Source organism: Plectropomus leopardus, chromosome 15, assembly GCF_026936395.1.
Source record: "Plectropomus leopardus strain MGB_pleo_1.0 chromosome 15, ASM2693639v1, whole genome shotgun sequence".
NCBI lineage: Eukaryota > Metazoa > Chordata > Actinopteri > Perciformes > Serranidae > Plectropomus > Plectropomus leopardus.
Window position 1 is genome coordinate 8,947,357 of NC_142190.1, and position 288,358 is coordinate 9,235,714.

Here is a 288,358-nt window from a genome sequence, read left to right on the forward strand (position 1 = left end):
GAACTTTCTGTTGTTTTCAAAACACTTTTAATTATAGAGGTAATTTGTAATGTTATTATTTCAAGTTCTCTGAATCTTTAAGTGAGGACGGCAGTGATGTTTAGTAAAGTCGGTCAAGGCTCTTGGTTTGTGACGTGGCAGCGTGATGGAGGTGGATGGTGAATTTATACAGTGTTTAATTTATTGATCTGAGTCAGCTTGACGTTTGTGATTCCATATTAATGGGCCAACTCTCTCAGAAGGCATTTAATTTGGTGTTATCAGAATCACTAACAGGAACACAGCTGTGCTGTCTCATCAGCCATGCCGAGGGAAAAGAAGGAAAGCGAGCTGGGACCTTAACAAATCAGCTGCAAATGACAAGACTGATTTGATTTTTCATTTTGGCATGGGAGAGGAGCATATTTTCAGGCGGAAAATGGGAAAGGGTACATTAATTCATTAGCATGAAATATAACTTTAGGTGGAATCTGGAGTTGTTATCAACGCTCCGGGGAGAGGCATGCTGTGCGGCGCTTGCAGCTCAAATGATACATCCCATCCAAGGTTGTGCAAATTGAGTAAAAGCACACCCGGACTGACACACAGGATGGATGGCTGTCGTAGCTGGCAGTTTGCCGAAAAAGTCACACCCCGCAGTCCTCTAGTCTACCGCTTTTAAATATAGAAGACCATATGTCCAGAGCAAATGCAGAAAGAGACGACCAGTGCTAGTATCAGTAATGGGACAAACAGGTCTGAGATATGGCTCTGACAGTTTATTATCTGATGCCTGCTTTTATTGCGTTTTATTACATCTATTGTAATGTGCATTTGTTGTGTCAGTGATTATGATGGCTTTTATAATGTCTGTCGACCAGGACAGTGTGTGAGGTTTTACTTCATCTAAATGCTCACATAAACATGCTCGTTGTGCTCATCTTCTGTCCGACTTTAAGACGTACAAGAATGATTGTGAGAACCTCCAGCGCACAAACACTGGCATTTTAAATGAAGAAGAGACATCTTGCATCCAACAGTTTGACCTCTGAGACTCAGAAGGTATTTGCATATTGAATGTTATTGTGGGAGCAGGAGTAGATGTAATTTTAGATAGATTTTTAAGGTACTTGAACAATTTTGTAGAAAAAATACATCAGCTACTATGATTCCAAGTAGGGCTGGTAAGATATCAGTTTTTTTCTGCAAGATTGTCATGACCAAAAGATTTCATATTATTGCAATATTTAAAATTTTAAAAATGATAGAATAATGCTTTCGATCAAATAGTCTTTAATTTTGTCAGTATTTCTGATTATGATTCCAAATTTGATAATTACATTCAAAATAAAAGTGTAGATAGGTGGAGAGGGAGTCTGTAACCATAACTGTACAAAATCATACAAGAGCAATTAAACATAATGGATAGTGAAGTGGTGGCCAGATATTGCAGGGGTATTGAGACAAAGTTCTCTATCGTAGAAAAGTTTTGCTTCAGCAGAAGGGACCATGTAGTCGAAAAAATAGAAAAATATAGCAAAAAAGGAGCAAGAATTTGAGGAGCTACTGGATGCTGCATCTGCATGCGCTGCTGTCGTCGTAGCAACGATGATATCAGCATATTCCGTCTAAAAATGAATTGTTGATTTTCAATCTTTCGATGCTTGCTGTGCTCACTCATCTTTGCCAAGAGGCAAATCCAGTCACAGCAGCTGTGCACAGGTCAGGTGTATGCAGGGTCGTTTCTGAACAGTCACGGCTTAGCCGGAGCTCTTTTGGGGGGTCCTGGGGCTCTTTGTTTTTTATTTTTTATAAAAAAGCTCTATTTTTATGTACTCTGGTACCTTATTAACAATCAAAGTTCATAAAAAGATTCTCAATATGAATCAATTTATTTTCATTGTGAATTATAAAATAGTCTGAGGGCCACCTGACAACCTATGGGGGGCCAGATTTGGCCCTAGGCTCTAAGTTGAGTATCGCTGCTCTGATGAGTGAAGTGAGAGTGAATCAAAACAGTTGGAGCATACAACCATAAAACTAAGATGCAAAATGCTAAAAAGCCCTGTACAGCTGTGGGTCTGTCGCTATCAATTCTTCATTTAAGCATATTTATCATGTTTTACTCCACTGTTGTATTTTGAATTTGTTGCCAGGACAACCATTTTGTTTACGTTATTTTCAAAGCTGGTGCCCTCAGTGGACTTTTTATCAATTAGTTCTCTGCGGGATATTCAATGATATCTACAATCATGGACCAAAATTGTGACGTGTCAAAAATGGGTAAGCTGAATTTGAACACAGTTTAATCTCTCAGTTGGGATGAATAAGAATTATACTGCTGGTCAGGATGTACTTTTCTTTATGTCGCACATTTTCTCACAAATAAAGGTCCAGTGTGTCAGATTTAGGGATATATATATTTGCAGAAATTGAATATATTACAATAAAATAAGCGTGTTGTATTTAGTGTATAATCACCTGAAAATAAGAATAGTTGTGTTTTCCTTGACTTAGAATGAACTGTTTTAAAAAAAACATGAAACTGCTTTATTCAGTGTTTTTACTGGTTTAAAGCACCGCGTCAGTTAGTTTCGGAGAGGAGGACACCTTTATGGATTTGGGTCCATGTAAAAACATCCTGAACAATGAGAACTAAGGGGACTCATACTGGGACAGTTTCAACTGCATTGTAAGAAGCCACTAAATCTCCTTAAATCCTACACACTACTTTAAAAAAAAATAATGGCAAGTCTTGAGTAATTGTTCTTTAATTTTGGGGCCTTTTATGCATAGATGTATTGGATTTATCTTCTTTATTTTGTGAAAATGCATTTCCTTTTGTATTTTATTATTTGAGTTATTTGTTATTTTATTTCTTGTTTTAAGTGCACAGAAATAATATTAAATGAGCAATATCTTACTACTTTTGTGTGTGTGTTCTCATTTTTCAGTCGTTTCATCCAAAAAAAAATATGTGCTTTGTACTATGCCAGCGAACTGGACTACTCTTCCTGTGCATCATGGTCCGTGGTCGACTGGACAACGTGAAACCATTGCAGTTTACACAAAGGACAGGAGAGACAGAAGCCTCGTCTATGAAGGCTTCATTTGTCCATCTGCTCCTGAAACGGTGCCTATGTCGTTCTTGCAGCAACCACCAAGGCAGAAAGGCTTTGCAAAGAAGTATGCAAAACTGCTAGAGAAGATCAAAGTCAAAGAGGAAGAGGCTGAAGCTCAGAGAAAGATCATCCCAGAAGATGAAGATTCTGCGGCGAGCAGCAAACTGGAGCAAGGTGTTGTTGAAAAAGAGTCAAGTGCAGTGCCAGGCCGTGTCGATACAGCTGATGAGTTAAAGACAGAGGCCTCCAGTGACAGTAAAAACAAACCTGAGAAAATATATCTATCCGGGCGGAGGATGGAGTCTAACAACAATTATCCTCTTCCAGAAGAACTCATCGAGAGAAGAGAGAGTATATTCCTATTTGAAGGCGGGATAGAGGAGTTTTCATGTTGTTTCGAACCTTGGGACGACACAACGGACATAGAGTTCTTAAAGAGTTTGTATGCTGAGCCTTATCCTGCTGAACAGTCCGGTTCACTCAGACCTGACTTCACATACCACACGCTTGACTCGGGTTAATGTGAAGGCGGCGAATGTTTACATATTTTGTGAATAAATACTTTGAGCAGTTATTAAATTTTGCTTCTGGACAAGATCTCCACATGGAGCATCCCGAGAGCTCTTTTTACCTGCTGTCAAGAAAGTCATGAAAACACAGATACTCAAATATTTTCCTTGTAAACTTGAATGACAGAAAATTACCTTGTTTTCAAAAAACAGCTGACAAAACTGTAATCAACAGACACAATATTGACATGCTTTTTTTCTCCTTTTTTATGTAATATTTTTTACTTTTTACTTATTTCCTGCTAATTTTTTGGACCATGTCACAAGTTGCTCATTGTCTCTACCCATGTGTCAAACCAAACCAATTTGCCCAGGTTTTAAGGGTTCATGTCAAATATCTGTAATTGTGCTTTTTTGCAATAATTTTATTACACTTCAGGTAATGAGAGCTGGGACTTTTAAATGCAGGGTGTTTCTTTGGCAGCATCAGTTAATATGTAAAGAAGGGCACTACACGGATTTAGCAAGGCAATAAAATTGCAAAAATATCGTGTCTTGGATCATGACGCAACAGCCAAACACAAAAATGTGGTGAGAAATTATTGAAAATGTAATAATATTATTTCTGATGAATAATAAATGCTTTTAAGAGATTTATTTGAGATTCATGCTTCGTCAGAAGTGCTTTCAGGCAGCATTTTTAGCAAGACAAAAGACTGCAAGGCTGAGGACTAAGTGGTTGGTTTGGTAAATGCACACTGGGTTAGCTTCCCCAGCTACAATAAAGTGCAGAGCACAGCTGCTTTCTTAAGCTTAAGCATCTGCTTCCAGTAGAAAAGCTTATCCAAAGCCAGGGGGGACGGTCCCATATGAGGCTGGAGAATTGTTTGTGTTGATGGCATGGCTTAAGATAGAAGGTCACTTCATCAGTGGCAAAAAAACATACTGTCTTTGAGATTTCTGCCTCAACTCCAGTGCAATTTATCATGTTTACTGCATTGGAAAATTCATATTCAAAACAATTCAACAGCAATATGTCCTTCCACAAATAGTGTTTCGCTACATTGTTCTCAAAACACACTGTGGACAATTTCATTGAAATAGTTTTGAATGAAACATCACACAAACTTAATCTGGCATCATCGAAATCTTTGATGCTGCTGCTTTAGTACCACAACTCAAACACAGGGAAAGCTTGTTTTTCTTTCCTGCACACTGCACTTTCTTTGGGTGCCTCTTAATGGATATCGATTTCCTCCATACAGGTTTGATTGATTTTGGTTGTCCTTACTGAATCAGGAGGCAACAGATTAAAGTCCTGACCCTGTCGCACACCACCAACACGCACAACTGGTTCACTTGTGATGCCAAACCACGACTGTAATCAGCCTAAAGGTCAGATAGTGAGCCCCAAAGACTATTGCTGCCTGTGTGGGAGAAGATTTCACTGCTGTAGTTTTCTCTCTAATCTCTTAATAGTTTGTTACAACTCATCATTTTCTTGTACGTTCTCTGTGTACCCTGGAGACGTTTCAATTTTGTCGCTATCCCAGACAATACGTGATCATTGCTGCTGTGATTTTATATTGCTCTTTCCACAAACCTCTTGTCAGTGTTTTCGGTTCTTTATTAACCCTTTGAAACTTGATTTCATACAAAAACATGGGGAAAAAGTAACGAGCAACTTAACAAGACATCGGGCGTGTATTTGGTATGTAATTTTCTATGGAATTGATTGAATTGTTGATTGTCAGTTGTTTTACCGCTCTGAGTGGTTCAGATGGTTAACCACACCTGCCACCATAGAGCTGGTCAGCCTATTGGTGTGCATTATATATGAATATGAGTGTGGTTTCATCTTTTCAAACATTTTAACCTAATGAAGATCCAAGAAGGATCGAAACATTGTTTTTGATAAACTTGTGTGGCATGGAGTAAGTGTGGAGGCGTTACCTTTGTCCCTCATATATGCAGTTTTTTGATAGCCTTGCACCTGTGTGATGTGTGTATAACTATAACTACCCTCTTTCAGCCTCTAAAGTTAAGTGTGTCCATGGTTAATAGGCTGAAACAACCTTCTTTTACACCTACGAGGTGGTACAATGAGCATTTAATTCTTTTAAAAGTGTTTCTGATGAATATTTACTTTTATTTGAATTTTAAATCAGATGAACTGAGATTCTTTTGCCTCTCTGACTCTTATCTGCTGTTGTTTTCTGCCACTTTGTTTCTTCTTCAGGCTGAATCAGATAGTAGATAGGATTTGTCTTTTACCGCTCCAAGGTCAAGGATAATAACTTAGTAAGTGCATAACTGGATTACAGGCATTCGTGTTTGCTTGGTCATTCACTCCCCTACACACACACACACACACACACACACACACACACACACACACACACACACACACACACACAGGTAAAGTGAGAGATAAACAAACACAAACTTTGCCATTGCCAGCTTTTATCTTTTGCACAAAATCCTGATCTTTAATTTTCTGAGCAACCAGACTTTATTCCTACAAGCAATCGCTGAATCAAGCTGCCTGCAGTTTGTATGATTTATTCCTCTCTAATTGCCTAACTCCAGTATTAATAAGTTTTCTCGGCCGTGCCATAATAATCCCTGCAAAAACATTATCAAGGAATTACATGTGGTGCAAACAAACCTTTTTTTTTTTAATAAATGACTTTATAATCCATCAGAGGAATACAAATGTCATTTCACAAGACAGACAGAAGACAAGGCAAGAATTGGCCTCTGACTTTTTACTTATTTCCCCGCCTGTCAAGTCTCAGACACTAAATCCATCTCTCTGCATCCAGAGCGCTTATGCAAAGTCTTAGCAGTAGATTGGTATGAATGGCTGCACTCTGTTCAGATGCCCTGCAGAGTTTGGCTGATGAAGTGCTTAGACATTGCAGTCGCAGTGCAGAATTACCACTCGTGTGTTCATGTGGTGCATGTTAAAGGTGCCATGTGTCAACTGCGGAATTTAAATTTGGCAAAAAGAAGGTGTTAAGAGGATGATTAAAAGGAGAGAAAAGCAGAACAAGAGCAAGAGTCTGCTGCCTTAGGCTACTAGAACCTTTGTGAGGCTGTAGTTAGGCACCGTAGACTGTATATGAAGATGGACGTTGCGTCTCCACTTTCTCCCACCGTACAGAAATGAAGCTGTCGTTTGGAGTTTGAGTCTGCACAGTCAAGTCCCATCCCCTGTACATTTTAGTTTAATATTCTTGGGAGAGTTGATAAACTATGCATTTTTTTGATTAGTTAGAATATGAGGAATATTAAAACTTATGTTTCCATTTTTCTTAAATGCTTTGTTGTGGATTTTAAAAAATGCATAATGTTCAAAACACCTTTTTTCCCCCCAAAATGTCAAGTTCTAAGATGTGCAGTTGTTTACTTTGAGTGGCTAAAAATGTATTTTATTTATTCAGATATTCACATAACCAAAGGGAAATCAATTGGAAATGATATAAATTACACATAATTTATGTTAAAACATCATTTTACCATAAAATTGAATCATCTAAAACATATGTCGAGACATCTCGAAATTTAGCCATTCCATTTAACCCGTAACCTTTTTCAGTGACTGTCTGTGAACTCAAAATGTTATCCTCAGTTTCAAGTTCCCATGCATTCACCCACTCAACCAAATTTTAGCGGTGCCATTAATCATGAGCACACACATTGGTACACACAGCTGACACAACTTGAACACACATTAGGATGATTCGAACTACCTAAAATGACAGGATGCGTCTTTGAGAAACATCTTTCGTTTGGTCCATGTCCCATCAATCTAACATGGAGGAGGCGGGCTTTATGACCACATAGGCAGTACGTTTGACAGCTGACTGACGGCCGACAGAAGCTGCAATGATGGATGACAGCACATTAAACTGATTGATGACCATTTGAAAGGGAATAGTAGGAATATTCATTGTTTAAGTGAATAAAATAATCATGGATTACTAACAACAAAAAATGAAAATAAAAAAACAAACAAAACAAACAGTGGCAGAGAAGAGCGCATATGTAGGATTACTTTAATGAGTATAAAATGTTAAAATCCACAATATATGCAGTCATAACTCAGAAGTTAGACATTGCAAAGTGATAATAGCAGGGTTTGCAGGGTTGACCTCAGTTTCATGCGAGTTGCAAGATGTGTTGCACGGGCAGTTGCAGGACCTACTAAAAGAAAAAAATAAATAGTATGTCATTCGAAATGCATCCTTAACTTCTAAAACAGTTTAAACTGACTGGGCAGATGGCCAATTGTAATATGATGGCACTTGGGGTGACCCATGGGATATTAAGGGAGGCTCGTGCCACCCATTGACTGTATATAAAGATGGATAACATGACAGTTCCCCCAAAGTGTAGCTTTTCAATCTTGATCGCCCCCTGGTGTCTGACTGCAGTATAGGTCATAAAGCCTTTGCCTCCATGTTAGTGATTGCAACATGGGCCAAACTAAAAACTCAAAGTACACGCCAAATAAATTTTTCCCAATGATGATTTTTGTCACTGAGGTTAGTTCTCATCACCCTGATGTTTGTTCAAGTAATTGTTTTTATGGTAAGTTTGGTTTTATTGAGTTAAACTATACAAAAGGGGATTTCCCACCATTATTGACAGCTGTGACAGCCAATCCGTGCGCTCGAGTTCAGTGAGGCTGCTCAGGATTGGTTGGGAGGGTGTTTTGGTGGGAACTCCTCCACCACAGAGATCGCTACTGCGTAGACTCTGGCTCCAAATGACATCACCAGTGCAAGATGGCAGTGGTCATATCCAGGATATTTTAGCTTCGCTTAAGCATAGCGGAGATCAGTGGGGACGCATCGTCCATCTTTACATACAGTCTGTGGTGCCACCTGAGGCTAATACCTAGACGCCCCTGCCCCAAGGCCATATCACCACCATCTGTCAACATTATCCCTCCATCCGTGGTCCCCCACCTGGATCCCCATCCTTCCATCTCCTCCTTTTGTCTGTTTCCTCTTGATTATTCACCACCAGTGTTGACATGTTGGACAAACTGTGTGTGTGAGTGTTGTCATGTTATATCGCAAAAAGGCTTCAGAAAAACCCCAAACTGTTTATGCTGAAAAGGGCTACCCTCATCAAAACAGCAGCTGTCTGACTGACTGTGCTCAGCTTTTTCCACTAGCTGCACATGTTTGGTCAGGACAGGACCCCCTGCTGACATCCGAGCCCCCTCTGTGCGAGGCTTGTCATCCTCGACAGCTCCGCTCACAGAAATGTCGCTGGAGGATATTATCATGCCGTCTCTGTGCCCCCTCCATCCGTGTTTTTTTTATCAGTGTGATGACGAGTCATTCACTGTTGAAATGTGTTTAGTGATGTTATTTTTTATAGCCTCACTTGGCAATTCCCGCCTCTGGTGAGCCACATACTCGCTCTCTGTGGAGAGCCTTGAGGCCGTGAAGCATTATGGATGTTGTGACGCATGCACACGCTTTCTCATAATCACCATTGTGCAACTGTTTTGCACCATTACAATGTGAGACTATCATCATGGCTTTATCTCCCATATGACCACTTACTGAGTGTTATTGCGTGTCATGGGTATTCTGACGCACGTGTAACCTACTTTGCCGATCTGATTGGAAGTGTTACATGCATGATAAATCATCGTCTCTGCTCTTTTCCTCAACAGCAGGACGCTCTCAGCTTGAAAAGTTGTTTGTTTTTATCCGATTATGATAGACGTTCCACTGGGGTTGCTGTTTAATATCTATACATTAAAGGGAAAATTCTTCCCATAATTAAATATATGTACTCTCCTTTTACTTGTAGTGCTGTTTATCAGTCTAGGTCTAGAGATCTATGCCCTCTCATATATACAATGGAACTAGATTGCACTCGGCTGGAGGTGCTCAAACAGCCAAAAAAATACATTTTAAAAACTTCAAGATAATCTGCAGACCTTGTTATGAGCATTTACGCATTTTTTACATACTCCACATACTTTTTATGTATTGGAGTATGTAAAAGTCAGTAAAATTGTATTTTACTCCACTTTTACTCCAGTATCTATGTGTTTCTATGTCCAAAGCATACAGTGCAGTAAATATCAGATACTTTTACTTACTGTAAGTAATATTCTAATATGTGATTTTAATTTTAACTTGATCTCAACGCAATCCTACCAAAGTCTTTTCTGGTAAGACTTGTGTATTTTTACCAGCCCATTCTCATTCTGAAGTTGTCACATACCACTGCTTTGACAGTGCTTTCGGTGTACAATCTGGACCCCAAAAGGCACCTTTAACGTGCATATGTGATACACCCCTGGACGGCATCAGCTGAGAACGCTGCCGTTCATGCTTTCATGTGCTTTTGTTGCCTAAACATAACCACGTGCAGCACAATCCAACCATGTGCATTTGTTGACATGCTGGTAGCGCCATCACAGAACATGAGGAGCAGATGTAGAAGGTTACCTAAAATGTAATATATGAAGGTAAAAGTCCACAGCAAAGTGGCAACATGTGACATAAGGGCTGCTTCGTTGGCAACTGGATTTAGTTTCAGTTGGACTTTCGTTGGCAAGTCCAGCTGCCAACAAAACAACTCTTATGTAAAGCATGACCTGGATGACTGAGGACCTCCATCAGCACGCAGCACAATTTGGGATAAGAACATGTTGACTTTTACTCAAGTATGGCTTTCCAGCACTTCATCCACCACTGCACTTTAGATTTTCATTGCTACCTACAGCTTCTCTGAGATTGTTGTGCATATGATAAATAAAGAATTTGAACTTGAGATAAAACCTAAAGACATATAACCCACCTTACAGAACCTCTAAACTTTGCGATTAAAATATTATTCTGTTGTCTTGTTTATATAGGTTTTCCTTTTCATTGTATTGTATTTGATGGCTTTAACTGATGACTGAGGAGTGCAACTGAGGTCAGTATAATAACTGATATCAGGTACTGGGGTAACACACACACTGAGTTGCATGGAGCTTGAAATGTCAGTGTCCGTGTCATTGACTCTTGCGAGTGATTTAACATAGATAAAAAAGCAAGAAGGCAATTTGTGAGTGGTCTTAACTGTATGCGAATTTAATGGACTCCTGCCTCTGGTTGGTAGCACTCTATATTATAAATATAAAGGTGATGGCTAGAGCCTTTTCCTTCCTGTCAAATATATACCAATGCTCTTAATGTTGATTCTGATGTCAGCTAATACTTGCTTACTATGTAAAAGAAGCTGTGCAGCAGCCTGAAGTCTATGTTTGACCTTTATGCACCTTACTGACTGAACTTATACCTCCTTACTTTGTTGTATATGTGCATGAATGCTTAAGAGACCAAAAAAAGAAGAAAATCTTCTGAAAATGTTCTGGGATTATGTTCTTCTGTATGAATTATCATGTCCCAAAATTAGTGTACAAAAACATTCATGCTTTTGGTATTCCAGCAAACATTTGAAATTTCTGACAGCTATACATGGCTGTATTATGTCTGCGATTCTCATAGTGAGTGGATATTTAATACAGTGGAAAAGCCTCTTTCCTCTTGGGAGATGTCGCTCTCTCCGGTACCTTTTTTGTATTAAGCTGTAGAAATTGTTGTAGCAGCTTTGTCTGTGTTCTCAGTCAGACTGAATTTGCACTTATTAGTCTGAAAAAAAGGTCAGGTGTAAAGTGAATAATTGGATGAACTGGCATCGGTACATGAGTGAAGATAGAAGGTTGATAAAGCATTTGGTTGTCAAACTAGCTCCTGGAAAGGTGTGAGAGCAAGAAAGATGGTAAATAAAAGTCAGCAATTGAATATATCTGTCCATATTACCCATCTGTTCAATTTCTAATTTATTAAACCTAAACCGTCTCACTATAGAGCTGCATTTTTATTTGTATGGCAGGACTAATGAAGGGTTGGCAGTGCAAAGGAAATCAGCTGAAATGTGTCATTTTTCTGAAAAGGGAATTATTCTAATGCGTATTATGGGTGAGTCACCACTCCAAGGCCACATTTGCAACTCGCTCCTTGTTATCTCTCCACTGTTAATTAAGATAGGTGAACTGAAGAGCCTGGGAACTGGATTTCTCTCTGAATTAAACATACAAATGTGAATTGGGCTGTAGTAAAGCTTTCCCTTTGACATTTTATCGTTCTGTAAAAATGCTTTATATTGCAGGGGAACTGGGGCCACATCCACACTAATACCTTTTTGCTTTAAAACAGCGTTTTAAAACAAAACTGATCACTGTACACACAAGCATTTCAGAATTAATCTCTGTTTATACTGACATGCCTGACAATGTATATCACATGATATCTAACACTGGGCATGTGCATACGTACATGTAAATGGGGAGCAGATTGTCTACTCTGCAGCTGGTTGCCTAATTAATAATAATATGTTTGCTGGTGTGCTTGTGTGGGGGCAAGTATCTGTCTCTCTGCATCTCATCTCAGACACTATTGGACCAATCACCCTAATATTATGTGCATATTTATGAATGTCAGGGCCAAAGCAAGATGGCTTTTCATATTTTTCTCATGCTCAGAAAATAATGCAAAAAACCCCCCCCAAAAAACTCGACAGGTTTAATGTGCATAGATCTCCAGTGGAAACTTAAGAGAATTATTACAGTATTTTCATACTGAAATATGCTGACATTTCAAATTTCTTCATTGCAGTATAAACATTTCAATACTGACTACAAGTGTCAGGCTGTCTAGGGGCAGGGGTGAGAAAGAATAAGAAGTGCACCAGCTGCATCGCTTTTTTTCGACTGGCAGGGTATCCTGGAGGCAATTTATCACCTTAACTCCATTGGAGGGGCAGCCTAGAAGGCACATCATCATGTTTCCTCCCCTCAAAGAACACCTTAGGGTGCATCCCCACTATACGCGACATAACGTGACCAGGAATCTGCTCCCATTCATTTTGTATCGGGAAGCGACCGATTTCCTGTATAAAGCATGCTGGGATACCTGCGACGTGAACCGAGCTGGCGGCACGACCAGAGGGCGTGACAAATTCAAAAATTCAAATGTATCTCACATCAAAACAACCACTCAAGCTGCAGCTCCAGTGACTTTCTGAACAGCTCTGCATAAATTCAGGAAATAACTTAAGTGAAACTTTCTGTGGTAGAGAAGGGGGTGGGGGATTGTGCATGGATACAAGCAGACACGAATTGAGGCAAATTGGTCACCTATAGTGGGGATGCACTGTTAGAGAGCCCTTCTTCAAGTTTCTCCATTGGAAGGTCACCTTAGAGGGCACTTCATCACATTTCTTCCACTGTAAGGGACCCTAGAGACACCTTTCTAGTTTTCTTCATTAGAAGGCAGTTATTCTTCTTTTCACTGAAAGAGCACTTTAAAAGAGACTTTGTTTTGTTTTCTCCGTTGGAGTGGCACCCTTGAAGGTGCTTCTTCCTGTTTTCTCCACTGGAAGGGCACACTAGAGGGCATTTCGTCCCTTTTTCTCCATCAGAAGAGCACCCCAGAGGGCACCCTAGAGGACGCCCTAGAGCGTTTTTTGCCACTGGATGGGCACCACAAAGGGTACCTTATCTCATTTTACCCTCTGTAAGGGACCCTGGAGAGAAATTTCTAATTTTCTCCATTAGAAGGCACATTGCGATTTTTACACTGGAGGGGCGCCTGAGAACGCACTTTGTCATGTTTTCTCCATTGTAGGGGCACTATTAAAGGTTCTTCTTCCTGTTTTCTCCACTGGATGGGCACCTTAGAGGGAACTTCATCATTTTTTGTTCACTAAAAGGGAATCCTGGAGGGGATTCCATCCCATTTTCTTTATTGGAAGGGCACCCTAGAGGGCACTTTATTACATTTTCTCCGCTGCAAGGGACCCTGGAGAGAACTTTCTTATTTCCTCCATTACAGGGCACTTCTTTGCAATTTTTTCACTGGAAGAACACCCTAGAGGGCATTTCCTCCTGTTTTCTCCATTGGAAGGGCATCCTACAGGGAACTTTATCATGTTTTCTTCATTGGTAGTGCACTCTAGAGTGCACTTCTTTCTGTATTCTCCACTGAGTAAACCCTAGAGGGCACTTTATCATGTTTTCTCCACTGTATGGGGACCCAGGGCACTTTATCATATTTTATGGCTGCGTTTGTGATGGGCCCGGATTTCTGTGCAACACCACTGCTTCTAGAGATGCCAATCCTGCACTCCTCACCTTTGCAGGCAGTGAAGAGGCAAAATAAAGACTCTGAAGGATGTAATAAACCTTGGATAGCACCTGAAATGTCTGTGTGAGCAGCCTGCAGTCTGTCTTTACACCTGGAGGACTGCAAAAACAAAGGGAGACACTTTTGTGGTTAAGGGCCCTTATGACCACCCTTGTCCTTTGTTGGCATCAATGTTTGGAGGCTCATATCAGCAGTCTTGGTGATGTTCATAAGTCTGACATTTGGCAGCGCTTGATATGATCGCAAACAAGCTAATAAACATTGACAGATGGCAAGTGTGTTTGAGCAAGGGGCCACACAGCTGGAAAGACTGTCCAGTTTCTGCAAACATGTATGTTAGACGCAGTGCTACAAATCCATGCTCCTATTTGTTTTTTAATTGGAGCCATATGTTGCATTTTAATGAAAATATTTTAAATCAATAAATGATTACCACATGTGATCTGGATACATGAGTATAAACACTGAAAACAACGATAATCACCATGATTATGTTTGCCAATACTGCTGATCGTATCTGCAGCAAACATGAGGAAGGTGACATTCATGCAGCACAAACACAGCTGAAGCTTTCAGTGGTACACAGTGGACTGAGTGGGCTGTAGAGTGGCAGAAGCCATGAAAAATACAAAGAATTATTAGCCATAGTACAATCCATCAATGCTGACATATCGTAAGGCCCAGAGTTAAGGCAGACATGTAACTTACTGGAAAAATCCAAGGCAACAGTGTTTAAAATCACCTGATGTGGCTGTGAAGGCATGAGGCTGACAGACTAGCTGATGAGTGACAGAAAAGATGACATCAGCTGCCACTCTGCTGTCTGTTGATGGCGTGCAGCAACAACTTGGACACGAATGAATGAGAGCTCTGTCCTTGCACCAACGACAGAACACTTTACCCAATCACAGAGTCCCACTGTGTCGCGTCTGGAAGCATGTTCCTGCTTAAAGGGGAGGAGAGCAAAGAGCGCCTGCAGTATTTAGACTATACAAAGAAGCCAAATACGGAGTCATACATAATGTATGCATGCTGCATGTACAAGCATGAATATGAAGTAGTTTGCTATAATATTTTCATTCAAATGCCTGTTTTGGAGATGCAGAAAGAGGTGCAGTAAATTTATGTATGCAGTCCATGAGTCAAAGCAAACACTTTTTTCAGAGGTTGAAAAGGTGCCTTAAATTATGATGCTAAATGCAGAAACCCCACGTTACAGTCTTCAGAGCACAGGTCAGGAAAAGGACATCTGTCAGTCTGCCAACCTGCATCAAATGTCAAGGCCGAGGCTTTCAGTGCCTTAGAAACAGTAACTGTTGTTAGAGTACAGGGCTATTCATGTCATACCTCAAACATATATTATAGTTTTAATTATACTGTACAAAATTATGTACTTAAATAAGCCTATATAACTGACAACAATCAAAAGCACCATTCAAGTTTTTTGTGGTGGCTTTACATTTTGTTGGTGAGAAATGAGACAGTCGGTGTATTATTGTCAGGGGAATGTGTGCAAATGTCTCTGCTGCAGTGTGTTTTTTAAACTTCCACTGGGGGGCACCAAAATTTCCTAATTTTACTGTGGCTTTAATTATACTGCCAAAACAAACAGACCTGCAGACAAGATGCAGGCAAATAATATGTGGGTGATTCTTAAACTTTCTTTATTTTTGTGTCTCTGTCAGAAATAGAGTAAACAAAACTTACCTAAACATATAATACCAATTTAATGGAATATATCACATGCTGCTGCTAATATGTATGAATATTATATGTATTTTTTTTTTTTTTTACAAAGGAACGATCTGTTCCTTTGGGCTTTACTGTCATTACCAACACACTTTACAAGATGTAAATTTTGGGAGATTTTTTTTAATAGAATTTGTATACTTTGGGACCACATCAAAAATAGCACATGGCTGGAGGACAGTCTTTGAAATGCCCTACAATCAGAGAAATGCCCTAAAATCCGCCCCCCCTCCCCAAAAAAAAATACTACAATCCTGGAACTGTCCCAAAATTGTAAAAACATCCTACAATCCTAGACGTGTGCTAAAATCCTGGAGATGTCTTAAAAACCTTCTGAAACCCTCGAAACATGCCGTGTCAGTTTAACTCAATCAGTACCTCTGTGATATAAGCCATTTTAATTTTAAAAGATGATTACTCTAATTCAGTCCAGGAGAGACCGTTTTTATACTGTACTACTATATACTACTATACTAAAAAAAAATATTGTATTTCTATATTATATTTTCCAGAGTTTTTAAAATTTCTAAATGGGCCAAATTGACCCACAACGTAGCAGGAGGGTTAACTTTTGCAAGGGAGCTGCACTGGACTAGCTAAAATGATATCAAATTAAATAGATAACAGTTTCCAGGACAGGCGAACAGCACAGGAGTCAATGATAGAGTGGATATTAAACTAACTGCTCTACCATTACGTGGTGTCTTCACTTTTGATGAGTCATTTACAAAAGTGGTGCTAAAATGACTTTGGGTCCACCTGTTCTGGTGTCAGCATCTGCCAGATAAGTTGTTCAGTCTGGGTCAGCTTGTGCTTCATTATCACTAATGTTTTCTTCTTTTTGGCCTTTAATGTGCTGCCATCTCTTTTTGACTTTCTTAAGAGTTGGCATTGTGATTTCTGATATGTTTCTGTTTTAAATTAACAACATTATATTCATTTGGAGACTTATGTATTTCCTGCTTGGATCAGCAGCTTTCCAATGAGACCAGTTGAAGAAAGAAGAATAAATATATGCACCATTTTCAGTTTAAAACATTTTTTAAGTAGTTTGTCCATGCGATACACTTGTATTTGTGGGAGAAGAAAAGGTAAAAAGAAATGATTAGCTGTGTAGATATCCATACTCCATGCATACTTACATCCTGAGACAGCCTTTTCGTTTTTGCTTTCTCCGTGAACAAACAGAAGGAATGTACAGCCTGCTAACACCTGCTGAGTGCTCTTTTGCCTTCTGCCAGAGAGAAGAATAGCTCTGACGAGGCGACCGGCTCCAACGAATTCAAATCAAACCTCTTGAGCCCGGCTCGACAGGCTTGTCCAGGTGACAAAGGACCAAATGGCAGGCTTTATATGAAAAAAAAAAAAGCCAAAGCTGTCTGCGTTGTCATCTTTTGTCATTTATTTATTTCTTTTTCAAAGATTTATTCAGTCTAAGGTCAAAGATGTTTAGATTAAGGCCGGCTTGAAGTGAAATATGTGACAAGATGCAGACATACTTGTAGGTTCCTCTCTAAAGCTGCTAAGTGAAATAGTGAATTTCTAACATTTTTGTGTTGGTGCAGAGGAATTATTGTCAACATGCTTCCACCTTAAACTATTTAAAAAGTCTGTCAAACAATAAGGACTTATACAGTTTAAGGATGGTGTTGATGCTGTCTTTCTTTGTCCTCTGAGCACGTCACTCAACACCCTGCCTCTCTAGACCGACTTTTTTTTGCAGCTTGTGTCCAGTTTAAGACTCTAGTGTCATCGTCCATAGGGCAGTAAAAGAAACCTTCCTCCAAGCAAGAGTTAAATGCAGCTATAATCCGGGAACAGATTTGGTGCCAATCTCTTAGAACCAGGACATTTCAGTAATTCAGCGCTTTTTAAGTTTGAAAAAACTCACTGGACAGTAGGACATCTTCTCATCAACTTATATTTGTACGTGCTGAAGAATAACACCAGAGAGGTGCAAGGTAATAATTAAACGTGATTTTCTTTGATCCAGAATTGTCTCTCAAACACGTTCTCATCCCAAGTCGTCACATATTGTCGCTTTTTCAGTGGACTTCTGTGTCTACATATTACACTGTACGTATCTTTCTGCTTCAGCTGTTGACGTTCCAGGATGCTGCTACTGTGATGTTCCCACCCGCCGTATACAGTACAGACCTTCATACACCTTATATTATGTTGTTACTGGCAGTGTTCAACTGACGCTGCCCAAGGACGTCTCATACAGACGCGATATGTTCTGTCCAACCTTGTAGTCAGTTGACGCCAATTATCTGCATGTTATGCTGCCGTGAAAGGTGACTTTTGGGATAAGGATTTTCAGTTAAAATCAATGCAAAAGTGGCGGTATTCAAGAACTATCGGAATGAGAACGAACTGGGACTGCATAGTAAAATTTTATCTCCGAAATGGCGACTTGGTGACATCATAAACAATATGACTGACAAAGATTGATTGCACTTAGGACGGAGATGTACTTGCTGTATACGTCCAGCTGCATTATGAGCATTTTTGTATATTTTCTTGCCTACACATAACACGTGTTACTGGAAGACACCTCGAGAGGGCTCTCGAGAGAGCTCAGTCTCTAGACAACTACTGGATGTGTGGGATGTAAACAACAGATTGGTGACACTTGAGGAGATTACTATCATGTTAATGCTGAGATCAAAGCAGAAAAAGCGACGGTGGCAAGTGTCGGTGGCCTCTGAATCGAGCCCATCGGGACAATGGGGAGTACGTGTCTCTTGTGCTGCCCATTGGAAAGATTGATGGTGAAAAGCACCACCAGCACTTTCACATGGCTTCTACGGTTCTACACCGCACCTGCTGTTTATATACAGTTTATATACACACTGCATCTTGTGTCTGCGTCACGCTATTTTTTGAGGACGAGCACAGCCGAGGTGCCAAACTGACGCAGGGGACGCGTAGCAGCAATCATGCATACATGTACGTGTAGTTAACAGCAAGCACATCTCCAGCCTCAGTCAAATTAAACTTTAATGGATTCACTTCTTCCACCTCGCCCAAGTGTTTTTGTGATATTTCAAATTTCCTTTTCTAAATTTTGGTATTCCACTCAGATTCTTTATGCTCAAATTAAAGATGCACATAAAAGGAGGTGGATGGAAACACACCTAATGTTAAAAAAAACAATCTTACACGACAGGAGGAGATACTTTGCAGCAGATTTAGTTACTTATGTAATGAAGTTTCATTTTCACTTTCTCAATCAATAATGTGATTTTCATTGAAAAAAAAGTAGTGTGATTTTATGTGCGATGCACCCAGAAGTTGTTTTCTTCCGCAACCACAGTTTAGAGTAATGAGGTCCTCTGTGATGTGCAAAACCCAGAAAATGCTTTCAGTAACAGAAAGTGAAGAGAAAAAATGTGGAAACTGCCACTGAGCTGCTGATCAAGGACAGAAACTGTCAAATAAGGGAGAAATTTAAAAATTAACACAATTTTAAAACATTTTTTGATCCAATATGCATACATGTTTTATCAAACAGAATAAATTTGAAAATCAGACTTTATTTTAAAAACAACAGGAACTGAAAATCAGCATCTGTCCAATCAGCCTTTGTCAGTGTGACATTGTTTGTCGCCTGGCTTCTTTGAAAACCGTCTCAACATGCAGCTCAGACCAATTTCCCAGCAGCCACTTCAGCTTTTCCTCTCATGTTCCTCTTCCTCACATCATACGGTGGTCAGGCTTTCTTGACAAGCGCATCCTGACACGCACTGCATCATGAGCAGCTCTGCAACTGCAACGCGCCATGAATAATGATTGTGGCGTCTATCGATGATGCTAACTTTGTGTGAGCACCAGAACCGCTGACAATTGTCTGATCTTCTTCTGCGGCTCTGACTCGTGTGTGTGTGTGTGTGTGTGTGTGTGTGTGTATTCCTATGGGAATGCAGCAGCTGACGATGAAAGCTACCGGCTGTGAAAGCACAATGACTCTAAAAGGCCAAACACAGTTGTTCCATTATCCGCATAAACAGCCTTCAGAGTCATTACAAATGTGCAGATTCAAATTAAAAGCAGCATTTGCAGGAATATGTGCAGCAGATCCTGATCTTGACTTGGTTTTATCGTTAGCTTCTTGCAGCATCCCTCTCACCTCTGTCTCTCAAAGTTATTACAGCAGTGTGCTCCTCTCCCTCTGCTCTGCACAGATAACAAGCAGCTACACTCATCTGCTGACTCCTCTTCACCCAAAGCAACGCTTATCGTTCTTAAACACACTGCTCCTGTGAAACTAATTATTGCACTGGCTTTCTGCCGCTTTGTCGCTGGACCAGTAACGTAAAGAGTGCAAGGATTTTCAACCCATGCCAGTCTTCTCTTGTCCTTTTGACTTTCGCTCTGAGTCCCAAATCAGATGTTTCAGTGTTAAAATCACACTGTCAGAGTCAATCTGAATCACGTCTTTTGACTTCTTCTTCTTCTTATAGTGAAGTGTTTAGTGTTTAACTCCTCTTGACCAGAAACACCACTGACTTGAAGCCAAACTTTGTTTTACTTTGTAAACAACACATTCTCCCACACATTACAAGTGAGACATTTACACATTTAACTGTACTTGACCATATGCATGAAAAGTTGGTGTTTCTTTTTGAAGAATAACATTTATTCAGTAATTAGTGTGGATGCTTAAGCAGCCATACTATTGTTCTTCTTGTCTTTATTCTTATTATTTCAATTCCGTACGTTTTTCGTCCTATAACTAGTTATGCATGCTTCGTGCTAAAAAATGTTTCAAATTCTCTACCAGTTTTTCAAATTCTCTTTAACCCACTCCACTTTGAAAGCCTACTGCTTCCGCATACTTTGAGCTACAGACTCTATTTAAACTTTTAACGGGTCACAAGGCCTTCAACTCTTCTGGTATGATTCAGCTCTTTTGTATCTTTTACATTTTTCAAGTTTCGGTGATATAAGTTTTATGTTCTTTTCAGACGATTTCTTAACGGTCACAGTGATTTGCTCCATAATATTCCCAAAATAAGGAATGTGTTGCATTAAATTGTACACAACTGTAATGCAGTGTATTGTATTGTATAGCACTGAAAGAATGGACTACATTAATATAATATAGAACTTGCATATTTGTCATATGCATATTTAATATGTAATTTCAATTTTATTGACATAAACAAAAACATGTTGCTATGGCAACATGTTTTTATTTGATTTTAAAAAAAATCACTGCTCACTGTGACATCACTGCTCAATCCGTGACATCACTGCTCAATCCGTGACATCACAGCTCAAACTAAACATCACACTAGAATGGAATGGAATCAGAGCTTTATGACATCATAAAGCTCAGAATGGAGTCATCATGTCGGGAGTCTATATATAAGGGTGATTCAGCTCACATTTTTAGTTCGAGTACAGTTCACAGAAGAGATCGACAGCGAGATCAGTTTCAGAGAACACACTTGACAAGAAAACACAGACGTCACAGAAGTCAATACATTCACTTCGCAGAAGACGAGATGGAAAGTCCAATTAATTTTTACCTCAGTGTATTGGAGGAGCAGGCGAGGTGTGGACTCAGTGACAACGAGGCCACACTCACCCAGAGCTCAACTGAGGGGAGGGTCCTCCTGGACGTCCAGGAGGACATCCTCGCAAATTTTTTGGATCTGGTCCAAGACAAGAGGGAGAGTGTCGACTGGAGCCAAGAGAAACAAAAGCTCCTGAAGGAGATTTGTGGCCTAAGAGACCAGCAGCGTTTGGCTCCAGCTCAAACCCACCAACAGGAGACACTCACCGCCATCAGCAACCTCCACAGTCAACTGGAGCTGATGAAGAAGGAAAAAGAAACACTTGACAGGGAATTGGAAACCAAGAGGTCACAGCTCAAGACCAACGCAAGGTTGCTTGCAGCTGCTCATACCAACCCTGAGTTGGAGAACCATCTGAGATGTGGGACTGTTGAAGCTCAAAAATACCTTGAGCACCAGGCCCACATCATCAAGCTCCTCCAGCACAGATTGGCGCAGGCTGAGGAAGAAAAATGCGCCCTTCTGAGACAGTCGGAGGCAGCGAAGTTGGACACTGAACACATACTGCAGTTTTGTGCAACAGCCAACACCAATGTGGAGCTTGAGCTGGAGAGCCGCCTGGAGGCAGAGCGATCTCAAGCTCAGAAAAATCATGAGCAGCAGTCCTCCCTTCTCAAGCTCCTTCAAGATCGCTTGGAGCGGGTGGAGGGCGAAAAAGAGGCCTCTCAGGCGCAGTTGGACCAACTTGCAACTGCTCTGAAGGAGGCTCAGGAGGAGCTCAAGAGCAAACAGCTCCAATGGCAGGAGGAGAAGTCCACCCTCACTGCCCAGCTCCACAGACAGCATGCAACACATTCGGCTGAGCTAAAGTTGCAAGAAATCAACAAAAACAACTGTCTCGCCGCTCAAATGATAAAGTTTGATCTCAAGCTGCAGAAGGAACACCAAGGATGGGATAAGGAGAAGACCGCCCTGCAGCAGGAAAACGACAACCTCACTGCTGCTCTACAGAATGCAGAAGACCAGTTGCAAAAACACCGCAACATGTGGCAGGAGGAGCGGTCCACCCTCACTTCCCAGATTGACGAGCTGCAGGAGAGCCATCTAGCCCAGCTGAAGCTGCAAGAGGACAGAAGCAGGAACTTTGACTCTGTCCTCAAGAAAAAGTTCGAGGACCAGCTGCAGAATGACTACCAGCAATGGCTTAAAGAGAGGATCTCCTTGCAGCAGGAGGCTGATGAAGCTAGAGCTTCTTATGAAGCTCAGCTAAAAGACAAGCAGCAGGAAAACAACGCCCTCACTACCGCTCTGAAGAATGCACAAGAACAGCTGCAAAGTAACAGCAACTTGTGGCAGGAGGAGCGGTGTGCCCTGACATCCCAGCTGGACAGATTGAAGGAAACTCATCTCGTCCAGCTGCAGACAATGGACAATGACCGCAAGAAACTGGCTGATACTCTAAAGGCAAAATCTGAAGATCAGCGGCAGAGCGACCATCACCTTTGGGAGCAGAAGAAGACCTTCCTGCTGCATGACATGGAGCGAGAAAGCGCCACCCACGAGGCTCAGCTAAGACGTAAAGAACAGGACAACAGCACCCTGAAGGCTGCTCTGACAAAAGCAGAGTTGGAGTTGCAGAGGCACAGCAACATGTGGCAGGAGGAGAAAGCATCGCTCCTCCAGGTCACCAAAAGCCTCAAAGTGACTCTGCTAGAAAAGAAGATGGCAGAGGCCTCCCTTACCTACCAGCTGGAGGAGCTACAGAGCCAGATTGACAAAAAGAAGAAGAGAAAGTGGTACAAGCTCTTCTGATTCTTGGCTCAGGACAACATCTGACAAAGTACCACAAAAACATCATGCATTAATTCTTGTATAGCTGTGTGGATCAATCTCAGTTGTTATACTTAACCCCCAGAAAGTGATTTTTTGGGAGTTAAGAATTGAGATTACACTCACAATTGGTCCCCACAGCTGTATGATAACTAATGCATGTGCATTAGTTCTTCTTAACTTGTAAGGTCAAGACCCGATTTCACATTCAGAAAGTGCGTTTCTGATGTAAAATTGGTCCTCACAAGTAAATAAGAACTAATGCACACCCAGCCGTCCGTGGAGAGGGGATCTCTCTTTGAATTGCCTCTCTCGAGGTTTCTTCCCATGTCCATCTGCCCATCCTGATGTTCATGGGGAGTTGTTCCTCGTCTTCATAGAGAGCTCGGGCTGGGCATCTGTTGCTGATCTGGGTCTTTTAGGCCCAGCAAAACATCTTCAGCAACAGAAAACCTTTTCATTTCCTTATAATTAAAACACCCCACACCCCCACACCCCTACCCCCTACCCCCAAAAAATAAATCCCCCCAAATCAATTCATGTTTATATGCCTGTTCTTGAATAGTTGCCTTATGTGTAATACTGAATGTTTTTTAACAAATGAGACAAACACTGATAATGCTTTCTCATTTGAACCCTGTAGCCTGTATATAGAGATGTGCCAAGTATGTTTTCTGGTTTAAATGTTGCTACTTTGTCAAGAGTTATATGTTGGTAACTCTAAGAAAGTACTTATCTGTCAAAAGTGGTGAACATTTCACAGAAATATATGTTTATTCAGAGTCTCTCAAACACAACTGCAATTTAAAGTTTTAATGCAAAGAAATGTGTCACAATAATTGAAAACACAATGAAAAGAAAAATATTTATTCGTATAAAATATGATCAAAATGATGACATGACCCCCTAGTGTCAGCTAATGGTGGTTCATGCACTTATTCAAATGGTTAACAAAGGGTTAAATGAGTGGAAAAGAGATATGCCTGGAAAGAAAATATGAAAAGGGGGAGGAAAAAAGAGTCAAAGAAAGAAACAAACATTGTTTAAGATGATAAGCAGAATATTTTATTGTCAAAAAATTTCTAATAAGAATTATGGAAATAACAAATTAGTAAGATACAAACTAAAATTAACATAAAATAAAAAATAGCATCAATATAAAAGCATCATAAAAATATGTGCATTATGCTTTAATTTCACACTAGTATGTGAGAAATTCAAAACTGTAAAAAATGAATACTATAATATTTGAAATATGCTGAGTATGTAAAGTTGGTGGTGGATGGTGTTGCTGTGAAAAACACAGCGGCCACCTGCAGGGCTCCTCCCAGATTAGAAAGCGCCTTAATTTTGAGCTGCAAAACCCCTTGATTAGGCATTGTTAACTACTGCACCACTACCTTAACTGTGGTGACCCTGCTAACGGTGCTAACAGAGCTAACAGTAAAACTATAGTTTGCAATGCTGAACAGGTTTTAATTAGCTGTTCGAAATTAGGCCTTTTAATCACTGGGGAAGACCGAAGGGTGGGTACAGTGTTTCCATAGTAACTTCTTCCACCACCATAGAGTTAATGCAGCTTTACATTTGTGCAAAATAACAATAAAAACACACCAGCTTTTGTCTTATGCAGTGGTACACAAATGGGGGGTTGTAGTCCAAAAGTGTGTCGCAGGTCCATTCTGAATGGTCTGCAAGTGACTCGCGACCATGTCAAGGTTGTGAAAAACAGTTTATTTTGAAGTACAGTGAATTAGCAGCACAGAACTTTTACTTTGAAGTGCATAAGAAACAGTAACTATTTCATTGCCCTGATCTTGATATTATGTGGCCTTTTCCCCCAAAAAATATCAATATGATCAGTGTCAAAATGATACATGGCACCTTTATTGTTTTCATTTATTTTTTATTTTACTTATTTTATATAAAGGCTATATCCTTATGCACAGCAGAAAACCCTCTGATGGTTCCTGCAATAACTGAGCTTGAACACACACACTCACACACACAAAGATACACAAAGACTAACAGCAGAAAATTAATTACTCTGTACTTTAAGACAGACAGAGAACAAACTTTTCAACTCCCCCATAGCCTTTCCAAGTGGTAATATTAATGCTGCAGTTGTTGCAAAACCAACATGATCACTTCATTTTCCAAAACAACCTGAATTTCAACAGTAACTTCAGTTTTTTTTAAACCGCCCATCATTTCTGCTGGGGTACAACTGCAAGCACTAAAGCACTAAAATTGTCCTCTTCCTGTTTTGGATGTGCAATGTTTGACGTACCCGATTTGTGTGTCAATCAAGCTTTCCTTTACCCAAAACATCGTACCGGGTGGCACACAGGATTGCATAGGATTGCAAGAATGGACTACATTAATATAATATAGAACTTGCATATTTGTCATATGCATATTTAATATGTAATTTCAATTTTATTGACATAAACAAAAACATGTTGCTATGGCAACATGTTTTTATTTGATTTTAAAAAAAATCACTGCTCACTGTGACATCACTGCTCAATCCGTGACATCACTGCTCAATCCGTGACATCACTGCTCAATCCGTGACATCACAGCTCAAACTAAACATCACACTAGAATGGAATGGAATCAGAGCTTTATGACATCATAAAGCTCAGAATGGAGTCATCATGTCGGGAGTCTATATATGGGTGATTCAGCTCACATTTTTAGTTCGAGTACAGTTCACAGAAGAGATCGACAGCGAGATCAGTTTCAGAGAACACACTTGACAAGAAAACACAGACGTCACAGAAGTCAATACATTCACTTCGCAGAAGACGAGATGGAAAGTCCAATTAATTTTTACCTCAGTGCATTGGAGGAGCAGGCGAGGTGTGGACTCAGTGACAACGAGGCCACACTCACCCAGAGCTCAACTGAGGGGAGGGTCCTCCTGGACGTCCAGGAGGACATCCTCGCAAATTTTTTGGATCTGGTACAAGACAAGAGGGAGAGTGTCGACTGGAGCCAAGAGAAACAAAAGCTCCTGAAGGAGATTTGTGGCCTAAGAGACCAGCAGCATTTGGCTCCAGCTCAAACCCACCAACAGGAGACACTCACCGCCATCAGCAACCTCCACAGCCAACTGGAGCTGATGAAGACGGAAAAAGAAACACTTGACAGGGAATTGGAAACCAAGAGGTCACAGCTCAAGACCAACGCAAGGTTGCTTGCAGCTGCTCATACCAACCCTGAGTTGGAGAACCATCTGAGATGTGGGACTGTTGAAGCTCAAAAATACCTTGAGCACCAGGCCCACATCATCAAGCTCCTCCAGCACAGATTGGCGCAGGCTGAGGAAGAAAAATGCGCCCTTCTGAGACAGTCGGAGGCAGCGAAGTTGGACACTGAACACATACTGCAGTTTTGTGCAACAGCCAACACCAATGTGGAGCTTGAGCTGGAGAGCCGCCTGGAGGCAGAGCGATCTCAAGCTCAGAAAAATCATGAGCAGCAGTCCTCCCTTCTCAAGCTCCTTCAAAATCGCTTGGAGCGGGTGGAGGGCGAAAAAGAGGCCTCTCAGGCGCAGTTGGACCAACTTGCAACTGCTCTGAAGGAGGCTCAGGAGGAGCTCAAGAGCAAACAGCACCAATGGCAGGAGGAGAAGTCCACCCTCACTGGCCAGCTCCACAGACAGCATGCAACACATTCGGCTGAGCTAAAGCTGCAAGAAATCAACAAAAACAACTGTCTCGCCGCTCAAATGATAAAGTTTGATCTCAAGCTGCAGAAGGAACACCAAGGATGGGATAAGGAGAAGACCGCCCTGCAGCAGGAAAACGACAACCTCACTGCTGCTCTACAGAATGCAGAAGACCAGTTGCAAAAACACCGCAACATGTGGCAGGAGGAGCGGTCCACCCTCACTTCCCAGATTGACGAGCTGCAGGAGAGCCATCTAGCCCAGCTGAAGCTGCAAGAGGACAGAAGCAGGAACTTTGACTCTGTCCTCAAGAAAAAGTTCGAGGACCAGCTGCAGAATGACTACCAGCAATGGCTTAAAGAGAGGATCTCCTTGCAGCAGGAGGCTGATGAAGCTAGAGCTTCTTATGAAGCTCAGCTAAAAGACAAGCAGCAGGAAAACAACGCCCTCACTACCGCTCTGAAGAATGCACAAGAACAGCTGCAAAGTAACAGCAACTTGTGGCAGGAGGAGCGGTGTGCCCTGACATCCCAGCTGGACAGATTGAAGGAAACTCATCTCGTCCAGCTGCAGACAATGGACAATGACCGCAAGAAACTGGCTGATACTCTAAAGGCAAAATCTGAAGATCAGCGGCAGAGCGACCATCACCTTTGGGAGCAGAAGAAGACCTTCCTGCTGCATGACATGGAGCGAGAAAGCGCCACCCACGAGGCTCAGCTAAGACGTAAAGAACAGGACAACAGCACCCTGAAGGCCGCTCTGACAAAAGCAGAGTTGGAGTTGCAGAGGCACAGCAACATGTGGCAGGAGGAGAAAGCATCGCTCCTCCAGGTCACCAAAAGCCTCAAAGTGACTGTGCTAGAAAAGAAGATGGCAGAGGCCTCCCTTACCTACCAGCTGGAGGAGCTACAGAGCCAGATTGACAAAAAGAAGAAGAGAAAGTGGTACAAGCTCTTCTGATTCTTGGCTCAGGACAACATCTGACAAAGTACCACAAAAAACATCATGCATTAATTCTTGTATAGCTGTGTGGATCAATCTCAGTTGTTATACTTAACCCCCAGAAAGTGATTTTTTGGGAGTTAAGAATTGAGATTACACTCACAATTGGTCCCCAAAGCTGTATGATAACTAATGCATGTGCATTAGTTCTTCTTAACTTGTAAGGTCAAGACCGATTTCACATTCAGAAAGTGCATTTCTGATGTAAAATTGGTCCTCACAAGTAAATAAGAACTAATGCACACCAACAAATCCGTGGAGAGGGGATCTCTCTTTGAATTGCCTCTCTCGAGGTTTCTTCCCATGTCCATCTGCCCATCCTGATGTTCATGGGGAGTTGTTCCTCGTCTTCATAGAGAGCTCGGGCTGGGCATCTGTTGCTGATCTGGGTCTTTTAGGCCCAGCAAAACATCTTCAGCAACAGAAAACCTTTTCATTTCTTTATAATTAAAACACCCCACACCCCCACACCCCCACCCCCCACCCCAAAAAAATGAATCCCCCCAAATCATTTCATGTTTATATGCCTGTTCTTGAATAGTTGCCTTATGTGTAATACTGAATGTTTTTTAACAAATGAGACAAACACTGATAATGCTTTCTCATTTGAACCCTGTAGCCTGTATATAGAGATGCGCCAAGTATGTTTTCTGGTTTAAATGTTGCTACTTTGTCAAGAGTTATATGTTGGTAACTCTAAGAAAGTACTTATCTGTCAAAAGTGGTGAACATTTCACAGAAATATATGTTTATTCAGAGTCTCTCAAACACAACTGCAATTTAAAGTTTTAATGCAAAGAAATGTGTCACAATAATTGAAAACACAATGAAAAGAAAAATATTTATTCGTATAAAATATGATCAAAATGATGACATGACCCCCAGTGTCAGCTAATGGTGGTTCATGCACTTATTCAAATGGTTAACAAAAGGTTAAATGAGTGGAAAAGAGATATGCCTGGAAAGAAAATATGAAAAGGGGGAGGAAAAAAGAGTCAAAGAAAGAAGCAAACATTGTTTAAGATGATAAGCGGAATATTTTATTGTCAAAAAATTTCTAATAAGAATTATGGAAATAACAAATTAGTAAGATACAAACTAAAATTAACATAAAATAAAAAATAGCATCAATATAAAAGCATCATAAAAATATGTGCATTATGCTTTAATTTCACACTAGTATGTGAGAAATTCAAAACTGTAAAAAATGAATACTATAATATTTGAAATATGCTGAGTATGTAAAGTTGGTGGTGGATGGTGTTGCTGTGAAAAACACAGCGGCCACCTGCAGGGCTCCTCCCAGATTAGAAAGCGCCTTAATTTTGAGCTGCAAAACCCCTTGATTAGGCATTGTTAACTACTGCACCACTACCTTAACTGTGGTGACCCTGCTAACGGTGCTAACAGAGCTAACAGTAAAACTATAGTTTGCAATGCTGAACAGGTTTTAATTAGCTGTTCGAAATTAGGCCTTTTAATCACTGGGGAAGACCGAAGGGTGGGTACAGTGTTTCCATAGTAACTTCTTCCACCACCATAGAGTTAATGCAGCTTTACATTTGTGCAAAATAACAATAAAAACACATCAGCTTTTGTCTTATGCAGTGGTACACAAATGGGGGGTTGTAGTCCAAAAGTGTGTCGCAGGTCCATTCTGAATGGTCTGCAAGTGACTCGCGACCATGTCAAGGTTGTGAAAAACAGTTTATTTTGAAGTACAGTGAATTAGCAGCACAGAACTTTTACTTTGAAGTGCATAAGAAACAGTAACTATTTCATTGCCCTGATCTTGATATTATGTGGCCTTTTCCCCCAAAAAATATCAATATGATCAGTGTCAATATGATACATGGCACCTTTTTTGTTTTCATTTATTTTTTATTTTACTTATTTTATATAAAGGCTATATCCTTATGCACAGCAGAAAACCCTCTGATGGTTCCTGCAATAACTGAGCTTGAACACACACACTCACACACACAAAGATACACAAAGACTAACAGCAGAAAATTAATTACTCTGTACTTTAAGACAGACAGAGAACAAACTTTTCAACTCCCCCATAGCCTTTCCAAGTGGTAATATTAATGCTGCTGTTGTTGCAAAGCCAACATGATCACTTCATTTTCCACAACAACCTGAATTTCAACAGTAACTTCAGTTTTTTTAAACCACCCATCATTTCTGCTGGGGTACAACTGCAAGCACTAAAGCACTAAAGTTGTCCTCTTCCTGTTTTGGATGTGCAATGTTTGACGTACCCGATTTGTGTGTCAATCAAGCTTTCCTTTACCCAAAACATCGTACCGGGTGGCACACAGGATTGCACCCTTTATATATAATATATAATATAGAACTTGCATATTTGTCATATGCATATTTAATATGTAATTTCAATTTTATTGACATAAACAAAAACATGTTGCTATGGCAACATGTTTTTATTTGATTTAAAAAAAATCACTGCTCACTGTGACATCACTGCTCAATCCGTGACATCACTGCTCAATCCGTGACATCACAGCTCAAACTAAACATCACACTTGAATGGAATGGAATCAGAGCTTTATGACATCATAAAGCTCAGAATGAGTCATCATGTCGGGAGTCTATATATATGGGTGATTCAGCTCACATTTTTAGTTCGAGTACAGTTCACAGAAGAGATCGACAGCGAGATCAGTTTCAGAGAACACACTTGACAAGAAAACACAGACGTCACAGAAGTCAATACATTCACTTCGCAGAAGACGAGATGGAAAGTCCAATTAATTTTTACCTCAGTGCATTGGAGGAGCAGGCGAGGTGTGGACTCAGTGACAACGAGGCCACACTCACCCAGAGCTCAACTGAGGGGAGGGTCCTCCTGGACGTCCAGGAGGACATCCTCGCAAATTTTTTGGATCTGGTCCAAGACAAGAGGGAGAGTGTCGACTGGAGCCAAGAGAAACAAAAGCTCCTGAAGGAGATTTGTGGCCTAAGAGACCAGCAGCGTTTGGCTCCAGCTCAAACCCACCAACAGGAGACACTCACCGCCATCAGCAACCTCCACAGCCAACTGGAGCTGATGAAGAAGGAAAAAGAAACACTTGACAGGGAATTGGAAACCAAGAGGTCACAGCTCAAGACCAACGCAAGGTTGCTTGCAGCTGCTCATACCAACCCTGAGTTGGAGAACCATCTGAGATGTGGGACTGTTGAAGCTCAAAAATACCTTGAGCACCAGGCCCACATCATCAAGCTCCTCCAGCACAGATTGGCGCAGGCTGAGGAAGAAAAATGCGCCCTTCTGAGACAGTCGGAGGCAGCGAAGTTGGACACTGAACACATACTGCAGTTTTGTGCAACAGCCAACACCAATGTGGAGCTTGAGCTGGAGAGCCGCCTGGAGGCAGAGCGATCTCAAGCTCAGAAAAATCATGAGCAGCAGTCCTCCCTTCTCAAGCTCCTTCAAGATCGCTTGGAGCGGGTGGAGGGCGAAAAAGAGGCCTCTCAGGCGCAGTTGGACCAACTTGCAACTGCTCTGAAGGAGGCTCAGGAGGAGCTCAAGAGCAAACAGCTCCAATGGCAGGAGGAGAAGTCCACCCTCACTGCCCAGCTCCACAGACAGCATGCAACACATTCGGCTGAGCTAAAGCTGCAAGAAATCAACAAAAACAACTGTCTCGCCGCTCAAATGATAAAGTTTGATCTCAAGCTGCAGAAGGAACACCAAGGATGGGATAAGGAGAAGACCGCCCTGCAGCAGGAAAACGACAACCTCACTGCTGCTCTACAGAATGCAGAAGACCAGTTGCAAAAACACCGCAACATGTGGCAGGAGGAGCGGTCCACCCTCACTTCCCAGATTGACGAGCTGCAGGAGAGCCATCTAGCCCAGCTGAAGCTGCAAGAGGACAGAAGCAGGAACTTTGACTCTGTCCTCAAGAAAAAGTTCGAGGACCAGCTGCAGAATGACTACCAGCAATGGCTTAAAGAGAGGATCTCCTTGCAGCAGGAGGCTGATGAAGCTAGAGCTTCTTATGAAGCTCAGCTAAAAGACAAGCAGCAGGAAAACAACGCCCTCACTACCGCTCTGAAGAATGCACAAGAACAGCTGCAAAGTAACAGCAACTTGTGGCAGGAGGAGCGGTGTGCCCTGACATCCCAGCTGGACAGATTGAAGGAAACTCATCTCGTCCAGCTGCAGACAATGGACAATGACCGCAAGAAACTGGCTGATAGTCTAAAGGCAAAATCTGAAGATCAGCGGCAGAGCGACCATCACCTTTGGGAGCAGAAGAAGACCTTCCTGCTGCATGACATGGAGCGAGAAAGCGCCACCCACGAGGCTCAGCTAAGACGTAAAGAACAGGACAACAGCACCCTGAAGGCCGCTCTGACAAAAGCAGAGTTGGAGTTGCAGAGGCACAGCAACATGTGGCAGGAGGAGAAAGCATCGCTCCTCCAGGTCACCAAAAGCCTCAAAGTGACTCTGCTAGAAAAGAAGATGGCAGAGGCCTCCCTTACCTACCAGCTGGAGGAGCTACAGAGCCAGATTGACAAAAGAAGAAGAGAAAGTGGTACAAGCTCTTCTGATTCTTGGCTCAGGACAACATCTGACAAAGTACCACAAAAACATCATGCATTAATTCTTGTATAGCTGTGTGGATCAATCTCAGTTGTTATACTTAACCCCCAGAAAGTGATTTTTTGGGAGTTAAGAATTGAGATTACACTCACAATTGGTCCCCACAGCTGTATGATAACTAATGCATGTGCATTAGTTCTTCTTAACTTGTAAGGTCAAGACCCGATTTCACATTCAGAAAGTGCATTTCTGATGTAAAATTGGTCCTCACAAGTAAATAAGAACTAATGCACACCCAGCCGTCCGTGGAGAGGGGATCTCTCTTTGAATTGCCTCTCTCGAGGTTTCTTCCCATGTTCATCTGCCCATCCTGATGTTCATGGGGAGTTGTTCCTCGTCTTCATAGAGAGCTCGGGCTGGGCATCTGTTGCTGATCTGGGTCTTTTAGGCCCAGCAAAACATCTTCAGCAACAGAAAACCTTTTCATTTCCTTATAATTAAAACACCCCCACACCCCCCACACCCCCACCCCCACCCCAAAAAAATAAATCCCCCAAATCATTTCATGTTTATATGCCTGTTCTTGAATAGTTGCCTTATGTGTAATACTGAATGTTTTTTAACAAATGAGACAAACACTGATAATGCTTTCTCATTTGAACCCTGTAGCCTGTATATAGAGATGTGCCAAGTATGTTTTCTGGTTTAAATGTTGCTACTTTGTCAAGAGTTATATGTTGGTAACTCTATGAAAGTACTTATCTGTCAAAAGTGGTGAACATTTCACAGAAATATATGTTTATTCAGAGTCTCTCAAACACAACTGCAATTTAAAGTTTTAATGCAAAGAAATGTGTCACAGTAATTGAAAACACAATGAAAAGAAAAATATTTATTCGTATAAAATATGATCAAAATGATGACATGACCCCCTAGTGTCAGCTAATGGTGGTTCATGCACTTATTCAAATGGTTAACAAAAGGTTAAATGAGTGGAAAAGAGATATGCCTGGAAAGAAAATATGAAAAGGGGGAGGAAAAAAAGAGTCAAAGAAAGAAGCAAACATTGTTTAAGATGATAAGCGGAACATTTTATTGTCAAAAAATTTATAATAAGAATTATGGAAATAACAAATTAGTAAGATACAAACTAAAATTAACATAAAATAAAAAATAGCATCAATATAAAAGCATCATAAAAATATGTGCATTATGCTTTAATTTCACACTAGTATGTGAGAAATTCAAAACTGTAAAAAATGAATACTATAATATTTGAAATATGCTGAGTATGTAAAGTTGGTGGTGGATGGTGTTGCTGTGAAAAACACAGCAGCCACCTGCAGGGCTCCTCCCAGATTAGAAAGCGCCTTAATTTTGAGCTGCAAAACCCCTTGATTAGGCATTGTTAACTACTGCACCACTACTTTAACTGTGGTGACCCTGCTAACGGTGCTAACAGAGCTAACAGTAAAACTATAGTTTGCAATGCTGAACAGGTTTTAATTAGCTGTTCGAAATTAGGCCTTTTAATCACTGGGGAAGACCGAAGGGTGGGTACAGTGTTTCCATAGTAACTTCTTCCACCACCATAGAGTTAATGCAGCTTTACATTTGTGCAAAATAACAATAAAAACACATCAGTTTTGTCTTATGCAGTGGTACACAAATGGGGGGTTGTAGTCCAAAAGTGTGTCGCAGGTCCATTCTGAATGGTCTGCAAGTGACTCGTGAACACACACACGCTTGAACACACACACTCACACACACAAAGATACACAAAGACTAACAGCAGAAAATTAATTACTCTGTACTTTAAGACAGACAGAGAACAAACTTTTCAACTCCCCCATAGCCTTTCCAAGTGGTAATATTAATGCTGCTGTTGTTGCAAAGCCAACATGACCACTTTGTTTTCCACAACAACCTGAATTTCAACAGTAACTTCAGTTTTTTTTAAACCGCCCATCATTTCTGCTGGGGTACAACTGCAAGCACTAAAGCACTAAAGTTGTCCTCTTCCTGTTTTGGATGTGCAATGATGCATCCAATTTGTGTGTCAATCAAGCTTTCCTTTACCCAAAACATCGTACCGGGTGGCACACAGGATTGCATGGTGAAAACAAGGCTTAAGGAACCAATCTGAATGCACATGGCAAAGCCATTACATTGTGCATATGATAACTTTAAGCAAAACGCGTGTCTCTTTGCACTTTAAGTACAATTTCCATGTACTTTATTTGCGTATTTCCATTTTTTTCCTACTGTTTCCATTACATTTTTAAGGCAGATATTGTGTTATTTTCTATTTTGATACTTAAAGAGCTTTTTGTCACTAAATCTAACTAGGTCAAATCAGCTGCTGAACCTGTAAGCTTGCAGGGGTTCAGTCTTGCTCAAAGACACTTCAGCAGGATGAGATGCTCACTGACTCGAGGGTTTGAAGCCTTGTAGCTCAAGGAAAGCTTCTTTCATCCATATCTGCTGCCTCATATTGTGTAACCTGTGAGAATGTCTTTCATTTGCAGTCTTCCTGTTTAAATTTTCATTGAGCAATCTACAATGTGTTCATGTGTGTTTGCTTTGCTGTAATTGTATTTCGTGCATCAAACTCAGCCATAAAAAATCCCTGTGAATGTAAATCTTCCTGCTGATAGACTCGCAATTGGCACTTATTGATGCTTCTATTTCTGTCATTTTTAAATCCATTGTGACAAAAAACTGTTTTTGTGAAGAGTGTGTGTGATTAATTTTGATCCTGCACAGCTGCGCTCATTAATACCTGGTTAAGAGCTAATCGTTGTGAGTTTTTTGGCATTTTGTCATCAGCTGCTATTTGGAGGAGTCAAATTATAGATGAGGCAACATGATTTCAGCTCATTCACTCAACTCTATTTAGTGGTCTCACATAACATTTTTCATTGTGGGATAAGTCAGGTTGGCTATAGTCAAGTCAAATCAAGACAACTTTATTTGTATAGCACATTTCATCCAATGTGGGTTCAGTGTGCTTCACACACGACAGATGTGCACGTAATAAAATAAATTAAGACCTACCAAAACACGTAGGTTTTAAGTTTGCTTTTAAAAGACAATGCAGTAGTTGTAGATCTTATGTCATAAGGGAGTTTGTTCCAGAGAGTAGGCCATAATAATTAAATGCACCCTCACCAGATTTACTACTTATCATGGGTACATTTAGGAGACCAAGGTCTGATGATCTGAGAGCAGTGAGCAGGTCAGAGATGTATTCAGGGGCAAAGTCATTCAGTGATTTGAAAACAATGAGCAATACTTCAGAGTCAATTATGTACTTTTTGGAAAGCCAGTGAAGTGATCTGAAGATGGGAGTAATATGTTCAGTTTTTCTTGTTCCAGGAAGTACTCTGGTTGCAGCATTTTGGATGAGCTGGAGTCGTCCTACAGCTGTTTTTGGTAGTCCAGCAAGAAGGGCATGACAGTAATCTTGAGGAGATGAATGTATGAACCAGTTTTTCAGCATCTGACTGAGACAAGGTGGATCTGATTTTAGAATTTTTAGGTGGTAAAATGCTGTCCTAGTTACACTTGTTGTGTGGTTTGTAAAATTTAGTTCTGAATCCAAGCTAACGCCTAAATTTCTAACCTGCTCACTGGGTTTGAGAGACAGTGAGATCAGTTTGGAGTGGATCTCCAGTCTCTGATTTCTAGCTCCTACCACAAGGATCTCTGTCTTGTCTTTGTTACGCTGTAGAAGGTTTTGGGTCATCCGGTGACTAATGTCACTGATACAGTCAACAAGGTCATTGAAAAAGTTCTCTATTGAATGGCACTGAGGAAAAATGCAAGCATATGCATGCACGTTCAACAAATTCCTTCATGGAAAATGTTTTCTTGGATAATACTGCGCAGGAATTTTTAAAAGGTTTTTAGATGTTTTGTAACCTTTTGTGCTTTCTTTTGTTCAGTCTCTGTCGAAATCTGTTTGCGCTGATATGCTTTCACTTTCAAGCGCTCGATACATAGATAGATTTATGCTCCCTGCTGATCAGAGACGCTGGACTTTGGATGCATGGGTATTTTGTAGAGATAGTTTGGGCTTTGGCTTTCTGTGCCCGAGATGGCTGATTGAAACCTGATGGATAATTTATGTTGTGGAGGTGAGCCTGTAATTTCCAGGGGAGCAGCAGTCTATGTGCTTGGCTGGCCACCATGAATGATTAATACGTAAACATTATTCATAACTTTCCCTCATAAATTTAGCTGGTCATTAATTCTGCCAGCCTCCACATCCAGGTCGAGAGAGGGGAGGGAAGGAGGATGAGTTTGAGGCTGAGCTGTGAGGATGTGTGCGGACTGGAGAAAAAGCTCATGTGATTCCTATTGTCCCTTTTTCAGTTCAGGCCTACAAACTTTTGTCTTTCTGTTGTTTTTGGAACAGCATGTGGTGGTTAAACATGCTGTTAACATTTTCAGGCCAGTGGTTTGAACTAATTAGCTGCTAATTAGCCTACGTCTGTGTTGTCCTCTGAGAGATGTTTCTCTGCGTTTTTTTCCTGAAAGAGGAGCAGATCAGAGGTGAGAGGCTTTTGACAGAAAAAAACAGGAGATTGATTGTCTTGGTTAATTAGCGCAAGAAATACACTCTGTCAAGGTCTGAGAGTTTGACTAAACAGCTTTTCTACACACAGAGAAGAAGTGTCTTTATTGTAATGCACTAGCAAAGACTAGATTCCTTAGATTCATCTGTTATTTGAGAACGTGCAGATGTGGTTTGTTAAGGCCAGGAGAGCGTTACCTCCAGACTTGACTAAAAACACATCAGGCCTGTTGCACAGTAGTTTGCAGAAACTGTGAAATATGGTACATAACTGTGAGTTTAATATCACTATGTAATGGGGTTTCTAAACAGTCTTTGAATTTTTAAATGTTTGATTTAATTTTTCTCTAATCATTCATTAGAGCAACTGATCCAGCCACAAGGTTCATATTTCCTTAGTCATTAGTTGAAGGTCCACTAATTGGCTAAGTTACCACATATTCAGTTTTAATTCAAGGGATTTAAACAGCACGTTGTTTTAGGAGACAAAGAAATGAAACATATCGAAAACTGAAATGGCACTTCAAAATGAAAAGTGTGCACTAGAAAATTCACTGTACTTCAAAATACAGTGTGTTTTTATTTTAACAACCTGGACGAATGCATAAGTGACCCACATTTGGGCCGCGACCCACTCGTTGGGAACCTCTCTTCTTTAATGGGCTAAACAATCTGAACTAGGATCAGTATGTTTCATGAAAACTCGGTGGTAGAGGAAGTGTTTAGTTCCTTTACTTCAGTAAAGGTACTAATATTACACAGTGAAAATATTGTGTTAAAAGAAGTCCTGCATTAAAAGTGTTACTTAAGTACAAGTACAGTATAAGTATAATCAGGAACATGTACTTAAAGTATGAAAAGTAAAAGTACCCAATTAAAAAAATGTTAAACAAAAAACCCACCCAAATTCAAAACTATTAAGAAAGCAAAAAACAACAACCAAACAACAAACAAAAATTACTTAAATGTTTATTAAAATAATGACCAATCACCTAATCAATCAGTCATTTCAGGTGTGCTTGTATAAACTATTTGGTAGTTTATACAAGTAAGTAATTTTAAACATTATATTTTATGCACTCTTATGAAATTAACAATAATTTATAAAGCAACTACTAACTAAAGCTTTTAGATAAATGTAGTGTGGTAAAAGGTTTCCTCTGAAATACAATGAGGTAAAAGTATAAAGCGGCATGAAAAGAAAAGACTCAAGTAAAGTACAAGTACCTGAAATTTTTACTTAAGCAAAGTACTCGAGTAAATGTACTTAGTTATATTCCACCACTGAAAACACTCAAAGCTTATCAGAGCCTGAATTCAGTCAAAACATTTTGGAGGAGAAATTCAGTCTGAACTGGACAAAAAGTCTCAGAATGAAACATTTGATTATTTTTAAACGGTGAAAGCATTTCGTTAACTTTCCCAGCTGGCAAAGTGCCTCATAATATCTCAGCAGAAATGTACAGAGTTCAGCAGCTGCTGATGGAGGTCACACTCGATGACTTGAAACTTTTAGGACAAAAAGCAGAAAAATATTATTTATTTGTGTATAAATACAATTCTGAAGTGAAGCCCTGAAGGAACTGTTGCTCCTTAAAAACCCATAAATAATACAGCTAATCCATTACAACACCCTTACTAGGAAAGATGGGATTTTACCACATATCCTCCACTGAAAGGGAACCCTTGAGAGCATTTTATCACATTTTCTTGCATAGAGGGCACATTATCATATTTTATCCACCAGAGGGGCGTGCTTTTTTTATTGAACATTGGGGACACTGTGGTCGGGTGAGCTGAGTCCACCAGTGAGTGACTGCAAACTTACACTCAAACACTGAAGGACAAATAAAAATCTGATTTTTTTTGTGTCCCGGTCTAAAGAGAGAATTGAGCCCTGGTTACTTGATATAATTCTTTTCATTGTCACAGCCTTAATTTACTTTTGTACACTGTCTATTACAACATTTCACGCAAAAATATTGAAGAAGAATTATGAAAGACAAATTTGACATCCAACTGAAACTGAGGTGCCTTAAACACACTGTTGTGCTATGCATGCTGCCTTCAAACTTAATACATCAGGGTTTAATGCAATTCAATTCAAAGCGGCTTTATGGTTATGGGAAACATATTCAAATTGTTAAAACAAGTGTGAAATAAAAACAAAAATTGTGTGTGCAACAAGTAAGAAGACTTGCTTTGAATACACCTCTGACACACCCATCAAGCTTGTTGCACATTTTCTCTGGGAAACATTTCATTAGATTGTATATACCCCTGATAGGCTTCATGGGAAGTTTTAGGAGGCGGGATCTCATATTTCATTGGCCAGCAGCTGCTTGAGTAAATGAAATAAAATGAAGTTAAATACTGAAGAATGTAAAAGTATCTTTTTCATTTTATTTTTTTTGGCTGAACAATGAATGAAGGCATTGTTTTCAGGCGCCATGCAAAAGATAACGATTTTTTATTTTATTTATTTATTTTTTTACACCTTTCAGGTGTTTTTCCAGTATCCAGGCCTGATAGGCCAGTTCAAACCTGAAAGGCGGGCTCTCGTGCTATGGTGGAAAGGGGCGGGGCTATAAGCACGTCTGGTTTGCAATGCAGCGTAAAACTTGAGTCGCTACTCGCCATTTAAAAAGCAAAAAGAAGAAGAAAAAGACGAAGAAATGCAGCATAGTTTCTTTTCGTCAGGACTTTGGCGAGAAAATGGCTTCCTGTTGTCCTCAACTTGATACTGGATTTAGGTTTTATCCTCCTCACTGTTCTTCAGCTGCTGCTGCAACTTCCGACAACCGGTGAGGCTGACGGTTTGTTATTATGACGAGCTGCTTTTTGGCTGCAGTTTGTTGTATGTTGGCTGTGTGTTTGTGTTGGCGGGTTGCTGTGGCTTATTTTGTGTTGGCATGCTACACTTTTTTTTATTTAATCCTTTTTATGCCTTCTTTGTGTTTGGTAAATTATAGTAGAGGGATAAAAGGAAATGTAAGTCCAGGTTATGTGGGATTTCAAATCTGGGAATGTGAGTTGGAGTCTTTGTGGTGATAAAGATGTGGGAGGACAGTTCAGGTGTCATTTTTAAAGAAATACTTCTGCTAATACCAAATGAATATCAATTACTGACCCTGTTGAGTTAGAAAACACGTTGTCTTCACAGCCAGACTCCTCTGACAAAAACAGTAATTTAACCCGCAGACCACACAAGCTGCTGAACCACTGCTGCCTCCATTAGGTAGTTTGTGTTATTGTGCAAATCTGAATGGCTAGTTTGGATTTACCAACGTTACATGGACATAATTGACATACAAACATTTTTTTAAAATATTACTTTAAACCAAGGCCATGATTCTTCCCTGTGGCTGACTAAACGTAACCATAAAAAAGTATTATATGCAGGAGTTTCAACCAGTTGATCATGTATGAACAGATGCTAAACAGTGAACAATTTACTGATACTCTATTGACCTTGTTGGTCTTAAGTGGCTCTCTTGTTGCTTTTGTTGTTGTTTTTCTTGCAGTGGAGCTCTGTGTTTCTGTTTGATGCCTCTGCCTGGTGATCTGATGTGTGGATTCTGTCTGTGTTTTTGTTTACATGCTGTATGTGTTGTTTTTATTTTATGTCCAGACCAGTTTCTACCTTGGGGATAATTAAAGTGTATCCTATCCTATCCTATCCTATCCTATATTTTTAGTATTAATATTTCAAGACTTTCCAGATACATTAATTAACAAAATTTTCTCATTGTTCTGATAAAACATATACAGTTATCCAGCTGACACTACATTTCTGCAAAAAATGTATTCAATGTTGCAGTGAATGTTTGGCGTAGGTGGTTGTTTTGCTCAGGCTCACTTAGATTCTCTATGAATTTTTAAAATCTTGACTCTTGTGCCACAGAAACTAACCTCGTGAGTCTTGAGGTTGAATTTTGCAAGAACACTTATGTTTACCACAGTAAGCAGGCTGTGATGCCTTACAGGAAGATATGATGATGGTGGCTCTTGTTTATTTGGGGCTAGGGTTAACCAAAATAAGTGCCATTCAGTGGATAAGATACACGCAGAATTAAACACCGACTCCTGTACACTCTCCCAGCTCTGCCAGTTTCTCCTCCTTTTCAACAGTTCTAGAGAGTTTAGAGTTGTTAATGTCTTTATGCATTTCTGAAAACTCCTCCATGTTTACTGGCTACGCTTTTTTTCTGCTTCGGTTTGTCAGGTGCTGAAAGAGCAGCTATTGGTTATTGGTGATGTTCACGTCGGTGAACCTAACTATTTGCGTGAACTAAGACAAAAAACATGATTAATTTTATTGAGGTCAATATGAGACAAAGACTTCAGGGTTAGGGTTAGGGTCTTCCAGGTTCATCTGATAACAATATCATCATTCTAGCTTTAAAACTCAGTCTGGTGCAGCCTCTTAAAGACAGGAATGTCGATTAGGGCATTCAGAGTGACAACAAAATAAAAAACGCGTTATGTATGGATCTTAATCGCACTGCAATTAACGTGTCAATGCAGACAGCTGACTTTTCTTTTTTTTTCAAACAGTGGACAGTTGTTTTTTAGTCTTCTGATTTTTTTCATACTCTTTCCAATCAATGCCGATATCAGCAGCAGACTTTAATTTGGGCAGACACAAATTTAGAAGGTCTCATTTGGAGAATATGGGACTCACGTGAGTGTTGAAGACCTGCTTTGTGATTTAGGCTGTCAGGGCGTTTGGTTAAATTCCTGCTGAGATTGTTCTCAACTACAGCACATGTGAGCTGATCAATTTGTCTCTCAGCCGATGAAAAGCTGATTTTTCAGCCACCTGCATCTTTCAGCCACAAGGTGTTCCCCTGCCACCAAACTTAATTAACCATGATGCATTTCTTCTGATTTATGGTGGAAGCCACCTCAGAGGCGAGGATAAATTTGTGTGTTTAGGCGATGTCAAGGCAAGAAATGTCAAACCACACATCTTGGGGAGGGAAAAACAGATTATTTCGATGTTGTGCACTTATTTTCATTGAAATAAAATTATCACAACACACTTAAACACATGCACACGGTTAGATGCTAACAGGCCTTTTTTCATTGGCTGATCATTAATGCAGGAGCTTGTGTTTCTCCTGGCTGCAAATCAATACAGGTTTAGACACATGCAGCGCTTAAGTTAGATGCTCTATAAATAACCCAGCCCAGGGTTTAGCCCATGACTGGATGGGATGATGGATGGCAAAGGGGACGGCATTTTTTCGATAGTGGAAGTGATATAAAAGCTTCAAAAGACCAACTCTCCAGGGCATCTTGGAAAGGTTGGGCGCTTTGACCAGAAGGTGCATTATTTCACATGCCTTCAGAGGCTCCTCGTCTTCCTTTTTTCATTCGCTCTCCTTTTAAAATGATCACCCGGAAAAGCTTCTCTGCTCGGCTAAGAAACAGCAAAATGAGCCTCTCCTGCCACTCATTTGAAGTTGTCAAAGTTTCCCCTAAACAACATTGATTGACTTTTAACTGACTTTGCACCGGGCTTGTTATCAGCCGGGATGTGCTGACTCCAGCTCACATCCTTCATGTAACAAACTCAGCCCTCTCCCAGCTCCTGCATTAGCACTTTAAAGCACATCTGTTGGCTGCCAGGGCAATTACTGCCACAGATACGATGATTTCACATGAAGATTTTTCCCAATCGTAGCCGGAAAATGAGGCTGGAATTTAAAAATGAAGGAACTAATGATGGCGCTGGAAAGGTGTTTAGGAATGGAGAAAAAGTGCATGTGGTTTGGAGAGAACTCAAGAATTTAAAGGAGGAATATGTCAGTCATTACGAATCTTACGTGCTGCTTTTCTCAACATTGTACTTGTATTCGTGCTGACCCACATTTCCTGTTGGTTTGCCTCCGAGGACTTGGCTTTGTTTTCAGGGTTGCATCTCTCCGTCTGGCCATTTCAAACAAAAAAGGCATTTTCTAAACAAAGCCATATGCTGCGCTGAGTCCTGGCTTTCTCCATCATTTGGAAACACACACACGCAAGCACTCTGACTTTTGCAGCGCTCACTCTAAAGAGCTGCATGTGAAAATTGTAATTTTGACCGAACTTACAGTAATTTTTTCCCTTGTATCAACTATTTCATGAGATATGTGCAATAATCATCTTTTGTGGTGTATCTTGATGCAGTGGGCTTGGCAGGGTTTAAATCATGGTTAATGTTAATCATGTTAGTTGACTCATGTAAATAATGACAGAGTGTGACAAAATAACTCAACGTTGACTTTTAGTTTTACATGGTACATGAACACCAGGCTCTGTTTCCCACAGAATTAGGATTTATTTGGCAGTAGCTGACAACCTCAGCAGCAGTTTATTGAGTTGAGTCATAGTGTGGCGTATAAATCAGGGGGTTTTGTTTGTGGTCTAATTGATCAGAGCTGATCAGATCAGATTGGTAGATTAGAGGAGCAGCGGCTGCAGAGGCAAGTGAAAACAAATGTTCAAATCCAGCGCTGGATCATGGGTAGTGCGGTTTCCATGGAAACAGTAGGATTCATCTAAAGTATGTTGGTAAAACGCTACACTATCATGAAAGTGTTGTTTTTCCAAGAAATAGAGTGTTCTGTTTCTGTATGAATTATTATTAATAGTTACAATAAAAATTATTATATTATCATTTTGTATGAATTGGGTGGCAGTAGCTCAGTCCATTGGGAACTTGAGGCTCACCGGTTCAAGTCCCTGTCTGGACTAAGTGTGTAGTGTAGACTGGAAGCTGGTAGCTGGAAAGGTGCCCTTGAGCAAGGCACCAAACTCCCAACTGCTCAGGGCGCCTGTTGATGGGCGGCCTCACTCTGACATCGCTCCATTAACTGCATGTATAGGTCCTGTTTGTGCCTGTGTGTTTGACAAGAGAGTAAAAAATCAAATTTACCCCGAGGGATTAATAAAGTATTTTAAAAAATAAATAAAAATAATAAATGTTTAAGTTGTGCTTTCACTGCGGCTGGTGCTCTGCTGCTCCGTCTGTGTCTGGAGTACAGTTAATGCTCCAAGATTGTGGTGCTGTAAATAACTGGACGGTGCATATATGTCAACATCGCTCCTAATGACTGCTCCAGGTCTAAATATAGAAAATCAATATAAGGCAGCAAATGCTAATATTGTGGCAGGAAGACACCATAAAATTAATGTGTGGGAAACCGTGTCCTGGGTCAAAGTCTTGCGCTTGTTGGCCCCACTTGCCCAAAGCAGACGATCTTTATACGAAGTGCTTTTTTGTGATTGTCTAGTAATGATGCAGATGAGTTTACAATGCATTTAGCTGAAAGCTCGGTGCGTACAGACACTAAAGGGTGCGTTGTGCATCCATATTTGCTGTCCAAGCAGCAGCCTTTGAGTCTAGGCTGGCTCTGTAGGCTGAAAGTAGAAATATTGAATGCAGACATTGGTTTTGTACCAGGCAAACATATTATCTTTCTGGGCAGATCTTAACATCTGTTGGATCAAAAAATACCTTTAAATATATGAAAGCCTTTAAATTTTATAAGATTTTCACAGGAAACACTATGTGACCGAATCAAGCAGTAAAGTCAAGGGTTGGGTACAAAACTTTAAAAAAACAACCCAATTATGGAACTAACAATGAGTACCATTACATGTTAAATCCATCTGTACCAAATTTGGGTACCTGAGAGTGCAATTTGGTGAGAAGCAAGAGATGAAGGTGCTTTGAAGTGCCCCAACGGAGCTTCACAGAGAGGCCAGAATAACTCCATGTGGGATTAGAAAAGAGCAGAGAAGCAGTCCAGCAGATTTTTCAAAAATTAAATATTTGTAATTACAGAGAAAAAGTACCAAAATTGTATTTTACTGATGATTGTTGTTGTTATGTTTGGCACCAGTGCTGAATTCCAGTTACTGAAAATGATACCAGCAATGGTTTAAATGTGAATTGTACTGAACCCCAACGTCTGGTGTGGTGAGGTCACAATGCAGCCGGCTCTGACTGTGTTGTTTTGTTGCTGTTTTCATTGTTGTGCATTTACTCAGCTGTCCAGTGTGGCTTGCTGCTCTGAGTGACTGATGACACTCAGTTTAAGTGGTTTCTCCACCCTTATCGCTACATAATCAGCAGAATAGCAGCACAGTTTTGGAGTGCACTCAGGTATCAAATGGACGTCCCACACAGTCACGGGTGTTATCTCACCATCTCTGAGCCTTGTTCTGTGGAAGACTTATATGAATCACTCAGATTTATGTTTCAGATCTACAGTGTCGGAAATGTTTTCCCATCAAAAGCACATAGATGCTTTATAAACTGCTTTAAAAAAAAGCTTTGTTTGATTTTTGGAGAAAATCTGCAGGGAAACATCTCCGGAAGAGTATTGAAATTAGCTGAGGACATTCTGTGACCTTGACAGACGAACAAGAATTTAAGCTCAGATCCTAAATTAGAAACTGTTCTCACCTCACAGAGCACATTAATATTAAACTCACTCCGGTCATTAAGAAAGCCATAAGCTGTAAGTCCAAGCTCCACTTTGCATCTAGAGCAATGAAAATTCAGACCAAACAATTACACAGAATTATTGTTAATTGCATATGCTGATGAAGAAATTAGACTTTTTAATTAGCACTGTTCATGCACTACATTTTGGATCCCTCTTTAAATAGATTAAAATTTAAAGGCAGAAAGTTTCTGTTCAGTTATTCCACTGCTTGATTTTGTGCAAACTGATTTTCTCACTTATTAATATTTCCTGAACTTTAGGAAGCTGTTAACTGGCAGAAGATCATGAGATACATTGTATGAATAATTAAATCTCCATTTAATATTAAACCAGAAAATGAAAAGAACGATGTTTATCCACTATGTGATAAGACAATGACATCAGGCTAGTTTTAACCTAGTCGCTAGACAAAATGCTGGCATTGCACATTTCTGCAAATTATGGATACATAAAATTCGACATTATTATTTAGCGGACACATTGAAACTTCCTGTTTAATGCTGTGGTTAAGCTGTGTTTAGGTTAAGGCACAAAAACCACTTGCTTTTTGTTCGGAAAAGATTGTTTTGGCTTAACATAGCTGGTTTTGGAGGCACAATACCTGTTGGAAACGCAGCAATGTCTGTAAAAAACAACTGCCCTTCATGTTGCTATTGCTGCTGGGCAAAGTGTCAGGTCGCTACAAAACACCCACATTTTGGGCCTACATATGGAAACACAGTGACAGGTCACTACAAAACAATAAAGTTTGGCACCTAAAAAGCAGCTGGAAACACAGCAATGGGTAGATACATAATATCTACAGTTGGTGCCTATACCTCCCATTGTCAAAGTCGCTTCATATATTACTTCACTTTAGAAAGTTAATATTATATGTATGTAACAAATCTAACATATTTGTTGTTTATAGAAATGTACAATGCAAACATTTTCCTCTGGCGACTGAGCTGCTAGTTTTAGACTCAGGGTGGGAGGAGTCCAACTGACGCCATGTTGGCTTCTTCATGGGCAGACCATGGTCAAAAAAGTGGTGAGGAACATTGAGTTCAAGCTTAAAATGCAGATATTTTAAATTCATCATGTGGGCAGAAACATAATTTCAGTGGGATGATAATGTTGCGCTGTGTCTGATGGATGTGTGAGTCCACATCCAACTTGTTAGAAAAAACAACTTCACATGGGACTAATACGTCAATGCTTTGTGTCAATGCTTTGGTTATTTTTCTGCAACCAAATGTCAAAAATGTATTAATGCAGTTCTAAGTTGGACTTAAATTTGTTACTTAACATTCTTGGCCATAAGTTTAAACATTTTTCAGTGCTTTCTCTTCTGAAGCTGGTTAACACAGATCTTGATGGGAAAACTAATGTTACATAAGAGCTTAGAGAAAATGCATTTGACAAGCTTTGTTTGATAGCTTGGTTTTCCTGTCAACAGTAAAGTGGAAAAAAAGGACCTCTGTATATGCACGTAACACATCTTGGTGTCATTGAAAACTTGGCAGCGAGGCCAGCTTTGCATCGTAATTTCAAACAAGCCTCCCGAGTCTTCAGAGCACTGGAGAAGACAGCTGCCAATTCAGTCTGCCTCGCCTCTCTGCTGTGATGGATGAGCCTGCCTCCTCTTCTCGTCTTGCTCTTGTAATTGAGGCTTCAGCTGCTGTCACGCCACATGGTCGTGGTCATGAAGGAGAAGGCAAAGAACGCTGCCCTGCACTTAAATGCAGCGCCATTGAAAACAGAAAGTTTGTCTGGATCATTTTTTTGACACGATATCTTGCTTGAGTCATGATATCTTGTTGAAAAATGTGTTTCGCTCAACATGATTGAGGCGCCCCTAGCACGCGGGTGAAGTATGTTTGTAAGTGCACTGCAGTTTTTACAACCAGACCTCTTCACTTGGCTTCCTTCCAGGAAGTAAGTGTCAGAAAAATCGCCCTTGGTATGAGGTTACTTTGGAGTTTTTATAGGTAATCAAATTTGTTTGATTTAGTTTAGTGTTAGAGGGCTTTCCAAACAGAAATATGGAAATGAATACCCACCAAAAAGTCTGATGACTTTGCTGGAAGTGTGGTTTAAGGGATGGCAGTGTCAGTCAGTTGGTTGGACAGCCCAATGCTTCTGTCCAGACTGAAATATCTAAGAAACTATTAAAGGAACAGTTCACCCAAAAACAATATGCAGCCCCTGTAGCATTTTACTATGTTGCGATCGCAACAATTCACGCAAATTCAGCCGATCCCTGTGAATTCGATGCCAGCTTGTAATTTTGTTTAGTCACCTCAACAGTACGACAAATCTAACTGTGTAAAGTAGGTGAAATCTCATTTTATTGTAGAGCTGCATGCAGCGTATTGATTTGTTCAGTCCCTCTGTCTCTCTTTGCTCATCATGAGACTACTGCTGTGGGACTCGAGCTCTGGGCCTGGGACAGAGTCACAGACACACAGTGACAGGGCTATCTACTAGCATCACACGGCTAAAGTTACCCAACAGTTATATCCTAGTTTAAGGACAGAATCAAGTCGTATCAATGTGAGATTATCAACTCATGGAAATCCAAATAGCTTAACTATTTTTGCTTAACTATTGCTTTCCAAACCTTTTATTGAGGCATGCACAACAAATTTCTATACGGGAAATGCTTCGATAATGCTGCACAGACATTTTCAGAACGTTTTCTGGGACCATAGAGACCCAACAGTTATATCCTAGTTTAAGGACAGAATCAAGTCGTATCAATGTGAGATTATCAACTCATGGAAATCCAAATAGCTTAACTATTTTTGCTTAACTATTGCTTTCCAAACCTTTTATTGAGGCATGCACAACAAATTTCTATACGGGAAATGCTTCGATAATGCTGCACAGACATTTTCAGAACGTTTTCTGGGACCATAGAGAGCCTATAGGGAGGTGAATATTATGTACAAATGATATTGTTTTGGGCTGAACTATTCCATTATTTAGATTTCCATTTAATTTTGCAGCTACATTCATTGTTCCCAGGGGATGAATCCGGCCGACTTTCGTGATTTGCTGACTTTACCCCCATTGCCAAGGATTGTATAGACTTTAATGAAATGTGATGCAAATATCCACGTTGCCTAATATGGTTTTTGATGGAATACCTGCAAAAGTAATGACATTCCCATCAGCCTGAATATTGTATATCCACATTAAACCTATAAAAAAGTAATGAGTGAAAATGAGCAATAATTTTGGTCTGTTGGCACCCAAATAGACCAAGAAATGCAAAGATAACCACAAAAAAGATTTACTACCACACTTACCAAGCAACATCTCATCCCTGAAGAATGTTCCATCCTCTCCTTGTGTCATATTTTTGGAGGTGTCATCCTCCCAAATGTCATCAGAGCCAACCTGCCGTTCAGCACTTATGGCCTTTCAATATTTTTAAAAATAGATCTTCAATGTTGATGCCTCCGTTGAGCCAATCAGTGTAATACTTCTGACTACGACACTACAGTGTCAGTATAGACCATCCAAAAAATTAATCAGCATTTTATGAGTGTTGTCGGTCTGATCTTTACTCAAATTTCATCCACTGAGGCAAAAATGTCTGAGAAGCTTTTGCTAAGAGGCCAGATGATTTTCATAAATAGAGCTGAAGGGTGGATAATGTGAAGTCTTCGATGTGCTGTTGGGTTTCAGAGATTGCCAGACGATAACACAACATAAAATTAAACCAGTCAGATGTTCTGCCCTCAATATCTGTCCATCTGCCTGCTAATGCATTCAACATCAGCTTTCATGTTACTGCAGCATACATCGTTAAGCTGAGTGTATGTGGATTCAAACAAAATACGAAGGCTCAAAGAGTTTCTGGCCGGGTCGAACACATTTCGCCCGCTAGCTGAATACTTAATATTTAATATGTAACACAGCCTAGCGATCTGTGAACACAAATTGTTATATATATGCGCAAACACGTGGCGATGCAGATTCAGCCGAGCTGCTCTGTGAGGCAGAGGACGTGTGGCTGGATAAGGGGCCAAGGACCACTTGACAACCATGAGTCTCCATATCTGTCGCTCTGCTCCCCTTCCCTTCAGATTGCTTTGGGGGTTGGGTGGAGATGACTGGAGAGTCTGTGTGGATGAGATGAAGTGTTAATGTTAGAGTGTGTGACAGTAAAGCAATGAGAAACCATTCATGCTTGTTCAAGCTTGTGTCAGCTTCTTTGTATTAGTGGCGAGTATTTCGTTTTCGTAGCCGCAGAATCAGAGCTCTTGTATGTGTTACAGTAGAGCCAGCTATCTGAAGGTAGCTCTTATGGAAAGTTCTTCTCTCTACTACTCTGAGAAATTTCTGTCCTCAAGGATGTCGCAACCATATATGATTCGCTGGTAAATTAGTATTCATAGTTGAAATTTCAGTAAAATGGAAATCATTGTGTCAGACAGGTACATTTAAATAAAACTACAGGTGTCTCCTTTTATATCATCAAAAGAACAACTGGAACTCAAACTACTTAAATTCCCATCCTGTTTACTGAAGTTGATTTCCTGTTAGTGATCTTACTGTAAGGAACGGACTCACTTGGGTGTGACGTAGAGTAGGGTCGACCAAAATTTAGTGTTTTGCTGAATATCTGTATCAGCGTTTTATTCAGATGATCACCGATTAAATTAATTAATTAAGCCAGCTGCCACCTTATGTAGATATTTGTGGTGAAATAAGGAGGCATCACATGTATAATTCCTCATTTTAATTCAATGAATCAGCTGTTTCCCAGTGCTTTAAAAGTGAGCGACAGGAATAGATAGAAAGGTGGCATCTGACAAAAGTTCAGCTCAAACTGGTAAACCTGACAGCCAGGAAAAACACCTCTTTCATTGGCTTAAATTTAAAATGTTGCCATATTGGTGCAGTCAAAATAATGCGTCAATGCCATGACTACAATTCCTCAGTCCTCTGTCTGGTATGTCTTTTACTCTCCACACGACCAGTTTTTTAATATATTTTTTTTCTGTTATGAATTTGTAGTCTCCAGTCCATGCCGAGATTACTTTGACATCACTACGACTTTATCAGGGGGTCAATTTATTGGACTTGATAAGCTCCTCCAGAGCCACAGAACAGCCAGCTACCACACAAAACAACTGGTCCGTGTTTTTAGTGACTGTTACACATGCTTTCTACATTAACTTAAAGTGTGCTTATTAAAAGCAGAAATCTAAGATGAGTGTCTTCCAAGTGTGACTCATGTTTGACACATTTTAAAAGATAAATATTTACCTTATTGCTCAGAGGTCACAGTGAATCAGCGTTTTTCACCACCTTACAAGCAGTGCTCTTTCTGCCCACTCTGGCACACAGACAGTGTCATAATGGAGAGGGCTGTCCAAATTGTCCAGGCTGGCCAAAAAAGAGACCAATGTCCTTGTGCAGGAAATATGAATTCCCAAAGAGTGAATATGTAGCTCCTCATATATTAACTTATGACACCCGAGTTTGCCTCCAAAGACAGATAGTTTTACAGAGAATTTGCATTTTTAATAATTAGAAATATTATCATTAAGATTACCATCATGCACTGATGTGTACTAATTGTTATTTTGGAGGACAGTGATTTATACAATAACCACATGTGCACTTAATTTGCTTCAGCTGTAATTGTATTTTTGCTAAAATGATTGCATAGACTGCTTCAATTAATCACCCCCTGCCCATAATAATACCATTAATATGACTGAAGTCTGTGGCAATTAAAATACAACGCTTCAGGCATCATTTGTCTTTTTTTTTTCTTTTAATATAGCCCAAAATCACAAATTTGCCTGAAAGAGCTTCATGATCTGTACAACGTACTTCACATTCAAACAGAAAACTTTAAGCCTTTGACTCCTGGATCAACATCACTTTTCAATTTTGAAAATTAATATAAATAAAGAAATGTCCAGAAAGCTATAATCATAATTACCATTAAAATATATTGAAAATGATGTAGGAGAATTGTTTTAGGCACTTTACCCCCTCAAAAAACATTTCCTAGTGTGTTTTTGTTTTTTTCTTTCCTTTTTCTTTTCTTTTTAAAAATATGTCCTCGTTGTTGCTTGAGATGAGGATTCAGAGTACAATCATACAGAGGTCGTACTGATCCCTGGTAAGATTGACCACTGAATGATCTGTGTGGGTGAGAGCACATTAATCTGTATGTTGCCCCTGAAAAAAATGTTCAGATTGTTTTGTGAGAATAATATTGCAGGCCTTGAGAGGTGAAGCTATTCCAGCATTTTTACAAGAATAGTTTGTTTAGGTTTAGACACAAAACTACTTGGATAAAGGTAGGGAAATAATGTAATGATGAACCTACAGAGAATTAAACGCTTGCAGCTTTAGGGTACTGGCACATGCACAACATTAACATTAGTAAACATTCGCCTTCCGTTTACTTCCATTCAATGCAAGCACAGGGGCAAATAACACATTGGCATGACGTTGAATTTGGTGAAATTCGGTCGTCAAAGTCTCAGCCTCAGCCAATAGCCAAGAAGCACGTGAGGTAAACACATTGATTGTTGCTGTGTCTAACCAGCTGATATTTGATACTGGCCATGAAATATACAAACTGGTCAATATGAGAGAAGCTACCTGGCTGGCAGTGAGTCCGGGGGCAGACACATGATTTAAGAATATGGAAAATATACCACTGACATCATATTTCACTGTACTGATTAGGAAGTGAGCTAACATTCCCTTGTTACATATGAAGCTAGTTTACTGTGGGTATCACTTACGACGGTACCCAAATTTAACACGAATGTCGCCTCTGCAGGTCATGGTTTACTTGCCTGCATTCGCTTGTGTGTGACCGTGTACTTATAGTGAGTTTTTCAGCTTATTGCTGAGCTGTCTGGCCACAACTACACTCCTCTGCTTCACTCAAGTGGCTTAGTTTCTGTCATCATGTAACCCCGACCTGTTTCAGTTACCTCCAAGTAGCACAAAACATCAGTTATTGTTGGACTAACTCTTAACTTTTGCACCTTGGTCAAAAAGAAGCCAACTTTAATGAAAGAAAAGTATTTCAGTTGGAGAACTGTGTTCATAATAACATTTGTACGTACCTCTAGTTCAATTGTATATGGTTATTTTCATATTTCAGTCATTACACATCCTATGGTGTGATTCCTAAAAGAAAATACCCCCCTTTTCAAGCTTTGTACATGAGCTCAGACTTTTCTTGAGTCAGCATTGAAAAAGCAAGATGATCTGGCATTTTTAAAAAAGAAAATATTCGCCCATGATTGATTCTGGCATTGTTTATCTCTTCATACTGACGCAAATCAAACATGCAGTCTGTGTGAAGAAGGCCAATTAGCCACAGTTCGGCCTGTCTGTCTGGTGTTAAACAGTGGATCTAATTGTGTGTACATACACACAGTCGAATGCACATCATCTCCCCTTTCACAGTACGCACAAAGTCAAATGGCTATAAGGCGGGTGCACATTGGAGGACACCCAAACGGCTCCAGCAATACAGACACAGCTTCACAGAGACAAATGCGATAAATTCAGCCAGATCGACATAGTGGGTTGAGAGCAGGAAGCACGGGCCATATGCCACGCTTCATAGGCTCTATTTAGTAGCTGTTGTCGTGGAGGATCAAAGCATTCGCCATTGCGCTTCCTTCCAGTGAGATTTCAGTGCTGTGCAACTCTCGGCTCAGCTAAGGGATTAGGCCAGCCTTGAATTTAAAGGGGTGGGGGTGAATTTTAGCCTACAGGGGGTGGCATGTTTCTATTTATGGCAAGAGCTGCATAAACTCAAGCTTGGTGTCTTGCAGGCATTCACTGGAGTCTTGGCCCTGTTTTTGAAAGAAATACTGCGGCACAATTATGCATCGGCACAAAACGAATTACATGTAGGTACTTAACATTGCCAGCATGGGTTTCTTCCATTTATTTTGCATTATGAAGAGAAAAACAGGTTATTGTACTAGAATACTGGTGTGAGTTTCACATACTAAGCATTTTTTCCCTCACCAGATTCCCCCAAACTATTTTTAGGTCTATGAGAGCGTTTCTTGGATGCATTGATAGTAAGAAATTTCTTTTTCAGGCATATTCATGCCTAAGTCTTTATAATTAATGGGAACCATGCTGTTTTAGTGTCTTTGACTGTCGGCTTGTGTGAAATGCAGGTGTCACCGAGATCGTCGGGGCCCGGGGCCTGGTGTCACATCCACCAATCACACCAGAGCTAAGCGCAGATCGACCAATTACACACCAGCTGTGCGCGCATAGGGAGGGGAAGGGGGTGGGGGGACGTTAAAAGAGGATGCAGATGACAGAGAGACATAAAGAGATAGAAATCTGAACAGAGTAGTTTTGACAGGAATGGCATGTTGCCCATTTTCTATTAATAGTTGAATAGTTGCAGTTGAATGAATAATCTTTTCAGTTGGCTCCCAATGGTTGCTACTTTCCTCTCTTCTGTTAACAACACTGTAAGAAAAGAAAGGCAAATACTCTCTCTTGTGCTCAAAACTTTATTCATTGCAAAAAGCCACTGAAGCTGTTCTCTTCTGAAACAGACTTTTATCTTTTGTCACACCACTAATATAAATATTAGGGTGATTCTTCAACTACTGTGATTTTGTGTCCCTGTCATGAATTAAAATAACAGTAATAATAATAACACTGATACTACTACTACTACTACTACTACTACTAATAATAATAATAATAATAATAATATTAATTAATATTTTCTATTTTTGTCAGACTTACTTGACACCAAATGGAACTTACAAAAATTAAGGATAGATCAGTTTTTATATTTATTATATAAAACTGGCCTTTTTATGTGTGTTTTTTGTTACATTTCTTTTGTCCCTTTGCTGGATTTTGGACGTTCAACCCGGCTTAATTTTGAACTGAATGTTGATCAAGCTTAGCTTTAAAATACAAATGACACATATATACCAATTTTAATGAAACATATCATATGTTTAAATCATGTGATTTTAAAAAAATATATACGTGACAAAATGTTTTTACAATAGTCATCCAGAAAACGGAAAATGGAAAAGACGATGTCAGGGTTATTTTACAAACATGCTGTTTCAATACATTTATCCAAATGTTAGATTTTCTAAAAGTTTCCAGACCAAAATGCACCATAATTGAAAAAAATGAGGCATCAAAGGTTTTCATGCATTCTTGTATGAAACCTGATCACAATGTATTATTTGAGTCAAGTGAAGCGATTCCTGTAGATAACCAGTGTAGAACCGCTCTCGAATTTATGTAGCCTACTTCACAGTGGGTGACATTTTGCAAAAAACACTCAATAACAAAAGTGTACAAATTTTTAATATTGCTTGTTAAAATAACAGAATTAGCAATAGTCTGGTGCAGCACAAGAACTCTGCTGCCTGTGCTGCCCTTATTAAGCAGTTAAACAATTGATCTAAATTTATGCATCCATGGTGATTTCAAATAATTGACCATATCATACTGAGTCAAAGGGAGGACTTTCTTTAAAACATGATTTATTACCAATTTCATCAAATTATCACTTTAATAGTCAAGCCAGAGGTAATTTATGACACACCACCACCCCCTTAAACCACAAATTGTTGTTTATACATTTCTGCTTTAGTTCAGCTAAAATAAATGAGATGCAGTTTGTTAATTAGTGAACGACAGAGATATTGGAAGGTGCATTTTCAGCCATGCTAGTGGTGTGGATGCAGGGATGTCGGTCGGTTGGTCAGCCACTTTGGTTCAGACTGAAATATCTCAACAATTATTTAATTGTTAGTTAGTTGTAGTGATTTCATTTTTTAGATGGTTTCTGTGTGCTTTGAGCTTATCTGGTGACTCTTTGTGTTGCCACCATGAGCTTCAGGCTTTTGTTTTTTTTTCTCGATGATTATTGGATACATTGACAGAACATTTAGTGTTGTTCCCCGTAAGATGAATGGTAAACATTTAGTGATTTGTATAGCCTTTCTTTTAGCACTATCAACAGATCAGAATTTCAGTTTGTCTAATACTTTGGTTTATGTCTAAATTACTAAAAAACTAATTACACTTTCAGTTGTTGTCTTAGCTGTGCTTGGTGCCTAGTTATTCTTTATAAATGGTAACGTGAACACTGTAAACATTATACTTGTTAAACATGGAACATTTCTTCTTATTTTGTCTTTCGGAAGTTCTTGGTGCAGCGTGCAGGTGAGGTAAGGACTTTATAAAAGTTAGCCACCGCGTGCCAGAACATTAGTAAGAAAAAAAGACAAAAACAAAGTCTGCACACTAGATTGTGCTCCAGTACCTGTTTTTTTTTTTTTGTCATCTGGATGTGCATGCTTTTCTGTATTTTTTCCAGAATGTTAACAGCACACAGAAGAACAAGAAGAAGCTCTAAGAATGTGGACAAGGCTCAGAAAAAACAGGAATATAGCAAGTTTGAGTGGTCAAAGCTTGGTCCCAACGAGAGTTTGGGTGGCTTTTACTTTCATTGTTCTTTTGTGATACTGTTTACGAACAGTGGCAGCAGTGAATAGTGTACCTTTAGGTTCGAACTCTGGACTACAAGTGTTTTGAAGCTGTTTCTTCCACAATATGTTCCTCTCTCTTACGACTAGACTGAATATATTCTCAATGATCCCAGTTTATAATAAGTGGAAGTGAAGAATACACTCTGACAGACGCCTTTCTTTAAAGCGCTGCACAGTCATGCTATTTATATACATGAGTTATACCTTTACTAGAGAGTGCAAATAGCTTGTTTCTCAGAAAGATTATTGTTTTTTTTTTTTGCTGCACCACAGAGAAACATACTAAATCTACCTGTGATAACATGCAATCAATGCCTGGTTGTCATGCAGATAACAGCTGCAGGGAAATCAAACACATTTATCTTCGTTCCTGTATAGATATTGTTGTGCATACGTCAAAGGGAGTGTGTGTGTGTGTGTGTGTGTGTGTGTGTGTGTGTGTGTGTGTGTGTGTGTGTGTGTGTGTGTTAAGTAGCCATTATCAACACAGGAAAAAAGGAAAAATTTATGGTAAACAGAAATATCCTTGGAAACAAACATTCCTTGCATTCCTGTGGCTGTTTTTCCAAGTCTTATTAAAAAATTGATGCAGTTGCCTCTCTTCCACTCAATAAATAAGCGCTTAATAAAATGCTAATTAATATTTAATCGTCTCATTGTGCATTATTAAAACCATAATGAGGCAGTTAGGTATTTCTCATTGATTTTTTTTTTGCCTATTATCAGCCTTGATTTAACCTTGGAGATCTGTCTTTATTTGCTCACTTTATGTAACCTGGCTGAGATGTGGCTCAGAGAGCAGGAGAACATTTAACAAACACATGAACTAAAAGATGAAACTGAAAAGGAGATACAAAAGAACAGCCACAGTGTGGTGGTGCAGTCATTAAAAATAATCTGAAAAGCTTTAATAATGTCCAATTCATTCTGTGCCAGTTTTCAATATTTTCATCTTTAAACTCATACTTATCCCCTCTGTGATGCCACACTAAATAAGCATAATTACACTGACTATAAAGCAATTAATTAGGCTAATTAATTTCAAATCCGACTGTGGTGTAAGGGTTAATCGGCTGGCATAAATAAGACAGCCCACGCAGTCCTGTTTGTCTGCAGATGAGAAGTAGACGTATTTCTGTGGATTTGTCTTCTCTTTCATCGCAGTGTATAAGTCGCCCTTTTTGTCCTTAGCAGGAGCTCTGCATTGTGTTTGCTGCCGCGTCACTTCAACATTAACAAGTTCTACCTGTAGTAGGAAGATTGAAAGGAAATTGTTTTATATAACCAGACAAAGTGTCCTTGATCAAGATGTTTAACCTTCTATAGTTTATTCAGAGCATTTCCATTGCTGTGGGCTACATGATGAGAGCTGGGGTATATGTAATACACAATTCAAACTCACTGTGTATGAAAAAATGTACAAAGGATTTTACAAGAATATAAATTGTTTTAGGAAACAACTAGGAATAAGAAGAAAGAAATAAAAAAAAAAAACAATTTAAAAGATCTGTAACCGCTGTCCTCGTAAGGCTGTCGGGCGGGCTGGAGCCTGTCCCAGCTGTCATTGGGCAAGAGCGGTTACAATGAATAAATGAATGATTTTAAAAGAGAATAAAAAATTTAAGAAAAAGTGGGGAGGTTTAATAGAAATCCACTTTTCTTTAGGGAATCAGACAAAGAACTTGATATTTATGTTAATTTCTGTATTAACAATAGGTCAAATGACTCTTTAACTTACAAGGTGTTGCTCATGGTATTGAACTCAGGGATAGTTATCAGTGACTCTGCAATTCCCGTCTGTTTGGTTTTGTGGTGTTTTTTGGCCAAAAACATTTACCTTTTGGTGCTCTCTCAGTTTTCACTAAACAAACCTTAGGTAAACCCAGTCCAATCCCACAACAAAAGTACTACAATATTTTTACAATATCAAATTGTAGGACGCTGACTCTGTTATTTTCTTGTTTTTTATTGTGTACCTTTCTTTTATTGCCTATTGTCATTTTATTTTATTTTATTTTATTTTAATTTAGTTTTACCAAATTCCTGCTAAATTTTTAGGCCATGTCTTTTTAAGTTGCTCATTGCTTTCTACCTTTTTTTGTGAGGGTTAAAGATCCTATAATCCAAACTCCACCAGTTTAAAGCTCATGCAATGAATTTAGTATCAACATGGTCCATGTGCTCTGAATATTATGTGCGGATGTAATAACGTAATAAATCTATTGTCAACATTTTATATCCCCCCGTGTCCTAAAACAAACGTTGAGTCTAGCAGATGGAAAGGGCCCAAAGTGAAGTCAGACTGAAGTAAAGCACTTGGTCGCTTCATTTTATTTGAATTGAGGGCTGCGGTGGGCAAGAGCCTTTTATCTTAGATGTTAGAGAGAAGTCACACTGATATATGTCTCACCTGAGAGTCAAGGTGGTGAGGACACACTGATCACTTCTGAAGGGCATCTTGAAGCTTCAGCTGTACTATCACTATCGGAGCGAGTGGTTGGGGTGGATAGTAAGTTGGCAAAGGACATGATGAGCGTCCTACCCTTCACTAGCAGTGTAATAATTTAGAAAATAACAGTTAGCTGTGCGCCCTTGAGCCAGAGAACAGGAACTGGAAATGAGAAGATGATGCATAGCCTTTTGGCTCCTTGCCACATTTCAGGTGTTGCATGTTTTGTTCTGTTCATATTTGCATGGCCGCCCTCTAAAAATCGTACACATGCCAGTCAGGACGACCTGCACTGGCAGGTGCAGTGAGCCAGCACCAGCTGCGCATGTTGGTAGAACCGGGTATATTCTCCTCAAATAGGGCGTTGGTGTGATGACAATCGGTTCTGCATATTTCAATTAAACTAAGTGCTCCAGCCACTTTTAAAGGGAAAAGAACTGCTCTGAACAGCCTCGCTCCAGTGCCGGACGAAAAGCTTATTGTCATTGAAAGAGGAAGAATCAATGAATGGTCCAAATGGGTGTGCACTTGACAATTTCTTTTCAAAAGAATTAATGATGTTTCTGTCGCCAGCTGCTGTGGCAAGGAGAGGAAGGGCGTTTGCTGCTTTCATGAACAAGCTTCATCTGGTGTTAATGAGTACGTTTACATGCACAAATAGTCTGTTTTTTGCCCGCATTCCTAAAAAGTCATTGTTTCTACTTAGCTGTTAACATGTCTAAAGAAAACTAATATTCCACTAACACTCCCGTTTACATGCAGCCATGGATACGCTGATTAAAGTGCCTTAACATGTTCTTCATCACATCATAATATGTAGAAGTAGAACAGCTAGAGCTGCTTGTTATTGTGCTTCTTTGCATCAAAATAGGAATTTTTCAGTTTTTCCACCGCAGATGGACGTGTTGGAAACTTTCCTTCCTTCCTTCCTTCACCCTCTTGAAAAGGTTGGTGCTGCAATATTAAAGCATATTCAAAAACTTGTTGATATCAAAAGTTTTTCGTGAAGTTAGAAAGCAAAACCAAACATTAAACAAAAAAAAAAAACAACAGACAAAAACCCATAGGTTAACATTTTACAGAACAAAAGATAGATGACAACAAAGAGCAGACAAAGTAACCAGTTAGTTAACATTAATCAAATAAAAACCAAGAAGTACATAGAACACAATACAAAGTGTAAAGAAAAAATGGAAATATTTCTATATATATATAAACATTCAAACATCCATTATTCAACATCATGAATTAAATGTAATGATAACATCCCTTTGAATCTTTTTTTTAAGATTATGAGCTCTTGATAACGTGTACTTCCATATCTGTACACTGCAATATGTGAGGGAATACTGGCCACAATAATAATGATTAATTAAAATGGGACAGATGACACCACTATACTTTTCAAAAAATAAATAAACAAACATGCTTAAACTTAATAAATAAACAAATACTTTTACAAAAAAATGGGGGTAATGCATTACAAGTTCGTCCAATTGTATTTCCAGGAGGTCAATCCAGGCTTGCCATATTTTAAAAATCCTCTGTGGTGTACCTCTCACGTTATACGTAATCTTTTCTAAGGGCATCCAGTAGTTGAGTTCATTTATCCACAGCAAGTGGCTGCGAGGGTCCTTTGTGATTCATTTGGACGTGGAAGTGCTTTTAGTTTGTGCTCAGCATGACATGACTGAGGTATCTCCGTTGGATTTTTCCACCGAGTTGTTCCATCCTCTTTTGGACTGCTTGTGATGTGTTACCGTCTGAATTTTGAAGCTTGCAAAACGTTGACTACACACACTGGAAAGTGACTCTGATAGATGGGTGTCAAAACTAGCTCTAAGTTCAATCATGTTGACCTGTGTTTTGCTGCTGTTGAGTGGTATGTTCTTCCTGACTGTCTGATGTGATTAGGGCCGTCCTTGACTCCTTGTTTGAGAGTGTTGGCACTGATCTGCATGTGTCAGCTTTGCTGCCCGTGACATAACGAGAGGGATGGTCGGGGAGGGGCAGGTTGTACTGTGTGTATGACCTGCTGTGTGGTGGTCTGCCATCAATCAGTCTTGTGTCACAGTGCTGCGACAAAAACGTGGTAGAGCTTTGTGGCTTGTTTTTCAGCGTTATTGCTGCACAGCTTAACGTTATGTTGTACCACCGCAGGGGTTTAGCTATTAGGATTCACCCCCTGTAAAGTCTCTATGCTAATACAAGTAGAAACTCCCATCTATGGTGCCTATTGCCCCCAGAGCTTTTTGGTTAGGGGTGATTTTTCCAATAATGGCAGCTCCCAATGTTTTTCCTATTGTTTCACATTATCTGCTAAGTTCATTTGTGCATTTTTTAAAATTACTTTTTATTTTCTTTAAAGATCCTCAGCTATGTTGTGAGCTACAGTAGATATTTATCTGTTAAAACTGTAAGACAAAATACAGTATGTAATGTTGGACTATAGTACTATTAAGAAATACAGCATCGGTTGTTTTAGCAAGTTCCTCAAGACTAGGGATGTCCCTGTCAATTTTTTTTTTTTTTTGCCCCCGATTCCACGTCATTTAAAAATGAGTATCTGCCAAGTCCTGATCCATTACTTTTGTTTTCCTAGATTATACAGCTGCACAGTGTACATTTTAAGTAGGCTTCTTTAAAGTTATTAAAAAATTCCTGCATCCAAGCTGTTCTTTGTTTTTATTTTCTTTTTTAAAATATATTAGACTTTATCACTATTTATCTACAGTATTTATTAATTTATTATGTGCAAATTATATTATGTACAATTCACAAGTGTGATGAGGTACAGCTAGTGCTATTTTGTTCATCTGTGGTTTGTTTTATTGTAAATATGAAGGCATTCATGGGCGCAGCATCTGAGTCAAAGACAAATTTCCCTATGTTGACAAAAAAGTCTATCGATCACATTGCATCTTATATTGAATCACATATCGTATCATATCGCATTGTATCGTACTGTAATTTTGTATATTGTAATTTTTTTTGTAAAATTGTAAAACTTACTTTGAATGCATTAATTGTAACTAAAGGCTCATTGTAGCAGGTGAGAAGCAGCTTCTCACTCGTTACTCACTCACCTGGCTTGTTAACCAGGAATATACAGGAGAGTGTTTTTATGTGCAGATGCACAAAGATAGGTGGCTAAGCCGGTATAGTGCCCCATCATTAGCTCTGCCAATACAATATTTACTGCTGTTGGTCACCATTATTGTTTACGGTTTAATCATAGAGCTGTCTCAACTGTAGATGGGGAGATTGTGGTGCTGAATGTGAGACCTATGATTAGAAACGCTGCTCTTTCATAGACCTTTAATTTGAATTACATTACTTGGAAATAGCCTGGGTCTCAGTTTACTTCCTGTCAGATAGTGATATTACACACTGCTGCAGGGAGTAACTTAAACAAAAAAAAAAACATTTAAATGTTCACTGTATAGGTGTCAAATGCTGAACATCCCTTAACACACCCCTCGGGAATCACTAAAATAACCCATCGACCCCCACTCAGGCCAAGGACTAGATACCCAAAAGACCTCTGGGAACACAACCACAGCATGCACATTCAAGCTGTAGTCTACCGGCACATTTCTCTGCTTGTATCCTAAAAAGCGCCATTAGTCAATATCAGTCAAATAAGCAGTTGCAAATAGTTAAAACTGCATTTGAATAATCAAATAGAGCGAGATTATTTTTCTCTACGTTTGGAAGCCTGTCTGCTGCTGTTTGCTGCTCAGCAGTGTGCGGCTCTGCTCTGTGTAATGGGACTAACAATGCCGATAAACCTAAACTGGAAATGTAATGAGAAACAATTCATCATGCAATACAGCCGGCCTGTCGCGCAATGTAATCTATTGACCACAGCAGTGTCGTATCTCATTCTTTTAGGGAAAACATATTGCTTCCCTTGTAAGAATAATGATACCTGCTTCTGTGTTTGTGCACAACTGGCAGATATGCTTCATGTTATTTTCTTTGCTGTGAAATAGATGTCTTCAAGGATGTACTGTGGTGGAGAGTAAGCTCACTGAATGGTCTGTATAAGCCAGCAAAGATGTGCATGGTGTCAAATTCACAGTGTAACCCCCATCAAAGTGCAGCTATTTTTTCAAAGGGACAGCTCCACCATGATTTGCCCTTTTACATCATTTTGGATACAGGAGTTAAGAGGCAGCTCACACTACCATCCAATACAACAAACGCTGTCTCTATTAGGATTTAATACTTTTGTTGAGGTTGTAAAAAAAAAATGTGTGGTCACATCTCATTTGTAGTATTGATGAATTGAATTGCAGGTATTCTTGTTATTTAATTACTTGATTTCCCCATTGCTGTGATTACTGTTTGAGACATTGTCTTTCCATAATCATTGGATTTCAGATTTAATGCTGACATTATTATGAATTACTCCCGATGAAAACAAGGAATTTGAAGTTTATCAGTGCAAGTGACCTACATATAGGATAAGACACCTCCTGTTTGGTTTCTAATTTAAATCTAATTGTCACAGTGAAAGCATAGAAAGGCTTTTAGAATAAAACTCAAGTCTCCCTGATATTTTTATTATTGTCACAATACTGGAATTTTTAACTTTGATAAATACATTGAAATACATAGATGTATTACAGAAACAATTGACATAGAGGGCATGGAATTTATATTTTTTATTATTATTTACATTATAACTACTCAAATATGAAATTTTATATATATATATATATATATATGTGTAATTTCATCCAAATATGAAATTATATATAAGGGAACATTTTAAAATAAATAAATAATAATCATTAATATCAGAATTAAATCAAAGTTATATTTAAATTGAAATTAACCTTTTTCCTACACTTATTTTATTTTGAAAATATATTTGATTTTTTTTTTTTAATAATTCAAGATAAAAACTTGAACTTTCATTTTCACTTTTTTTTCAATCAAAAACATTTTTTTTTTTTTTTTAAATTGAGAAAACCTTTTGACCTTGATCTGGCTCCATAGTTTTGGATTAAAACGCCATGATGTGTTTGTAAAAAAACATCCAGGTTCGGCAAAAAACACAAACTGTGTGTGGAAAAGCCGCAATATGCTGCTAAAAACATCCAGGTTCAATGCCACGACCATGCCAGGGGAAATGCCGTCAGTGGAAGGGTCGTCAAAAAAACAGTATATTTTGTTATTTGTTAGTCTTGAGCAGTGGTCTGCAACTGGTGTTATGCCATCCACTATCTCCTCCACCCCTCCATTACAAAGTCACCTCATGCTGCAAATGTTATTTATGATTTGCAGAAACCTACAAAACTAACATTTTCTTTCAGCGACTGGGCTGCTGAAGCAAGTTTGCTCTGTTCCCCTGCAGACCTAAGTTGTAATGAACTGGAAACCCTAATGTCTTGTGCACAAATCAGATATGTCCCAGGTTGATCACCACATATGTCTTTGTCTTGCCCACACACCATGGTCTACACCTCTTATAACCTTAGTTGCTCTTCGCTCAGCTCACTTCACAGCTATCACTGCTTTTTGGCCTCTTCGGGTCCTCCAGGTTCTCCTGGAGCACCGTCAAGCCTCACGTGATGTAGCCGTGTTGATGGAGCTGAGAAATTAGGAAAGCGCAGAGAGAGAGAGAACCACAGCAGAAACAGTGGAGGGAGAGGCCTCTGATGAAAACCCACTGACAGCAGCTTTAATCACAAGAGCGCAGGCATTTGTTCTGTCAGCAGAAAAGAAAAGCGTCACGGGGGAAGTGTGTATTCAGAACGGGGCTGATATGAGCATCCCTGCCTCTGTGAACGTGGAGTGTGAGTGTGTGTGTGCATTAGGGTGAGAAACTCTACGATGAATGGCAGTCCAGACACATGCAGCACCTGCAGATATGTGAGGTTTTGTCTCATCATTGTCTCAGTGGATAACCCCACACAGGTGGAAGTCCTGTCCCTCCTCTTCACCTCGCTCCCCATGCTCCCATCCTTCTACTAGTGCTCGTAGTGATTTTGGCACAATTGGTGGCAGTCTTTCACACCCAGTGGAAGATACTGATGGATACAGGTCGACCTCTCGGGCTCCCTAGCGCTCTCACACACACCGAGACAAAACCGAGAGAGGAAGAGGAGTGGAGGCTTGTCTTCTGTAGTAATATATCTCTGCAGGGTTTTAAATCACTGCGGCTGGCTTTGATTCACTTGTAAAGATTAAGTTAAGTTGTAAGGTTAGAGCCGTATATCTGTTAGCTGATGTGTGTTGGCTTTAAAGAATGATTGGGTGGGAAAACGTTATGGAAGAATAGAAAGAGGTAAATTGTTGTGTGGTAAAGCAAATGAATAAAATCCAAATTGTTTTTTGGTGGCATTTTGCAACACTGGCAGTTCAAAAATATGTTTTGTGCTAATTTTTTGTAAAGATTGTCATTCATAATGCTGCAATGCGCTCATTTTTATTGTACTTTTGATATTTAATCAGTTAATTCTGAAAGCAGCATTTACATAACAAACAAGGTTCTGTGTATAGTGAGGATGCCCATATACTCTGCTGTATCCAGATAAAGGCATATATTTGAGCAGGTACATTGAGACTGTCGATGACGTCACTTGTTTAAGCCATTTGACATAATTCACAGAAAGATATGTCACTTGACCACAATATGTGACCACTTATTTAGCTGCCATTTGGTGCTTCACAGTATTTGTTAAAAGGCTGTCTCCAATTGCCGAAAACATTCTGCATCTTCAACACCTTTAGCACCTGTTTGGTCTTTAGGAATGTGATATTTACACGCTGACCACGTTTTGGAGCATGTATTAAATTAAGCTAGTAGCACACTGGGGATGACTGATACAGAAAAATGAAGAAGCCACAACCAGAATGTGGTGATGCACAAACCAAATGTGATAAAATTGGTGCTTTCTGGAGAGTTGACAGTAACTCCACAATCCCATGTCTCAGTGTTGACATGTTTCAAGGTGATGCACGACATCACTTTAACATTGTGTGGACTATGGATGGGTGCACGTGTTATGTTGCGTGTCATATCAGAGAGTTACCCTTTATGGTTTTTCTGTCTGCACCCATGCTTATGGCCCCGTGAAGCCAAATACCAACATTATCATGCTAACATATTCTCAATGACAGTGTTAACATGCTGATATTTTGCAAGTATAATGTATACTATGTTCACTATCTTTAGCATTTGAAAATTAGCAAGTATAATATCATGTCCACTATCTTTAGCATTTGATCATTAACAAGACACACAAAGCTGGGACTGATGGAAATGTCATTAGTTTTTCAGGTTTTTGGTCATAAACCAAAGTACTACACAATATAAGTATGATGAGTTGATGATGGCCCTAAATGGAAAAATAGGAGGATGATCACAGTTCATTCAATCAGACATTAATATGCCACATGGAAAAATATGTGGTACAGTTCCAGTGAAATGTGATCTCATCAGCTCCTTTTAACTTGTGCACTGTGATTTAGTCCTTTTTCCGTGATCCTGGATGGTTCTGGTAATGCATGGTTTCTGGTTGTGGAGTGATTGAACTGTTCACACATCCTGACCTAAAGACGATCTGCAGGATCGCTATTCCTGGACTGCTAAGCGCTGCACTGCAGTCGCCTCTGCTCAGTGAAATGTTACGGCAGTTATCCACAGCTGAACACCTCACATTCCCACGGACTCACAAATTGACGGGAATGTGAGGTGTTATGCTTTACGGCATTTTTTTCTGAGATGGACATCGAAGTTTGTACTAAAAGTCATGGCAATCTATTTCTACCTCTGCCATGTACGCTAAGTCTTTTGTAACAGCTTGTGTTTAATTCCAACCCATGGCCATTAGCTTCATGTCATCCTCTCTCTCCCTCCTTTTCTACCTATCTGTACTATCAAACAATGGCAAAAAGGAGCCCAAAACATCATCTTTAGAAAAGAGTAAGTTGTCTGTGAACAACAAATATCTGTACAAAGTTTCCATCCATTAAATGTTGAGATATTTAATTGGAAAAATTAACATTTTGATGTGCTGGTGGTGCTAGATGAAAAGCCAGGGGCATCAATCAACAGCCCGCAATGTGAACAGTGGCTGCAGACGCTAGCAAGGCGGGCGCTAGTAGCCCTCTTCCGGGGTCATGTGACGTGCATTGTGTAGCCATATGTTGTCGGTGTGGAAACGGTAGACTTAAAAAGTCGAGAGTTTCGGGGAGTCTAAATATGGAAGAAAAGTGATGCAGGGAGGACACCAGTAAAGGTTAGGGCTGGACGATATGGCTGTGAAATAGTATCACAATATTTATGGGCTATATCACGATACACACTATATATCTAGCTATTTTAAAATCACCTCTAAATTACTGTAAACTACTAATATGCAAAATTATTAAATGAACTACAGTTACAGGTAAAGTAGCTACTGCCATAAAGTAAGGTCACATAAACTACTATTATAATAAATTTTAATAAAATGCTATTATAATGTTAAATAAAGTAAAGTATAATGTTAAATACTGTTATAGTAAAGTAAAATGAAGTATTGTGATAATTAAATGTGCTGAATCCCCACATTCAGTGTCCTTTCCAGCTCCATGTTTGTTTGTTTTGGTGCCATTCTCAGCCACGCAGACACACACAAAGAGTTATCAGATGACATAAACGAAATAAACGATATCGCACAACATGAAACAATAGACATTTTTTATCATCAGACGATATATTTTGTAGTATCAAACAGCTCTAGGAGAGGGCCGTGAAAAATATGAGTCTCCTAGGAAAAGTCTTGGCAAGTATGTGCTTGTGTGCTCCGATTTAAAGATAATGAGCATCAGCGACACATGTAACCTTGGGTGTAAGTGCAGCAGAGAGGCAGTTGTGTTGCATTGTCAGAGATATGACTTCAGGAACATGGTGAAAGGTGGTAGCACACAAATAGGTTAACCCTTTTACAAAAGTCACTAGTTTTTATAGGTCAAAGTCTTTACAGCTCATAATGACTCATGCTCTCATGAGTCACTCACAGCGTCAACAGCTGATAATGGTGGCTTTGACTATCTTGCAGCCCACCTCTGCAAGTCGCACAGTTCAGAAAGGAGCTTACAGAGGAGTGCTAAACGAAGGAGTTCATGGCTATGGATTATTCTCACTAATGGTTAAGACCTTCTGCAGTGGCAGCGACCAGGCGCATTGCGGGGACTCCACATTTCATATTCATGAGAGTAAGAAAACGGAAAAGAAAGCGAGAAGGGATGAGAAGAATGAAAATAATGCAAGGACACCCCCCACCACCACCCATTCATGCTTCAAGGAGCCTCCAGTTGCTATAGAAAGTGAAGCTATCAGCCTGGGGTGGGTGGTGCTGATCAATGAACCAGTAGATCATTGAAGAGCTGTCACTTCTAATGTATAAGAAGTAGGAGGATGTATCTAAAGGCAGAGCTTGGGGGCTTTGGTGACGGGGGGTGGCTTGTTTTTTCCAGTTGTGCCAATCATTATGTCCCTAAATTAAAGCTGCATTCATGTTTGGGAAATTGTGACTTAATTGCTCATCTTGAAACTAATTTTATTGACTTAAGTGCTTCTGTAGACTTTGATTGCCTCAGGTTGTTTACATCACATCAAGGCCACGAGGGAGACATTTAAAATAGGGCTGGAGGGATTATTTGGAGTAATTTGAGTTATAAAAACTTAGCCTAAATATTCAAGCTCAAAAATGTTGTTTTGTGGTGGAGGTAGTGGAGCAGGAAAACAGGAGAAAAACCAAGTGCACCGGCACTAAGAATCTTAGAAACTATATAAGCTTTGGAGGCACATTGGCCTCGTTCTGCTAGCCCGAATCAATTTTTTGCATATCCATATTACATCCAGGCTAATTTTAGGAAGTCTGGACAAATCTGATCCAAATCGCATTCAGAGGTGGTTTAAAACGCGCTTCCGATCTGGTTTCTACACGTGTCTAAGTCTGGAAGCTTCTGTTGCTCAAATATAATATTACAGTGAAAATCTTATGAAATATGCCATTTTGCATCTTGAGTACTGTTACTTCTTGCACTTTTAGAATATTTTATTCCAATACTATTGTACTTTTAGCTAAGAGTTTGAATGTCTGAGTACTTCTTCAGCTATTGTAGTACAAGTAATAGGACAGTGTGCGGGAATTCTCTTCTCGTCACTCATAGAAAATTTTCTCTTATGCACCTGTCTACAGTTCATTAACGGTGTGCACGAACTTCCATAGTACAAACTGCCCAGTGCATGTTATCTTTTTTTAACTTTTTTGGTTTAAATGCCTGGTTAGGGTTAAATAACTGTCCCTTTTCAGGGGTGGTGGTGCCCCATAGCCTCTAGTAGATGAGTATGTGTGAGTTGATGAGAGAACATGCTGCAGCGGTGGGAGAACAAATGAATTTCACCGCAGCAAATGTCATGTGTGAGAGATCAGTGAGGAGGCCAACGTGGTAGAGAGCTAACAGTGTGTGTGTGTGTTTGTGTGTATACATGCGTGTACATGCATGCGTGTGTGTGTGTTGTGTGGGGATTGGCGGCAAAAAAAGGGTATTTATCATAAAACACCAGGACTGTTTTCCTACTTACAACACAGAGTAATTCAGCCCGGAGCAGCTCACCAAGATTACGAATAACACACAGCAGCACGCAGGCATTCACACACTGCGTCACTCATTCACATACACACACGTGCACTTGAACAAATAATACATGTATACACCATCCTGGGGGTATGAAACGGGGAGTGCTGTTGCATTGGGTTCCACTTGGTCTGCACAATACGAGATAGCTGGTGGCTACAGGAAACTGTCAGCGTGACGCTAAAGAAACACATGAATGTAGCTAATACAGCCGCGCACCGCAGTGCAACTATAAAATATATTCTCCCCGGTGCACTAATTGATTTTGGTTCTTGCTGTGTGGCCTGCAGGGTTAAACAGGTTTAGTCTTTTAAGTTCGGTGTGCCTGTGGGTACATTGGAAAGGAACAGATCAATAAGAGAATCATTATCTACACGCAGTTTTTTATTAGGATTACTATATTACTCACCATCCTCCTGCAGGAGCATCTGGAGTCAACCCATCTTCTCTGACACTATTAAGTACTAGTAACAAAGAGTTTACAGGAGTAGTGAGGGATGGTACCTGAGGAGCTGCATGCTAAATAGTATCTGCAGAGAAAAAAGAGCTGCCTCCATTACAATCGTTTAATGTACACCTCTGAGGGTGTTCTCCTGTGTAAACAAGGGCCATTTGTTAAAGATTTAAAACAAAGTGCTTATTCATCTTTTCTGAGAGCATAATGATATTTGTTTTTTTCACTGCTTACTTGAAGGAGGATAGTCCCTTTGCAACGTACTGCTTGACAAGCAAAACGCACCTGTGCTGCAGCTGGTGTGTTAAAGTTCGACTGCGGCACTTTTAAAAGAATTCCCAAATCAAATATGTTTGTGTCGACGAGCTCCGTGCTGATTTGCAATCTTGTAACGAAGCTGGTCAAAGGAACATATTGTCTTTGAGTATCATTACGGCCTAAAGAACGCCTTGCCAGTCTGACAGCATTTCCAGTACTTTTTAAAGGGACCATTCACCTCCAAATCAAAGACCTATTTCGTCTTACCTGTGGTACTATTTATCAGTTTAGATAGTTTTGTCGTGAGTTGCAGAGTGTTGGAGATATTGGCCGTTGAGATGTCTTCTCTCCAATATAACAGAACTAGATGGCACTCTGCACTGAATCGAGTATCTTTGAATTATGGACAAGAAAATTGAAGGTGTCATCATATGACAAAGTTGTGATGGACATTTATTTACCTTTTTTTCTATTTCATGGACTGAATAACTAATCAAGACAAATAACTGGCAAATTCATCGACAGAAAATCATTTTTAGTTGCAGCCCTGATCTAGAGCAAGACGTCCAGACACACTTTAATGTTTTTTTTTTTTCATATAATGTGAGTCCCAACTACATCTCAACAAGCACTGATCAGATTGGGATGAATAAAACACAGCAACACCTTTCTTTTTCCTGCCTGCACTCATTATTTTCAGAGGCTTTTGGTGCCCTGTTGACCTTTAATTTAGTGTCACTCTCAGCATAAAATGTCCAGAAGAAATATCAAGATTAATTTACTCGGCACATTCAGCATGAACTCTTTCAGTTAGGACTCTTCCTGAGCTGTAGCTCCACTCTCATGTCAAATATCTTTAAATTACAAAATTATCTCATAATCAAATCAGCAGATTGCCATGAAATTTGCTGAGCACATTCATGTTCCCGAGGGAATGAAACCTTTTGATCTTAACAGTCCCATGATCTTTAATCTCGAACCATTCGCAGGAAAAACTTTGCAACTAAAGCAAAACTGTATATAGTTCTGTCTAACAGTTTTATTATGTTGGTTGCAGTGTAACAATTCAGCTTTATGTACCACTCATTGTTATCATCCAAAGACCTTTTTTTATAGTACAGAAAAGAAAGCTTTACTGACATGTTCTCTCTGTATGAAGATGCTTCTCTGTGTAAAACCATGCAGGTTGTGTTTTTTTGGGCTCTGAATTATCCGTGGAAAGATTCCCTTCAGGGCAGCTTTATTCATTAGTCTTTATTGCCAAGATATTCAACTGGCATTGTGGGAATTCCTAAATGAATAAACAAAGCACCCATACACACAGAAATGGTTTTTCCAGCTGTCTAGTTGAAACAAGAATTTGTTGGTTGGGTTGCGTTGTGGGGCAGTTAGCTGTTGTGAATGGTTGGTCTTTGTGAAAGAATAATGCTGCATTCACATTATGGGAATAGCTGCCTGAGTGAGTTAACGGTTGGAGGCAAAACCTTGAATTGAACCGTGAATCCATGTTAAATTTTTTTGAAGCTGTCCCAGTGACAGATGCACTGTCAGAGTGTCCTCGGTGAGCACAGAGGGGCTCAGCCTGTCTGCCGGTCTTTGCATGTGGATGTATATTATGTCCGGAGGTCTAAGATGTTCTGCAGGTTTATGGAGGATGAAGGACATTTTCTACACGTGGACAGTATGGATTGTCTTATTGGAGACAGCAGCAGGCTTAGACAACCTGTCATACACACACACACACACACACACACACACACAGCAGCAGTCTCTTTTATGCTACGGTGGATATGACACTAGAAACTAGAGGATTTAAACTATTTTAATTTAATTTTTATTCCAGATTTTACACTCCTTTTAACCATTTTTATTGTGGAATAAAACTGAAGCTATTAATTTCTTACTACTTATGTTGGGTTTTTTTTGTGTGAGAGTGATAAAATGATGAATAGAAGTTTAGCTTCAAAATTTGTTTTTTGTGGTATGTACTTTTAAAACTTGTACTTTTAAAAAATGTTTTTATTGATTTTGGCCCCCTCAGATTAATGGAATAGCTTGCCATTTTAGGAAATATGCTTATGTGCTCTCCTGCTAAGAGATGGGAAGATCGATACCCAGCCTGGTCTCACTCCCAGACCGTCAAAAGATGTAGATTGGTCAGTGTCGCTGAGGGCAGCGTTTAGCAACTGTGTGAGACACAAAAGACTTTCCACCAACTCCAGTGTAAACCCATCCGTGTTATTATTCAATGCTCATATCAACAGACAGTTTAAAGAGTGTGAGTGTGGAGTGACGGTGGATGCATCCAACAAACACTGGACTTTGACTTAGAAAAGCAATGTGGGAGACCAGCAAACAACAACAGTCGCTGTATTTGCAAATTAAAGACATTTTCACCATAAATTAATTCAGAAAGGTACACAATTGTGCATAAAAATTCCCCAGAAGACAGAGTATTTATTGTTTGAGGCTCCAGTTTTCCTTGTGGAGGGCCCCCAAACTTATCATGTCCCCCACAATGTTGAAACAAAACCTATATGTGCTTGCAAACACTGTAATATACTATGAAACACAAAGATCCAGCAATCAATAGTCAACATTTTCAGCTGTGGCAACAAACCAGCATGCTTGCAGAAAAAGCTGAGTAATTTGGAGTAAAATATATTAAGAAATCTTTGATTACAGTGAATAAAAAAAGAGTTATTGGGGAATCATCACAGGCTTAGTGTCCACCAAAAGCATTAAATAAATGTGTTATTGTTTTCTTTAAACATGCATACCCTAATTACATGCTGCCCTGAAGGCTTCCCCAGGTAGTGACAAAATGATTTTTGTGATGAAAACCACAGATTAGATTTGTGTGAGATGTTTTTCACCCTCGCCTGCAGATGTGTCCTCGGTAAACCCAGAGTTGAGGGCAATTAGGGATAAATGTGACTCAGGTCAGCACTGAAAACTGTATCTCTCGTTATATTTACCAACTGAAGTTTGATCTCTCTTCCACGCGTGTGAAAGAGTGTATTTTGCCGTTTGACTTGATGGACTTGTTGCACCTGTGACACAGATGTTGTTGTGGAAATCCGGGAGATGAAAAGCGGAGACGCTGACCGGGGCTGACCGTCTGCTGGCTCTGACATGGAAGTAGAAATTGCTGTTCCCCGGTGAGGCATCCTGTGAGTCAGACCTTGCCTCAGTTAGCTTTTCTCAGGGGTTTGCTGCAAGGCCTCGTATCCTCTCTGTCTTTCCTTGTCGCTTCCTATTTCCTTCATTTTCTCCCCTCTCCCCCCTCCACCCCCCCCTCTTCCCAGCTCTGGCGCTGGGGCTGCTTATTGTCTTGGTCTAGCGCAGTCAAATCACCCTCAGTCCTTAAGTCTTTCCTTATTTTCCCCCCATTTACCGGCTGGCTGTGGAAATCAATAATGCGCCTTCTCCAGACCTCAGCCATTTAATTTGACATTTGATCCAGTCGTGGGTTATTTATGTGGAGGAGATACAAATGAATTTCCACTCCCCCTCTCTGTTGTGCTCTTTGTCCCCTCCTTACTCTGGAGGTAAAGCCATCTCCAGTGGAAGTGTGTTTATGTAAGCCTCTTTTTATACACCGTGTAGTAAAATGCCCACAGGACCCCATTTACAGCGATCGGTGACGCTACCGAGTCATTGCCTGGTCGAGATCCCTATTGCATGACTAATATTTTGCATGACTAGTCACATGCATCCTGCTGTATATACAAAGTAAGCCAATTGTCAATTTAGATGTGGCCTCATGCAGTTATGGTGTCTCTGTTAGTTAAGATTGAGTTGCCACCGTTTTGTAATCTGGATGACTCGACTGAGGTTACGATGGTGTCAGATTGTGCATGTTTGCTCTGCGATGTTTGTCATTACATGCAGCAAGAGGACGAGGCGAATTATATCTGAAAAATGCCACACATTGAATTTACTGGATTACATGACGAACATGTTCATGGCATTTTCTCCTGATTGTCCCTTACCCTTAAACACGTTTTTTTTTATTGTGACTCTGACAACGAAAGTCTCCCAACTGTAACTAAGTACTTATTTCAACTGAAGCCTCTTTGGTGTGAGAAATATTACATTTTTTTACTTAAGTAAAGGTACTCCTAAAAACTACCACAGTCTATTACATAAGGAAACCTTAAGTACTCATTATGAAGAATGTTTCTGAAATAAATATATTACTGAATTATAGTTAGTGATGCACTGATGTGTTAATCAGTTTAATGTTGCAGCTGGTAATGTTGGAAATACTTTAATTACTTTATTTACTACTGGGTAACTTAATCTATATTACCACATAATAATTTCTTAGTTGATTTTTACTCCTATTTTTTTGTAAAACAGTGATTTTATCCTCCTCACTGAAGCTTCATTAAAAACTCTCAAGTCCTACTCAGTGATTTTAGTCTTTAAAATTCAGCGTGACTCAGAGGAGGGAGTTTGAGATGTTTAAAAATGGGCTCCGATGCCTTCTTCCTGCCACCTGGAGATGCCTGTATGACAATATTAAACCTCTGAATTAAGTCATATTTATCGTCACTTAATAAGTCAGATAAAATAGGAAAACAATTTAAAAAACAGTCCTCTAATAAGAATATAAACTGTGCAGCAACTATGACAAGTATTTACTCCTTTGGGCCACTTTAAATGTTTCGTTGTTTAATAGTTTTGACTCACTGTGGAGTAATTAAACAGAAAAGGTCAGTATGAAAATGAGTTCCTATACACAAACAGCAAATTCATGTGGAGCAGAAGGCTCAACTCTTATTGTGTCAGCTTAATGAGCGGATACCAGAGGAATAAAGTCATAATCAGTCAAAACAGAAGTTTTTTAAAATTCATCCCAAGACACAAATCTTCAGCAAATGTGGTCAAAGCAGTCAGAAATGCCTCAAAGTGGTGGAATGGATAAATATTTAATGAAGTTTCCTCTAGTGGAAATTGAATTTTATGCAGTGAGTAATCACTACTGCTGTTGTACATCATTGACTACAAAGGATGGTTTGTGTAGCGATTTATGAATTTTGAGATTATTTTTTGTGTTTTGACCTCCCACTCTGTCCGTGTGTATTTGGCCTGACTCGAGAGGATTTACATGTTGGAGGTCATTTTTGAATCAACCTTTTACATATTCTCTTCGCCATCTGTCACCAAAAGAACAGCTCCCTCCTCCTGACTGGGCCATAAAGCCGTCCAGCAGAGTCACTTTATTAACTTTAGCCCCACAGATGGAAATATTGTCAGCCGGTCCACCTTTTCACCTATCCAACTATTAATTTTATTCATTTATTTATAGAGTTTATTTGATAGGAACAATGTGAATTAACATAGAGCAACTCCCACCTGCTACAGAGATTATAGTTAATGCTAGTTTCCAGCTCCTGTCCTCCGTTTAGCTTTTAGTAAAGAAAAAGATATCAAGATTACATTTAATGACGTTCGCACAGTACAGTTATGGTAAAAAGAAGACAAAAAGGTAAATATTTACAAGATTGCATGGTATTACAGCATACAGTAAAAATAAAATAAAAAGAAATTAAAAAAAGACACAAATATCAATATCAACTAAAACACATTAGACAGTTAAAAATGCTCACATCTCTGTTTTTACTTAAGCCAACCTTTAACACTTTTGTGAAAAATTTTAATTTCTTGTGTTGATTTTATTTTGGTTGGTAGCATGTTCCACATTTTATGCAAAAGTCCGACTGCCATAAGGAAGTCTTCCGATATACAATTTTACAGTTGCCGTTTGCTGTGCCCCTGACCCTAACTTGATTAAAAAGTAATACCCGATGTGCAGGTCCTTTCTTGGATAGCTTAGTGAAAAAAAATCTATTTTATACAAAACAAAATCTCAAAGTTTGTTGTGCACACCAAAACTTCTCTGCAGAACATTATTATCAGGTATCCAGCAAGGCTGACTCCTAAACAACAAACTCAGCACTGTTGATTTTTGAGGAAGGAAAAATCATTTGGGTTTTGTTATATAACTTAGGTTTTGCCTCTGCACTTATTCGAAGCTGGCTCTGGTAAATGTTTTTGTATCAGATTCTAAAAAGAGGACTAAATGTACTGCTGTAACTGATTTATCATGTTGTTTGGCTAAAGCAGGTGGTGCGTCAGTCTGCTGCTGTTTGAGAAGGACAGCCGTCCTCTGTGGTTTCTCCATCAGTCAGTCACAAGACATGCAGAGTCTCTGTACGTGTGTTATATTTTCACTGAGGCAGAAAGAGCTAAGACTTCCTCTAAGATCTAGTAATCTTAACTTAATTATCTAATTATTACTTATTTCCATTTTATGCAGCTCTGTACATCCACTTCACATCATCTCAGAGACAAATATTGTGCTTTTTGCTTTATTACATATGTCTGGCAGCTTCAGTAACTTCTCAGATTTTAGACTTTTCTTGCCCTTTTTGCCCATTGAAAACCACGTATCTCTAGTTATGTTGATTTTCAATGTTGGGACTGTTTATGTGTTGAAAAAAATCCTCCTACTTCTTAAACTAAGAAGCTTAGATTAGCTGGAAAATGCATCTTCACAAAGGTGAAACCAATTCTTACTTTTACTTGAGTAAGGTTTTGAATGCAGGACTTTTTGTGGAGTATTTGCACAAAATTGTGAATATAAAGTACGCTGAATGGAAACACATTACAAATATGTTTATATGCTGGCATGAAGTATTTCAGGCAATTCAAAAAAGCCATATTTCGCCTGCGGCCCTCACAGTAAAAACTTACACCTACTAAAAAAAATGAAAAACTGTGGCAACAGTTTGCACTCATTTTTGTTGATTTAAATATATTTGGATGGGTTCACTAAATGTAAGTACCAGTTAATTAAATTGGTAATGCAACTAAATTACTTCCACTTAATTATATAAGGTATATCCACTCATTTATTTAATTAAAGACAAAACATTTTTCAGTGTTTTTTTTTTTTTTTAAATTAAGTCTATTTTATCATTAGATTTTACATGTAGAAATTATGTCAAGGGAATGAATAAGTGGCAAGTGTGCAGTTGACAAATGACCAGGTGAAGAAAAAGAAAAGAGCTGCAGAGTTATTTTAATTTGAATTTAGTTATTTTAATAAATCTTGTGAAATTATTAAAAGCTGCCCTCAGAAAAAATGCTGAAGATTTAATAAAGAATATTTACCGGGATTTCTTTTAAGTCTTTTTTGTTATTGGAAAAGTAAAGACATGTAAATAAATGGTTACCCATATATATTAAATATTTTTACTTAGATTGTCTCCAAACAAGGAGACTATAGCATGGGTTCAACACTGCTGACACTTTGGGCCCCTGGAACCAGTGCCAGGGAGGCCCGTTCAGAAATCCAATTAATGTCCATAGTCATACTAATATACTAATAAATCATTGCAAACTGCAGAAAAGGAAAAAAAATCTCAGGATGCTGCCAGTGGTTTTCTTTATATCATAGGTTTATATTCATATTTGAACACTAGCATAGTAAGTACTCTATTTTTGAGGTACAAAAATCCTTCACACAGTGTGGGACAGAGAATCTCTATTCAAACATACAAATATATATCTATATATAAGACATTTATAATTAAATATATGCATGATGTCAGATCCTTGCTGTCAGAATTAGTCATATCTATTATATCAGAAGCAGCTGTTACTGACTTGACAAACGTATTCTAATAAATGTCTGATATAAAGTCTAAACTGTTCAGCCTCATTAAATAAAACTTCAGTGACTTTTCAAGGGTCTGATCACAGCTGCTCCTGATAACAAATCAAAGTTAAAAACATTTTGATTATATCGACTTGTCACTGTGCTTTTTTCTTGCTGAAGATGTTATACTGCACGCGGTTTGAGTGTTTTATTACTCACGTAAAGTGTCTGCAGTTCCATTCAGACTCTTCACTGGCTTGACAGATGGTTTTGTTGAAAGGATACTTCACAATGGAGAAGAGAGCCCCCCCCCGCCCCCCTTTTCTTTACTTTAACAAATCTTTTCTTTGGCCATCTCTGTTTTTTTTTTTCGCTCCTCAGTCCTGGAAATTGTCAAAAGCTATTTTTATATGTTTCAAACCAGCTTAGAAAAACTGGGTGTCAAGAACTGGAAATTGAATTCTCAAGTTCACTGAAAGGAGGGAGGATGAATCCTGTTGAGCTGCAAACTTGATTCTTTTTTTGAGAAACACACACACCCACAAACACACACATAAACTCACACATACACTTAAGGACACACACACACACACACACACACTATGCACGTAGGGAAAGACACCCTATGTGTGTGTACGGGATTCCCTAACAGCGGTTGAACAACACTCCCCGTCACCCCTGGTGTGAGCAGGAAAAACCTACTGCAGGCTTCCCATCTGTTCAACTCCAGAGTTATGGCAGAGATCCATCTCTCTCTCTCTCTCTCTCTCTCTCTCTCTCTCTCTCTCTCTCTGTCTCACACACACACACACACCTTATTCATAAGTCGGTCAGACTCAGACCCCTCGTCCGTTGGGAGCAGAGTGTGAGGGAGAGCAGCAGCAGTGTTAAAGAAACTCCTCCTGAAGTCTAGTTTTAACATACTGGGCCATTTAGAGCCATTACACTCTCACTCTGCTGTGCACGCTCAGTGTGTAAACTGTTCCCCGACTGTTCAGATACAAAACCTGAACGCTGTCAAACACGGCTTTACATTAACTGCAGTACCAGCTTGTGAATATTTATTTTAAAAGTGTAAAAAAACATTTGTATACTCATAATAATTCCCGAAGACGACCTGTTTTAAGATCTTTTACAAATAAGATTAAAACTTTCATTATTCTGATCGCTTCTTGTCTTGTTAGGATCGAGGAACCTGTCTGACTCTGTGTGTCGGCCCTTTGATAGTCTGGCAGCCTGTCCGGGGTGTATCCCGCCTCTCGCCCAATATCAGCTGTGATTGGCTGCAGCCCCCATGTGACCATTAAGAGGGTAAGCAGCAACAGAAAACGGGTGGATCGAGGAACGTTGACTGTGAGGTATTTAAGTCATAATATTGACTCAAACTAAAATTCCCATGTAATTATTAATATTTTTTAGATTATTTTTTGGGCTCTTTTTGCCTTTATTCGATCTGACAGCTAAAGCGTGAAAAGGGGAGAGGGGATGACATGCAGCAGTGGGCAGTTGGTTGCGGATGTGGCGCCTGCTCTACCTGGTGACCTACTGGGCGCCCCAATTATTTTATCACATAATATAGATATCACAATAACATTACATATTGCGTGATAAATTCTCCCAGCCGTAGCCTCTACGCTGCAGTAACTTAATCACATGGTTTTACTGCTAACAAAGTGCTCTGTGTGCGATTTAAACATCTCGTCACACTGAAAACGATGCCTCATCATGAAAACAACACAAATCATATCCTCCTTGGGAGAGGGAGAAAAAAAAACCTGAACTGAATTTAAAAGTGATTTAACCGCCAGTGGAACTGATGCAAACACCTGACATACATCACACTGATGTCTCATCTATATGATGTCTTCTCGTGCTAGACAAACTGCACCGCAATAAGTTAAATAATGGAGCAGGAGCTTTGTGATTTACAGTATAATGCTGGAAAGAGACTGCAGTGATGGATATTTAAAAATCTGTGGTGGATGTTGGAGTGTTTTACCTCACATCCATTAGAGCAGCGCCTATAAAGGATGCAGAGGTAAACATATGCTGCAGACAAGTTCAGCTACTGTTTGATAAAAATAGATACTCTACATTTTCTCACTTTTGTTCAAGTGCACATACATATATGTCACATGACTGCCGTCTGTTTTGCAAAGCAAGACTTCATGATGTTTTCAGTGGGCGAGAGTCATTTTGAAACAGCATGAAAATCAACTTGTAGAGACTTGAATTAAACCTGAAACAGGTTCAGATCATAAAGTCTGCTTATATGAAAGTCATTTTTAATAAGGCTCTTGAATCAGCACAGACCTTTAAAATTTGCACTGACAACTGCATTACCATTTAACAGAAGGATAAATTTGCCAACCAAAAAAGCAGACAGGTTTCTTTTCTTAAAGGAAATCGTTTCACGGCCTTCATCTCTGGAAGTTTCTCTTTTTTATCAACATGGATATAAGTTGTTCTTGATCATTACGCAGCAGTGATGATACCTTTTCTTCTTGCAAGCATAGAAATCTCAAACCATTCCAAAACATTTTGACTGTCTAATTTGCACTTGAAAGATTTCTTGTTGCAGGAGAGCACAAGAAAATCCCAACATTTAATACAATGCCTTGTTGCCTTAAGGCTTTTTCTTTCACTTATACATATTCTGCTGGTGGAGGACTGGTCAATTACTGTAGGCTTGTCAAAGGCATGTATAGTACCTATAGCCCCTCTGCTTTTGCATTGCATTTCACAGTTGAATGTACCGCAAACAGGGAAAGTGTGTTATTTCAGTGTTCAGAATTTCAAGTAGTTGCAGGTAATGAAATGGAAGGGGGAGTTACAGAAACATAATCTTTAAAAAAACACACACAGAGACACATCAGAGAAAGAAAAGAGTAATGGGAGGTGACAGAGTTTAAGAGGGTTTTTTAGTGGGACAAAGTAGCAGGTGAAATGCATACAGGCCCTGGTTGAGCTTTTAAATTCAGATTTACCCAGTTAAACAAATAAATAGATGAAATTGATTCAGAATAACAACAGCAGACAGCTAAAACATGCTGCGGGCATCTGTATGTGTATCATGGATGACTGTGTATGCACTGTTGTGAGTAAAGTGTGTATACAGGTGTAAATACGTGAATCCAGAAAGTTGAATGTCCTCTATGTACTTTTCCTTCACCGAACAGCATCATGTCAGTCCAGTCACCAGAAGAAAATGTTGGCATTGTACATTTATCAAAAACACAGCGTTGTGACAGCGATGCATGTTTAATGGCACTCATATCAATGTTTCTGAAGTAGTATAGTTCAGATTACAGTAGTTTTTCCATGGCAACAAAGCAGAGCACAGCAGTAGACAGCTGTTTGAGACCTACAAACAACAAAACAGGTATTTTTAATGACACATTGGGACATTTTTAGCAGGGTCTATTGCTACACAACATGTCTGCACTTTTTTAGCTGCATTGGTTGCAATAAAGCAACACCTCAGGACATTTCTAGCTGTATTTAAGAAAATAAAAGCAGGTATTTTTAGCCACGCTTAAATACCACAATAAAGGGAATTGTTTAATGCCATGTGAGGACATTTCGTGCTTGTTTGTTGTGACCAAACAGTTATTTAAAGCCAAAACAAATTTTTTTCATAACCCTAACCAACTAACTTTTGTGCTTAAACCTAATCACATGTTAGCTGCAGCATTGTCACAACATATCTTCTACATATGAAACACACAAATTTAGTGTATGTAACATACAAATGTAACACATCCATGATTTGCAAAAAAAAAATAAAATGCCAGCATTTATTCTGCTGATTGGGTTGATGGCATAGTCGTCACTGAGGTTGACAGGTTGTGAACTGCTCTGTGAAGAAATGCTGCAAGGATGGATAATACAACAAAGTGGCATCTTCATATTTCTGTGTGTGTATGGTTCAAAAACAACAGAGATACCATCTGTTAATTAGTGAGGTTTAAGAGGTGTTGGTAAGACTTTACAAAATTGGACAGTGCTAAGTTATCACTGCTCCCTTACCCTAAAAAATGATATACATCCTTGAATTATGCAAATCAAAGTATGCCCAGACTTCAAAGGAACAGTTTGCCCCAAAACAATATAAATTCCTACAGGCTCTCTTTGGTTCCAGAAAAGGTTTTTTATCAAATGGCATCAAGGAGTGGGTAGTCTTTGAAAAATTACAAGTATATGAGTTAAAACAGACATTAATAGAGGCAGATTGAAAGACTGCACAAAAGTTTTCAAATTTCAGTTACTAAGTTATACATTTGTGAGGTGGCATGCATTCACAAAGTCATTCACAAAAACGCTTTGTTTAGCAGTAATTTAGTGATTGTCACTGAATTGTCATGTATTGACTTCCATTAGCCCATGAATGGATACAAACCCTCAGATAATGCAGCACAGGAATTTTCAGAACATTTTCTGAAGCTTTACAACCTTCAGTCATCCACAGTAACTCAGTCAGAAGCATTCAGCACCACGGTCAGCTCCACTCTCAGTACGCAGTGAAGTCCTGTTGAGTTTTTGTTCAGGCACAAAGTCTACCAAAAACAGCACAGTGGTGATCAAAACTCTAGAAACAATCCTTGTTTTTAATAACATGAGGTCTGAAGTAAAAAGCCTTCAGTTGCTTTTGTTTTAATATGGCAACATAACTACAGTTCCTTATTGTAACACGCCGAAACAGAGATTTACAGTCTTACAGATTTAATGATTTCTGTGTTTAAGTGGCCCCATGATATTAAGAACTAGAAATGAGAATCATGTCTGCAAACAGTTGATATCCACTGGAGATGAACTGACTGAATCTTTCTGCTACATTTTATTGCCGACAGTCTCAAACGGGGAGACAAACAACCCTGTGCTTTTTGCTCATCATTCTTAAGTGCTATCAAAGTAAATATTTTCTGAGAGAGATGTAAATATGATGCAAATTCCAAGAACTGCAATTAGGAAGCGGGTGATCCGACTAACAGTCCATGGAGGACTATTGCTTTTTGCAGATTTGTTGCACAGTCAGACCATCCTCTGCTTTGTTGCAAGAAAAGCTATAAGAAAAGTAAAACTCAGCTCAAAACACTCTGTGGTGATCATTTTAGTTTTTGTTTTTGTTTTGCCTATGTGGAATATAAGCTTGAGAATTACTTTAATAATGGGTTCATGATAAAGTATTGACGGACTGATGAGAGTATTCATTGGAATCAAATCAGTTTCTGGAAACGTCAGCAGCATTTTCTCAAAGGGTGTAAATAAAATGAATCTTTATTGATCCCTGTGGAAAAATCACACCTTTGCAGCCACAAATATAATGAAGAGGAAAAAACCTGAGCATGCGAGTTTATTCTTGACCTTGTGAACAGTACGTGTTACAGAATACTCTCACCTCAAAGGTCCACTTTCCACTGCCTCTCATGGCCTTCACCAGTGAATAGATCTGGCTGGAGGACATCAGTTAGTTGCACTTGTTACAGAAATCTAATTTTCGAGAGATGGGTTTGAGCATTGTCCAGAGGTCCAACCTACTACTATGAGTTTCAGTCTATGGAGAAGCCGATGTTTCCTGCCCTTTGTGAATAAGAGGTTGAATTACCTTGATATTGCCAGATATATTAATACGGTTTTCTGTGGCAAGGTTTCTTCTAATTGGATTTAGGATTGAGAGTTTATTCTTGACCTTGTGAACGGTGTGTGCAACAGAATACTCCGGTTAAAAGGTCGCGTTTCAGCTGTCTCACATGACTTTCAAAAATGAATGGACTTGGCTGGAGGACATTAGTTGGTTACATTTGTTACAGAAATATTATTTAATTTGAAATGGGTTTGATGGGAGCATTGTCCAGAAGTGGAACTTGAGAGATTCAACCTACAAAGAGCAGAGAAGCTGAAATTTCTTGTTTTCTATCAATATTTTTAGAGTGAATTAATATATGAACCATCCATCCGTGTTTTTTCCAGCAGCCTTTTAGGCTCCAAGTGTGGGTGTTCTGTAGCAACAGGTCTGTGTTTTTCCAGCGGCTTTTTTGGTTCAAAATGTGTCTGTTTTATAGTGACTGATCTGTGTTTTTCCAGTGGCTTTACCAGTGTCACTAAGCTCCAAATATTGATGTTTTTTAGCAATCTGTAGGTGTTCTTCCAGCAGTATTTAATACTCCAAATATAGGTGTTTTGTAGCAACCAACCTGCGTTTTTCCAGTGGCTTGTTATTCTCCTAAATATGGGTGATTTTTAATAGCCTATCTGTGTTTTAAGGACACACACACACACACACACACACACACACACACACAATGTGGGTTTATTGTAGTGACCTGGCTCAAAACATTGGTGTGTTGGTTAGTGTTTAAGGCTCCAAACATGGGCACTTAATATTGACTTGTTAGCGGGAATGTCACCACAAAAAGCAGTTGTTCTTACTGAGACCACTGCTTTTCCTGCTAGGATGGTTTTCACCAAACCTTGTATTTTAAGCCAAAACATCTTTTTTCTAACCATAAAAAAATATTTTTTTTGTGCGTTAACCCAACTGTTCATTGACCAAAGTGTGAACTTTTAACCTTTACACTTACTAATGACGTGCGGTATCCATGGTTCTCAGAGACATCACTTCATTGTACATGTACAAAGACAAGAAAGATATTCATTCATTCATTCAAAAATACACAGTTTCCTTTTAATATCAGTTGATATTTCAGCTTGTCTTGTAGATTCAGATTGAATTTCATTTTTTCCTTCATTTTACTACTTCTCTCAGAAATGTGTGCTGCTCCTTTTTTGAACAGCAGTTGTGTTTCTCATATTTCCAGCATGCTCAAACGCCGGTGTAGTGATGGCACGCAGCCTTTCTCACATCGACAAAAGCAGAAGCTGCACTGCTTCCAACTGTGTCTCACACATAATTTCTCATTTTTCCAAGGAGGTCTACCTGAGGCAACTACAAACCTCAAAATCAGCAAAACTTGAGCTGCTGCTTCACTATCTCCTGCAGCTTCCTTCTTCAACTTCATCGCCCCGAGGAGACGAGCCTATACGCTTCCCTAATGTCTCATAACACGGGTTTTCACTTCTCCTTAGAGGACGCAGACAAAACCTCCAAATGACTTTATCTTAATTAAATTTCTGACTGAAATCATGCATTATTTGATCATGGTGACAACATTTTAGCTCATCAAATCATCATCTTAAAGGGAGAGTGGAACATTTTGGGAGGCTTGATAGTTGTTTCCCCCGTTCTGCAGTTTCATACTAAGCTAAGTAAATCCTGTTTTGGCTCTAGCTTCATATTTAAAACATAGGTGTTGTATTTCTGACACAGAAAGGATTTTCCATTATTTATCCTTTCCTCACTGATACAAAGGGGGTGGACAAATCAATAGAAACACGTCAGTATAATGCGATATAGCACCACAAATGGCATCTTCTAAAATGACCACACACCTGAATCAACACCTTAAAACACTTTGACCTTCGTGAGGGGAAGATTTATTATAGGATTGTTGTATTAGACTGCATTTAGATTTAGCTAGATATGCTTGTAAGCTGAGTCTTTTTTCTTCATAGTTCTTCATAGATTTTGATCCCAATCATACATCAAGAGGTGACCAAAACCATTTCAATGTACACGAGTCTTGTTGTCAGAGAGACTTGGGGACCCCTTAGTACTGCTGATTGTGGAACAACCCAATGTCAGCAATGACATTTGTATGTTATTATGTAGAATATATGCTAAAACTTTATGTTTTAACAATGCTTTGATTAACATGTAAGGGTTTAGGCACAAAAAACACATAGTTATGGTTAAGAAAAGATCATGTTTTGCCTTAAAAGACCCATTTTGGGGGCACAATCCTGGCAGGAAGCATAGTGATATCTTCTACAAAACAACCACTTTTTATAGCATTAACCTCGCTAAGGTGTTGCTACAAAACCCACATTTGGAGCCTTAAAGGGCTACACCATCTAAATTAGGAATTCCAATGTTATTTGTATGGCAAAGTTTCATCAGTATTTCTGAGCTACTCTTTCTCAATGCCAGAAACTAGACAAGTAAGTCTCAACCTTCTGATGTCTCCAAAGACTCATTGTCTTTGGAGCTGCTGAGTTTGAGCTTGATTTAATGGACCCATAACATGTTTTTCTTTTTCTTTTTCATACCCAAATGAGTTTTATTCTATTGTAGTGATCTCAGCTCTGAAACAAAAAACAAAAAATGTACCCGTATACGCAACATCTCTCAGTGTTATCTAGAACATCTTTTGTAATTCATTGTCTGTGGAGCAGCTTCAGACTTTATACCACACATATTTGAGTTTCAGCAATCTAATTCTTGGATTTGGAATAGTTGTTTGTTTACTCATATATTTTGGATTACCTTAGAACATAGGAATAATGCACATGAAGTGTTTAAAATAAAATTTAATGAAATTTTAAAAAGCCAATTGAAACACAGCAATGAATCTCTAAAACTCATGAGGTGTTGCTGATTGTTGGTCTTGAACGGACCTCTGCAGGAGTCTGCAGTTTGGCAGGTGTGTCGCCGAGGTGTCACACCGTCCACCATCACCCTCATCACTGGACCACAGCTCAACTTATATTATGTCAGTTTAAAAACGTTGTGATGGTGAGTATGAAATATACAAATGTAACATATTCATAGTTTGTATAAATGTACAGTGCCAGCATTTTCCCTGGCGACTGGGCTGTGTGGAATTGATGGTTTAGCGATGGTTTTTTTGGAGTCAGCATCTAGTGGCCGTTGGAGGAACTGCAGCTGAGGACTTGGGCCTTTTTTATGTAGAAGTTTTTGACAGTGTGGTGTCTACACATTCTTGCTGCTTTTTATATCGGTTTTCTTTTTGAAACACTGAAACATGACGCTGCAGTGACATGACCACAAAGGGAGCATTTCTCAAATGACACTGCTGTGGTCCAAGTTTAGAGAACCTCAAAACCTTTAAGTCCCAAGTTTAACTATTGCTGCCTTCAGGTGCTCCTCAGAAATATCACATTAATGAGTTACCAGCACATGGACCGCCCTCCAAACTTGTAATTTGAATGGGAAAGTGGGAAATGTTAATGATACCCGAGTTGCATTGTCATCATTGACAGCAGCCAATTTTCTTTGCAATTATCTCTGCAGCACCTTAAGCCCTCATTCACTGGGACACCAGGAACATAAAGCTAGCTAGCTCAGCAAATATAAGCTATTTATTATGTTATTAAAGCTTATAAACAAATAAAAAAAAGGTTCCCTGTGTTACTTGCTTTTGTAAAACACCAGCCATGAAAAAAAACAACCTTTTTACAACTAGTGTTCATGTTTGTTGCTTTTTTTCTGAAAAGAGCACCTGTATGTCGTGAATACGACTGCACACACAGTATGATATTTCGGAGGAGCCTGTGAAGGCTGCATATTTATCACACTGACCAGTAAAAACATAAATCAGGACTGTTGCCTTTTATCTATTGGGATGATGGTACTGGACATGCACTTTGAAACTAATAACACAAAAAGGCACCCTGCTATTAAAGCCAAGTGAAAAAATATATAAAAATTAGACCAAATAATTCAGTGCAGAAGTCATTTAAATCCTACAAAAGAAAGTTCACAGACAATAAAATATAGATTGTAGGGTTTGGTTTTTTTTGTGATCCTATTCATGTATGCAATTAATGCACTTTAAATGACACCTTAATGATTAGGACGGGGAGAACAGGGCTCATGTAAGTGAAAGAACATTTATTTTCTGATGCAAAAAGCGCTGACTGTAAGAATGTGCCAAAATGAAAAAATCTCGTCAGCCATCAGTCCTCGCATTTCGCATCAGCAGCTCTGGAAGTTTTGGTGTTAAATGAGCTGCGGGGACTTTTCCGCCGCTCGGTGCTGAGCGGACTGTCTGACGCCCCTCCTGCCTGCCTGCCTGCCCCGGTCGGGTAAAAAGGCGCATGTGTGTTATTGCTGTGATGTTGAGTTGAGCCGCATCCAGACGCACTGGCCGCCGCTGGCTGATGCTCTCCCCCCACCATACACCCCCCCTCATCTTGGTGGTGTTGTGCGCAAAATCTCCAGCGCCGGACGGACGGACGCAGTTTGACGGTACAAACGAGCGGCACTGCGGGGGGATATCCAAGAAAAAGCCATCCAAAGCAGACATGGATATTTAACGGGCATTTGATTTTTTTCATCTCTTTGTTTTTTTTTTTACCCTGTGATGTTGCTTTTGCCCCGGGGGTGTTAATTAAACCTGCTCGATGTCTCTCATCAGTTTATAACCGAAACAAAATGAGGATTTCTTCTCGCGACTGGTTTCTGTTGATATTCTCTGTCTTTTGGGGACTGACAATGGGTGCTTTCCCGAGCAGCGTTCAGATCGGTGAGTGTGTTTAAGCGTTTAATGTTATTTCTAAGCAGAAAATTAATCATGTGAATGAATGTGTGGACGTCCTGTCTGCTGCCTGTGCCCTGCCGTTTAACACCTCAGCACTACTCAAAGTGGGAAATGTTGGTTTTCCCTTCCGCAGTCTTTTATTTCTCCTCTCCAAAATATCTCATACAGACAGGGCTCTTTGCTCTGTTGATGCTGTGCATGTTTAAGACACACACACACACACACACACCTAATGCGCTTTGTATCTGCAGGCGAGTGTGTATCCCAGTGCACTCCGCCACTGCAGCAGATCAGAGCAGCAGCAAAGTGTGTGTGTGTATTCCCTATGCAGGCTGCCTGTGCATTGACTGCTGTTAACACTCTCGCAGACCCCCGGTCCTGGCGCCGCAATAAACCTCTGCCACGGTCCCACAGGCCCTACACTCCACTGTTTTCTCTTTTCCCAGATGCACTCTTTTTATTTTTTCTAAACGCGTGCATGTTTTTATTTAACAACTTAACAGTCATTGGAGGAAATAAAGAGGATGGATTTTATTTCACTAGCAGATTGACTGGGTTGATTTAAAGGCAGGGAATGAAAAGAAGGGCAAACTGTGACCTCCAGTTGTTCATCATCACCCTCCCAAAAAAATCAATGATTAGAAAAGCAGTAATTCCTGTTCTTTCCCCGTAAAAATCCTCACAATTTGTTTTTTTTTTTATTCCGATAAAGGTGTTGAAACCTTATTTCTGGATTTAAACATTCCCTCAAACTGACTTATTTTGTGGCTCCACTGCACCCCTGCTTGTAGCGGAGTCGAGGCACATCAGGACCAGTCAGGCTGATGAAAAATGACAAGCTGTTCAAATGATTCTCCTTGTCCTTTTATATCAACGTAATACTCGAATCCCCCAGCCCCTCCGGGGGAGGTCAGAGGTCAGGGTCTGTTACAGAACAGCACCCCTGGAAGTGAGGACACTTGAGCCGGGCAGGGGTTTAAACCTGCATCTGTGGACCTGCTGTGCCAACATGCTGAACATTCAAGTTAATATTCGTTGCTGATTTAAGCAAAACTATTGCTGTGGGTGAATTTTTTGCTCATATTCTGCAATTTCAGGCACAGTTTCCAGCTATTTTTCAAACTATAACCACTTCTCGTTATCGTTTAGCTAACAGCATTGCAAACGTGGTTGATGTAATACCAGTGTCGACTCTCAGCTCTGTAACTGACCTCTGAAAGTGTAGAAATCCACTATGTGCCAGTGTTTCCTCCCCCACCAGACTTCATTTAACACTTTATGTGGTTCTGAGCAGCCACCACAGAGCTCCATCAGTTCTCACAGAGGGCAAACATCTCTCCAATCAGCGTTCCACAGCTTCAAATAATTGTCGCTGAAAAATCAACACTTATTAGCTGTGGGAAATTTACTGTGTGTACACATGCCTGCAACACAGAACAAGCGCACACAGTCATGGCAAACGTGTTTCACAACTGAATTTGCACACCACTGATACATGTGAAGATAGATGCGCTTTTCATTCATTCTTTTTTATTAATTTCCTTTTTTTCTCAAGTGTCATATTGGGGCTGCTCCCAGCATGCATTACACGGAGGGCAGTGAGGACAGAAAGTCAATCCATCACACCCAGAAAAATAAAAACCTCTTAGAATAATCATAAAAAATAATCAAGAGCCTTTGTGTTTGCCAAGCTCACTGATTCAAATCCACCTTCAAAGTGAAGTAGAGTTTGGAAAATTATTATTTCAAGCATCACTAGAAGGTCCTTTAGAGTTTTTTATTCCCAAATTCTCATTTAGTTGTAAAATCTTTAAAAGGGACAGTTCACCCCAAAATTAAAAATACAGGTTTTTCCTCTTTCCCGTTGTACTGTTTATTAATCTAGATTATTTTGGTGTGAGTCAATGAGTGTTGGCGATATCGTCCATATGGACATCTGCCTTTTCTCAATTATAATAGAACTGGATGACACTCAGCTTGTGGTGCTCAAACAGCCAAAAAATACATTTGAAAACTCATCAGCAATGTGTCTGTCCAGAAATCATGTCCTGGTAACTTAAGATAATCCACTGAATGTATTGTGAGCAGTTTCATGTAGGAACTATTTTCTTTCTACCGAACTACACCTGCTAACCGTATCACCACACAAAAGCAAGCATGCATCTATGAACGAGAGGCTCGTGCTTTGCAAGGTGCAAACATTAATGGCGCCCTCCTCTGCTGAGCTGTATTGTTAGCTTGCTCAGTGGCGCTAGGTGAGCTAGCAGTAGGTCAGCTCTGCCTGCCTTATTTACACGTTATCACAATGTGAGCAGAGGTAACGAAAACTAGCAGGTGTAAATTCAAAGGCCTGTGACCTGCTGTTATCATCCAGGTAACATACACCAGGTGGAAATAGGGTCAGAAACAACAAGCTCTTTGGATCCGAAATAGTCTTAGTGTTGGCAAACCATGTGATTTTTATGAAACTTCTAAGTCTGGGGTGCTACAGTGCGCACTTCAGTACTGAATCTCATTTTGTGTGACATCTTGCAGAAGGGAAAGTCGTAGCTGAATAAGTGGGATTCAGGTCAAAGCTTCTCCTCGTTTAATCAGCTGTGAGGATAAGTTTCTACATCTGAAATATGTAAAGGGCATTCCTGCTGATTGGTTGCCAAGATGATCAAAACGTTTACACTTTTTTTTCTTTTTTTTTGGTAAATCAAGAATTAACACCTCCTGTGAGCATTTGGTTGTGAGTCAACGGGACATGAAACCATCACAGTGGGAATTCTGTGAAATTCACAGCAGCTTTTTTCCAACCATTACTAGAGTTATGCAAAAATATGTAAAGGATTTGCATGAGTGAGCATCATAAAGAAGCAAAATATTCTAAAGTTTACCTTTAAAGAGGTCAGCCGTAAAAAGAGCACACTGGCATTTTGCTTTAAATGACATTTATAATGTCTTATCCCAAGAAATATCGCCTTAAGTTAGATTTTCAAATGTGAAGCAAACTGCTTCAAACCTAAAACACCACTGACATTTGCACGGCCATGAACAGTGTAGTCAGGATCTTTGTATATGAAGAAGGCTGTAATGTAAAAAAGAAGCCAAGAGCAAAGTCTTATCTCTGACGCCAAACTGATTCTTGACACTGGAGCTGCTCATGCATAAAAAAACTGAATGAAAAGCTGCATTGATCCAGAAGGATATTCTCGGAATATCATATCACTTTTTCTGCTTGCGTTGATATGAAACAAAGGTGTTTTACATGCCAGTCACATGGTATCTACATTGTCACAAAGCCTAGTGTGGTGCTTTAAGTGTCATCAGTTGCTACACTGTAGGATTTACACTGAATTGTCAACTATTGTGATTTACCAAACCAATAATGTCCTTTTATTACATTTCATATATTGTCCAGTCAGCAGTGTGCACTTGTAATATGATAGAGGTTTTTCTCTGACCACAGCTGCTAAAACAGTCTTTAAACCTCAGTACACGATTGGTAAAAGCTTTATAAAGACAATGCTGAGGTTGTCTAAACAAGAAAAACAGCAACCATTTGTTCAAATGTCAAATATAATGTACGTTTATCTGACCTTGTACTATAATAATAATGATCTGGGTTTTTCCCCAACCGTAACCAAGTGGCTGTTGTTTTAACAATAAAGATGACCGTTTCTTTACCCTGTTTAGGTGTTTTTTTAAAAATCAATTTCACCCCCTCAAACGTTAACCAAGTTTTTAACCACCACGTTTTTAGCGACTCTAGCGGCATGTGTCTAACCAACTCTTTCTTACTCCCACCTTGTAAAATGTTGGCGCTTAGTCAGTAGCCCCAAAAGTCAAACTATGACACTGTAGGTACCTTTCTATTGTCACTTCTAGATCCTCGAGGACAGACTGTCAGTTTCCGCTTGTTACATACATAGCGTCTCAATTAACTTCCTTGTTTTAGGAGATGTATAGTTTGCTTGTCTTTTTTCCAAAATAAACTTTTTGGTTTACTTCTTTAGGTTTAGCGACAAAAGTAGGCAACAAGGTTAGGTCTGGGAAAAAAAAATCATGGTCCTGGTTAAAAAGGGTATTTCGATTTTACTTACATAATGTGACATACTATGCTTGATCCATAAAATAAAGTTAATTTTTGGTTTCATGCAGGATACCAACAGCAGTCTCCTGGGTGAAAGTCCTGTCCAATACGGACTGTCTCACTCTTTATACTATGGCCTTTGCTCAGAACATCAAATAATGATGCCAAAGGGTGCTTCTGTGTGTCCGTAATTGGTGTCAAAGGCCACTGACCATGCAGTGGTATTTGACGAGTCAATTTGTTGCCCAGGTGGCAAGGTGGTTTAGTGGTTAGCACTGTCACCTCACAGTAAGAGGGTTCCCAGTTTGAACCCGGGTTTGGACCTTGGGTGGAGGGATCCTTCTGTGTGGAGTTTGAATGTTCCCCCCGTGTCTACGCAAAGACATGCAGGTGAATCGGTCACTCTAAATAGCCCGTAGGTGTGAATATCTGTGTATGTGTCAGCCCTGGCGACCTGTCCAGGGTGTACCCCGCCTCTCGCCCAATGACAGCTGGGAGTGGCTCCAGCCCCACCGTGATCCTTATGAGGACAAGTGATAACGGACAATGAATGAGTTTTTTTGACCACTTTGATCCAGCCATGAAATTTGGTACAAATATCCATAATCCCCAAAGGATGAATTTTTACGACTTTGAAGTTCTCACGATTTTGTTTGATGTTCTCAAAGTTTACACTTTACCAGTGAATATCTTAACACCAACTGGTTGGATTGGCACAGAATTTGATACATTTATTCATCATTCATCACCATCATAAGATATATATCCCACTGGATTTGATCACCTGGTTTTTCTTCTAGTGCCACCAGCAGGTTGACATTTTTCGTTCGCAGATCATGTTAACATTGTTTTAGCGGTTTTATGGCTTCATCTCACTTGTTTCGTGTGTCTGTGCCAGTCAGAAACAGTTGAACTTTCTGTCATAAAATTAAACATATGGGTGAAATAGAGTGGATTCTTCTCTGGGGCTTTTTCTCCCCACATGCTCCTCATCAGACCTCTGCTTCTCCTCCTTCTGTTCAGGCGGTCTGTTCATCAGAAACACTGATCAGGAGTACACTGCCTTTCGTTTGGCAATCTTCCTGCACAACACCAGCCCCAACGCCTCGGAAGCCCCGTTCAACCTGGTGCCTCACGTGGACAACATCGAGACGGCCAACAGCTTTGCCGTCACCAACGCCTGTAAGTCAGTCATGTGGCTTCATCTTGTGTTTGTGCACTGGGATTTTGATCATTGTTTAACAGAAAATGAGACTTCGTGTGTGTGAGGTAACCAGTCAAGAGTTTCATCAAGACATTTGGACAATATTGGGTTTTTATTAAAGGGTAACTCAGTTTTATTATAGCCAGATTCTTAATTTTGTTATTAGTATAAACTGTAGTCAAAGAATTTAATGCAATAGCAATATAATGGCTGTCATCCCAAATGAAAAAGGGTTAAAAGGTTGTAAATGACACATAACTGACACATATTTAGGTTGTGTGAATCGATCACAACACTAAACTAAAACTTGGTGTGTGTATTCGAGACTACACGTGTGTACATGAATGTGTGTGTGATGGTGTTGCAGTTCAGCTGTGTCTGTGAGTGTCTGCTGGTTCACATCCGATGTGAGCAAAGCCACACACACTGGAGGGGACAGCAGCTGTAAACACACAAACAACAATCACACACACTGCTGTGGTTAGATCTCCTAACGGTAGTAGGCAGTGATTTTTTTAGTGATGATCCCCAGGGAAACGTCCTCTTTCTTTGCTTCTTTCTGTCTTAGTGTCTGTGTATGTGTGTCGTGTGTGTGTGTGGATGGGTCTGTGTGTGTGTGTGTGGATGGGTCTGTGTGTCGTGTGTGTTTGCGTGTGTGTACGCACAGGGGGTTCCCACAAAGGCCATAAAACACTGCAGCCTGATGTCTTCTACTATCTATGGTGGGATCTGGTGTTAGAAAAATCAATGGCTAAATTAAGCAGAGAATGAAGTGCTGTTATGGTTGTTTGGTAATTGAGGGGGTGTATTGTGTGTGTGTGTGTGTGTGTGTGTGTGTGTGTGTGTGTGTGTGTGTGTGTGAGATGACCAAAGACTGATTTCAGAAATGTTCTCAGTCTGTAATCAGTCAACGTATCCCTTTACAATGGTTATTATGATATTATGCAAATTAGCGCCACACAAATGACGTTACATCCTTAACGTGAAGTTACGTAATTAACGTAATGCTGTGGATATTTGGTTTAGGAAATTAAACACGGTGATGACGACCGTAAATAGGTCAAAGGTCAGAATACCGGCGTCTTCACTAGATTGCCTCTTTCTTTAGTCCCGTCAGCACATTGGTCATGTGATCATAGCCTTCCAAAATATGTGCATATGCATAAATTACTGGCTCATGATTACATAGGATATATAAGAATTTTGGTGCATTACTTTTAATTTTTTTAGGAAATTGTACCAAAGTGCACAATAGCAGTGTAGATCACATTAGGAAAGCAAATATTTTGAAGAGCTGTCTTTATTTAATCTTTTAGGGAATCATATTTCCCCTAAATTTAACCTCTAGGGGTTTACAAAGTCACATTTTGGTAAATTAGAAAGGAAAAAGTATACCATATTAGTTATCAGCAGTTCCTCTCTGCAATGAATCCATGGATGCACAGACAACTATCACTGGATTACTTTGATACTGAAGAAAACTTCAAAACATGATGATTCCCAGTTCTGTTGTAAGGAATTAAAAGAAACGCATTTTTTTCTGATGACCTCTAAACAGATTTATTGAGGTTTGGATGGATGGATGGTAGAGATAATGAAAAACAGTTGTAGGATATGCTTTAATTAATTTACCTTACTCGACATCGTATGTCCTGCAATGTGGCTATTGTGCATGTGCGAATTGCAATGACGACACTAAAAAAATGTATTGTGTAACTCTAATTCAAATGTGTGTTCAGATTTGACCAACTCCCAAATTTTGATGCAACTGTCTGTTTACCCTTATGCAGTATTTTTGCCTCTGCAGCATTACAGCAAAAATAGTTGTCTTCTGCAACATTATATTAGCTTTTCTCTTGTGGGATCATTGGAAACCTTGAAACCATGCTGACGCAAGCATTCAGCTCAAGCGCTTTTGTGACGACAACAAATGTATATGTGAGATTTTGACTATTAATGACCTGTAGGATGAAATTACAGTAAATAAAGCTGTATTGATTTCTGTGGGGAAATGAGTTGTGCCAGCAGCAGATAGAAAAATGCAGGGGGAAACATAGAAAAGTGGGTTATGAGCACAAGAACAGAATATATTGAGAAAATAAAGCAGTTGCAGGGGATCTACTGTATATATGCAAACATAAAAATGCAGTTGCAGTATATTTAAAGTGGACTGTAGGAGGAAAGAGCATGAATATTAATGTGGTCTTAGTTTAAACCACTAAACTATACACATTATTTGAAGAAAATAAACCAGAATGATCTACTTCTAAGTACTTGCATATCTTTTATAAGCTACTTAAAATGTTCTTGCACCAAAAAAGCTTCTCTTTCAATAATAGACCAGGGTTGCAGAGTCCCTATTTCAATCTCTTCTGCTTGCATTTTACTTGCAAGGTTACACAATCCTCAAAACAGGCATTTTGTGTTCACACGGTCAATACAGACACTGTAATGAGGCGGTGAGCCAGGAAACGGCTGTTAGAGGAGCTCTCAATGACCGATGCGGTAAGAGCAGAGCAGTAGTTGTCCTGCAGTTGAGGCATTGGTGGGTGTAAACTGTATATTTCCAGGAAACAGAAGAAACTATGGGACTTTTCACCGCTAGTCTAATGGCTGCACAGTCACAGGAAGCGAGTCTGCAGCGCATTGATTGGCCAAGCCAAATCAGAGCAGAATTACATGAGCCAATCAATGGCTCTGATAGCTCAGGGCCAGTGGGGAATCTGAGATCGAAGGCACATCGCTTGCTTTCAGCCCCCCCCTTTTACATTTCCCAGTGTCTTTATTCCTTTTTTCCTCCTCAGCGCCTGCTTTTGCACCAATATCAGAGGCCCTGGGATAATGGTTATGAATGGGCAGTGTTACCATGTGACGTTTAAGGGCATAGCATACATTTGGGAAGGGGAGATGAGAGACGGAGCTAATTTGTGAAGAGAGATTAGGCCATTCAGCGGCTCGGCGTGCTGCTGTCAGGAAGGCTGATGGGAACAATTGGAGGGAGGACGGGGATAAATGTTGTTGTATGTTCCCCATTGTCATTGATAATCATTCTGTAGACCCAGACACTGATAAACTATGTATCATTTATATGATTAACTGAATAGGCTCCATATTATTCACAGTGGGGTCACTGGTTTTACTGGTGTTGTATTGCAATGTAAAGCTACTAATTTAACATTTTTATTGGTTATCTCACAACTTTCAAAGGTCCTTTTGTTGGTATTTCACACAGCAATGTGAAATAGTTTATCGTGACTCTTCCTTATAATTACTATTAACAAATGAGACAGTGGACATTAGATACAGGGACAGTCCACCCTTGAATCAGAAATACAATTTTTCCTCCTTCTTGAAGTGCCATTTATAAGTCTAGATTGTTTTGGTGTGAGTTGCTGTGTATTGGAGATATCAGCTGTAGAGATGTCTGCCCTCAGTCCAATAACATTGAACTAGATGGCACTGTGGTGTTCAAAGTGCCACAAAAAACATTAGAAAAACTCAACAGCAATGTCTGTGCCAGAAATCTTGACCGTTTCTCAAGATAATCCACAGAACTTGTTGTGAGCAGTTTCATATAGGAACAAATTTCTTTCTACCAAAGTACACTCACCAATTGTGTCACCATGCCGAAAGAGCGTGAGGAATGTCAACATAAATGGCGAGATATAAATATAAATGGCATCCTCCTCAGTTGAGCTGTAATGTTAGCTAGTTCAGTAATGATACGTGAGCTAGCAGTAGATGCATGTTTCCCTCTGCACTGTGATCCGGTTGGTGAATGTACAGTGGTTAGGTCGACTTGACTGGACTGGACTTGACTTGATTTCAGAGAACCTCATTTGGCTCAGCTTTTCAAAGTTCTGCTGTGACAACAAGCCAAATAGAGAGCAACAATATGTAGAATTGTCATGATTTGATAATGCAACTTTGAGTATAGTGCAAACAAACTCCAACTCAAAAACTCAAAAAATGTAATTCCATAAAATCACTGCAGAAGAAGGGGGCACAGAGTAAAGAGACGTACTTAAACATGCGCCAATCAAACCTCAAGCAAAAAAAAATAAAAAAATAGCAAATGTGATGGTAATATGGTATATAATTTGAAGTCTCCTCACTGCTTCACACATATCTGCTGTATTCATCTGCCACTATTTGGGAGTGACAGTGACAAATATGCTTTATGTACATCATGATTTATTCGTTACAGTAAGTCTGTTTCCATGTGCTGCTTGTTGTTAACATAGTTACACCAACTTTGCTACCTCAGCCAAGCGCAGAGATATTTTGGTGGATGGAAACACTCACTGTCTACCTGACCTGAGTGCCTTTTTTCGATAGTAGCAGGGGTTGCCAGTGTTGTTTCAAACTCAAGACACTGTGCGTTAAAGGATATGACTGATGACATTATATATTATGTTACTGTCAATTGTGGTATTTTGCCCAAGAGCTTCATTGTCCAAAAATTATTTAAATAATTGATACCTTGAATACACGCACTGTGATTTATTTGGAGTCAGTCCAATTTCTGGTGCTGTAAATACTCACTCAAGCACCAAATGCTCATTAATCATCTGCTGAAAATAGAACCAACAAATGTACTTACTGCTTCTGTTTGAGTAGGAGTTTTCTAAAAATTGCAGCTGCCCAGCTGTTTTAGAATAATGTATCTTTTTAATTAAACTATATGTTTGTGACCCATTTTTATTAGAGATTTCAGTCGGAAAAAATGTACCGGGGCCTGAATGCCACAGACAGAATAGGGAAGTCTGACTCAGGCATTGTTGGCTTTGGCCTTTTGGTGAGATTTGTGGAGAATAAGAAAAGTAAAGAAAGGTATCAGCCACATCTCTTAAAGCAAGACTATGCAACTCTTAAAAGAAGATCAGTCTTCTGAACTGAAGGACTGTAAAGTTGAATTCATAAATAGTAAAATTTGACTGTGTACTGGATGACAAAGTGAATTTATTAATTGTAGATTTAATTAGATACATATAATTAATGCCAAATTCATTTATTTACTTCCTGTGCCTTAATTGAAAATGTAGCTGTGGGGAGGAGGGGAGTCTAATTGCTCTCTGTCCAACCATTTTGTTTTGTTTCATTAAATTTATCTGTCTGCACATATTGTCTCAGACACAGCTATCAGATTTTATGATAATGGGATATGCTGCATCTCACTGCAGCATTTTGGCATTTTATTTTGAAAGAGGCCATCAGGTCAGAGCAGTGACACATTTGTCACTGACTGGCCTGCAGGAACATCAGCTGTGGGGAGTGAAAATGTTTAATGTTGCCTTATGTCACCTACAAATGCTGCATGATGCATCACTTACATCACTATACTGAGACTGAAATAATTGTTTTTTAAAAGCACAAAATGAGGCGTGCTTGAACACTGGATGCAGATTTCAGTCTGTCTGTGCTTTTTTTGTAAACAGCTATGAAAGCAGAAAATCCCTCGTCTCCCACATGTGTGGAGAGGTTGGAAGTAAAATGCCAAAACAACAGACTGCCTGTTCATTATGAAACACGGAGGCAGCATGCCGATCATTTCATGGATCTCTGCCTTGCTGTCAAGGTGCCATTGTTGGTAATCTGCTGAAGTTCAGGACAGCCAGAGTGACTCTTCGCCTGTGAGTCCTTGAACTCCTCAACTATGTGTCCCTTTAGATGAGAGGACATCTCCTCTGGGACTTCAGACCAAATGAGAGCAGCCAGGTGTTTCTGACAGCAGCTTGTGCACATGAAGCAAATTATCAGCACCAGTAGTGAAATACACCTCTGTCAAAAAGGAATAAATAGGCAGAAAATGGATGTGATCTGATGATCTGTGACCATGGTACTTGTGTAATACTTAAGAACGCAGGGTATCCCACCTATTTTCAGTACAATACAGACACACTTGAGAAAAATACCTCACTGAGGAGATTTCACCTGAACAGTACTTTGCAGGATAAGTCTCTAAGCTCAGATTCTCCACATTGAAGTGGAATGAAAATGAGGATCATACGTGAAGGAAATAATTAGAAGGAGAAGTCTTCTTCTTTCTTGGCAGCAGCTTGACTGCGGCGAACCTCCACCCACTGGATTTTACCTCCTATAAAGGACACTGAGCTGAACTGCAACATCCAGTAATCAATGTATACAAACTAAACTAAGCTAAAGCAAACCACACTGTCCAACACACTCTTAAATCACACAGAGACAAAAAATATGTCTTCTCATGTTTGTCTCATTATTCTAAAATATAACTTCAAAGAAATACACCACATTTTTAACACCATAACATGACTGTCAGCGAAGTGTCAGTCCAGGCTAACACTTCCTCTGGCTTAATATAAAAAACTGACGTCGAAGTTACTCAAGTGAGAAAATGAGAAAGTGTTACATGATGATTTACATTGTTTATCTTTTACATCGACATAAGCACCTTTATTTCCTTTGTTTTTTTTCTTTACACTGTACACTTTTACAGCTGTTGTTTAATTCCAGTTCAGCTCTCTGAGCAAATTGTTAATAATGTAAAGCCAAAGCTCACAATTTATGCTTATACTGTGCAGTCAAATCGTCCACCCACAACCTAACTACTTACACTGTATGTTGAAATAAAGAAAAAGCAGAAATTTGGTCCAACTCTCAGAGTCGTGCAGCTCTTTCAGCAAATTAAATTGGCTCAGTCGTTGACACCTGAGCTGGTTCTGTTCATAAGAGTGAAAGTGATAATTTGAATTTCCTCATGTTGCCAACAGCAGACTGATTAGCAAGTTGGAAATAGGATATTGGATAAATCAACCTCTAAAAGATAGAAAAAAATCACTTCATGCCTTCATGCTGGACTCCAAATTAAATTAAGATTTAGACACTCTACCATGTCTAAAATAAAAAAACCCAAATCAGGAGCAGTGTCCTCAGTGGTGTGTGTTGCCTTTTCATCCACAGTTTATCGCTCAGCTGATCCTTGTTGTGCGTCTCGTGGTAACCTCTTAACCACACACACAAAGGTTTTAAAAGGCGTGTGGGGGTAGACGAGGTTAATTTGACCTCCTACATGCAGCCCCTGCCTCTGCCTTCATTGAAACACTGACATCTTAATCTGCATTGAGTCATTTATATGCAGCATGGCGCTCTGACTCACTCCACATCCAGATAGTGAGCAGCCGGTGCTCCTATATGTGCTCATGCAGTATAGGAGACCCTACGTGTCCTCTGCGGCTCACACGAGAGCACATGCCTTGTCGGTTTGTCCTCGAGAAGGAAAAGGTCTCCTATTTGTGTTTTGTGCGTGCTTGTGTGTTCCTGCGGGCGAATAATCTGGCTGTGTTGCATGTTAACCGTGTTCCAGTGTATTATCTCTCCCTCCATGGGCTCCATTCAGAGGGGCTCTCCTGCTCTGTAGGGCTGCCCTTTAAATGGCTGCCTGTGCCCCTCATTTGTCTGAGGATTCTTCTGATGCGCAGGTGAAAATGTGCAGGCCTTTTGGTGTGGATACCTGTGCTTGTGTGTGGCTGGTGTTAGAAGAAAGAAAGAGAGGAGGAAAGAGGGGGAGGGGGCTGCTAATGAGAGATTAATGTGGTGAAGCAGGGAGGAAGAGGGAGGATAAAGGGGTGAGGAGATGTGGGGGTTTTTTACAAGAAGGCATTCATTAGCCTGGCTCAAGGTAAAATGTAAGCATAGTAATGTAAGAAACCCGGCTCACACAGCAAGAGTACGACGTAAAGGATGACTTTTCTGCGTTCAGCTGTATTTGCATTTTTTCACCTGTCCCTGAAATGTGTGACGGTGCAACATTAGTCATACGTTTCTAAATTTAGTCAAGATAATGAAAAGTGCCCCCTGCATCACTGATTGTGGCGGGCAAAAATGCAAGGACATCCAGTGAAAGAGTTGACTTTGCAGTCAGAGAAACAGCACAGCCCTGCTCTGTTTGCGTAACAGTCTGCAAACTTGCCAATGTGCAGTGATTTTCATTCTCATTTTCTGGTAAAAGCTTTAATTGAAGCTTTGCATGATGATATAGAAATGTCAGGTTTCTACTACTAGAAGTAAAGAGTAATTTTGGTAACATGCAGTAAGTTGGGACCTGTGCAATATTTGTTTTTTTTGCCACCTGCTGCTTTTTATGCTGTATTTTTATTATTTATTACAAATGTTAACATGTGTGTATATTTATAGGTACTGGACAGCAAATTTGGTTGAACAATTATGTTCTATTCTATTCTATTCTATTCTATTCTATTCTATTCTATTCTATTCTATTCTATTCTGTTCTGTTCTAACTAATTCCATTCTACTCTGTTATTTTGCAGCTAATTCTGTTCTATTCTGAGCTGACATGCAGAAGTTCCTAATTGATTTCATTGCGTTATTTGGTCCCAGGCCCAAAAAACTAACAACCCTACACACACACTATATATATATATATATATATACATATGCTAAAGAAAACATGCATCAAGTCATTACGTATGTTCACAAGTATTTTACATCTGTATGACTCATTCAGCCTCCCTGCTTTTGTGTAAAACATAATTTCAGAAGGTAAACTGCTCTGACTGTGCATGTAATATTTTTTCTGTGGCACTGCAGTTACATAAAGCTCTTATTCATTCAGTATTTTGCAGCTGAAAACTGACACATAAATGTTCAGCTAACTAATATCTTAAATGTAATTTCCATGTTGATTTCCTCTCATCAAACTTATCCTCCTCCCCTTCTTTCCCCCTTCCACCTCCCTGCACCTCCCCCTCCTGATCTGTACACTGGTTATGTAAGTGGCCCCCTGAGGTGTGTGTGTATGTTTGTGTGTATGTGTGAGTGTGTGTGTGTTAGGACGGTTGAGGAAGAGCTCTGAGGAGACAACTTGCACTGAATGACAGTTAACCGTTAATCCGATCCTGCAGATGTCTGATTCATCGAATTGATAGTGAGTCTGAAGAGCTTTGGCTTCGGTTAGAAAGCTTTAAGAAGAGTGAAGGAAAAATAACCACACACAACTGGCAGAGCATCAGTTGGACAACTAGATAAGACGGACATATCGGTGTCGATTTTAGAAAAGTAGAGAGACTTGCAAAGCCGATGCAGAAGCCAAAAATGTACCAAAGCTTCCAACAGCCAGAGAGTTTTAAAAGTAAAAGTCCTGCATTTAATTTGTTTTAATGTCCAGAATAAATGGCATTTTGAGAGTATGTGGTATAGTATTGTGACATATTTCTGAGTTAAACAAGATGAGACAGACGAGATATAACGTTAGGAGGAATTAGATTTGATTGTTGAAAAGTCGAGGCCCTCGTGGTGTTACGCTGATGGCGTCGAGGTATCTGTCAGAGAAAGAGACGAAGCTTTCCGCTGTAAAACGTCTTGCCTCTAATCTGGAGCTGTCACAGACATCACTCTCCTCAAGTGAATCAATTCTAGCCAGTGGACTGTAACTACGGTATTTTTGAGGAAAACGAAAACCCACTGATGTAACGTTACCATACTGCTGCTAGCTAGCATCCCCGTCTTATAAGAATGTTTGTTTATATTTAATACAACAAATACATTTTGGGGAAAAAGTAGCACAGAGGGAATTACGTTTTCAATTAACGTGAGGAAATGTTAATTTCACAAAAGTGCTGACACTGAATGTATCAGTAAAATGTTTCCTAACAAGGTATTTCACTTGTTTTCCACCAAAATAGGCATTGTTGCTCTGCAGTATCCACTTATAGAGATTTTTGTTAATACATTAATTAATATTTAAATGAAATTATTAATTTTTCCTAAACTTATCCAAAGTGCTTTTGTTGCCTTCGAGGCAGGAGTTTGGAGGCAAACCCAAAGTTCTGGTGTCAGTGTTTCTTTATAGAAACGTCTCTGGACATGATCAGTCAGTATTATGACGCCGCAGTGTAATAAAGATTGCAGGTGAGTAAATGTGATTTGTAGGAGACAGGGTTGTAGCTAGCTAACGTAATCGTAGCTCAGTGTGGCTGAAAACTGCAGATGTATTGATGGATGGATGTCATGATATTATTGGTTGAAATTGATGGGCAGTAGCGTATGTGAGCACATATCAAATATAGGAAGAAAACATGATTTAATTTGGTTATAAAAATGTAAAGAAATATTTATTAATGTATTATTGTCATATTTTTGAATATCATGTGCACTGTCTGTCTGCAGATGGGATCTAAAAGGGTCAAAAAGGAATTTTTGAAATGTCATTATTACTTTAAGTAAAAGTATCAGCAAAATGTAGTTAAATTATCAAAAAGTTGTCATTATGCAGAAAAATCACACTGTGTTCTGCTGTTATGATTGGATTATTAACATGTAAGAAGAATTTTGCCATTGTAGTTTTTAGAGGTTCCTACTTTTATCTTCCCGGTGTTTTTATTGAGTGGGAGAGCGACTTTAGTCTTGCATAAATCTGAAGTCCTCCTGATTGTTCTTTAACTGTTGTGTGGGAAGAAACACTGATTATATTTAACCGATATCCGTAAAAGAGTCCCAAAATAAACAGCTCCCTCAGATAGAAGATTAATGTTTTCTTAGTTTAAATATTTAAATATCAAGGGAAAGATGGAAGGAAAACCTGAGAAACAAGCATTATTGTAAACAGAGAGGCTTTAACTCTTCCACAACGCAAAAGCAAAGTAATTTAGCATACATCATCATAGCATCATACATGCATGTCAGACACTTCCCTCTGTGTTTAAGTTGTGTGTCAGCAGACTGTGCTGGACAGTAAAAAGGTGGATTTCAATATGCAGAGAACTACATACAGGAAGTTTAATGAGTTCTGCCCTCCATCATTTAAAAGGAATCAGTGAACATTTAGGAGCCGTCAGGGGTGTGAGGCAGCCTCGTCACCTTCATACTCAATTAGAAATCTATTTTTGGAGGACGTTCGGATGGATTTTCTCCAAACTAGGACAGGAAGTCATGCCAGTTACTTTGTGTTAATGACTCAGAGATTTCTGTTCAAGTTTTAGCATCTTTGAGCTCCGCTTTGATATTTAATGCATCACTTTGCATCACTTTGCATCACTGCAGAGATTATAAAGACAAAAGAAATTGGGTAAACAAGTGCATAATTTGCCATAAATGAAGCCAAGGTGACCTTAGGCCACGTCTCAGGATTAATCTGGGATGTGATCTAGTAATTTTCTTATTTGTCAGACTGTCCAGTGGGGTATTATCTGTTTTCTTTGATAGTTATAAAGGACTTGAACAGTGTGTTAGAAAGTGAACCAGGCTTTGTTTGTAGAACTCTGGAGAGGAGACAGGGTATTTTGTTCAAGTGTAGTTTGAGCTATGATCTGTTTTCTTCTCTTACAAGACTTGTTTTAACATTTAATTGTCATGTGGGTTGGGCAAAACCTCACCCTAACCTGAGGAAGACCATATGTGGTTGAAACATCAACATACCTACGTAGAATGAGAAATGAAAAGAGATAAAGGCTGTTACTGAGGGTGCTTTTTTCTGATTTCAATTTTTAATTTGGAGGCAGAAAGTGTTTTTCTGTCTAGCTGGAAAATTTGAAGTTTTCTTGACTGTTAATTGGCTGTTGCGTGGGAGGAATTACGGTCTTATTGTTAGATATCTGTAAAAGAGGCTTAAAATAAACATCCGTCTCAAACTAACTCTGAAGATAAATATTCTCTTTAGATTGAATACTTGATTAATAAGACTGAAGAAAAACCTGTGAGCCAGATGTTATTGTGTGTTCTTAAAAACAAAGTTTCAGGAACGAGACAGAAACGCCTTTTCATGCAGATGATTCCTGTCTAGCAGTGCCTGTTAATGATACTTTTGACTGAGGTGCACTCAACTGCACCTCAGTCAAAAGTACGCTGCCATTTTTCTGCTGTTACAGTGTTTTTGATGCCACAAAGAACAAAGAGTTGGATGTGTGTGTGTGTGTGTGTGTGTGTGTGTGTGTGTGTGTGTGTGTGTGTGTGTGTGTGCGTGCGTGCGTGCGTGCGTGCGTGCGTGCGCGCGCGCGTGTGTGTGTGCGTGCGTCTGCGTGCGTGCATGCATGTGTAGCTGTCCTCAGCTAATATATATATGTATGTATGTATATATATATGTATATATATATATATATGTATGTATGTATAATGATCATATGATCACAGTATGATCATATCCAGAGTAAATGTAATAGAAATCTGGCTGATTTTTGAGATGACATGTCATGCATGTTAAGGGGAAAATTTCACCTGAGAGTTGTGCTATAGAGGTCAAACAATCTCTAAAATCTTTAGGAATCAATCCAATGAGATCATGATTGTTTTACCAAAATTTCGGGCAGTCTGGTTAAACCAACCAACTGATGTCATGATGCTTAGGCCGTACTACCAGAAGGTCAAATATGTACTTAAACAAGTCAGTGCTGTTCACTATTGATACGATACATATAATGATTGATTTGTTTATTTTAGAACTGATCAATAATACTGAGGCTGTCTGTTTGCAATCAACTTCAACTCACCCTGATTGGACAGCATGCAGGTTTATGGTTCACAAATTTTGTTATAACGCCTTTTTTCTCTTCTCAGAGCTTAACATAGCTCTGATGTAAACTTTAAACACAATACTGTTTCTCACAAATATGGAGAACGGCAACATTAAAGATACAGAATATGTGCACATCATACGGCTCAATGAAAAACTTCAGTCCATGTCGACCTTCAAACAACCGTATCAGTCAGCTGCTAATATCAACATTGTTCATGCAACATTAACGCTAATGAAAGCCTAACGGATTGAAGTGAATTGCCTCTGCGAGACAGAGACACCCAGAATATTTTAAGAGACTGACAGAGACGGAGAGGGAGGTGGGAGGGAAGTAGCAGTAGGTCTGCTCTCGGATCACAGTGAATAAGTTGTGTGAATTCACAGATGGGTTTTAACAGGAACACACTCTAGCCAGGGGAGTTGTTCTCACATACTGCAGGATGCTGTTGCAGCTCACACACATATTCATTCGAACTACATGCATGAGAGCCATGATGTTTTTTTAAATGACAGGAGGTAGCTTCAACACTGCAGTCCTCTGATTTCAGGCTGCAAGGGATTCCTTTGGTATGTAGATTAAGTAGAAAGGACAACGCTGAGGAGATCCTGTTTGGCTGTAAAAATAATTGTGATAAAAGGACTTAAAGGAGGCCAAAATTAAAATAAAAAAATAAAATAAAATAAAAATACATGTATGCACCCTCATTATTATGTTGTGAAACAGACATTTTTTAACCTCATCTCTCTATTCTTATCTTCTACTAATTATAAAGAGGTCATTTTTTAAAAGCATCTAAATCGAGAAAGCAGCAACAAATTGACTCAACAATTTTTGAAAGAAAAAACATATTTTATTTGGTGGTTAATGTTAGCAAACTTTAGATACTGCATAACTGACATAACTCAGTCAGGTCACTGATCTCATGTCTATTTTTGCTACTGTAACATTACATATGAACCTATCACAGATAAACATTTAATGTTTTTACCACTGAAACAAAAGATGAAAACATCCTCACCTGACAACATGTCCTGTTTGTTGTCCCAGTCCACAGGCTCTCCGTCAGGTCGCCTAACGACGTCTTTAAATCTGCGCTAATCAATATTGTTATTAGCAACCAATAAATACTGGATTTTATAGTTCTACAATTTAATACCCATATGCAAAATTTAAGATTTAAAACATTCTGATGTCAATATATTGGCCTAAATGTCAGGCTCACCACATAACTTTAACAGTTCTTCAAAAAAACGAATCTCTTATAGAAATGTTAAATAATATCATATAATATATTCTTGAATATATATGAATATATACTGATTTATCCTTCTAGCTTTAAGTTCAAGCCACACTAGCAGGATGTATTTGTTTACTGCTAATTGGCAAAAATTTGCATGCTCATGCTTAAGTATATTTTTGAACATGGTAAACAACCAGCTAAAAATAATCATGTTCAGGTAGTTGGTGCAACCATGCAGCGTGACTCCACTTCAACCTTGTTTGCAGCAGCTGTTTGCAGTGGAAACTGAATGCAGTTACTTGAGAAATGAAATCAGCTTTAAGTGAAAAAAAAAAATGTTTTCATGGAAAAAAAATTGCTTTTTTTTTTTAAAGGAAAGAAATCAACTTGAAAATGTAGAAAAACAGGAATTTAAGGTATTAATTCAGAAATTCTTGAGCAGATTTTTTCATCCATGAAAACCTTCTCATACTCTGTACTTCCTCCATTGCACCTTTTGTACATACATTTTGTATTCTTTATACTCTGTTTTTTCATTTTATAACATTTTAAAACACCAAGTCAGATTCCTTGTATATGTAAATGTACTTGGCAATAAAACCGGATTCTGATTCTGAAAACTCTCAAGAAATCAAGCCTATTTGCTCAGGTTTCAAAGGGTTAACCCATGTCACATTAAGCAAATACAGTGCTTACAAACACATAGGACCTTGGGAACATGGGAATGATGCTATTTAATGTGCTGTTATCCTGTTAAATATGTTGGTGAACTGTAGCTCTTTCTGTGTTGTAAACCATAATAAAATAGCAGAAAAGAGGTTGTTATTCTCAGTACTGAGCAAAGTTTTTACAATATAAAACTTTCTTTTCCCTCACTGCATTCACTTGCTGTTTTTAAGAAAGTTAATCATAGCAGATAATGAGATATTATGAAAATGAAGAGTGAAACTGTGATGACTCAGCACAGTATAACACAGTGTTTTTCACTCCATGTTAACGAGGTAATTCAGCCATTATGAGCTGAAATTACTTCCCAATTTACAAAAGAAGATCTGATAGAAAAAGCCAGACAAATGAGCTGTGATGAGGACGTCAGGAAACCTATGTGCAGATAGATGCCATACAGACAGACGAATAACATTTTCATTCGTTAAATGAGTAGGTGTGTCCAAACAATTAGCAGTTGTGGTTTAACGGTCATTAGATTTCCAGCGTAAGTTGATGAGGTGCTTTGATGGAGAAACCCTTGGAGGACTTTGTTCATCAGCTGCTGTGTTCATTAGTTAGGGGTCAAACAGTCAAACTCCCACTGGAGGGCCTCAGGAGGGGATGACTCGTGACCTGGCTTTCCCTGGCCTACAGCTATGACCTCTTGACCTTTAACCTCGCCTCCATAAGTTTAAAAAAAAATGGAGGTGAGCCAAATGATTCCTCTCATTACTCCATCATTTGTTAGACTTGTCAGGATGGCAAACATCATTCAGCCTCTCTGAGCACTGAAAACAAACCTTCATTACATCACTTTCAGATGCATACATGCATTGAATCTTGAGTCAGATCAAAATCTAAAACCCAAAATGTAAGTTACGGGTCCAGTGTGTAAGATTTAGGGGGACATATTTGCAGAAATTAAATATAATATAATAAGTGTTTTCTTTAGTGCAGAATCACCTGAATAAGAGTCTTTGTGTTTTCTCTTTCTTATAATGAGCTGTTTATATCTACGTACGTAGAGAGCAGATCCTCGCACAGTCCACCCATGGATGTATTAAGAAAGTCTGGAGCTATGGAGGCAGGGTCCTGTTCATTCCTATGGAAGCAGCTCATTGGTGCATGAAGCAAAAAAAACTCTTCTTCCGAGTATAGAAAACCGGGATCTATGGACCTGTAGAGACTTATGGCGGCCAAGTGCAGGCTAGTCTGCCAGAGCAGGTAACTTGTTGCTCTTATAGACTTTCCTAATGTCATCTAACTGGATGGCTTTAAACTAGATAATGAACTTATCCACTGATTTACAGACGTCTCTTTCCCGATGTACGTCAATAGGAAAAAGTCTTTCAGGGCCCATGGGCATTACATGACAGACCTGGATGGTGTGATTCCACTTTTGCTTACTATGTAAAATTTGCATCAGAGCCTGGCACACTTTTTGAGGGCTTGAGCTGCACTTCAGTGTTTCTACATTGGCCCAGAATGGCCAAACCAAACTCTCGCCTAGATAAGGACATTTGTGTTTTTGTGTTGGCCACCATAGTTAGCAGCCCCTTAGGAGTGAGCGGCTTCGGAAAACACAGTTTTTGTTGCTGTTGTTGTTTTAACGCCAAACTGCTTCATTCAGAGAGGTTGAGACCCATGCATATCATTTGGCTCAGCTGGTAAACACCTCCTGAACATCTGGATCTTAAGTTATCAAAGAAAAAAGTGAGCATAAGTGAACAGATGCTTGGTTATTGGCCCGACAAACAGTGTAGGAGAAACAGTGATCGGTAACGTGAAACTGCTTTATTTTGTGTTTTTACTGAATTTGATCAGTTTGTCTGTTTTGGAGAGGAGGAGACCTCTGGGAACAATTCAGCTCCTGTTAAAAACCTCCTGAGCAATAAACACTGAAGGAATCTTATCTGGGAGAAGTTTCAGCTGTTTGCAGTCTGCAGTCCTCACTGCTAGCTGCGATTATATCTCCCCATATCTTAAACACTGGACCTTTACAGACGTTCAGTATCCAGCTGGGATGCTCCCCATGTCTGTGGCAGTTTAAATGTTGGTTTCTCATGTTGGAGAGATGTCTTTTCTCTCCAAAGCTGTTATTAGTTTTGACAAGCAGCTGCAGTAAGTCATCATGGTTCCTCAGTCATATCCAGTGTCAAATAATTCCACTGAAATGTTTACACCTCCGTCATCGGCTGTCTCACATTTCCATCATAGCCTGTGACTCCGCAATATCATATTTATACTGTTATTTGCCACAGTACCTATATTATATTTTTACTTTACATACTTTTACTTACAAATTTACAACATCTCTTTATGTATATATCACTCACTTGTCATTACACATATGCACAGACTCCTCTCTCATTGCCAGTATAGGACGAGCAGGGAAACAGGGTTAGTAAACAGCAGAAAGCAGCTTGGAGGCCAGTGAAAATGTTATGAGGATTATTTCTTTTTATGTGTTACCTATTCAGTCTCTCAACTCATTGCCGACTTATTTGTAGCAATGTTTGAGTTGCTTGGACCGAGATGGACAGAATTTGTGGCTGAGATGACAAAGAGTCACAAAATTTACAGATGATTGTGCTGGAAAAAGGCCAAAAATGAGTGTGCCCACTTGGATCTCATGTTTCTATCACTGCTAAGTGGAGGCAATAAATTCTTGTGACTGTTCCAGTTATTTGTCAATGCTGATTGTAGCCTCTCCCACTAAAAACAGTAGCCCAAAGTTGGTGAGCGTTAGAGGGTTTTTGGCATAGATTTATAATAATTATTAGGTACTGGATGCCAAAAGGACACCTACTCATTCCAATGGAGGCGTTTCCCTGGTGTATATGCCAAAAATGTTTCTAGCTTTTAGGTTTACATTCTGAGAATAGGACCCACTAAATATGTGCAGTAGTATTTCTCCCACTGAAATCCTGAAAGTGGTGTTTACCTGCAAAGATTATCTTGCTGAACAAAACATATAATGATCCAAAATGCAATCCTTTTTGAGGAACCAGCTTATCTTTTGGGTTGGCCTACTGCAAACGCCATCCCTGGGACACTATCGACTTTACATTATGATGATGTTACAGTTTTTTTAATGGCTTTTCTTGGTTTTAGCAAAGGTTTACAAACATACAACCTCCACGGATCAAAAATTAATAATAGAAGGAGTCATAATTGACATTGTTTGCAGCATGTCTCTTTTACAGTGGTGGATTATGTTGGAAATACTTTTTGAGCTGCAGGGCATTTTTAGGTGCAATGCTTTAAGTGGCCACTGGGAAAAATTGGCTACAAGGCAGAGTCATTTTTCTGGGTGCCTGGTTTTTGATCCAGTGGCAGGGGGGCTTTACTCTTGTTTGCCTTCTCTGATGCACAGCTACATTTTTTAGCCTATTACTAGCAGCATCTGCCACACACATATAGCATAAAACTAGCAGCAGGAATGTGGATCACATGTCCAATGTATTCACTTTTTTCATGCACTTTCATCCCTGTGCACTTAACACCATTGCACACATTGCTCCACAGCACTGATGTTGGTCTCACTATTTCCCTTTGAGGTTTTTCTGTCACCAAGGTGTAACAAATTTTAACCAGCCATATTGTAGCAGCCACCATTGATTTAGTAAAACAGTCGGTCATGTAGCTTTGCCTCCGCTGCACCCTTCACAGTCTGCTTCCAAACATTATCAGGCCCACGCTGCACATCTCTATAGGCAGACACACAGTCAGTGATGAAACACAGGAATCCACATCAGCAGTAGCCAAACACACACACATACACACACACACACACACACACACACACACACACACACACACACACACACACACACACTGACCTTTCACCTTATGCTACTACTGCTCCATCTAATGATGAGCCTATTATTAGAGCCAATCATTACTAGTTATCACTTCTCTGCAAGCCGTTCACCCTCTGTGCATGCATCACTCTGTGTTTGTGTGTCAGAGTGTGTGTGTGCGTCGGCCTCAGCTCGACAAAGCCGTTGTTGGATGGTCTCAGCATTTCCACTCGCTCCAGCTCGCCTTACCAGTGAAGAGCTGCTGATTGCACCATGATTGGCCAATTATTGCACTTTTATCGCAGCAGATACACCCCCTCATTGGTTGGCGGACAGAGGGAGGGAGTGGATGAGCTGATTTAGGAGAAGTTGGGCACTTTTATTGCCATGTATAGCTGCTTAATAACTCTATACAAAATCACTCAAATGATGGGTTTGATGACTGTGATTGAGCTCAGGATGCTCACAGTACAGCCGCTGGGGAGATAAAAGGGAAATGAACAGAAGGCTGCTTTGGCTGAGAGAAACAGAAGCTGCTGTTTGAAATAAACAAGGCATCTTTGTGGAAAAATAAGAGCCTTAAAAATCTACCATGGACTCATCCGACATTGTTGAAACAGGCTACCCTTGTTCAATACACAATGAAGTGTCCCTGAGTGTAACTTTCTCCTGCAAATCACAAGACAAAATTTTGAACACACACTATCACTTATCAGACCAGATCTACTTCATCAGCAGCAAGCAATCAAAACTGAACAACAGACAATCCCTCCAGGATTTCACGGGCTTTTTTTGAAATTGTTGCAGCCTAAAATGCCCAATTTCAAGGCAGCTTAGACATTTTTTGTAATGAAATTGTGGGAGCTGGTGAAAATAGAAAAAAAGTAATGAAATATACAAATAAAAATAGTAACAGAAAATTGAATTTGCATAATTCACTCAAAATGTTTGGCAATTTGTTACACTGAGAATAAAGCTGCACTGTTTTGAGTTTTTGATTTATACTTCACTTAAATTACCTCTAACGGTGCATATTTAAGCAAACTCACCTTGATTCTATCAGGATGTGCAGTAGATCAGGTTCTGTCACGGTGATTTGTCTTGTCTGTTGTCCACGTTTTAGCCATTTTACACTTTTGTGCAGAACACCAATGTCTTGCATAGTCTTCAGCAGGAATTTGTCTTGAGTTTAGAGCTCTGAGTTTGGATAATACTCTGATGGTTACCACTCATATGTTAAGCTTTTCTCCTAAACATGACATAAACATGCAACTAATTGGCATTAGCAGATACATTTACAGGGCTTTTTAAATTTGATCAATGAGGAAACATTCATTACAAAAACAAGTCTTCACAACAGTCACTGTCAATGTATGCAAAGTGTGACCTCAGGGAACGACGACGCAGTAGCTTTTAGCAGTGGAGATCTCCTAACTGGTTACTGAGAGTGATGTTTTCAGCTCAGCTGTGATTCACAGTATGTTTGCTTTGTTAAAAGCATATGGAAAAACAGCTAAAGCCAGAGAAACAGTCATAATCTGATAGCTCAGTTGTAAATAATAGGCTGCTGAGCTATAATACAAATGCCCATAGTTGCGAGTTATGTATTGAACTTAACCTGACAGCTTAGACTAGCAACAGGCCATGCGGATGGGGATCTGTTACTGAAGTGTGTAAAGATTTTCTCTGGGAGCTTGTCAGAAGAAAACGTTTGATTACATGTTCATTAGCTGAGAAATACTCCCGTTTTACATCGGTAGTCATCTCAGCCTGTTTCAGCTACAGTTTTTAACAGTATTATTTCTTCTTTTTTTTAATCAATGGCCAAAACATAAAAACAATTTTACAGAGCTACAACTCTTATTTCTCTATTAGACTTATCTCACTATACACTGATATGTATAAAACAGATCACACAAACAGAAATTTGTGGCTGCTGCGCACTCACAAGTAATGATATATGAATGAAAGATGGTTACATTATGACAGCAGTAGCACAAGCATCAGCGGTGGTGATAGCAGGAGCAGCATTAGTACAGTATTTTCTCCAGCACTAATGTTGCTTTTGGTTGTATATGATACTGATTCGATTTTTTTTTTGCAGGGCCCTATTTTGCACTCTTCTCTCTCTATACACTCAGATGCACATTCACACAGCTGACGTAAGGGCTTATTTTTTGAGACAGCTTGCAGTGGATTTGGAGAGCGAGCAGGGCAGTGGCTTGTTTATGCGATGCCCTTGACATTTCCCGGCTCCTCACTTTAGCTCAGTCACAGAATCAAAACGCACATTATTGAACCGTGGTCCTACAGCACACAACTACACCCAGCCCCCCATCCGTGCCCTGCCGCACCCTGGCAGTGATAATGAATTGTCCTTGAATCCTGACTGGGGATCTTAAACCCCCTCCTCTCCTCTCAGAGTAAATCCGCTGACTTGCCCGATCCTGTGGGAACAGACTGCATGATGATGCACATTAATGGCTCAGGGAGAAAAGACAGTTCCCTCCACGCTGCATGACTGGGACCACAGAGATGTTTGATTCTGTAGGAGAAACAAAGGAGATGGAAGTGAAGAGGGAGAGGGGGTGAAGGGAAGAATAGAGCGGGGAAGAGGAATGGGTTGGAGGAATGAAAAGCATGTTTGACTTTCATTTGTCATATTATCAGCATTAAGGCTGAAAATGCAAATGATTGCAGACAGAAAAAGAGAATAAGGATCCTTAAAGAACAGGCAAATATCCTCTACATCCAGGGTTTTTTTTTATGACTTTGTAGGATAAGTTTAAGAAATCATATACATGTAGAGACACTTGGTCCCTACTGTACTGCCGTTCTGTTATATCGCCAGGAGCAGTTGTTTGGAAAATTCAGACTTTGTTGACAGCTGTCAGGCGGAACAAGGTGAGAAATCGTTTCGTTATGCAACCCTAAGATTTAAAATTTTCAACAAGAGTGTGCCAAAAGATGCCACCGCACTGCAGACAGGTGGATTTGGATTTCTTATGAGAGCTGTAACAGCAAATCAACTTCTTCTGCTGGGCTGCCACTTTCAGGGGTCAGTGCAGATATTAAATATGAAAACACTACACTGCCTCTGCTGTGTGCTAGGGGTTGCCTTGTTTACGAATTTAACTTGGAGGAGGGGACTTTTTGGTAAAAATAAATTCTCACTGGCGATATATTAGTTTGAAATCCAGCCAAGCTTGACATCAACCAATTTGAGACATCAGTAATCAAACCATCAGAGGATGGTGCGAAGTGGAGTGACTGCAATGAGGCAGTTTTTATGAAATTTACACAAGCTGCTGGTGCCAGAAAAATAATTATGATTTTACTGCTTGTTTGTGTGTAAGCTTCTAATGCACGTTGTGAAACATTAGTGGAAAATGCAAAAAAAAAAAAAAGTTTGGGTTGAAGTGGCAACAAGTGTGTTTTAGTGTTCCAAAAATTACATTTGTCAGGAAAGTGACAATTTTCACCCTGTGTCTAGATATTGCATTTTAAATGGTGCCATTGAAAATATGATTTTTTTATTAAAAACAAAACTTGAACTGAAAATGGAAACACTTGGATTGAAATGTTTGTGTGTGGAATTTGTTGTATTGGCACTGAAATAAAGATTTGGCACTGAACAAACTGAACATTGATGTTCTGCACAAAAGGATTTGTCTTCAGCAGGAGTTTGTCTTGAGTTTAGAGCTCTGACTTTAGAGACATTATGTGAGGAGACTGCTGTAATTGGTGAAACTTTCAGAGAACTACGAAGATTGGTAAAGATTTCAGAAAAGTTGGCAGTGACAAAATTGTAAGATTGTATAGAATTTGTGGAGATTTGTTGAATAAGCATTAATAATAAACGTTTCCCTGAAAAATAAAATACAGTCAGAGCAAGATTGTTTAAAAAACAATCTTACAATCTTTGATCTTGTTTCATTTGGATATTTTATGGTGTTTTTCGATTTCAATCTTCAACGTTTTTTCTTCATGTCTGTCTTTTTCAATTACACTTTTTTGGCATGGAGAGTGAGGGGTTTAAGAGGCAGGACAATGTGTGTGTATTATGAAACTTTAATTTTTGTTAGGCACATACATACACTTTATCACAACTATAACGTCAACAACAACAACAGAAAACGACAACCAAACAAGCACATACAAAATTAAGTTAAATTGTAATAAAACAAAATAAAATAAAAGAGTAATAAAAACATTCAAAAAAAATTAAGTGGGTGTGAGGAGTTTCATGTACACGCACATTAATAATAAAAAATGCATAAAATGAAGCTGCAGCAGTAGGAAAATCTGCAATAGTGGTAACTTAGTACAGCATATTTCTTCAATTGTCACCCTTGACACCCAGTTTGTATCACTGCAAATCAGTATTGCAATACTTCTATTATAGGAACATATACCATAGTGATACCTCATTCAGCATTCAATAGTGACTCAGCAGACATTTATTCAAATGAAAATCTCCAAGATTATTATGCTCTCATCTTCTTACTCCCTCCCTCTGTACGTCATCACTTTTCATGTTTCCCTGAACTCCTTTGCCCCATTTTTCTGTCTGTCCCAACACGTACACACAAACCCGCGCGCACACACACAGACACACACACAGACACAGACACAGACACAGACACACACACACACACACACACACACACACACACACACACACACACACATATCATTCATACCACTCCATGGATCCAGCCCTCCTCCCAGTGTTATCTCCTGTCTCCTTGGGGAGCAGAGGGTGGGTTAATGAGGCAGACAGGCCAGATGATGCTCCTCCTGGTGAAGAACATCCAAAGTTCCTTAAACCTGCATTATGCAAGACCCCTGTCTCACAGAAAAGCACAAAAACATAACAACAAAAACAGTTTGAAAAGCTGTGTATAACTTTCTGACTTTTTCAGCTTCACATACTAGTTTTGCAATGCCCAATCCACAACCTTCCTGCAAACATCGAAGTACACTTAAATTTAGCAGAAATCATCTCAAACATTGAGCCGTGAGTCTGACTGACAGTAAACACAGAAATACCTGCAGCTGTTGCTGAGCAAGTAGTCATAACTAGAGTCTCTCTTAAGCATACAGTATTTATCAAGGACTGATATTTACGGAGGAAAGGAAAGATTTCTGCTGGCTGTGATTGGTTGTTCCTTGGTGTCACATGACATGCCATGTGCTGCTGTGTTCCTAAAGTTTAACTCTGGTTATCTCAGGGTGCAGCTGTCGGGCCCTAAAAAGTTAGGAACACCACGGTGTCAGCTTGTCTTATAAGCACGGCTGCTGTACGTCTTCATTGTAGACAATAGAAATGAGCATGCAAGAAACACAGCATGTTTAAAGTGCACTTTTTCTAATTGCCAGAGGTGGTTGACTCCACTCGTTGTAAAAAGAGATTCCATTGTATACAAGTCTTTGGTAAAATTACCCGACTTGTCACTTGATGTGTCTTTTTAATTTTTTTAACTTCCGTTGGCAATTTCCTAATGAGTTTCTCAGTTACTAGTTTCAGGTCTTCTTTAATACTGCATGGTGTTTTTTGTGAATTATGGTCCCATTTAGAGTGAAATAGACAATAAAGCAGGGTGGAGTTTAGGGCGGAGCAACATTGTGATTGACAAGTCATAACAATGACAGTGTTCTCAGTCACATCCATTGACTGTATATAAAGATGGACAACATGTTCCCCTTACCCCCACTGTACAAAACTGAGGCCAAAATATCATGGATACGTCCGCTGCTATCTTGCACTTATGATGTCATTTGGAGCCAGAGTCTGCACAGTAGCGATTTCCCATCTGACACCCATCCGACCAATTAAGCGCCATTGATAGCGAGTAGCACCATCAATAGCGAGCAAACCAATTGGCACATATAGCTGTCAATCATGACCTCAGATTCCCCTTTTTTGAGACATAAAAGTGCTAGTTAGCACCAAACTAAGCAGAAAAATCATGGAGGAAAATCCCCCTTTTCTAGAATTGAAAACTGAACTTATCATGAAAACGATAACTTGAACAAACATCAGGGTGATTAGAGCTATCTTCAGTGTCAGAAACCATCTATAGGAAAAATTCATTTTGCATGTACTTTGAGTTTTTGGTTTGGCCTATGTCCCATTCAGTGAGATAAGAGGGACAGGCTCTATGAACTATACTGCAGCCAGACACCAGGGGCAATTGAGATTGAAAAGTTACACTTGCAGGAAGTGTCATGTTGTTCATCTTATTCAGTCTATGGTCAAACACACTCTTTGCTCCTCTGCAGCTCCACCCTCTCTATCTGGCTCAACAAACCTAGCTGGCACAAGCCAATTGGTGACCTCACAGTGGCTACGTCCATTATTTTATACAATATGAATTAAACAAAAAGTTAAGGGATCGCCGAAGTTAGAACAGGTTCATCCTGAAGTAAAAATAAATGTCGGCGCCAAATTTTATACAGTAACAGCAGGGATATTTCACTCAAACCTGTCAAGCTCATGGTGGTATCGAAAAAAAAATAATCAAGGGATTATCAAATTCACTGCAGTTCATCCTCTAGGAAGGAAGAATATTTGTGCAAAATTTGATATTAATCCACTACCGGCATTGCCTTTTCTACAGCCACGGTGCCAGAGTGGCTGAAAACCAGTTTGGGTCTTACGTAACTTCTCTTGGGATTCTGTCCTCTACTATTTATTACTCCTCACAAATGACTTGTGTGTGTGCCAGAGTGTGTTTATGTTTGATATGTCAGTCTCACAAACTAAACCCTGATGATGTGCATCCTTGTTAGATGGTTTGGATAGAAGTTGGTGTCTGTTTGGGCGACTGATGGGACTGAAAGATAATAGGCACAAAAACAGAGAGGGTAAGGGAGGGAGCGTGAGTCTAAAAGGGAAGTGTGCTCAAGGGATAGAGGAGATAGAGAGGAGAGATTTTCTGATGTGGTTTGACACCAGTCTAATATAAAATGCAATCAAACACACACCTGCAAACACACATACAGGGCTTCTCATTGACGTGGATAGGTAGCAATCGGGGAATAGAGTTGTGCTGTTGCTGCACAAAACTAGAGAGCTTAACTTTGAAATTCAGACAGATGTCCTCCTCTAGTAGCTTCTGTTTATTCCGAGACCTTAAAAAAATAAGGAAGCTTTAATGATCTCTGCAGGGAAATTGGTTGTTAGAGCAGCAAAAGAAAAAGCAGAACATAGTACTGTAGGAATTACTGTAAAGTAGAAAAAAAATCCCTGATAATTAGCACGTTTACAAGGAGCCTACTGTTCGGATTAGAATTGGTTTAAAAGCCCAAACAGATTAAACATGATCCATGTAAACACCTCAATCAGCTTAACAAGGCCCAAACTGATTCCGATTTCAAGCTGATTCAGATTTCAGTCGGTTGCAGAGGTGTGGTTTAAACCTTTTCATAAACCAATCAAAAGAAAACTTATATCATATAAATGATGAAGCTGATTCATGTCTGGCTGTGTTCTTTCTGCACATGCTCCGTCCTAACGTAGAGGGATGCAAAGACGTACGTTTCTCAACTTGCAGAAAATGGCGACTTACAAGCACAAGTGGACTACAGCGGAGAGTTTGTTTCTAATCCAAACTCATCAAAACAACAGCAGATATTGCCCTAAACAAATGATAAATACCAATTTTAGCCAAAGACAAGATGCTCGAGCTGCTGTTAGAAGTCATCCGTAAGTTATTTAAAACTTGCTGCCTGAGAGTGTGCAACGTGTCAATTGCATGCGAGAGCTGGCAGCCCTGATAAGTAACTATAGTCACAATTCTTGCTCATGCCACACAGCTGCTCCGTTTACATGCATCAGCACATGTAAACACCAGATTGTTTTAAAGGACATCCCATGTAAACAGCTGTCCCAAAATCTTCAGTCAGATTGAGAAAATGTGTGCATGTGCCCACAGCTACTGAAAGCAAATCCTTTAGATAGTATTTAGCTAGCGATAATGTGAGCGAGCAATCATGCTAAATTAGCCAGCTTTCTGTAAAATATGCTGTTTTGGTCTTGCTGCTTATTTTTTAATGTTATCTTATAATTTGCAAATGGAAAGTTGGCTAATTTACCAGATTAGCCCCTGGAATGTGGATGAATTAATGATATTAGTCACTCGAGACAATATTTTGCTGCATAAAGGAGCTTTAAAGACATACAGTAGAGCCATCACTTTGGGGTTTTCCTGAATCAGTCTGTTGGATTGGGATTAGGCCCAAACAAGGTACTTTTAAGTGACCGATTTCTGTAAAATCCTGTTTGCTGTTTTTGCCCCCAACTGTTAAACCATGCTGCAAGTAAGCAAACAGCAGAGCTGAACAAATAAATTAACAGCAGCCAGTGGTTTTTAATTAAGAATATCCACACTGAGCGCGAGCTCACCTGCTGACTCTCAACAGACTCTTGTGTCGCTTTCTGTGACAGTTTGCAGGTGCATCACACCTCTGAAGGGCTGCTGTTAGCTGTGAACTGCCGTCATTTGTTCATGCTGAAGATGAAGAAATGCTGCCCCAAACCTCCCCTTGGATTCATTCTTCAGACATTAGATATTACTTCAAACACACTTGAGGGTCACAAGAACCTTTTATTGCCTTCATTGAGAAAGATCCGTTATCATCTCTTCTCTGTTCATTGTTATCCCTTAACTGTAGCTCTGCTGTGAAGGAAAGCTGGGAGGTTTTCTTCAAACTGCACACAGCTTTGATGTGGGTCCTTTTGTAAACTCAAAATGTGGCTGATAATATTAAGTAAGAAGTCAAGAAGAGAACATAAAGTCAAAACAGTTTTAATGTGTAATGTCTTGACTTCAGTTTTAATTAAGAGGAGGACACAGAAAGACCAAAACAAACTCATATTGTAAGTTTTAAATGGATTTAATTATCAGATGATTTTTATTAGGAAACTTTCTCTTAATCTTGACATTTATTCAATTGCATTATCATTAATGTCAATTTGGATATCATGAAAAAATGATGTGCAAATGAAAGCAGACAGTGAACAATGTTGAGAGCCACGAGGCTGTTAGGCATAATTAATGGCAGTGGTGGAACATCACTAAGTACATTTAGTTATTGTAGTAAGGTACAATTTTAGTTTTATGGTACTTTACACTTCGACTCCATGATATTTTGGACAAAAATTCCACATTTTACTCCTACATTTATCTTAAACCCTTAGTTAGGCTCAGTGGTGACTGTGCAGGTAATCATATTAATGTAAAATATACATGTCAACTACATAAAAAATATTATTACAATAGGTTACACAGAAATATATTAAGTCATTAAAATAGCTCCATCATAACCACCTGCAGCGTTGAGATGATAAACAAATGTATGCATCAGTTATTATAATCTAGTAATGTATTATACATTGTTATAAAATAGGACATTCTGGATAATGAGTACTTTCGGTTAAATATATCTTGTGCTAAAACTTCTGTAGTTTTACTCAGTGGTAGAATAGAACTATGTACTTACTACGTATTTTACTCTCTTACATTTTCTACTATCTACACTTCAAAGGGAAATGTTGCATTTTTTACTCCACTACATCTAAAAAAACAAGCCAAAAATGGTGGCTGGTTAATTTCCAAATTGAGATTTTTACATAAAAACAATATGAAAACAAAGAAGTGCAACTAAAATAATTTAATTAGTGATTGGAAAATTAATTAGAAACTTTTTTGCTAATTGTTTCAGTCATTTTCATTGCAGACATTTCATGGTTCCAAATTTGAGGACTTGCTGCTCTTCCTTTTAATTAGTTTGATAAGCTTATTTTGGTTCATTAAATTGATTTCATTTTTTCCACATTGAAATTCTCAACCTTTAACGTTTCCTTGCACTAACCTTATTTGTACTTACATACTTACTTTAGTAACAGGACTTTTATGGGTAAAAGAGTATTTTTACTTGGTGGTATTAGTGCTTGTATTTAAGTAAAAGATCTGCATACTTGCTCCATCATTGGTTTTAAAAGTGTAAAATAGTGAATGTAGGACCTCTGACCCCGACAGAGTATTTTTTCACTGATCTGAGTGCCTCTTCCTTCACTGCCGCTGGTTTACTCACCAAAGCTTATGGAAAATTTTACTCCCACTTTGAGTCTGTGTGTGGAATTACAGCCGCCTAAATCATAGTGACACAATTATACAGTGTAGCAACCCAAAGGTTAATACCAGGGCGGCAGATATATTAGAGTCACGAACACTAAATGCTGCAGGTTAGTTCAGGTTCCTTGTGACAAGGTCTCTTACTTGACTTTATTTCCCTTTTTATTACTTTTAGGTCATATATCACACAGCTTTAAGCCATGTAGAAAATGAACATTTCCGAAATGAGTTCTCCTAGAACTCAATATTTGATCCTCCAGCATCTAGAAAATAAAGAGCAGCTTTTGTGATAAGTTTCCATTAAATGTAAATGTAAATGCAGTTTTACATACATAACCTTTGTGACGACAAAGATAATGTTAGGACAGAAAAATAGTGGTCCCAAAATTGTCTCCAGCCATGCTAGCAGCTGTGAGACGCTGTACTCAGACAACACTAACATTGTCAGTGTTCACCATCTTGTTTGAATGCTAACATTTGCTAGTTTGCAGAGGTCTGGACTCAAGTCACATGACCTGGACTCCAGTCAGACTTAAGTCACTAATTTAATGACTTTGGCCACGATATGACAAAATCAAAAAAGCTTGGGACTTGTCCCGTTACTAAAGTAAGTATGCAAGTACGAATAAGGTTAGTGCATGGAAACGTCAAAGGTTGAAAATGTGGAAAAAATGAAATCAATTTAATGAACCAAAATAAGCTTATCACATGAAAAAACTTCCAAGATAAACTATTTAAAAAAGTCTGTTATATCAAAGTATGCCATAAATCAGATCATGATTTCCATGATTTTTTTAATCAATCAAGCTATATTGATTCCCAACAAGTTGACACTTAATTCCCCAAATCCACTTGGTTTAAGCAAATCCGACATCATCCAATCAATTTGTATGAGAAAACCATCAAGAACAAACGGTAATGGTAAAAGGTAACTTCTTTTGCATACATCAAACTAAGGGATGATCAACAAAAACAAAACAAAAAACAGTTAACAGCATGCAAAACATGCGGGTGAAAAATTACAGATGAAGATGTAACAGCTTAAAACAAACTTTTTTAACAAATAAATACAAACATTTAAAAGAATTGATGGATTTTATACATCTAATGTATTTTTATTCTGCTATTAAATGGCATAACATTTGGTGAATAGGGCATTATGACTTTTCATGAGACTTGACTCGGGACTTGTAAATCTTTACTTGGCACTTGAGTGCAAAGACTGGAGACTTATTAAGTGACTTGCAAAACAATGAGGTTGGGAAGGATGGGAGGATGATAAGTCGAAGTGGCTGTTTCTCAGGAGGAAGAGCAGCTTGTCCTCTAATTGGAAGTTTGGTGGTTCGATCCCCGCCTCCTTCATTCTGCATATCAAAGTGTCTTTGGGGAAGATACTGAACCCTGTGGTTGTTCATCTGTACGTAATTTTGTGTGTATGGTTAAAATCTATGGTAGCCTTAGCCACCAGTGTATGTGTGTTTGTGAGTGTGCGCGTGCAGGGCCGGCTCTTGGCATAGGCGATATAGGCGGTCGCCTAGGGCGCCATCTGCTGGAGGGGCGCCGCCACGCTGCCAGTCCCCCTTGGCCTCGAGGGAAAATAATAATAAAATAATAATTTACTATGCACACTGGCGCCCTCACTTAGTGTTTTCTGTCTAGAAAAAAATATATATATTAACATTACAAATAAATAAACAGTGACATGTTCCTAAATTATGTGTGAACAAGTGATGTGTCATTATTGGGTGCGGAGGTGCGGGTTAGGGTGCCCAGGGAACCAAATTGGGTAGAACCGGCCCTGTGTGCGTGAATGGGTGAATGTGACTTGTAGAGTAAATAGCATATTGAGTTGTTGAATGACTAGAAAAGCGCTATATAAATGCAAGTCCATTTGCTGGTTATAATTCAAAGAATCTCCAAAGTCACTGGGATTTGCCATCTTGAAACCATAAATGTCTGTACAAATTTTCATGCCGATAAACGCAATACTTGTTGATCTACCTCAGTTTGGACCAAACTGGTATACTGACTGATTGACAGATGACGGTGTCACAATATGAACTATACACTTCTTGCCCCCCCATAAAACCTTATTGGCCTTCATTTAACTTTGCAGTGAAATCACATAAGCTCTTCAGCCCACCAGTTTTCGGTGCTGTGTGAGCATCTTCTGTAAGGCTGTGCGACAAAAGGAGCAAGGGAGTAGTGAGGGAATGAGAAGATAAATCCTGAGCCCAAATGGTGTTGATAACACTTGTTACCAGCCGTAATGAGGTCAGAGTCGCCGCTGTCTGCCGCAGATGGAGATTTATACAGAAACGAAGAGGTCCAGCTGTCTCCCACAGCACATACCAATAAAGATAGATCTACTTGAGTAGTTTGAGCATGAAGGGTGACCGGAGTGATAGAGGATGCTGGTGGTCTGATATGGAGTTGAGACAAACAAGCTGGGGCATTTCACATTGTGAAGAAAAGTGACTTTTTCTATGGTTAAATGAGGTACAATGAACTGTACTCACAGTCAGCACCTATTGTTTTTGATGATTGGCCATCTAACACCAAACTGGGCTTTCACATTGTGAACAATTTAAATAATGTGCTGCTCTTTTCTGACCAACAGTGGGTGGTGGGAGATGCTTGATTGCATCTGTTATGGAGTCTGTAGCTACACATTTTTAAACAGGCAAATCTCAGTCTTTTGAATGCTTGGATTTTCCCTTTTGCAGCAGATTTTCAATGCAGAAGTGTCAGAAGTGTCTAGTCAGACTGGAGTCATGAAAAAGACTCAACTACTATTTAGCCACATTACTCGCCACTTACCCTTTGACTTGGAATGACTTGGTATCTTCCACAACCCAAAGTTTAGAGCTAATGTTATAAAAAAAAAAAGTGCATTGAGTCATGTCTTCATTATTCTGTCAACAAATATACTTTCATTCAGTCCAACAGTAGCAAATCACACTGAGTTAGCAGAAGGACAGACAATAACAGATGATGCCTCAGATTATCATTTTCAGACCAGCTGTTGTCAACCAAAAATCGGAAGAAAACATGGAAAACGTTTGGCTCTAAAATTACAAGAGATTGTAATTGTGTAACGGGGATCGAACCCCAGCAACACTTTATGCAACAACTTAACAGTAAGATTAATGTGTTTATGTTTGTGGCCTTCAGCAGGGATGAAATAGTTCACAGAAATAATATAATAATAATATCAAACTTTGAATTTGACTCTGGGTTTCAGAGCCAAGACCGGAAACGTAGACTTCTTTCAGTTTGTAGGCAAATCAGATTTTTTTCTCAAATCAGGGGCCATATTCACAGATATTCTGAGAATATGTAGAGCTCCTAACTTAGCCTCCTAATTTAGCCTAAAAAATATTAGCAGAGAGTCCTTGTCATTGCATTTCTAAACAAATAAAGAACAGAGACTTTTTATCTTAGTCAGGTGACCCTGTTGCTAAATATGACACATTCTTTGAACAGATGTGATTGGTTGTCACAGACACGCCCTTTTGTGAGCCTGAAAGGTGTTGACATCTAGTGGAAATTAAATGAATTGCGCCACAATATGAGACAGTGAAAGCTCTTTTTGTTCAATCACAATGCTGCTCTGTGACATTTTGCAAATATCTAAATGTTGTTGTAACTGTCATTTCTGGCAATATATTGTTAGTGCATTGGGGCCATATCATTAATGAGAACAATCACAAATGTTATTCCTGCACTAGCAAGTGTGTTTTCATAAAGAAATGATAAACAAGCAGAGCTTGTTCAGTTGAATATGAAACTTTTTATCTGGCCCCCATTCAAAAAACTTTGGACACCCCTGTCTTAAGCACTCTGTTAGTCACAGTTTTAATTCTGCTCATGTCCCCGTGACACGGTTGTTGCGACTGAAGCAAAAGACATTTCGAAAAACAATTTAGTGGCTAGAACGTCTGAACTGAGACAGATCTGTAAAAATCTGATTGGAATCACATTTCAAAACACCTGCGAGTGTGGTTTAAATCAGATTTTGAAGAATCTCATTTCGTGTTTTTTTTTGCTGTCCAGACTTTCTAAAATACATTTAGATACAATTGGATATGCCAAAAAATCGATTCGGGCTGTCTGAATAATGCGTTAATTGAATATTTCAATCTAAAACCAACTTAACAGGCCAACAGGCAGCTAATTTCATCACAGTGCAAAATAAGAAAAAATACCAACACGTCTTTCCTGTTTGTGGAGCCTTACTGAACCAGTTGTGGGGATCAAAATGTCAAAAGCTAAAATGCTGAATGTCAAAATGGAATCACTAAGTGGCCGTTTACACAGCAGTGGTTCTTGCATGAAACATTAAACCTTTTTTGCTTTTTTTTTGTTAGGCCTTTCGTTCACACAACAACCTTTTCTGAACCATATTATGTACTTTTGGACAATAGGTAGGTCATGATTGTAGATAAAGACAGCCACTTTTAAGTAGTTCCTAAATGGTTACAGGGCTTCAGTTCAGGGTCATCAAGCTGTAGATGAGACAGGATTATTTTTATGAAAGCCAAGTGCAGAATCTTGTCCCAAATGAATTACTACAGTAGCACTTTATGAGTCTTACCCCATTCATCTGAAGTATGAATTTCTCTGTCTGGGCCAGCAGGGAGTCTTCTTGGAAGTGGGAAGCAATTAAACACACAGGCTGAACCGCTTCACTGTACTGAGCTTTACTGAAGTGTAACAGGAGCAGAAGAAGGAGAGAGAGACCAAAAGACCAGAGTTACCCACCACCATGTCATCTCTTCTCCACAGCGAGAAAGAGACTACATTAGTTGCAGAACAAATACAGAGCAAAGAAAGGAATGGGCTGCTGGGAACAGACATATTCACCGTCAGCTGGGAGGGGAGAGAGCTTGAGAACAAGAGAAAGACAAAGAAGAGAAAGCAGAGGGGATAACAGATGGAGTTTGGAAGAATATACGGTATCTGTTTTGGAGCTGAGCCGAATGTTCCCATGGGGATAGAAGGTGACAGTTTACCAGGTGCCCCTTTCACAGATACAAAATAAAGAGTTCTGCTAGACTGTCCAGTTGGAAGCAGTAAAGTTTCGGTCCTTACAGCTACAAACTTTATCTAAGTGTAATATGGTGGACCCAACAGGATCCTTGACACTGCAGTCCCTGCAGTACTTGTGTGTACAGCTGCATCTGCAGTGGATCAATGAGATTTCTCCACCACAGAAACATCCTGATCCCCAAACAGCCCAAATGCTACAATAAATGTTGGTATTGTACTTTTCTGCAAACCATGAATGTGCATATGTAAGTTTCATGTGAAACAGATAAGCCGAAACGTCTTTACGTTTTAAATTTTCAGTTTTATATTGTGACACTGCTGTGGTTAACATGTGGTTCACACAAAAATCTTGTGGTGAAGGTTAAGAAAGATCATTTTTGGCTTAAAAATGAAATGCCTGATTTGGTCTCCACAAACTGGGCTGAAAATATCCCAAAAAATAGCCACTTTCATGGCTATAAACAAGGCTGGAGCTATCGCGAAATCTTGTTAAAGATACCGACTTTTGATGCTACAAACATTGCCTGAAATGTCCTGAACTCATTAAAAATGCCTGTTCTTTTTCTGCTGCAAACTTGGCCGGAAATGGCAGAAACTCTTATGAAAAAGTACCTGGTTTGGTCATTAATAACACAGCAGGAAAGGTCTTGAGCTCCTGTTAACATATACCTGCTTTTGTGGCTACAAACACAGCTGAAAATGTCTTGAACTCTTGTTAAAAAATACTTGGTTTGGTGGCTACAAGCACAAATGGAAATCTCCCAAACTCTAGTTAAAAAACACCCCCCGTTGTTGGTCTCAAAGAGTAGTCTGCTGCTGTCGGCTGCTGGGCACTGATAATGTTGAATTACAGAGAGGACATCTCTATGCCGATTCAGTTTAGTGCACTGAAAGATGAATATGGAGCCAACACATAATGGCACTGTGATTATGGATGGCTTTAGTTTCGATGTTTTCTTATCTCTTAATAGCAAAGTTGGACAACAGGACAATCGCAGGACATTTGCTTTGCAATAAAACCGTCTCGTCCTGGAAAACCTGCAATGAAGACCTCATCTTATATGAGTATTTAAAGAAAAACTCTGATTTTACATTGGTTAATTAAACGATCCTTCACAGTGTAATAATATCCCATCCCAACATTGTTCTTCAGCAGAAATTACATCACATAAAGGAAGAACTGATATGTGTCATGGGGCTGTATTATTAAATTTTCCTCTAGCCATGACACTTGATTGATGCATTTTCCATCAAAAATTGCACCCCTTCTTACTCATTCAAACCTCAATACACAGATGTAATTTCTCTGATGTGAACTCAAGATATAAAAACTATGCGCCTTACACCTTAAGATTTTTCAGACTTTTCTTCACTATCTAAAGTAATTCAGTTGGTTGAGTTTACAGTGCTAACCGCTAGTAGTAAATGCATTATTATTCTCCATGGTGGCCAGTAGCCAAATATGATGAAAAACAGGCGTTAACCCGCAGCTAAAGCTTAACTTTTACTTTTCCTGTCCACATAGCCACTCAGGTGTGTCTGTGCAGCATCTGTACTTAAATTCATTTTTAAGATTGCACAAACTATGGACTTTATGCAACATTTGCACTCGTGTGAAGATGTCCACCTACAGACAGTTAATGTAGTTCAAATGACGCTGCATGTGCGACTTTTTAAAGTATATCAGGCCCTGTAATCTGACTCCATGGCTACATTACAGCTGTATGTGTCACCCAAAGCAGGATGGATTTTGATCTCAAATAATGATCAATTATGATCCTCTTGTACCCTGTCTGTATATATTTTGGCATTGTTTATGGTTTGGATATACACCTGATTGTTATTTTACATTTACAGTATTCCCTACTTTGTATTGCAGCTGCTGCACAACAATTTCCCCAGGGATGAATACTTTTCCATCTTATCATATCTTATCTTATATGCCTGGACCAATGACACTCTCCCATATGTATTCACAAAGATTTGCTGTATGTTAAAAACCTCTGGACATGTAGGCAAAGAACTTCAAATAATTCCAAATGGTACATAACTTAAAATTTAAAAAAATCATGAACATGATTAATGCCACTTACATTTCAAATAGCTTTTTTTAGTATCCTAACCCTAAAAATAACTGCTGATTGCATGCCATAAGCCTATCTGTGGGGGTTCAGTTGAAAGTATGTGTATTGCATTTTTATCATTTATTAACATTAAGAAAAAAAAATGGTGTCTTAACACTGGCCAGCCTGTAATTTTCAAGGTGAGAGCTTACCCTTTGTCAGTGCTGCAGTGTAGACCAAAAACAATCCTTGTTGCATTGTAAATGTAACACGAGATCTGGATTATTCATGGTTTTAATAATGCATTGTGTTTAACTTTACATTCACTGCATATTTCACAACAATAACAGTGGAAGTGAGATGGCGCTGTGTGTGAGAGCACTTTCAGCTTGATAGTTGCCAGTTCAAACCCCCAGGAAGGGCTGGGGAAAATGAGGAAAGTCTTCTCTCTTCCAACAATTACTCTTAAAGACCTGGTTATAGCGTTCTTGTGTGTGAGCGAGAGATTGGGTGTGCACGCTCCTCTGAGCACCCAGATGGTGTTTGCCAGTGACGCAGTTTTTAGCTTCAACCTTCAATCCTTCATCACACACATCACATACTGTACACCCTACACACACACACATACACACACTCCCTGTTGGGTCTTTCAGTGCTCCCCGTTGGTGCAGCCCAACACCGCCGCGTCGTGTTCAGGCATGACTCTCTCCTCATTAACCCTCCCATCTGGTTGCAAGTTGTGGCAATGTTTAAATGGAGGCATGCTTTCCAAGCACTGTCACTCAATCACGACTTCCTCTCTCTCTATCTCATTCATGCTGTGTCTGTCTCGCCCTCTCATGTGGTTTGCTGTCTCGGTCTCCTCTCTCTCTGTCTGCAGTTCTCCTTTAACCTCTCAGGTCTGTACGTCTCAAAGGGTCGCACACATAATTGAAGCTGATTGTTGATGTTTCATTCACAATTGTACATGGTTCAATCACTGTTCTCCATCTTTGAGATGGTGCATGCACAAAGATGAGCCAGCATCAATAAAAAATAAATTACCTTTTTTTCAGCCTGATAAGAGTTAATTAAAGCTCTTTACATGTTTAGCAACACTAGCAGTGTGACTCTGGGAAGGTCAGTTGATTGGTCCACCACTCTGATCTGAGCTGAACTTTCTGGTGCAGATGTCAAAGGTCCTGACAGCTCTGGGATGTGTTTTATTGATATTTGGTACAGACATTAATATTCCCCTAGAGCAGCGATCATCAACTGGTGACCCCCACCAGTTTGTAATGCAGCAGGACGTAACCTGTCATGGTGTTATGATATGCTGCCAGTCAGCCGGATAGCACCTGACCTGGCACCATGATGTGCGGAAAGATGGTGTAGGATGATAATGTGGCCACATGGAACCTGCCGCAGTCTTATGATATGCTGCTAGATGGCATCAGGTTGAAACACTGATGGTAATGACGTATTATAAAGAGCTGGAAGCTCCCCAGGGTGGGTGGGAGGGGAGTTGGTTGGGTCAAACAAACCCTGTACATTTACCAGTGCGCTGTTTGCTTCCTCAAGGATGCAGAGCCACACCATGATGATGTTTTCTAAAACTAACCACCTGTGCCGTTGTTGCCTAATACCAGCCAGGCGCTTTCGTTGACATCCCCATTGGTTGCAGCTCCTCAGAAAAACAATCTGTGAATGTCTGCTGACAAAGCGACAATATGTGACAACTAGGGGTTGACCAATAATTGTTTTTCATTGCCAATGCCGATACCAGTTATTAGTAGTTAATGAGACTGATAATCAGTTTTTTTGGAACCGATGTGCATTTACAATAAAAATGAAAATCTTTCTGTCAATCTTGTCAATCTAGAAAAAGAATAAATAAATAAGCCTCACTGAGGTTTTACAAAGTACAAGTTCCTCCCATGCTGACACTTTTTACACTTTTTTGCACTTTTTACTTAATTAATATTATTGTTGATCAATAAAATAAAATACGGATACAGATATTTGGCAAAATGCCAAATATGGGCCCCAATAATCAGCCGGGCTGATAATCTATCGACCCCTTGTGATGACTTTTGATGAGAATGTGTTGGTATTTTTAGTCTGTTGTTTCAGTTGAAGAGGTTCTTTACTTCCTGCCTCTTTTGTATTATGCTCTCTGTCTGCACACACTCTCCATGTCTTAATGTGTTCATGTATATGTGTGTGTGTTTGTGTGCCTGTAGCCTGAAGGTCATTTTCTATCCATCCCATGACCTTCTATGTTTACCACCTAAGGGTGAAAACATCTCATTACTAAATTAATCATTCTTTGCGCACTTTCATATTTTGTTAATTAATTTCCTTGTGTGCTTGATAATGAGGTGTTTCTGCAGCACTGTTGTTGTAAAGAGATTTATTATATAAACAGATATATTTCTTTTATAGATTTAAGGTTTGTTTCTTCTTGGATTGCAGTCCTATGTGAGTGGGCTCATTTTCCTTCAGAGGACTGAGTGAAAATCAAACACTTAATGCCAGCTTTTGCAGTTTGTTTGACATAAGCTGATACAAAAATAGCAAATGGGAGAAGATAGGATTGCAGTGTGTAGCACAGGCATTTAACACTCGGCTAGCAGACCGTTATTGTTGTCATTGAGACGATGACCTTGTTACTTACTGGAATGTATTGGCTTTCTCATCCCCTTGCATAGCTTGTTATTAGCTGTAATGTAAATCCATAAGCACCCTCCGCAGATTTATATACATCACTGGAATATGCAGAATTTACATAGAGCCGTTGCAGCATTTTCTCCTCTTTTCTTCGTGCTGATAAAAGGCAGCGGAGAGATGGAAGCTCCTCCTGGCATTCCCTGGCAATCCAAGTTGACGCTTACTTTAAGTTCTAAATAGCTGCCCGCCCTCCTCCTCCTCTTCCTCGCTCTCCCATGCCTTTGCTGGGTATCTCTGCAAATATATTGTGTGCTTTTTGATATTTTCTGCTTGTCTGAGCTGCTTTCAGCGCTTTCTAAAAATAGGACAAATATCTCTACAGTGGTTAGTGCAAGGTAGCGGCAGGACAGAACATGTCAGCTGTGTGACAGCAGTGGTGGGAATGGACCGATTTCGTAGAAATGCAGATGAAACGCTTTTTTATGTGTAACATAGTTTTGCATATCAAAGGCAATGCTGTAAAGAATCATGATAATTACACTTCCAATTATTAGTGTGCGCAATCTAACATAATCCAACACAACAGCCCTGGAATAAAGATGACCTTTATGAAGCTTTTAATGTTAAGTTGTTTTTGACAGCATGTCAGACAGACAGTGTTTAATTTTTAGTGGTTTAGTAGTTTGCAGTGATTTCTGACCCCTACGCAGCTGCAGGGTTTTTTTTTAATGTGAGAATAAACTTTATTAATTGATGTCAAACTTGTTTTTGGATGCTCTGGGCAAAAGAAATAATGTGAAACACCTGAAGTATTACCGCTTTATCAGGGCTGCCCCCTGAAAGTCAAAGATTTAAATCATCACTTGTAGACTGACTGAGATTCATCCAGTCATATAGTCCCTTTCTTTTTCGGTCAGTCAGTGTGCAGTGTAGTTTTGGGAGCATTTTGGTTCCCAGATTTTCCTGCAGAATGAACGCTCCTCGCTTTCACGCTGCTTTTTGGTACAGGAAGCTGCAGACCCAGACCCAGGGTGGTAGCACATGTCCACAGGATCAGTCATTTCCACTTTTCCCATTAACTCTCCATGTAAGCACCTGTGCAATGCATTGTGGCAGGGCCTCGTTACATTTCGAGAGACAAGTTTTTCACTCCTCCAGTGCAGTCTCTGGGAACTCATGAAAAAACTTCAAACTAACTGTTTTCAATCTAAAAATAAGAAAGATTCAGGAACTGTGTGGCTTACTTCTTCTTAAATTAGAAAAAAATGTTTTGGTGAAAAATGCTTTTCCAAACATTTCCAAATGAGCTGCAATGTTGGTCTGTTTTAAAATCTGTACCTAGTAGCACACCCATCAAGTGTCCAGTGCTGGGAAACAGCTGGACCCCTCATATCCAAAAAGGCCCTGTGGACACAAGAGACGGCAGCAGCTGCTTGCAGAAAGTTTGTCTTTGCCCGGTCTGGACTAACATTGTCTTCTTCCATCTACTTAGAATTGGTAAATTTATAGCTCACAGCAACCTATTGTGATACAGGCTCTGGCTTTTGTTTGATACATGTTAGTTTTGGCAAAAAATGTTGCACATTTCCTGTAGGTTGTTAGCATGGCTAACTTAGAGTACTAACTTGGTTATTATATCACATGAACGTCATTTTTAGCCTGAATGTCCCACTGAAGTCCATTAAAACTTTTGAACTCCACATGGGAAAAAATAAAAAAAATAGTTCAATATTTGAAGTGAACAGACAAATTTGTTTTGACTGTCAGAGTTGTGAGTCAAGTAGCCCTACACTTTATAAAGTTGTTATGGATTAGCCAAAAGTTGCAGACATTTGAAGTAATGTTTTTGGCCACATAAAAATGTAAGTTCACTAGTCGCTCTCATTTCATTTCTATGTTGTTTTCAACCAACTCAAACATTATCTGCCTCTTTAGCTGCTCAATGCTCCATCATGTTCATCAGCTTGTTGCTTACTTTTTCAATCTGCAGCTCGGTGCTGCACAGGTAGCAGGCGGGGGGTTTATCAAAGCTCCTGGAAAGAGAAGCATAAGAGTTACAAGCCAGAAAATCAAAACATGAGATAAAAGATGCTAAATGTTGGGGATAATACTCTGTGGATTTGGCACTGTGAGCGACACCTGTCACGTTACATTTTTGATCCATTATTAACGTAAAGATGCTAATTAGCAAATGTTTAAAGACATAGTCTTTGAATTGGCTGCCAGTCTTTATTGTTACAGCATCCCAGTATTGACAGACTTGCAGATGGGAGCAAGTTTCTCTCTGGAGGCTGCAGGATACACACCAAGAAAGTGTTGCACAGAGAAACAACGTGTACCTTTTCTCAAAATTTTATAAGTAGAGGGGCTAAAAACTTAAAAATTAGTATGTTAATGAAAAAAAATCTTTGAAAGCAGAAGGATTTATCTCATAACAGTGTGCATGCTCGATTATGTAATATTAACGTGTGTTAAGTTGACATTTTATCTTGAAGATTGGACAAGTGAAAAAATCATGATCTTTCTAAAAAGAGAGAAAGGGTTCATCCTCTGAGGATCATGATTGTCCTCAGTAAATTTCATGCACATCCTGTACTTTTTAGATACCCTTTCATGGTGACACATTTTGACCTGATGATGTTGCCCAAAAGGTTGGAGATTCAATAGGTCAATGAGTCATCCTCTGGGGACCATGCATATCTATACTTCATATAAAAATTCACAGTAGTTCATAAGATATACTGCTCTTTAAGTGTGAACTGGTAGGACGTTTGCATGATTAGGCAACTCAGCTGACAGTGGAAATGTTGGCCTTGTACGTTTCTGTAAACCACTGATATGTCACATTTGCACAGTACAGCGGATGTGTTGAGACTTGCAATTTCAACAAAGATTATTGTGTGATTAGGTTTAGGTACTAAATCTACTTCTATATGTGTAGGAAACAATCATGTTTTGGCCACAACCTTGGAAGGGAAAGCAGCAGTGTCTACATAAAAAAACCTTTTTGTGCCACTATCCCAGCCAGAAAAGAGTCATGTCTTAGTAAAAAACAGCTGCTTTTTGTGGTTTAAAAGCCACTCGAAACACAGCAACGGGTCCCCTATAAAACCCCATGTTCTGAAGCTGGAGGAGAGGTAGTGAAGGGCACCTAAAAACACCTACATTTGGTGCCTAAGATCTTGGACACTGGTTTGCAATTTGGTAAAATGTCACACATATCAGTGTTTCTAAAGTGATGTATTATATGTTATATGAACTGACTCATCTGGAGGTGGAGAGGATGATGGAAAGCATGTCACCTCGGCAAGATGCCATCCACCATCCCCTCCACCTGCAGACTGCAAAAGTTAGCTCATATATTACATCACCTTAAAACATATTTACCATATGATATGATACGTATAAAATGTGCAAATGTAACATATTCTTGGTTTGCATAAACGTCCGATGCCAACATTTTTTTCTGGCGACTGGGCTGGATTGGGCCGTGCTACTACCGAGTTAAAAAGATGATTCATCACCACAATCCTACTCTTTTTTGTTGCCTTCTGTGATGAAGGAATCTCCAATTCTTGGAGCCACCTGGGTGGATTAAAGCGGCTTATACCATCATGAATGGAAGTAGAGGGTGTGACGTAATTGAAATAGAGAGAGCGAGGAGGAAGGCTGAATCATGTGGGGAGGAGGGGTGGCGAGCTGCAGCGATGGAGGGAGCTAAACAGTGCGTCTCGATTTTGGTTTGTTGTGGCTACTGAGATATCACTCTCTGTACTGCCCTCTCTCTATGTCCTGTCCTCGCTGTGCCCTGAACCTCTGCATCCTCCTGTCCCTTTTTTTTACTGACTCATAGCTTTGATTTACCTCCCCTCACCCCAAGGACACACATACTGCACGCCATGAATATTCATGTTTGTTTGCTTAAATCCTCTCATTGTTAACTCCGTTGCTCTAAAGACAGAGCTTGAGTAAGGCCCAGTGAGGATATGTGTGTGTGCGTGCCCGCACGCACACGCACGTACGTGTGTGTGTTCCCAGTGAGCTCCATGCATCTCTGAGGATGAGCGGATCTGACAGCATCAGCCGAAAAAGAACTGTTGTCCTCAGACCAAGAATCTCCCAGCCCTGTTAGTGTGTATATGCATGCATGCATGTTGGCGTGTGCGTTTGTCTGTCTGCGTTTTTGTGTGTGTGTGTGTATGTGTGTGTGTGGGTGGAGGTGGATACGCTGTCTCAAAAATCACTGAAGCAGAGTGTTTCATCAACCAGAGCACTTCCTCTTTCTGAATGCCCTTTCCAATGATGTCTAAATGTGTGCGCACACGTGTGTCTCCGCTCATGTGTCTCCGCTCATGTGTTCGCCTCTATGACCTAAAACAGATCCTATTAGCGATAATATTCTACTGTGGGTAGCGAGTCGGGGGGCCCTGTGGTGCAGCTCCGAGCTGGGCCCCGGGGCTGACAGCAGACCAGCAGCCACCTGACTGAGCTGAGCAGGTGGAGGCCTCGTGGTGCAGCTCTTCCCCCAGGCCCAGGCTGTGCTTTCTGACCATCCAGTGAGTCATAAACCATTAGCTAACATGCTAACAGAGCCCTATCCTCTCCAATGAACACTGTGATAACACAGAAAAGCCTTTAATATGATATCATTCACAATATATACTGTATGGCACTCATCACTTTCTGTCACCTTAAAGGGACAGTTCACCCCCAAAACCAAAGTTACATACTTTTTCTCTTACCCGCAGTGCTGTTTATCAATCCAGATTGTCTTGGTGTGAGTTGTCAAGTGTTGGAGAATCGGCCGTAGAGAAGTCTGCCGTCTCTCCAATATAATGTAACTAGATTGCACTCGGCTTGTTCAAAAGCACCAAAAATACATTTGAAAAACTGCCTCTTGAATTGAATTTGAGGTGAACTGTCCCTTTCAATTTAACGTGCAATTATTAAAATTACCACATGATTGGGGAAGAATGAAAGAAATCATAAACCAATAAATGCTTTTGTCGGTAATAGTAGCAGTATGTTCAATACAAATGGACACAAATGCATCAATACACATGCTCATGTAATGCATCACACACACAATTGTTCACATACTATGTAGACATGCACGCACAAACACACAGACACACACAGACACACATCTCCTGGTGTCAGTTGTTGTGTCTGGCTGTTTGTGTTCTGTCCTTATTTATGGGACTCAGCTACTTTGTTTCCATTGTCAGCATGCATGGTGACATTTCTGCATCTGCAGGTGTTGTTGTGTGACATAACCATACAAGTGTTGGAGTGAAGCATTGTATTTTCCCCGCAGCACTGCTGACTGCTGCTGGGTTATACCAGTGATTGTTTACCTACAAATGCTGTTCACAATGCTTCTTCTTTGGTGAGACTCACAAATGTTGGCTAATTGTTTGAAGCATCAGGTTGGGCAGGCAAAGGATTTTGTGATATTTCTTGGCAGTGTAGTAAGGCTAAAAGTGTTTCCAGAGGTGGAAATGGCACTTAATGAAGTAAAAGTAGTGGTACTACACTAAAGAAATACTTAAAAATAATTAAAGAAGTACAAGTAAAAATCCTGCATTAAAGGCAAGACAAGGCAAGTTTATTTATATATCGTCCTTCAGACACAAGGCATTTTTTTTTTAATCTCAGTCTTCTAAACATGCTAACCATAGTCTGAGAGCTTAATCATTTTGAAATCTTGAATTTCTTTATGAAATTTTATGGCATTATTTTTTCATATATTTGTTTACATTTTGCCAAATTTACCACAGTTAAGGTGAATATGCTATTAGCAGCTCCTGTTTGAAAAGTACCAATGATGTACAACTATCTTTACTCTAATACTGAAGAAAACTTAAGGAGTATTCTTTCCCCTATGATTTCTACAAGAATTTATGGACGTTCAAAAGCACTCAGTGGAGATAATGATACCCTCGGGAAGCGAAGTCACACTGACTCTAAAAATATGTGTAACATGTCCATGTGTTCGGATTTGACTGAGTTATGACAGAGTTATGACTCAGAGAAGAAGTACAAATTTGGATGCAAATTGCGTTCCCCCCTCTGGACCGTAGAAGTGACATGAAGAGCACTTTCATCTTGGTTATTTCTGTTACTGCTGACATTTCATTGCATGTAGAAATAACGCCGTTATCTTTTAATACCAACAGCATGAAGTACACGGTGGATAAAATCAACCATTTCTCAAAGACGCGTGTGCCAAACAGTGATTTTTTTTCTTTTTGGTAGCTAACAAAATGATTTTCAACATTTGTATAATTGATAATAATAATAACTAAAAGGTTAAATAATTCTGAATCTGTCTTTAAAAAAAGTAGTTATTATGTGGATTTAAATGAGAAAATGCACTCATTCATTAGAAAGTGTCTGCATTTGCTTCTATTTTCCAACTTATATATATTTTCTTTCGTATTTACGGTAGTTATCCGTGTGCAATCGACTTGCAGCAGCTGTTTGGTGACACTGGTGATGTCTGTGTCAGAGGAACCATTACTATATTGGCCAAGTCACCTGTGGAGCAGAGAAATGTCCAGCAGCTGCTGTAAATCAGGCCGTGCAGATATGAAGCAGCAGCAGAGGTGATCGTCAGGGGTGCCATACTGCAGCTTATTGGTTTTCTCACTGACATGCTCACATGTGGGTATTTTATGTGTGTCTCTGTGACTGTGTATGTGCGTGTATGTGTGTGTGTTATGTCACGGCTGGACCCAGTTGAGGCTGATAAAGCATGAAAACATTGGGTGTGTACACGATGAGGCTTGTCAAGAAGTTTAGGAGGGACATCTTCATTCACACTTCTCCTATAGTTTCTTTTCTATATCACAAGCGCTATATTGTTGGAAGTTATTGAGAACTGGAAAAGAGAAATAATTAAACATAAATACAGCTAACCAGATTCCCTCAGGAGGGGACTGTTTGGGAAAAAAAGAAAAGCACTTCACTGCACTGCTTAAAACAATAAACTGGCCTTTAGTGATGGATGGAGCCACCAATATCCATCATGGGAAGAAAAGCTGCTGCTAAAATGGCAACACTTCCAAAAATAAATGACCTTTTCTCAATAATTCCAACTCAACCTTTATCAGCAATTGACTTGGTGAGTACAATGACGGCCAAAACTACACAAATAAACCCAAAGTTATAATGAACAAGAACTCCTCTTTAAAGTTTAAGTGTGCAGGATTTAGGGGGGTAATTGGCAGGAATTTGAATATGATATAAGTATGTTTTCATTAGTGTGTAATCACTTGAAAATAAGAATTGCTTCTTTTTGTAAAACCTTAGAATGAGTAGTTTATATCAACATAAGGAGCGGGTCCTTGTCCATGGAGATGACCATGTTGCACAACCTTTTTACACTGAGATCTCGATGTGGGTCTGGTCTAAGTCCCTTCTTTATGCCTTTGCATTTTTACATAAACAAAGTTGACATAAGGCTGCTCCTGTGTGTGATTTTTAGATAGCATGCCGGCATCGCAGAAGTAAAAGAGGCGTGATGTTTAACACAACAGTGACATTTTGCATGACATAACATGTGCATCAGCAATGCTTTTTAAACAAAAACAATGACATAACATGGCAATATCAATCATTTACCATCCCTGTGATATGGTGGCTGATCTCATCCTCTGCCAGAGGGGTAAGGAACGTCAAGTTTTTTCAATTTTTGAACATTTACGGCTGATGTTTGTCTTAAAAGTTGGCTGCTAGCTGCTGCTAGCTGCTTTTTAAATCTCTTGCAGTGTGTCACACACATAAAACGTTCGCAAAACACCACACCCGTCCCACCCACTGTCTCTACCTGCTGACTGTCCCTTTTTATACAGACAATGTTTTGACGCTGTTACTACCTCTGTCTTAAAGGTGAGACAACTCTGTCCCCTGATTCTGTGATGGTACCATTTATGCCAAACGATGAGGCGGCTAAACGGCATGATATACCTGCCGTGCACAGGCAGTGTAAAAGGGGCTACTGGCTCCTGATCCAGTCATTTGCGTTTTTGCACTGGCCACCATAGTTAACAGCCCCACCATGTGAAACAGTGTCAGAAAAACACAGATACTTTAACATGAAAATGCTTTATTCAGTGTTTTTACCAGTTTAAATCACCAGATCTGTGTATTTTGGAGAGGAAGAGACCACAGACAATTTGGCTCCTGCTAAAAACCCTCTGAACAATGAACGCTTAAGGAATTCTCACTGGGAGACATTTTAGCTGGTTTCACTCTGCAATATTAACTGCTAAATACCAATAATTTGCACACACTGTTCTTTTAAAGCAAGATTGATTTAAAAAAAAAAAACCCTCAAACTTCTACTTGCATAAAAGGACTAAATAAGGGACACAGCCTGTACACACACATTTAAAATATCCATAAATAACATATTGTACACCTTCTGATGTGAAAGAAATGTTCATCGTGGCACTTGCAGTGATGTAAAATTATGTTAATGGGGTAATTTTCTGCTCAACCTTCAAAAAAAGAATGATTTGATGCTTTGGCTGAACTGTGTGATATGTGTTCATTAATTTATATTAGCGTTCCTTAGCTGAGATATTAATTTGTGTGAAGGCTCTAAGTGTGAGAGTCTCTGAGGGACACCGGCTCTCGGCGCAGTACATAATAGTCTGTTTTTCACACTTTGTCAATATTTGGTAGCAATCTGTCTATCAAATTCTCCTCTGCTGAAATGTGGTTTCTTTAAAAAAAATCTGTCAGGTTACTTTGACGGCATGTTAATTTAGTAACTAAACAACTCCTCAAGTTTATCCAAAGTGAAAACAAAGTGAGAATTGTAGCTCTTAGGGACGAACCTCCAGAGTTATCACCGGACACTGAGGCTCTCCTTGGCTTTACGGAGCTTTATGGTTTTAGCTCAATATTGATCCATCTGGCAACAACTTGACTGTTTTGGTTTCACTCCTTCTGTTCAATGTGCATCTGTTGCACGTTCTCATCCCAGCTCGTCACATGGTGCCGCTCTGTCAGTGACCTTTTGTGTCTAATTATGACGTTTTAGGTATCCTTCTGCGTCAACTGTTTACACTCTGCCATTACCGTGATGTCAACAAATGCACATGATGGGATGATGTCTTTATGTTTACACAACATGAGCAACATGAGCAACCAACGCAGATTGTCATGATGGCTAGGACTAAGCAACAAAGAAACAGATGGTTAGGTTTAGGCAAAAGAGGCACAGAGAAAAAAAAACAAAAAACCTCACATCCACACTGGAAGTGAGGACCAAACTCCTGCTTGAAAGTCAGTTGTTGGTGGGACCCATCGACCCCTCCAGCAGGTCTTATAAGCCCACTCACACTCGCATTACATCGTCACCGGCAGTGTTACAGCCTAAAGCCATCCTTCTGCATTTCATGCACACGCAACTGGTTCTGTTCAGCCGCATTCTCAAGTGACGCTGCCTGTATGCATTGCATGTGGATGCACCTGGTGCCGCCCAGCCATCCGCTATCGTATATTGTGAAGCACTTTGAGCTGCATTCCTTGTATGAAAAGTGCTCTATAAATAAAGTTTATCATTATTATTATTATAATAATAACGCCACCAGTTCTGTCTGACTGCGTTCTTAGCTTACGTCGTCCAATCATGTTCCAGGTTGGCGCGGGAGGTGGCTTTTGGCGTCATGCTCGTACCCACAAATCAGTGACAGAGCGGATCTATTTGATCAGTTCAGAATGAGTATGGTCTTGCTGTTTTCAGTTGTGCTGGGTGTGGCTTTTGGTGGTCCAGCTGTGACCTGGGTTTGGTTCTTTGGCCAGTATTGTAGACTTGAAGATCTTGTTGATTCATTAATTTTTGCTTGATATTTGACAAAGCGAGAAAACTAAGTAGTTAAATTGTTACTTTATTTTTCGGTTTTTCTTGTGTTTATTATTGTTACCTAGTTTGTTTTTCTGTAGCTTACAGACAAAATTAATACTGTTAGAAGTCCAGCTATGAACAACATGGATCAAAGTTCCTGCAGAGTTACAAAGTGCTTTACAAGGCAGTAAAATAAAACAGACAAGTCGCAGAAAAAACAGATTTTAAAAGGCACACTTTGTTGTATAAAAACCAAAGAGATAGAAGACAGTTCAAAGGAACTTAAAACTCACGTAAAATGAGGGAATGGTCTCCGATAAAGTTATGTTTTAAGGAGAGACTTAAAAGAGAGCACTGACTCACAGGTCTGATTTCCTCAGGCAGATCGCTCCAGAGCCTCAGGGCTCTGACTTTAAACACTTTGTCCCCTTTAGTTTCAGCCAGTCCTCAAAAACACACAAAAGACCTCTTCATGAGGATCTCAAAGAGATATGGCTGGCAGAGATACCATAAAGAGCTTTCAAAGTAATCCGTAAGATCTTAAAATCACCTTTAAAACATACTTGGTGCCATTGTGAAGAGGATTAAAACGGGAGTGATTTGATCATGTCTCTTGGTTCTGGTTATATCAAAGTTTGTTGTCACTCTCGGCTGTGATCAGCTTGCCCAGCTTTGGGCTTTTAGCATTGGCTAATGTCACCTACATGTTACAATAATGTTTTAATTTCAGTAATTTAATTTCATTAATTTGAAACATTTTAATGTCCCTTTAAGATTAAATGCTGAATAAAACGTGACGTTATAACTGCAACATTCTGAGGATGTTTCGGTGATGTTGAGAGGGGACAGATCATACAATGTTCTTTTATAAAACGTTCCCACAAATTTACATGAGAACAACGAAAGAACATTTTCAAAGCAACATTCAGAACATGTTATTGAGGCCTGAGGTTACAGACCATAAAAATGAAAATGAAATGTAATTTGAAAAAATCATTTTCTAACATTTTTTGTTTAATGTTACCCAAACTTTAAGAAGAATATTCTGGGAACTAAAATAATATTTGCCACTGAAAACTTACTAAAACGTTTTTAAAACCAAATATTGCTAGTCGGGTGGGCAGCAGACACACAGCTGCATGGTGGAGATCTGCTCGCCACTGAAGACACTTTTCTAGTATACTTTTAGCTTTTAAACGTATTTCTTTAATGTTGCCTGCATGCTTTATCCCCATTTCTGCCACACATTGTGTGTTGTAGCTGTTCTTATTGCAATGTGATGACACATCTGGTCGACCAGTCTCAATCAACAGCACTGCCTGCAACCCCTGAAAGAACCAGCAGCTTTAGGATTTAGTATCACCCACTGAGCACTGCTGAAATTTAGTTCCAGGAACTTAGTCCCCCAGTTGGAAATAAAAGCTGAACTATGACTACGGGCCTTTTTCACAGCAGATTTTTTTGACTTGTCAAAGCAGGAAAAGCAAAGGTGTTACTAATAACATTAACGGTGGCTCTGTTCTGCTCCCAGTAAGTCATGACAGTGTGACATCGAGCCAGCATGCACAATACCAGGGCCGTGAAACTGAAGCAGCTAAATGGAATTCAGCCACCATTAATTTTATTATTTACACCTGAGCGCTTTTTCTACTGTGACATGTCGCAGAAAGGCTTATGGCTTATGTTATAGGGCCATAATGTCATTTAGTGCTTATGCTCAACTGTCCATATCATCTTTAACTTCACAGGCAAAGTATTTTACTCCACAGCCTCACTTTCACCGTCACTTTTTTTTCTACTAGAGTGAAAATCTTAGCAGGATGCCCGGCCAGCTTGATTGGCTGCTATCCATTATCCCCCAATAACTTTTCCTCTCTCTCTCCCTCGCTCCCTCTCTTCCCCCCTGGTTAGCTCATGTTTTATGGATGCTAAGTGGTAAAGGATTTACGAGCCATTTAGTTCACTCATCCCTTGGTGGTTGCACTTAAAATATTGCATAGTTTGGAGCGTTTTGTGCCTCTTGGCGATCTCTCCGAGGATCCCAGCTAAGTTATTAGATGTCATGTTTGTTCTTTTTTTGACTTGAAAAATCGAATGCGTGTTTTACCCTCTTCTTTCCATAGCAGGTGTGGACAGAGTCATGGGCCAGCAGCAGTGTTGGTGGCTGCTGTATGGCTGACTTACGGTCATAGCTGTATTTTAACCATCTGTCATATACTTTTTCCCTCAGGGGAAACCGCGTAGGAAGCAGGGCTCCACTGGCTGCAGACTGCACTTTATGTAATTGTGTAGCTCCAGTTCAGTTTCTGATTGTGTGATTTTATGCGCATCGCCAATATTTGCTAACATTTTACCAATATCTTTGGTCAATAGCCTCTGATATGATGGAGATGATGCCGTTTGTTTGATTATTTTTATTTACAGCACGGTTTGTAATGAGGCTTTCTAAGTAGATTCCACTCAGACATACAGTGCAAAAATATTTTACCATTTATTTTTTTAGATGTAGTTGGTTTATTTATCTTGATAGGACAAAAAATACAAGTTGTTTTTACAAGATAATGAGAAGATTTGAAGGTATTTCATAAGATCTGGTTGATTCAATGATTTGAATGAATAATGTGTAAAACTTAGTGAAATCTAGTGGTGAGGATTGCAGATTGTAACCAGCTAAAACTTCTCCCAGTTAGAATTTCCTTTCTGTTAGTTGTTCAGGAGGTTTTAACTGGAATCAAAATTATCTGCAGATGTCTCTTCACCTCCACAACAAACTTATCCAGTGATTTAAAATGGCAAAAACACTGATCCTGCTTGACGAGGTCCTGCTGACTATGGTGGCCGACACAAAATTGCAAATAATAATAATAATAACTGTTTCCATCTTTAAAAACAGAGTTCACAAAGTGCATTGCAAAAAAAGCAAAAGCAGAAATGGTTTTAGAAATGGATTCTCAAAAGGCAATATAGCAGCAAACACCCAAACATTCCTACGATAACATAAGCGAGACGAAACTAAGGAACGTTAGGATAGGGTTAAAAACAAAAAGACAAAAAAAATGCAAAACACAAACTATCTAGATAAATAAACACAAATAAAAAGATTATAAACAATAAAAGAAATGAAAGTAATAAAACCACAGGGTAAATAAGAAATAAATGAAATAAAAGGACAACATAACGCAAAAGCAAGTCTATAAAGAAGGATTGTAAAAAGTGATTTAAAAGAAGTCGCTGATTCTGCAGCCTTATCTCCTCAGGCAGGTCGTTCCAAATCAGAGGGGCCCAGATGGCAAAGGCACAATCACCTTTTGATTTAAGCCTCGACTTTGGAACGGCCAGAAGGGCCCCACCTGAGAGTCCAAGACTGCAAACCGGCTCATGTGGGGTCAACATTTGTTTGATGTTACTTGAGGCCAGACCCAGACGAGCTTTAAAAGTGATCAGTAAATTCTTAAAATCAATGTTAAAATGAACAGGAAGCCAATAGAATGAAGGCAGGATTGGGGTGACGTAATGTTGCGTGTTAAAACCCATAAGAAACCCAATTGCTGCATTCTGAACTATTTGGAGGCATGAAAGTGACTTTTGTTTGGTGCCAGAAAGGAGGGAATGACCCTATCTACAGCCAGTTTGGTTTGTCCATCCTGGGCTACTGTAGAAACAAGGCAGTGTAACCGATTTCACTATAATACATCCATGAGTGTAACATCTCTGTGGATGACAGCCTGCTTTCTATGTAGATATATATGGCTTATTCTAAGGTAACAAAAAAATGATTCCTATTGATTTCAGGTGATTAAACACAATTCAATTTCTGCCAATATATCCCCCTAAATCCTACACACTGCACATTTTAACGCTCGTGCCATAGTTGTGACACTGAGTTTTAACCAGCTTCCTCCGTGTTTGTATGCACATGTGTACATGCAAGGCAACTAATTCCCTTAATATTCAACCTCAGGCTGCCTGATTCTATGACAGGGTGGAGGGAAATGCAGGAGGAGGAGGAGGAAGAGGAGTGTAAATGATGTGCAGAGCTTCATCTTCCCTAACGCCCCGCACCACCACTCTTTAACCCAGGGCATGGTGGGAGACAAAGTCAAGCAGACAGAATACGATGCTGTGCAGTGTATGTGTGTGCTCATGTGTACATGTGTGTGTGTGCATGTAGTGAGACATGATCTGTCAGTGGCACTCATGCATCATGGGGGATTGTGCTACAATGATGTCCAGTGGGACAGTCTCTCTCTCTTTCTCTCTCTATCTCTCTCTCTCTCACTTTGTGTTGGATGCCAAAGGAAAAGTCATGCGCACAAATGCGTACATGCATGCAACATGCACTTGAATGCACACAAGAACATTGCGCAAAGGTCTTTTTCAATTTGACACACACACATACACACACACATGCACAGAAAAAAAGGAGGTGCAGCCACGTGTTGTCAGGTACCAGGTTTGAACGCTATGGTAACGCCTCATTCAGAGTTGTATAATTAAGTCATTTCCAGATGCAAACGCTGTGTTGCTGCTCTCTGTTACCTGCTGGTGTAGCAGGATACTGATTCAGTCCACAGCCAGTTAATGAAAGCTGCTCCAGTTTCTGTTCTGTTTTCGTCTCTGCAAATGAGGTTATGTTTTCTGTCCCACTGGTTTGTTTGTTTGTCATAAGTAGGATATTTGGGGGAAAGTCATGCAGTGGACCACGAAACAAAATTAAATGTTGCTGCAGATCCTGGATTTTTTAAAATATGGGTTCTTAACATTGCAAAGCACTGTTGATAATTATTGATATTTTCTACTTCACGTGTATTTTGATGCAAAAAAAGAACATATTCTGTTATTAATAAAATGACAGATTTAGTGTGCAGCCTTTGTTGGGGTTGTCAGTGGCAGTAGCTCATAGATTATAAGTGATAATGTACTGTAAATGAAGAGTTACATGCTGTTTAACAGGTAATTATTACCATCCTTATCACAGATGAGTAGCTGGTGTGCTGTTGCAAAAAAACACTGGTTTATGTAAAAAAAAACAAAAAAACAACTGTGTGTGTTAGGTAGAGATTTATATTTTGAATCATAGCTGTACATGTGAATACTCATTCCTACATTCCCTTATGCTTTGTATAGTGTTAATATATATAATACTAATATTTATATTATGGGGTTTTATCTGTTTCTTCATATAGAAGTAAGAGTGAATATTCTGTGTTTTTACTGCTCAACTCAACAGAGTTTTTTTTTGTATAGCTCCTTTCATACAAACGTATAGCCAGGAGGGCTTCACATATTAAAAATTGGAACAACACAGCCAAATAAATAAATAAATAATCAAATAAATAACAATTAAGAAAGTTTTGCAAGACTGGAAAATAAAATAAAATAAATTGTTCTTCTTTGTTTTTAAGTAACCACCAGTGATAAAATAAAGTAAAACAAAACAAAAAAAAAAACAATAGTCAGATCTATGTCTGTAACATTACTACAATTTAAAAGTCAGGTTACTACAAGATAGTTCTGTAGTTTTCTTTTAAAAATACAGAGAGATCTTGCCATTCTAATATCCGGAGGCAGAGAGTTCAGTTAGGTTCACTTCTCATTTTTAATTTGGACTTCTTCCTGTTTTCTACCATTTATGCAGAAAAAGACCCTGTGGACATGTTGTTCTTCTACAACAAAGACAGTCCTAGGAAGTGCGGCCTTTATCCACTATACAACATAATTAGCTAATTAGCACTAGGAAACAGTTGAGGCTGTTGAGGATGTCATTTGTTTTTGCAAGTATTTGGCCATAAACCAATTTATTTTTAGGAACCACCAAAGTCACTGAATGTGTGTGCCAGTTTTCATAGTTATGCATCCAATAGGTGTTAAGATATTTTGAAACTAGTATGCCCAAAAAAATCTTTTGTGGATGAATGCTTTTTCATCTAAAACAACATGCATCATGCGTTGAGTGTTAACATCACCACATTAAGGATGACACAGTTGGGGACTTTTCTGTAAGTCAGTCACTGAACATTCAAATGTCAGTGTGACGCAGGTTTATTGTTGAGGCTCGGCTACATTGATTGTGATTCTGTTGTCCAGATGACACAATTTAAACCTGTTCAACCAAGTAATTAATCCTTTAAAAAAAGGGAATGTGAGCTTTATTGAGGCCACTATATTGTGTCTGACAGTGTCAATAGAGGTGTTGAATTGAACAAGGGAATTGAGCGACTGCCTGCTGCTGTGATCATGTTCAAAATGGCTTCCCGCCTGGCGTTAGGGTTGTGTACGCTCGCTAAAATACTGATGGTTTCTTTTCATCTGGTCTGCTCAGACAAGATGTCTATATTGATTTTTACCTCATCGAAACCATTACGGACACAAAGGGGCTTCGTTCACATCCCCTTCCATCTTTTCTCATGAAAAACCTCCTCTCATGTTGCTTGCTTCTTCTGTGAGTCGATGAAGATGTCTTACGACTGTTCGACACAATGATGATAGCTGATGATGATGGAAATTACCACCATAAATAGCTTTTTTACAATAAGTGCGATTGCCAGATCTCACTTGAAAAGTTTCCTACACGCAGAACATATTCTCACATGTCCCACAGAACATATTCTTTTGTCACAAACTCAAACATGTCATCCTTTGATACACTGCTATCTCAAAAATTATTGTTAAGATTACTTATAACATTAAACAGTTGGTGTCAGTTCAGTATAACACTTGTTTAATACTTAAGGGTTGATTATGAAGCAGTTCTCCATAATTGAAGTTTTTTTTCTTCAAACGGTTTTAAAAACATCTACTACTTACCTATTCTTTTAACCAGAGCACCTTCACATTACTGTCAGTGCACACAGTTAATAAAAATGTGTGGCTGTTGAATGTTAATGGCTTTAGTCCATATCAGTGATACTCAACTTACGGTGTGTGCACCACATCTGGGCTGCGATAGGGTGACGTGTGGCCCACCGAACATTTTGCAATTCTCAATGAAAAAAAAAAAACCCAAATCAATGATTAATTTTTTAATCAAATAATTAATTTATTCTTTTTTTCTCGTATAATATGAATGCAACTAAGGTGCCAGAGTGCAAAAAATTAAAAAAAATGGCAAGAGGGGATCTGGAGGCATGACTGGCCCCTGGTCTTCTGTCATTTTGCAAAAGTGGACCCTGGACAAAGCAATCAAATATTGTGGTCTATACTTTTGGTACTCTAGTATAAGTCATTCCAAATCTTATCTTTATCATTGGAAAAAAATAAAATAGCTGTATATACTGAAGGTATTGTTTCACGGACGTAACAAACAAATAATTTAGCGCGCTGAGGTTTGAAAGTCTGAAGGATCCTGAGGAGTTACTGCAGGAGAAATCCAGGAAGCTGTAAATAATGCAAGCTAAATGAAGGCTTATTCATCAGTCACTATTTCACTTTCTCCTTGAAGTCTAATTGATTAAAATAGGTTTTGATATTTCGCTGGAAAATGATTTGAGATGCAAAGAATTTGCCATAACTCAGTGGACTGCCTGCCTGCCGACAGCGAGCTCTGGGTGTTTTTGCTCTGAAACAAGTGGTAAATAATGGAGGTTTGTTCTGTGCTGCTGAGATTGATTTATTGATGGGGCAGAGGTCGGGGTTAGCCATCATCAAACTGCCCTGTGCTGTGGGTGGGGCCTGACACCTGGGGGACCGAGGGAAAAGTGTGTCACTGGCACCAGACCTTATCCAACCGTCCACGGATTTACACAGAGCACTGATGACAAAGCAGTTTAGTTGCTGCTTGTCATTAGGACCGGATTTGGAAAGTTTACCTCTCCTTAGCGTAGACTTTCACAGCTCAGCTTGATGGTTTAAGTTTCACGTGACTCTTGACAGAATATGCACTTCAGCCAGGTTCCCCCACATGAGGTTCAGAGATGCTGGTTTCAGACGAGTGTTATGTAAAATGACAGGAGAGCTTCTGTTGCTCTGTTAGTGTGTCACACGCACAATGTCTGGCCCATTGATCAGAGAGAGCAGCAGTGAGTGTGTGTGTGCTCTGACCTGTTTGTGCAGTGGAGTGTGAGGCCAGCGGATGCTGTTTCAGGGTCAGTGCTGGTGTGGGACTAAATGGACCAGTCCAGGAGGCTGGCCTGTTACTAGCAGCCGCCCACTCACTGTCAGTACTACTACTGTCACATCACTACCAGGTCATACAGAGCAGACTCCGTTTGATACGTCTTGACTCTGATGGATTGCTGCTATTGGCCTTTGCTGTCTGTTTGCACCGCAGCGATCCTTCCCTGGGTTTTCTGTGAAGCGCTGTGACTCAAAACACATGTGTCACATCTCAGATCGACTTCAAGTCACTTTGACATTTCTCTGAAATTGAAGTTTTTTGCAGTTGTCATGAAAAAGGGTTGTCATGTTTTTCCCACACTGAAGCTACAACCAAAAAATAAAGCTCCACAGCCAGTTAAATATTTAAAAAAGAAGTTAGAAGTTACCATTATTTTAATTTTGCACCAATAAAGAAATGTTACAACTGTGGCTTTAATTCTGGTTAGATTATTCTGGTATAATAAAGCAAATTAAATCACATCAACAACTCATTTTCTTGATGTGACACAAAGAAAACTGAACTCCAACTGACTATTCACTAACAAATAGCCAAAACTGTAAACACACTGGATTGCTACATTTAACTCTATACACTACCTCCTCTGGTTGCCCCGCTGTCACACACACACACACACGCTGGCTTTTGACCACATACTTCATCCATTCAATTCAATTGAGCTCAATTCAATTCAATTCAGTTCAATTCAATTCAATTCAATTCAGTTCAGTTCAGTTCAGTTCAGTTCAGTTCAGTTCAGTTCAGTTCAATTCAATTCAATTCAATTCAATTCAATTCAATTCAATTCAATTCAATTCAATTCAATTCAATTCAATTCAATTCAATTCAATTCAATTCAATTCAATTCAATTCAGCAAACTGCTATAGGACCTTAATTTGTGAAAAACAGGGCGTGTACAGCTCACACACCCAACAACAAGCACAACAAACCACACACACACATATCACACACAACATACCAATCAACAAGTAGCAAGTGAGCCCCGCAAAGCACTATGAACAGTACATGATTAATAAGCCATAAATATATAAAAGTGTTAAAAATAATGGTGTGAAATGGTAAATAAATCAGCCATACATTAGTCAGGGTAAAAACAGTAGCTACACACACTCACATCGCACCCAAATGAAGCCTTGAAAATTTGCATTTTGGAAACTGGTGCCAATATGGCAGTTCAGTACCCAAATCTTCTGGTAAATGACATAACAAGATTGAGAGTGAGGAAATAGCATGCATTTGTCACCTAGCTTGTTCACATTTTGGTGTGTGAGTTATCCGGTGAGGTCACCTGTACAAAACCACTAGCTAAATATGAATTACAACAATGATATACAACTAAGTTAGAGGCCCTCTAAACAAATAAAAAACAGCTCAAACACACTTTTGTAAGACTCACAGACTCCAGTATTGATATATTGTCTCCTTTTTTGTCTTCACCCAGACACATTCATGTTGTGTGCGACATTTAATAAGAAATAACTGAGCAGACAAATAATTTCTGCTTTTGGGAAAAAGAGCCCTCACAATAAGTGACTGAATGGAAATCCAGAGGAGCTCCTTGTGTTTGTCATCAGGGAGAGATACTGGTGAGGCAGGCACGAGGCAAGCTGTTAGCTGTTTATGGTTTTGATGGATTCCTCCTTCATTGCCGAGGCAATCTATTTTAATGAAATGGATAACACTCATCATCTGCCATTTGGCATGAAGTGTCGCTCCGTCCCGTACAGTCCACTGTGCCAGAGCCGCTCTGGGCGAAATGCTTCCGTTGGCAGCTCCTGAATGTGTGGAAATGTGACCTTGAAGGAACGTTTTGTTAGGCTTAGAGCTGGACTGAGCGCACATCGTGAAAAACTTTATGCAGCATCAGAGGCGTCATATCTGAGAGGTGGCCAGTCGCACAGCTGCTTCATAATTTCCAGCCATACACTAATTTTTCCAAGTGTTTTTTTGTAGCAAGAATGTTTTTCGATAACCATGGAGGACATTTACATTTTCTGCTACTTTATAGGCTACTTCTATATAACCACAGTTCAGTGGGAAATTTTGTACTTTTTACTCAATTTAACTTATTTGATAGTTTGAGGAACTTTGCAAATTCATAATTCTTGTATAAAATACAATCAACAAATAAATTATAATGTATTTATAAAAGTTAAGATAAGATTCTATTGATTCACTGCAATTAAAAATAATTAAACCTTTACCAGCTGCAACCTTAAAGTGACGCACACAGTAATCTGTTAATAATTGTTAATAGATCTTTGCGGGATTAACTGTAAAAAGAAAGTATTTGTTTTAACTTAAAAAACAGTTAGTGTCACGGTTTCCTTAAATTTTTAAGTTGACTAAAGTTGAGACGACAAATTGAAGTAATTTTGTCATATTTTAACTTGTCTTCTCAAATTCATTTAACTTTGAAATTCAAGGCAGCGTGGACATTAACATTTAAAACAATTTTTTTTTTACTTTTACTTTAAGTATATTTTGATGCTGATACTGTATTTTTACTTACTTTTGAATGCCTTTTCTACTGCTTGAAAAAGTCTTTCTACACTGTGGTATTGCTACTATTTTTGCACTTCTGTAAAATAAAAATGAATTGTTTTAAAATAAAAAAGCAAGTGTGTGGGCTGCCTTAAAATTTTAGGTTGACTGAATATGAAAAGACAGTTTGAGGTAATTTGTACTGATTTCACTTGTCTTCTTTAATTCAGTTAACTTCAAGATTTAACGCAGCCCAGATAGTAGCTTTTTCCATGTAACTTGGAATATAAAAAGCACCACTTCTTGTGTGCTAGAAAGTACAAAACATAAATATAGTTTGCAAAATGATAGTCACTATATTTATTTTATCTTCAATAAAGAAAAGAATTTACCATTTTCAAATTCTTTTTGAAAACACTTAACAAACAAAATGCAAAAATTCAGAAATATAACTACAGAGGTGAGTGTATAAAATAAAGCTTAATAAAGCTATTCAAAATAAAGCTCTTAATCTCTACATGATTTTACAGAAGTTTCCCCTACATTTAGAGCAGCAGAAATGCTTTTATAACCTAATTTTAATTTGTGTCGTTGCAACTGATTTAGCAAAACTCACATTTACTTACATGTAGATTGATTACTATTGTCAGTTTATGTGCTTCACTTTTTCCTCCAGCATGTCTGTGCTGTAAATGTGACAATAAGTCAGCTTCTCATTATGATAATCAGTGACATTGGTTTATTGGTCCTCTTTCTCAGACTGTCTCCATGCAAGAGTGGCAGAGATACTGTATGCTCTTCATTTAAAGGCATGGTAGCAGCAATTGAAAGCAGTTGCTTTTTAAATGTATTATGAGTTAAACCCTAGTTAAAAGAATCATGCAGTAATTAGAGACAAACACAGCAGAGGGAGACAAAGTTTGAGCCACACTGTCAGACTGATCTCAGACCTGCAGGTGTTCTTACATGCACAATGATGTGTTGTTTATTCGAGCTGGTATTTCTGCATTATAGCAACGTAGCATTTCAAGAGAGGGTGTGCGCTGACATATAAGGATAAAGGGACGTGTGTGTGTGTGTGTGTGTGTGTGTGTGCATGTGCATGCATATGTGTGTGTGTGTGTGTGCGTGTGTGTGTGCATGTTATCTCATCCCTTGAGGGGACATCAGTGGGCTGTGTGGATTTTTCCAACCTCTGGACTCCTTTCTTGGTTGAGTGGACGTTCTCTCTACCGAGAATCCTGCGAGCCTTCATCCCTCAATATGGACACACACACGCAGGAACACACACACACACACACACACACACACACACACACAGAGGAAAGGTTAGTCACTGTGGCCTTCGGGGAGCAGGTGTGTCCATATGTGCAGTTAAAGTCCAACTGCAGTATTTCTGCTCCAATGTACAGAGCATCCAGCCCAGTCACCAGAGGAAAATGTTTGCATTGTATGTTTTTGCAAACCGCGGATACGTTACATTTGCACATTTTATATATTATATCAAAAATTCTTAAGTGACATAATTCTGTGCACATGTATGAGATGAATTTGGAGATGGAGGGGATGGTGGCTGGTGTGAGATGTAGGCAACACAATTGCTAAGCCGTACATCACTATTTGAGACCAACAAACAACAAATCTAGTTGTTTTTTAGCGAGACATCAGCGCCATTTTCAGCCATGACTGTGGCACCAAAACTATTAGGTTTAAGCCAAAATATTATCTTTTTCTAACCGTCCTACAAAAACAAATTGAGAGCCAAAACAGTCAAGTTGCAGACCAGAAAACAAAATGCTTGAGACAAAATGATTGAGCTGATCGATGCTGAAATGCTGCATAGAGATCACTCACTACTGTGTCGGTCTACAGAGTTTGTCCATACGCTGAAAAAAATGTCACTAAAAATATTAATTACAGCTGTTTTGATGTCTTTGTATGTACAAACATGGACAAGTCTTGTGCTGCACCTTAGCTTATGGAGAGGCCTAACAAACAACCACAGAGGAAAAAGTGCATTGCATTAGTCAGTTTGCAGGCTAGATAGCAAATTAGCTAGTCAACTGTAACACTTTGAACAATTTGTTAAATTATTTTATTTTATTTTATTCACACCATTAAAAACAGTAACAGAAAACATAGGTCAAAATAATACAGAAAAACATGTGCCGGAGAGGTCAGAAACCCAAATGGGCTTAATGAAATACCTCACCAAAGGTAATACAATAGATTACAATACTTACAGTATTAAAAAGTTTAAAAACATACCTGCAAATGCCAGCATCCATAGGATAGATGCTGTGGTTTTTGGTCAAAAGTGCAAAATGCTGTTTGTCCTTGGCTTTTGAGTGTGCTTGGCAAGATATTACAGAAATCCCCTAAAATTAAGACAGAAACTTTATTTCTACAAAATATTTAATTATCCTTACAGAATTCTTAAAATTGCATCTACATCTTCTTACTCGTCGAGTCAAACATCATTTTGCACGGTGAAGGTCAAACTTCGAACTGAAGTTACAGTAAGCAAAGCCCTTTTTTTTTAGTGCAGGGGGACTTCTGCATGAAATGGAGGACTTTTCAGTTTCATATTTCATTTGCAGTTGAAAGCCAACAGGCTCATTATTTGATATTAGGTAGATAACTCACGGCTCTCTTTCTAGTCGAGCACAATTCTTTGGATCCATGAGCATACATATTCGTAGTAACATCTCCCCAGCCAGCGCTGGCTTTTAATGAGTCATGACACCGAGAAAAGCAAACTTTTAGCTGTGATATTACAACAAACGTCACCACAGTACAGTCTTGACTGCCGTGTTTTTCCTTGTACTGTAGTTCCCGGCACCTCCATGTACCTTAATTGTGTGTACAACAGAAGAAGCTTTCCTCGCTCTGTGTCTCTGACTGGTGTCTTGTTTGTCTCACTGAGGGATGAAGCTGCAGGCACATCAGAAAAGACGCACACTCTCCCTCTCTTCGTCTCTACAGTAGAGTACTGCACTCTGTGTGGAAACAATGGGTTTGTCAGTAAAGCTTGTTTGCCTCCCCCACCCCCCGTTTTCCTTTAACAACGAGAACATCTTGAGCTCTTCCTTCAGTTTGCCACTCGCTCTGATTCTCCTCGTACCCGGAAACTGGCAGAGGATGCTCATTATCTTCCCTTTCTGTTGTTGTTCTGCGAGTGTGTAAAAAGTGGGCAATTATAGTGCGTTTCTTGTAGACGGCCAAACCTTTCTATAATGAGGAGATCTCCTTAAGCAGGACACACTGTGTATGTGTGTGCTGTGTGTGAAAATGTGAATTTTTCCATTTAATTCTAAGTCTGACCAATAAAACACAACACACACAGGTTCAGTTTGTGCTGTTTGATGTCATGGAGCAGCGCGGCATGACTGCGATGTGTTTTGTTAATGGGGAAGACGTCCTCTAGAATATATCTGCACAACAGCGAGAGGAATGATTCAGTGCGCTGCTAGGAAGGGTTGGTACTGTTGTTGCTGTTTAAATGGGGGAAGAGAACAGCTTTTGAGATGAAAGCATCAGAGGAAACGGATGCGTTCAGTTTTGATCTCTGTTTACTGCATTCAGCGGATCCCTTGAAAGGATTTAAAGTGGTAATCAGCGAGATAATGGTTTGTTATTTTGTCTCCAGTCGCGGTGCTGAGCATCCACTGCTGTGGTGATTTCTTCGACGCATTTCCCAGCCATCAGTTGTCATTCAGAACGATTCTTTTGTCTTCATAATCTGCTCAGGTGCATTTTCTAATAAGATGGCTATCGCTGCTCACGTTAATGACCCACTTCTTCTTCTATTCATCAAACTGCAAACAGTACTTCCTGTGTGCTTGCATGAGTTCCCTGGCATTGTGCCAAGACTTGTACGTGTTTCTCCTGAGATGAGCCCTCATTGCGTGCTGTTGTTTTGCTTCCACACAATGAAATAATCACGGGGGAAATGTGCTTAATAAAAGATAAGTGAACTGATTCACAGCCCAACAACGTTCTTGTTGTATAAACTGTGAGGATGCTTGATTTGAGAATAATAGATGGAAAAACAACGAGCTTTTTGTTCAAACAGAAGAGACCAATAAGAAAATCAAAATGTATTACAAATGTATTATGTTTAAAGCTCCAGTAATATTGTTTTTATTTAAATAATAGATCAAACCACTGCTGGGCAACAACAATAAAAGACACTTTACAAACAACCCAAATGACACTGAGTTGGCACTGAATGATTCTGTAACCACGGATACGTTATATTTGTACGTTATAATGTAGCTTCTTTGAAACTTTATGTCTCAAAAATGTTGTGATTAATGAGGTTATGTTGGCACAAAAATCACTTGGTTAGGTTAGGGAGAGATCGTGTTTTGGCTTAAAATATCCATTTTTAGGGGCACAGTTTTGAAAAACAGCAATATCGCTTTTTTGGAGCTGTTCATGGTGAGATTACAGCGATGGGTCCCTAAAAAAAATCACCCACGCTTGGTGGCTATAAAGCCTTTGGAAATACAGTGATGACACGCTAAAACACTGTTGGTTTTGTTGACTGGTTGTCTCAAACAGCTTAGCAGACTTCGAACCCAGTCACACCCCACCACCCCCTCTACCTCCTGATGACAAAATCAGCTCATATACTTTGGTGATATGATGCATATGAAACATACAAATGTAACATAACTGTAGTTTTCAGAAATATACTACAATGCCAATGTTTTCCTCTGGCGACAGGGCTACTGCAAAAACTGCATACAAACCAACTTCAAAAAATGAAAAACATTGTAATCAAGCATCTGCATTTTTCATATTGACAACAACAGCAGGCAGCTGTTTTCCCAAAAAAAAAAAAAAAAAAAAATCAACTGTACACTGTGCACATCACCAAATTAGCAAATGAACATTATGGAGCATTTAGAAGCAGCCAAACATTTTTTCTCAGGAGTTTGTCGAGACCAAAATGGAGCTAAAAGGAGAAACAGGACTCCAAATGAATGATGTTTTTCTTCATTTAGGTTGGATGTGTAAGTGGATGATATAAGGTGATCGAATGTCCCGTTTCACATTAACAGCTTGCTTTGCTGCCCCCAGTTGCCCAAAAAAAAATAGATGAATGTGGTTTAATTTGTCACAGATGATTTAAATGAATTGACATTTGTAAGATGTTGGACCTGTGGTGCCAAATGATGGGTCACACAAAGTTTTAAACCACTCAAGGACAACTACATAAATTCAGTGCCGTATATTGACAGAGAGGTTTTGAGGAAAAGACGGGATCAAACTGATTAGTTAAAAGATTTGAGAGAAAACCCAGAGCAAAAACCTTTGACTTGTTTGGGATTAAGCACAGGAAGAATGTAGATTAAACAGATCAGATGAATGACTAGGGAGAAATAAAAGGTGCTGACAGAGGTGGCCTTCATGGATCCACTTCATCATCTTACTTTTGTTGTACGTAAATCCCTGAGCATGTTTTTAAATTGTTTTACAACCCAGTTCACACAGATAAATGTTATCTTTCCCCACATCCCCTCTAGCTCTGTCCTCTTATTTATTCATTGATCTTTTTCTTCCCCAGTTTGCTCCCAGTACTCCCGTGGTGTCTTCGCCATCTTCGGCCTGTACGACAAACGCTCGGTGCACACGTTGACGTCCTTCTGCAGCGCCCTGCATATCTCCCTCATCACGCCCAGCTTCCCCACCGAGGGCGAGAGCCAGTTCACCCTGCAGCTCCGGCCGTCCATCCGCGGAGCGCTCCTGTCCCTCCTCGACCACTACGACTGGAACAAGTTCGTCTTCCTGTACGACACCGACCGGGGTGAGTAAAGACGACGGACTCCTTTTGTCTTTCCTTTAGATGACCTTTCAAAGTACTGAATAAACTGATTCTCCCAAAACATAGAGCAGCAACTAAACATGTGGACAAACTTTAAGATCAGAATTTTTGTAAGGTGCCACAGAATTGCGTGATTCCCCAGAAAGCTGCAGGTAAAATTTACAGCCACTACAAAATGGAAGTGAAAAGCAAGTCAAACTGCACTAACTGCACTTGGGAGGTGTAATCTCTGGTCTCTGGAAGCTGTGAGGCACTTACTGCACTCTGAGCCACGGAAAAACACAGAGAGATAAAACAAGAGAGCCATCTCAAGTGAAAGCTACGGTGAGATGGCTGTGGCTAGCTTTAGTTTAAGCTGAAACAAAACATACTCACTGGTCTTTCACCCACTGTCATTTGTAATTCAAGACACTGGTTTTGATAAACCAACCGTTTTATAATTCAGTTGGTTTTTCCACACAACTGAATGGAACAACCCAAAGCAAAAGAGGAGGCAGCGCAATGACCCAGCCAGGGGAGCGAGTCCTGATCTTTCTTTAATCTTAACAGCCTTCGGTGCCTCAGCTTAACCAAACCTTAACCATACAGGTGGCAGATCAGAAAATGCTCATCAGAGTTTTCTTTGGACTTTATTGTTCAGGTATTAGCTTCTGTTGTAATATATTCATGATTTATTGTATTAAATCTAAATTCGCAGAATTAAAAAATATCTTCAGCTCTTAAACATAATATTAATCTAGCTATAGGTATGTTTCAGTGAAAATAATTCGATTTCATTGCAATAAATCTTTCAGCAGGCGGGTACATGGTGTTTCTTTGCCCTCATTCGTCCTGCATTGCAAACACAGAGGTGTGAATGGATGTCCCCGCTAAAATAATGGCTGTTTTTAATCCACAACATGTCTTGGGGCCACCAAGTGATCAATATTGCAGTGCAGCTGCTGCTAGAAGTGTTGTGAATAGTGTTGGACCTCTCTCTCCATCTGTCTCTGGCTCCATTCCCCTCCTGAGGACGAGGACCGCATATTTCTCTCATCCGTGTTTTTCTCTCTCTTTGGATTTTTTCTTTTTTTCGTTTCATTTTCTTCTCTGTCACCCACACCGTCTTTGCCTTTCTCTCACCACACACACACACACACACACACACACACACACACACACACACACACACACACAGTCAATAGGTTTGTACTTACCCCCCCGTGTTACATTTCCATTACAAGGCAGAATGGATATGGGCTACTGCCTGGATCGCATCTCCACATCTTGCTTTCATACATTTTCCAGAAGGTAGTCAGGGGTTTTCATTCTTCGTGTGAGCTGCTGTGGGGACTACAGTGGGTGTTTGAGCAGATTGGCTGTATGGGAGCGACAGAGTGAGCACCGTATCAGGATGGCCTCCCTTCAGAACAGCTCATTCCCTGCCTCTTTTTTCCTCTTATCTCAGGTCGGACACGCTTGACTGGGTAAAAAGCCTCGTCTCCTCTCAACAAAACCTACTTGTATCTGATCAAGTGTTCTCCAAAAACACAACAAAGGTTCCTGCTGTCAGAGTGTACTGCCCCGCAGACGCACAGGCAGACTTTTAGGCTGCTTAAAGCCTCAATTGGCATTACAACTGATTCAGGATCAGCAGTAGTCTTTGACTGGAATATAGATGATCTTATGTGTGATGTTTGAAGACTTTAGTCTCTTTCTCCCCAATTTAGAAGTGTCTCTAAGTAATTTTTACTTCAAACGATGGTGCTTAGTTGTGCACACTGTATGTGAGAATTTGTGTTTTCAGCGGCGGTGGAGAAGTTATTCAGATCCTTTCCTTAAGTAAAAATACAAATACCACTCTGTAAAAACTTTCTGTTGCAAGTTAAAGTCCTTTATTGAAAATGTTTCTCAAGTAAAAGTATGGACGTATGATTAGGAAAATACATTTAAAGTATTAAGAATATATTATTATATTATATATTACATTATTTAGAAAATATTGAGCAATGCCATCACAATTACCCAGAGCCAAAAGTTGACACCTTCACAATGTTTGTTATGTCCATAAAATAGGCCACACTTCAACATTATTACAAATACTTTAAATTTACCAGAATTAAAAGGAATAGGAGCAAATCTTCACATTCATGAAACTGTAATGTTGAAATGTTTTGCATGAAAAGTAACTTAAACAACCCAAACAGAACTAATGAGAACTAATTTTCTGTCAGTTGACTAATTAATTAATCATCTAAGCGTTTAAGCTGTACTTGTATAAACTTTTGATTTATAAAGGATGAATTCTTTATGTTTTGTTTGGAAAAAAACCTTATTTGTAAGGTAACTAAAGCTGTCAGATAAATGAAGTGAAATAAAAAGTACAATATTTTCCTCTGAAGCCCCTCTGTGGTGCTGTAGAAATAGAAATTAGCATGAAAAGAACAAACTTAAGTTCAATTAGGTACAACTTCTTCTCAAGTACAGTACTTGAATACATATTTTTAGTTAAATTCCATCTCTGGTTTTCACTCAAACCTCTCAGACTTCCATTAATCCTGCAGAAATTATGAAATCCTGAAAAAAACTATCCAAGCATGATGTGACCCTTGAACTGGTCACCCTGGATATTTATGTCACAACACAAGTTCACAACATTTAGAAACCAGAAGCAAATTGAAACCTTTATTAAAACAGTTACGTATTTGCAAGAGCTTGATTTTTGGTAAAAACAACAGCCCTGTAGATGACTCTGTCCATGGTGCTGAAATCAGTCAGCAGACGGCAACTTATTTTAACTGACTAATGGCTGATGTTTGAGCTCTGGTGAAGGGGCCGTCATTCTAACATCGGGAAACGCTGTCTGTCGAGGACATGCTGGATACAACACGACACATACGAAAAACATGAGTGGCTCAACATGGGTACTATTACTATCTGAGGTTGTATAAAACATACAAATTACCTTAAGTTGTATTAGTTGATTCTGCATATGAAAAATATTGTTTTTTATGGTAGATAAACTGTATTGTCAGATTTTTTTCCCGAAGTATTCCAGTAAATTTTGAGGGCAGTTTTTCACTTTCATATCTCATATTGTAATCAAACATTTAGAAGTATAGTGTTTATTGATTGCCATCATCTTGTCTGGTCCTCTCCTCATGTATTTTTCCACCAGCTTTATAGCTGATCAGTTTAAATTTCTTTTGCCGCCTGGTTCAGCATGAAAGCAAATTTCTGCACAAGCATTTTTCACAATCCTAAAAAAAAAATACATTTCTATAACTTTAGGGGGTAAGGTTAGGCAGGCACTGTCCTTCACATTATTATTATTTTATTTCTTGTGGAGTTTTTGTGCTGCACACTCAATTAATTAGGAGTGTACTCTAGCAGTTTTTCTGAAGAGGACAGCTTGCATATTTCAAAACCTCATATAAATCATGAGGACTTGTGTCTTTGTTAGAGGGTATGAATGTGTCTGACTTTATACGTTCATATTAGTGCGCATGCGAGTGCTTTTCAGAAGGCTTTTGGGCACAGGCTCTAGCTCTTTGGCCTGAGGATTTTTCACACACACACACACACACACACACACACACACACACACACACACACTCACTCTCTCTAACACACACACACTCACTCTCTCTAACACACACACACACACACACACACACACACACACACAGGGCCAGGCATTCACCCAGTATCGACTATAATGTAGAATCAGCCCACGCATGGCTGAGCTCAGTCAATGAGCGCCAGTCTGATTCGCTGCATCAGAGCACCAGAGATACAAGAGGGCTGGTTACTGTAGCACTGCACTGAGCACTGTTCCTTTTAGCTTCCACTACAGGTCCCACAAATACAGACACACACTGACACAGGGAAAAAATAATAAATAAATGTGACAAGACAAATTAAACAATACAAAGACGATCCAGGAAATGTTTTACACTGTAAATCTGATGAGTTGATCTTACTTAAAATAATCTTGGAATCAGATTGCCTTGAAAAAGAAATGCAGAAGTAACTAGAAATCTTAATTTATGTTTACTTAATAGCTACGTGTTAAGTTTGTTGAAAGACAAGGATACAAAGACAAAGGAGAGGAGAGCAGATGCAACAAGGAGAGGAGAGGAGGATGGGGGAAACAAAAGGAGAGCCTACATAAAAGGAGAACAGGAGAGGTAAGGATACAAGGAGTGATGAAAGTAAAGTAGAGGAGAGTTAATTAGAGGAAAAATGAAAGGGAGAGGATGAAAGAGAAATGAAAAGAAAGGGAACAATGAAGGAGGAAACAAGATGTGGATACAAGGAGGGTGTGAAGTAGGAGAGTAAACAAGGAGGAAGGAGAAGGACTGAGGGGACAAGTGGAGAGAAAATTTGGAGAAAACATACAAGGATGGAGGATTTGAGAGGAGAGGAATCAAGGACATAGGGGAGGAAAAGAAGAGGAGCGCAAAGGAAATGAGAGGAGAAGAGAAAATTAGAGGAAAGGAGAAGACAGAGGAGGACATTTAGAGAGGAGACAAGAAGACAGGAAAGGAAATGAAGAGAAGATGGGAAAAAACAAGAGAGAAAAGGGGAGTAGGAGAAAAAAGAGAACATAAAAAATGAGGAGAGAAGAGATGAGGTAAAGAAAAGAACGAGAGAGTAAATAAGTGAGGAAAGGAAGGGCACAGAGCAGGCAACAAGATGATCTTTCTCCATCAGATGGAGTGTGTTCAGGACATGATGAATGGCTCTTTTTAAAAGCATAAGCCTCTCTGTGTACTCTGTGGAGAGCGAGAGGTGAAAGGAAAGGACCGACTGGATGAGGGAGGAGGACGGACGGAGGCTCAGTGGGCAGACGCTGACAGTATGTATCAAACTGTAGGCCAAAGATGGGACAACAGGGAGGGAGAGATACAGAGAGGAGGCCGAAATCACACACATAACCCCAGATGTGCACTTGCTCTCCTCTCCACACGCTGCAGCTGCTTCCATCGAGTGTCCAGCTCGGCTCCAATCAGCACAACATGCGTTAGTGCGCACATTAGCCCGTGGCTGTGTCTTTGACGCTGATGCTGATTGCGGCTGGCTGCTGCTCCACATACAGCCTCAGGGTTACACATTTATCAGCTGGTAATCAGCTGGCCCTTTGCACGCTTTACTTGCCTCGACTGCCACCACTGTGGTTTCCTGTTTCATGCGCTGTGTGTGCACCATGTGGCACAATAGGACATGATGGGAGATATCATGGATACTACAAGCAGCTCACTGCAGCTGCTGATTTGTATCTGGTGAAATAGTGCCAACAATGTGGAGTTTTGTTTAGTTTTCTATTTTAGTAATAAGAGTTTTGATAGTTTTAGTCAAAATCGCAGACCTTTCAGTCCAATATAGAGTCATAAAAGTGCCATGGATAAAATGATGACTTGTAAGCTTGCATATTGGCAGATCCATCTCAATAGCACTATTTGCACTGGACTAGTGTTACCTGGGGACCTCATGTAATTTAGAAATTACCCCCCTGCGCCTGTGTTTCATGCGGCACATTCGCACTAGATAAGCGATGTCTGTATTTAACTCAGATTTACTGAAAACAGCACTACAAAGCTAAGCTTCTGTGCCACTGTTAATGGACTTTATTATAATGCGAAGGGGAGTGGCTGGGGTGTGACTTTTTTATTAAAATAAATATGAAATACTACCTTTTCAAGTTGTATGTACCTCACCAAAGCCAAAATTAAAAACACAACCCCCTGTTCAGTGCTTACATTTACATTTAATGCCTGAATTTGCAGCATCCCTTCCCCCCTCATAAATAAAGAACAGGCCCTAACCACCGAGGGGGGCTGGTCCGGTGACAAGGAGCATGCACAGAGCGCAGAGGCCAGTTACATGACAGAGGAAAACAAACAAACAAAAAAAACCTCCAAACAACTCCCAAATCACCAGCAAATTACAGCGATGCTGATTTGCACGGGAATAATATTATCACATGACCTCTGTGTTTGCCGACATGTGGTAGGAAATATGCCCTGAAATTTTTACTTTACAAACTACAGACATTGCTGATTTGCATGGGATTAAAATCACAGACAATTATTACAAATTACTGGAGGTCCTCATGTAATACTCGTTGACACAAGCCAACTAAACAAACCAGAAACAACACCATATTGGCTCTTTATGCGGTGGCCATCATCCCAGATGAGCCAATCACCTGCTGGCGCCTGTAGCTGGTACACCAGTTGTATCCTTGTCCCAGCATACAACTATGTGCATATACACACACTGACTACATTTACATGCATATAAAGTACGTGCCCCAACATCACTTCAAAATAAGAAAAGTGGATCTGTGAACCCACTTGTGCCATTTTGCCTCTGTTTGTCAAAATAGGATTTTTTTCAGTTTTTCAGTAGTGGCAGACTTGTTCAACCATGCAAACACAGCCTCCCGCTTTCATTTCTTCAGCTACTTACTTGAAAAGGTCAGCGTTGTGAAATTTGCACATATCCAAAACCTGTTGATACGTAAGTCTGTCATAACACTTACAACTGGGTGTTTTTCATCTTCCAACCATAAATGTGAGCTTTTCTTTCAGGCGTGTGTCTCTACCACAGCCCTGCGAACTGTTGGTGTGTCTGCAGCATATCCATGACAGTGAATAGAGCAAACCACACACAGACAAGAAAAAAAAACTAGAGCTAGCACTATTTAAAAATGCAAACATTAAATCTGCTTTCAAACCACCCAAAGGTTATATAAGAACAAATCACTTTTTTTTCTTGTTGTAAGATTTTTTTATTTTGGTAAAAGTCTCCACCTTGAATTAAACTGAACATTTCAGTTGTTTTTTATTTCAGGTTATTTTTCCCATTAAAAACTGGATTAAGTTGAAATAAGTATAAGAAAATACTGGTTAACTGACTAATCTCTGCAGCTCTAGTTGCAGTTATTAATGTGCTTCAAACATTAGGCTGCAATGCACAGACAGTGCAGTTCCTTTATTTCACGTCTCCCACATGGATTATGGTGAGGATGCTGACTTTTTGTTGGGGACATGCTGCTTGAGACTCAGCCTTTCTGTGCTATCATTTGCATTTTTCTAAGACACATTTTACAGGGTACTCCTGTTAAAATGGATCAGCCGGAAAGATTAAAAAGTCAGTTATACCACAAGATACTGAACATGTTTGTAATACACATACAAATTTAATTCACAACACCATCGAGTCTCTTCATAATAAGCCGTTACTCTGCGCTGTGGTATCATATTGTGATGAAAATTAGATAATTCAAAGCATAATGAGGCATTTCCACAGCTTTGTTTTATTTACAGTGTAACTATACATTACATCATACTGTCATACCTCTGCCCACTATTAAAATGAGTCTATGGCAAACCAAAAGTATTGGAGTATTAACACATGAACTAAGGTTTCACACCACGACACACTAACAGTGAGCCAAAACAGCTGCTCATTTGTAGCTGAAAAAGCTCCAGTCGATACAGTCAATAGCAGCAAAGTAGCTGCAGCGCCCACAGGGAGTCGTTTTTATCCCAGCCTGTGGCATCCCAACCCTGCACACAGCCCCTCCTTTTTATTATGTTTATTTGTCAGGGACCATGTATTCCAAGCAATAAGAAGAGACGTGTTGTATCAGATTTAGCCACCAGCGTCTATCCTTCTGCAGTCCTTGGGCAGGTACACACAAACGCCACGAGGTAAATGTTAAGGTAAAGAAATAAAGTGAGTTCACACCAGGAGAACTGGAGACTTTGAATGTGTTAAAATCAGGCTTTAGTTGTTTTTCTGTTTTGAGTTTTGCTCCTTGGAGAAAAAAACAGATATACAGTGTGAACATGGACAGATCAATTAACAGACAGCAACAACAGCTATGTGCGTCCCCAAGAGAGCCAGAAGACACGAAAGGGATGAAATGGGTAAAAAATGAGTTCATTAAAAGCTTGTCTGTTTATGGCTGGCTCTCGGGATGTCAGTGTCCGTCCGCACTGAAATATCTCAATAACTATCAGATGGATTGCCATAAAAGTTAGTGCAGGAATCCATGCTCCCCACGGGATGAATTTCATAAAGATGGTGACACTCTGCCTTTTCATCTTGCGTCATTAACAGATCATTTAATAAAAAGTTGGTCGATTTTGCCTTTCTTTTTATCCACATAAAAAGTGTATTAGCGGGTGAAAACAGCACAGAACTGTTATTGTGTTTTTGTTTTTTTGTTGGTGAAAAAACACAAACTTGAAGCTCATTAGGTCATATACTTTATTTTAGTTCAACATTTTTTATTTTTTTGGTGTCTATTACACGTTAGAGCCCTGGAGCACCAAGCAGGTCGGCCATTGGTCTATATCAGACCTTCGGTTGCAGCATTATACCGGTTTTAAGGTGTACCGTGGTATGAAAATTGATGGTTATCTTATTCTGTACATTTGCTTATCTACAGTTTTGGGGAAAAAAGGCAACCAAATGGCAAATCTAGCCAGCACATGCACCTTTCCTTCCCTCCTTCTTGTGTGTCCTGCAAGTTGGCACTTATCGGCTCTTGTAGGCTTTTTTTTTTTTTTTGGTTGATTGAGCATGTTAAATCGGCATATCTGATGGCTGAGCTCGTCGGTGAGGCAAATCACTCTCATTGGCAGTTTAGCTCAGTGCAAGAGAACAGAAACGGAAGTGAGAATAAGAAATAAATGGCTTAAATTTAGAGGGAGTGACATTGAAACAAACTTAGGTTAGATTAATTTTGAGCCATTGGGCTTTTCAGTTAAAACAATTGGCAATTCAGGTTTTGTTGTTAATGTGCTAACTGGCTAAATAGCTACTTGAATCCGTCTTACAGTTTCCTTTTTTAATGATGAATACAGGCTACAGCTGCATACTGCTATGGAGAGTTATTTCCTCTTAACAGTCGGCCTTCTTCACCACTATTTCTTTGATGTCGGTTTGGTGCATCTGGGCCTTATCAGGATATACATGACCTCTCAGTCATATTTTTCCTTTGCACAACTAGTCAAAATGTAACCCCCATGCATACATAACAATGTTGTGCATGTTTGCAAGTCAGATGCCATGCGGTAATGGCATCTAGTCTACTTCCACCTTCAACTGACTTTGTCTTTGTTATGTATTCTTTCCACAAATGTATTATTATGAGGTGTAGAAGCACAAAAGCTCAATTTTGATATGCCTCAAACATAATCAAACACTAGGCTTCAAAAAGAGAAAAGGGGGGTGCCCTGTTGGAGATTTTGAACCGCAATGTCTGCAATTATTTGGGTCCGGCAGGGGACTTTTGTTGCATGTCATTCCTTTCTCTCCTCCCTCATATGCTGCCATCTTTCTAATTTCAACTGTTCATGGCGTGAAAATAAAAAAGATGAAAATGTGCCCGTCCCAAAACTCTTGTACAGTAAAGATCTCACGACAGCACATTTTAATTTACTGATCTTTTCTGGCTTTTGCAACATGCAGTCCCATTTGTCTTTTGTCAAAACTGAGAAAAAGAACAATGGCTGTGTCCCATCCAGGGTCCCTTGTTACCAAAATGTCACAAACCAGCTCTTCCTTCAGGAGTAACTGAGGACACTCTGAGATGATACATGCACACGGGAGCATGTGTGTCATTTCAACCAGCAGTCCCTCCTGGCGCTAAGATCGCTCTAACGTTGGAGCAAGGGGCTGAGGAGGGGATAGAGGAGGTGGAGAGGGAGCCGGGTTGCCAGAGCACAGGTTAATCCACTAATTGGGAGCAAAGGGAGACGGGTTGCCAGATTGTGATGGCCACCAGGAGGGGCCGTTTAAGGGGGACATCTGTTCCTGCTGGAGAACAGCCGCCCTCACAGCTCCCTAGTTTCCTCTCTGACACTCATCTTCTTTATACACAAACCTGACAGCAAGGGTACCCACCCCACCCCCGACAGTCTAATGTTGCATCCGACTCATGGAGACGAGCCTGTTTCAGCGACTGGACCAAAAGCCAGGATCTGGCTGGAAAGAGATCAAAGCTTTAGGGGAGTTTGCTTCAGCGTGGTTTCTTTTAGATTGGAAGAGAGCTTGTCTTGCCAAAGATGTTGTGTCAACTAAAGCCAGTTTGTGAGGCAAACCAGCAATTATTGTGTTTCATCACTTCACATGAGCATATTTCCGTCAGGGAGTTTTTTAGCCTCAGTTTCTTCAGTAAACATATTGAGGAGATGTTACACTGACAACTAAAAAAAAGCATACAGGGAGCACTTCATGTTATTTTAACAGCAGAAAATGGATCCAGATCTGCAAAAAAATACACACGGACAATCACTGCGTATGTGGTTCCAAAATATTTAAAGATCTAATGTTTTATTGGTTAAAACATGCAAAATGTATGTGTTTGTGTAAGCAGGTATGCATGTGTATATATTACTCCATTATATTTTGCTGATCAAACATTTGTTTATTTAAAAATGTGAGAGAAGTCAACTCCAAATGCAACAAATGTTCTTAACCATCCAAATCTGCTCTGACCAGGTTTGCTCAATGATGAATCCAATTTAATCATAATTCACCTGTTAGCATAGATAACGCCCCCTTAACACTATATAATGGCAGGTTTTGTGCCGTGTGCAAAGACTCTGAAGACATGACGCCAAAAAAGATTTTAAAAAGAACTCCTGCAGTGGCGAAATTGACGTACAGTTAAATAAACTTACACAAAATAAATGTGATTTCAAGGAAATGTATTGAAGTATTAAAATTAAAAATACGTTACATAGAGCTTCATCAAAAGAATTAAAATGATAGAAAAGCAGCAAGTGCTCATACATACAGTACATATGAAAAGCAGGAACCATGAAATGTTTTTGCATGAAAAATGACTTACAGGAAAAATAGTTGCCAATTAATTTTCAAATTAATGGACCAATTATTTCAGCGCTATTAAAATCTTAATATGTAAAGTAGTTATATAATAATTGTAGTGCAGAAAAGGAGTATGATATTTCCATCTGGAGTACTTAGTTATATTGTAGCTGTGGTCAGCAGATGGACACAATAACTGATATGACAGTAATTGAGATCAAGCACCAAATATAGTATATTTCTTCAGCCCACAAATTTAATAATCCAGTCACTTTAATTACTCTAAACATCTACATTTGTCTGTGAAAATGAGATGTCTTTCTCTTATCTTTATGAGATTACTCTCAACCAATTGTAAAATAAAAGCAAAAATAAGAAAACCTTGGTGAATTTCAAAAATTGATGGGTTTAAACAAAATAAAAACAAACTGTGGATACGAGCAAAAATAAGAGAAAATTGGTTTGTATAATGCCGACAGTGTTTTGAGTTAAAAACTGTATAAATACATAGTCTGATGTGTCTTGTTGTGTTTGTCTCGCTGTACCAGGATACGCCATCCTGCAGGCCATCATGGAGAAGGCGGGACAGAACAACTGGCAGGTCAGCGCCATCTGCGTGGAAAACTTCAACGATGCCAGTTACCGACGGCTGCTGGATGATCTGGACCGGAGACAGGAGAAGAAGTTTGTCATCGACCTCGAGGCTGAGAGACTGCAGAACATGCTGGAACAGGTGATGGCACCATGACATCAGCATTTAGTTGCTATTTCAGTTTCTTCAGTTTCTTGTTCAAAAGAGGCATCTTGGTCTTTTTATTTATTCCTGATCCAGAAGATTGTTGAATCAACCACCGCAGATGCTGAAATCCACACCAGCCACTGAAGTATATTAGGCTCTATTTATTTACTGTTGTTTGGTTTAACTTGTGAAGCTTTAAAAGTGGCTGTAAATGCACGATTTGTTGTGTGACAGCTGTGGTTTGAACAGACTTTTATTCACATTGTCCACCAGAAAGGCAGCAGGATGATACATAGAGTGATCAGAGCGAATCGCAGCGCACACCTTTAGACAACAAGTCAAGCAAACCAATCAAATTGGCCAAATTTATATGGATGGGAAAATTATGGTGACCTTGTTGGCTGTTTGAGGAGTCCTGGCATGTTTCACAGATATCTCTTTTAAAATTGATGCCTCTGGGGAAAATACTTTTTGGGCCACAGGGGACTGGGATGTTGTACCACAGATGGATTCTGGGACAAACAGGCAACAAGGCTGGCCTCTTAAGGCATATCTCTTAATACATAGATGCAAATTCAGTCAAGAGTCAAACATCTTCCTTCAACTTTGACCAAACGTGCTTATTATTATTTTCAACTCGTCTGACTCTTTGATCTTCAATCTGACGTTGCGTCTACTCTAACCGATATCTATGCATCCCAGGAGATTACATCATCATCATTTAAAACGTGTGAGCGATTTAGTAATTTGCAAGTGCAAGTTACTAAAATGCACGTGAAATTTATAAAAAGGGTGCGTGAAATAGAAACATGTTTTTAAAAATTAAAACCTTAATGATGTCACCTCCCAGGTTCCGTACATACTTTTCGGGGAAGGGGATTCAGTTTTCCCTAACCTTTCACTAGAGAGCGACATATTTGCCTAAATCCAATGCTATTTGAAGTCGACATGATGCCAATATGCTGGCTTTGGCAGGAGGTTTTAAAATTGCAGCAGAGCAAAGTACAACAAACTGCGATGTTGGCCAAGAAGATGTGAATTTATGACAGCCTTTGAGCGCTCGCCATTGCTGCAATTACTCCTCACTGGTTCTGGCGTCCTGCTATACACGATTTGACCATGACATTAGTCCCAGCCGTGGTGCTGATGGTTATTTTTTTACTTATAATTTTAACCAAGAGACCGCTGTTTCATGCCATGATGCCAGACGAATCAGTCAACTCTGTAGTGGATGAGTCAAAGGTTCAAATTATTACTGACATTCATTTTACCTCTAAGTAAGGTAGTTTGCAATAATGGCCTCCATCGAATGATGGCAATTTTGCTTAATTTCCCAGATCTTAACTGACAGAGATGATGAAATAAGACTCAAGTTATAATAAATCAGAATTATCCTCTAATGATGTTTTCCAATGGTTTCCAGGAAACTAGAATGATGCAGAGGCAACTGTGTGATATTTAGTGATTAAGAGAATATTTGTTCGTTTTGGATGAGAATAAGAAAGATGAATGTAATGAGACTTTTTGTGTGTACCTTAAAATCTACAACTTTGTTTTAGAACCATAAGATCATCAAAATCACTTTATTTCCCATCCCCGACATGCAACGACAGGATCCCAGAAGCTAAATATCTACAAAGAACAGAAGTTCATACTTCACATGCGTACTCACTGTTTGTTTCACTCTATTTTTTTAATATGTTTGTGCTAATTAGAAAGTTTGAGCTTGAAAACAGTCTGTTCGGATCTCCGGTGGTGTTAGTTGGCATAAGCACACTCAGAATATGATGTGTGCCTTCCTCCTCCTCCTCTTCCTCTTCACCCGCTCATCCCTCCATCTCTCTCCAGGGCAACTGGTGTCTCTGTAATTGTTCAATTATTCAGCAAATCTCCACTCTGACATCTGTCATAGTTCTTACAGTTTACTTTGCAGACGTGTGTAAGTCCAGGAGTTTTGTTGCCCCGCGCGGCAGCAGACTTCCTGCTCGATGGCCGTGTGTAGAACGTCTCACAAGTAGATGTGATGGATTGTATTTAGAGCTTGTGAATTAATACATTGTTCTGTGCAGCGTGGTCGGAGTGGAGTTATAGTCGTAGACATAAACATCTCTTTGAACCCGCATTCATTTCAGCTGTCATCCTGTTCGTATTTGCATCCCTGCCAAATTTTCCTGATCCTGAACAAGGATTTGAATACGTAATTGGGCCTCATTAGTTGCTTATTAACAGCACGGTCAGTACATATCAAGGCTTAGAAGCAGCCAGATGTTACTTTCAATGTCAGAGCATGAAATCTGTGAATTCAAACCTGTTTAATTTACAGATGGGAATTTAATTTGCTGGCAGCTAATTTGCAAGTTGTACAAACTGTACTATAGCTGCTTCATCTTAAAGTTAAAGTCCAAGAGGTGTTAAAGGTAACTAAAGGGTGCTGCAAAGCCCCTTTCAGACATGCACCTTTTGTATGTAAATGTATCAGTAACATTTTGGTGTCATGTCAGGTTGACTTTAAAGTCACCGGGTTGCATCTGTAACATTTCTAACATGAAACAAGTCTGCATTGAATGTCATCACAACCAGCCACAGCCACTCAACCACCAACCATATCACCACACAGAGGAAAGTGTGTGTTTTAAACAATAATACGTCCTCTTCAGCTGAAATGTACCACCAATAGATTCACGTTTCCTTCAGAGGAGTAATGCTGTTGTGTTTTTATTGGAAAAATATGGCACCTATATCAAAAACAACTCATAACAAGGTTTGTGGATTATCTTGAGTAACTGGGTCATGATTAATGGAAAGTGATGTTGAATTTTTCAGACACAAAATATTTCATTTGGCCATGTTCTCGTGTGATGCCGTCTGTCCATGCATCATGCTGCTGCCACAGGTGGCAACTGCCATCATAAAATAACACTGTGAACGGTTCTCTCCAGCCTTGTTTTTAGCTGACAACGTCCAGCAGCGTATCGTGCAGACCCCAACAGTGGCTTTTGACGTTGGGATCTTTAGCCGAAAACGACTGCAAAAGCGGTACTATTTGACAATTTCAGAATGAGAACAAGCTGGAGCAAGACAGATGGACTTTGGGGTGGTTTCATGTGGTTATCTCTTTGTGGGTGTTTTGCCCATTTTTGTGCTTATTTTGTCTCTTTGCAGTTATTTGCATTTTATGTGTCTTTTTTGTCATTTTATTTGCTATGTCGTCATTTTGTGTCTCCTTGTAGTTGTTTTATGTCTCTTTGTGGCTGTTTTACCCATTTTTTAAAGTTATTTTGTGTTTCCTTGCAGTTAATTTGCAGATTTTTTGTGGCCATTTTGAGTCTTCCCGGTCAGTAAGTGTTATCTTGAGTGACTTTTTGCTCATTTTGGGCCCCTGAGCCTTGGATCGGAACTTATTTCAGTTGACTAAATAAGTCCCAGTGAAATCACTGAGTAAGAAGGCCCTTTTAAAAGAGCACATTGACTTATTTCGAACCTTTTGGTTGTGTGGATTGGATGCTAATCTCTCCTGCAGTGTACATGTTGTGATTCTGATCGATATAAAGGATGTATTTTTATATTTTAATCTTGCAGATTACAGCTGTGAGCGTTCGCTGACAGCGGCGTTTCATTACCTGCTGCTCAGGTCTTGACAGCAGGCAAAGCTGTTGGGGAATAGATATCAATCCAAGCTTTTCTGAGTGATCCTAAGCATTTTTTCCCCTTTAATTCACGCCCTTATTAACTGGATGTCCAGTGGGATTTCCCAGCAGATGTCAGCTTTCAAAATCAGTTCTTATCACTGAGACGCAGCTCTGCGGTTGCACTCGTGTGTTTGTGTTGTCTGTGAGTGTGGAGAAGCATTGTCATGTCTCTGAAAGTGTGAAGTGTTTACTTCCGCTGTAAGATACGGACATGACCGCCTGTTCATTTGTGTAGACGTCCGATCTTCAATGGATTAAACCTCGACGGTCCCACTGTGTCAAGACACGCACACTCATCTGTCACACGCATCATTTCATGTAATTAACGTATGCTATACTGTAATCCAGTCAGATTAACGCTGAGGTCTGCTCCGCCTCCTCGCAGATCGTCAGTGTCGGGAAACATGTCAAAGGATACCATTACATCATGGCCAACCTGGTGAGGGAAAATTACTTCTGATGGTTTCTTTGACTTCTGTCTCATCATGTCTTCTTTATCTCATCTCTCTCTTGTTTTCTTACATCTGCTCTCCATCACCTTCCTGCACTTTCAGTCCTTTTGTCAGTCCAGTGTTGTGGTGTTGATGTGCAGACTTTGTCTTTAAAGGTCGGGCTGTAAGAGCAGTTGATATTGCAGATAAAAGACAACTATTATTAGCAGGATTCACTGATAACTGACCAAAGTGGCTGACCGACCAAGTAGAAAGAAGAAACACCCAATTTGTGTAATTTAACAACTATTGAATACTTAATATTATAATGAAAATACCACTGAATTTATAGAATTTTTCATTTTTTTTGCTTTTCAAAATGTGCCAAACAAACATTTACAAAAAATAAATGGAAAACAGAAAATCACAAGACACAGTATTACTGTATATGACAAAACAAACAATGAGCCAACAAACAAGAAACTAACTAAAAGAAAGAAACAAAAACAATGATCAGTCTCTAAACAGATAGAAGAACAGTGACGGCGTTTGTCTTGTGGCCTCTGAATGCTTTTGTTTCTCTGCACTCACATAGCTAAAGGCTAAAAAATAAACTTTAAATACACATACAGTAATTACAGCAGTATATTCTAATAATTAAGCTTCACTGGAATGAGTTCTAGTACAAATATAAACTATACCACAAAAAATACATGAAATAAAAATATATCAATTTGTGACCAGAAAAAGAAGATTGAAATATTTTAAAATGCCATCTGAAATTAAAGGCAGTGCACAGATAGTGATTGGAACCCCAAAATAAAAAAAGTTGGTTTAAAACAATTTTTATTTTCATGGCACATAAAAGCACATCAAATAAAATCTCACATAAAATCTTCTAAAAAGCATTCTGCTTTAATTCTTCGCTATCACACCACATTTTTAAAGCAGTCAGAGGAAACCTGAGCTTTTCAGTCTATGATACATTCATTAAATGCATTACAGGATGAGTCAGTGTCTAAAAGGCTGAATCCAAATATTTGGATTCGACTTAACAGGCACGTTCCCTCGAAGTCCAACAGTCTGCAGACTTTCAGAGAATCTGTGTCGGGCTTCGCTCAGAGCATTGCACATAAATTATAGCAAAATTTATGTGATGATGTATGATAATATATTAAAAATAACAATAATGCCCATATCATGAAAAAAATGGAATGACTTTGCATAACAACCATTTATCCTCTTTTATTTATTTTGTCACCTTCATCTGTTCTACTGTGCAAAGCAGCAGAACCAGCACGTAAATACCAGCAGAAATAACCTGAAAGGATAGCCTCACATTCAAGTCTATCTTAAAACAATATTCATATGCCCATATGTACAGTGAAGGAGTGCTCTGGTATTTTTTTCTGTCTGTCTGTATTTGGTTTTTTAGAGATCCTTTTGCTAATGTGATTCCAGTGGAAGAAATGGGGGACAAAATCCACAATCCTCACTCTGTGCAAAATTTCATGCTAAGATTAGCCAGAGCTAAAATTGGGCTTCTGCATCTGGAGTTAGTCTCTAAAGTTACAGTAGAAATGCCCGCCTTTTGATTTACTGTCCCTTCACTGCAGCTCAGCAGGGAAACTGTGTGTCTTGTGTTAAAGGATGAGGATGCTGAAGCATCAGCTCAGTGCATTTGGGCCAGAATGTGCAGCGGGAATAATTACAGCAACCAGGAATTATTCCAGTGTTCATACGAGTATGTTTTGTGTTCTGGTAAACATGAATAAATGTGCACCTGTCCTGTAAAAACTATTCAGAAAAATTCTTTGGATACAGGATTATTTTATTTATTTAACCTTTATTTAACCAGGTTGGTCCCATTGAGATTAGGAATCTCTTTTTTTAAGGGAGACAAAATACAATTTATAAACACTAAAATTTGCATTAAAACATAACTATCTATGAGTCAAAAGAGAATTTTCTGGGAGTCAGTTGTACAACCACGCAGGCTAAAAACATCGACACCCTATAGAATCTGCTTCTAAGTCTTTCATTTTAGATTTAAAGAGCATTTAACGACACCAGCTCCTTGAGTTTTAAGTCATTCAGCAACAAATTCCAGGATGAGGGTGCAGAATACCCAAAAGCCTTTTTCTTGATTTCTGTCTGAGCATTTGTGAAAGAGAGCATAGAGAGGTACTGAAAATGCACTGAAAACTGTCCGATCAGGGACTCGGATTCAAAACCATGGAAACTATTGAGGTGTGACACCAAACTGCTGTAATGCTCAGCTCCGTCTGACAGCCCACAACTAACGTGATGTGTGGTATCATGGTCCTGGATCAGTGCTAAAGTGCATGTAGACCCATTTTTCACCCGCTCTTATTCACCTCATATATGCTGCAGCTTAAATCTTTGAAACCTGAGCAGATTGGCTTGATTTCTTTCAAAAACAAGAGGAGAGGGCAATGTGCAATTTAAGATCACATGGTCCAAAAATAAGCCAAAACAAAAAGTAAAAATAAACAAACAAAAAAACTACCTGGAAATAAGCACCAAAAAAAGGAAATTTCCTTCAAAATCCCTGAAAATAACAAATTATAGATGTTTATAATTTATATATTTTATTAGCCTATTTTTTCTGTACCCTAATTTTAAATCAAACTATAATAGTTATAAATATAGTTTTCTGGAAATTTCCCAGGATAATGGTCTAATAAGCCTCCCCTCGATTTTAAACACATTTTAGGTCATTTTTTAAAATAATCTTTTACTAATTTCTTGCAATTTGTGGGACATTTCTTGCCAAGAAAGAAATAAAACCAATCTGCTGTGGTTTCGAAGGGCTGATGGTGGAGCCAAAGGAGGATTTTTCAAAATGTTATTGTTTCTGTCATTTACTTGTTTCTGTCTGCCATCACTGGATTCAGTTCGTTCTCTCCTCTCTCTGTTGCCCCTGAAGGGTTTTAAGGACATCAACCTGGAACGCTTCATGCACGGTGGAGCCAACGTGACGGGCTTCCAGCTGGTGGACTTCAGCAACCCCATGGTCATCAAACTGATGCAGCGCTGGAATAAGCTGGATCAGAGGGAGTACCCAGGCTCGGACGCCCCGCCCAAGGTATCGAATCAGATCAGCACAGCAACACAATGTTTGACTTATTGTCATTTGGTGCTGCAGCTGTGAGCACGAACCCTTTGTAAAACTCCTTGGTGGTAGATTTAGAAAAAAGATTTTCCTAAAGATAATGTGGATTTAGTTTCTTTTTGCATGGAAATAAAAGACAGGCAGTTAGCCCAGCATCTGCTACTGTGTGCTCACCTTTTTTCTCAGATAACTTAATATGCACAGACAAGGAAAACCTTGAAAAGTCATAGATTTCCACACTTGTTTTCCAGTCCTGGAGAAGTCATGGAATTAGTAAATTCCATGATGGAGAAATCATGGAAGTTATTTGTTACATCAGTCTTCTATGAATAACCTTCCTCGTAATGTGGCATCAGAGCAAATTTATTTTTCATAGCTGTTGATGTAACATAGCTCTATCATCGATGGGTCAATGAATGACGCTTTCTTTCTTAATTTTCTCTCCTCGTTTTGCCTCTCCTCATCTAACTGGAATCATGTTTGAGTAAAGTTTGAATCTGATAAGTTTGAATAACTTTGGGCGAGTGGTGCAAGAATAAAGGAGGGAAATATATCATCGAGTTCTGTTGGTTATACATTGTGCATGGTCATGGAAAAGTCATGGAAAAGTCATGGAAAAGTCGAGAAATTCTGCACAAGAAAAAGTGTGGGAACTCTAAATATATGCTCCACCTTATTGCTGATTCAGATGTTAAGGAACCGAAAATATCAGCAGCGGTCTCTTTCTCTCAAAAACCAAAAGGCCAGGTGATTTAAAGTGATTTAAAAAAAAGGAATTAAACAGTTTCACAAAAAATATTAGTGTTTTACCATGGCTGGAGCAAAAATGTGAATTGTCCTACCTAGAGCCAGTGTTTGTTTTGTCTTTTCCGGACGACTGTAGAAACATGGCGGGAACAAAAATACAACTATTCTAATTTTCTGTTGTTTATACACTAAAGAAAACACGCTTATTGTAGCAGAATTCGTTTCTTTCAATATTTCCCCTAAAACTCTACACACTGGACCTTTAAGTCTGTTTAAAAATCTCAATTTGATTTTCAGACTGTAGTGAAATGAGCTTAAACCATCAGTGACCTGGGGGGTTAGAAATGTATCTAAAGCTGATGGCGTGTGTTTGAAGAACAGTGGGCAGTCATGTAAATTACACACTATTTGTAGTTAATGGGCGAAAACATGCAAAGCCACGGTAATGATTCCTCTAGGGGGGACTGGAGTTGTTGCTACGGCGAAAAAATAGCGGATGCAGCAAAGAGAGATAGCACGAGAAAGGACAGTGCCAGATAATATGAAAAGGGTATAAATATACAGCAGCGTGTTTGTAAGGTGCAGACAGCAGCACACTGATACAGAAATGCAGGAAAAAAAACTGTTGTGATGCAAAAACTAATAAATAAACTCTTATAAAATGAGCTTGCACACACGAGGAACAGGCATCAGCAGCAATCTGCTCCACTTCGTCCACCGCCATCATCTGCAGAGATGTGACAGACTGACCCACTTCTTTTCAGCCACATAGATTGCAAATGGCACTGGGGCAAGAAGGCATCACGCCATGGTGGTCAGCAAACCTCCTTCAGCCCCTCCAGCAAATCTGTGCCCAACAAAGATTTCTATTTTAAAAAAACAGATGCAGTGGGGTGGAAACGGTGTGAGTCAAGCAGTGTGTAGTATGTGTGTCTGATGGATTGGGGTGGTTCAAATTAAAAGTTTACACCACAGGGCGATATCGCATGACGTTATGTGTGTGGTTGTGCTTTCTGCGTGTATGTGTGTGTGTTTATCTTCTCTCTGTTTCCTGATAAATTGCTCTCTCTCCTGGAAATCCACTCAGACTAAATTACTCTGCTCCCCATTAAGTTTGTCCACAGCCTGAGTCACAGGCAGCCCTGTTTTTCTTCTAATATATGAACACTACCGGTGAGTTTGGGCCTTCTCCTGGCATGTTTACTCACTTTGCAAAGACTAATGTAATACCTGGTGTTTAGCAGTTTCATGAATCTGCAGGTGGTGGACTAATGAGAGATCCCTGTGCTGTATGACAGTGAGCTTTGATACTTTACCATTTCCACCTGGTATTAACATGTGATCTCTATCTGTTGCTTTGACACTGACATCTGATCAAGATCTTTGCATTTAAGCGTTTAGCGCATTTATGCATCCCTAATGAGCAGGTTCTTCGGGGGTTTAATGACGCTTTAACTGACACAAATTGGCTCCATTTCTTTCAAAAACATGGGAAGAAGGCAACAAGCAACTTAGATGCAAGCAACAAGATATTGACAAAACAATTACAAGAAAGCAGTAAAAAGTTGCTTGAAAATTTCCTGACAACAAGCAAAAAAAAGTAAAATTTAAAAAACAAACAGAATGAAGTGACATAAGAAAGACGTCAACATAAAAACGTCTATAATATATATTTTTTTCTCTGTTTTAGAGGGTTAAATGCGTGTCAAAGGCGTCTAAACACAGCACAACAAAACTGATGTCAATCCAGGTGTTAATGGGTTAAGTCCAGCTTGTGTCATATGGCTGATCATGGAAACGGGGAAGGATCTAGAGTAATAATTAAGTGGTGGCAAGAGGGTGGCATGGAGACTTACTATTGGGTGTTGGCAAATCTACACTCACATTTAGCAGGAAAATAAGCTGTTATTTTTTTGCAGCCAGGACTGGGAGACAGGGGCTGCACAGTATATCATCGCAATATTTTTCCGTGGCAATATCATATTGATACATGGATGTCAAGGATCAACGTTTTTATCAATTATTAACATTACAAATACAAATCTAACTTTTGGTAGCCTACTAAAATATTTAAATTAATTGCCTTTTCAGTCCACTAATGCAATTTGCTGCAATAAAAATGACTGAAGTGAAATAAACAGACTGAAACCTTTATCTTCTGAGAGAAAACAAAAAAAGTGTCCTTTTGGGACATAATTTACACTTAAAAGAGTGTAATAAATTGCAATGTATCATACATGTTATCCCTATACTCAGTATATTCCAATATATTTAACCCTTTGAAACCTAAGCAAATTGGCATGATTTGTTTCAAAAACATGGGAAGAAGGCAATGAGCAACGAAAGAGGAAGTACCCCAAGAAATTAGTAAAGCATATAAGATTACCTGACAATTGGTAGATACATAAATAAATAAAAAAGATAGATAGTGATCTGAGAAAAGTGCTTAAAAAAATTATAATAATCTTCTAACATAATTTTAAATGTGTAATTATGATCATTAATATATAGTTTTTCCCTAGCTTTCCCCCTTTTTTTTCCTATACATTTTCCCTAGCTTTTTAAAAAATAATGTTCTAAATGTGTAAATTTTGTTGCAATTCGTGCAATATATCTTACCAAGTTGCTCATTTCTTTCCCCCCATGTTTTTGGAAGATTTCACATCAATTTGCTCCAAGCTCTAAGGTTTAAATACTTATAACAGGGGTCTGAAAGCAGCACAAGAAAAGTGATGTCGCTCCAGATTTCAAAGGGTTAAAAATCGCAATAATATTGCATCATGACTTTAATATGGTGATAATATTGTATCTTGGGGCTTCTGGTGATTCCCTATTTGCCATCCTGGTAGATCCACCCCTTCATCGACGCAATGTATCCCCCTCTCCAGGTCTCTCTCCTTAACCCTCTATGGTACGCACTATGATCCCAGTTGGTAAAAAAATGTTTTGGGTGTTTTTTTGTCTTAAAATAGACCAAGTAAACATAATTAAGAGACATTTTCAAAAAATATTATTTTTTTAGTAGTTTTTAGGGTTCGTTGCCATATGGCAACACCGTACCATAATGGAAAGTAATGAAAACATGAGTTTTGTTTAAAATTGTATGTAACATTTATTTTAAAACTCATGTTATAGTATAAACAATCCCCAGTAGCCTGAACAGGGTTAGGGTCAAGATGTTACCCATTTTACACTCTCTTACTGGTAATACCTGTCACTTCACTTTCATCCTCACTGTCCTCCCTCTCCTCACTGTCTCCATTGCCCTCACTGTCTCTGTCCTCACTGTCCCCACTGTCCTCATTCTCTGGCTCATAATCTTCATCGGTCTCACTGTCTTCATCACTCTCACTCTGTGTTTCCAGCAGCTCATTTTCCTCGTCACTGAATTCTTTGTCATCTTGACTATCATCTAGTGGGAGGGCTAGTTCAGCCTTTTTCCGCGATGTACCATAAAAAAAATTTGCATTCATTCTGTAAATGGAAGAAAGATGTGTCAAATATCATCATATGCAATGTGGAAAGGACTCACAAAGTGCATTATTATAGTTTAGAGACTATAGAAGATCAATGTACACCAATGCAATTGCAAAGTAGGCCTATATACAAAATGTTATCAACATGCCAGGCTAGCAATCCATAATGGTACGGTGTTGCCATATGGCAACGTACACATTTTTAACATTTTCTATTATTTATTGATCGACTACAGTGCAAGAAACTACATGATAATGAACTTAACTAACCTATTGTTGAGTGTATATTTTTTTTCCCATTGAAAAACTTCAAAAAAACACTTTTTTTGTTGAATTTTTAGGCGTCAAATGGTGAGGCTCCTCCCGTCCATGATGTCTGCAGAAAAGGGTTTCAAAATGGCCTATAGAAAGTAATGTGACAAATTTAAACACTGCAATTGGTTTACTTAGAACCCCACCTCTTTTTTAATGCATTGCATCATAACTTTGAATGTATTATCTGTGTGTAGAAGGCTTAAAATGGGGTTGTTGCCATGTGGCAACGCTGTACCATAGAGGGTTAATTGCAGTGAAGATGCTCCTGACTGTTAGTGAGTTTATCCCACACCTTGCCTGTGTGTGTGTGTGCGTGTGTGCGTGTGTGTGTGTGTTGCTTTGGGCAGCTTGTCAAAGAGTAACAGGGGGATAGAGTGCAGCAGTCTCCGCAGAGAGCCATAATGTCACAGTGAGCAGTGGGCTAATGAATAGGATTCACCCCTGGCTGGAGGCGAAGTTAATGAACTCCTGCTAGCCGGGATAATTAATGCCAGACTGCAACCCGGCTGGACAAAACACTCGCCTTTTCCTTTTCTTTCTCCCCAGCTCACACTCCTCCATCTTCCTGCCTTTTTCCTCATTCACTCAGTTCGTTTTCTGCCCTGCCGGAGGTGAGTTTCAGGGAAATGTATGTCTCCGGAGAGCGATTCTTGTAGACGCAAATAATCAGAGGCAACTGTAGCCCAGGTTATCAATATCGGGGGGACTTCCACGTTTCCCTGTTGTCATCTGGCTGTTTCGGCATGGCAAACGGTGCTGAGCACACATCATTCCCCACACACATATAACCTTTTCACCCCAGCGGTGAGGCCTATCTGCATGTTTAGTAAAGTTGTGTTCGTTTGCTAATGCTAACCGCTAGTTTAGCGCCTAGTGCAATTGCTAATGAACCCCACTAGCTTAGCGGTTAGCATTGTGTATGTTAGCTTGCTACTGAGTCCCGTTAGCTTAGCGGTTAGCATTAAATATGTATGTTAAGTTGTTATTGAGCCCCGCTAACTTAGCGGTTAGCATTAAATATGTATGTTACGTTGTTATTGAGTCCTGCTAACTTAGCGGATAGCATACCCAATGCTAACATGTATGTTAGCTTGCTACTGAGTCCCGTTAGCTTAGCGGTTAGCATTAAATATGTATGTTAAGTTGTTATTGAGTCCTGCTAGCTTAGCGGTTAGCATACACAATGGTAACGTGTGTTAGCTTGCTACTGAGTCCCGTTAGCTTAGCGGTTAGCATTGAAATGTGTATGTTAAGCTGTTCTTAAGCATCCTGCTGCGTGTATGACCTAAAGCTACTGCTAACTTCAGTTACCTCTCTTTATTTTGCTTTATGTTATGTTAGGTGTTGGTGAGCAGCTGTAAGCCTAGCAGTTAGCATCACGGCTGACGATGCATTGATTGATTTGTATGTGAGTGATTAGCCACTGTTACATGCACAGTAAGCCACATTGCCACTGGATTTTAAAAAAATATGTTCAACCTGTGAATTAGTATATTTTGAGTTATGTCACTGTAACCTGAATATATGTATATTTTGATGCTAACCTTGACTTAAAGGTACCTTTCCTTTAGATGAACACGATTTTAATGTCAATATTGTGATGTTGTACAACAAAAATTGAGATATTGATTGATTAATTATTCCTCGTGACCTCTGTAGGTCAGGTTTTTTTGGATGATGTTAATTATGGCGAGCTACCCAGCCTGTACCGGAGTCCCCTCCTCCCACAAATGGCACTTTTCCACTACATGGTACCAGCTCTACTCTGCTCGCCTTTTTATTGGTTTTCCATTAAGAAAAAGTTGAAACTGACATCATGGCAGTGTCTCATGGCGTCGCTATGACGACCAGCTACATTGAGGTGGTACTAAATTCTAATGGAAAATGACCCCCAGAAAAGTACCCGATACCAAAGGCCAGTTGAGTAGAGTAGAGGCCTTATCATGTAGTGGAAATACACCTAAAGTGTGGTAGGAACACGTATTGAATGAGCTGAACCTAACTGAACAGACCTTGAATGATCTGAAAAGAAAAAAAAACGGAAACAAACGCATCCATACTGGAATCAATGAACTGAACTAAAAGGCCTATATTTAATTTTTGTTTGTATTTATGTTGGTTTATCTTGTGAGAATTTACAATATAGATCATTTAAACGTACCTTACCTTCTGTCTCTGTATTCACACACACGGGCTCTCAACTACGTACACGGTCCCAGTCCATTAGAGCAAGTGTCACCTTTCCATACAATTTAGCTTAGCCTACTTTGCTACACAACACGCAGTCAAAGATAGGTTAAGGGAAATTGGGAGGCGACCACTGCTGGGGATGTGCTCCTTCCTTTACTTCCTCTCCTCCTTTCTATTTCCAGAAAATAATGAGCAGAGTAAAACTGCTGCCTCTCCGCAACAGCCAGGCTGTTAGGAGGTACTGCTTGGCCCTGCAGAAACTCTGCGTGCTCTCAGAGGCTGCCGCACGCAGATTGTGTTTGAGCAAATCTAACCAGCAAATGTTGCAGAACATTTTGCCTGTCCAGCTAAATCAGCATTTAATTGGCTTCATACCTTTTCTTTGTGTGTGTGTGTGTGTGTGTGTGTGTGTGTGTGTGTCCCAGTGCTGTATATACCCAAAACAGACAGAGCAGCAGGTCAGGCTCCAGGTTACACAGACTGTAATTTTTAAATCACATGGTGCAACCATACTGAGGTTTATTTCCTTTTACTAAATCTAGCAGGCCAGAGTTGAACCATAACTCCTGCTGCAGTGTTTTTATGTGACGTTTAGTTGTTTTTCTTGCCAGAGAAACCTGCATAGTAACCTGACGGTGCCCACACATTCTAACATGCGTATGTCTTGTCCCACAGTACACCTCAGCACTGACGTACGACGGGGTGATGGTGATGGCCGAGGCCTTTAGGAACCTGCGCAGGCAGAAGGTGGACATTTCCAGAAGGGGGAACGCTGGTGACTGTCTTGCCAACCCCGCCGCCCCGTGGAACCAAGGCATCGACATGGAGCGTACTCTCAAACAGGTGAGAGACGGAGGAACAGAGAGGGAGTAGATAAAAGATGCATGCAAGGTGTATGCTAGCTTTCCTCAGACTTCTAAAAGATAAAAAATCAAACACCGATCTTCTGATTTGAGGAGACTCAGCTGTGTTCAGTTCCAACTCTCAGCCTTTTGCTGCATGTCATCCTCAGACAGGAACCTACTGACTGTTTCCTCCTCATGCTTAAAGTCTAAAAACGGCCACGAGTTTGCTGTCAGGGCTCCTCGATTGTGGAATGATCTGCCTGATGAACTCCAGTTTTCTACATCACTATCCTCTTTTAAATCAATTTTGAAGACTTATTTTTATCAAAAGGCATTCCTTTAATTTCTCTTTAAAGGATAATTTTGTTGTTATACTGAACCTTACTTCTGAAATTGCACTTGTGTCTTGCACTGCTCTATTTTTATGTATTTATTTGTATTTTTTGCTTTTTGCTGTGTAGTTTTTTAAAATATTTTTTGTTGTATTTTAAGTTTTTTCCTTTGTGTGTTTTTTGTGACTTTAAGAGTAAAAACAAAACAAAAAAAGTTGTGGTTAGGGTTTAGGGAAAGAAAAGTAGTGAGGATGTACCTGAAAACGATGCAGAGTTCGGGTTAGGGTTTCAAACACTTCTCCAGGGAAAAGTCTGGATTTTTTTTTATCCATCCACCACCTCAACCTGCCTCCTTACAAGACTGTACTGCTTCCTTGTTTTCTTCCGTCAGTGCTTATTGGTCACGTGATTGAAGTCTTGAAAAGTTTTTTGAATATGTACAAATTTGGGTGCTTTACTTTTTTCAATTGTATTTTTTCCCCGTGAACCTTTCTGTGGAGTAAATTCTTACTTCCTGCTGCTGTTACATCATGTGTGCATGTGTTTCTCTGCTCTCTTGTGTGCAGGTCCGGCTGCAGGGATTAACAGGTAATGTCCAGTTTGACCACTATGGCCGCAGGGTCAACTACACTATGGACGTGTTTGAACTGAAGAATAATGGACCCAGACGGGTAAAGCATCACACCACACTGCTTACATTTCTGTTTTGGGTGTATATTTGTCCAAGTCAAGTCAGTACATGTGAGCATGCACAATCTATCCTCTGCTGTCATGTGAAGTATCAGGGGGCTGGGACGACACTGTGTAGTGTGGCATTTTCTATTATCATAAGTAGGTTGTAAAAAAAAAAAAAAAAGCACCAGCCTCTGCCACCATGTCTGCTTGTGATGTGAGAGGATGGATGTGTGTTGACGAAATTCAGGGGAAAATGGGAAAAAGAGAGAGAGAGCACTTGTGAGAGCGATGGCGAGAGGATGAAATGAAATAGAGAGCAATCAAGGTAGAGGGGAGGAGGGGGAGGGGGTGAGGAAGCAGAGAGGAGTTCCCATCAATCAAAAGCTGCTTTGGCCCGTCTTCCTGTGAACAGCAAGGGTCCTGTCAGGACATGGTGTGTGTGTGTGTGTGTGTGTGTGTGTGTGTGCCTCGGTGTGTGTGTCACAGCCTCTCTCCCACATTTTCCATGTTTCTCAATCATCCCGTTGCCCCAGTACACTGGAGCCATCACCCAATCACAGCTCTTCGTTCCCTCCGGCTGCCCACCAGCGGTGGCCAACCGGCAGCCAGCTGGCTCGCTCAGCGTCTCTCCGCTCTCTGACTTATAGCTGCTTATGGCTGCAGTTAAAGCTCTGTGTCTATTATAGGATCAATAGATCAGTTTGACATAATATTGGTTCGCAGATATTGGCTGTTTATTAAAACTCACACAGCAGCGTGTTCCTCCCCTCGACAGACAGAGGATGCTAATATTGTGACCACAACATATCATGTCTGTCAGTTCCAGTCGGTCAGTTTGACCCTGAAGGACTTCTGGAAGACGACAGTAATGTCAGCTGAACATGAAATCGCTTTTGACAAACAGAGGCAGCACGACATCGAGCTTGAAATTGGAATCTTGCATGAGGGCGTTTCAGCGGAGGCTGGGCAATAAATCAGTGTTACCACTTATTAAGGCTCATTGTCTTCAACCGGAATCGCAGCATGATGAATTAATGTGTAGAAAGTACACAAAAAATGACCTGAAAATACATTTTTGACTTTGAAAAATATGTTTAAAGATATAATTCTGAATCTTATTGTTTGCTGTGTTACAAAGATTTCAAGCCCATAACGTGGTCTTCATCAGCAGATAGGAGAAGAGGTTAAAGGTCAAAAAACAAAAAGTTATATTAAATAGACTCAAAAATAAGGTCAGAATTATGTTGTCAAAGAACGATGAGATAGAAGTCTTAATTTTTCAAGTAAATATTGGCAGTGATCAAGACTAATCCGAATGTAGAAACCACTCATTTTAAAAACGACTTAACTGCTTTAGAGTATTTGATAACACTAAAATAGTAGGACTCTTTTGCCAAAATATTATAACTTATTTTTTCTTAACATATACAACTGTGTTCTGATAATATTTGTTTGACTTTCTCATAAAATTACTACTTAACATTACATATTTGTCTCGAAATACTACAAGTTAATCATAGAAGGTCAGTTTTGATTTGACAGCTGAGCAGCCTGAGTTTGCTCAAGACCATGAGATGCAGTTGAAAGCTCAGTTAAAAAAAGATACTATGTGGACTTTTTCAGATTATTTAATCAGGTTTTTGGTTTGTTTAGTTTAGTGCGCACACACAAATGCACATCTACACACACACAATCTCATACTCTGTTTTCTCTGCAGATCGGCTACTGGAATGACGCGGACAAACTGGTGCTGATCCAGGACTCTCCGCTGCTTCCTAATGACACTTCTGGCATGGAGAACCGCACTGTTGTCGTTACTACTATCATGGTAAGAGACCGGCATGTTCTCGCCAACACACACTCACACTGAGGCATGCAGTCATATTCTTTAGACTTTATTATTTAGTGCTGCTGCAGATCACATTCAACATGATACCAGAGGGATATGCAGAGTGGCTACACATCTTACATCCTACACTGACATTAAAGTCTGGCAGTCAGCTGCACTTTTACCCTTCACCATCTTCTCCTTGTAAAGCGCCTCCGTTTTTAATGAGGTGCTTTACAAGTATAACTACAGTACTCTCTGTATTTGTACTTTAACACTGTTAATAGCTTTTCTTGTTGAACTTTGCATTCCTGGGTCATTTCTCTTGTTTGATGCTGTATTTTATCACTGATGCAGACATATTGTAGATATACTGCGCATAGATTAGAGTTTGAATTTTTATTACGATGTAAAATATTATAAGAAGTTAAGTTTGGTCGCCAGCCTTTAGAGCAGAGAGTAAGAGCCTCACTGCCATTTTGTTACTAGGCAAAATCTGTCATGAAACAAGGTAGAGATCGCAGTCATCCACCAAGCGTAGCCTGAATAAATACAAGAGCACTAACAAGATTTAGTGTGGAAAAAATATCCAACATTTCATCACACATAAACCCTTGAATGTCACATATTTTAGGATTTATATTAAAACTATTTAGCTGTGGACTGAGGAAGTTTGCGAGGATGCATATTACCATGAAATGCTCAGATTTCAGTGCTTTACCTGCCTTGAAAGTCCTTATGTTTGGTCTGTGACTCAGCACAGTTCAGGGAGCACACACATGCTTTGTCACAACATTATCAGTAAAGAGACTCTTAAGAAAGGGGCTTTACTTTTTATAACTCCAATATAAACTTCAGTAAACCATCACGCAAATTCAGAATCAACTTACATTCTCTTTTATTGCACCAATAAACATCTCCAAAAGCAGTCAAACATCTGCGGTTACTGACGTTTTTGTTCTCATTGCACAGATAAAAGAGTTCATAAAAGAGTTCCACACAGCTACGATATCAGTCAGTCATTTTACACATGATAGACGAGAATGGCCTTTGCATGGCATGTCGATCTCTGGCTGTAGCAGTGACTCTGACATGGCTGACTGCAGCAAAGCAGCCAGATTTTGAGCGTACATGTAGCAGCTGAGTGGAGGACGGGGGAGGAGGTGGGAATGAGAGAGAGTCACAGCTCAGCACAATCCCTCCCTCTTTTCAGCCCCTGATGAGGAACCCCATTTTAAGAAACTGAGCCCCAGTTGGACGCAAGCAGGATATGAAAGCCCTTAATGGCAGTGATGGACACAACAACCCGAGCCAAAATGAAGCCCTAAAGACACTGGGCGAGAGGAGAGACACGGCAACTATGTTAATGGACACCCAGTTCAGAAAACTGAACAAGAAATGGAGCCACTCAGAGCCGTAATGGAGCCCCTCGAGAGGAAAATGAAATGCAAATGGAGGGAGAAAGACACTGTCTTTTTTAAGGACGGTGCTTGTGGATGGACACCCATTGGGGATAAAATGGGTCCCTAACCGCATAGCGTCTCTTCACTAGCATAAACAAGCTCCCACTACACGTGTTTGTGTGTGTTAGAGTCATACATTGTCATGCCCGGTGTGTGGCCAATCACAGCTTGAATCCCATCCTGATTTGAATTTGTAATTTTTTTTTTTTTTTTTTTTTTGCAACAGAGCTATAAAGTGAGGCGGTACCAGAATGTGAATATGCATTATGTCTAACTGAGTTCCTGTTTGCACTAAATCTGTCACTTTCTCCGACTACCTGCTCCGCCGTACAGTACATTACACACTCAGACGGCTTCCTGTAAGCTTTAAAACAGCTTAGAAAGACTAATGCTGTCATTATCATCCCCGTTCATATCCATCACGCTTTTATGCAGCATGATATTATAGTTTCATGATGATGGCTGCCTTTCACTCCCGCTTTTTTAATGTTCGTGAGAGTAATGTTTGTTTAAACTTAATGAAGTGTCCCACAGTTATATTGCATCAAAGCTGCCACCGTGTCTTAAGAACTTGTAAGGAGCAGTTATAAATGAGCAGTTCATCATGTTTGGAAACGCTTGCTTGGCATCCAACATTTCGGCTAGTTTCCTTGTGGTTTCAGTATATATATGCTTATTTTATCCCAGACCTGTCTCGTTGCTGTATGCATAGCAGTGTAGTCAAGACCACTTTAAATGAGACCAAGACCAGACGATGACCAGTCACACAGTGCATTACGCACTTAAGATAAAATATGAAACATGCAAAACGTAAGCACTCTTCAAATTGATAGAAAAAAATCTACATTCCCATAGAAACATCTAAAATACAAATGAAGATCCCTCTTCATTTATCTCTTTTATGCCATATGTGTGTATGTGTAAGTGAACAATGAGAAAGACCAAGCCTTATCTTGAGTACTACATTAGCGATGCACGGCTGAGAAGTCAGTGTCAGTTTTTTTTATCTGCCTGTAGATTTAAAGGTGTGCTATTCAGGCATTGTTGTGTACTGATTACAAACAGTATCACTAGCAAAAGTGAAAGCCAAATCTAGATTTTCTACATTTGTGTTTTTCGGGGCTGTGTCTCTAATACATGTGCCAATATTTCCTCTCAGATGCGAGCTGCTCACAGCTTGACATCTTGTCGCTACCTTTTTTATAAAGTCCCGACCCCCTGCGCGCTGTACCCGGTAACGTCCCAAACATAAAAAGGAAATAAAAAAAATACAGTATTTCCGTAGATTAATACATAGCTGCACTCTTCTAGTGGGTCATAAGTGATGATTGAGAGGGGTTAGTTTGGTATGACCTTATTTTTTGTCCTGCATCGTGTATCTTTAAAGGTAAATTCTTAGTCTTTTCCACTGCAGAAAGTTAACGCGCCGTACCTTGGGGCATCTCTTACCTTAGACTCTTGTGAGGCTTTGTACTAGAACAAAAAGAACAAAAGAAGTGGTGATGATGTCATTATTGATTTTCTGTCACGTTTATGTGAACACCAGATCTTAGCTAAAGCGCAGACAGAATCCAGGAGCTAAGGTGGTGCACTGTAATCGTTACGTATCCCTTTGCTGTGACTTATGGCTTGTATCCCCAGTTCTGACAGATGTCAGATGTTTGGTTTATTGTAGTCATCCTTGTCGTGATGTGACGCAGACCTAAAACCAAGACCCCAACCTGGCCTGCTAAGCCACCACGTATAGCAACTGTGGAACCGATGCCGTCCTGAATGGATATACCTAAATCCTAGATTAAATAAAGGCAGGTTGTTTCTTGATAGTAGTAGCTGTGTCATTACTCCGTCTAACTCTCTGCACTCTCACTTCATCGGCAGTGCAGCAAAATGTTCAGAACAAGGCTGCACGCTGACATTTTCAGAACAAAAAGAACAGGCTGGATTGTTTTCAGTCTGTTGCAGTCGTTAGGAAGTCTGGAAAAAGCGTGTTGATTTGCTCTTGATCAATCAAAGGACTGCAGTGTTTCCAGCTCCGCCTTTTAGTATCAGATCAGTGTGCTAGGTACCTCAGCAGAGGAGTGACTAAAAAACAGGACAGTACGATGCTGTTGGTATCATCCACAACTTTTGACAATGGAAATGCAAAAATAGCTTTCTAATGTAAGAACAGAACTGAATCGGACCGCACTGCTTAGTGGAAATTAGGCTTTTTATCCATACTGCCTGGTACTGTCAAATTTAAAATGGGAGGATAGGATTTTTTTCCTGCTCCATAGACACAGTTACATGCCTGCTTTGCAAAGACCAACTAAGAAATAAAAAAAATTAACCTGACAGAGGCAATACACAGTTAACGAGAAGTGCACAGCCACGTCCCTAAACTTCTCAGTGGGAAACAATCCAAAAAGGGGGCTCGTAGTCAGATACTACTGTTTGTTAGCGTTCTGAAAAAGTTTAAGCTAACAGCTATTGGCTTTCATTTTGAAGTTAATACTTAGTTTTTGATTAAAGCTAAAGACAGTTTCAGAACCTTAAATGTGTTAGCTTTGGCCTCATGGATTGAAGTTATAGTGAATATAGCTGTTATTTGCGTTTGGCTAAAGGCGTGAACAGAGTCCCAAAGCTGCCTGGAGGTCGGTGTATTAACAGTGAAGCTCGCACAGACGAGGACAAAGTTTGACTGTCATCTTATTGGCAGGGCGAGGCTGAGAGCTTTGATTGAGTGCGTCTTTGGCTTTAAACTCCTCCACTGCACTTTACACCTGGCACACTCTCAATCTGCCAGGGGGCGGAAAGTACAGACAAGGTCCTGCTATAATTATTGTTTTTGTTTGGCTTTTGTTCAAGGAAGTCTGAGGGAGGAGGATGTGTTTGGATTTTGTGGATAGAGACTGTTGTGATACTTAAAATCCCTCCTGACAGGCACCTACACAGATGTTTGAGAACACATTGGGCCTAATGCAAGAACCACTTGAACAAACAGATTTTTTCTCATGGGGCACTTAATAATGATTCATTTTAGTTAGAATTTATTTTAGCCATGAACAAAAATCCATGTACAAACAGTGCACAGGGGAAAAAAATGATTTAATAACAATAATAATATACAGCGGCAGTGCACTGTGTGGTGCTTTATGGGAGGTTTAAGGGGGTTTGTAGTTATCATTGCAAAATTTGCCAAAACTGGTGGCCATTGGGGAAATCTTCTCCACAGTTTTTGGGGTGGGCCCCAAACTTTTGCTTGGTTTTCTTCTCCTGACAGTTAGCCCCTGCACGGCAATTTACGGGCGTTTATTCTGCTAATGATTACATTGAATAATTTACAGGGTTTTTTTCCCACTTAAGATGACTTACTAAATCCAACAGGCCTCCAATTGATTCAATCTTACAAAAAGAGAGAGACAATAGGCTTAGGGTAAGAGCACAAAAAATGTTGTTGCATGAGGCCTCTTGTGTGTTTGTGGGAATGTGGATGTTTATAAAGTAACTGCCAAAACATATTACATTTTAAAAGAAACCAAACAGAGCAGTTTTTTGTAATCAAAAAAGAGGAAAAGAAAATAATCTAGTGATTTAATACAACAATGGTGCTTTTTTCCCCATGCTTTAATTTTCATTTTTTACTTATGTTCATTATTGTCATTCATTATTGCTGCTAGTAGCAGACATTGACTACTGCAATTGTACAGGTTGTATATGTGGTTTAGGCTCAGCTGTAACAATATTGGCTCTTATTAAAGCACCATTGTGATCTAAAACCCTTGACAAGGCCGTGATGTCCCACTACAGCAGTCAGTTGAGTGCACTTTATTTGAAGGAAAAAAACACACAATGGACATGTGCAAATATTTTTCCCATTTGTGCTTTAAATGTGCTCCTCTTTTCAATGCCATGCAGCCACATTAAATTTAAATAAAAATTGGATTAGTGCCTCGAGTGGCTACTGATGACTGAGGCCCAGAAATGAGTCACTTACTGAGAAGCATTAATGAGTGTTCGCTTCATAAAATGTTGTTTTTTTGTGGTCAAGTTATTGCAAAATAAGGACCATCACTGCTGTGTATTATTACTCACATCCAAACAGAAAGTGCAGCAGATTGTTTATCTTACATAATGCACAAAACACACAAACAAAAGATTTTAGGCAGCATAGTCTAACAATGCTGATGTGTGTTTGTGTGTAACCTGATGTGTGCATGTATGGATTTGTAACATCAAGTGCACCCTGCAGTGTGTGTGTGCTTTTAATGGCGTGTTTAATGAGTCTCATTAGGCAGTGAGTGAAGCAGTGTGGTTGGGATTATTGACCAGCCTGTCAGCCCTGCTGGCCTTTGCTGTGAAGACCTCTGAAGCACCGCTCTCTTCTCATGCCAGAAACACTGACTGCATCCTTTATCTCTGCCACTCCCTCTGCTCCTCTGGCTGCCAGCACTGTCATACACCCTGCAATCATAAATCACATGGAATAGAGCTGTTTCCGACCTCTGATGTGCATCCAAAACATCTGCAAAGATCAACTTGTAAATTAAGTCTTCATCATTGACATGATCGAGTTTCATTAAAAGCAAAGCGTGACTTTTATTTTCAGCCGTTGTAACATTTGGAGTTTTTAGTGAAAGAAAAGATGGTATTGCTTTCATTGAAGTGGCGCTCGTGGGACAGTTAAAGCCATCATGTGTCGAAATTTTATTTCAACCACCTTTGTGTGTAGACTAAAAACAAACAAATTGAACCAATATTGACACTTTTTTATTTTGTTGTCGTTAGCACTAACTGACAGATACATCATGTTTTCAGTGACTGCTTTTAATGTGAAGCAGACAGTAGGAAATGACGAGTTAGCATTAGCAGTAACCTTATACAGCTCTAACAGGATGCTGACAGAGTGAAAGTAAACAGTGAGGCCAGCAAACACTACTAATACCGCCACTTTGTCAGTGGTCTTGGTGTCAGATACCGATGCACAGAAGCACCTTTTGCAGCACTATGAAGCGCACTGGTCGGCAGCAGTTTGTAATGCCGCTGGCAACTTTGGAAACTGTAGATTTTCTTTAAAAACAAATTGAAACCGCGACCCTGACCATCCTGAACTGATGCTGGATGGGTATCTTGTGTATCATCATGTCTTGAGGTGTAGGTCCATTGACAAAGCAGCGGTATTTGACAAGTTGGGATGAAAACGCGTTGTTGAGGCTTATTTTATTTTTTGATACATTTAAAAATAAAAATGCTGGATTACATCCTCCTTTCCTGTTAATCTCCTGTGAATTGTGTAGGATGTTTAAATGTCATGCAGTCATGGCAGACTTCGCTACCAGCAATGAAAGCTACAACAGAATATAAAGAAATTGACTGGCTATAGCTGGAAAAAAGGCTGGAAATGCAATAAATTGTATGATTTCATGAAAAATATTAAAGATCATGACTTGAAAGAAATTCTGATGCTTAAGACAAAAGGAAAACACAAACAAAAACAAACAGACAGCCCCCTCAGGGATCCCACAGGCTCCGGGTTTACTGTGTGGCAGTTAGTTTAAATACTTGCAAATTTATTTGATAGTTTGCCTCCCTAAAGCTGAATAAAAACTGAAATAAAAAGGCTCTTTAGGTAGGTCACACATTGTAACCTACTCTGTTTTAAAGGGTTAGGGGTTAGGGTGTCAAAAACCTTTATTGTGTCAGTTTATATTCTTCTTCCGTTTTCCATATTCATAAATATATTTTACATTTGATTCAATTACTTCAATTACAAATGATCTCATGCACAGCAGGATAATACTCAAGGTTAGACGGTTAATCTGCTTTTAGACATGCAAATTATATTACTGTCCTTTTATTCTGATGAGAATTGCAATAAGAAATGATGGGTACTTTATAGTTAAAGGCAAAACATTAATCTTTGTATTTTGCAATAAGCTTATTCATTTTTTAAAATTCTTTTATTATTAATACTTGATGCTTTATAACCCGCTTCAATTAAAAAGTGCATCTTGTGTAAATTTTGCAGGGTGTGAGCCTAAATACCAGTCTTCAATGACAGTTTGTTGTATTGACATTTTTTGTTGTTGGAGTACTCTGTTCTGAAACACAGATTTCAGATTCCAAATATCTTATTTTGAGATAAAATGGCAAACTTTTGCCATCATTATGTTGTACAGTATTTTGTTGTGCCGCAGGCTCAGCTGAGCATTTGCATTCTCTCCCCACTGCAGAGACTTTGGTTTACCTTGCGTTTGCCCGAGGCAATGTCAAGCAAACACATCGCAGGAATAAATTGCTCTCCTTTCTCAATATGCAATCGGCCGCCGTCCATGACAAAACTAATTTGTTTGGAAATATGAGCACAGAAGCCCGACGAGGTTTACATTTAGATCGCTTTCTTAGCGAGAGCGGATCTAATGATCTATAACCTACCGCTGGTCACAGTGTAGACTGATGTAGCCACCCCTGATTACTGTAAGTGTTCAAGGCTTGTTTTAGGTATTAAGTCATTGAGTCTGACTGCAGCTCATTCCTCACTTCCCTTCAGCTTTATGTCTGCCTCCGTTTCTGCTTAGTCATACTTTCCTCCCTTCTCTTTGAGTCTTTCTGTATCATGCATCCACATTAACACTTTGATGATTTTTTTCCTTCTTCCTGCCTAAGCAGTCGGGGCTGTATATATATAGCATGAGGCTGTCATTATGATTACACATGAATCTCTTTCTGTTGTACTCTAAATTATCTTTCAGCAGTTTAAGTCATTAAATTTAAAGCTGCACTTTGCAATTTTTTTATCCACCTTGATATACTCAGGTGGTAGTGGAAAATGAAAATGTGAATTATTAAACTGAGGTGCAAAGTGGGAGAATTTATGTCGGAGTCCTGGATACAGAAGTAAAAGTCTTGTTCATTTTCTGCAAATAATATTAGGAGACAGCTGCAGCACTTCCACATATTGGATGGACACAAATTCTCCTAGTAGAATTAGTGCAAAAGATGCTGTTCAAAAATATCCTACGTCTTTGATTTAAAAAAAAGCCAAAGGTACAAGCCTGTTTACATAAAAAATCAATTACATAAGAAATCAAGAAGTTATTTATGACTCTAGAAGGGCACCTTAAGCCCTCTTGTATACAGAGATCGCACAATAGGGTCACCACAGAGTCCCTTCTTTACGCTGCCTTCTCTTTGCCACACAGAACCAAATAATGGAAACATAATGCCGCCCCAGTATGAGGTTTAAGGTAGCATGCTGGCATTGCGGAAGCAAAAGAGGCATGACAGGTGTGACGTTTAACAAAACAGCATTGGCCTCTAGTGTGACATATAACAAAAGTCTAGGCAGTGTTTTATAACACTAACAATGGCATGACATAGGGATGACAATCATCTCAGTGATCCGGCGGCTGATCTCGTCCCCTGCTCTGAGGGTAAAGAGCTCCTGAATCTCATTGCTGAATCCAGTTTGCAGACATTTACAGCTGCTGTTCTTTGAGTTAGCTGCTAACTCCTGCTAGCTGCTTTTTGAATGTCCCATGGTGGGTCGCACACATAACACATCATCAAAATGTCACACCCGTCCTGTGCATGGTTCCATCCTGCCGGCTGTCTCCTTTACACAAACTTTGATTCGGCACTGTGACTACCTCCGCTGGCAGCTTAAAGGCAAAAAAACTCTGTCCGCCATCCTGCGATCATATCTTTTAAAAGAGCGGCGAGACAGAATGGTGCCTCGAACAGGCAGTGTAAAAGAGGCTTCAGTACATGAAATCCAATCACTGAGTTTAAATTTCCGTTCAGCAGAAGCTGAAGATTAAGTTGTTTAAGAAAAGTGATTTTAAATTCTGTGGTTTAAATAATTGTATTTTGTGTCAATTTTGGCTAAATTTGGTGACTATGGCACGTTGTTTTGTTGCCAGATGAACGTTGAAGCTATCGCATTACCATGTGATACTGTCCACATTGTTGTTAACACTGATCATGTGGACTTAATTGGGGTAAAAAATGTACCATTCTCCAAAAAAATTGACTGCACCTTTGAAGTGAATTAATCAACTGCATCATATGAGTCAGTTATGATGCCAAACTCTGATTTTTGAGAATTTTAAATAAAATTTAGCCAAGTGCAGCTTTAAAATTTAACTATTTTGTATCGTTTATTGTCAAAACAAATGTTTTCCATGTTCAGTATGGAAGAAAATCCATTTCATAAACTGTGAGGCTTAAGGTACCCTGTAGAGTTTTCTAGTAGAACTAACAAACTTAGATTTAGATTAATTGTTTCTCACCCAAATGCATCATGTGTTTCCTTGAGGCGTAATAAAAAAAAGTTAAATTTCCTGTATTGTATTTTTTAAATCTGTGTTTGCTAGATAGCAATCATCTTCTGGAGCATTCTGTGTTTCAAGAGGTGTTACTGCCACCGAATATCAAAAATTGCATGAAACCATCAGCAAAAATGCATCACCTGCATGTTTGTGCATGAGATACAAACAAAACGAGGGCCCGCTCATCTAAACATTGCTCCATAGTGCTCATAGTGGTCGAAAACTCTGCAGGGCATCTTTTATCTCGACCCTGGTTGGTATTAATGAGCTGAAGTTCTCTTCTGTCATTCTGTTGTCTGTTGGTGCGTCACTGTGCGAGCCCTCATGTCTGTGTGTCTGTCTGTCTGACGGTTTGGTTCACTGGTTATGGTCCCTTGTTTAGGAGGGTCCCTATGTGATGCTCAAGAAGAACTGGGAGATGTACGAAGGCAACGACCAGTACGAGGGATACTGCGTGGACCTGGCCTCCGAGATTGCCAAACACATCGGCATCAAGTACAAAATCTCCATCGTTCCCGATGGAAAGTACGGCGCCAGGGACCCAGAGACGAAGATCTGGAACGGCATGGTCGGGGAGCTGGTGTACGGGGTAAGAGCTTTTGTTTCTTTTTTCTCTTTCTATGACAGGAAGTGGCTCTTCTCCCAGCTCTCTAAAGTGCAGCACCGTTTTAGACAGAAATGAGCTTTTCATCTACGCCGACTCATCTCATTCAAACATTAATTTTATGCTGTCAGTAAGATTCATGATGGTATTTAGAGACAATAATATTGTGTCTTCTTCTAATCTGTTAGTACTAATAATACATTTGTGCAGCAGCTTGGCTTTTGATAGAAAAATTGCTCCTAAAGCTAATTAATTGGCTAGATGTTAGTCATCAAAGTCAAATCCATTCATTCAAACTGTCAGCAGAGAGGACATAAAAGCAAAGATGTACTAAACAGAACATTTTGTTCGTCATTTGTTATTCTGATGACCTTTTGAAAATCATAATAAAGCCAAGAATATATAAATATACTTGTGCTTTTTAAAATGTCATCCTCACTTCTCAAATAAAAGCCAGTATTAAAGTTATAGCAGAGTTATGGCCAACACAACTAAATAAAGAAACATATGATCCCTACTTAAAAAACACAGCTCACATGGTAAATTAAGTTTAATGTTTCTATTCATCGTATTAATTCCATCAGTAAAACAACAGAGCCACGTCCTTCACTGATCTGCTGCTCTGAGTTTCTCTTTTTTTTATTCAGTATTTAATGAATATTGATTCTACTGTTTTCATTGCTGCAAAGCTGCTGTCAGTGAAACTCAACACTTTCGCAGAGGTTTCAAATTAAAAGCCAACCAGGAACAGGAGTAATCATGATTCAGATGCTGCAAGGCTTTTATTGTGAATATATGTTTGTTATATTTCCATATTATTGACAGTACATTAACTGCAGTTTGAAAAAAAACAAAGTGGAAGCATTCCAAGAAGCATGGTGATGGATGTTCAAAACATTAGGAGGTTTATTTCTATTGCAGACACCACACTGGCCTTCATTATTACCAATCAAAGGCAACGTAGGCGTGTTTCCGTTGCAGTTTTGCAAAATATGGCTTTTTTAAATCGTCTGAAATACCACCTCATGTGAGCATAAAGACTTTTTTTGTGATAAATAGGAGTTTTTTCAAAATTGATGTGTTTCCATTAGGTGTATTTTATATTCATAATTTTAATTTGTGCAATTTGAGGTTGATGAAAACCTGGCTACTGTCATGGTGTCTGAGTGGAGGTACTACTCTGGGTCTGTCATTCAGTCTGCCATGTCATGTCATGAAACTGTTGTTTATTGTGTTTAGTAGTTCAAATACTGTAAGTTGACCACTGTAGCAGGTACAGGTAACACACCGCGATCCTTATAAGATAGCAGCCCTGTTTTAATCATTTAACACAGCCTGACATCAACTTAACATTCATGTATCAAACACGTCGTGTTTTATGCAGAATTAAGCTTTTACAGAAGGTTTTAACTGGACAACAAGTGTTGATCTGCAGTTCCACTTAATCTGTCTGAATCACAGCTCCTGTGTGTTGTTTCCTGAGCAGATAATTAAACCCATCTGAAATGAAACTGTAAACAGGCCAGCGGTCTCTGGTGGTATTAATACTACCAGGAGTTAGTGGAGCATTAGAGCTGAGCTTCCTGTGTGCGTGTGTGCGTGCGTGCGTGCGTGTGTGTAGGGGGGGTAAAGAAGAAAGGCGGAGGTGTGGAGCTTGTTAGAGGATCTCTGAGGTGATGATTTGATTTGTGTCTTTCTGCTGCTGCTGACCTTGCAGTGGGATCAAAGTAGATGCAAGCTTGTGGTATTGGACCATATTGGGATTTTATGTCCCAAAAAGACCTTGAAGTGAGGATAGACAGAAGTGTGTTTTTGTACTTGAGGACAAAACCTTATGACAAAAGAAAGATAGTGAAAAGCTTTCATAATGAGGGTTTTGACTGAAAATTTGATTTACATTAATTTAGCGTTGAGTTAGATGTTTGATTTTATCGATAAAAGTCAGATTTGTTCCCTCTTTGTCACTGATGGAGGACATGGAGCAGTACTTATTGAACCTTTTCACAATTTTTAAGTTTGCTTTTATTGTAAAACACTCTCAGATGTGCAGGAAATGATGTGTTTTATGTTTACATGAGCAGCAATAGCAATTTGTTTGAGATTAGAGCTTTTCTGTTCATTTTTTTGTGATGAGCTAAGTGGCATTTTCACAAAGTGGCATTTTTCTCGCCTGCGCCTCTTTGGTACTGCAGTGACTCATTGTGAAGTCGACTGCAGCGAGTGCGAGCAGAGGCACAGTTCGGGATGTGTCAGGACTGATCAAACAGTACACTGCACTTCTGGTGTTAAGACTAACCAGGTTGGTCAAAAACACGGGAATAAAAAGTGCAGCTGTGCTCTTTGCCATTTTCATCTCTTTAACAAGTACACTGAGCGGAAACACTCTTGTCCAAAAGATTGACTCTGAATGGAGAACAAGATGGGCAAAATTCTTTAAACATAGATTCTCAAACAGAAAAAGTCAAACATGAATCTGTCATTAACACTGTTGGGAAGTAACTAGTTACAGTAATTAAATTAGAAAATAAATACACACTTCAGGAGTTACTAATCAAAGTGGTGGTGATTGCAAACTTACATATGAAAAATCTCTTTCCAATAAAAAGTTTTGCATCTTTCTGCTGTGCAGAAATGGCTTCTTTTGGCATATTTTTGGACAACACGTGTCAGCGAAGCTTTTGAGACCAATTTGAGCACATTTATGTTATTATGTTTTTAGGTCTTTTCAGCTTCATTGCCCTGTTTAAAGCTTTTGTTAGAAAAACAATCAAAAAGTAATCAAATGTAATAGTCATTAGTTATGTAAATTATTACATTTTTAACAGGGTAATTGGTAATCTGTAACCTATTACATTTCTAAAGTAACCTTCTCAACACTGGTCATCAGACAGTTTGACTTTAACCCTATCAGTTCAAGACCTAACAATCATTCCTGTTTAGGATTTCTTTGTTCGTTCATAGTCATAGTTTTGATCTTTGGGGCAGGAAGTGGGCCAGTTTTTACTTCAAGGTGCTGTATACAACATTTAGAGCTTTAATATCATATCAAACCACTATTTTCTATGTAAAGATACAGTGGAGTAGTGGCATCCTGAGCAAGCTGCAACCTGCGAGGCTGATAAATGAACCTCGCATGGAAGTGCCAAAAATTGTAGTTCATTTAAAGGCCACTTGAGGCTGTCTTGAAAACAAAGTAAATTCCTCGTAAACACCCATGTAAAATTCCCAACTTTACAGCAGAAATAAACATGTTTACAGTCTGCTCCAAAAAATCGTTTGGTTTTGTACGGGAGGTGACTCACCTGTTTGCATTTTACTAAGGCTTAAAGTTACGAATAATTAAGGGAAGGCCACTTTAAGTGACAGGCTGTCTGCGAGGCATCATCACAGTCTATACGTTGGATCCACCCCTCGCTCCTCCACAGCTCCCAACCCCTCGTCCAATTTCAAAATCCAAGATGCTGACAGCCGAAATGCTGAACTCAAGGCTCCAAATGGCAGTCCACAAACCAGTGGGTGACATTACGGTAGCTATTTCCATTATTTATACAGTCTACAGGTCAAACGCAAGACTTTCACCAAGGAGTATAAGGTTTGAGTCCCATGTGGAACTAATATTTACGGCCAACCATGGTCTTTTTCTAAGCCACTACATCGTTTTCGTGCCTAAACCTAAGAAAAATTAAACCTAACAAATCAGTAAAAGCCATTCAAAGGGCTGATAATGGCCTTCTGAACCTACTAGTAAGTGCAACAGGTCCCTAATCACCCATGTCTGTGAGGCTTATAACTATAGATAATAGGCATTTAATGGGTTAACATCCCAATCAATTAAATCTGCTAACTAACTAAAACTTTAAAATGAGTGTAGTAGAAAGTACAATATTTGCCACCAAATTGTAGTGGAGTAGAAGTATGCAGTACCATAAAAGGGAACCACAACTACCCTAAACTGTCCTCAACTGCAATACTTGAGTAAATGTACTTGTATTCTAGTCTTGGTTTTGACCCAAAGAACCTGTCTGTAACAGTTTTTGTAGTAATTGTTAACTGCAGGATAAACTTTAAAAATGTGAAGGCTGAAGTTTAAAATAAGAACATAAGACCAACCAGTGGGCCCTCACAATTCTAGTAATACCAGTGTGTGTGTGTGTGTGTGTGTTTGTGTTTGAAAATACATGTTGTGCACCAGTGTGTATAGACAGTGTTGCACGAAAGTGTGCCACTGGGGGCATGGGGAAAGCTGGCAGCTTTTTCTACAGCGTTCATGGGAACGTCTGAGGACATGGAAGCTGTCAGCACTTTCCCGTCTTTGCTTGGAGACCATTCATTTCTTCCTGGCTCTCCCTGGGAAAAAAACCCAACAAAAAACACACCACCACAAAAGCCCTGTCTTCTTTAACCTGCCATGTATTTTAGCACGCACTAAATGCCCCGAGGCTGTCATCTTAGTGCATTTCGCTGAGGATGAAAGAACTTAAGTCTCTTTCATTTTCTGTTCCCGCGTCCCCATTTTCTCCTTTTCCTACCTCACTAAGTGTCAGATGGTAGTAATGAAACTTTAAATTCTTGCTGATATTAAACCCCCATGCTCCCCAAAGCCAGGCGTACAAGGTCACAAGTGTTGCTAAGTCACCAGCTGTAATCTGGTTTGTGGATTCTCAGCACGCCAGTGTGCACTTTTCCACAGCTGCAGACCTCAGAGGTGGCTGTATCCCATTTTTTGCCTTCCTGTGCTGTAAGCATATTTCTCCGACACATTATTTTATCCTCCCTGCTGATTCTCACAGAGTTTCGGCTAAGCCTCTCAGCATTAGAGCGGGGTTTCAGAATTTCTTTTTCAATTTCATTTCTTTCTCTCTCTGTTTTAACTTGATCACTGCGAGACGCATTCAGCCGCCGTCTAAACTTGATCGCTTTGAGATTTGTTCAGTCAAGGGAGAAATTCAGATAAAACAACACGAGCTGCGGAGAGAAGAAAAGGGGTAATTGTTGTTGTTTTGTTTTCTGATGTCTGGCTGGCTGTTGGCCCTCGGCATGTCATATCTGTGACTAAGTGATGTGTGATTGTTTCACAGCCCAGCTCAGAAAGATGATCCATCATTTGCATTTGTTTATCTGTCATCATTTGGATTTAGAGTTGCTCTCATTCACATGGCTGATCAAATTCCTTTTCATCTAAATCTCCCCCGACAGAAAGCGGAGATCGCTGTGGCCCCTTTGACTATCACGTTGGTCCGGGAGGAGGTGATCGACTTCTCCAAGCCCTTCATGTCGCTGGGCATTTCCATCATGATCAAGAAGCCCCAAAAATCCAAACCAGGGGTGTTCTCCTTCCTGGACCCGTTGGCCTACGAGATCTGGATGTGCATCGTGTTCGCCTATATCGGCGTGAGCGTGGTGCTCTTCCTGGTCAGCCGCTTCAGCCCGTACGAATGGCACACCGAGGAGCCCGAAGAGGGCACCGACGGTCCGCCAAGCGACCAGCCCCCCAATGAGTTTGGTATCTTTAACTCCCTCTGGTTCTCCCTGGGCGCCTTCATGCAGCAGGGCTGTGACATCTCCCCCAGGTAAGACCTGCTTTTATCACACTGTCAAAAAAGTTCACCTAAAAAAAAGCACAACAGTTACGTGGATGTTTGCTTTATTCGTCCTCAGGCTGGAGACGCATTACATGACTTTTAGACCAAATATAATCACTATTGTGCCATCACGTCTGTTTGGATTGCGTCTATGTTAGTCTCAAATCCCTCGCCTGCCAATCCAGTTAAGACCTTCATCATTATTGCAAGCATGTTTGATTGACACAAACTGGACAAGTCTTGACACCCTGCGGTGACAAGCCGCCTGTGACAGCGAAAAGGAAAAAAACCCAACTGAATCAGTATGTTGTTCAGTCTTGACATTGTTAGTCATGTTTAATTGTCACTTACACACAAAAAAATGGTTGTCAGAAGTTTTTAAATTCAGACTATCCGTGCAACTGGAGATGGAAAATAATCTGTTGTTATTGTGAGTGTAATTTTTTAATATTTTCCCACTCTAACAGCTGTGTATTGTGTCCTCAGCTTGAGTCCAAACTGATGTTCATATTCAAGCTGCAGCCTCAATCATAAACCACAGAAATAACTAAAAGAAAATACTGCACATTTTGATTTCTTTTTCTGACTCTAAAGTGGATTTTTGTTGGCACACAACAACAGTCCACCCTGCATTTGTATTTAATACATTTCAACCATGACCTCTAAATAGTTTATTATTTTGTTTGTGTCGTAGAGTTAATGCTGTGAAAACCTCATGATTTAGTCGCTGTCAAACTACCTTCAGTGTTGACTTAATTTAAGATTTGTAATTCTGTAATTCTGTGTTGGCCAACCCTAAAGACGACCAAAAAAAGCTTTGTGGTTAAATTTTTGAAATATGTTATAGTATAGTATGAATGCTTGTTTGCCTGGTTTTTCAGAGTGAGACGGAAAGGTCACCGTCAATCTGATGTGTGCTTAGTATAAAGACTAAAAACGGGTCTAAACAACTTGCCTGGCTTTGTAAAAAGTTCACATCAATACCAACCAACACCTCTAAAGCTCACTAATGTGTCTTGTTTGTTTCAGTACACAAACAGAAAGGAGTTACGTAACTCGGCTTCGTCTTGGCAAACAGTTTCTGTCCACCACATAGGCTACTTCAGGATGCTCCACGCAGTTACTGCGCCCCAGCTGTTGTTCACCAAGAAATACTTATAAGGACCGAGATCTTTTCTAAGAGGTGGTCTCGGTCCAGTTACAAACAAATTACAGGGTTTTCAGCACATTCCCTTATTTATGACAGCCCGCCAAGATAAAAACATTCTTCGCCATGCATTGATTTTTTATTTTTGTAGCTGGAGCGTTTATTAGGAGGGTTGTCGGATTATATATGTCATATATACATTTCAGTTATTCATTCTTGGAGCGCAAAGCATACTCTGGTCACAGACGGAGCAGCAGAATGCCAGACGCAGTGAAACGCCTCCATTAATTGAGTCAGGTCTTAAAATTTAATTTCACTCACCTCTGCAGCAGCTGCTCCTCTCATCCATCAATCTGCTAAGTGACGGAGGTGCCTTGAACCAAATATCATTGTGCTAGTTTAGCATGTCATTTGCTTGTTAGCACTAATCTCGAAATTAAGCTGAGGCTGATGGGAATGTTTGTTTTCTGACTATTAAACCAAAGTAGGTCTATTGGTCAATAAAAAAAGTTGACGTGCATTTATTTGAACTTGAGACAGGCGAGCTGTTTCCCCCAGTATCTGGTCTTGATGCTAAACTAAGCTAAGATCAACACATCCTGTTTCCTAACTTAACCCACAGACATGAGATTGAAATCAGTCTTTCCATCTCACTCTTGAAAAGAAAGCTGAACTACCTAAAAGTGGTTTATTAGTTTCTCATATATTGACATTTTGGAAATATGAGGTTTTCATCTGCTACAAAGTACATCATCCTACCAATTGTGGCATACTTATATTATTAAGTCATAACATATAGGTGAATATAGACAGTTTCGACTACAGTCTGTTATGTTGTTAGGTACTGTCTCATGTGTCTGCTGCTCATGTTGTGTGTGTGTACGCGTACGTGCACAGTGGCATCACACTTTTTGTTTGAGAGGAAGAGAGAGAGTATGTGTGCCTCTGTTAGTATTGATTTCTTGTCTCTCTCTCTCTTCTCCATCCATACTGTTCTTCATTGTCTGACCTGCATAAACTACACTGTTGTCTGCTTGTAAGGGAATTAGGTTCTCTCTGTGTCTGTCAGCTTCGGCAGTTGTGGCTCCACACTTGTCTTGTGTACCTGAGCTCCGGTTACATTAGCGACCATGGTTCCTGTAGACCCGCTGTCTGCTTCACAATATGAAACCTGTGTGATTCATTGGGAAACACACCGTCAAGGTGCCGTCTTTCACCGTGTCTGCGACTTCTCTCCCCTTTTGTCCAAATTACGAGACTCAAAGCCGGCATCCCTTGGGCTTCAGACCAGCATACTGGTGTCTAGTGAGCATGGTGTACTTTGGTGGAAGGGTGGAGAAATTGGGGCTTGTTCTTAACTGTCTTGCTTTGTCTCTCCCCAGCTTTTAAGGGCTGGTCGTCTTTGTTTTTAAATCAAAGATCAGGCTTCCTGTCCGTCATCACGCACTGGTATCCTCTCTGCTGTCATGGTCAAACCTATAGAGTGGTAAAGCCTGTAATTCTTGATGGTTTCTCATTTTCTGTACAGCTTTTCTTAGCTGGCTTTGTCAAGCTTAAAGTTCCAGCTAATGGATTGTTTGGGTTATTTTAAGCAACTGCTAAGATGGCTCCTATAGTTATTTTAAGTCTTTCATTTCTCTTATCTGCTTTAAGCTCTTATTGATCTCGTACTGTAATAGAGTTGGTAAGATTTTAGGAGATGAAATGAGGACCAAACCAGCCTGTATCTTTCAGCCTCCCCCACAACTGAGGAGAAACACACACGACGGAGGATCCTGAGGTACATTATAGCCCGGCCCTCACGTAAGTCACCTTTAGAGGCGACTATAGTGGGCCTGTGACTGTGATTAAGCGCACTTATTTAAGGAGTGCATTTGCTTTGTTCACATGTGTGCAGACCACCCCCACCCACCGCCATAACCACCCCTGCCCGCCACATCTCCGCCTGTGTACCACAGATAAGGACTCTAAAGCTGCGCAACAATGTCGCCATCAGAATGAAAAGTCTACATTTCAAACCTCTCTGTCTCTGGCTGTGGTCCCCGCTGCATTCCCCCTGTCACTGCTAATCCCATGGGCCTCTCCCAATCCATCAGCACAGAGCCCCAGAGCTCAGGAGCGCTTCCACTCCAGTTTAGCCTGACAGGGCAACATGCAAATCCCCTCACACAGGGGAGCTTAGATGGCGTGGAGGGAGTGACAAGGGCAGAGGGGAATGGGACGAATTTGAGGGCGAAGGGCCGCCGAGGCTCGCTCATGTGTTGCAGTTGCGAGCTGTGCTGGGCGGTGGAAACTCAGTCTGCAGGCAACACAGTCTGTGAAAGTTTTGGGAGGTTACATCCACCACACAAGAGCTTCATGAGGTGTGCACATAGTTTCCAGTAAATTTTGCATGAAACAGTTTATGGACCAGGTTTTGGTCGAGTAGATTTATGTTTTTGGTAGTTTTGGTGACATAAGTGGGAGTGGTGGCCACATTATGTCAGTTTTCATAAACCATATCTTAGCTCCTTGTAATGCAACATGTGTGGTATGCACGGGGATTGAAGTAATGCTCGAATGAACATTTTTATGTTTTTATGCAATCTTGTTTGCTAATCCAGTGTTTTAACTCAGTCGCTGGCACAATGTTTTCAGGGTTGTCGGTCCATCTGCCCTTTCTCCTGAACGCAATATTACAAGAGTGCATTAAGGGTATTTTCTAATTTTTGGCAAACATGTCCACTTGGACAAAAAATGAAGTGATTAGATTTTGGTGGTCAAAGGTCATTGTGACCTTGTGTCTGTCTCATTATGGTGAATGTGATATCTCAGGAGGAATTTCCTCAAATTTGGCAACAACTACTTGACTTCATCGATGAATTATTTAGACATCATTGTTGTTTGTCCGTGTTTTAAAATTTGTAGCTTCTTTGCAGCAGCATTCATATCTAAAGCTTTGTCTTCTGTCATGGCTACGTATGAATCTGAAACTTGTATGGTTGGTGGAGGCATACAGCTGTAAGGTAATAATTCAGGTTTACTTTTAACAGCACAAACTTGTTGTAAATTGCTTATTCTAACCTGATGAATGGCACCTGTTCATGAGCAGGTGCCATTCTGTGAGGTTTGATCATTATCATACTCAACACCACTGATATTGCTAAATAAAGCTACCTGATCCGCTCAATTTATGAGCAAGTTTCATCCACAAAATCATCAGCAGTGAGTAAAGACAAGATTTTAACAAATTCTGTTAAAGTGGACATTGTCTTGTCTTGTCAGAAGTTATTTGGAATAGACTCATCTGTACAGCTGTGACTCCCACAGGGCCGAGCCCTTCTGGTCATTTGGTTGGTTGATAACTTCATGTCCAGCCAAATTCTCATTGTACAGACAGTTACTGGTGCTACTTTTAAAAAGTTATGTGGCCACCAAAACTAAAAAAACAAAACAAAACAAAAAAAAACACCAAAAGGGCAGCACTCTGCGCCTCATCATGCCGCTGGCGTTTGTAGCATAGTGCAAATGTGCACTCCTCCTGAGTCCAGTTGCAGCGCTGCTCTCTGAGGCAGAAAAGACTTTGGTGGACACACAATGTTACCAGCTGGTCATTTTAGTTAATCTATGTGCACTTTTTTTTTCTCCTTGACAAATTGATTTGTTAATTAAGTAGAATTTCTGTGCACCACGTTTTTCTTCCCGCTCCACCAGTTCTAGAACCAGATTAGCCATTGGCTTGTCATTTGAGGAAAGTTGTCGTTTTGTGGTATTTTATGACAAAAAAATAAATTAAAATACTGCCACAGGTTATTAGCAATCAGCCAACAAAGTCATAGGGGTAGAAAAAAACTTGCCACTGGGCAAAAGAAGCCCACAGAGCTGGATTATCTGCTAAACATCAGCAAAAGCATCTAAACGAGATGTTTAATTTATTTATTTACCCATTTCATAACACAACAGGAAAGGTAAAGGTTGAAATACCACTGAACATCTTCCCCTCCTCCTCTCTTCCTCTCTCTTAATAATGGTTAATACCCCCTTCTGCTCCCTCAAGGCAGCCCGTAATAATTAATTCAGTGATTAATATCCTGGTCTCCAATGGTAATGTCTCCGTGGTAACAGGAGAAGAGGGGAGCTTAAATGAAATGGCGACACGATAGTCTTTTTAATTGACTACAAATCCCAGATGAATAGAACTCGAGTTTATTCTGGAGGATTCTCCTGAGACTGCAGGATGTCGTGTCACTGTGTCGGAAATATAACATGAAAATGAAGGCAGCTGCTAACATGCAGGTGTCATCGGTCATTCCAGGTGTTTTCAGTCACTTCAGTCTTCAGATGGATCATCTTTGTCTCTGCTGCTGAGTCATAGTCGCCTCGTCTCTGGGCGAGCTAATGAGGATGCGGTGATTGGCTTGATTAGTCCTGATTAGCTCCGAGCGCTGGCATGCTGATGGCAAATTTCCTGATGGCTGCAGATGAAGCTGAACATTTAATTTGAGTTGTGAATTTTAGGCCAACAAAAGCTACGTTTCGAGAAGGACAAATGACTTTCAAGTGGTCTATCTGCAAGATTCCCCATTATTCTATTATTTCAATGCCAATTAGCTTTGTTATCCAGCCGACACGCGGCCGTTCTGCTGCATCACTTATTGCGTATGTCAGCAGTGCTCGTCCTCCATCACACTCGGTTAATTTGTCGCACTATTCTTGCAAATTACAGACATTGCTTTAGGCTCCGTATGTACAGTGGTGATCCATAGCTTCAAAGTCAGAAGCCAATTTACTGTTTCCTGCTTTGATTTTGTTGCAGTGGCTAATTGAGTATCTTTCATCAAAAAGAAACATTCCCAGTTGCCACTGAAATTGTTATTTGTTTGGCCTTGGTTCAACAATTTTTTCTTATGATCTCTTAATACAAAGAGTGCATGCCTTTGAGTCTTTGTGCAGCTACAAGGACAATTAAGTGCTCTCTACATGCAACAATTGGCAATAACAGCAACTTCTCCTATGAAGACATTTGATATTTTTACAACTGTGTTGTAAAGTATTGTCATACAGCCGCCTCCTCCTGGTGTCTACAGAGGTTTATTATTGTCATTATATAAAGCAGTTTTGCACAATGATATGTAGTTATAGCCCCCTCTATTTTATGTATTTATTTATGTATTTATTTATTTATTTATTTAACCTTTATTTAACCAGAAAAACCTCTTGAGATTAAAAACTCCAACTCCAAAACAACAATATAAAAGACAAAAAGAACATAAACTAATGTTATCACAAGGAAGGACTAAAAAGTATGATAATTCATGTATGTTAATATATTAAATATTAATTAAAATAATAAAAATTATAAAAGTATGTTAATATATGCACAATATAAGAAACCATTAAACCAAGACAATTAAAAGACCGGCTAAGAATGCCATGATACACAAACAGAAAAACAAACATGATATATGATATATGATATATGGTTTGAACCAGGATTCAATAGTTAAAGATTTAGGGTAAATAAAATTAAACAATTAGATCTTTTTGTGATAAAATGGAAAAAATACCCCAAAATAGAAGATAAAAATAGTAATGACCACAGGGATGATATAAGTCATTAGGTGCTGCAAATAAGCAGGGATGGCTGACCATGATGGGTTTTTCAGCTATACATCTGAACATCTGTAAAGTTGCTTTGATTAATCTGTAGGAAATTAGTGGACGGCACACAGATTTGCATTTTCCAGGCCAGAAAAGGCATCACCCGCCCTGCTCTGCTTCTGAATGGCTTGTGGTTGTTGCCTTCATACGTTAGGATGGCCATGTTTAGACGAGGAGTGAAATTGGTTAACGTTCAGGTAAGAGTGTCAGGGTAAGAGTGGCACAAATTTGCAGACTGGACAAATTAAAAGTGAACATGTTTGAAAATGTGAATACAAAACTACAGATCCACTTATGATAAAACCAGAAAAAAAGGTTCTTCAAGGTCGACAGGCATCATGGAGCTAATGGAGAGATGATATCTCAGGTGTTTGAGAAAATCCCTGCAGATTTGATCTGTTTTGGGGATGATGCACTCGGAGCAGTGGGTCCTGCAGAGAGCAGAAAAAGCCCAAGTTGGCTTTGATGGTATATCAGCAGCACTTTGGCCTTCTCAGCTGCCGTCGCTGCCATTTGAGCCAGCATATACTGCAGAAACCATTTTATTGGAACAGGCTATTATTAAAGAGCCTTTATTCTTCATTTTAAAGAAAACAAAAAATATTTTTAATTTACTGTTGATGCAAATTATGAACAACCAAAATGTTTTCTTCTTATCCTTCTAAATTCAGGGTCCTGAACATTTCCACAGCCCTTATTTTAACAACAATAGTCATACATAAACACGTCATACTTACCACTTTGCTGCTCTGAGTTTATCTTTTGAAAGAATACTTTTTTTCTTAGGAACTGTCAATGAACACACAACACAACTAACACTTCCTATATTTTAAAGTCATTATTATGGTTATTATTAGTCTTATAATTATTATTAACAACCATATTGTGATATGTTAACATATTACTATTTTTTTTGCATCATATTCTATATTACATTTACATTACAACTCTGAACTATACAGTATTTTATCATACCTCTGACTCTTAACTATACTTCTTCTACTCTCATTTTTTTAAATGTACCGCTCATTATTCATTTCATTCTTCATTTCTTAAGGCCTGTTTATCTGTGCTATTTCTATGCTATATCTTTGTGATGCTTCAAAAACCAAATTTCTCCACTGGGGATCATTAAAGGTTTATCTCAACTTAACATATCTTATTTTGTATTGAAAATGCCCATAGCTCAAAGGACATAATCCCCCCATTTTAGCTAGGCTTTTAATGTGAAATATCTAAAGGGAGAGTTGAGTTTTGCTGCCTGTAGCTCAGCAGCCCTAAAAAGAAATGGTAATAGGGAATAACGTGAAGAAAAAAAGCATCAGTATTACCTGGAGTAGTAGTACCTGGGAGTTGTTGTACTGGTGTTATTAGTGCAGTGGAAATGTTTATTATACTGAATTTACCTTGTGGGTGGGAGTACAGGTAAATCCACCTGCATGTCTTTAATTTGCAGCCTTTATTGTCGACAGTGCCTTTATCTGTTTATGCTGGTTGTTATTTGATCATTTAGGGTTCTACACAGGTTGTAAATGTTATATCAGGGCTGCAGCTGAGGCTGGGCGGGAGGCTGTGGACAGAAAATGGAAGTAGAAGCCGTGAGCAGGATCTGGAGTGACAGTTTGTCTGCTATGAATAAGTGAAATGGTGTGGTCTCGCCCCAGGTATCACCCTGGGAGCAGACGAACACCTCTTCATTTATTTAGGCTCCACTCAAGGTCAGCGTTCTCCTGTCTCTCCGCACGTCTTTCACTCCATCACCTCCTCCACTTCATGTTGCTGTGTTTTTTTCGCTGTCCCACAAATATTTATAAATCCTGTACAAAATCTACACACGCTCTCTGCAGCAAATCATCTCTGGCAGCAGCTTTTTATTTCCCTGTTTTTCATTTTCACATCAAAAGGATATAAAAGATGGAACATTAAAGTTTTCTTTATCTCAGGCTGGTCATTGATACTTGCGTGAACCATATTGTATTTATTCCCGAGATGAGATTTACTTTGCTGCAGTGTTTCTTCTTTTTCTTTGAATTTTCATTTAACCGGCTCAGCATTATTTTTACTTTTAAAGCTGGGGAAAGCAGAAATCGGGAAAAGGAGAAAAAAAACAGCAGAACTGGAAAGTACACTCTCCTCCTGCAGCTCTCTGCTCAGTGTCCTAAGCCTGTCTTATCAGACGACCACGGGCATATGCACGCATTTCATACAACAGTAACCCAGTGTTTCCCAATCTTATTTCACTGTAGGATTGCACACTAGCCCCTCTTTACCCCGCTCTCCCTCTGTCTCTCCGTTTATCAGTCCACAAATAAGACAAGAATTAGCTGGCCAGCCACACCACGGTCCTTCCACTTTGCTCCCGGTCGCTGTGAACTGCGTCCCCGGGAAAAGAGTGGGCAGCAGCTCCACAGACGGACCTTTAGCAGCTTGAAGTGAGCCAGGAGTGCAGGGTGTCGCAGCAAACGCACCAGATCTGACCTCTGTAGCAGCAGCAACAGAAAGTCTGCTGATTCGGCGGGGAGGTTTCCCGTGGCTGGGGTTTGTAGTGGCTGGATTTGGGTTGCTGTGGCCTGTAGACTATATAAAGATGGATAATGCATCCCAATTTACCCAAACTAGGCTTAAATAAAGCTAAAATATCCCAGATATGGCTGCTGCCGTCCCGTGCTGGTGACATCATTGAGAGCTGCAGTCTGCGCAGTAGCGATATCCGTGGTGGGGGAGTTCCTGCCAAAGCAGCAAGCAGCCCCATTGCATGGGTTGTCTGTCACAGCTATCAATCATGGTGGAAAATCATGAATAACTCATTAAAACCAAACTTATTGTCAAAACTATCACTTGAATAAAAATCAGGGTGATGAGAACTACCTTCAGTAACAGAAACCATCTTTGGTAAAAATTTATTCGGAGTGTACTTTGAGTTTTAAGTTTTAAGCTTTCACTAACATGGAGGGGCGGGCTTTATGACCTACACTGCAGACAGACACCAGGGGGAGATCGAAATGTTACACTTTGGGGGAACTGTTATGTTGTCCATCTTGCTTACTGGAGGTCGTCTCTGGAGTTGCTGCCCGCTCTCCTCCTGGTAAGGCGCTCTGCAGCAGCGTTATTTGAGGCTCTAGCTAATGTTAGTTACATAACTGTGAACCTAATGCCATAGCCATGAGCCTTTCTCTCAGGTTAGTAGAAAGCTGAACTTTGAGCAACATTTTAGGCCTTTATTTCATCCATGTTTTCAGGATGCATTATTTTAATCCGTCATCCGAAAAAAAAAAAACCCCAATGTTTTGCACAGAAACTTTGCACACTGAGTGCAATGCATTTTATTGTTCTGTCTCTTGCAAAAAACGGCAATATGAGACAAAATGTTAAATGTCCCTCGCTCTCTCCACTGGAGTTACCTCCCTGGCTGGCATCACTCTCACTGAGTTTTGCCTTTAGCACCGCAGCTGAAGGGGCTGAGCTGTCCTCTCTCTGTCTACACACTTTCAGTTTCTCTCTCTCCCTGTGCAGTCCACATCCTTATCCTCGTCATCATCATACACCCGAATATTATATATAAATGGAGCCATCTCAGTTATGAAATGATTCTGTGCACTCCGCTCCTCTCTTGTTGCGGATTTGTCCTGCTGCCACATTTTCTTCACTGTTTCTTGGTCAAACAACTCTCTAAAAGCTTTTGACATATGTGAAAAACGCATAAAATCAAACCTTCTCCAAAGACTTTAATGAGTTTCAGCGTCGGTGTGCGAATGTGATCAACACAACATGAGGTTGTTTTACGTTTAGGCATGAAACAATATCTGACAAAAAAAATGGACTCAGTGTGCAAGGGCCTTTTCTCTCCATCTCTGAAACACTTATACAATATAATACAATATTTAGAGGTGTTTTGTTTATTGTCAGACTGTTTTTGATAAGTCCGTCTTCTTTTTTTAGAGTTGCTTTGCAGTGGCGGCAGTTGTTACCAATGATGGAATACCAACTTTCCCTGCAGGATTTTCCACCATTGAATCAAGCTTTCACCAAAGAAATGTGCACACACATCTGCATCTGCAGAACAGCCAATAGGGACGCAATCTCTCTGAAATGACCTGTGATTGGGGAAAGTCTCCCGACACTGCCCAGACTTTCTAAAGCCTGAAAACACAGCGAAGAGAGGAGGTGCAGAAATCTAGTTTTCTCACAGTCTCTTTGAATTACAATATACTCAAAGTTTAAAATGGGATTTTTGCCCTGTGATGTCGAATTAAAACTGCTTACTGCAGCTTTAAATGTCTCTTTTAGCAGCTTCAGATTGAGAAAATAAACATTATTTCACACTGCGTGATAGCACCCCAATATAAAACAGTATTTGTAGAGAATATTTGCTCGTTCCAAAGTTTTTTAAATGCTTATACTATGCACAATATTTAAAACCAAAGGCATCTCTTTTATGGTTACACAGTTACTTTAACACACTTTCCCTGTCATGTTTGGTATATCTGGAGTCTGTAATATTTATAACATTTGAGGTAAAGTTCTGTGGCACTGAGCAACACATGGCCACGCAATTAGTTGCGAAAAGGTCCTCGCTTTGTGTTGAAGATTAATAAATTAACTTGATAAACTACATGATTATATGAGATTTCAGTGTGGCTGAGACTCATTATATATAATAACTTTCCAGCTCTCTGTTTTCTTCATTTACACATTGAGATTAATAACATAAATTGTTGCAGATGGGTGCAGAAATGCCACCCAGCCAACATGCAGACCATGCCAGCCTCTTTAGATCTCTCTATCTCCTATTTAATAAACACAAATTATTTTAACTTAAGTGAGTTAACCGGTATGGGAAAAGTGCTGACTAACTGCTGTATAATTGCTTGAATTATTCTGTCTCTTTTTTTCTACATTTAGTCTTCTTTATACCCCGAGGCTTCCTGGACTGCTGCGATGAATCCCATTCCCCCAACACTGGAGCCAATTTCTGTTTTGTTTCCACTTTATTTCTTCTAGTACTTCCCCCCGTCTGGTTTTCTAGTTTCCTCCACTCATGGGAAAACTGAGCTCGTACATCATTACAGTCAAGTTCTCCCCAACGTTTTTCACAACATCCAACTGCAGTGAAACAATTTTTCGATTCTTGTTTTTATAGCAGAGCTTTTGTATTGCACAAAAACACTTGCAATGACCACACTTGGATAGGCACATGTATTACTAGAAATGCAAATGATTTGACAGTCATCATAAACCCTCAAAGCTGAAAACAAAGTGCTGACATTAACATCTCTTATACTTATAAACTTTTCTGCTTAATCCTAGTTTTTTTAGTTTTTTTTGATAGACAAGTTTTTCCTTTTCTGACAGTTACACGTACCGCTTCATATGAAGTCAAAAGTAGGAGGACGTTGGCTTCAGGTTCAACATGTAGCAGTTAGTTTTCGGTGATTTGAGTGCTGTAGATTTGTTTGGAAAAATTGCATGCACCACTTAAACAAAATATCAACAGATACAATGAAGCCCTTGTAGTGACACCTGCATTTGCTACACAATCTTGTGCCCCCTTCTTAATTATTTCAGTCTATATTCAGTCTTACAGTGGAGCCAAAATTTGGCCCAAATCTCTTTTATTTTACGCAAAGGTTAAGGGCCAGCTTTTGATTTGACAGAACTGTATAAAATGTTGTTAGACCACGCCAGAAATTAAAGTGTCCTTTTTCCAAATGACATATTCAAGGGTGGCACTAAAAGCAGCTATCATGAAGAGGGAGGAAACATCACATTATTTAAATTTGGAGTAATGCTGCACATTCTCAGAGAGTTTCCCCTGGATGACATTCGGCTGTTCACATGAGCTATAGTTGAATAGTTTAGACCCAGACTTCCTTTTTCATCTCCTCACAGCTGGCCGGCCATGGCGTGATTTTGGCATGAATGTCAAATTGTTGGTTTTGTAAAGTTACAGAAATGGCCTGACACAACTTCTTTCTAAATCTAAGGTGTGAGGGGAGAGAGTTTCTGAATCTATGTGACCGTCTGACGAGATCCTCCTCCTAAGATGCATAGTGGCAGCTTGACCCAGCTCGGGTTTTGGGTTTGAACGTGTTGAGAATTGGAACAGAATTTCATATTTTTGCCACATTGTATATATATTTAAAAGCAAAATTACTATTATAATGCAGTATAGTATAAAACAATATAATATACAATAAATATTTCTTACACACCAAAAAGACACATCTTATTACTTACAGCTTTTTAACAATAGACAACCATTTTATGGTTCATTAGAAAATGTGACACATTTTTAACCCTGAACTTTAAAAATGCTCATTAAATGATTATGCCAAGTTAATGATATTAAACATGTTTTGCAAGGTGGGAGAAAATAAATAGTAGGCCGTAGTTGTGATTGGTTGTCAGTCTCTATGTCTACATCTATGATAACATTTTCATATTGAAATGCATTATTGCTACGTTTTCATTTACACCTAACGTCCACATTACTCCGTCCTTTTGGAATCCCTTAAACTGAGAAAGCTTTACTCATTTTTCTCCACTCAAACTTTTTTTTGATAACTCCAGGGTTGCCTTTAGTCTGGATGAGCAGAAACATAGACTTTTGAAAACGATGAGGCAACCATGTTTGCTTCCAGATTGGGTCTCAGTCACGTTTGTCAAGCCAAAACATGATAGCTAGGTGTACAAACTTTTTGTGATTTCATCCTTCTTGTCTTGGTCCTTTTCGTCCATCGCCATGGCTTCTTCTGGCGATGGTAATGTTCCCGTCCAGTACCGCTCTTATACGTTGTCATACTCACTTTGCAATGACTCCCAATCTGTTTCCCGCCTCTTTGGCTGTCTTATACTCATGTGGTACTTTCATCAACAGTCCCACCTCATTGTGTGCCAAACCAATTGAATCTCTGGTGTTACTTTTTGCCGTTTCTGTCGTATTTTCTGTAGCTGAACAGTCAGAAGCCCAGTGTTCATGAATGGTCATGAGATATGTGTTTTCAGACGTGTTAGTATGGACACGGATTATTTCTGAAACGGTGCTAAAACGCTTTTTTGTACGGATATTATTTTCATTTACAATGAAAACATATTAGCTGCGGCCTTTATGTCAGCCCTGTGATTGACTGCTGTCCTGTCCAGGGCGCACTTTGGCTCTCACCTAATGTCAACTGGGATTCCCTTTGCAACCGTCAAAGATAAGCCAGAATAGCTAATGTATATATGGATGGATAAAAGTCTAATGATCGGCTCCTCCATGAGCGTACCATATATGGTGTAGAATTCGTTGTGCATTGAAATCATTAATCCAAGGTGAATAGAAAAAAAAGAAAAACACTGACGTGGCTTAAAAATTACCCAAATTCCCAGCGCTAAGCTTCTCCCTCCCCTCTGTTTACTGCAGGCCCATCAAGACACAGCAGTGTGTCACTGTGGATCAAAGTCAGTGGTATCAGCCAGCAAGCACACAGCGCAGAGGGATGGAGGGATGGCAAAGAGACCCTCCTCCCCTTGTCCCATTATTACACTCCCACAATCCTCTGCTGCGTGCATAGCGGAAAAAAAAAGCAAGAAAGATGGAGACGCTGTGATAGAGAGAGTGGAGGGATTTTGACAGGTGGGAAAAAAGGAAATAAAGCAGCAGAGAGAAGAGAGAGGATATCATGCACACCCTCCACCCCTTCATTATTTTACTGTTATAATTCTTAGTGCTCAAAAGCCACAGAAATACTCTCAAAGAGGAGACGGAAAATAGAGTGTGGGGAGAGAAAGAGAGGAAAGTCATTTGTATTCAAATCCAGAGCTAATACGTCAAGTAAGTCTATTTCATGGGCAAAGCTTCCTGTGTGTGTGTGTGGAGGAGACATGCTCTACTGCAGCACTTTCCCTATTGGAAGTCGCCTGAGCCGCTACAGGCACTTTCATCGGCACAGAGCGAGAAAACAGAGGTTTCCTCTCGGACTCTTTGGTTAGAGTGACGCGTCTGTGTGAGACTCTATTGGCAAATAAATCACCCTAAATGTGCCGTTAGCAATGCTGGTAATCAAGGTTCTCTTGAGCATTTGGCTGTGTCATGTTATTTGTGAGAAAAGGATGCCACCTCCCTTTTTGTACATGGTGCACATGCATGACAAGACATGGAGAACTCATGTGTATATTGGAAACAGTGGAATGTGGCCAGATTGCAATAAGACAAAGTGGAAACACCAGCCAAGAAAGCACTGACTGTTGCAGATGCCTCTCTCCTCCCCTGCTCATATGCCCATCTCTCTCTCTCTCTCCATCTGACAAGGAGGCCTGAGGGTTTTGTATCCTCTGCTGTTTGATTTGCACCGAGGGGAGATCTTGTTTGTTCTCCTCAATGCAGCATTTATGGTTTAAGATTCTCCTCACGACCTTCTGCTGCTCCTGAGCAACGGGCTATCTGTCTCCCCCGAGCGAACAAACAAGAAAAGAACAGTGCCGTCGCCATGCCGGCCAGGGGGGACCTGCAGCTCTTTTCATCCCACCAATAAACAATAAGATATGGGGGTGGGGAAGAAAGGACAGGAGTAGCCAATGTTTCCTTTATGAAAGCTGGTCAACACGAGCATGTGGGATTTTTTTATGAGGCAATCGGCACTAATGAGGGCTGAATACGGCTCTGGAAGGTTTGTGTTGTCAGAGCTCCACCTTGTGGTCGTACAGCAGTAGTTTTGGACCCAAGGTGGTGACTAGTTTCACTGTGCTTCAGTCATATTTCATTCATTTTAACTCTTTAAAGTCTTCACTAAGAAAAAGTGATGGAAAGAAGAGGCTTTGCAGTTTTTATGTCCTGAAGGCTATAACCACAAAAATCAGTGTTTACTTTTTTAACAGGTTTTAAAATAAATCAAATAAATACTACTAAAGGATTGTGATGACAGGTTCTGGTAATTGAAAATAGAAAGAAGAAATCAAAATTACTATTAATTTACTGTTATAATGCTTGTGGTATGTTAGTATGCCAACATATATATTAATTTCTAACCATGGATTTAGTTGTATTACCAGTACTAATATTATTTTCATGCATGTATTCCAGATATTTATCACTATAGTACTTTGGAAACATCTTAGAAATGGGGAAATATCATATATATATGTAATTTATTTAATCAAATATATATAATTGAATAACATTATATATATGGTATGAATAACAGTGAATAAACTTCCTTTTTTTATTTCATAAAAAGTGTCAATTTACAGTCTTGGCATCCCTGCTTTTACTATAAAAGGACAACTCAACTGTTCGGTTGAGTATGGCTTTAGACAACAACAAAAAATACTTTGACATCATTTCACCGTATATCTGACTGACAGCATTAAATGTATCCTTTAACAACAGTAAATCATCTGAACCATTTAGTAGCGCAAGTTTAAAAAACAAATTGACACTCATCAAGATAAAGTGACACAAAGTGCACTCTAAGCGGTTGAGCAGTACATTAAAGGGTTAATTGTCTTGTTTTCACTGTATTTTCCAACACTGACTGGCTATTTTCTGTCTTTTTATCTTACCCTTCTGATCCCTCTTTCTCCTCTCCTCCTTGCCTTTATTTTACCACTCCAATAATCATTGTTCTGGCTCTACTTTCTGACAATCCCCTCCTTTCATTCCTCTTATGTTTTGCCATCCTAATCCTTCCAAACTGTCCCCGCAATATTCTCCCTCCTCCTTCCACCTCCCTCCTCTCCAAGATCATTATCGGGTCGAATCGTTGGGGGAGTGTGGTGGTTCTTCACTCTCATCATCATCTCGTCCTACACTGCTAACCTGGCTGCCTTCCTCACTGTGGAGAGGATGGTTTCCCCCATAGAGAGCGCCGAGGACCTGGCCAAGCAGACAGACATCGCCTATGGCACTTTGGACTCTGGCTCCACCAAAGAGTTCTTCCGGGTGAGTTGGTGTTGCAGGGGTTAAAGGTCTGCAGGTAGGGGGAGCACATCTTTTAGACATCACAGAAAAGGCTGATCGCGTACTCTTCTTAGTAGGAACCCGAGGGAGCTTAGCAGGTCTCCATGGCAACCCTGTGTCCGAGAAATTAGCATTTTGTAGTCCAAACTCGTTTTGTCAGATATGTTTAAGAGGAAATGTACTTGCTGCCCTTGATGATGTTCAGTAGCAAAGGTTTTCCAGCTGAGGGAAGTTATACATTTTTGGAGTGCACGTGAGTTGTAAAGAGGTGGTCGAGGTTGATGTAGGCAGATAAGATAAAGCTTTATTGATCCCCCACCCAGGGGACATTCACACAGAAACAGGTTAGGAGGTGAGAGAGATAAAGTTCTGTTTCATTAAAATAAATAAAAAACGAAAGAAGAAAATTTTATTAAAGCTATATACAATGTACACGTTAAAAAATGTACAGTATGAATAACAAGCACTATATACATAGTAGTATAAAGTACATAATGTGTGCAGTATATGGAATATACATACACAATACAATACTATGAAATATAAACAACTGAAATTATAATGATATTAAACTTTGATATTGTTAAGATCTAATCCATTAATATTACAACTTTTTTTTTTACTTTATTCTTGTAATATTACAACTTTTTACTTAACATAATATGACTTCTTTCTTATTAAATTACAACTTTATTCTTGTAAATTAAAACTTTTTTTTTATCAAAATGTTAACTTTTTTCTCAGTCGGTCCCTAATACTCCTTTGTAGAAAAGGACCTTACAGAGAAATAAAATGTTTTTTTTACCTTTCGCTTGATTCGGTTTGTTAGTCCTCCTGCAACAACTTAACTTGCAGGACTTCAGAACGAGACTTCGTCAGACATAATAATAATCAGACCAATACAGTAAACATGCTGGCTTACAAAATGTAGTGGAGCAGAAATATGAAATAGCATTAAATGGAAATAATCAATTACAGTACAAGTACCTCAAAATTGTACTTAGAAGAATTTTTTAAACACAAAAGGACTATTTGTGTATCAAATATTCACCACGTGTTACCTTGAATATGTAAAGAACGCTTTACTTTTGCCTGAAGCATGCACGGTGAACGAAGAATTCAGGGGCGAACATTTTTCATGAATTGAAGTCATAGGGGACCACGTTTAACAACAGCAAAACTATATCAAAGTCCAGTATAATCCAAGTCTCTTTATCCAGTAATTACCAAACACGTGCATTTGTGTTAAGAAGTTACAGTAAAGCAGAGTTCAAACGCCTGCATGTGCCCAAACTGATGATGAATGAGACTGTTTGTGCTGACGTGTTTAAACTTTTTTTGTGAAATGCTTGTGCTAGAGAAGTACTGAGCTCAAGACTGGATAAATAAGACTTGGATTATACTGCAGGATATTTGTGAAAGCTTATAAACGGATGCTTATATATAGTTTTACCATTATGAAACACGGACAGCATTCATGTCAATTAATCTTCACCTTTTGTGGATGCTCAAACTGTTGAGGCATGCAAGAAAAGTAAAGTTTTCCTCAAGAATTCAAGGTAGCACTTGGTGAGTAATTGTCATACAAATGGGCATTTTGCGGGTAAATATTCCTTTAAGTACAGTATTTGGATAAGTGTACTTGGTTACATTCAACCACTGCATATAGTTCTGTATTGCTTGCATGTATTTGGTAAGAATTTATTTTAGTAAACGAGTTATGCCAACTTTTAAACTGAAACTCCACGTTGTACTACCATGTTGTTTGCCGATGTACTGTCTCCATCTTCCCCACCTCTCATACTACGTCTACCTTTGAACCTCCAACCTCCTCAAAACCCCACAGCGGTCCAAAATCGCCGTCTACGAGAAGATGTGGGGCTACATGAAGTCTGCAGAGCCCACAGTCTTCACCAAGACCACGGCTGAGGGCGTGGCGCGGGTCCGCAAGTCCAAAGGGAAATACGCCTTCCTCTTGGAGTCCACCATGAATGAGTACACAGAACAACGCAAGCCATGCGACACAATGAAAGTGGGAGGAAACTTGGACTCCAAAGGCTACGGAGTAGCTACCCCCAAGGGTTCACAGTTAAGGTGGGTGGAATAGTGTAACAATATGTTTTACGTGTTGTTATGGTATTCCACCTTCCCTGGTGTGCCGCCTTTTGTATCTTTATCTGTCTCCACTTACTTTGCTTGGTGTGGGTGGGTGGGGCGTTACATGTGTTTGGTGGAGGGCAGAAGTAGTGGCTTTTTGTCATCTGTGTTTGTTGCATGCATGTGGGGGTCACCGTGATCATGCAGGGGTGGTTATTTCATTTTTCTTTTCTTCACAGCTCTCCACACCAGGTAAATCTTTGTGCTTGTGCTTGCTGTTTGGGCAGATTTGTTGGAATGGCATGCACGAGTAAACTTCTGAAAATGTCCTATTTAGAAAACGCCATTTGAGATAATCTGCATTTTTATATACAGATGTAATTAGCGGAGAGATGTTTCGCTACTGCTACTTCAGCTTTCCTTCATGGTTGACTGGTTCTTTCTTTTCAACTAAGTGACTGAAATAGTGTTTTGGGAGCCATTTGAATGCTCAGCCCTGGGTAACTCTGCCAGACTCTGTCACTGCCTCCCGCACAGAGTGGAATTTACAGACCTGCCAGAGAATACAGTGTCATTACTTTGGGGAGTTGCACTTTCAATCCGCACACTCATCGATCAAAGCCCGCCGGCAAGGTCTCACTGAAGGGAATGGATATATATACTAAAGGCAAAACTTCACAGGTGTGTGTGTGCACATCTGCAGACCAGTGGAGAACAGCTCCATGATTGCTTTTAGGCCTGTGGAGAACATGTTAGAAAATTCAAGAGAGAGCAGTTTTTTATAAAGCAGCTCAGCTGTATAAATGGAGAACAGTGGAGTAGTGCAATCATTGATCATATGTAATCAGAGGGTGCATTGAAAACGAGTCAGACGTTAAGGTTTTTAATATTAATATAGTAATTTGTTCCACAGAGTTTCTGCAAATCCTCAAAAAGGCATTGAAATTATTAATCTAAAAATAAGTCCTAATTGTTAGTAAAGCAATCTTTCAGAAGTCTTAAAACATTTTGGGACATAAGAAGTAGGGTTTTATATATGTTTTTTTTTAAAGAAAAGATAGTCCTTTATTGACCCCGAGAGGGGAAATTCAAGTTTTTCAGCAGTAAAGAGTAAAGGTCATATAGAATAACATGTAATAGATAAAAGATCAATACACTGCACAAAGATCAGTACACTGTACCAAAAATACAAATCGAATAAAATGAAGAGGTACAAACAGAAAATAGAGGTACAAAATAAAATAGTTTTTTCTGATGATGCATTATAAAATCAAAATAATCAATTCAAAATAAATGGTAACATCTGGGATTTGTTTTTGTTAAATAATTTACCAAATTCCTCTTCTTAAACTCATCATGGTAGGAATCTAGGCAGTGCGATCTCGCATGCAGAGAGAAAACACAAAATCACCAAAACAAAAAACAGCCAGAAATTGCAATATTTTTGGTTGGTAAACCAAATAAATTATGATAATATATTATGTTCATTGTCCTCCATGTTTTCCACTCTAAAAAGTAAAAAATAAAAACACTTGGTCTGGATAATCTAACATTTTCACAGGACAAAAAAATCATGTCTAACAATAATTGACCTTCAATTTGGGCTGTAAAATTGGTTTTAAATTTTATTCCAAGTGGCAATTAAAATCTTAAAAAGTCTTAAATGTAACTTTCCTTACACTGTACGAACCCTGGTTCAAACTCCTCACAGCCAGAAAATCAAACCCTATTTTCTGTAAGTTCCTCTGCACATGAAGCTCAAAGTAGAGCAGAGTAGCGACTGGTTTGTGTTGCAGCCAGGCTGGTGCCAGTTTTCAGCCACTGCTTTGACCAGGAAGAGTCCCTGACAGATCACGGTAGTCCCCCCTCCTCCTCCAGGCCTCTATCTTGGTTTATTTGGGGGATTATCATCTTCTGTCAGCGACTTGTCCGGATACCAGCGAGGAAACACACCAGCAACATGGAGAGCGGGCGACATTGTTGGTCAAGGCTGTTATTTCACATGGCTCCGCAAACATCACCAGCTAAAACTGAATATCAGCTGTGTCGCTTTGTCTTTCTGATCCATTTCCATTTCTGACTTTTTTATTTTTCATAATGATGCAAATAAATTAAAAGGATCAAAACGCACGCTGAGGCAAATCTCTCTCTATCGTCAGACATCACCACGGCAGCCTTCTAAAGGAGCCATGAAATTATAACGCAACACTTATTTTAAACGGCTTTTCAGAGACATTTTATGCAAGTCAATCACGATTTTCCAGAACAGCTTAATGCTCAGAAATCCTGTGAGCTTTGAATTGGCTGACGTACATATATTATATACATGTGTAAAACAGGTCCAAATTTTATGGAGGTGTTTGGTTCTCAACATGCTGGCTGGTGCAGATATTCTGGGACTGCCATTACCGGCTGCCAGCATTTTGTGCCAGTATTCAATCTTTAAAAATTGGCAATTTATGTGCCAAAAAGATTTTTTTTTTAAATTACTCAGTTAAATATGGTGTTTCCTATGATTTTGTCACTTTGAATGTAGAAAAACATGATGTGACATTTACATATCTGCCTGCATAAATTAATTCAGGGTTGTTTTTTTCTATAACCAGTAATTCTCAACTTTCATACACAACCTCAAGGCCTGAAGATTTAAAACTATACAATCTTTGGTCATACACAAAAATAATGGACAAATTGAAGTTTGATCAGATGATGGCGTTTAAGGCAAAGGAAACAGTGTGTCTGGCTTAAAATATGTCACAATCGATCAAGTATATGTTGAGATATTTCACTGGATAATTCAAAACTTGCTAAATTTAAAAGTCATGGGATCAACAGTGTCTTAAGTAATCATCCTCTGGCGACCATGAATGTCCATTTAATATTTGTTATCCAGACTGAATCATTACATCAACAGATATTAGTATCCCAAATGACATGTCGCTAGAAGAGCTTAAAACAAAAAGAAAAAAATATGCAAAAGTTAGAAAAAGGAAGGAAAAAAATATTTTTTATGTAATTTTTGCAGCAGAAAGATATTTTTTGTCTTCTTTCCTATTTAGCAATCTAACGTTGGTGGCAGATTTAACCAGATAGCCAGCCCGTTCTCATTCCATAGCAACAAATACCGACACTTTATCACATCCCTCAGCGTGTGATATCAACGCCAAACGCACCCTTTGACATGTTTATGGGATGCATCTTGCTTTCTAACTCCAGTGTAAACCCATCAGGGTAATACCTGATGATGACAGCAACTGAGGTATGATAAAAAGTGAGAAGTCGTCATAGGTTAGGGTAACACAAAACCTGACTTTCTTCTAGGAGACCGCAGTAGGCATACTTATTTTAACCCAAAATATGATCTCTTTTTCAAAACTTCATCAAATAGTTTTCATGGGTTGCAGTGTTGGCTGGGCGTCACAATGGGGTGCCCTGTGCGTCGCTATAAGATGCAGAGGGGTGTGATAAAGCATTGATATTTCACGACCTGCAAATGAGAATAGGTTACATTAGCTAGCATCAGATAATGCAAATGCTAAAACTCTGTTTTATGTCTTCAGAATATTTTTTAAGCTGATTAGTTTTTAAAACCAGCAAAAGGTTTCAAATATGTACACGATGGCTACATATAAATTATCATTGCTTCATAATTTAACATATTTTTAACTAAATGGAAAAAAAAGTATTAGCTCTGGAGTGTATTGGCTTGTTAACATTATTTTACTTAAACCAGCACATTAAAGTGGAGAGATTTGTGTTCAGTGTGTGTTCGGGTCCCGGGATGTAACCGTTTAGAGCATTAACGCACTTTTCCACCTTTGTCCCTCTCTTACTGCTACTCCTCCCTCCTCCCCCTCCCCCTTCTCTTCCTTCCCTCCCAAATTGGACAGCATACTCACCCCCTCTCACCAAATATGTTTTATCGTTTTCAAGAAGTGCAGTTAACCTGGCAGTGTTAAAACTCAATGAGCAAGGCCTGTTGGACAAATTGAAAAACAAGTGGTGGTACGACAAAGGAGAGTGTGGCAGCGGAGGCGGTGGCGAGAAGGTTAGCCGCTATGTCGCTATGCCCATGTGACCTTGATGCGGGTAAAAGAGAAATGTGTTTTGTTGGTAACAGGAGCATCTGCCGGGTCGACCCAAAGAACTGCTTCCAAGTGACAAGGAAATGTTTAATCTTGAGAGGAGAGCGAGTACTGTTGAGGCAAAAATATTTGCTGCACTGCTTACAAATGATAGACGGCAATTACTTAGAAACTTAAAAATTAATGACACCTTCCTTAAAAAAAGTAATCGAATAAAACAGCAGCCCCATGTTGGAGGTTTGATCGTACGTCTAAACTACATTTTCTGAGCCAATAGTTTTGGGTTGACAGTACTAGCCTCTGTTTGTTGTAGAAAAGGTCCCGGCAGTATGTGCCCGTTCCAGAAAAGCGATGCAGCCGGGGCCCCACGCATATATGTCTGTTAGCTCAGCCCCTTCCCCTTAATAACTCCCAAAAAACCCGACCCTTACAGAGAGCTATCACAACTGACGAGCAAAGAGACATGTAGCTTAAGTGGGGCCCCTTCCCGGCTTCGTCACTTTGTGAAGAGTACTGAGCTGCTCTTGTTGGGCTTCTTCTGATTGAATAACATAAAATAACATGTCCTATGATGTTATTTATGTTATTTTCCCCACCCCACCCTTCCCCGTCCCCCGTGATTTGAAGAACGCCTGTAAACCTTGCCGTATTGAAACTGAGTGAAGCAGGAGTCTTAGACAAACTGAAAAACAAATGGTGGTACGATAAAGGGGAGTGTGGACCCAAGGACTCGGGAAGTAAGGTCAGTCTCCACCAGCCTGGGAGCCTCCCCTCCTCTCTTTGTCTCTATGCACACTTTTATAACGCTGGCTGTACTGTTCTGTTATTACAGCAGGCTGGCTGACATGGCGCACACACACACACACACACACACACACACACACACACACACACACACACACACACACACATAACACTCTGAGAAAGAGCGAGTGACAGACATGCAGGTAGAGACTTAAGGCGTAGCCTGAGGGATACAGCATGACAGAAACAAGGAATGGTGCAGCGCTAACAGTTTTACAGCAGCTAAGCTATGTGTTGCAAATGCAGATGAAGGCTCACACTCACATCGGCTGTCACCCAAGATAGTCCCAGGGCATGTTCAGACGTTACTGTATGTCACACTAGTTGTCAGTACTACTGTATGCCCCAGCTGTAACAGCACACACACACACACACACAAACACACACACACACCATGTTGATGCACTGGAGCATGGAGAGAGCTGCCACATGTGAAGTAAAGCAGCATGCACCTTCCACATCAGTCATGTCCCCTTAATCAGATCCCTAAGTGCAGGACACACACACACACACATGCGATCACCTGCAAATGAGACTAAACATGGCAGGCAGTCTTTTTCAGTGTCCATGAAAAAGCCTAAGTTAAATGCCCCTTAAGGATGGAGGTGATTTATCGGAGGGAGATAAATGACAGGAAGGAGCAGGAGTCAGAGCGCAGAGAAGATCAGTTGCATACATTTGAATAAAAGGGGTTAAAAGGTGAATGTCAGAGCTGAGAGCGAAGGCAGCCTGCGGAAATATTTAGAGGAATTAAAGGGCTAGTTCATCCATTTTAAAGAAACAGATTTTCCTAGTGATAGGTAGCCATACAGAAATATTTAATAGCATTTTTAAATATCAACAGCAACATGTCTTTTCAGGAACAATTCCTTGTTTTGTTAGATATTCCACAGAATATGATGTTGGTAGTTTTCATTTGGACTATGGGACTATCTTTTCAGTAGAAAGTGATTTAAGGCCATGTAACATTGTGCAAGTTTGGGTTGTCTGAGATGAGAGTTGACAACTGTAAGAGACATGGGGGACCTAGATTTCACATCTACTGACGGCTGATTGTGAGCTTTAGTGACCAAAGACAGCATCGCAAATTTAGGTCGAATCCTCACAATGTGACTGCTGCTATGACCCATGTCCACAAACCAACAAGACACAGTATAGCATGATATTATGGCTGACGAAATTTTTTGTAAGCACCCTTTTTTATTAAAATTTAGAGAAAAATATGCACAAATTAATGAAAAAGAAGTTTGTTGGACTGATAAGAGTTGTTCATTAATTCACTACATTGTTAAACTATGCAAGTGCAGATGGAGGATGCAAGCTAATGAGCTGACTTTTTTTCTATTTACATTTTATAACTTTGATTCATTATGCATTTATTGCATCAGACAAGCCTCAGACTGATATCAGCCTACAAAAGACTGCCTATCTCACAGTGTGGCATGCAGTAAGCCTAAACCAAAAGTTTTCCTTTCAGTCCTTAACACCAATCCTACCCTCGAAGTTGTCTCACTATCTGCTGGTCTGGCCCAGTCTGATCCAATGTCAATGATGCTGTGGTGGACTCGGCTTAGCAGACGGCTTCATATGCAATACTAGGTTTAATTGTAAAGAAATCCATAGACATTTCTGTTTTACCAGCCTAAAACTTCATTTGCGTGTGGACGAGAGACCAAAACATAGCAAAAAAAACTGTCTGTTTTCAAAATTAAATAGGTATGTGTAGACAGAGCCTTAATAAAATGTAAACAGACTGTATTTTAACATGTGGGTATATAAGGACTGACAGACTAGAGCCAGCCTCAAGATTATTCACATGGGACATTGTTTCTGGAAAGAAAAGTTGCTGATGGGTTTTTCAGTGCTGTGAGCATATCACAAAACTTAAGCAAATATGACCAAACGATGTGCATGTGTAGCAGCAATGGAGAAAAGTGAAAAAAAATATGCTTCTTTGTAATCTGGTGGAATTGACTCTTTAATTCAGAGAGATTAATGACTTCTCTATAATGTTATATTTGACGCAGGATGATAGCAGGAGGTTATTTTTGCCAGCATGGCTACATACAGCTGTGCAGCAGTAGACGGACAGGATAGAAGTAGAGCAGTGATACTTGTTGTGCGACTGTGATTAGTTGTGTATGTGAGTGTGCATGAAGTGAAGTTGATGTGTAGTTTTTCCACATTGTCATATTTGTGTATAAATGTTGACTGTTTTGTTGCACTCTGCTAAAACCAGCGCTGACTTTTGTGTCTACTCCTTTCCCCGCCGGCTACAGGACAAGTCGTCCCAGGCCCTCAGTCTGAGCAACGTGGCGGGTGTCTTCTACATCCTCGTCGGGGGCCTGGGCCTGGCCATGCTGGTGGCTCTCATCGAATTCTGCTACAAGTCGCGCAACGAGGCCAAGAGAATGAAGGTGGAGGCCCAGTCCCAATCCCCGTCCCAACACCCTCATTACCAACACCACTGCTACCCCTGCCAGAAAGGCAGCCCTCACCATAGCCCCGAGCCTAGCCAGAGTCCGAGGCTCAGCCCCAGCAACCACAACTTAGCCGAGTTTAGCGAGGTTTTCAATGCATATGGCAGCGATGGGGAAGCTGATAAGATATAGTTGAGGTTTTTGCACAACGTCCCCCACAAGCCTTTGCTCCCCCCCTCACTAGCTCCCTGCACAGAGACTGTAAGTGAAACCTATCATACCCCCGTGCTAGCTTTGCCATGCTGAGTGACTGTCGTGATCAGTGGCAACAATGCTTCCCACTTCTCTGTCTTATCTGCTCACCATGTGGTCATGTGACGTTCTGGTCTGCGTTTTCGAGCTTTTTTCTCAATGTGACAGGAAGTGATGAGTCATTCTCAGACATGACGTCGCCTCTGCTGCTTCGCAGCTTGTGTGGCTGCAGACGTTGGCCCTCATTTATCAAGCAAGCGTACCTTGTGACCCATTTTCCTGCCAAAATGTAAAATTTATTACTCCTTCTGAATCTGGTGGAAAGATAATAATCCTGTCTGGTTTTCATTGGAATTAAATAATGCTGATAAATGCCATGATGGATCACCTTTATCAAAATTTGGTATTTTGTTACGGTTTTAAATTAATGAGGATAAAATGTCGATGAAAATGCAAGTTTGCACAAATTAAGTAAGATTAAGTAGTTTAATTGGCATGTAGTGTAGTTCTTAATACATATAGAAATATATCTATTGAGTGCATGAAAAAAGTCTTTAACTTAAACCTTTGAAAAATGGGAGCAAAAACAAAATTGTTGCATTTAAATTTTTGCTCAGTGTGAATGTATTACAAACACTAACACACAGCTCTTAAATTTAACAGGTAGGAAAGGCGTGTTAAATGAGGACCAATGTCTTTACTTGTACACACACGTCTATACTTGTGAGGACATTTCATCAAACTGCAGCACATTCGTCCATCTAGTGTGTAGTTTGAAGCTCCAGTGCCTTGTTTTTCTTTTTTTTGTTTGTTTGTTTTTTCATAGCGAACCATGAAAAGTCCTTGTGAGGGCCTAAACACACACACTTGAACCTGAGAAGTACATGCTGTAGCTGAGGGATATTACTGTCTCACGTCTGTCAGTTACAGTAGGCCATCAATGTACAGCCACAGAACAAATTTAATGAGAAACCAGCCCTGAGCACACAGGAAGCTCCATATAATAAAGCCGTGTTTAAACAGTGTACGTTGTAAGGCTAAAGTTAAGAGAAGTATCCCTCAAGCTGAGCTGACTTTATTGATGTGAGCTGTTTTCTCCGGATATTTCCCCCAGGTCCTCGACCATTAGACTCTCAGATATCTCTTCGCACTCGGTGTATATCTGTCCAGCGTGGTTATGTGTCCCCCATCAGCACTTCAGCACAAACTCTTCATTAGCTTGACTGTTGCTTAGTCAGCTTCCCTGTCCCACTGCCTGCAACTATCACTCACTGTGTAATAACTCTGTCGCTAATGGATTTACATGTTAGTATGGGGCTGGCTTGATACTGTACTGAATGGCTATGAGAGGTGTTTTGCTACACTACTGTATCTATATTGAACTGTACAGCTGTACTGTGTTGTTTTTACAGATATTTTTGAAGCAGATTGGAGTTTTAGTTAGAATTTATATCAGCGGATAATGAACATGTTATGCCGGGCAGACACAGTGCAAACAATGTAAACATTTCACACATTTGAGAATTCAGCTCGGCTAACTAATGTAACATAATAGCCAGCTTACTTTGTGTAAGTAGCTTAAGTACTTGACCTCATAATTTTTTATTATTTTTCTTATCTGTTGTGTACACTGGCCTCCAATCAAGTGTACGATCTAAAGACCATATCATATTTTTTTTTGATTTAACAGAAAACCAGGGTTTATTGCAATTTGGGGTTTTATTTTTGAAGCTCTGACCATCGGTTCTGTTGGCTGTGTTAAAATGAGTCATCGGAAATCTGATGAAACTGGCAACACTGCTAAAAACATGCAGGGGAAGAAGCCCGAGCTGTCAAATAAATACAACAGGTAAAAAGTAAATAAGCCAACTGTGTCGCCAGATAGTTAGATCTACTTTACGCAAAAAGGACAGATAATGTGCAAAAATCTATATACTTATCAAATAATTAACATAGAAAGTATAAACCATGTATCAAATAGTGAGCAAAAATCAGCAGCAAAACATGTTCACATTGTATGTTTTTGTAAACCATAGATCTGTCACATTTGTATATTATTTTGTAGTTGATACGTTGTAACTTTATGTTTCCCAACAACATTGTGGTTTTCGTGTGCTTAGGGTTAGGCACAAAAACTTAAAGATCACATTTTGGCTTAAAACACCCACATTTGGTGACACCAAAGTCGCTGAAAAAGCAGGGACCGGTCCGTGAAATGCAAATGCTTTTACGATCAGTTAGCTTTTAACCAGGAAGTAACAAACCGTATCTCACCACTGACAGCAGTGCTCTCCCTCTGCGCAAATACACTGATTTGTAGGTGATTTTTTTTAGTAAAGATGTGTTTATAAGAGTTTGTTTACAGCCTGCATGATCGTCTGACTGGTTGTGTTTCTTCCTCCAGCTGACTTCTTTGTAGTGATGTTGTGCCTGTAGATCTCAGCAACTTCTTGTCAGAGCACAATGTTATTATCATGAATAGAAAAGATGTTCAGAGCTTCATATGTTTGCATGTAACATATAGTTGGGAGCAGTTGGGGTCCTAAGAACTCTCTGTTTGTTAGCATTTTAAAAGTATTGTACATTGAGAAAAGTAATAGGGATAGCTGTCTCTTTTAGAAAAACGTTAAGCTTTGTAAGGTATTTTGACATGAACACATCCTTAAACTCCAATCTGCAGCTGTGCAATTTTCCTCATTTCCACCTGCTCTGTACAAAACCTGTCTCTTTATTTCCCTCCTCAGCTTACATTTACAGAAGCCATGAGGAACAAGGCTCGTCTGTCCATCACAGGCAGCGTAGGGGAGAACGGACGGGTGCTGACGCCCGACTGTCCCAAGGCCGTCCACACCGGGCCTCCCCTCCGCCAGAGCTCCGGCCTCGCCTTGGTCTCCTCCGAGCTCCCGTGAAAACCAAAAACCTCTCAAGTGCCTTATTCCAATAACAAGAAAAAACAATAATCTCACAGCCCACAAAACTACCAGAAACTAACCACGAAGAAACAGGATTCACACCCAACAGGTCACCTCCAGTGGGCAAGACGGGACCGACGGAGGCGCGAACAACAAATCCCACTGTTAGAGGTTACAACTTGTTGTGGCTGAGTGATTTCTCTCAGAAATCAGTGGAAACCAGAGGCAGAACAATCTTGATTGTTTTACTGTGTGGCCACACGGAGGCGTGTTTGAATCAAAGGGTCATGGGAATCAACTGGAGCCATTCAACTTTTCCAGTATGTGAAGAGGACCAGAGGGGGGAGGAAACGAATAATATCATGATATATGATAAAGATGACGACCAGAAAACTGTAAACTTGAAACTGTGCATTTTTTTTGGATTGCTGTGAATTGGCAAAACAAACTGAACCACAATCAAGATTGTTTTCAAAGTGAACAGTGTTTGCTACACAGACATGAGCAGCGTTCAAGAGACAACAATCTCGCTAGATATCAGCAGGTGAAACTGGGAGAGTTGTAGCCCAGTGCCGTGAGGATATGACGAAAAATATTTGTATTCATAATAACAAAAATCTATTGGTATTGAATATATGAGCAAACATAGGAAACTGTGAAAATAAGTAAATATGTATATTCCATGAAAAACAAAATGAAGAATTTAGCTGTACATAGGGACGACCGTGTAACATGCTTGCTTTTTAAACAGATGTACATAGCAGATACTGTAGTGGACAGACAGACAGTTGTTTTTTTGTAAATCATCTTTAAAAATTTTATTCATCGCAATAATGAAAAGATGATGCCACTTGAAAGGAGGAGACATGCAGAAGGCAGTGTTAAAATTTGTAATGTGTTGAATACTTAAGTGTATTATATAGGATCATTCAAATTCTAAATGTGAAGGGGTATCAACTGCCCAAATATTCTGATACCTGTTGCATACAAATTCATTATTATATTCAACGATGAATGTTAAGTAGCTCAACCCCCAATCCTTAAACCACACCCCTCACTGTGCAGACGTAGACCCAGAGAGTTGCTCGCGAGTAGAGCCTTATAAATCAAGTTTCTGCAGTCAGAATATAACTATTTTTTTCATTCTTTGATCTATTTTTTGTACGGAGAAATGAAAAAGAAACTGTCTGTTTCCTGGTTTTAAATGTCGACAGTCAAGTACTATCTGGGTAGATCTATTAGACCATTATGTGTGTGGAGACATGAGTCAAAAACCATGATGTGAAATTGAAAAATTTCTCTCTCACTATATGTTATTTTAGTGTTCCAGTAAGACGTCGAACCCGAGCTGATGAAGCCGCCGTTTGTATGTTGAACAATGATTATAGAGCCCTTCCTTATTGAAACACTGTGGATCCTCTGGGGAGGCTGAACACACTGTAGCAGAAATGTATTTGCTCCGGTCTCACCGACTGAAGTGTCCTCATCTCTCTCTTTTTTGGAAAAATGGAAGGACAATCTGCAATAGGATACAAGAAGCCACATCTTAAGAAAACATCAGCCAGCGATGGCGTTGGTTCTAAATGTTTTCATTTATTCCCATCCGGTCTGTTCCTGTGCGCACGCTGTGGCTGGACAGCGAAGTTTGCAGCAGAGAAACCAGCTGGAATATTTCAGGTCATGCCTTTTTTGTCCTGCCATCCGTCTTTAGAGCTGAAGTGTAATATGGCGTCTTATTTGGTTCAATTGTACATCTTTATTTTGATCTTTTTTAAGTAAAAACAAATTTCAAATTGCAATGTATTGTGTCATTATTTGAAGTATGGTTGATAGGTTTGTGTATGCAAGCATGGTCGGATTATAAAACAAGGGGCCTCTAGGCACAGATATGCAAAAGGCCCCACCACCTGTCCTACACCGGAGCAAGACACATAGTTGTGTGTGTCTGAGGAAATTTTGTATCTTTTTACAGTTCTGTTGCATCTCTTTGTCTTGTTATGTCCATTTTTAGATGTTTTGTGTCTCTTTGAGGTAATTTTGTTCTTTCCTATTAAGTTTTCTGTCCTATGAAGTGTTTAGTGATTTTTGTATTTTTTTTCTAAAAAAAGACACTGGAAATCTTTTTACCTTGAAAACTTTTGGACTATTTTTTTGTCATTAAATTTTTTTTATTTATACACACACACACACACACACACACACATATATATATATATATATATAAATACACACATTTGTGTGTGTTTGGGGTATTTTTCAAGATAACATGCTTTAAAAACCCACCAAAATTTTTAAACTCGTCAAAATTATACCAGTTATAAAAGCCAGAGACTGTAAAAACAAGAAATTGTCGGTGATTTTTTAAATTTCCGACGGTCCTTGAACATATCATGTGAGAGGATACATTTTCTCCAGTCACTCAAACTCTGACTGAACACGCATGTTTGTTGTTTAGTTAAATATCCTAAAGTGTGTGTTTTGATTGCAAAAAAATAAAGAAAAGTATGTCGGAGTCCTCCATAATGAAGGGCTTCCTTAACTGTTGTCGTTGATTCCAGCGCGGTGGTGCCTCCTTAAACGGGCCACGCCCCTTTGTGACGTAACGACGCGGCCAACGGAAGTTTTCAAATCTCAAATGCGGAAGCTCATTCTGTTTGTCTGTTTGCTTCGCTGCTGCTACTGGGCAAAACCGCCAAAAAATAAAGTCCAAAGTCGTTTTAAAATCAAACGGAGGCAAAATTATCATGACCGACGTCAGTCCGGATCGTGTCTGCGCGGTTGGATGTGTTTTATGTAGCGGGTAAGCTAGCTATAGTTAGCCGCGTGTTAGCTAACATGACGGAAAAAGTTCAAGTCGGCGCTTTGAAGTGCGCAAAAACAGAGACAGGAGGACATCGCCATGGACACTTCTGGCAATATTTGAGTTTTCTTGTTCAAACATTGGACATTGTGGACATTTCACGCGGGCTCCAGTGGACTTGCTGTCATTTTTGCCGGATTGGATTCAAGCTAACAGCCGCCGGATGAAAACATCGTCGGTAAGTTGTTCATATTAATTATTTGTCCTGCTAAAGGCTCCTTATAGATGTTGTTATATTTGTCGCGGGTGTTTTTTAAATGGCGTTTTTTGTTGGTGCTTGTGTTGCAGACCGCTGTGTCTGCTTGCTTATTGTGTTAACCCCTTAGGGACTGCTCGGTGCATGAAATGCGCTTTTCATTCTTCATTTTTTGGCTGTGTTCATGCATTTTGGTTACATTTTGGGAAGATTACGTACGTTTGCATAATCTTGGTATTTCCAGCTCAGCTCCAAATAATACGTCTAAAATATACTGTGTAAACGAAATGGTTAAATTCATACCTTTAAGTGTAAAACAAACAAACAATTGAAACCCATTCAAACTGCAATTTTTGATCCCACAGCCATTAACCCTCCGATATCCCGCCCAGAGAGGCACTTCTTAACGACCGAAGGCGCATACTCTGCGTTCAGGGGTACTATCGCTCAAAAAAATCATACTTTTATTATTTCATCAACTTGCGCCGTAAACAAAAATACCGAATATTCAATAATTACCATATTTTTAATCCCGTAAATGCCATGTTTGTAATGTAAACAGACCACATTTTTTATGCAGAAAGTGATTTATTTATTTATTAAGTAAACTACGTACATAATAAATGGATTACGTATTTTTTATTTTTGCAGCCTGGCATATGTCAGTGATTAACAGCAACATTGGTTAATATGCGTTATATTTTTGCTTGGTCAAATATTCTAAAATACTAATAGCTATCACCCTTTGTGCATAAAATGCACACCTCTATTAGATATTATATATTGATTTATTTTTCTACTCTATTTCATGCATTTGCATTGCATTGCATTTTTTACTCATCCGGATACCGGAAGGTCAAAGCATAAAAATATTGCATTGTATTATTACTGGGTGTCATTCTGGGCTTTTGCCTTGAAATTTGTCTGTTATACTATTTTCCACTTGATGACGTCATTTTAACCATATTTTGCACATGGAGAAAATGCATGCTGTTTCCACTAGGTGTACTGTCACAATAAATGTTGCTGAAAATGATTAACATATTCCAGACTGTGACAAAACAACAACAAAGTTACTTTGCATGTAGGATATTTAAAACTAATTAGCGTGGTGAAGTTAGTTTTAGGTTGGATATTCGACAGACTTTTGCGTCGCGTTGAAGGGCGGCGAGCTCTCCTCCGCAACGCAGGGTTTTCACTCAGGGACCATCAACAAATTACTTTAACACAAGGTCAATGTTATTTTCAATATTTTGACAGCTTCCAGGTCATGTGACCAAGAGAATCAAAATCAGTGCTGGATCATATAACTGCACTGGCTGGTCAGGACACACACCCCTTTATTGCATTTTAATACTCCTCATATTTTATATAAATATATTTATGGAAAAAATAGCAATTTTTGATCAATAGCTTCCAGGATGTGACTAAATTACTCAAAAGCAGTGCTGGATCATATTACTGGTTATTTTATTGTGACAGTACACCTAGTGGAAAAAGCATGTATTTTCTCCATTTGCAAAAAGATATCATCAAGTGGAACATAATAAAACAGACAAAGGCAAAAGCCCAGGATGACACCCAGAAATAATATCATGCAATGTTTTTTTTTTTTTTGTTTTGTTTTTTTTTTTTTTTAATGGCTGTGGGATAAAAAACTGCAGTTTACACATTTTGTGTACACACTGTATTTTAGACACAGTAAATGTTGCTGCAAACCATTGCCATATTCCAGGCTGTGATAAAAAGAAAAACAACAAAAAGGCTACTTTGCATATAGGACATTTAAAAATAATTCAGTTTTTTGTGTTTTATTTTTTTCCTTATAATAACACAGTGACAAAAACCTGGCATTTAAAGGGTTAAGATTTTGAAAAGTAATCAGTATTTGATATTTATGAGTAGGACTGATGTTGGTAAAAAAAAATCTAAAATAGCCTTTCAGCAATTGTGCTGCTTAAATATAAGCAGATATCTGTTTCTGGGCAGAATTTTAGCTGATATGAGCTGTTTCTTCCTGTTTCAGTCTCTGACAGGCTTGCCCAAACTTTTTTAAATGGGGCCTTATTAGATATTGGAAAAATGGCCAGCTGCTTCTCACATCATACGGGTTATAAGTGAATCAACTTGATTTTTGCCCCAGTGTTATGTTGTTTTGTGTTGACTGAATTTGCAGCTTTTTGTTTTGGGGTTATTAGTGTTTTTGTATTGTTTCTGTTTTTGCTATGTGTTCGCTGAGAAAAAATACTCGATACACACAATATTTATACATTTATATTTTTTATATTTTAAACATGTTACATATTTGCTTTATACATTGTATTGTCGTGTAAGGCACAGTTTTATATTGTACACACTTTTTATAATTTATACACTTTATACACACTGCACATTATCCATATTGTAATTAAAATATTCATATATTTGCGCTAATTGTCTATTACTGTATTTCTTGGCATTTTTATTTTTACACCTAACATACTCAGCATATTATGCATACTTTATTTTGTAAATATTTACATATTCTACCTACTGTATTTTTATTTTTACATTTATATTTTTACATGCTTGTGCTTGTACATATTTTTTTGATTGTTCTCTAAGCTGGCATCAGAGCGACTGTAAAGAACCACAGTTTCCCCCTCATTGCCAATGTTTTGCAGTAGAGGGGGAAATTATTATAACCTTACTGTACATGCTCAAAAGTTGAAAAATAAACACTATTTCCACAGCCTGTTCACCATCACTTTGATATCAAACATTCTTCGTAATACGAACAAAATACTGGAAAAAAATATAGAAAGAAATTACAGTCTCATGTGTGAATGTATGACCCGTCGATGTTGATGAAGCATGATGTGTCCTATGAACTGAGCAGGAGAGATTGTTGAACAATTGACAGTTTCTGAAGTTTCTTGGGAGTTGATGACAAATTTTGTGATATTTTTTCTAAAAGAAAATTGACTGAGAAACAAATAGCACAAGCCTTATGTTGTTAGAATTACAAGACTGCCTTAAAATCAAACTTTTGACCAAGCTCCAAATTTTTCATGTAAACTGGCGTCTTTTGTTTACATAAACACATCACCGCCGGTTGTTTAGATAATTGTTTACTGAAGTTATAATTAAATTTTATTAACAGTAAAAGTTCAGGGTGTCAGTTGCTGCTCTCAGGTAGTTGTAGCACCTTACCGTCTTAACAAGTAGGCCCTTAGAGCCGGGGAGGATGAGCGTGACGTTTTCCAGAAGTCGATGACAATCTTTGTGTCACTATTATTTTTTATTTATTTATTTTGTATGACAGTTTATTTCCACTCCATTTTCAGTATCAACTTTTTGTCACCATTTTGTTTGGGGGGATGAGGGAGCTCCATAGGAATGAGGAAAAGTGAATTTTCCCTGTAAATAATACCTCTGTCTGTCCTCTCTGTGTGTGTCTCTCAGGTCAGATCGATTCCCAGCACGAGCAGGAGGGGAAGGTCCAGTTTGTGATTGCTGGGTGTGCGCCATGGCCCATGCTCTCCACAACATGCAGAAGGACCTGTGTTTTCATGCATCTGCCCCGAGATGGACCTGAGAGAAGGGAGGAAACTGCTCAATTACATCCACAGCATCAGCTTCAACGGTAGGTTGAAAGGTGCTTTCAAATTTGTAATTGGAGCCAAACAGATTTGTCACGGCTCCAATGGTACGAGGATACCGGGTCCCCCCACCAGAGCCAGACTGGGAGGGGGGTGGAGCTTGTAGGTGAGCGTCTCTGGGGCTGGACTTTGGCCAAAAGGCCCAATCGGGCTTACCCCGAATAAGTAACATGCTGTCACCACCCAGTGGGTCCATGGCCCGCAGGGTTGTTGTCAAGGCTGGGCAGCCAGGCAGCATGAAGGGGAGGGTGCCCTGGGCGTGCTGACCCCTGGCATCATCTATTCCTCCTGAGGGACTATATCCTGTGCATCCTGGGGGAGGATGCGGACATGGAATCCAAGTGGTCCATGTTCAGTACCTCCATTGTGGAAGCGGCTGCTAAAAGCTGTGGTCCGAAGGTCGCCGGTGCCTGTCTTTGCAAGCAGCCTCGCATACCAAAACAAATACATTGTTTTAGGTAATGCGGGTAGACACCAGTAGGGTGCGGGAAGCTGTCAGGCGTCAGACAGCAACCTACACACCTGCTGGTGGAAACCCAACAGAGAGGTGTTTTCCTAGACTGCACCGGTTGGCCTGAAGGGCTGCAGCTGAGGCAGTAGCCAAAGCAAAAACTCAGGTGTTCGGGAGGCCATGAAAGAGGAAAGTGTTGCCGGGGAGAGGGACGTCTGGAGTGCTCTGCTCCACCTGTTGTCCCTGTGACCCGGCCTTGAATATAAGGCAGTAAATGGCACAGGTTACGCTCTAAGGTCTGTAGACTTTTACTACTTTTGTTTCATTTTATCTACATTAAAATGCAGATATGTTTAGAGATTAGCTGAAATATCATCAGAGCGACGGACGGTAAACAGTGGCTAGTCTGTTGAGACAGTCGTTCTAGTTTCAGTTTGTAGTTGGAGCCGTGTCAATCCGTCATGGCTCCAATGGTACAAGGATACCGGGTCCCCCCACCAGAGCCAGACTGGGAAGGGGGTGGAGCTTGTACGTGAGCGTCTCTGGGGCTGGACTTTGGCCAAAAGGCCCAATCGGGCTTACCCCGAATACGTAACATGCTGTCACCACCCAGTGGGTCCATGGCCCGCAGGGTTGTTGTCAAGGCTGGGCAGCCGGGCAGCATGAAGGGGAGGGTGCCCTGGGCGTGCTGACCCCTGGCATCATCTATTCCTCCTGAGGGGCTATATCCTGTGCATCCTGGGGGAGGATGCGGACATGGAATCCAAGTGGTCCATGTTCAGTACCTCCATTGTGGAAGCGGCTGCTAAAAGCTGTGGTCCGAAGGTCGCCGGTGCCTGTCTTTGCAAGCAGCCTCGCATACCAAAACAAATACATTGTTTTAGGTAATGCGGGTAGACACCAGTAGGGTGCGGGAAGCTGTCAGGCGTCAGACAGCAACCTACACACCTGCTGGTGGAAACCCAACAGAGAGGTGTTTTCCTAGACTGCACCGGTTGGCCTGAAGGGCTGCAGCTGAGGCAGTAGCCAAAGCAAAAACTCAGGTGTTCGGGAGGCCATGAAAGAGGAAAGTGTTGCCGGGGAGAGGGACGTCTGGAGTGCTCTGCTCCACCTGTTGTGCCTGTGACCCGGCCTTGAATATAAGGCAGTAAATGGCACAGGTTACGCTCTAAGGTCTGTAGACTTTTACTACTTTTGTTTCATTTTATCTACATTAAAATGCAGATATGTTTAGAGATTAGCTGAAATATCATCAGAGCGACGGACGGTAAACAGTGGCTAGACTGTTGAGACAGTCGTTCTAGTTTCAGTTTGTAGTTGGAGCCGTGTCAATCCGTCATGGCTCCAATGGTACAAGGATACCGGGTCCCCCCACCAGAGCCAGACTGGGAGGGGGATGGAGCTTGTACGTGAGCGTCTCTGGGGCTGGACTTTGGCCAAAAGGCCCAATCGGGCTTACCCCGAATACGTAACATGCTGTCACCACCCAGTGGGTCCATGGCCCGCAGGGTTGTTGTCAAGGCTGGGCAGCCGGGCAGCATGAAGGGGAGGGTGCCCTGGGCGTGCTGACCCCTGGCATCATCTATTCCTCCTGAGGGGCTATATCCTGTGCATCCTGGGGGAGGATGCGGACATGGAATCCAAGTGGTCCATGTTCAGTACCTCCATTGTGGAAGCGGCTGCTAAAAGCTGTGGTCCGAAGGTCGCCGGTGCCTGTCTTTGCAAGCAGCCTCGCATACCAAAACAAATACATTGTTTTAGGTAATGCGGGTAGACACCAGTAGGGTGCGGGAAGCTGTCAGGCGTCAGACAGCAACCTACACACCTGCTGGTGGAAACCCAACAGAGAGGTGTTTTCCTAGACTGCACCGGTTGGCCTGAAGGGCTGCAGCTGAGGCAGTAGCCAAAGCAAAAACTCAGGTGTTCGGGAGGCCATGAAAGAGGAAAGTGTTGCCGGGGAGAGGGACGTCTGGAGTGCTCTGCTCCACCTGTTGTGCCTGTGACCCGGCCTTGAATATAAGGCAGTAAATGGCACAGGTTACGCTCTAAGGTCTGTAGACTTTTACTACTTTTGTTTCATTTTATCTACATTAAAATGCAGATATGTTTAGAGATTAGCTGAAATATCATCAGAGCGACGGACGGTAAACAGTGGCTAGACTGTTGAGACAGTCGTTCTAGTTTCAGTTTGTAGTTGGAGCCGTGTCAATCCGTCATGGCTCCAATGGTACAAGGATACCGGGTCCCCCCACCAGAGCCAGACTGGGAGGGGGATGGAGCTTGTACGTGAGCGTCTCTGGGGCTGGACTTTGGCCAAAAGGCCCAATCGGGCTTACCCCGAATACGTAACATGCTGTCACCACCCAGTGGGTCCATGGCCCGCAGGGTTGTTGTCAAGGCTGGGCAGCCGGGCAGCATGAAGGGGAGGGTGCCCTGGGCGTGCTGACCCCTGGCATCATCTATTCCTCCTGAGGGGCTATATCCTGTGCATCCTGGGGGAGGATGCGGACATGGAATCCAAGTGGTCCATGTTCAGTACCTCCATTGTGGAAGCGGCTGCTAAAAGCTGTGGTCCGAAGGTCACCGGTGCCTGTCTTTGCAAGCAGCCTCGCATACCAAAACAAATACATTGTTTTAGGTACTGCGGGTAGACACCAGTAGGGTGCGGGAAGCTGTCAGGCGTCAGACAGCAACCTACACACCTGCTGGTGGAAACCCAACAGAGAGGTGTTTTCCTAGACTGCACCGGTTGGCCTGAAGGGCTGCAGCTGAGGCAGTAGCCAAAGCAAAAACTCGGGTGTTCGGGAGGCCATGAAAGAGGAAAGTGTTGCCGGGGAGAGGGACGTCTGGAGTGCTCTGCTCTGCCTATTGTCCCCGTGACCCGGCCTTAAATAAAAGGCAGTAAATGGCACAGGTTGTGCTCTCGAGTCTGTAGACTTTTACGACCTTTGTTTCATTTTATCTACATTAAAATGCAGATATGTTTAGGGATTAGCTGAAATACCATCAGAGCGATGGACGGTAACAGTGGCTAGACTGTTGAGACTGTCATTCTAATTTCAATTTGTAGTTGGAGCTGTATAGATCCGTCGCGGCTCCAGTGGTACAAGGACACCGGGTCCCCCCCCGGAGCCAGACCGGGAGGGGGGTGGAGCTTGTAGGTGAGCGTCTCTGAGGCTGGACTTTGGCCAGAGGGCCCAGTCAAGCCTACCCCAAATAAGTAACATGCTGTCACCACCCAGTGGGTCCATGGCCCGCAGGGTCGTTATCAGGGCTGGGCAGCCGGGCAGCATGAAGGGGAGGGTGCCCTGGGCGTGCTGACCCCTGGCATCATCTATTCCTCCTGAGGGACTATATCCTGTGCATCCTGGGGGAGGATGCGGACATGGAATCCAAGTGGTCCATGTTCAGTACCTCCATTGTGGAAGCGGCTGCTAAAAGCTGTGGTCCGAAGGTCGCCGGTGCCTGTCTTTGCAAGCAGCCTCGCATACCAAAACAAATACATTGTTTTAGGTACTGCGGGTAGACACCAGTAGGGTGCGGGAAGCTGTCAGGCGTCAGACAGCAACCTACACACCTGCTGGTGGAAACCCAACAGAGAGGTGTTTTCCTAGACTGCACCGGTTGGCCTGAAGGGCTGCAGCTGAGGCAGTAGCCAAAGCAAAAACTCAGGTGTTCGGGAGGCCATGAAAGAGGAAAGTGTTGCCGGGGAGAGGGACGTCTGGAGTGCTCTGCTCCACCTGTTGTGCCTGTGACCCGGCCTTGAATATAAGGCAGTAAATGGCACAGGTTGTGCTCTCGAGTCTGTAGACTTTTACGACCTTTGTTTCATTTTATCTACATTAAAATGCAGATATGTTTAGGGATTAGCTGAAATACCATCAGAGCGATGGACGGTAACAGTGGCTAGACTGTTGAGACTGTCATTCTAATTTCAATTTGTAGTTGGAGCTGTATAGATCCGTCATGGCTCCAGTGGTACAAGGACACCGGGTCCCCCCCCGGAGCCAGACCGGGAGGGGTGGAGCTTGTAGGTGAGCGTCTCTGAGGCTGGACTTTGGCCAAAGGCCCAATCAAGCTTACCCCAAATAAGTAACATGCTGTCACCACCCAGTGGGTCCATGGCCCGCAGGGTTGTTGTCAAGGCTGGGCAGCCGGGCAGCATGAAGGGGAGGGTGCCCTGGGCGTGCTGACCCCTGGCATCATCTATTCCTCCTGAGGGACTATATCCTGTGCATCCTGGGGGAGGATGCGGACATGGAATCCAAGTGGTCCATGTTCAGTACCTCCATTGTGGAAGCGGCTGCTAAAAGCTGTGGTCCGAAGGTCACCGGTGCCTGTCTTTGCAAGCAGCCTCGCATACCAAAACAAATACATTGTTTTAGGTACTGCGGGTAGACACCAGTAGGGTGCGGGAAGCTGTCAGGCGTCAGACAGCAACCTACACACCTGCTGGTGGAAACCCAACAGAGAGGTGTTTTCCTAGACTGCACCGGTTGGCCTGAAGGGCTGCAGCTGAGGCAGTAGCCAAAGCAAAAACTCAGGTGTTCGGGAGGCCATGAAAGAGGAAAGTGTTGCCGGGGAGAGGGACGTCTGGAGTGCTCTGCTCTGCCTATTGTCCCCGTGACCCGGCCTTGAATATAAGGCAGTAAATGGCACAGGTTGTGCTCTCGAGTCTGTAGACTTTTACGACCTTTGTTTCATTTTATCTACATTAAAATGCAGATATGTTTAGGGATTAGCTGAAATACCATCAGAGCGATGGACGGTAAACAGTGGCTAGACTGTTTAGACTGTCATTCTAATTTCAATTTGTAGTTGGAGCTGTATAGATCCGTCATGCTCCAGTGGTACAAGGACACCGGGTCCCCCCCCGGAGCCAGACCGGGAGGGGGGTGGAGCTTGTAGGTGAGCGTCTCTGAGGCTGGACTTTGGCCAGAGGGCCCAGTCAAGCCTACCCCAAATAAGTAACATGCTGTCACCACCCAGTGGGTCCATGGCCCGCAGGGTCGTTATCAGGGCTGGGCAGCCGGGCAGCATGAAGGGGAGGGTGCCCTGGGCGTGCTGACCCCTGGCATCATCTATTCCTCCTGAGGGACTATATCCTGTGCATCCTGGGGGAGGATGCGGACATGGAATCCAAGTGGTCCATGTTCAGTACCTCCATTGTGGAAGCGGCTGCTAAAAGCTGTGGTCCGAAGGTCGCCGGTGCCTGTCTTTGCAAGCAGCCTCGCATACCAAAACAAATACATTGTTTTAGGTACTGCGGGTAGACACCAGTAGGGTGCGGGAAGCTGTCAGGCGTCAGACAGCAACCTACACACCTGCTGGTGGAAACCCAACAGAGAGGTGTTTTCCTAGACTGCACCGGTTGGCCTGAAGGGCTGCAGCTGAGGCAGTAGCCAAAGCAAAAACTCAGGTGTTCGGGAGGCCATGAAAGAGGAAAGTGTTGCAGGGGAGTGAGACTTCTTGAGTGCTCTGCTCCACATGTTGTGCCTGTAACCCGGCCTTGAATATGGGGCAGTAAATGCTCCAGGTTGTGCTCTAAGGTCTGTAGACTTTTACTACTTTTTGTTTCATTTTATCTACATTAAAATGCAGATATGTTTAGGGATTAGCTGAAATACCATCAGAGCGATGGACGGTAAACAGTGGCTAGACTGTTGAGACTGTCATTCTAATTTCAGTTTGTAGTTGGAGCTGTATAGATCCGTCGCGGCTCCAGTGGTACAAGGACACCGGGTCCCCCCCCGGAGCCAGACCGGGAGGGGGGTGGAGCTTGTAGGTGAGCGTCTCTGAGGCTGGACTTTGGCCAGAGGGCCCAGTCAAGCCTACCCCAAATAAGTAACATGCTGTCACCACCCAGTGGGTCCATGGCCCGCAGGGTCGTTATCAGGGCTGGGCAGCCGGGCAGCATGACGGGGAGGGTGCCCTGGGCGTGCTGACCCCTGGCATCATCTATTCCTCCTGAGGGACTATATCCTGTGCATCCTGGGGGAGGATGCGGACATGGAATCCAAGTGGTCCATGTTCAGTACCTCCATTGTGAAGCGGCTGCTAAAAGCTGTGGTCCGAAGGTCGCCGGTGCCTGTCTTTGCAAGCAGCCTCGCATACCAAAACAAATACATTGTTTTAGGTACTGCGGGTAGACACCAGTAGGGTGCGGGAAGCTGTCAGGCGTCAGACAGCAACCTACACACCTGCTGGTGGAAACCCAACAGAGAGGTGTTTTCCTAGACTGCACCGGGTTGGCCTGAAGGGCTGCAGCTGAGGCAGTAGCCAAAGCAAAAACTCAGGTGTTCGGGAGGCCATGAAAGAGGAAAGTGTTGCCGGGGAGAGGGACGTCTGGAGTGCTCTGCTCCACCTGTTGTGCCTGTGACCCGGCCTTGAATATAAGGCAGTAAATGGCACAGGTTACGCTCTAAGGTCTGTAGACTTTTACTACTTTTGTTTCATTTTATCTACATTAAAATGCAGATATGTTTAGAGATTAGCTGAAATATCATCAGAGCGACGGACGGTAAACAGTGGCTAGACTGTTGAGACTGTCATTCTAATTTCAGTTTGTAGTTGGAGCTGTATAGATCCGTCGCGGCTCCAGTGGTACAAGGACACCGGGTCCCCCCCCGGAGCCAGACCGGGAGGGGGGTGGAGCTTGTAGGTGAGCGTCTCTGAGGCTGGACTTTGGCCAGAGGGCCCAGTCAGGCCTACCCCAAATAAGTAACATGCTGTCACCACCCAGTGGGTCCATGGCCCGCAGGGTCGTTATCAGGGCTGGGCAGCCGGGCAGCATGAAGGGGAGGGTGCCCTGGGCGTGCTGACCCCTGGCATCATCTATTCCTCCTGAGGGGCTATATCCTGTGCATCCTGGGGGAGGATGCGGACATGGAATCCAAGTGGTCCATGTTCAGTACCTCCATTGTGGAAGCGGCTGCTAAAAGCTGTGGTCCGAAGGTCGCCGGTGCCTGTCTTTGCAAGCAGCCTCGCATACCAAAACAAATACATTGTTTTAGGTACTGCGGGTAGACACCAGTGGGGTGCGGGAAGCTGTCAGGCGTCAGACAGCAACCTACACACCTGCTGGTGGAAACCCAACAGAGAGGTGTTTTCCTAGACTGCACCGGTTGGCCTGAAGGGCTGCAGCTGAGGCAGTAGCCAAAGCAAAAACTCAGGTGTTCGGGAGGCCATGAAAGAGGAAAGTGTTGCCGGGGAGAGGGACGTCTGGAGTGCTCTGCTCCACCTGTTGTGCCTGTGACCCGGCCTTGAATATAAGGCAGTAAATGGCACAGGTTACGCTCTAAGGTCTGTAGACTTTTACTACTTTTGTTTCATTTTATCTACATTAAAATGCAGATATGTTTAGAGATTAGCTGAAATATCATCAGAGCGACGGACGGTAAACAGTGGCTAGACTGTTGAGACAGTCGTTCTAGTTTCAGTTTGTAGTTGGAGCCGTGTCAATCCGTCATGGCTCCAATGGTACAAGGATACCGGGTCCCCCCACCAGAGCCAGACTGGGAGGGGGATGGAGCTTGTACGTGAGCGTCTCTGGGGCTGGACTTTGGCCAAAAGGCCCAATCGGGCTTACCCCGAATAAGTAACATGCTGTCACCACCCAGTGGATCCATGGCCCGCAGGGTTGTTGTCAAGGCTGGGCAGCCGGGCAGCATGAAGGGGAGGGTGCCCTGGGCGTGCTGACCCCTGGCATCATCTATTCCTCCTGAGGGGCTATATCCTGTGCATCCTGGGGGAGGATGCGGACATGGAATCCAAGTGGTCCATGTTCAGTACCTCCATTGTGGTAGCGGCTGCTAAAAGCTGTGGTCCGAAGGTCGCCGGTGCCTGTCTTTGCAAGCAGCCTCGCATACCAAAACAAATACATTGTTTTAGGTACTGCGGGTAGACACCAGTAGGGTGCGGGAAGCTGTCAGGCGTCAGACAGCAACCTACACACCTGCTGGTGGAAACCCAACAGAGAGGTGTTTTCCTAGACTGCACCGGTTGGCCTGAAGGGCTGCAGCTGAGGCAGTAGCCAAAGCAAAAACTCGGGTGTTCGGGAGGCCATGAAAGAGGAAAGTGTTGCCGGGGAGAGGGACGTCTGGAGTGCTCTGCTCTGCCTATTGTCCCCGTGACCCGGCCTTAAATAAAAGGCAGTAAATGGCACAGGTTGTGCTCTCGAGTCTGTAGACTTTTACGACCTTTGTTTCATTTTATCTACATTAAAATGCAGATATGTTTAGGGATTAGCTGAAATACCATCAGAGCGATGGACGGTAACAGTGGCTAGACTGTTGAGACCGTCATTCTAATTTCAGTTTGTAGTTGGAGCTGTATAGATCCGTCGCGGCTCCAGTGGTACAAGGACACCGGGTCCCCCCCTGGAGCCAGACCAGGAGGGGGGTGGAGCTTGTAGGTGAGCGTCTCTGAGGCTGGACTTTGGCCAGAGGGCCCAGTCAGGCCTACCCCAAATAAGTAACATGCTGTCACCACCCAGTGGGTCCATGGCCCGCAGGGTCGTTATCAGGGCTGGGCAGCCGGGCAGCATGAAGGGGAGGGTGCCCTGGGCATGCTGACCCCTGGCATCATCTATTCCTCCTGAGGGGCTATATCCTGTGCATCCTGGGGGAGGATGCGGACATGGAATCCAAGTGGTCCATGTTCAGTACCTCCATTGTGGAAGCGGCTGCTAAAAGCTGTGGTCCGAAGGTCGCCGGTGCCTGTCTTTGCAAGCAGCCTCGCATACCAAAACAAATACATTGTTTTAGGTACTGCGGGTAGACACCAGTGGGGTGCGGGAAGCTGTCAGGCGTCAGTCAGCAACCTACACACCTGCTGGTGGAAACCCAACAGAGAGGTGTTTTCCTAGACTGCACCGGTTGGCCTGAAGGGCTGCAGCTGAGGCAGTAGCCAAAGCAAAAACTCAGGTGTTCGGGAGGCCATGAAAGAGGAAAGTGTTGCCGGGGAGAGGGACGTCTGGAGTGCTCTGCTCCACCTGTTGTGCCTGTGACCCGGCCTTGAATATAAGGCAGTAAATGGCACAGGTTACGCTCTAAGGTCTGTAGACTTTTACTACTTTTGTTTCATTTTATCTACATTAAAATGCAGATATGTTTAGAGATTAGCTGAAATATCATCAGAGCGACGGACGGTAAACAGTGGCTAGACTGTTGAGACAGTCGTTCTAGTTTCAGTTTGTAGTTGGAGCCGTGTCAATCCGTCATGGCTCCAATGGTACAAGGATACCGGGTCCCCCCACCAGAGCCAGACTGGGAGGGGGATGGAGCTTGTACGTGAGCGTCTCTGGGGCTGGACTTTGGCCAAAAGGCCCAATCGGGCTTACCCCGAATAAGTAACATGCTGTCACCACCCAGTGGGTCCATGGCCCGCAGGGTTGTTGTCAAGGCTGGGCAGCCGGGCAGCATGAAGGGGAGGGTGCCCTGGGCGTGCTGACCCCTGGCATCATCTATTCCTCCTGAGGGGCTATATCCTGTGCATCCTGGGGGAGGATGCGGACATGGAATCCAAGTGGTCCATGTTCAGTACCTCCATTGTGGAAGCGGCTGCTAAAAGCTGTGGTCCGAAGGTCGCCGGTGCCTGTCTTTGCAAGCAGCCTCGCATACCAAAACAAATACATTGTTTTAGGTACTGCGGGTAGACACCAGTGGGGTGCGGGAAGCTGTCAGGCGTCAGTCAGCAACCTACACACCTGCTGGTGGAAACCCAACAGAGAGGTGTTTTCCTAGACTGCACCGGTTGGCCTGAAGGGCTGCAGCTGAGGCAGTAGCCAAAGCAAAAACTCAGGTGTTCGGGAGGCCATGAAAGAGGAAAGTGTTGCCGGGGAGAGGGACGTCTGGAGTGCTCTGCTCCACCTGTTGTCCCTGTGACCCGGCCTTGAATAAAAGGCAGTAAATGGCACAGATGACACTCTAGGGTCTGTAGGCGACGGAAGGTAAACGGTGGCACAGGTTCCAGAAATTAATTTGTTTTGAAGATGAATTTCTGTCTTTACTCAAAACAGACAATAAAGAATCAACCTATCTATCTACCCTCTAGGGGAGAGTCTCATTTTAATTTGATCTGGATCTGATAAGACTGTGATGACTCAGCCAGTTAGTGTTGAGAGTACCTCCCCCGGGCCACAGCATTTTTACATACTTACGACATCTATTGCTCGTCTGTCCGTCCTGGAAGAGGGATCCCTCATCATCCTCTGCCGCTCTTCCTGAGGTTTCTTCCTTTTTCTTCCCCCGTTAAAGGGGTTCTTTTTGGGAGTTTTTCCTTAGGTGATGTGAGGGTCTAAGGACAGAGGGATGTCGTATGCTGTAAAGCCCTCTGAGGCAAACCATGTTTTGTCTTAATGGGCTTTAAAAATGAAATCGACTTGATTGCCCAGTAGGGCAATAAGTAACTAATCTCCTTTCCACTTTTCCTTCATCTCCACAGAAAACATCACGAGGTCAAGGAAAGATGTGAGGGAGACTTCATCTGGAAATAGGATAAGACGACTCCACCTCTCCTCGGCTCTGTGATGATGCGATGGCTGTTGTTATCGATGAGGGTCTGCTGTGATCAAACCACAATGTTCAGATGATGGATGACAAAAGCACAACTTCACGGTACTGGCTTTTATGCAGAAGGTTGTTTTTTTTTTCTCAGCCAGCGAAGCAAAGGCCCTCTTGAAATTGCTAAAATGATTAGCACCAAGCACCCCTATTAAAATTGAAGGAATTATTATGAGAGTCCGAGCACCAACCCCAGGAAAAATTAAAGAAAAAATGGCAAAATCTTTGGGGGGGAAAATCTGGAAAATGTTTTCTTTTAAAATAGACAAGAAAATGTAAAATAAATTTTAAAAATACAGCCATTCTAAGTTGTATGCCCCTCTCCTAAGCCAAAATAGATAAGATAAGACGTACATGCCTGCCCCTCCCCTCTCAATAATATTAAATAGTCCCTAAGTTATATTTACATATTCAGTTTTAATCCTCTTCTGAATTAATTTAAAAATAAAATAAAAGTATATACTGTAAAGTGAGTTAAAGAAAAAGAGCCAATACAAAGTGTTCGTGGTTGTTTCAGAAAGTGTACAGACTTCAAAATTTGCCTTAAATGGACAAGTCCTGGAAATGTGCTGGTAAAAATGTACATGAATCCTGATACTAAGCAGAACATATTAAATATGAATCAAGATTCTGTTACTGGCTATTTCTCACCTTTAATGTTTTTCAGAAACATGTTTTAGCGTACTGTTTAGCTGCAGTTGATCATTTTTTTTGTTTTTGTAATATACTCCACATAATACTTTATAGATATGATCAGTTTGCATTGCAGAGCTAAAACATAGACAGCACTTTTTTTTAATTACTTGATTGCAGTTTCCAGCAGGATGATCTACAAAAACAAACAAAAACTGATAACATCAAGATAGTTTGGAAGATGCAAATGGTTTGTGTGTGTGTGTGTGTGTGTGTGTGGTGTGTGTGTGTGTGGTGTGTGAGTGTAAAACACCACCAGACAGCAGTCATTATAATACTGTATATTTGCAGTCAGCTCAAACCCAAAGAACAATGACAGACTGAGAGATCATCAGGAGAAAATAAATAAATAAAACAAGTCCTTGAATATAACCTAAAATGTATTTATTTCAAATAGGTAGTCATGGAAACCTCTGCGGCAGGGCGGTTTTATGTCTACCACAGTCATGAAATTCCTGAAAAATGCATTAAGTGAGAATAACTGATTATTTTTCTATTCATTATTGTTTACAATATCATCAAAAAAATCCCCAAATCTGTCTTAATGTACGTATTACAAATTGTTTTCCTAGTATTTCCAGTGTAAAATTTGATATTAACAAGTAAAGAGAGTAAGCACTAGCAATTTTTCTGGGAAATGTGTGTTTAATAGTGTATGCACTTAAGGGTTTTTTTTCCAACATGCTAAATGATGATGTTTTGGGCCCTTTTTGCAACTTTCTATGCTATGGTGTGTCTCAGCAGGCTATTATAGGATGTTTCCAGCTGTTTTCAGGACATGTCAAATTTTGACCCTTTTCCCTTACTATAGCCTTGCACTTTGTGACATTTTTTCAACATGCCAAATGCTGTTCGCTGAGTGCCCCAGCTAATGGCACGAGCTGTTAAGAGATGAACTATCTATATGAACTTGCGTGTTATGTGTCGTATAATACGCGAGGCCTGCGGGTTGGACACAATGACAGAGATAAAGAGCGTTGTTTTGTTGTGGACAAGCTGTTGGAGAACTGTGATATACAGTGTATTCAGGGCATCTTTACCCAAACAGGACTTGGAAAGACTGAGTGTTTTACATAATGACTTTGATGGTGAATTGGCCACGGACCTTACTACTAAAATAGTCCATGGCAGGATCCCAGGTGGAGTTGCCATCTTATGGAATAAGAAGTATGATCAAATGGTTAATGTGATAAGATTGGATGGTGACTGGGCAATTGGACTGGAAATCAGCTGTAAAGATAAAAAGTTTGTCATCTTGAACATCTATACACTGTATGAGTCTCCCCAAAATGAGGATGAATACCTCAGTAGATGGGCCTGTATGATGTCTTTTATTCAGGACAGTGCCTCCACCTGTATTAATGTTGTGGGAGACATGAATGCTGATCTGTCTGATGCTAAGTCTCGTTTTGTTAATCACCTAATGCACTTTGGTTCTGATGGTGGCTTAGTCCTCTCCAGTAAGGTGCTCATCCCTGATAATAGCTATACATATATCAGTGAAGCTTGGCAAACAACCTCATGGCTTGACCTCTGTATATGTACAGCTGATGCACACGACTCTGTAGAGGACATGAAGATTAACTATGAACTGGCCACTACCGACCATGTCCCATTCTCTATAGCTTTAAATGTAGATAATCTACCCATGTTAACATCTGTAAAGAATAATACAAATGCAAGGAAAGTGGACTCGTCCTTTTTAAACAAGAAGGATCTTAATGAATGCAGTTTTCAGACTGACATTTTATTGGGGGATATCGAGCTACCAACAGATGCCATAGTGTGTTGTGATATGAATTGTAAGAACCCTAAACATAGTACCGAGTTTTGTATATTTTATAATGCTATTGTGAAGGTCCTCTCCTTGTCTAGTAGGTCTTTCTATAAACATAAGGGCCATAAATACAAGGGAAAGCCAGGCTGGAATAACTATGTAGGAGAATTACATGCTGAAGCTAGAAGGGCATTTAAAGCATCGGCAGAGAGAAACATGGCCCTTTGTTTGGTTATAAGAAGCGCACTAATGCAAATTTTAAATATGCTCTTAGATTTATTAAAAGAACTGAGAACAAACTGAGGTTGGACTCATTTGCAAGGACGTTGCAAAATAATAGCTACAATAATTTTTGGAAAAGAGGTTGGAGCCTTGAATAAATGCAACCCCTCTCTAGTGACAAACATTGATGGAGTAAGTGGCTCTGATGAAATTTGTTAGCTGTGGCGAAAACATTATTATGATCTGTTTAAATGTAACAAAAGCAATACACTTAGAGTGGAAAACATAGAGAGAAATCCAGGTGTGACTGTTACTTCTCAAGAAATACAAGAAGCAGTCTTTAAGCTAAAAGATAATAAGGCGTGCGTCATGGATAACACACCTGCTGAGCACTTAAAATTTGCTAGTAAAAAACTAACTTTTGTTTGCTTGTGCATCACAGGTTTTTTAGTCCATGTAATCCTGCCAGACTCTGTTATCTGTCGTACTGGTGCCTGTTATTAAAGATAAATCTGCTATACTGAACAGCGCAGACAACTACAGGCCCGTATCCTTGTGCAGTATTTTATCCAAAGTGCTGGAGAGAGTCCTCTTGTCCAGGCTGGAGCAGGACATCTGCACTACTGATAATCAGTTTGGCTTTAAACATTAACATGGCACTGATATGTGCGTTTTTGCTTGAAAGGAATGATTATCAGAAGTAAGGAAGACAGAAAATTGTTATTCCCTGACTTCCTCTTGTCGGGTACAGCTCTTTGGGTGTGTGATGAGATAAAATACCTGGGCCATTACATCAGCAGCGATCTCTCAGATGATAGGGATATACTCAGACAGTGCTGTAAGTTATACGCACAAGGTAACATGATGGCTCGTGCATTTAGTATGTGTACTCAGCCTGTGAAACTCTCTCTGTTTAAAGCCTTCTGTACGCCTCTGTATACGGCCCATCTGTGACGTCGCTACAAAAAAGACAGCTTGCAGAGACTGACTGTGGCCTGTAATGATAGTATGAGGCTGCTGCTGAAAGCTGCTCGGAGTCCATTGTTCGCCAATGTTGGTGTTGAAATGTGATTTTTAGGTATATATGTAGAGTGGGAAAATCTAAAAATGGCATTATTTTGGCTCCAGCCAATCCTGAGCTGAGTTATGTGAGGTTTAAGTCTATAATTTGGAGCCACTGGCGTTGATGCTTGCTTCACTGAGGTATGTATGTTTGTATGCATGTATGTATACATGTGCATGTGTGTGTGTGTGTATATATATATATTTGACATGTTAATTATGATGTTTTTGGCCCTTTTTGCAGCTTTCTATGACACGGCGTGTCTCGTGTAGTGGATGATGAGGACAACTCTTGATAAGAAGATATTCAAATCCCTACCCAAAACTGAAACTTCTTTTGGAGATTCCTTAGATGAACCTCGGGGTCAGCTAATGGACCTAACTGCCTTGTTGAACTTACGACTCTTGGAAGCTGAACTAAATTACAACAGATTTTATTGCCCGACCGACAGTTGGAGTTAACTTACGACTCATGTGGGGCAAGGAGCTGTCAACTGAGCTCCTGCAAAGACTCAAGGAGACATCAGGAGATCGCTACATCATAGAAACGGACAGTTTATGTCTTTGTTTCACAACCAACATGTGACATACCTGCACATCTCCAGACTCTAAGAGGACCACATTAACTGATTTTCGTATTCAAAGTAAAACGTACTTTGAAATGTTGTGTGGAGGTCTCATACCTACAGAACTGGAACTTTGCTTACTTGAGGCCAAACTCACAAACACAAGCTGAGCCTGTGCCTGTGCCTGTGCGTGTGTGTGTGTGTGTGTGTGTGTGTGTGTGTGTGTGTGTGTGTGTGTGTGTGTGTGTGTGTGTGTGTGTGTGTGTGTGTGGAGGGGTGTGACCTTTCGTAACCCCCTGCCAGCAGCGTGCTACACACTGAATGGAAAGACTCTTAGTACAGACTTGCATTTTGATATGCATCTCCTCTATCTGTGTCTTAATTATCCTTCCTTTTCATTATTGTGTACAGATGCTATATTGTTTTGTAATCATGCAATTTGTGATTTTCTTATTATAGGTTTTGTTGGTAGACCTTCGGTCATATTAAGTACTTTCATTATTTGTTATATTTTGATGCTGGTACTTGTATACCTTAACTCAAATAAGATCTTTAAGTGTCTTTAAGAGTGTTTTGACACCGTAGTATTACACTTATCTGCCAAATAATTATTTGGTTTGTTTGTTATCGATCAGCAGAGGAGAGCATCATAGTTTCTAATATCTTTCCTATGCTGTTATGGGGTTGATATTCTTAAATGACAGGGACACACAGGAAGTGTTAGACCTCGGTTAGGATCTCCCATCAACACAATTATGGTTTATTATCTGATCAGGCCTCTTCTTTATCTTGTCCCTCAGTGTTTTATGGGATAGGATGCCTCTCTGCCGTTGATCGATACTTGACATTGACTTTTCTTTAATCTTAACTTTTAATCTGCTTGATCATCGTGCACTATTTCAGTGCACCTGATCAAGTCCAGATGTCACACCTAATTCAGTTCCTCGCTGGTTTTCATCCCCTCATTTTATTGTTGCTTCATTTATGAGTTTGTTGTTCATTTAGTCATTTTAATCACTTTTTGTGCTTGCTGTATTGAGTTTCATCATTTATCCATACTTATTCTTACACTCATTCATTTGTAGTTTTCTAGGAGTAATTTTGATGTGTAGTGAGTAGTTTAATAAAACGTTCATTTATAAAGACTTGATCTTGTGATGTGTGTGTATAATGTAGGTCCCTGTACACCTGGAAAAAGAACTCAAATTAAGACTGAATGAATTAATTAATAAGGCAAAATGGGTTATCAACCTTTCTATTTTAATGGGTGGTGCTCCGTGGTTTTTAAAGTTGAATGTAAACTTGAAATTAAACTTGAATGTAAATTTATTGTTCCTGATAGCTGAAGTTGAGTCCGACTTTTTCCACATACTGAATTACGGTGTTTTTGGCGCGTTTTTTCAGCTTTCTTTGCTATGGCATGTTTTGGCAGGCTAATCTAAGCTGTTTAAGGTTGTTTTGAGCTGTTTTTGGGAGATGTAAAATTTTGACATTTTTGCCTTACTATAGCCTTGCCTTTTTGGTCATTTTTTCGACATGCTAAATTATGGTGTTTTGGCGCATTTTTGCAACTTTCTTTGCTATGGCATGTTTTGGCAGGCTAATCTAAGCTGTTTAAGGTTGTTTTGAGCTGTTGTTGGGAGATGTAAAATTTTGACATTTTTGCCTGACTATAACCTTGCCTTACTATAGCCTTGCCTTTTTGGTCATTTTTCGACATGCTAAATTATGGTGTTTTGGCGCATTTTTGCAACTTTCTTTGCTATGACATGTTTTGGCAGCCTAATCAAAGGTATTTAAGGTGTTTTGAGCTGTTGTTGGGAGATGTAAAATTTTGACATTTTTGCCTGACTATAACCTTGCCTTACTATAGCCTTGCCTTTTTGGTCATTTTTCGACATGCTAAATTATGGTGTTTTGGCGCGTTTTTGCAACTTTCTTTGCTATGACATGTTTTGGCAGGCTAATCTAAGGTATTTCCAGGTGTTTTCTGCTGTTTTTGGGAGATGTCAAATTTTGACATTTTTGCCTTACTATAGCCTTGCCTTTTTGGTCATTTTTTCGACATGCTAAATTCTGGTGTTTTAGTTGCGTTTTGCAACTTTCTTTGCTATGGCATGTTTTGGCAGGCTAATCTAAGCTGTTTAAGGTTGTTTTGAGCTGTTTTTGGGAGATGTCAAATTTTGACATTTTTGCCTTACTATAGCCTTGCCTTTTTGGTCATTTTTTTCGACATGCTAAATTATGGTGTTTTGGCGCATTTTTGCAACTTTCTTTGCTATGGCATGTTTTGGCAGGCTAATCTAAGGTATTTCCAGGTGTTTTCTGCTGTTTTTGGGAGATGTCAAATTTTGACATTTTTGCCTTACTATAGCCTTGCCTTTTTGGTCATTTTTTTCAACATGCTAAATTCTGGTGTTTTGGCGCATTTTTGCAACTTTCTTTGCTATGGCATGTTTTGGCAGGCTAATCTAAGCTGTTTAAGGTTGTTTTGAGCTGTTTTTGGGAGATGTCAAATTTTGACATTTTTGCCTTACTATAGCCTTGCCTTACTATAGCCTTGCCTTTTTGGTCATTTTTTCGACATGCTAAATTCTGGTGTTTTGGCGCATTTTTGCAACTTTCTTTGCTATGGCATGTTTTGGCAGGCTAATCTAAGGTATTTCCAGGTGTTTTCTGCTGTTTTTGAGAGATGTCAAATTTTGAAATTTTTGCCTTACTATAGCCTTGCCATTTTGGTCATGTTTTTTCGACATGCTAAATTCTGGTGTTTTGGTGCATTTTTGCAACTTTCTTTGCTATGGCATGTTTTGGCAGGCTAATTTAAGTTGTTTAAGGTTGTTTTGAGCTGTTTTTGGGAGATGTCAAATTTTGACATTTTTGCCTTACTATAGCCTTGCCTTTTTTGTCATTTTTTTTCGACATGTTTAATTATGGTGTTTTGGCACGTTTTTGCAACTTTCTTTGCTATGCTGTGTCTTGGCAGGCCAATCTAAGGCAATTCCAGGTTTTTATGCTGTTTTTGGGAGATGTCAAATTTTGACATTTTTGCCTTACTATAGCCTTGCCTTTTTGGTCATTTTTTTTCGACATGCTAAATTCTGGTGTTTTGGCGCATTTTTGCAACTTTCTTTGCTATGGTATGTTTTCGCAGGCTAATCTAAGGTCTTTCCAGGTGTTTTGAGCTGTTTTTGGGAGATGTCAAATTTTGACATTTTTGCCTTACTATAGCCTTGCCTTTTTGGTCATTTTTTTCAACATGCTAAATTCTGGTGTTTTGGCGCGTTTTTGCAACTTTCTTTGCTATGGCGTGTTTTGGCAGGCTAATCTAAGGTATTTCCAGGTGTTTTCTGCTGTTTTTGGGAGATGTCAAATTTTGACATTTTTGCCTTACTATAGCCTTGCCTTTTTGGTCATTTTTTTCGACATGCTAAATTCTGGTGTTTTGGTGCATTTTTGCAACTTTCTTTGCTATGCCATGTTTTGGCAGGCTAATCTAAGCTGTTTAAGGTTGTTTTGAGCTGTTTTTGGGAGATGTCAAATTTTGACATTTTTGCCTTACTATAGCCTTGCCTTTTTGGTCATTTTTTTCGACATGCTAAATTCTGGTGTTTTGGTGCATTTTTGCAACTTTCTTTGCTATGGCATGTTTTGGCAGGCTAATCTAAGCTGTTTAAGGTTGTTTTGAGCTGTTTTTGGGAGATGTCAAATTTTGACATTTTTGCCTTACTATAGCCTTGCCTTTTTGGTCATTTTTTTTTCGACATGCTAAATTCTGGTGTTTTGGTGCATTTTTGCAACTTTCTTTGCTATGGCATGTTTTGGCAGGCTAATTTAAGTTGTTTAAGGTTGTTTTGAGCTGTTTTTGGGAGATGTCAAATTTTGACATTTTTGCCTTACTATAGCCTTGCCTTTTTTGTCATTTTTTTTCGACATGTTTAATTATGGTGTTTTGGCACGTTTTTGCAACTTTCTTTGCTATGCTGTGTCTTGGCAGGCCAATCTAAGGCAATTCCAGGTTTTTTATGCTGTTTTTGGGAGATGTCAAATTTTGACATTTTTTCCTTACTATAGCCTTGCCTTTTTGGTCATTTTTTTTTCGACATGCTAAATTATGGTGTTTTGGCGCATTTTTGCAACTTTCTTTGCTATGGCATGTTTTGGCAGGCTAATTTAAGTTGTTTAAGGTTGTTTTGAGCTGTTTTTGGGAGATGTCAAATTTTGACATTTTTGCCTTACTATAGCCTTGCCTTTTTTGTCATTTTTTTTCGACATGTTAAATTCTGGTGTTTTGGCGTGTTTTTGCAACTTTCTTTGCTATGGTGTGTCTTGGCAGGCTAATCTAAGGTAATTCCAGGTGTTTTCTGCTGTTTTTGGGAGATGTCAAATTTTGACATTTTTGCCTTACTATAGCCTTGCCTTTTTGGTCATTTTTTCGACATGCTAAATTCTGGTGTTTTGGTGCATTTTTGCAACTTTCTTTGCTATGGCATGTTTTGGCAGGCTAATTTAAGTTGTTTAAGGTTGTTTTGAGCTGTTTTTGGGAGATGTCAAATTTTGACATTTTTGCCTTACTATAGCCTTGCCTTTTTTGTCATTTTTTTTCGACATGTTAAATTATGGTGTTTTGGCGTGTTTTTGCAACTTTCTTTGCTATGGTGTGTCTTGGCAGGCTAATCTAAGGTAATTCCAGGTGTTTTCTGCTGTTTTTGGGAGATGTCAAATTTTGACATTTTTGCCTTACTATAGCCTTGCCTTTTTGGTCATTTTTTTTTCGACATGCTAAATTCTGGTGTTTTGGCGCATTTTTGCAACTTTCTTTGCTATGGCATGTTTTGGCAGGCTAATCTAAGGTATTTCCAGGTGTTTTCTGCTGTTTTTGGGAGATGTAAATTTTTGACATTTTTCCTTTACTATAGCCTTGCTTTTTTGGTCATTTTTTTTTCGACATGCTAAATTCTGGTGTTTTGGCGCATTTTTGCAACTTTCTTTGCTATGGCATGTTTTGGCAGGCTAATCTAAGGTATTTCCAGGTGTTTTCTGCTGTTTTTGGGAGATGTCAAATTTTGACATTTTTGCCTTACTATAGCCTTGCCTTTTTGGTCATTTTTTTCGACATGCTAAATTCTGGTGTTTTGGTGCATTTTTGCAACTTTCTTTGCTATGGCATGTTTTGGCAGGCTAATCTAAGCTGTTTAAGGTTGTTTTGAGCTGTTTTTGGGAGATGTCAAATTTTGACATTTTTGCCTTACTATAGCCTTGCCTTTTTGGTCATTTTTTTCGACATGCTAAATTCTGGTGTTTTGGTGCATTTTTGCAACTTTCTTTGCTATGGCATGTTTTGGCAGGCTAATTTAAGCTGTTTAAGGTTGTTTTGAGCTGTTTTTGGGAGATGTCAAATTTTGACATTTTTGCCTTACTATAGCCTTGCCTTTTTGGTCATTTTTTTTTTCGACATGCTAAATTCTGGTGTTTTGGCGCATTTTTGCAACTTTCTTTGCTATGGCATGTTTTGGCAGGCTAATCTAAGTTGTTTAAGGTTGTTTTGAGCTGTTTTTGGGAGATGTCAAATTTTGACATTTTTGCCTTACTATAGCCTTGCCTTTTTTGGTCATTTTTTCGACATGCTAAATTATGGTGTTTTGGCGTGTTTTGCAACTTTCTTTGCTATGGTGTGTTTTGTCAGGCTAATCTAAGGTATTTCCGGTTGTTTTCTGCTGTTTTTGGGAGATGTCAAATTTTGACATTTTTGCCTTACTATAGCCTTGCCTTTTTGGTCATTTTTTTTTTCGACATGCTAAATTCTGGTGTTTTGGCGCATTTTTGCAACTTTCTTTGCTATGGCATGTTTTGGCAGGCTAATCTAAGGTATTTCCAGGTGTTTTCTGCTGTTTTTGGGAGATGTCAAATTTTGACATTTTTGCCTTACTATAGCCTTGCCTTTTTGGTCATTTTTTTTTCGACATGCTAAATTATGGTGTTTTGGCGCATTTTTGCAACTTTCTTTGCTATGGCATGTTTTGGCAGGCTAATTTAAGTTGTTTAAGGTTGTTTTGTGCTGTTTTTGGGAGATGTCAAATTTTGACATTTTTGCCTTACTATAGCCTTGCCTTTTTGGTCATTTTTTTCGACATGCTAAATTCTGGTGTTTTGGTGCATTTTTGCAACTTTCTTTGCTATGGCATGTTTTGGCAGGCTAATCTAAGCTGTTTAAGGTTGTTTTGAGCTGTTTTTGGGAGATGTCAAATTTTGACATTTTGCCTTACTATAGCCTTGCCTTTTTGGTCATTTTTTCGACATGCTAAATTCTGGTGTTTTGGTGCATTTTTGCAACTTTCTTTGCTATGGCATGTTTTGGCAGGCTAATTTAAGTTGTTTAAGGTTGTTTTGAGCTGTTTTTGGGAGATGTCAAATTTTGACATTTTTGCCTTACTGTAGCCTTGCCCGTTTTGTCATTTTTTTCCGACATGCTAAATTCTGGTGTTTTGGCGCATTTTTGCAACTTTCTTTGCTATGGCATGTTTTGGCAGGCTAATTTAAGTTGTTTAAGGTTGTTTTGAGCTGTTTTTGGGAGATGTCAAATTTTGACATTTTTGCCTTACTATAGCCTTGCCTTTTTTGTCATTTTTTTTCGACATGTTAAATTGTGGTGTTTTACGTGTTTTGCAACTTTCTTTGCTATGGTGTGTCTTGGCAGGCTAATCTAAGGTAATTCCAGGTGTTTTCTGCTGTTTTTGGGAGATGTCAAATTTTGACATTTTTGCCTTACTATAGCCTTGCCTTTTTGGTCATTTTTTTTTTCGACATGCTAAATTCTGGTGTTTTGGCGCATTTTGCAACTTTCTTTTGCTATGGCATGTTTTGGCAGGCTAATCTAAGGTATTTCAGGTTGTTTTCTGCTGTTTTTGGGAGATGTCAAATTTTGACATTTTGCCTTACTATAGCCTTGCCTTTTGGTCATTTTTCCGACATGCTAAATTCTGGTGTTTTGGTGCATTTTTGCAACTTTCTTTGCTATGGCATGTTTTGGCAGGCTAATCTAAGCTGTTTAAGGTTGTTTTGAGCTGTTTTTGGGAGATGTCAAATTTTGACATTTTTGCCTTACTATAGCCTTGCCTTTTTGGTCATTTTTTTCGACATGCTAAATTCTGGTGTTTTGGTGCATTTTTGCAACTTTCTTTGCTATGGCATGTTTTGGCAGGCTAATTTAAGTTGTTTAAGGTTGTTTTGAGCTGTTTTTGGGAGATGTCAAATTTTGACATTTTGCCTTACTATAGCCTTGCCTTTTTGGTCATTTTTTTCGACATGCTAAATTCTGGTGTTTTGGTGCATTTTTGCAACTTTCTTTGCTATGGCATGTTTTGGCAGGCTAATTTAAGTTGTTTAAGGTGTTTTTGAGCTGTTTTTGGGAGATGTCAAATTTTGACATTTTGCCTTACTATAGCCTTGCCTTTTTGGTCATTTTTTCGACATGTTTAATTATGGTGTTTTGGCATTTTTGCAACTTTCTTTGCTATGCATGTCTTGGCAGGCTAATCTAAGGTAATTCCAGGTTTTTATGTTGTTTTTTGGGAGATGTCAAATTTTGACATTTTTGCCTTACTATAGCCTTGCCTTTTTGGTCATTTTTTTTTCGACATGCTAAATTCTGGTGTTTTGGCGCATTTTTGCAACTTTCTTTGCTATGGCATGTTTTGGCAGGCTAATCTAAGGTATTTCCAGGTGTTTTCTGCTGTTTTTGGGAGATGTCAAATTTTGACATTTTTGCCTTACTATAGCCTTGCCTTTTTGGTCATTTTTTTCGACATGCTAAATTCTGGTGTTTTGGTGCATTTTTGCAACTTTCTTTGCTATGGCATGTTTTGGCAGGCTAATCTAAGCTGTTTAAGGTTGTTTTGAGCTGTTTTTGGGAGATGTCAAATTTTGACATTTTGCCTTACTATAGCCTTGCCTTTTTGGTCATTTTTTCAACATGCTAAATTCTGGTGTTTTGGTGCATTTTTGCAACTTTCTTTGCTATGGCATGTTTTGGCAGGCTAATTTAAGTTGTTTAAGGTTGTTTTTGAGCTGTTTTTGGGAGATGTCAAATTTTGACATTTTGCCTTACTATAGCCTTGCCTTTTTGGTCATTTTTTCCGACATGCTAAATTCTGGTGTTTTGGCGCATTTTGCAACTTTCTTTGCTATGGCATGTTTTGGCAGGCTAATTTAAGTTGTTTAAGGTTGTTTTGAGCTGTTTTTGGGAGATGTCAAATTTTGACATTTTTGCCTTACTATAGCCTTGCCTTTTTTGTCATTTTTTTTCGACATGTTAAATTATGGTGTTTTGGCGTGTTTTTGCAACTTTCTTTGCTATGGTGTGTCTTGGCAGGCTAATCTAAGGTAATTCCAGGTGTTTTCTGCTGTTTTTGGGAGATGTCAAATTTTGACATTTTTGCCTTACTATAGCCTTGCCTTTTTGGTCATTTTTTTTCCGACATGCTAAATTCTGGTGTTTTACGCATTTTTGCAACTTTCTTTGCTATGGCATGTTTTGGCAGGCTAATCTAAGGTATTTCAGGTGTTTTCTGCTGTTTTTGGGAGATGTCAAATTTTGACATTTTGCCTTACTATAGCCTTGCCTTTTTGGTCATTTTTTTCGACATGCTAAATTCTGGTGTTTTGGTGCATTTTTGCAACTTTCTTTGCTATGGCATGTTTTGGCAGGCTAATTTAAGCTGTTTAAGGTTGTTTTGAGCTGTTTTTGGGAGATGTCAAATTTTGACATTTTTGCCTTACTATAGCCTTGCCTTTTTGGTCATTTTTTTTGACATGCTAAATTCTGGTGTTTTGGCGCATTTTTGCAACTTTCTTTGCTATGGCATGTTTTGGCAGGCTAATTTAAGTTGTTTAAGGTTGTTTTGAGCTGTTTTTGGGAGATGTCAAATTTTGACATTTTTGCCTTACTATAGCCTTGCCTTTTTGGTCATTTTTTTTCCGACATGCTAAATTCTGGTGTTTTGGCGCATTTTTGCAACTTTCTTTGCTATGGCATGTTTTGGCAGGCTAATCTAAGGTGTTTCCGGGTGTTTTGTGCTGTTTTTGGGAGATGTCAAATTTTGACATTTTTGCCTTACTATAGCCTTGCCTTTTTGGTCATTTTTTTCGACATGTTAAATTCTGTTGTTTTGGTGCATTTTGCAACTTTCTTTGCTATGGCATGTTTTGGCAGGCTAATCTAAGGTATTTCAGGTGTTTTCTGTTGTTTTTGGGAGATGTCAAATTTTGACATTTTTGCCTTACTATAGCCTTGCCTTCTTGGTCATTTTTTCGACATGCTAAATTCTGGTGTTTTGGCGCATTTTTGCAACTTTCTTTGCTATGGCATGTTTTGGCAGGCTAATCTAAGCTGTTTAAGGTTGTTTTGAGCTGTTTTTGGGAGATGTCAAATTTTGACATTTTTGCCTTACTATAGCCTTGCCTTTTTGGTCATTTTTTCGACATGCTAAATTCTGGTGTTTTGGTGCATTTTGCAACTTTCTTTGCTATGGCATGTTTTGGCAGGCTAATTTAAGTTGTTTAAGGTTGTTTTGAGCTGTTTTTGGGAGATGTCAAATTTTGACATTTTTGCCTTACTATAGCCTTGCCTTTTTGGTCATTTTTTTTCCGACATGCTAAATTCTGGTGTTTTGGCGCATTTTTGCAACTTTCTTTGCTATGGCATGTTTTGGCAGGCTAATTTAAGTTGTTTAAGGTTGTTTTGAGCTGTTTTTGGGAGATGTCAAATTTTGACATTTTTGCCTTACTATAGCCTTGCCTTTTTGGTCATTTTTTTCGACATGTTAAATTATGGTGTTTTGGCGTGTTTTTGCAACTTTCTTTGCTATGGTGTGTCTTGGCAGGCTAATCTAAGGTAATTCCAGGTGTTTTCTGCTGTTTTTGGGAGATGTCAAATTTTGACATTTTTGCCTTACTATAGCCTTGCCTTCTTGGTCATTTTTTCGACATGCTAAATTCTGGTGTTTTGGCGCATTTTTGCAACTTTCTTTGCTATGGCATGTTTTGGCAGGCTAATCTAAGCTGTTTAAGGTTGTTTTGAGCTGTTTTTGGGAGATGTCAAATTTTGACATTTTTGCCTTACTATAGCCTTGCCTTTTTGGTCATTTTTTTCGACATGCTAAATTCTGGTGTTTTGGTGCATTTTTGCAACTTTCTTTGCTATGGCATGTTTTGGCAGGCTAATTTAAGCTGTTTAAGGTTGTTTTGAGCTGTTTTTGGGAGATGTCAAATTTTGACATTTTTGCCTTACTATAGCCTTGCCTTTTTGGTCATTTTTTTCGACATGCTAAATTCTGGTATTTTGGCACGTTTTTGCAACTTTCTTTGCTATGGCATGTTTTGGCAGGCTAATCTTAGGTATTTCCAGGTGTTTTCTGCTGTTTTTGGGAGATGTCAAATTTTGACATTTTTGCCTTCTTATAGCCTTGCCATTTTGGTCATGTTTTTTCGACATGCTAAATTCTGGTGTTTTGGCGCATTTTTGCAACTTTCTTTGCTATGGCATGTTTTGGCAGGCTAATTTAAGCTGTTTAAGGTTGTTTTGAGCTGTTTTTGGGAGATGTCAAATTTTGACATTTTTGCCTTACTATAGCCTTGCCTTTTTGGTCATTTTTTTTTCGACATGCTAAATTCTGGTGTTTTGGCGCATTTTTGCAACTTTCTTTGCTATGGCATGTTTTGGCAGGCTAATTTAAGTTGTTTAAGGTTGTTTTGAGCTGTTTTTGGGAGATGTCAAATTTTGACATTTTTGCCTTACTATAGCCTTGCCTTTTTGGTCATTTTTTTTTCGACATGCTAAATTCTGGTGTTTTGGTGCATTTTTGCAACTTTCTTTGCTATGGCATGTTTTGGCAGGCTAATTTAAGCTGTTTAAGGTTGTTTTGAGCTGTTTTTGGGAGATGTCAAATTTTGACATTTTTGCCTTACTATAGCCTTGCCTTTTTGGTCATTTTTTTTCCGACATGCTAAATTCTGGTGTTTTGGCGTTTTTTTGCAACTTTCTTTGCTATGGCATGTTTTGGCAGGCTAATTTAAGTTGTTTAAGGTTGTTTTGAGCTGTTTTTGGGAGATGTCAAATTTTGACATTTTTGCCTTACTATAGCCTTGCCTTTTTGGTCATTTTTTTTCCGACATGCTAAATTCTGGTGTTTTGGCGCATTTTTGCAACTTTCTTTGCTATGGCATGTTTTGGCAGGCTAATTTAAGTTGTTTAAGGTTGTTTTGAGCTGTTTTTGGGAGATGTCAAATTTTGACATTTTTGCCTTACTATAGCCTTGCCCGTTTTGTCATTTTTTTTCGACATGTTAAATTCTGGTGTTTTGGCGTGTTTTTGCAACTTTCTTTGCTATGGTGTGTCTTGGCAGGCTAATCTAAGGTAATTCCAGGTGTTTTCTGCTGTTTTTGGGAGATGTCAAATTTTGACATTTTTGCCTTTACTATAGCCTTGCCTTTTGGTCATTTTTTTCGACATGCTAAATTCTGGTGTTTTGGCGCATTTTGCAACTTTCTTTGCTATGGCATGTTTTGGCAGGCTAATTTAAGTTGTTTAAGGTTGTTTTGAGCTGTTTTTGGGAGATGTCAAATTTTGACATTTTTGCCTTACTATAGCCTTGCCTTTTGGTCATTTTTTCGACATGCTAAATTCTGGTGTTTTGGTGCATTTTTGCAACTTTCTTTGCTATGGCATGTTTTGGCAGGCTAATTTAAGCTGTTTAAGGTTGTTTTGAGCTGTTTTTGGGAGATGTCAAATTTTGACATTTTTGCCTTACTATAGCCTTGCCTTTTTGGTCATTTTTTTCGACATGCTAAATTCTGGTGTTTTGGTGCATTTTTGCAACTTTCTTTGCTATGGCATGTTTTGGCAGGCTAATCTAAGCTGTTTAAGGTTGTTTTGAGCTGTTTTTGGGAGATGTCAAATTTTGACATTTTTGCCTTACTATAGCCTTGCCTTTTTGGTCATTTTTTTTCGACATGCTAAATTATGGTGTTTTGTGCATTTTTGCAACTTTCTTTGCTATGGCATGTTTTGGCAGGCTAATTTAAGTTGTTTAAGGTTGTTTTGAGCTGTTTTTGGGAGATGTCAAATTTTGACATTTTTGCCTTTACTATAGCCTTGCCTTTTTGGTCATTTTTTTCCGACATGCTAAATTCTGGTGTTTTGGTGCATTTTGCAACTTTCTTTGCTATGGCATGTTTTGGCAGGCTAATTTAAGTTGTTTAAGGTTGTTTTGAGCTGTTTTTGGGAGATGTCAAATTTTGACATTTTTGCCTTACTATAGCCTTGCCCGTTTTGTCATTTTTTTTCGACATGTTAAATTCTGGTGTTTTGGCGTGTTTTTGCAACTTTCTTTGCTATGGCATGTTTTGGCAGGCTAATTTAAGTTGTTTAAGGTTGTTTTGAGCTGTTTTTGGGAGATGTCAAATTTTGACATTTTGCCTTACTATAGCCTTGCCTTTTGGTCATTTTTTCGACATGCTAAATTCTGGTGTTTTACGCATTTTGCAACTTTCTTTGCTATGGCATGTTTTGGCAGGCTAATTTAAGTTGTTTAAGGTTGTTTTGAGCTGTTTTTGGGAGATGTCAAATTTTGACATTTTGCCTTACTATAGCCTTGCCTTTTGGTCATTTTTTCGACATGCTAAATTCTGGTGTTTTGGTGCATTTTTGCAACTTTCTTTGCTATGGCATGTTTTGGCAGGCTAATTTAAGCTGTTTAAGGTTGTTTTGAGCTGTTTTTGGGAGATGTCAAATTTTGACATTTTTGCCTTACTATAGCCTTGCCTTTTTGGTCATTTTTTTTTCGACATGCTAAATTCTGGTGTTTTGGTGCATTTTTGCAACTTTCTTTGCTATGGCATGTTTTGGCAGGCTAATTTAAGTTGTTTAAGGTTGTTTTGAGCTGTTTTTGGGAGATGTCAAATTTTGACATTTTTGCCTTACTATAGCCTTGCCTTTTTGGTCATTTTTTTCGACATGCTAAATTCTGGTGTTTTGGTGCATTTTTGCAACTTTCTTTGCTATGGCATGTTTTGGCAGGCTAATTTAAGTTGTTTAAGGTTGTTTTGAGCTGTTTTTGGGACATGTCAAATTTTGACATTTTGCCTTACTATAGCCTTGCCTTTTTGTCATTTTTTTCGACATGTTAAATTCTGGTGTTTTACGCATTTTTGCAACTTTCTTTGCTATGGCATGTTTTGGCAGGCTAATCTAAGTTGTTTAAGGTTGTTTTGAGCTGTTTTGGGAGATGTCAAATTTTGACATTTTTGCCTTACTATAGCCTTGCCTTTTTGGTCATGTTTTTTTCGACATGCTAAATTCTGGTGTTTTGGCGCATTTTTGCAACTTTCTTTGCTATGGCATGTTTTGGCAGGCTAATCTAAGGTATTTCCAGGTGTTTTCTGCTGTTTTTGGGAGATGTCAAATTTTGACATTTTTGCCTTACTATAGCCTTGCCTTTTTGGTCATTTTTTTCGACATGCTAAATTCTGGTGTTTTGGTGCATTTTTGCAACTTTCTTTGCTATGGCATGTTTTGGCAGGCTAATTTAAGCTGTTTAAGGTTGTTTTGAGCTGTTTTTGGGAGATGTCAAATTTTGACATTTTTGCCTTACTATAGCCTTGCCTTTTTGGTCATTTTTTTCGACATGCTAAATTCTGGTGTTTTGGTGCATTTTGCAACTTTCTTTGCTATGGCATGTTTTGGCAGGCTAATTTAAGTTGTTTAAGGTTGTTTTGAGCTGTTTTTGGGAGATGTCAAATTTTGACATTTTTGCCTTACTATAGCCTTGCCTTTTTGGTCATTTTTTCGACATGCTAAATTCTGGTGTTTTGGCGCATTTTGCAACTTTCTTTGCTATGGCATGTTTTGGCAGGCTAATTTAAGTTGTTTAAGGTTGTTTTGAGCTGTTTTTGGGAGATGTCAAATTTTGACATTTTTGCCTTACTATAGCCTTGCCTTTTTGGTCATTTTTTTCGACATGCTAAATTCTGGTGTTTTGGTGCATTTTTGCAACTTTCTTTGCTATGGCATGTTTTGGCAGGCTAATCTAAGCTGTTTAAGGTTGTTTTGAGCTGTTTTTGGGAGATGTCAAATTTTGACATTTTTGCCTTACTATAGCCTTGCCTTTTTGGTCATTTTTTTCGACATGTTAAATTCTGGTGTTTTGGCATTTTTGCAACGTTCTTTGCTATGGCATGTTTTGGCAGGCTAATTTAAGTTGTTTAAGGTTGTTTTGAGCTGTTTTTGGGAGATGTCAAATTTTGACATTTTTGCCTTACTATAGCCTTGCCTTTTTGGTCATTTTTTTCCGACATGCTAAATTCTGGTGTTTTGCGCATTTTTGCAACTTTCTTTGCTATGGCATGTTTTGGCAGGCTAATTTAAGTTGTTTAAGGTTGTTTTGAGCTGTTTTTGGGAGATGTCAAATTTTGACATTTTTGCCTTTACTATAGCCTTGCCTTTTTTGGTCATTTTTTTCGACATGTTAAATTATGGTGTTTTGGCGCATTTTGCAACTTTCTTTGCTATGGCATGTGTCTTGGCAGGCTAATCTAAGGTAATTCCAGGTGTTTTCTGTTGTTTTGGAGATGTCAAATTTTGACATTTTTGCCTTACTATAGCCTTGCCTTTTTGGTCATTTTTTTTTCGACATGCTAAATTCTGGTGTTTTAGTGTTTTGCAACTTTCTTTGCTATGGCATGTTTTGGCAGGCTAATCTAAGGTATTTCAGGTGTTTTCTGCTGTTTTTGGGAGATGTCAAATTTTGACATTTTGCCTTACTATAGCCTTGCCTTTTTGGTCATTTTTTCGACATGCTAAATTCTGGTGTTTTGGTGCATTTTGCAACTTTCTTTGCTATGGCATGTTTTGGCAGGCTAATTTAAGCTGTTTAAGGTTGTTTTGAGCTGTTTTTGGGAGATGTCAAATTTTGACATTTTTGCCTTACTATAGCCTTGCCTTTTTGGTCATGTTTTTTCGACATGCTAAATTCTGGTGTTTTGGTGCATTTTTGCAACTTTCTTTGCTATGGCATGTTTTGGCAGGCTAATTTAAGTTGTTTAAGGTTGTTTTGAGCTGTTTTGGGGAGATGTCAAATTTTGACATTTTTGCCTTACTATAGCCTTGCCTTTTGGTCATTTTTTTTCGACATGCTAAATTCTGGTGTTTTGGTGCATTTTGCAACGTTCTTTGCTATGGCATGTTTTGGCAGGCTAATTTAAGTTGTTTAAGGTTGTTTTGAGCTGTTTTTGGGAGATGTCAAATTTTGACATTTTTGCCTTACTATAGCCTTGCCTTTTTGGTCATTTTTTTCGACATGCTAAATTCTGGTGTTTTGGTGCATTTTTGCAACGTTCTTTGCTATGGCATGTTTTGGCAGGCTAATTTAAGTTGTTTAAGGTTGTTTTGAGCTGTTTTTGGGAGATGTCAAATTTTGACATTTTGCCTTTACTATAGCCTTGCCTTTTTGGTCATTTTTTTTCCGACATGCTAAATTCTGGTGTTTTGGCGCATTTTTGCAACTTTCTTTGCTATGGCATGTTTTGGCAGGCTAATTTAAGTTGTTTAAGGTTGTTTTGAGCTGTTTTTGGGAGATGTCAAATTTTGACATTTTTGCCTTACTATAGCCTTGCCTTTTTGGTCATTTTTTCGACATGCTAAATTATGGTGTTTTGGCGCGTTTTTGCAACTTTCTTTGCTATGGCGTGTTTTGGCAGGCTAATTTAAGCTGTTTAAGGTTGTTTTTGAGCTGTTTTTGGGAGATGTCAAATTTTGACATTTTTGCCTTACTATAGCCTTGCCTTTTTGGTCATTTTTTTCGACATGCTAAATTCTGGTGTTTTGGCGCATTTTTGCAACTTTCTTTGCTATGGCATGTTTTGGCAGGCTAATCTAAGCTGTTTAAGGTTGTTTTGAGCTGTTTTTGGGAGATGTCAAATTTTGACATTTTTGCCTTACTATAGCCTTGCCTTTTTGGTCATGTTTTTTTCGACATGCTAAATTCTGGTTTTTTGGCGCATTTTTGCAACTTTCTTTGCTATGGCATGTTTTGGCAGGCTAATTTAAGTTGTTTAAGGTTGTTTTGAGCTGTTTTTGTGAGATGTCAAATTTTGACATTTTTGCCTTACTATAGCCTTGCCTTCTTGGTCATTTTTTCGACATGCTAAATTCTGGTGTTTTGGCGCATTTTTGCAACTTTCTTTGCTATGGCATGTTTTGGCAGGCTAATTTAAGTTGTTTAAGGTTGTTTTGAGCTGTTTTTGGGAGATGTCAAATTTTGACATTTTGCCTTACTATAGCCTTGCCTTTTTGGTCATTTTTTTTCGACATGCTAAATTCTGGTGTTTTACGCATTTTTACAACTTTCTTTGCTATGGCATGTTTTGGCAGGCTAATTTAAGTTGTTTAAGGTTGTTTTGAGCTGTTTTTGGGAGATGTCAAATTTTGACATTTTTGCCTTACTATAGCCTTGCCTTTTTGGTCATTTTTTTCGACATGCTAAATTCTGGTGTTTTGGCGTGTTTTTGCAACTTTCTTTGCTATGGCATGTTTTGGCAGGCTAATCTAAGGTATTTCCAGGTGTTTTCTGCTGTTTTTGGGAGATGTCAAATTTTGACATTTTTGCCTTACTATAGCCTTGCCTTTTTGGTCATTTTTTTCGACATGCTAAATTATGGTGTTTTGCATTTTGCAACTTTCTTTGCTATGGCATGTTTTGGCAGGCTAATTTAAGTTGTTTAAGGTTGTTTTGAGTTGTTTTTGGGAGATGTCAAATTTTGACATTTTGCCTTACTATAGCCTTGCCTTTTGGTCATTTTTTTTCGACATGCTAAATTATGGTGTTTTGGTGCATTTTTGCAACTTTCTTTGCTATGGCATGTTTTGGCAGGCTAATTTGTTGTTTAAGGTTGTTTTGAGCTGTTTTTGGGAGATGTCAAATTTTGACATTTTTGCCTTACTATAGCCTTGCCTTTTTGGTCATTTTTTTCGACATGCTAAATTCTGGTGTTTTGGCGTGTTTTTGCAACTTTCTTTGCTATGGCATGTTTTGGCAGGCTAATCTAAGGTATTTCCAGGTGTTTTCTGCTGTTTTTGGGAGATGTCAAATTTTGACATTTTTGCCTTACTATAGCCTTGCCTTCTTGGTCATTTTTTCGACATGCTAAATTCTGGTGTTTTAGGCGCATTTTGCAACTTTCTTTGCTATGGTATGTTTTGGCAGTCTAATTTAAGTTGTTTATGGTTGTTTTGAGCTGTTTTTGGGAGATGTCAAATTTTGACATTTTTGCCTTACTATAGCCTTGCCTTTTTGGTCATTTTTTTCGACATGCTAAATTCTGGTGTTTTGGTGCATTTTGCAACTTTCTTTGCTATGGCATGTTTTGGCAGGCTAATTTAAGCTGTTTAAGGTTGTTTTGAGCTGTTTTTGGGAGATGTCAAATTTTGACATTTTTGCCTTACTATAGCCTTGCCTTTTTGGTCATTTTTTTCGACATGCTAAATTCTGGTGTTTTGGTGCATTTTGCAACTTTCTTTGCTATGGCATGTTTTGGCAGGCTAATTTAAGTTGTTTAAGGTTGTTTTGAGCTGTTTTTGGGAGATGTCAAATTTTGACATTTTTGCCTTACTATAGCCTTGCCTTTTTGGTCATTTTTTTCGACATGCTAAATTCTGGTGTTTTGGTGCATTTTTGCAACTTTCTTTGCTATGGCATGTTTTGGCAGGCTAATTTAAGCTGTTTAAGGTTGTTTTGAGCTGTTTTTGGGAGATGTCAAATTTTGACATTTTTGCCTTACTATAGCCTTGCCTTTTTTGGTCATTTTTTTCGACATGCTAAATTCTGGTGTTTTACGCATTTTGCAACTTTCTTTGCTATGGCATGTTTTGGCAGGCTAATTTAAGTTGTTTAAGGTTGTTTTGAGCTGTTTTTGGGAGATGTCAAATTTTGACATTTTGCCTTACTATAGCCTTGCCTTTTTGGTCATTTTTTTTCGACATGCTAAATTCTGGTGTTTTACGCATTTTTGCAACTTTCTTTGCTATGGCATGTTTTGGCAGGCTAATTTAAGTTGTTTAAGGTTGTTTTGAGCTGTTTTTGGGAGATGTCAAATTTTGACATTTTGCCTTACTATAGCCTTGCCTTTTTGGTCATTTTTTCGACATGCTAAATTCTGGTGTTTTGGTGTGTTTTGCCGCTTTTTTTGCTATGGCATGTTTTGGCAGGCTAATTTAAGTTGTTTAAGGTTGTTTTGAGCTGTTTTTGGGAGATGTCAAATTTTGACATTTTTGCCTTACTATAGCCTTGCCTTTTTTGTCATTTTTTTTTCCACATGCTAAATTCTGGTGTTTTGGCGCATTTTGCAACTTTCTTTGCTATGGCATGTTTTGGCAGGCTAATCTAAGTTGTTTAAGGTTGTTTTGAGCTGTTTTTGGGAGATGTCAAATTTTGACATTTTTGCCTTTACTATAGCCTTGCCTTTTTGGTCATTTTTTTCGACATGCTAAATTCTGGTGTTTTGGTGCATTTTGCAACTTTCTTTGCTATGGCATGTTTTGGCAGGCTAATTTAAGTTGTTTAAGGTTGTTTTGAGCTGTTTTTGGGAGATGTCAAATTTTGACATTTTTGCCTTACTATAGCCTTGCCTTTTTGGTCATTTTTTTTTCGACATGCTAAATTCTGGTGTTTTGGTGCATTTTTGCAACTTTCTTTGCTATGGCATGTTTTGGCAGGCTAATTTAAGCTGTTTAAGGTTGTTTTGAGCTGTTTTTGGGAGATGTCAAATTTTGACATTTTTGCCTTACTATAGCCTTGCCTTTTTGGTCATTTTTTTTCCGACATGCTAAATTCTGGTGTTTTGGCGCATTTTTGCAACTTTCTTTGCTATGGCATGTTTTGGCAGGCTAATTTAAGTTGTTTAAGGTTGTTTTGAGCTGTTTTTGGGAGATGTCAAATTTTGACATTTTTGCCTTACTATAGCCTTGCCTTTTTGGTCATTTTTTTCGACATGCTAAATTCTGGTGTTTTGGTGCATTTTGCAACTTTCTTTGCTATGGCATGTTTTGGCAGGCTAATCTAAGCTGTTTAAGGTTGTTTTGAGCTGTTTTTGGGAGATGTCAAATTTTGACATTTTTGCCTTACTATAGCCTTGCCTTTTTGGTCATGTTTTTTCGACATGCTAAATTCTGGTGTTTTGGTGCATTTTTGCAACTTTCTTTGCTATGGCATGTTTTGGCAGGCTAATTTAAGTTGTTTAAGGTTGTTTTGAGCTGTTTTGGGAGATGTCAAATTTTCACATTTTGCCTTACTATAGCCTTGCCTTTTTGGTCATTTTTTTCGACATGCTAAATTCTGGTGTTTTGGTGCATTTTTGCAACTTTCTTTGCTATGGCATGTTTTGGCAGGCTAATTTAAGTTGTTTAAGGTTGTTTTGAGCTGTTTTTGGGAGATGTCAAATTTTGACATTTTTGCCTTACTATAGCCTTGCCTTTTTGGTCATTTTTTTTCGACATGCTAAATTATGGTGTTTTGGCGCATTTTTGCAACTTTCTTTGCTATGGCATGTTTTGGCAGGCTAATTTAAGTTGTTTAAGGTTGTTTTGAGCTGTTTTTTGGGAGATGTCAAATTTTGACATTTTTGCCTTACTATAGCCTTGCCTTTTTGGTCATTTTTTTCGACATGCTAAATTCTGGTGTTTTGGTGCATTTTTGCAACTTTCTTTGCTATGGCATGTTTTGGCAGGCTAATCTAAGCTGTTTAAGGTTGTTTTGAGCTGTTTTTGGGAGATGTAAAATTTTGACATTTTTGCCTTACTATAGCCTTGCCTTCTTGGTCATTTTTTCGACATGCTAAATTCTGGTGTTTTGGCGCATTTTTGCAACTTTCTTTTTGTTTTGGCAGGCTAATTTAAGCTGTTTAAGGTTGTTTTGAGCTGTTTTTGGGAGATGTCAAATTTTGACATTTTTGCCTTACTATAGCCTTGCCTTTTTGGTCATTTTTTTCGACATGCTAAATTCTGGTGTTTTGGTGCATTTTTGCAACTTTCTTTGCTATGGCATGTTTTGGCAGGCTAATTTAAGCTGTTTAAGGTTGTTTTGAGCTGTTTTTGGGAGATGTCAAATTTTGACATTTTTGCCTTACTATAGCCTTGCCTTTTTGGTCATTTTTTTCGACATGCTAAATTCTGGTGTTTTGGCGCATTTTTGCAACGTTCTTTGCTATGGCATGTTTTGGCAGGCTAATTTAAGTTGTTTAAGGTTGTTTTGAGCTGTTTTTGGGAGATGTCAAATTTTGACATTTTTGCCTTACTATAGCCTTGCCTTTTTGGTCATTTTTTCGACATGCTAAATTCTTGTGTTTTGGTGCATTTTTGCAACTTTCTTTGCTAGGGCATGTTTTGGCAGGCTAATTTAAGCTGTTTAAGGTTGTTTTGAGCTGTTTTTGGGAGATGTCAAATTTTGACATTTTTGCCTTACTATAGCCTTGCCTTTTTGGTCATTTTTTTTCTCGACATGCTAAATTATGGTGTTTTACATTTTTGCAACTTTCTTTGCTATGGCATGTTTTGGCAGGCTAATTTAAGTTGTTTAAGGTTGTTTTGAGCTGTTTTTGGGAGATGTCAAATTTTGACATTTTGCCTTACTTTGGCTTTGCCTTTTTGGTCATTTTTTTCGACATGCTAAATTCTGGTGTTTTGGCGCATTTTTGCAACTTTCTTTGCTATGGCATGTTTTGGCAGGCTAATTTAAGTTGTTTAAGGTTGTTTTGAGCTGTTTTTGGGAGATGTCAAATTTTGACATTTTTGCCTTACTATAGCCTTGCCTTTTTGGTCATTTTTTTTCGACATGTTAAATTGTGGTGTTTTGGGCGTGTTTTTGCAACTTTCTTTGCTATGGTGTGTCTTCGCAGGCTAATCTAAGGTAATTCCAGATGTTTTCTGCTGTTTTTGGGAGATGTCAAATTTTGACATTTTGCCTTACTATAGCCTTGCCTTTTTGGTCATTTTTTTTCGACATGCTAAATTATGGTGTTTTAGTGCATTTTTGCAACTTTCTTTGCTATGGCATGTTTTGGCAGGCTAATCTAAGGTATTTCAGGTGTTTTCTGCTGTTTTTGGGAGATGTCAAATTTTGACATTTTGCCTTACTATAGCCTTGCCTTTTTGGTCATTTTTTTTCGACATGCTAAATTCTGGTGTTTTGCGCATTTTGCAACTTTCTTTGCTATGGCATGTTTTGGCAGGCTAATTTAAGTTGTTTAAGGTTGTTTTGAGCTGTTTTTGGGAGATGTCAAATTTTGACATTTTTGCCTTACTATAGCCTTGCCTTTTTTGTCATTTTTTTTCGACATGTTAAATTCTGGTGTTTTGGCGTGTTTTTGCAACTTTCTTTGCTATGGCATGTTTTGGCAGGCTAATCTGAGGTATTTCCAGGTGTTTTCTGCTGTTTTTGGGAGATGTCAAATTTTGACATTTTTGCCTTACTATAGCCTTGCCTTTTTGGTCATTTTTTTTTCGACATGCTAAATTCTGGTGTTTTGGCGCATTTTTGCAACTTTCTTTGCTATGGCATGTTTTGGCAGGCTAATTTAAGCTGTTTAAGGTTGTTTTGAGCTGTTTTTGGGAGATGTCAAATTTTGACATTTTGCCTTACTATAGCCTTGCCTTTTTGGTCATTTTTTTCGACATGCTAAATTCTGGTGTTTTGGTGCATTTTTGCAACTTTCTTTGCTATGGCATGTTTTGGCAGGCTAATTTAAGCTGTTTAAGGTTGTTTTGAGCTGTTTTTGGGAGATGTCAAATTTTGACATTTTTGCCTTACTATAGCCTTGCCTTTTTGGTCATTTTTTTTCGACATGCTAAATTATGGTGTTTTGGCGCATTTTTGCAACTTTCTTTGCTATGGCATGTTTTGGCAGGCTAATTTAAGTTGTTTAAGGTTGTTTTGAGCTGTTTTTGGGAGATGTCAAATTTTGACATTTTTGCCTTACTATAGCCTTGCCTTTTTTGTCATTTTTTTTCGACATGTTAAATTCTGGTGTTTTGGTGCATTTTTGCAACTTTCTTTGCTATGGCATGTTTTGGCAGGCTAATTTAAGCTGTTTAAGGTTGTTTTGAGCTGTTTTTTGGGAGATGTCAAATTTTGACATTTTGCCTTACTATAGCCTTGCCTTTTTGGTCATTTTTTTCCGACATGCTAAATTCTGGTGTTTTTGGCGCATTTTGCAACTTTCTTTGCTATGGCATGTTTTGGCAGGCTAATTTAAGTTGTTTAAGGTTGTTTTGAGCTGTTTTTGGGAGATGTCAAATTTTGACATTTTTGCCTTACTATAGCCTTGCCTTTTTGGTCATTTTTTTCGACATGCTAAATTCTGGTGTTTTGGTGCATTTTTGCAACTTTCTTTGCTATGGCATGTTTTGGCAGGCTAATTTAAGTTGTTTAAGGTTGTTTTGAGCTGTTTTTGGGAGATGTCAAATTTTGACATTTTTGCCTTACTATAGCCTTGCCTTTTTGGTCATTTTTTTCGACATGCTAAATTCTGGTGTTTTGGTGCATTTTTGCAACTTTCTTTGCTATGGCATGTTTTGGCAGGCTAATCTAAGGTAATTCCAGATGTTTTCTGCTGTTTTTGGGAGATGTCAAATTTTGACATTTTTGCCTTACTATAGCCTTGCCTTTTTGGTCATTTTTTTCGACATGCTAAATTCTGGTATTTTGGCACGTTTTTGCAACTTTCTTTTGCTATGGCATGTTTTGGCAGGCTAATCTAAGGTATTTCCAGGTGTTTTCTGCTGTTTTTGGGAGATGTCAAATTTTGACATTTTTGCCTTACTATAGCCTTGCCTTTTTGGTCATTTTTTTCGACATGCTAAATTCTGGTGTTTTGGCGCATTTTTGCAACTTTCTTTGCTATGGCATGTTTTGGCAGGCTAATCTAAGGTATTTAAGGTTGTTTTGAGCTGTTTTGGGGAGATGTCAAATTTTGACATTTTTGCCTTACTATAGCCTTGCCTTTTTTGTCATTTTTTTTCGACATGTTAAATTCTGGTGTTTTAGTGCATTTTGCAACTTACTTTGCTATGGCATGTTTTGGCAGGCTAATTTAAGTTGTTTAAGGTTGTTTTGAGCTGTTTTTGGGAGATGTCAAATTTTGACATTTTTGCCTTACTATAGCCTTGCCTTTTTGGTCATTTTTTTCGACATGCTAAATTCTGGTGTTTTGGTGCATTTTGCAACTTTCTTTGCTATGGCATGTTTTGGCAGGCTAATTTAAGCTGTTTAAGGTTGTTTTGAGCTGTTTTTGGGAGATGTCAAATTTTGACATTTTGCCTTACTATAGCCTTGCCTTTTTGGTCATTTTTTCGACATGCTAAATTCTGGTGTTTTGGTGCATTTTTGCAACTTTCTTTGCTATGGCATGTTTTGGCAGGCTAATTTAAGCTGTTTAAGGTTGTTTTGAGCTGTTTTTGGGAGATGTCAAATTTTGACATTTTTGCCTTACTATAGCCTTGCCCTTTTTGTTCATTTTTTTCGACATGCTAAATTCTGGTGTTTTGGTGCATTTTTGCAACTTTCTTTGCTATGGCATGTTTTGGCAGGCTAATTTAAGCTGTTTAAGGTTGTTTTGAGCTGTTTTTGGGAGATGTCAAATTTTGACATTTTGCCTTACTATAGCCTTGCCTTTTGGTCATTTTTTTCGACATGCTAAATTCTGGTGTTTTGGTGCATTTTGCAACTTTCTTTGCTATGGCATGTTTTGGCAGGCTAATTTAAGTTGTTTAAGGTTGTTTTGAGCTGTTTTTGGGAGATGTCAAATTTTGACATTTTTGCCTTACTATAGCCTTGCCTTTTGGTCATTTTTTTCCGACATGCTAAATTCTGGTGTTTTGGCGCATTTTGCAACTTTCTTTGCTATGGCATGTTTTGGCAGGCTAATTTAAGTTGTTTAAGGTTGTTTTGAGCTGTTTTTGGGAGATGTCAAATTTTGACATTTTGCCTTACTATAGCCTTGCCTTTTTGTCATTTTTTTCGACATGTTAAATTATGGTGTTTTGGCGTGTTTTGCAACTTTCTTTGCTATGGCATGTTTTGGCAGGCTAATCTAAGTATTTCAGGTGTTTTCTGCTGTTTTTGGGAGATGTCAAATTTTGACATTTTGCCTTACTATAGCCTTGCCTTTTTGGTCATTTTTTTTCGACATGCTAAATTCTGGTGTTTTTGGCGCATTTTGCAACTTTCTTTGCTATGGCATGTTTTGGCAGGCTAATCTAAGCTGTTTAAGGTTGTTTTCTGCTGTTTTTGGGAGATGTCAAATTTTGACATTTTGCCTTACTATAGCCTTGCCTTTTTGGTCATTTTTTTTTCATGCTAAATTCTGGTGTTTTGGTGCATTTTTGCAACTTTCTTTGCTATGGCATGTTTTGGCAGGCTAATTTAAGCTGTTTAAGGTTGTTTTGAGCTGTTTTTGGGAGATGTCAAATTTTGACATTTTGCCTTACTATAGCCTTGCCTTTTTGGTCATTTTTTTCGACATGCTAAATTCTGGTGTTTTGGTGCATTTTGCAACTTTCTTTGCTATGGCATGTTTTGGCAGGCTAATTTAAGTTGTTTAAGGTTGTTTTGAGCTGTTTTTGGGAGATGTCAAATTTTGACATTTTGCCTTACTATAGCCTTGCCTTTTTGGTCATTTTTTTCGACATGCTAAATTCTGGTGTTTTGGTGCATTTTGCAACTTTCTTTGCTATGGCATGTTTTGGCAGGCTAATTTAAGCTGTTTAAGGTTGTTTTGAGCTGTTTTTTGGGAGATGTCAAATTTTGACATTTTTGCCTTACTATAGCCTTGCCTTTTTGGTCATTTTTTCGACATGCTAAATTCTGGTGTTTTGGTGCATTTTGCAACTTTCTTTGCTATGGCATGTTTTGGCAGGCTAATTTAAGTTGTTTAAGGTTGTTTTGAGCTGTTTTTGGGACATGTCAAATTTCGACATTTTTGACTTTCTATAGTCTTGCATTTTTGGTCATTTTTTTCGACATGCTAGATTATGGTGTTTTTGGCTATTTTTTGCAACTTTCTATGCTATGGCATGTTTTGGCAGGCTAATTTAAGTTGTTTAAGGTTGTTTTGAGCTGTTTTTGGGAGATGTCAAATTTTGACATTTTGCCTTACTATAGCCTTGCCTTTTGGTCATTTTTTTCGACATGTTAAATTCTGGTGTTTTGGCGTGTTTTTGCAACTTTCTTTGCTATGGCATGTTTTGGCAGGCTAATCTAAGGTATTTCGGGTGTTTTCTGCTGTTTTTGGGAGATGTCAAATTTTGACATTTTGCCTTACTATAGCCTTGCCTTTTTGGTCATTTTTTTCGACATGCTAAATTCTGGTGTTTTGCGCCATTTTGCAACTTTCTTTGCTATGGCATGTTTTGGCAGGCTAATTTAAGTTGTTTAAGGTTGTTTTGAGCTGTTTTTGGGAGATGTCAAATTTTGACATTTTTGCCTTACTATAGCCTTGCCTTTTTGGTCATTTTTTTCGACATGCTAAATTCTGGTGTTTTGGTGCATTTTTGCAACTTTCTTTGCTATGGCATGTTTTGGCAGGCTAATTTAAGCTGTTTAAGGTTGTTTTGAGCTGTTTTTTGGGAGATGTCAAATTTTGACATTTTTGCCTTACTATAGCCTTGCCTTTTTGGTCATTTTTTTCAACATGCTAAATTCTGGTGTTTTGGCGCATTTTTGCAACTTTCTTTGCTATGTTATGTTTTGGCAGGCCAATTTAAGTTGTTTAAGGTTGTTTTGAGCTGTTTTTGGGAGATGTCAAATTTTGACATTTTGCCTTACTATAGCCTTGCCTTTTTGGTCATTTTTTTTACATGCTAAATTCTGGTGTTTTGGTGCATTTTGCAACTTTCTTTGCTATGGCATGTTTTGGCAGGCTAATTTAAGCTGTTTAAGGTTGTTTTGAGCTGTTTTTGGGAGATGTCAAATTTTGACATTTTTGCCTTACTATAGCCTTGCCTTTTTGGTCATTTTTTTTCAGACATGCTAATCTCTGGTGTTTTGGCGCATTTTGCAACTTTCTTTGCTATGGCATGTTTTGGCAGGCTAATTTAAGTTGTTTAAGGTTGTTTTGAGCTGTTTTGGGAGATGTCAAATTTTGACATTTTTGCCTTACTATAGCCTTGCCTTTTTGGTCATTTTTTTCGACATGCTAAATTCTGGTGTTTTGGTGCATTTTTGCAACTTTCTTTGCTATGGCATGTTTTGGCAGGCTAATTTAAGCTGTTTAAGGTTGTTTTGAGCTGTTTTTGGGAGATGTCAAATTTTGACATTTTTGCCTTACTATAGCCTTGCCTTTTTGGTCATTTTTTTCCGACATGCTAAATTCTGGTGTTTTGGCGCATTTTGCAACTTTCTTTGCTATGGCATGTTTTGGCAGGCTAATTTAAGTTGTTTAAGGTTGTTTTGAGCTGTTTTTGGGAGATGTCAAATTTTGACATTTTGCCTTACTATAGCCTTGCCTTTTTGGTCATTTTTTCGACATGCTAAATTCTGGTGTTTTGGTGCATTTTGCAACTTTCTTTGCTATGGCATGTTTTGGCAGGCTAATTTAAGCTGTTTAAGGTTGTTTTGAGCTGTTTTTGGGAGATGTCAAATTTTGACATTTTTGCCTTGCCTTTTTTGTCATTTTTTTTCGACATGTTAAATTCTGGTGTTTTTGGCGCATTTTGCAACTTTCTTTACTATGGCATGTTTTGACAGGCTAATTTAAGTTATTTAAAGTTGTTTTGAGCTGTTTTTGGGAGATGTCAAATTTTGACATTTTTGCCTTACTATAGCCTTGCCTTTTTGGTCATTTTTTTCGACATGCTAAATTCTGGTGTTTTGGTGCATTTTTGCAACTTTCTTTGCTATGGCATGTTTTGGCAGGCTAATTTAAGCTGTTTAAGGTTGTTTTGAGCTGTTTTTGGGAGATGTCAAATTTTGACATTTTGCCTTACTATAGCCTTGCCTTTTTGGTCATTTTTTTTTCGACATGCTAAATTCTGGTGTTTTGGCGCATTTTTGCAACTTTCTTTGCTATGGCATGTTTTGGCAGGCTAATTTAAGTTGTTTAAGGTTGTTTTGAGCTGTTTTTGGGAGATGTCAAATTTTGACATTTTTGCCTTACTATAGCCTTGCCTTTTTGGTCATTTTATTTCCGACATGCTAAATTCTGGGGTTTTGGTGCATTTTTGCAACTTTCTTTGCTATGGCATGTTTTGGCAGGCTAATTTAAGTTGTTTAAGGTTGTTTTGAGCTGTTTTGGGGAGATGTCAAATTTTGACATTTTTGCCTTACTATAGCCTTGCCTTTTGGTCATTTTTTCGACATGCTAAATTCTGGTGTTTTGGCGCATTTTGCAACTTTCTTTGCTATGGCATGTTTTGGCAGGTTAATTTAAGTTGTTTAAGGTTGTTTTGAGCTGTTTTTGGGAGATGTCAAATTTTGACATTTTTGCCTTACTATAGCCTTGCCTTTTGGTCATTTTTTTTCGTCATGCTAAATTCTGGTGTTTTGGTGCATTTTTGCAACTTTCTTTGCTATGGCATGTTTTGGCAGGCTAATTTAAGTTGTTTAAGGTTGTTTTGAGCTGTTTTGGGAGATGTCAAATTTTGACATTTTGCCTTACTATAGCCTTGCCTTTTGGTCATTTTTTTTCCGACATGCTAAATTATGGTGTTTTGGCGCATTTTTGCAACTTTCTTTGCTATGGCATGTTTTGGCAGGCTAATTTAAGTTGTTTAAGGTTGTTTTGAGCTGTTTTTGGGAGATGTCAAATTTTGACATTTTTGCCTTACTATAGCCTTGCCTTTTTGGTCATTTTTTTCCGACATGCTAAATTCTGGTGTTTTGGCGCATTTTTGCAACGTTCTTTGCTATGGCATGTTTTGGCAGGCTAATTTAAGTTGTTTAAGGTTGTTTTGAGCTGTTTTTGGGAGATGTCAAATTTTGACATTTTGCCTTACTATAGCCTTGCCTTTTTGGTCATTTTTTTCGACATGCTAAATTATGGTGTTTTTGGTGCATTTTTGCAACTTTCTTTGCTATGGCATGTTTTGGCAGGCTAATTTAAGTTGTTTAAGGTTGTTTTGAGCTGTTTTTGGGAGATGTCAAATTTTGACATTTTTGCCTTTACTATAGCCTTGCCTTTTGGTCATTTTTTCGACATGCTAAATTCTGGTGTTTTACGCATTTTTGCAACTTTCTTTGCTATGGCATGTTTTGGCAGGCTAATCTAAGGTGTTTGCAGGTGTTTTCTGCTGTATTTGGGAGATGTCAAATTTTGACATTTTGCCTTACTATAGCCTTGCCTTTTTGGTCATTTTTTCGACATGCTAAATTCTGGTGTTTTGGTGCATTTTGCAACTTTTTTTGTTATGGTATGTTTTGGCAGGTTAATTTAAGCTGTTTAGGGTTGTTTTGAGCTGTTTTTGGGAGATGTCAAATTTTGACATTTTTGCCTTACTATAGCCTTGCCTTTTTGGTCATTTTTTTTTCGACATGCTAAATTCTGGTGTTTTGGCGCATTTTTGCAACTTTCTTTGCTATGGCATGTTTGTGGCTAATTTAAGCTGTTTAAGGTTGTTTTGAGCTGTTTTTGGGAGATGTCAAATTTTGACATTTTGCCTTACTATAGCCTTGCCTTTTTGGTCATTTATTTCGACATGCTAAATTCTGGTGTTTTGGTGCATTTTTGCAACTTTCTTTGCTATGGCATGTTTTGGCAGGCTAATTTAAGCTGTTTAAGGTTGTTTTGAGCTGTTTTTGGGAGATGTCAAATTTTGACATTTTTGCCTTACTATAGCCTTGCCTTTTTGGTCATTTTTTCGACATGCTAAATTCTTCTGTTTTGGCGCATTTTTGCAACTTTCTTTGCTATGGCATGTTTTGGCAGGCTAATTTAAGCTGTTTAAGGTTGTTTTGAGCTGTTTTTTGGGAGATGTCAAATTTTGACATTTTTGCCTTACTATAGCCTTGCCTTTTGGTCATTTTTTTCGACATGCTAAATTATGGTGTTTTGGCGCATTTTGCAACTTTCTTTGCTATGGCATGTTTTGGCAGGCTAATTTAAGTTGTTTAAGGTTGTTTTGAGCTGTTTTTGGGAGATGTCAAATTTTGACATTTTGCCTTACTATAGCCTTGCCTTTTTGGTCATTTTTTCGACATGCTAAATTCTGGTGTTTTGGTGCATTTTGCAACTTTCTTTGCTATGGCATGTTTTGGCAGGCTAATTTAAGTTGTTTAAGGTTGTTTTGATCTGTTTTTGGGCGATGTCAAATTTTTACATTTTTGCCTTACTATAGCCTTGCCTTTTTGGTCATGTTTTTTTCGACATGCTAAATTCTGGTGTTTTGGTGCATTTTTGCAACTTTCTTTGCTATGGCATGTTTTGGCAGGCTAATTTAAGTTGTTTAAGGTTGTTTTGAGCTGTTTTTGGGAGATGTCAAATTTTGACATTTTTGCCTTACTATAGCCTTGCCTTTTGGTCATTTTTTCCGACATGCTAAATTATGGTGTTTTGGCGCATTTTTGCAACTTTCTTTGCTATGGCATGTTTTGGCAGGCTAATTTAAGTTGTTTAAGGTTGTTTTGAGCTGTTTTGGGAGATGTCAAATTTTGACATTTTGCCTTTACTATAGCCTTGCCTTTTTGGTCATTTTTTTCCGACATGCTAAATTCTGGTGTTTTGGTGCATTTTGCAACTTTCTTTGCTATGGCATGTTTTGGCAGGCTAATTTAAGCTGTTTAAGGTTGTTTTGAGCTGTTTTTGGAGATGTCAAATTTTGACATTTTTGCCTTACTATAGCCTTGCCCGTTTAGGTCATTTTTTTCGACATGCTAAATTATGGTGTTTTGGCGCATTTTGCAACTTTCTTTGCTATGGCATGTTTTGGCAGGCTAATTTAAGTTGTTTAAGGTTGTTTTGAGCTGTTTTTGGGAGATGTCAAATTTTGACATTTTGCCTTACTATAGCCTTGCCTTTTTGGTCATTTTTTCCGACATGCTAAATTCTGGTGTTTTGGCGCATTTTGCAACTTTCTTTGCTATGGCATGTTTTGGCAGGCTAATTTAAGTTGTTTAAGGTTGTTTTGAGCTGTTTTTGGGAGATGTCAAATTTTGACATTTTTGCCTTACTATAGGCTTGCCTTTTGGTCATTTTTTTTCCGACATGCTAAATTATGGTGTTTTTGGCGCATTTTGCAACTTTCTTTGCTATGGCATGTTTTGGCAGGCTAATTTAAGGTATTTAAGGTTGTTTTGAGCTGTTTTTGGGAGATGTCAAATTTTGACATTTTTGCCTTACTATAGCCTTGCCTTTTTGGTCATTTTTTCGACATGCTAAATTCTGGTGTTTTGGCGCATTTTGCAACTTTCTTTGCTATGGCATGTTTTGGCAGGCTAATCTAAGCTGTTTAAGGTTTTTTTGTGCTGTTTTTGGGAGATGTCAAATTTTGACATTTTTGCCTTACTATAGCCTTGCCTTTTTGGTCATTTTTTTCGACATGCTAAATTCTGGTGTTTTACGCATTTTTGCAACTTTCTTTGCTATGGCATGTTTTGGCAGGCTAATTTAAGCTGTTTAAGGTTGTTTTGAGCTGTTTTTGGGAGATGTCAAATTTTGACATTTTGCCTTACTATAGCCTTGCCTTTTTGGTCATTTTTTTTCCGACATGCTAAATTCTGGTGTTTTGGTGCATTTTTGCAACTTTCTTTGCTATGGCATGTTTTGGCAGGCTAATTTAAGCTGTTTAAGGTTGTTTTGAGCTGTTTTTGGGAGATGTCAAATTTTGACATTTTGCCTTACTATAGCCTTGCCTTTTGGTCATTTTTTTCGACATGCTAAATTATGGTGTTTTGGCATTTTGCAACTTTCTTTGCTATGGCATGTTTTGGCAGGCTAATTTAAGTTGTTTAAGGTTGTATTTAGCTGATTTTGGGAGATGTCAAATTTTGTCGTTTTTGCCTTACTATAGCCTTGCCTTTTGGTCATTTTTTCGACATGCTAAATTCTGGTGTTTTGGTGCATTTTGCAACTTTCTTTGCTATGGCATGTTTTGGCAGGCTAATTTAAGCTGTTTAAGGTTGTTTTGAGCTGTTTTTGGGAGATGTCAAATTTTGACATTTTTGCCTTACTATAGCCTTGCCTTTTTGGTCATTTTTTTTTCGACATGCTAAATTATGGTGTTTTGGCGCATTTTTGCAACTTTCTTTGCTATGGCATGTTTTGGCAGGCTAATTTAAGTTGTTTAAGGTTGTTTTGAGCTGTTTTTGGGAGATGTCAAATTTTGACATTTTTGCCTTACTATAGCCTTGCCTTTTTGGTCATTTTTTTTCGACATGTTAAATTCTGGTGTTTTAGGCGCATTTTGCAACTTTCTTTGCTATGGCATGTTTTGGCAGGCTAATTTAAGGTGTTTAAGGTTGTTTTGAGCTGTTTTTGGGAGATGTCAAATTTTGACATTTTTGCCTTACTATAGCCTTGCCTTTTTGGTCATTTTTTTTCGACATGTTAAATTATGGTGGTTTGGGCGTGTTTTTGCAACTTTCTTTGCTATGTTTTGTCTTGGCAGGCTAATCTAAGGTATTTCCAGATGTTGTCTGCTGTTTTTGTGAGATGTCAAATTTTGACATTTTTGCCTTACTATAGCCTTGCCTTTTTGGTCATTTTTTTCGACATGCTAAATTATGGTGTTTTGGCGCATTTTGCAACTTTCTTTGCTATGGCATGTTTTGGCAGGCTAATTTAAGTTGTTTAAGGTTGTTTTGAGCTGTTTTTGGGAGATGTCAAATTTTGACATTTTTGCCTTACTATAGCCTTGCCTTTTTGGTCATTTTTTTCGACATGCTAAATTCTGGTGTTTTGGTGCATTTTTGCAACTTTCTTTGCTATGGCATGTTTTGGCAGGCTAATTTAAGTTGTTTAAGGTTGTTTTGAGCTGTTTTGGGGAGATGTCAAATTTTGACATTTTGCCTTACTATAGCCTTGCCTTTTGGTCATTTTTTCGACATGCTAAATTCTGGTGTTTTTGTGCATTTTGCAACTTTCTTTGCTATGGCATGTTTTGGCAGGCTAATTTAAGCTGTTTAAGGTTGTTTTGAGCTGTTTTTGGGAGATGTCAAATTTTGACATTTTTGCCTTTACTATAGCCTTGCCTTTTTGGTCATTTTTTTCGACATGCTAAATTATGGTGTTTTGGTGCATTTTGCAACTTTCTTTGCTATGGCATGTTTTGGCAGGCTAATTTAAGTTGTTTAAGGTTGTTTTGAGCTGTTTTTGGGAGATGTCAAATTTGACATTTTTGCCTTTACTATAGCCTTGCCTTTTTGGTCTTTTTTTTTCCGACATGCTAAATTCTGGTGTTTTGGCGCATTTTTGCAACTTTCTTTGCTATGGCATGTTTTGGCAGGCTAATTTAAGTTGTTTAAGGTTGTTTTGAGCTGTTTTTGGGAGATGTCAAATTTTGACATTTTGCCTTACTATAGCCTTGCCTTTTTGGTCATTTTTTTCGACATGCTAAATTATGGTGTTTTGGTGCATTTTGCAACTTTCTTTGCTATGGCATGTTTTGGCAGGCTAATTTAAGTTGTTTAAGGTTGTTTTGAGCTGTTTTTGGGAGATGTCAAATTTTGACATTTTGCCTTACTATAGCCTTGCCTTTTTGGTCATTTTTTTCCGACATGCTAAATTATGGTGTTTTGCGCATTTTGCAACTTTCTTTGCTATGGCATGTTTTGGCAGGCTAATTTAAGTTGTTTAAGGTTGTTTTGAGCTGTTTTTGGGAGATGTCAAATTTTGACATTTTTGCCTTTACTATAGCCTTGCCTTTTTGGTCATTTTTTTCGACATGCTAAATTCTGGTGTTTTGGCGCGTTTTTGCAACTTTCTTTGCTATGGCATGTTTTGGCAGGCTAATTTAAGCTGTTTAAGGTTGTTTTGAGCTGTTGTTGGGAGATGTAAAATTTTGACATTTTTGCCTTACTATAGCCTTGCCTTTTGGTCATTTTTTTCGACATGCTAAATTATGGTGTTTTGGCGCATTTTGCAACTTTCTTTGCTATGGCATGTTTTGGCAGGCTAATTTAAGCTGTTTAAGGTTGTTTTGAGCTGTTTTTGGGAGATGTCAAATTTTGACATTTTTGCCTTACTATAGCCTTGCCTTTTTGGTCATTTTTTTCGACATGGTATATTCTGGTGTTTTGCGCATTTTTGCAACTTTCTTTGCTATGGCATGTTTTGGCAGGCTAATTTAAGCTGTTTAAGGTTGTTTTGAGCTGTTTTTGGGAGATGTCAAATTTTGACATTTTGCCTTACTATAGCCTTGCCTTTTTGGTCATTTTTTTCGACATGCTAAATTATGGTGTTTTGGCGCATTTTTGCAACTTTCTTTGCTATGGCATGTTTTGGCAGGCTAATTTAAGTTGTTTAAGGTTGTTTTGAGCTGTTTTTGGGAGATGTCAAATTTTGACATTTTGCCTTACTATAGCCTTTGCCTTTTTGGTCATTTTTTTCCGACATGCTAAATTCTGGTGTTTTACGCATTTTGCAACTTTCTTTGCTATGGCATGTTTTGGCAGGCTAATTTAAGTTGTTTAAGGTTGTTTTGAGCTGTTTTTGGGAGATGTCAAATTTTGACATTTTGCCTTACTATAGCCTTTGCCTTTTTGGTCATTTTTTTCGACATGCTAAATTCTGGTGTTTTGGTGCATTTTGCAACTTTCTTTGCTATGGCATGTTTTGGCAGGCTAATTTAAGCTGTTTAAGGTTGTTTTGAGCTGTTTTTGGGAGATGTCAAATTTTGACATTTTTGCCTTACTATAGCCTTGCCTTTTGGTCATTTTTTTCGACATGCTAAATTATGGTGTTTTGGCGCATTTTTGCAACTTTCTTTGCTATGGCATGTTTTGGCAGGCTAATTTAAGTTGTTTAAGGTTGTTTTGAGCTGTTTTTGGAGATGTCAAATTTTGACATTTTTGCCTTACTATAGCCTTGCCTTTTTGGTCATTTTTTTCGACATGCTAAATTCTGGTGTTTTGGTGCATTTTTGCAACTTTCTTTGCTATGGCATGTTTTGGCAGGCTAATTTAAGCTGTTTAAGGTTGTTTTGAGCTGTTTTTGGGAGATGTCAAATTTTGACATTTTTGCCTTACTATAGCCTTGCCTTTTGGTCATTTTTTCGACATGCTAAATTATGGTGTTTTGGCGCATTTTGCAACTTTCTTTGCTATGGCATGTTTTGGCAGGCTAATTTAAGTTGTTTAAGGTTGTTTTGAGCTGTTTTTGGGAGATGTCGAATTTTGACATTTTTGCCTTACTGTAGCCTTGCCTTTTGGTCATTTT

General features: G+C 39.6%; 2 protein-coding genes across 3 annotated transcripts; both read left to right on the top strand.

Moving 5' to 3' along the window:
* The first annotated feature begins 2,258 nt into the window (after positions 1-2,258).
* LOC121952130 (uncharacterized) lies at positions 2,259-5,711 on the top strand. The gene is made up of 2 exons (XM_088088867.1): positions 2,259-2,262; positions 2,934-5,711. Exons 1-2 carry the CDS (start codon positions 2,259-2,261, stop codon positions 3,620-3,622), a joined length of 693 nt encoding a protein of 230 aa, XP_087944993.1. The 3' UTR covers positions 3,623-5,711.
* An 81,738-nt stretch (positions 5,712-87,449) lies between these two features.
* On the top strand, positions 87,450-233,711 carry gria4b (glutamate receptor, ionotropic, AMPA 4b). 2 transcript variants are annotated; one of them, XM_042498982.2, is made up of 16 exons: positions 87,450-87,677; positions 92,794-92,952; positions 157,173-157,412; positions 168,809-168,993; positions 173,074-173,127; positions 176,070-176,228; positions 183,659-183,826; positions 184,727-184,831; positions 186,553-186,663; positions 196,818-197,024; positions 202,236-202,609; positions 219,132-219,330; positions 221,195-221,442; positions 225,379-225,493; positions 228,614-228,751; positions 231,751-233,711. In XM_042498982.2, exons 1-16 carry the CDS (start codon positions 87,587-87,589, stop codon positions 231,913-231,915), a joined length of 2,718 nt encoding a protein of 905 aa, XP_042354916.1. In that variant the 5' UTR covers positions 87,450-87,586; the 3' UTR covers positions 231,916-233,711. The 2 variants fall into 2 exon arrangements, with proteins under 2 accessions (XP_042354916.1, XP_087945065.1); XM_088088939.1 differs by lacking the exon at positions 225,379-225,493 and adding an exon at positions 226,158-226,272.
* The last annotated feature ends 54,647 nt before the right edge of the window (positions 233,712-288,358 follow it).

Bases quoted from the DNA above. Each gene is read 5' to 3' on its own strand.
- gria4b (XM_042498982.2), top strand. From the start codon at position 87,587: ATGAGGATTTCTTCTCGCGACTGGTTTCTGTTGATATTCTCTGTCTTT. The intron at 92,953-157,172 runs GTAAGTCAGTCA...TTTCTTCCCCAG, and splicing joins CTTTGCCGTCACCAACGCCT to TTTGCTCCCAGTACTCCCGT. The intron at 225,494-228,613 runs GTTAGCCGCTAT...CGCCGGCTACAG, and splicing joins GCGGAGGCGGTGGCGAGAAG to GACAAGTCGTCCCAGGCCCT.